At 43.5% G+C, this 226,695-nt stretch overlaps 9 protein-coding genes across 13 annotated transcripts; 3 read left to right on the top strand and 6 right to left on the bottom strand.

The window, feature by feature from the left end:
• The first annotated feature begins 3,845 nt into the window (after positions 1–3,845).
• Positions 3,846–9,225, top strand: LOC115166909 (uncharacterized). 2 transcript variants are annotated; one of them, XM_029720828.1, is made up of 6 exons: positions 3,846–3,997; positions 4,830–4,896; positions 5,053–5,448; positions 5,875–6,003; positions 7,288–7,378; positions 7,773–9,225. In XM_029720828.1, the coding sequence occupies exons 2-6, from the start codon at positions 4,857–4,859 to the stop codon at positions 8,278–8,280; spliced, it is 1,164 nt and encodes a 387-aa protein (XP_029576688.1). In that variant the 5' UTR covers positions 3,846–3,997; positions 4,830–4,856; the 3' UTR covers positions 8,281–9,225. The 2 variants fall into 2 exon arrangements, with proteins under 2 accessions (XP_029576688.1, XP_029576689.1); XM_029720829.1 differs by having other exon boundaries at positions 3,852–4,001.
• A 639-nt stretch (positions 9,226–9,864) lies between these two features.
• Positions 9,865–14,587, bottom strand: LOC115166910 (ras-like protein family member 12). The gene is made up of 5 exons (XM_029720831.1): positions 14,468–14,587; positions 14,002–14,058; positions 13,609–13,682; positions 13,010–13,200; positions 9,865–10,931 (listed from the first exon to the last, which is right to left on the bottom strand). The coding sequence occupies exons 1-5, from the start codon at positions 14,577–14,579 to the stop codon at positions 10,601–10,603; spliced, it is 765 nt and encodes a 254-aa protein (XP_029576691.1). The 5' UTR covers positions 14,580–14,587; the 3' UTR covers positions 9,865–10,600.
• Positions 14,588–16,718: 2,131 nt separating this feature from the next.
• Positions 16,719–19,072, top strand: LOC115167731 (kelch repeat and BTB domain-containing protein 13-like). Its single transcript, XM_029722375.1, has one exon. It carries the CDS (start codon positions 16,961–16,963, stop codon positions 18,497–18,499), a length of 1,539 nt encoding a protein of 512 aa, XP_029578235.1. The 5' UTR covers positions 16,719–16,960; the 3' UTR covers positions 18,500–19,072.
• Positions 19,073–20,698: 1,626 nt separating this feature from the next.
• LOC115166908 (ubiquitin-associated protein 1-like) lies at positions 20,699–46,620 on the bottom strand. Its single transcript, XM_029720827.1, has 6 exons — positions 46,571–46,620; positions 45,952–46,105; positions 29,945–30,538; positions 28,168–28,380; positions 21,837–21,938; positions 20,699–21,489 (listed from the first exon to the last, which is right to left on the bottom strand). The coding sequence occupies exons 2-6, from the start codon at positions 46,081–46,083 to the stop codon at positions 21,355–21,357; spliced, it is 1,176 nt and encodes a 391-aa protein (XP_029576687.1). The 5' UTR covers positions 46,084–46,105; positions 46,571–46,620; the 3' UTR covers positions 20,699–21,354.
• A 4,567-nt stretch (positions 46,621–51,187) lies between these two features.
• On the bottom strand, positions 51,188–54,920 carry LOC115166907 (programmed cell death protein 7). Of its 2 annotated transcripts, none has more exons than XM_029720825.1 (5): positions 53,507–54,920; positions 52,826–52,964; positions 52,393–52,623; positions 52,020–52,107; positions 51,188–51,746 (listed from the first exon to the last, which is right to left on the bottom strand). In XM_029720825.1, exons 1-5 carry the CDS (start codon positions 54,794–54,796, stop codon positions 51,608–51,610), a joined length of 1,887 nt encoding a protein of 628 aa, XP_029576685.1. In that variant the 5' UTR covers positions 54,797–54,920; the 3' UTR covers positions 51,188–51,607. The 2 variants fall into 2 exon arrangements, with proteins under 2 accessions (XP_029576685.1, XP_029576686.1); XM_029720826.1 differs by having other exon boundaries at positions 54,665–54,920.
• A 2,267-nt stretch (positions 54,921–57,187) lies between these two features.
• Positions 57,188–88,491, bottom strand: LOC115166895 (ATP-dependent Clp protease ATP-binding subunit clpX-like, mitochondrial). The gene is made up of 14 exons (XM_029720801.1): positions 88,229–88,491; positions 87,787–88,044; positions 87,110–87,264; positions 86,781–86,901; positions 85,933–86,087; positions 84,790–84,952; positions 80,408–80,581; positions 79,398–79,562; positions 78,480–78,568; positions 77,660–77,824; positions 73,399–73,701; positions 67,957–68,049; positions 67,691–67,797; positions 57,188–59,074 (listed from the first exon to the last, which is right to left on the bottom strand). The coding sequence occupies exons 2-14, from the start codon at positions 87,836–87,838 to the stop codon at positions 58,987–58,989; spliced, it is 1,830 nt and encodes a 609-aa protein (XP_029576661.1). The 5' UTR covers positions 87,839–88,044; positions 88,229–88,491; the 3' UTR covers positions 57,188–58,986.
• Positions 88,492–90,535: 2,044 nt separating this feature from the next.
• Positions 90,536–97,713, top strand: LOC115166902 (maspardin). Its single transcript, XM_029720817.1, has 9 exons — positions 90,536–90,658; positions 91,066–91,130; positions 91,433–91,594; positions 92,594–92,674; positions 93,163–93,308; positions 93,826–93,934; positions 94,165–94,272; positions 94,494–94,634; positions 96,913–97,713. The coding sequence occupies exons 2-9, from the start codon at positions 91,068–91,070 to the stop codon at positions 97,027–97,029; spliced, it is 927 nt and encodes a 308-aa protein (XP_029576677.1). The 5' UTR covers positions 90,536–90,658; positions 91,066–91,067; the 3' UTR covers positions 97,030–97,713.
• A 3,143-nt stretch (positions 97,714–100,856) lies between these two features.
• ankdd1a (ankyrin repeat and death domain containing 1A) lies at positions 100,857–147,723 on the bottom strand. 2 transcript variants are annotated; one of them, XM_029720807.1, is made up of 15 exons: positions 147,498–147,723; positions 142,259–142,362; positions 125,506–125,604; positions 113,341–113,439; positions 112,137–112,244; positions 111,364–111,462; positions 111,019–111,117; positions 110,595–110,693; positions 110,034–110,132; positions 108,247–108,345; positions 105,622–105,720; positions 103,164–103,259; positions 102,725–102,926; positions 102,177–102,308; positions 100,857–101,090 (listed from the first exon to the last, which is right to left on the bottom strand). In XM_029720807.1, the coding sequence occupies exons 1-15, from the start codon at positions 147,529–147,531 to the stop codon at positions 101,029–101,031; spliced, it is 1,530 nt and encodes a 509-aa protein (XP_029576667.1). In that variant the 5' UTR covers positions 147,532–147,723; the 3' UTR covers positions 100,857–101,028. The 2 variants fall into 2 exon arrangements, with proteins under 2 accessions (XP_029576667.1, XP_029576668.1); XM_029720808.1 differs by lacking the exon at positions 125,506–125,604 and having other exon boundaries at positions 147,498–147,722.
• A 33,395-nt stretch (positions 147,724–181,118) lies between these two features.
• Positions 181,119–208,765, bottom strand: LOC115166894 (fibrous sheath CABYR-binding protein). Of its 2 annotated transcripts, XR_003870384.1 has the most exons (9): positions 208,124–208,765; positions 194,265–194,420; positions 193,121–193,243; positions 186,703–186,807; positions 186,298–186,396; positions 185,619–185,957; positions 185,234–185,326; positions 182,803–185,127; positions 181,119–181,408 (listed from the first exon to the last, which is right to left on the bottom strand). XR_003870384.1 is itself a non-coding variant. In XM_029720800.1 (8 exons), the coding sequence occupies exons 1-8, from the start codon at positions 208,130–208,132 to the stop codon at positions 183,415–183,417; spliced, it is 2,637 nt and encodes an 878-aa protein (XP_029576660.1). In that variant the 5' UTR covers positions 208,133–208,765; the 3' UTR covers positions 181,124–183,414. The 2 variants fall into 2 exon arrangements, 1 of the variants encoding a protein (XP_029576660.1); XM_029720800.1 differs by having other exon boundaries at positions 181,124–185,127.
• Between the last annotated feature and the right edge of the window lie 17,930 nt (positions 208,766–226,695).

Raw genomic sequence — 226,695 nt, 5'->3', positions numbered from 1 at the left:
GCCCACAAAGATCTCCGCCACGGCACAACCCAAGGGGGGGGCGCCAACCCAGACAGGAAGACCACGTCAGTGGCTCAACCTACTCAAGTGACGCACCCCTCCCATGGACGGCATGGAAGAACACCAGTAAGTCAGTGACTCAGCCCCTGTAAAAGGGTTAGAGGCAGAGAATCCCAGTGGGAAGAGGGGAACCGACAAGGCAGAGACAGCAAGGGCGGTTCGTTGCTCCAGCCTTTCCGTTCACCTTCACACTCCTGGGCCAGACTATACTTAATCATAGGACCTACTGAAGAGATAAGTCTTCAGTAAAGACTTAAAGGTTGAGACTGAGTCTGCGTCTCTCACATGGGTAGGCAGACCATTCCATAAAAATGGAGCTCTATAGGAGAAAGCCCTACCTCCAGCCGTTTGCTTAGAAATTCTAGGGACAATTAGGAGGCCTGCGTCTTGTGACCGTAGCGTACGTGTAGGTATGTACGGCAGGACCAAATCGGAAAGATAGGTAGGAGCAAGCCCATGTAATGCTTTGTAGGTTAGCAGTAAAACCTTGAAATCAGCCCTTGCCTTAACAGGAAGCCAGTGTAGGGAGGCTAGCACTGGAGTAATATGATCAATTTTTTTGGCTCTAGTCAGGATTCTAGCAGCTGTATTTAGCACTAACTGAAGTTTGTTTAGTGCTTTATCCGGGTAGCCGGAAAGTAGAGCATTGCAGTAGTCGAGCCTAGAAGTAACAAAAGCATGGATTAATTTTTCTGCGTCATTTTTGGACAGAAAGTTTCTGATTTTTGCAATGTTACGTAGATGGAAAAAAGCTGTCCTTGAAGCAGTCTTGATATGTTCTTCAAAAGAGAGATCAGGGTCCAGAGTAACACCGAGGTCCTTCACAGTTTTATTTGAGACGACTGTACAACCATCCAGATTAATTGTCAGATTCAACAGAAGATCTCTTTGTTTCTTGGGACCTAGGACAAGCATCTCTGTTTTGTCCGAGTTTAAAAGTAGAACATTTGCAGCCATCCACTTCCTTATGTCTGAAACACAGGCTTCTAGCGAGGGCAATTTTGGGGCTTCACCATGTTTCATTGAAATGTACAGCTGTGTGTCGTCCGCATAGCAGTGAAATTTAACATTATGTTTTCGAATGACATCCCCAAGAGGTAAAATATATAGTGAAAACAATAGTGGTCCTAGAACGGAACCTTGAGGAACACCGAAATTTACAATTGATTTGTCAGAGGACGAACCATTCACAGAGACAAACTGATATCTTTCCGACAGATAAGATCTAAACCAGGCCAGAACTTGTCCATGTAGACCAATTTGGGTTTCCAATCTCTCCAAAAGAATGTGGTGATCGATGGTATCAAAAGCGGCACTAAGATCTAGGAGCATGAGGACAGATGCAGAGCCTCGGTCTGACGTCATTAAAAGGTCATTTACCACCTTCACAAGTGCAGTCTCAGTGCTATGATGGGGTCTAAAACCAGACTGAAGCGTTTCGTATACATTGTTTGTCTTCAGGAAGGCAGTGAGTTGCTGCGCAACAACTTTTTCTAAAATTTTTGAGAGGAATGGAAGATTCGATATAGGCCGATAGTTTTTTATAATTTCTGGGTCAAGATTCGGCTTTTTCAAGAGAGGCTTTATTACTGCCACTTTTAGTGAGCTTGGTACACATCCGGTGGATAGAGAGCCGTTTATTATGTTCAACATAGGAGGGCCAAGCACAGGAAGCAGCTCTTTCAGTAGTTTAGTTGGAATAGGGTCCAGTATGCAGCTTGAGGGTTTGGAGGCCATGATTATTTTCATCATTATGTCAAGAGATATAGTACTAAAACACTTTAGTATCTCCCTTGATCCTAGGTCCTGGCAGAGTTGTGCAGACTCAGGACAATGGAGCCCTGGAGGAATACCCAGATTTAAAGAGGAGTCCGTAATTTGCTTTCTAATGATCATGATCTTTTCCTCAAAGAAGTTCATAAATGTATTACTGCTGAAGTGAAAGCCATCCTCCATTTGCGAATGCTGCTTTTTAGTTAGCTTTGCGACAGTGTCAAAAAGAAATTTCGGATTGTTCTTATTTTCCTCAATTAAGTTGGAAAAATAGGATGATCGTGCAGCAGTGAGGGCTCTTCGATACTGCACGGTACTGTCTTTCCAAGCTAGCCGGAAGACTTCCAGTTTAGTGTGGCGCCATTTCCGTTCCAATTTTCTGGAAGCTTGCTTCAGAGCTCGTGTATTTTCTGTATACCAGGGAGCTAGTTTCTTATGACAGATGTTTTTAATTTTTAGGGGTGCAACTGCATCTAGGGTATTGCGCAAGGTTAAATTGAGTTCCTCGGTTAGGTGGTTAACTGATTCTTGTCCTCTGACGTCCTTGGGTAGGCAGAGGGAGTCTGGAAGGGCATCAAGGAATCTTTGGGTTGTCTGAGAATTTATAGCACGACTTTTAATCTTCCTTGGTTGGGGTCTGAGCAGATTATTTGTTGCAATTGTAAACGCAATAAAATGGTGGTCCGATAATCCAGGATTATGAGGAAAAACATTAAGATCCACAACATTTATTCCATGGGACAAAACTAGGTCCAGAGTATGACTGTGGCAGTGAGTAGGTCCAGAGACATGTTGGACAAAACCCACTGAGTCGATGATGGCTCCGAAAGCCTTTTGGAGTGGGTCTGTGGACTTTTCCATGTGAATGTTAAAGTCACCAAAAATTAGAATATTATCTGCTATGACTACAAGATCCGATAGGAATTCAGGGAACTCAGAGATAATCAAGTTCTCTCCCATGGAACTAAACTGTTTATTTGAGGTTATGTATTTTCCTCACAGAGAAGGGATATTATAAATGTAAATAATTGACTTTATTCCAACCACAACCAATGGGACTCCCTAAAAACACATCACTTTGAAACAACTATGACCAGAAGTTACTTTTCATTGCAGGTTATGATATGAGAGCATTTTCGCTAACCCAAACCCTAACCCTTTTCCTAACCTTAATCTAATTATCCTAACCTGCTATGTTGATTCTCCTTACCTGCTGCGTAAATTCTCCTAACCTGCTACAAAAAAGTCACTTCTGGTCGTAGCTGTATCGAAGTAGTGTGTTTTTAGGGTATCTTCACAACCAACAAACAAAATTATTTGTTATTTGAGTATCCTCATCCTGTTGATTTTTAAAGTGTTGGCAAATAATGTCTTTGTGTTCACAAAACCGTTTAACTCAGTCACTTAAAAGGCCAGCCTACTTCTTTCTCCTCTGCTAAGGTATGGTAGATGACCTGGAGGTCATATACCTTTAACTGTAAAACATACTTGCCATAAAGAAATAAAAATCGCTTTAAGTCTCTTGTTTAACAGACAGATATCACGACAGTTCCACATGTGCCAGATGTTTGACCAAACACAGACTGTTTTCCTCCCATGTCTACAAACTGCAATGGCAAGGCCCCAGCAAGGCTAACTAAACAGTAACCAAGCAACCCTGGTCACTGACCTTGTCGATGCAAGGATAATGAGTTTAAAAGCTTGAGCACAGGATGGATTCCATTCCATTGAGTTAGGAGAAGATTGTAATGAAGTAGGCCCAGTTGTGGTGCAGTACACTAGGCAGTAGTTTACAGTAGCCTAATGAAGCATTCACAACTTCTTATCATTGAGAAAGAAAAGACTGCCATCACTATAAGGAGGCTGTTTCACCTGTCTCAACATTTCTCTCTAGCAATAACATCCCCAACTACTTCCCGACTATGCATTCGTTAATAAATGAAGAACACATTGCACCACATAAAAAGTCCCCATATCCCCAGCTATAAAGGGAACATTTACAGATGCCATATAGCCATAATCAAGAGACTCAATGAACCAATCTCCTCCCACATGCACTTTGGAAAGCCTCTCTTCTGCGTTGTGAATGTTCAACAGGTAGAATCATGTTCCCTACTGCACTACCTCCCTTCTCCGAGTCAGGCTGTGAGAGAAACAGACCCTGGTAAGTGAGTAAATTGTTTTCATTACTTTAAAGCTACTGTCTGCAATTGGTACATCCATTTTTTTACTTTTAAATTAATGATATATAGCTATTGGTTAGGAGGACTTGTAGTGTATAATTTTTATTTGGATTGTTAACGCTTATAGCAACTTTTATTGATAGGATGTTTGGATCATAGTTAACAGGATCATTGGGGTAATAAGATTGATAACCACCAGCTTTTGATGTGTACTGTACACACAGAGAGTCAACCATTAGATTATCTACATTTACATTTGAATTTGTTTATGGGATAGGAGTATGTTTCGATTTAACCTCTAACATTTTATTGGCGCCGCGCTATCGGCCATAAAAGTGCAATGATGGACAACTTTTCTAAAGAGTTTACTCGATGATGAGTATTTCTCTTCAGGACCAAATATTGTAGCCTAATACACACTATTACAGTACGTAATGGAATATACATGTACATAATGGAATTAGCAAGGTACAATGCCTCTACATACTTTCAACGTTGTTTTGAGTGTAGAGATGGAATTGCGGCACAAAGGCAGTGCTTTGGATAAACTCTCAGTTTATAAGGTGGATGTGTATGTTTCCCTTTGGTCCACTAATTCAACGCAGACTTATGCTTTGTTTTTGCCGGTTGAGAAGCCCAGTAAAAATGTGTGCTGGATACTACCATCCCAGGAATACTACCATACAACTTTCTAATGTGAACCAAGCCATAATAAAAGTTACATTTACATAACTATGATTATTATTATGTGTAAGTGTTGATCTTGTATTCTTGATTAAGGGAATACATTGTCATTCTGATTTATGTCAACAGTCATTGCAGATTTCATCCACTTCAGACATGTTTCGTGTGTGGATCAAACTCTGTCTCCTCTTGCCAGGTAATGCTATCCCTTCACACGTACACCTTTCACTGAAACACCAAAAATCCCCTGATTCCTTTTGCCATAAAACCACAACAACAAGTGGAAGCATGTTTTTGATTTGTCATAACACTACGCTCACTACAATGCATGTCCACTATACTGCACTTCCAGGGGTAAGTAGCTTCATGATCCACAACACCCTCCACAGCCTGTGCTTGGAGGACTTCCCCAAGACGGGCCTGGTGCAGCTGAATAAATGCAACCTGGACTCAGTTCTCCAGCAGTGGATCTGGAGGGACCAGAGTCTCCTGGAGCGTGTGGGGACCTCCAGGTGCCTGTCGGCCCACCACTCTAACCCCATCCAGACTGTACCCTGTGAGGGGGTAGAGGATGGGGGACACAGGGGTGATGGGGGGCTGCGGTGGGGGTGTGAGTTGAACAGGCTGATCAGTCAGAACAGTTCTCTGGAGCTCTCCACAGACGGGAAACGACTGACGCTGTCCCACAGGAGCAAGCAGACCAAGTGGAGGTCTCTGGATGAGGGGGATATATGCCAGGAGAGGCTCAGTAAGTGATTGTTGTTATCTCAATAGTTTTTTAATCGCTTAATTTACATTTAAATTCACTGATTGTGTAACAAATCCTCATGGCATGAAATTGGATCTTTGTGTAAATTGACTTACATGAGTGAAGCTCTAGAATGAGCCAAATAAGCACTCAAGATGTTGAAAATAATGTAACATTTTCATCTCCTTTTGAATGATTGACTTCATCACAAGTTAGCAGTTGTTAGATTGGGGCTTTGTGTGAATTGATACAGCATGGGCCTCTCAAACCTAGGCTAGAAGATATTAACTCAATGTCCTTCCACAATAGTCCCTCAGTCCACCTTGGCCACATGGTGCCATTGTGGCCACCATTTTGTCCGCATAAAAACTAACACAGAGGATGGTGGTGCAATATGTGTTTGTATATTTGTATTGGCACCTGCAGGATCCAAAAGGGCATCGAGCGATCCCGATGAGTTTGAGGTGAAACCTGCGGAAGAGCAGAAAGCGGGGCCTCCTGGTATGACCGATGAACAGAAAGAATTCCTCAGATGGTTCTATCGCACTGAGGACCGTAAGTGCTGCTCTTTACAAAGCTATTGTACCTTTTTCCCACTACCGAGCTGAGCCAAACTGAGCTAAGTTGTTCTGTGCCTTGCTGGAAAGGACAATGTGGAAGGAAAATAGCCAAGCCAGCACAGTACAGATAAGGTTGGCATGATAGTGTGAAAAGGGTATTATTAGTGTTGTATTAGGTTAATGTTGTTTCAGGGTAGCGAGCTGATCCATGGCCATTGTTTCGGAAATTACAAGTAAAATAGATATGATTGGATTGTTCTTAAGTAGGCTATTTGATATGACAGCTCCATTATGTTATCCAGCTCCATTACGTTATCCAGCTCTATTACGTTATCCAGCTCCAATACGTTATTCAGCTCCATTATGTTATTCAGCTCCATTATGTTATTCAGCTCCATTATGTTATCCAGCTCCATTACGTTATCCAGCTCCATTATGTTATTCAGCTCCATTACGTTATCCAGCTCCATTACGTTATCCAGCTCCATTATGTTATTCAGCTCCATTATGTTTTCCAGCTCCATTACGTTATCCAGCTCCATTACGTTATCCAGCTCCATTATGTTATTCAGCTCCATTACGTTATCCAGCTCCATTACGTTATCCAGCTCCATTACGTTATCCAGCTCCATTACGTTATCCAGCTCCATTATGTTATTCAGCTCCATTATGTTATCCAGCTCCATTACGTTATCCAGCTCCATTATGTTATTCAGCTCCATTATGTTATTCAGCTCCATTACGTTATCCAGCTCCATTACGTTATCCAGCTCCATTATGTTATTCAGCTCCATTATGTTATTCAGCTCCATTACGTTATCCAGCTCCATTACGTTATCCAGCTCCATTATGTTATCCAGCTCCATTACGTTATCCAGCTCCATTATGTTATTCAGCTCCATTATGTTATTCAGCTCCATTGCGTTATCCAGCTCCATTACGTTATCCTACTGAGCAGTTTGTTCTTACAATATATACTCAGTTAATCAGTTTTCACTTTTCATGGCACTGTAGAGCTGGTGGTGTCATTTATGTGATCTGATCCCAAAGCCTCCATAAAGGGATTGGTTATAATGAAGCACTTTTTCTCTTAGTCAGATTTACATGGTAGTAAACTTTTATTCCCGCCAAGACTCCAAGTCTGTAAAAAAATAAAGCTGTTAAGTGCACACTTGGTCCACTTGGTCCAAGTTCCAATGATCACCTCTGAAATTTCCTGTGGGGTTATAACGGTGGGAAGAATTTCCGCAGTTACAGCTGTGTGTTTTTGTCATCACAGCAACTCCCTGGAAGTTTGCGATGCTGGGTCTGTCCTTCGCTGCCAGTCTGCTGGGCTGTCTGCTTCTGGGAATGGGCTCCATGGCGAACAAGTAAGCCCCTATCTGACACTTACTCAACTTAAGTAGACTAATGTCTACCCACTCAACTCAAAAATACTAATGTAATACACTGTAATTCTAAACAAGAAATATCCCATGTGTCTTCAATTATGAAACATGGTGTGGTGAAGATACTTATGGTCAACAACAATAAATGATCCAAACAAAGTGTTCATCCCAAATAACACCCTAGCCTTATGGCCCCTGGTCAAAAGTAGTGCACTATGTAGGGAATAGGGTTCCATTTGGGATGCAACCAAAGGCTCCGTGGAACCTAAATACAGGATCTGTTATGGAAGAAAACAAAAGCAATCGCCATATTTGTGCGTGCTGGTCATCTTCATTTACACCACAGTGACTACATTTCCCATCATCCTCCACACAGAAACAGGAGTAAGATAGCCAAGTACAAGGCGGTGGCTCTGGCCATGAAGCCGGAGGCGGAAGAACTACAGGTCATCGTCACGGAAGTTAGAGGTCAAAGAACTAACTCAGAGGTCAAACCCATCAACAGCGCCTCTGTCCAGGTCAGTATGAACCAATCTGAGATCCCAGTGAGCCAGGCCAAGCCCCTCCAGGACAACGGGGAGGTAGAGGGGCTCAAACCGGGGGACATTGTGGTGACCTGGAAGGACGGGAACGTGTCCAGCCTGTACCCCGAGCCTGAGGGGGAAGTGGAGGTGTTGGCGGAGGTAGAGAAAGAGGAGGTGTTGAAGAAAGAGGTGGTTGAGGTGGTGGAGGAGGTAGAGAAAGAGGAGGTGTTGAAGAAAGAGGTGGTTGAGGTGGTGGAGGAGGTAGAGAAAGAGGAGGTGTTGAAGAAAGAGGAGGTGGTTGAGGTGGTGGAGGAGGTAGAGAAAGAGGAGGCAGCGGAGGGAGTGGTGGTAGAGGGATGAAGGAGAGAGATATAACAGCCACGTTTCTCATTACTGCTCCTCCGCAGAGGCAGAACAGAAACTCCTATTTACTTAGGCATAACTGTCATTTTAAGTTGTTTTATTTTTACCTGTAACTTAAACAACCACTGTCTGTTTAATTACTGTAATGCCCTTTTTACACTACTTTGCTGAGTCAGACCGTACTGTGCTGTGATGCGTAACCATGCCAGCGCAGTACAGCTTGACTTGGCTCAGTAGTGTGAAAAGGGTATATAACTACTACAAATAATGCTGTGTACAAGATGTGCAGTATCACAGTAATCATTCACAAGTACTTTCTTGGTTGCAGTTTCAGCAATGCTTGGAATATACATCTACTGTAAACATTACTGGCCGTCGAAACATCGCAACCAACTATTTGGGATACCAAATAGTTTGTAAATGTTGTTTTTGGTCATGAAGAAGTGCAACGTGTTGTTTATAGTGTAGTGAAAAGTTTTCCTATGTCACTTGGCAGTATGTAGGAACACTTATAAACCATGTGTCATAAGCTATTCAACTTTAGTCTACTTGGGAAGCACTAAAAGGCAACTAAACATGGTCTGAGATAACATTAAGATTGGAAGATCAAACTTCTCTTTATACATCTCTTTTGTAATTTTATTTGTAAAGTAATTTTAGTTATAATGCTGGACACCAGGAAGATTAGCCGACGTCATGGCATCAGCTAATGGGGATCCTAATATAATCCAAACTCAAATGATCTTGCTGTGAGTATAGTGGAAAGCTCTTGTGAGAGAGTATTCACATATAGATATTTTGGACAGAAAACAGAATTCAGTTGGTTAACTTTTGTCATCATACCACCTCTCCATATGTAAGATAGATTGTCATTGTGTTATAAAAGCATTCCACCAATTGCAGTATTTACAATAAGGAAATAAAACTGTTCATATCAAAATAGTTCTGTTTTGTAATTTTGGTTGGGATGGCATTAGCATACAATAGTATAAAAATGTGTTTTAAGTTACAAAAAATGCAACAGTTGTTACTCTGATGAGCCTGAGGAGGGCGCCCACAACTCGTGAAATCGATGTATATATGAAGTTAAAGCCCCAATGCAGTTGTTTTGATATCAATATCAAATCATTACTGGGTAGCAATTAAGTACCTTACTGTAATAGATTTCCATTAAAATTGGCAAAAAATGCTTTTTAGCAAAAACATATTTCTCAAGCAAGAATTTCGCTAAGACTGTCTGGGAGTGGTCTGAGATGGGAGGGGAAAACTGAAAACTAGCTGTTATTGGCAGAGATGTTTGGAACTGTCTTTGTTATTTGTCTATGAACCAATTATAGCATGGTGATGTCACCATGGAAAGCCAAAACTCCCGGTCATGCAAACCTGCTGATTAGAAACCAGCAACTATCAGGAAATAACACTGATCAAATTTTTTCACACTTTTACAGTGTTAGTTTCATCAACTGTTGTACAATATAATATAAAACACAGAAAAACAGAATTTTGACTGCACTGGGCCTTTAACTCAAAGATTGACTTGCTACTTTATGTGTTACAACATTAAATAACTTAAAACATGTAACAAAATGTCTTCATTCGATCAAATTAGTTTTCCTTTAAAGCTTATTAAAATGTATATAAAAATACATGTGCATAGTGTCAGCAATCTACACTACAGTGAACATACCATCACCATCATAAGCACTCCAATCATCACAATACATTTGGCAACTAACATAACTTTGTCCCAGTAACTGACTTCAAGACAAACTTTGAAAACTTTGGCAATATAAATTCAACATTCACAATGTCAGTTTAAACACCAGTCCATTACTGTCCATCTCTCAAGGAGCTCTGATAATTACTGTTCCTTCTCTTCACTTGGAGGTGCAGTAAGTCATCATGATGTTTTGGTACACGCTCCAACTTAGTGATGGTGATATCCATCATGACAGCTTCTGCTGCATACAGTATGTTGATGGCTTGGTTGTATGTTATTCTGACTCCATTTTGTTCTGCTTTTCACATTTGACACAGTCCATTGTCTCTCATAACCTATTTCACAGTTCTCTCACTTGTCCATATTGTAAGCCACTATGGCAGACTCAAATCTCTGAGCACAAGTCCAAGTTAAGTCTCAAGTCTCTGAGCACAAGTCCAAGTTAAGTCTGAGCACAAGTCCAAGTTAAGTCTCAAGTCTCTGGCACAAGTCCAAGTTAGGTCTCAAGGTTTGAGCATAAGTCTCAAGTCTTTGAGCACAAGTTTGAGACAAGTCTCAAATGTCCAGTCTTTAAGTCTGGTCTCATTCTCCATCGACTCATCGGAAGATCTTGAAGCCCTTGAGCAGCGTCAGCGTGGGTGCCCGCCGTTTGCTCTGTACCCGCGACGACTTGACCGTCACCAGCTTGGCGGTGGCGGGCACTGGGAGCTCCTTGTAGCAGGGGGTGGTGAACGGGGGCACGGTGGCAAGGCTGAACAATGGCTTGTTGTCCTCACTGATGTAAAGGGGGCATAACGGGGGGCTCCTTTTGCCGCCCGCCTGCCTGGCCTCCCTCACGGCTTCATGGAAGACCCGCTGGACAGACAGCTCGAAGAACAGGCAGCCGAAACGGGAGGCTAGGGCCGAGCGGTCCAACTTACTCACCTGCCTGAAAGACAGAGTGGGAGAGACAGGGTGATGGGGAGTGAAGAGAGAGAGAGAAGAGAGTGAGAGAGAGAAGAGAAGGAGAGCGAGAGAGCGATAAGGAGTGAGTGAGTGAGGATGGGTGAGAGAGAGAGGTGATAACAGTGAGAATGAGAGAGAGAGGGAGAAAGAGAAAACAGGAGAGAGAGAGAGAGAGAGAGAGGGAGAAAGAGAAAACAAGCCCTTTAGTTTAAACAGCTCCAAAACACACTGACCACTATAATCAGTACTATAATGTGGCAACTTTGCACATATCATTAGTCAATCACATACCGTACATCCCTAGCTAACAACAAACTTTCCCACAACTTTAGAGAGCGTTCCCTTAGAAGTCTCATTAGGTCATAAACTAACGTTTTCATAGGAATGTTCCAAGAGATTATTCCATTCAAATATAACTTACCCAGAATTCGGTGACTATGTTCTCAGGACTTAAGATATACATTTTCTAGACATGTTTCAAGGGAACGTTGCAAGAACATTCATGTGTCCAGTTTTCTGAGTGTTAAGAGAATATTCCATCAACGTCCCACCAAACATACACAGAACATGGTTGCCATATTCTCCAAACATAATATATTGATGTTTGGGCCTCCCAAGTGGTGCAGTGGTCTAAGGCACTGCATCGCAGTGCTAGAGGCACCACTACAGACCCGGGTTCATTCCCGGGCTGTGTCACAACCGGCCGTGATCGGGAGTCCCATAGGGCGGTGCACAATTGGCCCAGCGTCGTCCGGGTTAGGGGAGGGTTTGGCCGGGGGGGGCTTTATTTGACTCATTGTGCGCTAGCGACTCCTTGTGGCAGGCCGGGTGCCTGCAAGCTGACAATGGTTGTCAGTTGAACAGTGTTTCCTCTGACACATTGGTGCAGCTGGCTTCCGGGTTAAGCGGGCGGGTGTTAAGAAGCGCGGCTTGGCGAGCCATGTTTCGGATGACACATGACTCGACCTTCGCCTCCCGAGCCGGTTGGGGAGTTGTAGTGATGAGACAAGATCGAAATTGTGGAGAAAGAAAAATAATATATTAATGTTCTAGACAAGTTTCATGGGCAACGTTGCAAGAACATTTCTGTCTATCAGTTGTCAGGACGTCACCTGATGGAACCAAAGAAATGTTGACCCACAAAAAATGTTAATTACACATCATGCCTTGTTACTAGCAACATGACAATGTCTTACAACTAGAAGAAAAAAAGAAGTTGTGTTGGAGTGGCTATAAGTCTGCTGGCCATTATTGCTTCATACATTTATGTACGTTATATGTTTTGGTTAAATATAGCAACATGAAGACATCTTACACTGGGAGACAAATATAAGTGGTTGCAGGCTTGCCATGAATCAACTTTACTGGAAGTGCTTCAATAAACATGAGTCTTTCCATAAACACCAGCTAAGAGGGCTTGAGTTGCCACACATGCAGCAGTGATGGCGGTGTGCATTAACATTGAGTAGGACTGACATGATGTTTCATTTCAGGCTTTCAGATGACTACCAGAAGTAGGCATAGAGCTGCAAAACGCTTTGGTGTTACTTGAGAGGCTATGGGCCAAAACAGAACTTTGCGGATGGTATCACTCCTCCTGGAAGCACTGTCAGCCCGGACCAAGACATGCCTTGGCTTTTGGAGTATGTTATGTCGCTGTGGTGTGGGTTTGAATCGCAGGTCAGCCTTGGTGGGGATGAACCAGATTATATTGAGAAGTGTGCATGTACAGAAAGCCTATTTCTAATTAAATGCACCTGTCTCTTAAATGTCCACCAGCTGTGTCTCTAACAGTCTAAAACAGACATCTTGGCATGCAAGACTTCTGCACCGGTATCTCTCCATGTCTAACTACTGTGGTATGTATTGCTGCTACTGGCTATGCTGATATGAGCCAGTAGTGAGCTCTGAGCGCCTGCAGCAATGCTTAGTAGCTATATCACCGGAATCTCATCAGGACGTTTGGACCTCTTGGTATAATGTCTCAGGTATTACACTAACAGACGAGTAGTTGTAGGTTTGAGTCCCACTCGGACTTCCATCCACCAATTCGCTACACACCTGTATCTCTCCATGTCCAGCTTGTTGCCCAGCAGTATAATGGGGGTCTTGGGCTGCAGGGTCTTGGTGTGGACGGTGACGGCCTCCAGATACTGTTGGCAGCCCTCAAAGCTCCGTCTATTGTCTATGCTGTAGACCACAAGGAAGGCACTGGCCCACGAGAGGTAGCATTCACAGTTCCCTGGGCCGTCCTGACGGTAGAGACAGACAAGGGGAAAAGGTCATCACTTCAAAACAATTAGTGGCAATGGCTTTAGAAGACGTATCAATTTATTTAGAATAGAATAGATCTTCAAACGGTATCCATTTGCACAGAAATTCTGTCATTGTGGCCCGGCTCTTGTAATGGTAATGCCCCAGCCTACGGCACACACGTCTTCAGGTTTGAATCCCACCTACTGCCCTTTGACACAACCTCTATCTTTCCTCACTATCATCCTCTGTCTCTGTGTTCAATGCAAATCTGAAAACCTTTTTTTCTTCTGTCACATTATCCAACCGCGGCACAGTGTCAGCGGCAGAGCAGTGCCCCTGGAGCAGTTCAGTGTCTCAAGGGCACAACGGCAGTAGTATAGTCTTTCAAAAAAGACTATTCCCACCTGGTCAGCTGTGTCCATAACTTTCACAACGACAGGCTGTTGGTCCACCATCTCCTCAGAAGAGTAAGTATCCTCTAGATGGCAGTGAACACAACATGGATGTCACAACATTGACCCAACATCACAATACAGTCATTCATAGTCAATATGAACAAGTTTAATGTACATTTCTCTGAAAGTGCATCTGCCGATTCTTGTATAGTTAGTGTACACAAACTATTACAGAGGTGTTCTAATGTCCATACTAGCCTACCATAAAAGGCATTCCCAATGCACAGCGTGAATCTAAATGGTATTAGAGGGGATGTTAGGACAGAGCCTAAATTATTTATTTAACAAGGAAATTTCTTGACAATTGCATTTTATTTCAGAAGGTAGCAAATGGAAGCTTACCTAGATTGAGGTCATATTCACTGATGAAGCGCTTGGTGAGAAATTTGACAGTCAACGCTGAAAAGAGAGAAGGGAATCCTTCACTTCCTGTTTAGATTAAGCTCTTTGTTGTCAGTCTGTCACACTGTACAATCTAGTGTCCCAAATGGGGCAAGGGAACCCTGTTTTTATATAAACACTCCAATGAAATATCAGATAGAAGTAGATTGCTTTTCATGAATAACAAACTATCAAAACTGGGACTATTGAAACTAGATTAAAATGTAAACAAAACTGGGATCTACTCCACTACAAATACTAGGGATGACAAATCAAGGCAAGTTCCTAATGTTTGGTTTACTCAGTGTATATTAAGTGGCAGAACACAATATGAAACCAACCTAAACATCACTAATGTTTTAACAATAAACACTAAATCAATCCAATAGCATATGAAGGAGAAAAGGGAAAAAGATGGGTGGGCCACCTGATTTTCCTGAGCCCGTCACTCCAAGGATGACCACATTGACCTCAGGTTGTCCCCCCTCGGGGATGGCAGAGAAGTTACAACTCCTTGCTTTCCCAAACATCAGTGACATCTTTAGACTAAAACCCAGGAACACAAGTTTCCAAAACAGATTAACAGGATCTTTATTCAGTGCCCACATGCATTATTTTGAATATTATTAACAATAAAAACAACATAACATAACCAAATAATAGAAATGTTTATAACGGTATCACAAACACTAATATTAATGCATATGGATGATAGGCTACTATGCAGGAAACGCAAATAACGCCCACGTTGAACGTTTCCATAACGTTTCAATATAACCTTACCTTACCTTAAAAGGTTTTCTCAGAGATAAAGACTGGGGTAGAAGTGAATCGGCTAGTTGGTATGATGTAGTTAAAACATTTTTTTTTATTACATTTAAAATCATATGAATCCAAATGCAATAAAAACATCCCAACGAGTTTTAGAACGCGCTCTTAAATCCTGTCTGATGATGAGGATGCTCATACTCGATGGTGAAAGAAGCCCGAGCAGCTCCGTGCGCGCACAGCTGGTAGGACCTTGCGTTGAGTAGACGAATCGGTTAACATTTGCTGAAGAATGTTGCTGCTTACCAGTGGTGGTTCTAGACCATTTCAACTGGGGGGGCCAAGCTTGGGCCAGTTGTACTGTTAGAGGGGCCAGTTACATTAGACATTGTTGTTGTCATATTGTTTTCTTCACTGCATTGCAGGCATTAGCAGGCAAAAGACCATGTTCATAATCATCATCATTGCCACTGTCTAATAATGGTTGTAAAAAAAGAAAGATGGCAAAAATTTGTTATGTAAAAATTATTTCATACTCCACATTTAGGGGGCCCACAAGGGGGTCCAAAATTGTTGTCACAGGGGCACTGCCCCCCCAGAACCGCTAGTGCTTACGCACATGATTTACCTCCAAACTCCATTTAAGGGAACTGAGGTGAGGTCTCATAGTTATTCTACATGCAGTCAGATATGATTTGGCAAGGTAGTGTCACAACGTCCACAGAAGGTGGCGCCGCTCCCCGGTCGGGCGGTGCTCGGCGGTCATTGTCGCCGGCCTACTAGCTGCCACCGATCTATGTTTATGTGTCTTTTGGGCACGAAGGGGAATATTGTAATTTCCTTATTACGCTGCGTGTTTTAGGCATTAGGGTTGCCGGGCTGCGTCCCGTCCCTTAGTATTTTTGGAGCTGTTCTCCTTTTGTATTATTGTGCACCATGCCTTGTTGTGGCATTTTTACAAGGCTTGATTAAACGTGTGTTTCACAGACCTCAGTCTCCTGCGCCTGACTTCACCCCTCCTGCTATCGAAGTGTTTCGTGACAGGTAGGCCTTTCTCATCTCCAACTAACTTCATTGACAAGAAACAAGGACATCAATAAAATGGTTATGTCAGTTGAGATGGTTGGATTGCATCCAGTGAGTGAATGATTCTGTTGTCTTCATGCAGCATATTTCCCTTCACAGATAATCACATAACTTCACAGTTAATACTTTGCACATGTTAAAGTAATTGCTTGTGTAATAGATTCAAATCTGACATATTTGAATAGAAAGAACAAAGAAAAGGTACCTTTTGACATACTGGACTTGGTTTCCCCCTTTACCCTTTAATGAATGAGAACTCCACTTCCTCCTCATTCTCTACATTGGTGGCAAAGGTGGTCTCTGGCCTCTGTTGGAAGAGCGCCCCTGTTTGTATAGGGGTTTGTGTGGAGGACAGAGAGAGGATTAATTATGAAGCCTTGTGTGTAAACATTTACATGATTTTTATAGGGGGTGAACGATTTATACTACAGTAGGTGAATCCGTCCATGTGCATGTAAATATTTGCACAGGTGCCACGACTGTATTGGAACAAGGACTGGTTGCATGCTGTTGTCATGTGCAACAGATCCCTAACAGACAAGGTTACTAAGAATTTAACTGTTTGGAATAATAGTGTCGTATAACAAATGTGACCTCGGGGAACAATCTATTGTTGTCTCTCACCTTTGCCCAACTGCTCCAAGGCCAAGAGTTCTGATATTTTCCGCTGGCACAACCTGTCAGCCTCACAGACAAAGACCAATAAATCATCAGCATAACTGTACTGCTGTGCCCATCCATTCGCCCACCCGCTCCCATCCAACCCATCTCCGTTTTCCAGCAGGTCAACACTAGATTCCCCTCTGGCTGCATGTCACCATAATGTATTATAACTGTGCCACACGTTGCCTAACTGCTATCTATAGCCTCTGCTATTCTCGTAGCTGTGAATAGCAATACAAACAGTGGATACCCTGTCAAGTGCATCTGCTCTGCACAGAGGAGAGGAAAGGGGGGGATTCGGTCTAGCTGCTACTGTACCTAAAGGAAATATCATCATGGATAAAATGTCATGCTAGGACATGAGCTATTTTGATCTGACTCAGCACTTCGTCACTCTTGACAAATGCAAATGTGCTGTTTGAACACTTCAGTTGAGGCGATGGAACCAAGCAGCTGCCCTGGCTCAGGGACCGACAGTGACAAGCCTGCCCTCGGCAAGCCTTTGGACTCAGGGATGGACAGCCTGAAAGTGAGAGTTGACGGGAGCGTTTTTGTGGTGAACAAAGCCCTACTCGAGCAGCACTGTGAGTACTTCCGAGCTCTCTTCCAGTCGGGAATGCAGGAATGCCAACAGGATGAGGTCCATCTGCAAGGACTGAGCGCCCGGGGATTTGTGTTGGCGCTCCGGGTCCTGGACGGGGATCGCCCCATCCTGGGTGGTGACGAGATCGTGGAAGCCATAGAGTGTGCCACCTTTCTACAGGTGGAGTCTGTGACAAAGCACCTGACCAATATCATCAACTCGGAGAACTGCTTGTTGATGTACCACATGGCCGCGACCTACGGTTTATGGGATCTGTCCCATCAAGCTGCTTTATTCATTAAAGACATGTACTCGGACCTGAAGGAGGATGTTGTGAGCACCTTACCAGAAGACCTAGTGGAGTACGTTGAGTCTCTCATCCCCAGTCGGTACGTCACAGTCTGCAGCCACTCTCCTACCGTCGAGCAGGTCCAAGACTGTCAGAGGACGGTCTGCTACCTGGATGACGAAGATAGAGAATGGAAGGTGCTGAGTCACCTACCCTTAAACACAAGCACCACTATGGCAGGTGTGACCGTGCTAGACAACAAGCTGTACATTATAGGAGGCGTCCACGACGTCAGCATGAAAGTTGTGGACTCTGGCTTCTGCTACGACCCAGAGAGTGACTCCTGGTCCACTATTTCGAGTCCTCAGCAGCCACGCTACAACTTTACGTTAGTGGGCCACGAAGGCTGCCTCTACGCCATCGGTGGGGAGTTCGACCGGAAGTCCATGGCGTTGGTGGAGAAGTACAGTGTCTCCACGGCCACCTGGCGCTGCGCCGCTAATCTCCCCTGCAGAGCCGCCAACGTGGCCTCCACCAAAGCCATGAGCCGCATCTTCATCTGCCTCTGGAAACCCAAGGGCGTTACGGAGATCCACGAGTACGTCCCTGAGAGGGACCAATGGGTCCTGGTCACCACGCTAGTCCGTGACCAGAGCTATGGCCACTGCATGGTGGGCCACAGGGACAATTTGTATGTCATGCGCAACGGGCCCTGCGAAGACTTCCTGATGTGTGTGATGGACTGCTACAACCTGACTACGGGTCAGTGGACAGCCTTGCCGGGGCAATACGCAAACAGTAAAGGAGCCCTGTTCACATCGGTAGTAAGAGGGGACTCAGTGTTTACCCTCAACCGCATGAGGACGACGGAGTTCGCCGTGGAGGAGTACAGATGGAAAACCAAGAGAGAGACCAAGGGCTTCGGGCGAATCGGCTCCATGTACACGTTTCTCATGAGACTGCCCAAGGCCAAGACTGTGGGAAACACTGAGGTGTTGACGGACGGGCTGGAGTTTGGGAATCGGATCGACCACAGACGCAGAGACTCTCTGCTACAATGCTTTGACTGACTTCCTGTGAATAAGTTTAGTCTTTTAATATCTCCTGACAAACCAACAACAGGACAATGAACTAGAATGCTTTGACTGACTTCTTGTGAATAGGTTTAGTATGTTACTTAAGCCACTTTTAGTAGGCAAACGTGAAACGTTGCAGAAAGAAATGTCATGAATATAGCTGACGATTCCTTTTTCTACATGTCAGAGAGGCATGTTTGTTCTTCATAGCATATTTCTATCTGAATATTACACAGCGTTGTGCTGTTCTGAATGTACTCTTGCGGTCTCTCTCTACAAATCAACAAATGAGCTAAAGATGTAAATGTCATAGACAACAGTAATTTGTAAACATTAAAGTTTGCTTCATTCATGACAAGTTGGAAACTCGGAACCTCTGAGTTAAAATTAATTAACTTATTGGTTGATTTGGATACTTTCCAAGTGGGAAATATCAGTTTCCTAGTTTCCACATGTCTTGAATGCAGCATATCTTCCAAGAATAATTAAATAGCATTTGGGAAACTCTATAGTAAATTTGTCTTCTATAGTTCTTGAGAACGGCAGCGTAGCCTAGTGGTTAGAGTGTTGGACTAGCAACCGTAAAGGTTGCAAGATCAAATCCCTGAGCTGACAAGGTACAAATCTGTCGTTCTGCCCCTGTCGTTCTGTTCCTAGGCCGTCATTGAAAATAAGAATTTGTTCTTAACTGACTTGCCTAGTTAAATAAAGGTCAAATAAAAAATAAATGTGTTGCCTCAAGTAGCCTTCTGGGTAATTTGACTCTGTATCCAAGTAAAGTGTACTATAATCAAGTGATTCATTACATTGAGTTGACACAGCCCTATCAGAGAGCTCTTTCCATGAAAGCCAAACACATGTTCAGTAATGTACGTAAAGACTGAAATCCTTTCCTGTTTTTACAACAAACAAACCATTTCTAACCCAGGCTCTGGTCCCCAAGGCATTCGTTGCTAGAGAACAGGGTAAGATAAGCCTGGCAGTGTTCACGCTGTACAATAAAACATTTCTGTAACAAGTGCATGTTTGCTGCCGTCTCGGGACAGGTATCCCTTGAAGGAGAGATTTGTATTCTCCATGGGAACACCTGTGTAAATACAGGATGATAGGAGAATTCAAATGAACAGATTGTCTTTGGCAGAAGATATATGAAATAATTGTATTTTTAATTATCAAATAAAACACTGTTCAAATAATGTGTTAATGGGTGAGGAATGTTGCTAATGATGTGCAGATTTTTCGACTTATCAAATTATATAACCATTCATTTCCCCTACAGTTAACAGGCAAAAATCTCCCTTGATGATATAAGAATGGTTCTTTCCCTCATTCTTTAGCCTACAGCAGTGGAGACTGGTGAGGGAGGATGGCTCATAATAATGAATGGAATCAAACAAATGGAAACCTGGTGTTTGATGTGTTTAAGACCATTCCATATATTCAGTTCCAGCCATTACTATCAGACTGTCCTCCCCATTTAAAGTGCCACCAGCCACCACTGGTCTACAGTCTTAACAGTCTATGAGTGAAGTTCATTAATAGCAAAGTGATAAAAGAAATGCTCTCTTGACCAAATATAGAGGACCTCTAAAGCTCTCCCGGTCCATCAACAGAAGATACACATCTTTAATAGACGCCAACTCTTCCCTTTGCTTCGCTGCTCCCATCTAAGTTCTGCCGTGGCTTTGATAGTCAAATAACAAACCTGTATTGTGGTAACCCCGCCCGTCCGTCCGTCGTCAGCGGGGAAAGCATGGCAAAAATGTGGAAGTGTATCCCACACATTTTAAGACCTAATATGATGTGGGTACCATGAGACATGAGTATGATATTACAAGTATATTGAATTTTGATTCATCAGAAATGTTTTTTTTGTAACATCTGAAAACTCAATTCTCATACGCATTTGATCTGTACACAATAGTTTTGTATCATAGGCAAAAACAAATCAAATAAATACAAAATACATTCAATACATTTTCAAGTGCAAGTTATAGTATGTACAACTTCAAGTGGGTCATTTCAGACAATCTGCCATATAGAAAAACATTTACAAGCTTCTTTCAGGTTTCGATCTTTTACCCCGTACACACACCTTACAAATACAGATAATGACTTACCAGTAACACAGTTTGCATCCCAAATGGCACTCTATTCCCTATATAGTGCACTACGTTTAAACAGAGCCTATGGGCCCTGGTGAAGAGTAGTGCACTATAAAGGGAATAGGGTGCCATTTGGCATGTAACCATAGTCTACTGGATTTTATTTAATTACAGATCGAACTTAAGTTCAAAATACTACATGACAAATGCTGTGACACTTGAAATTGACAAAGAATATTGACAATGGGCAAATCACATCAAACATTGTCAAAACCTGAAATGTAATAAAACTATGTAATAAATCAATTGTCTGTAAATTGTATTGTTTAAGTTTTACTTTTCCTAGAAGGCCACTGTTCATTTCCTGATTTGCTAGAATGTGTAGTTTTAGTGTGCTCCAGTCAATCAACAGTGTTTCAACATGCAAATTGCAATTTGCAAATGACATATCATTAAAAGGGATAGTTCACTGAAAACTCATCATCATCATCGTTTTTGCTCTGGACTGATATTGCTCAGTCTTGAAGACTTGACTGATGACATACACAATTTTGGGGGATTGTATTAACAGTGGACTAATGAACCAAATAGTAAAATATAGTTTGAGTGAACTATCCCTTTAATATGATACATTAGCTAACATAATTGTTTGTAGTAAAAAGGCAAGTAAACAGGAACTGTGTTTGTGTTGGTGCATGTATGTCTCCTACAATGTATTTTTGGTGGGAGCAGACATTGACCCTGTCATGCCACACGCATCATCAGCTCTTCCAGGGCCCTCTCGCGGTGGTTCTCGTGGACTAACAGAACCTCTTTGATAGCGTTCTGCTGGAAGCCCATCTCATTGAACTGCGCCAGCAGGTGAAGAAACTCCTCAGCCTGAGGGGAGAGAGAGGAGAAACCATCAGATGATAGAGCAGCTTTTACAGTTAAAGGGATAGCTCACCCAAAGGACATGTTGATTTTCTTACCCTTTTAGCAGTTTATGGACAAGGTAAGACAACACTCCATGCTTTGGTTTTGTTTACCTGGCCACGGTCTCCAATTGCTTACTTTTTAGCATTCGGAAGGTAAAGAAGCCAATATGTCATTTGTATTTTGGGTGAACTATTCCGTTAAATCCAGCAGTACAATTCAATTCAAATTGATTTGTTGTTCATTAGAGGAAAGCTGTGCGGTAAACAGAGAATACCAAGATAAATAAATGAATAATCTATGATGTTTACCTTCGTCTCACAGTTCTGGAACATCTCCAGGGCCTCCTCCACCTGAGCCTCGTCGTAGCCCCGCTCACACAGTCTGTCACAGGCCACCAGATAGCGCAGGATCTGCACACAACAACCACAACACCACAGATTACTACGACTAATAGCATTACTGTCAGTTAGCAGGTAAACAGTTGCCTGGGTAACTGTCTGTCTCTGCACTCAACAGCAGTCAAAGCCAAATATATTCAAGAGACGAGCATTAGACACAAATCAGCCACAAATATGGTTGACAAGGTGATTCGAAGAATACCCGCTCCACACCATCACTGACCTCAACTGACTTGGATATTTGATTTTCATATTGTCCTTTCCAGCACGGCTTCAGTAACTATGGTGGATGTCGGTGCAGTACAGATTGGTAGTGTGAAAAGGGTAAATGTTTCAGTGTAACTGAGTATTAACTGATGTGGTAATTGTGAATCTGCCACTGTGCTCTGTGGTGTTATATATCAATATGTGTGTTATTATGGCAAGAGTCCACTTACGCCTAACACAGCAGTATCTTTAACAGATTATTATAAAATCAGATCACATTTCAGTGTGACAACTTGGTCACACTCACTCTCTCACACTCTCTCTCTCTCACACACACACACAAGGATGAGGAAGAAACATTAGGTGATTCCATTGACACATTATATATAACAATAATCTGATAGGCCATTCTTGTGCTAATGGCATCACTCTGAAAAGGGGAAGAACTGATCTGAGATCAGCATGGTGAAAGGTAATATGTGTGAGAGCAGCGTGACCCATGGCCCTGCTTTAACATGTTGAGCTGGGAGGGAGAGAGAGGACAGAGGATTACACTGATTAAATAGGTAATTGATTAAAGAGTTGATCCCTGTTAATGTAACTCTCCAGCTGCGAGAGAGAGAGAGGAGCCAGAGGCAGCCCCTGAGAGAGAGAGAGGGAGAGAGAGAGAGAGAGAGAGAGAGATAGAGAGAGAGAGGAGAGAGGGGAGAGAGAGAGAGAGAGAGAGAGAGAGAAGAGAGGAGAGAGGGGGGAGAGAGAGAGAGAGACAGAGAGAGAGCCAGAGAGAGAGCCAGAGAGAGAGCCAGAGAGAGCCAGAGAGAGAGCCAGAGAGAGAGCCAGAGAGAGAGCCAGAGAGAGAGCCAGAGAGAGAGCCAGAGGCAGCCCCTGAGAGAGGAGCCAGAGGCAGCCCCTGAGAGAGGAGCCAGAGGCAGCCCCTGAGAGAGGAGCCAGAGGCAGCCCCTGAGAGAGGAGCCAGAGGCAGCCCCTGAGAGAGGTGCCAGAGGCAGCCCCTGAGAGAGGAGCCAGAGGCAGCCCCTGAGAGTGGAGCCAGAGGCAGCCCCTGAGAGAGGAGCCAGAGGCAGCCCCTGAGAGAGGAGCCAGAGGCAGCCCCTGAGAGAGGAGCCAGAGGCAGCCCCTGAGAGAGGAGCCAGAGGCAGCCCCTGAGAGAGGAGCCAGAGGCAACCCCTGAGAGAGGAGCCAGAGGCAGCCCCTGAGAGAGGAGCCAGAGGCAGCCCCTGAAACTATATATGACTCTGCTGAGAACACAAAATACTGAGCAGGTTGTGGAAACTTTGGAGTATCTGGTATCTATTTTTACAATGGTGTTTTTTTACCCTCCTCCTCTCTCCCTCTTCATAGGCAAATGGCATCAAATACGAGCCGGGCTGCGGGGAGCTAAAATCATATGTTCTGCTCTGCCGTTTAACACCAAAGCCAACTGAGGTAGATGCACACTGTCAGATGGGGAAAAGTTGAGCGTGCTGGCAGCATGTCCGGCTACGTGGACTCAATGCTCAGAAATGTGGCACTGTAGCAAATTACACAAACCTGGGGCTTTTGGTTGTATGTATTTGTATTTATTAAGGATCCCCATTAATTCCTTCCAAGGCAGCAGCTACTTTTCCTGGGGTCCAGCAACATTAAGGCATTTACAGTGTATTCACAATAAAAAATATTACATGACATTACATTTCATAACACGGGTCTTGAGCAATACATTCCTTGCGATTTAACATTTCGGAACTTATTGAACCGTTACAATATGAAGCACAGAGCTAGGTTGACATACTATTCCAAATACTTTAGCTGGACTTGATTGAGTTTGCTTGGTGCAATGGAACCAATAGAATAGTCACAAAAGTACAATCCCCGCCCATCTGGCATTCCAGGTAGGCTAAAGCAAACAGTATTACTATTTGAAAGATTTCAAATTGTATGTGAACCCAGGTGTGAGGCAGCATTAGGGATATCAGACTTGGTTGGCTTGGAACAGAATAACACAGAGACATCCAGGGGATAAAGGGATATGGTGGAGTCTTTGAAGCACGTCTCCAGTCTGTTGAAGCAGCAGAGGATTAGGGATGTTTAGTGATCTGCTCTCTTTACTTAGACAGGACCGCTAAGCCTGAGCTAAGGGCTTCTTTACACTAGTCTGACTACACATACTAGTTCCAGTACACATACTGCTGTTGTGTATTAGAGTCCGTCTCTTTCCCAAGCCAAGTCTGATGGTAATGTGGGAAACATCTACAACACATACCCCTCTTTACATGTTCTTTGTAAAGCATAGAATGTATGGTGGAAATACAATGGCTCTGATGCCACATGTCCCAGCAAAAATTACCTTAAGGAAGCCCCCCCTGTTGGCGGGGCTCCCTGCCTGTGCCATTAAACCCCTACAACTCATCCAGAACGCCGCAGCCTGTCTGGTGTTCAACCTTCCCAAGTTCTCTCACGTCACCCCGCTCCTCCGCATACTCCACTGGCTTCCAGTTGAAGCTCGCATCTGCTACAAGACCATGGTGCTTGCCTACAGAGCTGTGAGGGGAACGGCACCTCCGTACCTTCAGGCTCTGATCAGGCCCTACACCCAAAGAAGGGCACTGCGTTCATCCACCTCTGGCCTGCTGGCCCCCCTACCTCTGCGGAAGCACAGTTCCCGCTCAGCCCAGTCAAAACTGTTCGCTGCTCTGGCACCCCAATGGTGGAACAAGCTCCCTCACGACGCCAGGACAGCGGAGTCAATCACCACCTTCCGGAGACACCTGAAACCCCACCTCTTTAAGGAATACCTGGGATAGGATATAGTAATCCTTCTACCCCCCCCCCCCCAAAAAAAAAGATATAGATGTACTATTGTAAAGTGGTTGTTCCACTGGATATCTTAAGGTGAATGCACCAATTTGTAAGTCGCTCTGGATAAGAGCGTCTGCTAAATGACGTAAATGTAAAAACGCAAATGTTAATTACCTTTTTATTCTGTAAACCAAATAAAAAATGAAAGGCTTTTAAAATGTCCACTCATTTGTGAATTGTTGCATTAATCAAGTGTGCAACATTACGTGCAATATGGTTCAGATGACAAGCGCCTGTATACTTTGAATTGCTATACTTATTTTATTTGTCTATATACAATGGTATTTGTGGTATGCTAATAGCTGGCCAAAAACTTGAAGCAGGAATGTGGCTTTGGCCACACCACATCCAAGGCAAGTGTAAGGATAGTGTAAACATAAAAGTTGCAAATCGGATGTTGAAGAGAGTTAAATCTTATTACACATATTTGAGTTATGTAAAAGAAAAACAACCTAAGAGAGGACACGACGGAGAGAGAGACTCCAGAGACCAAAGAGATCAAATTGGTACTTTGAATAACTTTTACTGAGTATAACTGAAAAATATTTTTTAAAGGTTAATAAGACAAAGATATACAACTATTGTGCATTGGCAATATTTCCTTATGTATTTCATGATGATAAATCTTATTGAATTGAATGGCGAAGGTGCATAAAGATGTGTCATGCCCTGACCTGAGAGAGACGTTTTGTTTCTCTATTTTGGTTAGGTCAGGGTGTGATTTGGGTGGGCATTTGAGATTTGTAGTTCTTTGTTCTATTCTATGTTTTCTATTTCTATGATGTCAGGTTCTAGTTTTGTATTTCTATGTTGGGTTTTGTTTGGGATGATCTCCAATTAGAGGCAGCTGGTCCTCGTTGTCTCTAATTGGAGATCGTACTTAACTTTTTAAGGTATAGGGGGCAGTATTTTCATTTTCAGATGAAAAGCGTGCCGAGTAAACTGCCTAATACTCGAGCCCAGAGTCAAATAGTTGCATATTATTAGTAGATTTGGATAGAAAACACTCTGAAGTTTCTAAAACTGTTTGAATGATGTCTGTGAGTATAACAGAACTCATATGGCAGGCAAAAACCTGAGAAAAATCCAACCAGGAAGTGGGAAATCTGAGAATTGTAGTTCTTCTTTTGAATCCCTATCAAAACTACAGTGTCTGTGGGGTCATGTTGCACTTCCTAAGGCTTCCATTGGCTGTCAACAGCCTTTATAAACGTGTTTCATCCTTCTGCTGTTACTGGGCAGAAAATAGGAGCTCAGTCAATGAGTGGACTGCCTATGGACAAAGGACTTGGTGATGCGCGAGCCCGCCAGTACGCCGTTCCTTCTTTTTCTTCTTGAATGAATACGTTATTGTCTGGTTGGAATATTATCAACGTTTTAGGTTAAAAAGACCCTAAGGATTGATTGTAAACAACGTTTGACATGTTTCTACGAACGGTAATGGAACTATTTTACTTTTTGTGTCTGGATTTACGCTCGCGCGTTATGCCTTTGGATAGTGATCTGAACGCACAAACAAAACGGAGGTATTTGGACATAAATATGGAGTATTTCGAACAAAAATAACATTTCTTGTGGAAGTAGTAGTCCTGGGAGTGCATTCTGACGAAGATCAGCAAAGGTAAGAGAATATTTATAATATTAATTCTGAGTTTAGTTGACCCCAGAACTTGGCGGGTATCTGTATAGCTTGCTTTGATGGCGAGCTTTGTACTCAGAATATTGAAAAATGTGCTTTCTCCGTAAAGCTATTTTAAAATCTGACACAGCGGTTGCATTAAAGAGAAGTATATCTATAATTCTTTCAATAACTGTTGTAAATTTTATCAACGTTTATGATGAGTATTTTTGTAAATTGATGTGCACATTCACCAGGAGTTTTGGTGGGAATACATTTTCTGAACATCGTGCGCCAATGTAAAATGGGGTTTTTGGATATAAATATGAACTTTATAGAGCAAAACATACATGTATTGTGTAACATGAAGTCCTATGAGTGCCATCTGATGAAGATCATCAAAGGTTAGTGAATATTTTAGCTATATTCTTGGTTTTTGCGATGCATGTCCTTGCTTGGAAAATGGCTGTGTGGTTTTTCTTGTGAAGTTTATGTCCTAACATAATCTAATTTTATGCTTTTGCCGTAAAGCCTTTTTGAAATCGGACAATGTGGTTAGATTAACGAGAAGTTTATCTTTAAAATGGTGTAAAATAGTTGATTGTTTGAGAAAATGAAATTATGAGATTTTTGCTGTTTTGTATTTCGCGCCATGCTATTTCACTGGCTATTGAATAGTGTGTCCCACAGGTAGGACGGTAGCGTCCCACGTAGCCCTGAGAAGTTAAGTAGGGTTTTTTTTCCACCTGGGTTTGTGGGAGATTGTTTTTGAGTAGTGTATGTTTCACCCCTGCATCACGGTTTGTTGTTTTTGTTCTTTCAGTTTATTTTGTATGTATCGCATAGTTTCACGCTGAAAATAAAATGTGGAACGACACACACGCTGCACTTTGGTCTAGTCCTTTTGACGACCATGACAAGATGGCAGAATTCAGATATGACTTTTTAGCACGATCCACAGATTGTTTTTTTTTAACTACGGCGCACGACATAGTTCAATGTGCCAATAAACCAGCACAATCTACTTTTTCGTTTTTTTAATTGCCGGCATCCTGAAGCTAAAATTGGGATCATGTATACTCTACTGACGAACGTTAAAAAAGAGTAATGGAGCGCAATGTACAATACGGCGAACTTAGCAAAGCAAGGATTTGTGGCAAGTACATGGGGGTCGTCATCTTTATGCACCTCTGTTATTGAAAAAGAGAACAGAGAGAGAGACTAAAAGATGTGGCTGGCAGGATCGGAGAGAGCTCTGTTTCAACTACATTTTATGACAATGTCTTATTAGGCTCGAACACAATTGGCTGCTACATCATCATATCACTCTGTCCGGTGTGTCAATGATGTCATGTAAAAACACATATTGCTGTGGATAAAAGCCTCTGCTAAATGTCAATAGCGTTGTGCTGACCACAGAATTAAACAGAGCACTAGAATGGACATTGGCATCCCGGCGACACAACTACATGATGGCCATCTTGGTCAGAGAAACATTCATTCTAGAAACTGGTCAAATTCATGTCTATGAAATGTTTGTGACTGTGTTTTGAGACGGACCTGTTCTGGGCTCTGCTGGCCGGTCTTCTGCAGGGCGATGATGGCGGTGCGGAGCGGATAGCCCCTTTCAGTGATGGCTTGCAGCAGCTCTCTCTCCTCGGGGCTCAGCGCGGACAGCAGCTCCACCGAGTCCAGCACTGACGCGGCGTGGGAACCCAGGGGTCGTGAGGTCACCGAGGGAAGGGCCGGCAGGCAGAAATACGGACTCAGGGACTGTACACACGGGGGAAGAGCAGAGGAGAGAGTGTGAGAGAGAGTGAGGGGGAGGGGAGGTGGGGTGGGGAGTTTGTGAAAGATAACCAACCTCATAAAGGGAGAGGGTTAGCCTGAAACCCCAGCCTGACTAATGCCTCTCTAGTTGCCTGTAGATTGACAACCTGACTGACAGCCTGTGCGTGGAACTGGCAACGTTCACGCAACACGAGTGCAACATTTATAGTGTATGACAGCACCGAAACGTACACGGCTGGCTAACCTTGAAACACTGGTTTGCTGAGAAATACATTTCCCTGAGTAATTCCACTCGCTAATCCTGATGAACTAATAATAACTTGAGACGATTCCAAGGACAGACTTTACGCTAGCTATATTTAGAGCACACATCCCTCAAAACATTTGAGAAATGTGAATTGGAAAAAAACCTTTATACTCAGGAGGATCTGTTTTCTCTATCAACTAACATACTATATACAATTTGCTTTACAAAAATATGAATTTAATTTGTTTTTTGTAAAAATGTATTTTACAAATATATCTAAAAGTTTCAAGTTCATCTGAAATACAATCTAGCATATTTCCATTCAACATATCTACTGTATCTGGAGTCCAAGTTGAGCAAATCCCACATGAGCTTGTTGAGCTGTGGTTGGCATTAGAATACGTCTGATACTTAGTGTGGGGGTTTAAATACCTCCCTCATCTTTTTCCAGGCCCATGCTGCTCCGAGGCAGAGCCAGTTAGAGAACCGTCACACTGCCCACTGAGGACATCTGGTTTGGTGCTTTAGTTTTTAAAGACAGCACATGGGAACTAGGAAGTGGGGCCTTGAACTACACAGCCTAGAGAAAATATTATTTTAAGAAATAGGAAAACATTCCTACTTATTGATAGAGGCATACACGGGGGTAACTGAACCCATTCCTACTAATATAAAATAAGGGGATTGATGAATAGAATAGTCTACTATGCTAGATAATATTGAGCTTCTCAGTTGGACAATAACTAGGCAACAATAATGTAAAACGGACACTTTTATCCAAAGAGACTCTGGTTTTTGCGTGTGTCGATATTCATGATGGTGTACAGCTACAGAAGTTAACTAACGTTGGTGACAGTGGCTAGGTAAACCAATTCAAAGTATGGATTGTAGACCGCTTTCAGGGCAAGGAAACATATATCATTTTGTCATTTTGGTGAACTATCCCTTTAACTATCTAACAATACTAATTGATCTATACATAGTCACTTTACTTCTCCTACATGTACATATTACCTCAATTACCTCGACTAACCGGTGCCCCCGCACATTGACTCTGTACTGGTACCCCCTGCATATAGCCTCGCAACTGTTATTTTACTGCTGCTCTTTAATAATGTTTTTACTTTTTTTTATTAAAACTGCATTGTTGGTTAAGGGCTTGTAAGTAAAAATTTCACTGTAAGGTTTACACCTGTTGTATTTGGTGCATGTGACAACTACAATTTGATTTCATTTGATTCTGAGCCTTCAATACCATTTCTCTACTATATTTCTCCTAATAGGAGGTCATGTCCATACCGGATGTGTTGGCTTGTGGTGTCTGATGGAGGGGACATTCTCTGTGTTGGCCCTGGTCAATGGGTGTCTGGGTAGGGATGAGGAGGACAGCAGCTTGGGTCCTCCTGGGGGGCAGGGGGCCCCCTGGCTACACTCTCTGGAGGTCTCGAGAACGGACAGCGAGTACTGGCGGAGGTTCTTCCTACGCTGGTAGGTCACCAGACCACTCTGAGAGCCAGGTAGGTTCAGGACGTTAGGGGTGCAGGTCTGCAGTGGGTTCCTCACACCAGGAACATGCTGATCCGACCTGTACCCTGAACCAGACTCTGACGAAGAGCACTCCTCTTCCTCCTCGGAGTCGGAGATGACAAACTTGACCCGGGTGCGCATGTCAACCGGGTTCAGGCTGTGGGAGCGCTGGCGGGGGTTGGGCTCCCAGAAGTCAGAGCTGTGGCGGCTGGCCAGGCGGCTCTCCTGGGGGCTGCTGAAGAGGTGCCAGTAGGGTGGGCTGGAGGGGAGCACCTCGGATGGGGATCTGGGGCCGGGGGGTTGGGGCTGGCTGGGGTAACCTCCCTGGAGGCCCTGGAGCACCCAGTTCTCCAAGCTGAACATGTACTGTTGACAGAGGTGAAGATGGGTTGGTAAGTGGTTGTTGGATGAATGGAGTGTACTTTAAGAGAACCATTTAATCATGTTATGTCACTAACATATTTTTGAATACCAACCAATCAAATGGCGAACCAATCAAACAATCAATCAAGCAATTAATCAGGTAAGCAGTCATTCTAGCAAATGCTTCCTTCTTCCCTCAAAGCGCTTCACATTGTTAAGGTGTGTCACGCAACTCATCGACTCACCCACCGCCAATGTCTAACACCCACTCGGCTTTCCCTTAGCGATTTGGTCTTTCACTTGGCTCACACTTCTCCAATATCATGTGATTAAGGGAAGGAAGTGAGGAAGGAAGGATCCAATAAGGCCAAGGACGCAACACAGCAAATGTTTCACTATCAATTTTCCACCTTCATTTTGTCTACATTTCTGGCTTTGTTTGCCTTCCCATCAATTTCCCAGACTGTAGGAAATACCCTTGCATGTGATGCCAAAAACCACGACACCACACATCAGATTGAAGCTGTTCTCTCTGTTAACAAGATGAATTGATCCCAATAGAGGTGTGTGTGTGTGTGTGTGTGTGCTTGTGCGTGTGTTTTCAGAATTATACAAAGGTGCCTGCTTCAGCCCAGACTAGATGTTCTTTCCAAATAGCACCCCTGTTCCCTTTATATTCCCTGCACTACATATGAAATAGGGTCCCATTTGAGACAGAAGCTAGGTTCTGCTGGCTTTAGATGGATGAGACTGTCAAACTCAACTCTCTCCAGATCAGAGGAGGTGAAAATGAAATCTCGACATCAGGCTCCTATAATAATCACATTGGGTTTATCAGATTCTAAACCGCTGACTATGGCTTCAGGGTAATATTAACAATGAGGAGATGATGTATGTGTTGCAGGTGGCTGTCTGTTCCCTATATAGTATAATACTCTTCACCGGGACCAACAGAGCTCCCATCAAAAGTAGTGCACTATATAGTGAATAGGGTGCCATTTGGGATGCATGGTCTGTCTCCCACAAGATGGAAGAATAAAGAGACTTGCAGTATTGGGGCTTCGAGAGAAGTCGGAGAAATGTTAAGGTCTACAATGCCTTCTAATGTACATACTATATGCATTGCAAAGGCATTCGTTAATAGATTATTTGTTTTTAGGACAATACCTATGAAATTATAATTCAAATCCAACCAAATACTTCCACAAATTAGCCTGTTCCCAAATCTGTTTATGCTGACTTGCCAATGACCATAGAAGTAGGTGAGTATAGCACAAACAGAACTGGGACCAGGAAACCACCATTGTTATTGATGTTTTATGAATTATATAAAGGCTATGTCGTAAAGGTATTGATAAAAAAATCACAGCAGAGTTTTTCTGGCCCCAGTATTTAGCTATGTTATAGCTTCAAACTGCAAAGCTATGTAGGGAGAACACTGTACACACACTGTGTGTTGAGGCCACTGTGAATTTGGAAACAAACCTTAACACGATTAAGGAGAAAGCTTGGCCGAGGTTTTGACAACTAAACCGAAGCAAGATATTTTCCCTTCTCTGTTAAATACACAAACATTGACTGTATGGACAATATCGGTGGTCACTGTGGGATTTAGGTTTGGTGGCGTAGCAGTGGACGGGGTCAAAGGTCACCCAGTATCATAATAGTCCTAATGACACTAAGAGAAGAGCAGGAGACGTCAGCCATTTTCCCATGACTTTAACTTCTACCCAGTAAAAGACAACATTGGAAAACAGCGTGATTAAAACACCCCGTTATATATCTGTGTTGTATTTTGAGTGTTATGTTCTGCCTGTGTTGTATTTTGAGTGTTATGTTCTGTCTGTGTTGTATTTTGAGTGTTATGTTCTGTCAGTGTTGTATTTTGAGTGTTATGTTCTGTCTGTGTTGTATTTTGAGTGTTATGTTCTGTCTGTGTTGTATTTTGAGTGTTATGTTCTGTCTGTGTTGTATTTTGAGTGTTATGTTCTGTCAGTGTTGTATTTTGAGTGTTATGTTCTGTCTGTGTTGTATTTTGAGTGTTATGTTCTGTCTGTGTTGTATTTTGAGTGTTATGTTCTGTCTGTGTTGTTTTTTGAGTGTTATGTTCTGTCAGTGTTGTATTTTGAGTGTTATGTTCTGTCTGTGTTGTATTTTGAGTGTTATGTTATGTCTGTGTTGTATTTTGAGTGTTATGTTCTGCCTGTGTTGTATTTTGAGTGTTATGTTCTGCCTGTGTTGTATTTTGAGTGTTATGTTCTGTCTGTGTTGTATTTTGAGTGTTATGTTCTGTCTGTGTTGTATTTTGAGTGTTATGTTCTGTCTGTGTTGTATTTGAGTGTTATGTTCTGTCTGTGTTGTATTTTGAGTGTTATGTTCTGTCTGTGTTGTATTTTGAGTGTTATGTTCTGTCTGTGTTGTATTTTGAGTGTTATGTTCTGTCTGTGTTGTATTTTGAGTGTTATGTTCTGTCTGTGTTGTATTTTGAGTGTTATGTTCTGTCAGTGTTGTATTTTGAGTGTTATGTTCTGTCTGTGTTGTATTTTGAGTGTTATGTTCTTTCTGTGTTGTATTTTGAGTGTTATGTTCTGTCTGTGTTGTATTTTGAGTGTTATGTTCTGCCTGTGTTGTATTTTGAGTGTTATGTTCTGCCTGTGTTGTATTTTGAGTGTTATGTTCTGTCAGTGTTGTATTTTGAGTGTTATGTTCTGTCTGTGTTGTATTTTGAGTGTTATGTTCTGCCTGTGTTGTATTTTGAGTGTTATGTTCTGTCTGTGTTGTATTTTGAGTGTTATGTTCTGTCTGTGTTGTATTTTGAGTGTTATGTTCTGTCTGTGTTGTATTTTGAGTGTTATGTTCTGTCTGTGTTGTATTTTGAGTGTTATGTTCTGCCTGTGTTGTATTTTGAGTGTTATGTTCTGTCTGTGTTGTATTTTGAGTGTTATGTTCTGTCGGTGTTGTAATTTGAGTGTTATGTTCTGTCTGTGTTGTATTTTGAGTGTTATGTTCTGTCTGTGTTGTATTTTGAGTGTTATGTTCTGTCTGTGTTGTATTTTGAGTGTTATCTTCTGCCTGTGTTGTATTTTGAGTGTTATCTTCTGTCTGTGTTGTATTTTGAGTGTTATGTTCTGTCTGTGTTGTATTTTGAGTGTTATGTTCTGTCTGTGTTGTATTTTGAGTGTTATGTTCTGTCTGTGTTGTATTTTGAGTGTTATGTTCTGTCTGTGTTGTATTTTGAGTGTTATGTTCTGTCTGTGTTGTATTTTGAGTGTTATGTTATGTCTGTGTTGTATTTTGAGTGTTATGTTATGTCTGTGTTGTATTTTGAGTGTTTTGTTCTGTCTGTGTTGTATTTTGAGTGTTATGTTATGTCTGTGTTGTATTTTGAGTGTTATGTTATGTCTGTGTTGTATTTTGAGTGTTATGTTATGTCTGTGTTGTATTTTGAGTGTTATGTTATGTCTGTGTTGTATTTTGAGTGTTATGTTATGTCTGTGTTGTATTTTGAGTGTTTTGTTCTGTCTGTGTTGTATTTTGAGTGTTTTGTTCTGTCTGTGTTGTATTTTGAGTGTTATGTTCTGTCTGTGTTGTATTTTGAGTGTTATGTTCTGTCTGTGTTGTATTTTGAGTGTAATGTTCTGTCTGTGTTGTATTTTGAGTATTATGTTCTGTCTGTGTTGTATTTTGAGTGTTATGTTCTGTCTGTGTTGTATTTTGAGTGTTATGTTCTGTCAGTGTTGTATTTTGAGTGTTATGTTCTGTCTGTGTTGTATTTTGAGTGTTATGTTCTGTCTGTGTTGTATTTTGAGTGTTATGTTCTGTCTGTGTTGTATTTTGAGTGTTATGTTCTGTCTGTGTTGTTTTTTGAGTGTTATGTTCTGTCAGTGTTGTATTTTGAGTGTTATGTTCTGTCTGTGTTGTATTTTGAGTGTTATGTTATGTCTGTGTTGTATTTTGAGTGTTATGTTCTGCCTGTGTTGTATTTTGAGTGTTATGTTCTGCCTGTGTTGTATTTTGAGTGTTATGTTCTGTCTGTGTTGTATTTTGAGTGTTATGTTCTGTCTGTGTTGTATTTTGAGTGTTATGTTCTGTCTGTGTTGTATTTGAGTGTTATGTTCTGTCTGTGTTGTATTTTGAGTGTTATGTTCTGCCTGTGTTGTATTTTGAGTGTTATGTTCTGCCTGTGTTGTATTTTGAGTGTTATGTTCTGTCTGTGTTGTATTTTGAGTGTTATGTTCTGTCTGTGTTGTATTTTGAGTGTTATGTTCTGTCTGTGTTGTATTTGAGTGTTATGTTCTGTCTGTGTTGTATTTTGAGTGTTATGTTCTGTCTGTGTTGTATTTTGAGTGTTATGTTCTGTCAGTGTTGTATTTTGAGTGTTATGTTCTGTCTGTGTTGTATTTTGAGTGTTATGTTCTTTCTGTGTTGTATTTTGAGTGTTATGTTCTGTCTGTGTTGTATTTTGAGTCTTATGTTCTGCCTGTGTTGTATTTTGAGTGTTATGTTCTGCCTGTGTTGTATTTTGAGTGTTATGTTCTGTCAGTGTTGTATTTTGAGTGTTATGTTCTGTCTGTGTTGTATTTTGAGTGTTATGTTCTGCCTGTGTTGTATTTTGAGTGTTATGTTCTGTCTGTGTTGTATTTTGAGTGTTATGTTCTGTCTGTGTTGTATTTTGAGTGTTATGTTCTGTCTGTGTTGTATTTTGAGTGTTATGTTCTGTCTGTGTTGTATTTTGAGTGTTATGTTCTGCCTGTGTTGTATTTTGAGTGTTATGTTCTGTCTGTGTTGTATTTTGAGTGTTATGTTCTGTCGGTGTTGTAATTTGAGTGTTATGTTCTGTCTGTGTTGTATTTTGAGTGTTATGTTCTGTCTGTGTTGTATTTTGAGTGTTATGTTCTGTCTGTGTTGTATTTTGAGTGTTATCTTCTGCCTGTGTTGTATTTTGAGTGTTATCTTCTGTCTGTGTTGTATTTTGAGTGTTATGTTCTGTCTGTGTTGTATTTTGAGTGTTATGTTCTGTCTGTGTTGTATTTTGAGTGTTATGTTCTGTCTGTGTTGTATTTTGAGTGTTATGTTCTGTCTGTGTTGTATTTTGAGTGTTATGTTCTGTCTGTGTTGTATTTTGAGTGTTATGTTATGTCTGTGTTGTATTTTGAGTGTTATGTTATGTCTGTGTTGTATTTTGAGTGTTATGTTATGTCTGTGTTGTATTTTGAGTGTTTTGTTCTGTCTGTGTTGTATTTTGAGTGTTATGTTCTGTCTGTGTTGTATTTTGAGTGTTATGTTCTGTCAGTGTTGTATTTTGAGTATTATGTTCTGTCTGTGTTGTATTTTGAGTGTTATGTTCTGTCTGTGTTGTATTTTGAGTGTTATGTTCTGTCTGTGTTGTATTTTGAGTGTTATGTTCTGTCTGTGTTGTATTTTGAGTGTTATGTTCTGTCTGTGTTGTATTTTGAGTGTTATGTTCTGTCAGTGTTGTATTTTGAGTGTTATGTTCTGTCTGTGTTGTATTTTGAGTGTTATGTTCTGTCTGTGTTGTATTTTGAGTGTTATGTTCTGTCTGTGTTGTATTTTGAGTGTTATGTTCTGTCTGTGTTGTATTTTGAGTGTTATGTTCTGTCTGTGTTGTATTTTGAGTGTTATGTTCTGTCTGTGTTGTATTTTGAGTGTTATGTTCTGTCAGTGTTGTATTTTGAGTGTTATGTTCTGTCTGTGTTGTATTTTGAGTGTTATGTTTCTGTCTGTGTTGTATTTTGAGTGTTATGTTCTGTCTGTGTTGTATTTTGAGTGTTATGTTCTGCCTGTGTTGTATTTTGAGTGTTATGTTCTGTCTGTGTTGTATTTTGAGTGTTATGTTCTGTCAGTGTTGTATTTTGAGTGTTATGTTCTGCCTGTGTTGTATTTTGAGTGTTATGTTCTGCCTGTGTTGTATTTTGAGTGTTATGTTCTGTCTGTGTTGTATTTTGAGTGTTATGTTCTGTCAGTGTTGTATTTTGAGTGTTATGTTCTGTCTGTGTTGTATTTTGAGTGTTATGTTCTGCCTGTGTTGTATTTTGAGTGTTATGTTCTGTCTGTGTTGTATTTGAGTGTTATGTTCTGTCTGTGTTGTATTTTGAGTGTTATGTTCTGTCTGTGTTGTATTTTGAGTGTTATGTTCTGTCTGTGTTGTATTTTGAGTGTTATGTTCTGTCTGTGTTGTATTTTGAGTGTTATGTTCTGTCTGTGTTGTATTTTGAGTGTTATCTTCTGCCTGTGTTGTATTTTGAGTGTTATGTTCTGTCGGTGTTGTAATTTGAGTGTTATGTTCTGTCTGTGTTGTATTTTGAGTGTTATGTTCTGTCTGTGTTGTATTTTGAGTGTTATCTTCTGTCTGTGTTGTATTTTGAGTGTTATCTTCTGCCTGTGTTGTATTTTGAGTGTTATGTTCTGTCTGTGTTGTATTTTGAGTGTTATGTTCTGTCTGTGTTGTATTTTGAGTGTTATGTTCTGTCTGTGTTGTATTTTGAGTGTTATGTTCTGTCTGTGTTGTATTTTGAGTGTTATGTTCTGTCTGTGTTGTATTTTGAGTGTTATGTTCTGTCTGTGTTGTATTTTGAGTGTTATGTTATGTCTGTGTTGTATTTTGAGTGTTATGTTATGTCTGTGTTGTATTTTGAGTGTTTTGTTCTGTCTGTGTTGTATTTTGAGTGTTATGTTCTGTCTGTGTTGTATTTTGAGTGTTATGTTCTGTCAGTGTTGTATTTTGAGTGTTATGTTCTGTCTGTGTTGTATTTTGAGTGTTATGTTCTGTCTGTGTTGTATTTTGAGTGTTATGTTCTGTCTGTGTTGTATTTTGAGTGTTATGTTCTGTCTGTGTTGTATTTTGAGTGTATGTTCTGCCTGTGTTGTATTTTGAGTGTTATGTTCTGTCTGTGTTGTATTTTGAGTGTTATGTTCTGTCTGTGTTGTATTTTGAGTGTTATGTTCTGTCTGTGTTGTATTTTGAGTGTTATGTTCTGTCTGTGTTGTATTTTGAGTGTTATGTTCTGTCTGTGTTGTATTTTGAGTGTTATGTTCTGTCAGTGTTGTATTTTGAGTGTTATGTTCTGTCTGTGTTGTATTTTGAGTGTTATGTTCTGTCTGTGTTGTATTTTGAGTGTTATGTTCTGTCTGTGTTGTATTTGAGTGTTATGTTCTGCCTGTGTTGTATTTTGAGTGTTATGTTCTGTCTGTGTTGTATTTGAGTGTTATGTTCTGTCAGTGTTGTATTTTGAGTGTTATGTTCTGCCTGTGTTGTATTTTGAGTGTTATGTTCTGCCTGTGTTGTATTTTGAGTGTTATGTTCTGTCAGTGTTGTATTTTGAGTGTTATGTTCTGTCTGTGTTGTATTTTGAGTGTTATGTTCTGCCTGTGTTGTATTTTGAGTGTTATGTTCTGTCTGTGTTGTATTTTGAGTGTTATGTTCTGTCTGTGTTGTATTTTGAGTGTTATCTTCTGCCTGTGTTGTATTTTGAGTGTTATGTTCTGTCGGTGTTGTAATTTGAGTGTTATGTTCTGTCTGTGTTGTATTTTGAGTGTTATGTTCTGTCTGTGTTGTATTTTGAGTGTTATCTTCTGTCTGTGTTGTATTTGAGTGTTATCTTCTGCCTGTGTTGTATTTTGAGTGTTATGTTCTGTCTGTGTTGTATTTTGAGTGTTATGTTCTGTCTGTGTTGTATTTTGAGTGTTATGTTCTGTCTGTGTTGTATTTTGAGTGTTATGTTCTGTCTGTGTTGTATTTTGAGTGTTATGTTCTGTCTGTGTTGTATTTTGAGTGTTATGTTCTGTCTGTGTTGTATTTTGAGTGTTATGTTATGTCTGTGTTGTATTTTGAGTGTTATGTTATGTCTGTGTTGTATTTTGAGTGTTTTGTTCTGTCTGTGTTGTATTTTGAGTGTTATGTTCTGTCTGTGTTGTATTTTGAGTGTTATGTTCTGTCAGTGTTGTATTTTGAGTGTTATGTTCTGTCTGTGTTGTATTTTGAGTGTTATGTTCTGTCTGTGTTGTATTTTGAGTGTTATGTTCTGTCTGTGTTGTATTTTGAGTGTTATGTTCTGTCTGTGTTGTATTTTGAGTGTATGTTCTGCCTGTGTTGTATTTTGAGTGTTATGTTCTGTCTGTGTTGTATTTTGAGTGTTATGTTCTGTCTGTGTTGTATTTTGAGTGTTATGTTCTGTCTGTGTTGTATTTTGAGTGTTATGTTCTGTCTGTGTTGTATTTTGAGTGTTATGTTCTGTCTGTGTTGTATTTTGAGTGTTATGTTCTGTCAGTGTTGTATTTTGAGTGTTATGTTCTGTCTGTGTTGTATTTTGAGTGTTATGTTCTGTCTGTGTTGTATTTTGAGTGTTATGTTCTGTCTGTGTTGTATTTTGAGTGTTATGTTCTGCCTGTGTTGTATTTTGAGTGTTATGTTCTGTCTGTGTTGTATTTTGAGTGTTATGTTCTGTCAGTGTTGTATTTTGAGTGTTATGTTCTGCCTGTGTTGTATTTTGAGTGTTATGTTCTGCCTGTGTTGTATTTTGAGTGTTATGTTCTGTCAGTGTTGTATTTTGAGTGTTATGTTCTGTCTGTGTTGTATTTTGAGTGTTATGTTCTGCCTGTGTTGTATTTTGAGTGTTATGTTCTGTCTGTGTTGTATTTTGAGTGTTATGTTCTGTCTGTGTTGTATTTTGAGTGTTATGTTCTGTCTGTGTTGTATTTTGAGTGTTATGTTCTGTCTGTGTTGTATTTTGAGTGTTATGTTCTGTCTGTGTTGTATTTTGAGTGTTATCTTCTGCCTGTGTTGTATTTTGAGTGTTATGTTCTGTCGGTGTTGTAATTTGAGTGTTATGTTCTGTCTGTGTTGTAATTTGAGTGTTATGTTCTGTCTGTGTTGTATTTTGAGTGTTATGTTCTGTCTGTGTTGTATTTTGAGTGTTATCTTCTGTCTGTGTTGTATTTTGAGTGTTATCTTCTGCCTGTGTTGTATTTTGAGTGTTATGTTCTGTCTGTGTTGTATTTTGAGTGTTATGTTCTGTCTGTGTTGTATTTTGAGTGTTATGTTCTGTCTGTGTTGTATTTTGAGTGTTATGTTCTGTCTGTGTTGTATTTGAGTGTTATGTTCTGTCTGTGTTGTATTTTGAGTGTTATGTTCTGTCTGTGTTGTATTTTGAGTGTTATGTTATGTCTGTGTTGTATTTTGAGTGTTATGTTATGTCTGTGTTGTATTTTGAGTGTTTTGTTCTGTCTGTGTTGTATTTTGAGTGTTATGTTCTGTCTGTGTTGTATTTTGAGTGTTATGTTCTGTCAGTGTTGTATTTTGAGTATTATGTTCTGTCTGTGTTGTATTTTGAGTGTTATGTTCTGTCTGTGTTGTATTTTGAGTGTTATGTTCTGTCTGTGTTGTATTTTGAGTGTTATGTTCTGTCTGTGTTGTATTTTGAGTGTATGTTCTGCCTGTGTTGTATTTTGAGTGTTATGTTCTGTCTGTGTTGTATTTTGAGTGTTATGTTCTGTCAGTGTTGTATTTTGAGTGTTATGTTCTGTCTGTGTTGTATTTTGAGTGTTATGTTCTGTCTGTGTTGTATTTGAGTGTTATGTTCTGTCTGTGTTGTATTTTGAGTGTTATGTTCTGTCTGTGTTGTATTTTGAGTGTTATGTTCTGTCAGTGTTGTATTTTGAGTGTTATGTTCTGTCAGTGTTGTATTTTGAGTGTTATGTTCTGTCTGTGTTGTATTTTGAGTGTTATGTTCTGTCTGTGTTGTATTTTGAGTGTTATGTTCTGTCTGTGTTGTATTTTGAGTGTTATGTTCTGCCTGTGTTGTATTTTGAGTGTTATGTTCTGTCTGTGTTGTATTTTGAGTGTTATGTTCTGTCTGTGTTGTATTTTGAGTGTTATGTTCTGTCAGTGTTGTATTTTGAGTGTTATGTTCTGCCTGTGTTGTATTTTGAGTGTTATGTTCTGCCTGTGTTGTATTTTGAGTGTTATGTTCTGTCAGTGTTGTATTTTGAGTGTTATGTTCTGTCAGTGTTGTATTTTGAGTGTTATGTTCTGTCTGTGTTGTATTTTGAGTGTTATGTTCTGCCTGTGTTGTATTTTGAGTGTTATGTTCTGTCTGTGTTGTATTTTGAGTGTTATGTTCTGTCTGTGTTGTATTTTGAGTGTTATGTTCTGTCTGTTTTGTATTTTGAGTGTTATGTTCTGTCTGTGTTGTATTTTGAGTGTTATGTTCTGTCTGTGTTGTATTTTGAGTGTTATCTTCTGCCTGTGTTGTATTTTGAGTGTTATGTTCTGTCTGTGTTGTATTTTGAGTGTTATGTTCTGTCTGTGTTGTATTTTGAGTGTTATGTTCTGTCTGTGTTGTATTTTGAGTGTTATGTTCTGTCTGTGTTGTATTTTGAGTGTTATGTTCTGTCTGTGTTGTATTTTGAGTGTTATGTTATGTCTGTGTTGTATTTTGAGTGTTATGTTATGTCTGTGTTGTATTTTGAGTGTTATGTTATGTCTGTGTTGTATTTTGAGTGTTTTGTTCTGTCTGTGTTGTATTTTGAGTGTTTTGTTCTGTCTGTGTTGTATTTTGAGTGTTATGTTCTGTCAGTGTTGTATTTTGAGTATTATGTTCTGTCTGTGTTGTATTTTGAGTGTTATGTTCTGTCTGTGTTGTATTTGAGTGTTATGTTCTGTCTGTGTTGTATTTTGAGTGTTATGTTCTGCCTGTGTTGTATTTTGAGTGTTATGTTCTGTCTGTGTTGTATTTTGAGTGTTATGTTCTGCCTGTGTTGTATTTTGAGTGTTATGTTCTGTCTGTGTTGTATTTTGAGTGTTATGTTCTGTCTGTGTTGTATTTTGAGTGTTATGTTCTGTCTGTGTTGTATTTTGAGTGTTATGTTCTGTCTGTGTTGTATTTTGAGTGTTATGTTCTGTCTGTGTTGTATTTTGAGTGTTATCTTCTGCCTGTGTTGTATTTTGAGTGTTATGTTCTGTCGGTGTTGTAATTTGAGTGTTATGTTCTGTCTGTGTTGTATTTTGAGTGTTATGTTCTGTCTGTGTTGTATTTTGAGTGTTATCTTCTGTCTGTGTTGTATTTTGAGTGTTATCTTCTGTCTGTGTTGTATTTTGAGTGTTATGTTCTGTCTGTGTTGTATTTTGAGTGTTATGTTCTGTCTGTGTTGTATTTTGAGTGTTATGTTCTGTCTGTGTTGTATTTTGAGTGTTATGTTATGTCTGTGTTGTATTTTGAGTGTTATGTTATGTCTGTGTTGTATTTTGAGTGTTTTGTTCTGTCTGTGTTGTATTTTGAGTGTTATGTTCTGTCTGTGTTGTATTTTGAGTGTTATGTTCTGTCAGTGTTGTATTTTGAGTATTATGTTCTGTCTGTGTTGTATTTTGAGTGTTATGTTCTGTCTGTGTTGTATTTTGAGTGTTATGTTCTTCTGTCTGTGTTGTATTTTGAGTGTTATGTTCTGTCAGTGTTGTATTTTGAGTGTTATGTTCTGTCTGTGTTGTATTTTGAGTGTTATGTTCTGTCTGTGTTGTATTTTGAGTGTTATGTTCTGTCTGTGTTGTATTTTGAGTGTTATGTTCTGTCTGTGTTGTATTTTGAGTGTTATGTTCTGTCAGTGTTGTATTTTGAGTGTTATGTTCTGTCAGTGTTGTATTTTGAGTGTTATGTTCTGTCTGTGTTGTATTTTGAGTGTTATGTTCTGTCTGTGTTGTATTTTGAGTGTTATGTTCTGTCTGTGTTGTATTTTGAGTGTTATGTTCTGCCTGTGTTGTATTTTGAGTGTTATGTTCTGTCTGTGTTGTATTTTGAGTGTTATGTTCTGTCTGTGTTGTATTTTGAGTGTTATGTTCTGTCAGTGTTGTATTTTGAGTGTTATGTTCTGCCTGTGTTGTATTTTGAGTGTTATGTTCTGCCTGTGTTGTATTTTGAGTGTTATGTTCTGTCAGTGTTGTATTTGAGTGTTATGTTCTGTCAGTGTTGTATTTTGAGTGTTATGTTCTGTCTGTGTTGTATTTTGAGTGTTATGTTCTGCCTGTGTTGTATTTTGAGTGTTATGTTCTGTCTGTGTTGTATTTTGAGTGTTATGTTCTGTCTGTGTTGTATTTTGAGTGTTATGTTCTGTCTGTTTTGTATTTTGAGTGTTATGTTCTGTCTGTGTTGTATTTTGAGTGTTATCTTCTGCCTGTGTTGTATTTTGAGTGTTATCTTCTGCCTGTGTTGTATTTTGAGTGTTATGTTCTGTCTGTGTTGTATTTTGAGTGTTATGTTCTGTCTGTGTTGTATTTTGAGTGTTATGTTCTGTCTGTGTTGTATTTTGAGTGTTATGTTCTGTCTGTGTTGTATTTTGAGTGTTATGTTCTGTCTGTGTTGTATTTTGAGTGTTATGTTATGTCTGTGTTGTATTTTGAGTGTTATGTATGTCTGTGTTGTATTTTGAGTGTTTTGTTCTGTCTGTGTTGTATTTTGAGTGTTATGTTCTGTCTGTGTTGTATTTTGAGTGTTATGTTCTGTCAGTGTTGTATTTTGAGTATTATGTTCTGTCTGTGTTGTATTTGAGTGTTATGTTCTGTCTGTGTTGTATTTTGAGTGTTATGTTCTGTCTGTGTTGTATTTTGAGTGTTATGTTCTGCCTGTGTTGTATTTTGAGTGTTATGTTCTGTCTGTGTTGTATTTTGAGTGTTATGTTCTGTCAGTGTTGTATTTTGAGTGTTATGTTCTGTCTGTGTTGTATTTTGAGTGTTATGTTCTGCCTGTGTTGTATTTTGAGTGTTATGTTCTGCCTGTGTTGTATTTTGAGTGTTATGTTCTGTCTGTGTTGTATTTTGAGTGTTATGTTCTGTCTGTGTTGTATTTTGAGTGTTATGTTCTGTCTGTGTTGTATTTTGAGTGTTATGTTCTGTCTGTGTTGTATTTTGAGTGTTATGTTCTGCCTGTGTTGTATTTTGAGTGTTATGTTCTGTCTGTGTTGTATTTTGAGTGTTATGTTCTGTCAGTGTTGTATTTTGAGTGTTATGTTCTGTCTGTGTTGTATTTTGAGTGTTATGTTATGTCTGTGTTGTATTTTGAGTGTTATGTTCTGTCTGTGTTGTATTTTGAGTGTTATGTTATGTCTGTGTTGTATTTTGAGTGTTATGTTCTGCCTGTGTTGTATTTTGAGTGTTATGTTCTGCCTGTGTTGTATTTTGAGTGTAATGTTCTGCCTGTGTTGTATTTTGAGTGTTATGTTCTGTCTGTGTTGTATTTTGAGTGTTATGTTCTGTCTGTGATGTATTTTGAGTGTTATGTTCTGCCTGTGTTGTATTTTGAGTGTTATGTTCTGCCTGTGTTGTATTTTGAGTGTAATGTTCTGTCTGTGTTGTGTTTTGTGTGTTATGTTCTGTCTGTGTTGTATTTTGAGTGTTATGTTCTGTCTGTGTTGATGTTCCAACCATGTGTAGAATGGCATTAAAGCTTTCTAGTGTCATCAACAAATAAATAAATGATAGCCACAAAGCCCATGTCCTAGTAGAGATTTCGTTTTTTATACATCTCACCTCATCCTGTCATAATCACTGAACTGACAGAACTGTCTGGGAGATATTTTACGTTTTTTACATTTTTATATCTTTATTTTAACAGGGAATACAGACTGAGACCTGGATCTCTTTTACGGCTGTGCAATGTGTAAACATGTTGACATGTACAGTTTTAGGCATACAGACAAGAACTTTTCAAACATACAAAACAAAGACACAATTCAACAGAAACAATCACAGACAACATCATATTGATCCTCCATAACATTTTTGAAATGGGTAAGGGACACCAGAGTGTCTAACTTAAGTTGGATCTGCAGTTTGTTCCATAAATAAGGTGCAAAGGAACTGAAGGCAGTCCTACCCAACTCTGTGGATACCGCAGGAGTCTCTAATGTAATCCACATCTGTGATCTGGTTTTAAAATTAGTATATCTAGTGGAAATTAATGATGATATATATGGAGGTAGTTTTTAAAAAAGTGCTTTATAAATAAACAAGAGAGCATGTTGCTCTCGCCTCACAGATAGAGAGGCCCAACCCACATGTTGATAAAGGATACAGTGATGAGTTTTGTAACTATCACCCGTGATAAACCTGAGTGCACAATGGTAAATAGCATCCAGTGGTTTTAATGTGTTTGCCGATGCATGCATATAGATAATATCACCATAATCTAAAACGGACATAAAAGTAGCATGCACAATTTGTTTTCTATTTACGGAGGACAGACAAGCCCTGTTTCTGTAAAGGAACCCTATCTTGAATTTGAGCTTTTTCCCCAATTCAGTAACATGTTTTTTAAAAGAAAGCCTATCATCTAACTATACCCCTAAGTATTTATATGCAGAGACCAGTTTGATTTGAGTACCATCCAAGCTAGTGATTACAAGTGTTTCTAACTGAGAGTTTAGACCTAGAGAAAAACATGACATTTGTTTTCTTAGCGTTTAAAACAAGTTTAAGCTGTAAAAGAGACCCCTGTAGTATGCTAAAATCAGAATCCAACTGCATTAAAGCTTGGTCCGCTGTTGGAGCAATAGAGTACATCACTGTGTCATCTGCATATAAATGGAATTTACAATATCTGACATCATCACCAATGTTGTTTATATAAAGTGAGAACAATAGTGGGCCAATTATTGAACCCTGAGGGACCCCTTTAAGTAACTGTAGGGGGTCAGACTTGACCCTGTTGACCATGATGGCCTGAGTTCTATCTTTAAGATAGTCATAAAACCATCGGCAGGCATCAGTGCCCAGTCCTATAGATGACAGCTTACTCAAAAGGATAGCATGGTCTACAGTGTCAAAAGCTTTTGACAAATCTACAAACAACGCAGCACAGTGCTTTCGATCATCTAAGGCATTTTCAATATAATTTACAACAAGCATAGTGGCCGATGTGGTACTGTGTTTAGATCTAAAACCAGATTGATTGGTGCTAATACTGTTAGCAGAAAGAAAAGATTGTAACTGTTTGTTGACTATAGATTCTAGGATCTTTGCCAGACAAGGGAGCCTAGAGATGGGTCGATAATTATCCAAATCACTACCGTCACCTCCCTTATGTAATGGCAGAACAAAAGCTGCTTTCCACACCGTAGGGATATTTCCTGTGCTTAATGTTAGTTTAGAAAGGTGTGTCACAGAACCAGCAATGATAGATGCAGCACACTTAAGTAAGTACGGGTCTAAATTGTCAGTGCCTAAGGATTTCTTAGGGAAGTAAGTAGGTGTTAAGTAGGTGTTAATGGTAGAGTGTCAAAGTGAACGGCAGGGGGTCTGGGTTGTTCATATCATACTTAACAGCTCCTTGCAATGATCAGTGATAATGTGGAGTGATACAAGTGAATGGTGGTTATGTGTATACTACCCTTATTCTCTTACACACACCAACCTCTGTCTCCTGCAGTATGGTGAGATAGTCTGGGACAGTGATGTCTGGGGCAGTGATCAGCTCCACCTCTTCCCTGGGCCCCTCCAGAGATCCCAGAAGGGTCTTAAAAGGAACCTCATCCAGACAGGACATTCTCCTGCTACTCTTCTGATCACTGGGGGAGAAGGAGAGATGAGGAGTAGGGAGAGGAGGAGGGAGAGAGGAGGAAGATGAGGTGTAGGGAGAGATGAGGAGTAGGGAGAGGAGGAGAAGTAAGAGGAGGAGAGTGGAGGATTGGAGGAAGGAGAGAGATGTCAGTTTTCAACAGTCTACTATTGTCAATCATTGTAAACTGGACTCCAGCTGTTCCAGTTACTAGCATACAGTGTTGAGGTCTGGTACTGTCTTCCCTGTGGCTCAGTTGGTAGAGCATGTTTGCAACGCGCCAGCATGGTGTGTGCAACGCCAGGGTTGTGGGTTTGATTCCCATTGGGGGCTAGTACAAACAAAAATGCATGAAATTAAATGTATAAGATGGATAAGAGCGTCTGCTAAATGACTAAAATGTAAATGTAAATGTACTGAGAGACAAGTGGTAAGGTGACAAGTGAGCTATATTGCCTCTCCTGAAATAAATTACCTGGTATCTCTGTCACATTTAGACAGGATTGGATCAGAGACCAAAACAGATTCTCCTCTTGATTCCCAGAAATCCCAGACTCTTACGCTTTTTCCTTTCTATATCGGTAGATTCTGTTACACAATCTAGGAGAGGGAAGTCTGGGGGTAGAGGATTAAGGATTATAAGGTACCACGTCTGACTCTCTCAGGCGTCAACACCTGATGCTCCTCTCCTATTGGCCGAAGGGGACGGAAAACACACGCACGCAAGGCAGAAAGCAAGCATGCACGCATGCATGCACACACATTGCCGTACGAAAGAAAGAATGCAAACACACACACACTCCAGTAAACCCTCAACCAGACAGGTGTTGTGAGGAGGCTAAAGCGTCATCACAACTAAGCCCCTCCCACCACCACAGCTGATATCAACCCCAGTATGGCTGCTACTGTAGAATTAGAATTACTAGAAAGGAAAATAACCCTATTCTTTATATAGTGCACTACTTATCTCTGGTCAAAAGTAGAGCACTATATTGGGCATATATAAAAGAGTGTGATTTGAGGCATGGCCAAACAGCTGAAAACAGTCATTGTTGCAAATAACGCATTTTTATGTGGCGCAGAATTCTTGGCCCGTATTCATAGAACGTCTCAGGATAGAGTACTGATCTAAGATCAGTTTTGCCTTTAAGATCATAATGAATAAGATTAGGCCTATGTGAACAGGCGGGACCTGATCCTAGATTGCTTTATGAATATTGGCCCAGATGTGAGAAGCTTTGATTGATCCAACATTCCTAATGGTACACCAATATGGCCACCGATGCACCCACCACGAGATGTTCATTTGAATGGGAATGTCTGCTCCACAGAACCATAATGAGTAGAATGAATGTCCTCATTCAAGTCAATGATGCCACAATGGGTGGACTGGCAGCCATTTTAAAAGTGTATCCATGAGGATGCAGTCAAACTTTGGTTTGAGGGGTTGTACCCATTTTAGCACTACTTGTTTGGATTCTATGGCTGCCCTTCTAGCTTCAAATGGCGCTGGACTAATGACCAGGCTGGAGACCTAAACAGACAGATGCCGGTTAAGCTTATTAACTTGTTTTTAAAACGCACGAAGGGCGAGACAATGGAAAGTTAAATGACAGTAGACTTACATTGTACAATATAATCGCCTGTTTCCATAGTTAAACTGCGTCACTGGAAATGTTTAGTTTTTCAAAATATGTTTTTTTAAGTAGGCCTATCTATCCTTTTTTAAATTAATAACCTATTCAGCAAATATTGTTGTATGATTCCAGAGTGGCGAAACACCTTCCATATTGTTTAACACTTGTAGACCTATTATGGCCATCATGCAAAGGTGAGGGAAAAATATGAGAAACACATGAGGAGAAGCACCAAACACATAACGCTATGACAGGTATTATGTCCCCAGAAGACAATAGTGCCATACACAGGACATTGATTGATGCACAAGGGTTCAATAAGTCACAGTTGCCCAAAAGAAGCAAGATGAAAACTAGTGGTTACTTCTACTATATACTATCCTAACAATGAAGGGTAATATGAAGTAGGCTAGTAAAAACTCCAGAAAGAAGATAATTCCAATCACACAAAAAAGAAAAAAGACTAATATCACCCAACAGCACCCCCTGTCACATGGTAACTATTCCTATCTCCAGAGGAACTATCATCTCCAGAGGAACTATCATCACCAGAGGAACTATCATCACCAGAGGAACTATCATCACCAGAGGACCTATCATCTCCAGAGGAACTATCATCTCCAGAGGAACTATCATCACCAGAGGAACTATCATCACCAGAGGAACGATCATCTCCAGAGGAACTATCATCACCAGAGGAACTATCATCACCAGAGGACCTATCATCTCCAGAGGAACTATCATCTCCAGAGGAACTATCATCTCCAGAGGAACTATCATCACCAGAGGAACTATCATCACCAGAGGAACGATCATCACCAGAGGAACGATCATCACCAGAGGAACTATCATCTCCAGAGGAACTATCATCACCAGAGGAACGATCATCACCAGAGGAACTATCATCACCAGAGGACCTATCATCACCAGAGGACCTATCATCACCAGAGGACCTATCATCACCAGAGGACCTATCATCACCAGAGGACCTATCATCTCCAGAGGAACTATCATCTCCAGAGGAACTATCATCTCCAGAGGAACTATCATCTCCAGAGGAACTATCATCACCAGAGGAACTATCATCACCAGAGGAACTATCATCACCAGAGGAACTATCATCTCCAGAGGAACTATCATCTCCAGAGGAACTATCATCACCAGAGGAACTATCATCACCAGAGGAACTATCATCACCAGAGGAACGATCATCACCAGAGGAACGATCATCTCCAGAGGAACGATCATCACCAGAGGAACTATCATCACCAGAGGAACTATCATCACCAGAGGAACTATCATCACCTCTAGAAAAGCATTTGCTATTCAAACGATAGCACAAACATATCAAAACATCCTTAAGTGAAAAAAACAGTTGGCGTGACATGAGGCGTTATCCTCATATTGTGTTATTGACTGTACGTTTGTTTATTCCATGTGTAACTCTGTTGTTTTTGTCGCACTGCTTTGCTTTATCTTTGCCAGGTCGCAGTTGTAAATGAAAACTTGTTCTCAGCTGGCCTACCTGGTTAAATAAAGGTGAAATAAAATAAATAAAATAAAAAATCATCAAGTAAATACTCAGACTCAACCAAATCCATATCATCAGAAAACATTTGCTACTCAAATAATCTGTCAATTTTTTTATTTACCTGTACTTGTTTCTGTGAGCAGTCCCTCTCTTCTCTGTAGTGCGTTCTTCCTCTCTCAGGCGTGGGTTACTGATGTCGTGTGTGTTGTTGCTGCCTCTCCCAACCTGTTGGTAATTAAGAGCAGTGGGCGTGAGGTCTGAGGATACAGAGGATTAGCCCTCCTGAACCACTATGCTACTGACATAACTCACTGACTTCAGCTGCTTACCTGCTGCTACCCAGGCACCTGTCGACTGGAAAGACCCAAGGAAAACCGCTCCCATTACACCATCACCACATCCCAAATGGCACCCTATTCTGGTATTCCCTATACAGTGCATTATATAGGGAATAGGTATGGGCCCTGGTCAACAGTAGTGCACTACATAGGGAATAGGCTGCCATTTTTGACCACCCCCAGGGTATGTTAAGGAGGGTGAAGCATTGCAGAGAGTTCAGATATACATATATTTTGTAGAACAGATATAACCCCAAACCATAACACATCTACCTCAAATACCTCTGCACATTGATCTGGTACTCCCTGTATATAGTCTCCCATTGATCTGGTACTCCCTGTATATAGCTTCACATGTATCTGGTACTGGTACTCCCTGTATATAGCTCCACATTGATCTGGTACTGGTACTCCCTGTATATAGCCTCACATTGATCTGGTACTGGTACTCCCTGTATATAGCTCCACATTGATCTGGTACTCCCTGTATATAGCTCCACATTGATCTGGTACTGGTACTCCCTGTATATAGCTTCACATTTATCTGGTACTGGTACTCCCTGTATATAGCTCCACATTGATCTGGTACTCCCTGTATATAGCCTCACATTGATCTGGTACTGGTACTCCCTGTATATAGCTCCACATTGATCTGGTACTGGTACTCCCTGTATATAGCCTCACATTGATCTGGTACTGGTACTCCCTGTATATAGCTCCACATTGATCTGGTACTGGTACTCCCTGTATATAGCCTCACATTGATCTGGTACTGGTACTCCCTGTATAAAGCCTCACATTGATCTGGTACTGGTACTCCCTGTATATAGCTCCACATTGATCTGGTACTGGTACTCCCTGTATATAGCCTCACATTGATCTGGTACTGGTACTCCCTGTATATAGCCTCACATTGATCTGGTACTGGTACTCCCTGTATATAGCTCCACATTGATCTGGTACTGGTACTCCCTGTATATAGCTCCACATTGATCTGGTACTGGTACTCCCTGTATACACCTCCATTCTTGTGTATTTTATTTCTCATGTTACTATTACATTTTTTTATTCTGCATCATTGGGATGCAGTAAGGTCTACACCGGTTGTATTCGGTGCATGTGTCAAATAACATTGTATCGACTATATCTGTCATGTAGAATAGGGAGTTAAGTCAGCTCTATATGGAACATATCTGTCTCTCTGTATAGAAGAGCGAGGAGCAAGTTAGTTTTCCCTGTGAGCTTGTAACTCGTGACTCCAAAAAGATGTCTGATGTTACAAACTATGAGAAGACAGTGTCAAATGTTTGTACTAGATATTCAACTGGGTATTCAATTGGTTTGATTAATGAGAAGGCCAACAAGGAGAAGAGTAATCCTTCCATTCCTTCCTTCCTTGGCAGGCCAGGCCAGGGTGTTAAGAGATTCTCGGTACACCCATGCTGTGTAAAGGTGGTAAACAGAAGGTAGACAGAGGGAAACAGAGCTCTCCAAGAGCTAGACAGTGTGACGTCACTAAGAACCCTCCTCTGTAAGACACGTTTAGCTCAAATGTAGCAGTGACACCAACTGACCATGGTCCATAATCTGGTACGCCAGGCAGGCAGGAATAAAAATATTTATTCACTTCAGAAAATACAGAATTCCTGGTAAATAGGACTTCAATTCAGTCAAATATCAGTTGGAGAGAGTAACTACCAAATAGCTGTTTGTAGAATGAAGAACTGATTTAGTAATCCTTAAAGAAAACCATAAAAATATACAGAAAAAAGGATTGGCAGGAATTGTTTTAAGAACAATGTTACATTTTTTTGTCAGGGTAGAAATACTCTAAAGAAAAGCCAATATGTCACTTGTGGATATTTCGTAAATGGCAATCAGAAATAATCAAACATAAGTAAATTTCACTCCTCTGTTTCACTTCTCCAGCAGGTCTTGTTGCAGTAACTTGCTGAATACACTGCTAGCAAATGACCAGTCCTTTCCAGAGCCAATATGGGTGTCAGTCAGGGTCCGAGGCAGTCCCCTCGGTCCAGGGCTGTGGCCCAAATCTCATCTGTGGGGCATTGTGGTAAGACCCAGTCCTGGGGGACCGTGGTGCCGTCTGGGTGGTCCACTGAGACCAGACAGAGGTCCCACTCTCTCCTAGAGGAGAAAGACAGCAGGTGAGCTAAAACATAGGATACTGAAGTACTTTAAAAGTGCATGCATCCTTCGTTCCTTGATTTAATGACTGGTTAAATATCACTGGTTAGATATGCTTTAACAGTAAAAGCATTGGTGGAGCCCTTTCATACACTTGACATACACTTTTAATGAATGAAGGAAGAAAAGGAAGGGTGCAGTCTTAAGGTATTTGAACAGGGCCTTAGTGGAGGTAAATCTCTAAGTCTAGTAAAATGCTTGTGTGACACAAACCGTATCTGTATTAAGGCTGGTAGTGAGCGTTCTGCCTGTGTGTAGTACTCTCTGAAGGGCTGTAGGGGGTGGTCAGAAGGCATCTCATCTGGAGGAGAGGAGGGGAGAACAGTCACATTAAGATAAATGGTTATTCAGATATTAACTTATAAAATCAGAATCTCTAAATGCTGTGTCTGTTTTCCTCTTATTTACCAGTGGTTCAGAAACTGTGTGCCATGAGATGACCAACCTAATACCTTTTGAATTGCTGTGTTACAGTTAACTAAATAATGTGTTTATTTTCACGACCCAAAATAAACATGCTACGTGAAAGTGGGTCCCGACTCTCCTTTTGGGAAAAACCACCAGCCTTTATACGGTTTCTACTTACCTCCAAAGAGCATGCTATCCATCTCTCGTTTCCTCAGCAGTAGCCTCTCCCTCTCCTTCTTCTGTCGTTTCTCCAGGTCCCTCCTGCGCTCCTCCTCCTGCTCGCTCTCCAGCATCACCCGCAGGGCGTTCTCCTCTGCCCCATACACCCCTGTCCTCTTCCTGATCAGTGCACGCAGGCGCTCCACCAGCCCATCAAATGCTTGGTCGGCTTCTTTCTCCGGGAAGATCCCTGGTAGAGGACACAAACAGAGAGAAGTTTATGTTCAGTTGTCAGAAAACGTTTTAAAATGGAGTGAAACAGAGAGGTACTGAATGAACTTGTTCAATGAGAACAGAGATTTTTGACTATTGTTGTTGTGAAGTTGAACAGCAGTTGGCTAGACAAAAGATCTGAAGAGAAACTGTTCTACCATTATGGTGCTTCTCCTTACCTTTCCTGGAGGCTGCCTCCTTCCTGAGTTTGCGTAGCTTCTCCAGTGACCTGAGGATGTCCAGCATCCTCTTGGCATCTGCCTGCTTCTTCCTCACTTCACAGAGCACCGTGTCAGCAGCCAGCTTCAGCTCTTGCTCCTGATGGGGGAGGGGAGCACAAAAAAAGACATAGATAACAGAAGCCGTGTTCATAGTCTGGTTCAAATCAATACAGAAACACACACACACACACACACACCTCTGCAAAAAGCAGTTTCCATCAATGCATATTCAGATGTGTCCATGATTTGTGTATCAATCAACAGCTGTCCAATGAGCGAGTTAAATCAAAACGAAAGCAGTTAAGACAGTCTTGAAATTCACTGACACCAAACTAAGAACACGTGGCCACCTGCTGCTGACGTGTGTAACGCACATTACTTAGAGCAGGAGTGTGTCTCATCTCCAGTCCCTGGGGAGCACCACGGTTGCACAGTTTATGTCTAGCCCAACACACACGCTTCAAATTCTCAACTAAACATCAAACCCTTCCTTAGTTGAATCAGATGTGCTGGGCTAGAACAAAAAAATGCAACCTTTAGGTTTAAAGCAGGAGGGCTCCGGTCTGAAGGTGGAAAGGGGGAACTATCGATCAGAGATGAGACACTGAGTTTGACAGTGCTCCCTTTCAGTTCTCTCACCCTCTTCTTCTCCTCTACTTCATGGATACGTTTCATCCTCCACTTGTCGATGGCCGCTTCACGCTCAGCCACTCGTTCCTCGTCCTTCTGTTTGTCCTCCTCCTGTTCCACTTGTCGACGCCGCAGCCTGGCCCTTCTCTTACTGATGGAACTCAGTTTCTTTTGAAGACTTTCAACACACTCAGAGTCACCAAGGACCTTCAGTTTCTCTTGCAGATCTGTTTTCACACTCACTGCCTCAGCATAAGAATCCGCCCAGACGCTCTCGTTCTCCAAGTTGTGCTTCAGCGTTTCACAAGCCATGGACAGCTTTGAAACGAGCTGTATGGCACCGTACAGGGTGTCTCGTATGTGAGCCACGGAGACCTTTGGGTGTGTTTGCCTTGAATGAGGTTGTGCCGGTTTGGAGGTCTTGGCTGTTGTCCTCTCTCGGTTCCTCAAGAAATGTTTCAGCCACTGTTCGTCTTGCATCCTCTGAATGGAGTCTTCGTCTGGCAGCTGTGGAGCCGTAGGCCTGCTAAAACCTTGGTCACGCTGCAAAGCTTTTCCCATCGGAATCAAGGAGGGGGAGGCTAGGAGAGGTCTGCTACGATGTTCAGTGTAACCACTGTCCGCATGCTTTGGTCTAAAACTTGCATCAGGGTTTCCATACTGACTGTGTTGTGGACCGGGGCTAGGGTATGCTGGATTGTGATCAAATGATCTTTGGAAATCTGAAGTTTCCATGTTCGATTGAGCATCACCCACATTGTAGCCCTGAGCCCATGAGTTTGGTGGTCTCCCCTCATGTGTGTTGGGTTCCAGCTTTGGATGACTGTGGAAGGGAACTGGTTGTGAAGACATGGGAGGGAACTGACTGAATGCCGGGTTGTTGAGGGGCGGCGGCGGTATCGACGGATCAAAACCATATCGCGGGGACGACATATGAGGTGGTCCGTAGCCTTCAAATCTAGGCGGTGGTTGTGGAAAGGGGGGTCTGAAGCCATATCCTGACACGGGTGGAGGTGGAGTCCACTCTTGACTTTGAGGGAATCTCTGGTCGCTAACTGGGGCTTGTTGTGGTGGAGGAAGATATTGGGAAGGGTTTTGACCGGGCCAAAACGCTCCAGCAACGTTACTTGAACTCGGCATATTACTTTGAAACGAGGTTTCATATACTGGTGGTGGTTGTATCGGCGGCGGTCCGAGATATGGAGGTCCACCTCTAAGGTAAAACGTATCCGGACCTCCGGTGTTAGAAACGGGGTGCTGCCGTCCTCCCGACGTAGACTGGAACGTTGGTTTATCCATTTTCAAGAGCCGTGATACTGTGGAAAATAATAAACTCGGTTGTTTTCAAATGTATTTAGCTAGCTAACGACACTGTTGAATACTGGGGGCGACCATGTTTACAAGGTGACGTCGCACACCGGATATAGTACACGTATATCCGTTTTTTCTTTTTACGAAGCGAAAGACCGGGGACATCCCAATTGGCTAAAATTGGTTCCTCTCCTCAAATCAAATTATATTTGTCACATGCGCTGAATACAACGGGTGTAGACTACCGTTAAATAATTTTTAGGAGTCCATCCCAATAATACAGAGTAAAAACAAACGGCCTAGAATACGTTCTGTCATTGGCATCAGTCCTTCCGCACAATTGTCTTCGACTCCTCAGAAACGAGACCGTTTAAAAGAAAAGAGAAAGAAGGGTGATGAGGAAAGGAAGACACTTTAGACTTGAGATGCAGTTTCAAAAAGCAGACAAGGTCCCATTACTCTCAGCTGGCTTCCTTGGCTTGGCTTCTTGAGAGAGAGAGAGAGAGAGAGAGAGAGAGAGGGAGAGAGAGAGAATTCTACAACCACCTAAATTAAAGTGATTCCCAAACCTTCCATAACAAAACCGTCACCTACAGAGATATGAACCTGTAGAAAAGTCCCCAAAACAAGCTGGTCCTGGGGCTCTGTTCACAAACACAAACAGACCCCACAGAGCCCCAGGACAGCAACACAACTAGACACAACCAAATCATGAGAAGACAAAAAGATAATTACTTGACACATTGGAAAGAATTTACAAAAAAACAGAGCACACTAGAATGCTATTTGGCCCTAAACAGAGAGTACACAATGGCAGAATACCTGACAACTGTGACTGACCCAATTTTTAAAATGTTTTTTTATTTATTTCACCTTTATTTAACCAGGTAGGCCAGTTGAGAACAAGTTCTCATTTACAACTGCAACCTGGCCAAGATAAAGCAAAGTAGTGCAACAAAAACAAACAACACAGAGTTACACAAACAAATGTACAGTCAATAACACAATAGAAAAAATTTATATACAGTGTGTGCAAATGTAGAAGAGTAGGGAGGTAGGCAATAAATAGGCCATAGAGGCAAAAATTATTACAATTTAGCATGAAGACTGGAGTGATGGATGTGCAGATGATGATGTGCAAGTAGAGATACTGTGGTGCAAAAGAGCAAGAGGGTAGTAATAATATGGGAGTGAGGTAGTTGGGTGTGCTATTTACAGATTGGCTGTGTACAGGTACAGTGATCGGTAAGCTGCTCTGACAGCTGATGCTTAAAGTTAGAGAGTGAGATATAAGACTCCAGCTTCAGTGATTTTTGCAATTTGTTCCATTCATTGGCAGCAGAGAACTGGAAGGAAAGGCGGCCAAAGGAAGTGTTGGTTTTGGGGATGACCAGTGAAATATACCTGCTGGAGCGTGTGCTACGGGTGGGTGTTGCTATGGTGACCAGTGAGCTGAGATAAGGCGGTAAGCTTTGAGGAAAATTAAGGAAAGCTTTGACTATGCACAGACTCAATGAGCATAGCCTTGCTATTGAGCAAAGGCTGCCGTAGGGAGGCAGGCTATGTGCACACTGCCCACAAAATAAGGTGGAAACTGGGCTGCAGTTCCTAACCTCCTGCCAAATGTATGTCCATATTAGAGATATATTTCCCTCAGACTACACAGACCCACAAAGAATTCAAAACTCCCATATCTATTGGGAGAAATACCACAGTGTGCAATCACAGCAGCAAGACGTGTGACCTTTTGCCACAAGAAAAGGGCAACCAGTGAAGAACAAACACCATTGTAAATACAACCCATATTTATGTGTATTTATTTTCCCTTTTGTACTTTAACTATTTGAATATTGTTACAATACTGTATATAGACATAATATGACATTTGAAATCGCTTTACTCTTTTTTCACTTTTGTGAGTGTAATGTTTACTGTTCATTATTCCTAGTTTTTTTTCACTTTTGTTTATCATCTATTTCACTTGCTTTGGCAAAGTAAACATGTGGTTCCCATGCCAATAAAGCCCCTTAAACTGAATTAAATTGAGAAAGAGTGAGAGAGAAGTTCCTCTACTGCTCATAGATCATTGTTGTGACATTTTTTACTCTTAACTAATATAAATATATATCTAATAATATATATATATAATATAAATATCTAATAATATAAATATATATCTAATAATATAAATATATATCTAATCATATAAATATTTACTCAGACAGCCCAATTCGGATTTTTTTCCACTAATTTGCAAAATATCAAGATTGGGCTGCCCGTGTAACCGCAGCCTATAAAAACTGATGAAGGTGCATGTTTTTGGGTGGCTAGGACTAAATAAACCCACCAGGACTGAAGAACACTGGACAACTGTAGTTCATCAAACAACCTCTGAACACTCTTAAGTGATTCATATATTTATTAAAGTCTCACATTTACATAGGTTCACAACTATTCAGAGCAAAATAGGGTTGCTGCCACACAGATGGCATCAGTTCTGATGGACTGTACATCACACAATTGCCCAATTCTAAATCAAGACCTTACAACCAAGTGGGAAGGTGTTATTTACCACATACAAAACCTACTTGAACGCCCCTCCAACTGGTAATTACTAGTGGGAAACTCATCTATCATCCCTGAGCGCCAACTTCTCCCACATGTTGACCTCTGACGTCACCCACTAAGGAAATGACCTCGATAACAGCATTTTAGGCAGTTATATGCAGTAAAACATTATTTATAAAAAGCTATCTATTAATGTTTTTGAACACATATGTTTACAAGCATGATAGCTGTACTTTTAGTTTATGATTGACGCAGCTTGTTTGCCATTAGCCAATCAGCGTTTCTCAACGAGTTCAAAGCATGTGAATGCATCCAACTGTTATTTACGACTTCACAGCTGGTAATTACCACCTTCCCACTTGGTTATGAATGCAACATAAGCCCCAAGATAAAGTCCCTATGTACTTGTGTAGATTTGAAAGGTTTGGATGGGTGTAACCAACATCACAGAAACCCATAAGAGAAAGACTAAACTGTTACCATATTGCTAACACCTATCAAATCTTCTGAGATCTACACAAGTGCCTAGGGGTTGGGGTCTAGGGGTCAAAGTGGAATTGAGCAAATTATCTAGATTCTAGGCCCTTACTGTCTGAGATTTCAAAACGTTATATCTGTATATAAAGTGTACAAAAAAGCCCAGCTTCTTTTAAAGAAACTGCATTGAATGAACAGTTTTTCAGTGTATAGTGTTGAGCAAATCAGACAATGCATTTCTAAAGACTGGTATGTTTCCATTCAAAAACACCAGTGATGTCATGGCTTCATTAAATGTGTAGGTAGTTCTAAACGGTTCCATAAAGAAACGTCAAAAACAACCACAATGGGAAAATGTGTTGAAAATCTGACATTATCAAAGCTGGTTGGGATCAATTCAAGCCCCCCCATCTCGAGCCTTCATATCTTACACGTTTCATCTCATACATGGCATACTAACTGTACATACAGTATACTAGTAATTCCAGTGTTGGATATTTGAAATCCACCACAGAGCAGCCAAACTGATCTTTTTTGAAAAAGTTAACAATTTGACTATAAATACTTGTTCTGTAAAGAATGCTGGTTTCTATGACCTGGCTGACCTCGTGAGAGAGTTGTGAAGAAACAAAATGGCTTCCTAAATTACATCAGAAAGACATGGTGGTTAAAACAAACAAACAAAAAAGTATCCTATCTTTACCTTAATCCTTGATTGTCAAAAATAAAATGGTGTCAAAATGAAATAAGAGAAAATAGATTTTGGACTTGTTACAATCCATTTCCGTTAAGGTTTCCCAAACAAGTACTTATCACAAAGAGACACTAGCTACTTTATGAGAAAAAGTAAAAGTATCTTTACATTTAAACAGGATAATGTTCTCTCTCCTTTTCTCTCTCTCTGGGAAAGATGGGTAGAGAATACTTGGTTAATGTTAATTCTTAAACCTTTGCAACAATATGGGAACAAACTTTTTCCGATGTATGAAATCGCATAACCTACATCCTCATGATCAACACTGATGTAATTCAGATGACATAATTACATTTGAAGTTACAATAATGGTATTTGTAAAATGCCATAGCTTATTAAATTGAAATGATGGCAATTTCTGAAGTTCCATTTTGGACTGTTAGTTGTTGGCTGCATCCGCCTGCCTTGGCCAGCTCTCCTCCTCTATCCCAGAGTCATACTCCTCTTCAGACTCTTTAGCAGGTGCTCTGAAGACACACAAAAAAATATTAAATCCTGCTGCAAATAAATGAAAAGTCATGGTAAAATACTGTATTTTCAATTAAATTGCTGTGAAACCACACCATATAAGATTTGCATGGGTCGTCAGATCCTCAAAAGGTTCTACAGCTGCACCACCGAGAGCATCTTGTAAATGAGAACTTGTTCTCAACTTGCCTACCTGGTTAAATAAAGGTGAAATAAATAAAAATAAAAATAAAATCCTGACTGGTTGCATCACTGCCTGGTATGGCAACTGCTCGGCCTCTGACCGTAAGGCACTACAAAGGGTAGTGCGTACGGCCCAGTACATCACTGGGGTCAAGCTTCCTGTCATCCAGGACCTCTATACCAGGTGTTGTCAGAGGAAGGCCCTAAAAATTGTCAAAGACTCCAGCCACGCTAGTCATTGACTGTTCTCTCTACTACCGCACAGCAAGCGGTACCGGAGCGCCAAGTCTAGGTCCAAGAGGCTTCTAAACAGTCTCTACCTCCAAGCCATAAGAGTCCTGAACATCTAATCAAATGGCTACCCAGACTATTTGCATTGCCCCCCCCCCCTCTCTTTTACGCGGCTGCTACTCTCTGTTATTATCTATGCATTGTCACTTTAATAACTCTACCTACATGTACATATTACCTCAATTACCTCGACTAACCGGTGCCCCTTGCACATTGACTCTGTACCTGTCACGAGTCCTACCGACGGTGGCGCCCCCTCCTGCTCGGGTGGCGCTCGGCGGTCGTCGTCACCGGCCTATTAGCTGCCACCGATTCCCTTTTTGTTTTTCCCTTTTTTTATGTTTTCTCACCTGCCCTGAGTTAGTCATTAGGAGGGCTATTTAGTTCAGCTGGCCCGCTTCCTATTGTGCGGGATTGTCTTTCTGTGTGTCGACATTAGTTTGCTCGACTGTGCTTGTGTTGCTGTATTTTTCCCTGTTGTTGGGAGCCCTTTAATTTTGTACGTTGTGGTTAATTAAAATTACCACACCGTGTTCGCTGCTTCCTGCGCTTCTTTCCGCCACACCACAGACAAGCCGTTACAGAATCCCGCACCACTAAGAGCATGGAATCAGCGGGAGCAGCGGGCACTCCACTACCCTCGATGGAGGAACGTGTCCTTCATAATACATCGGTCCTGCATCGCATCGGATCCGCCATGGACCAGGTGATGGAGAGGATGGACCGATGGGAGAGGAGTGGTATCCTCTCTCCACCTACACCCCCCCCGATACAACCATCTCCTCCTCCTACGACGTCTGGCTCTGGCGCGCTTCGCCTGGCACTCCCGAGGGAGTACGATGGGACGGCGGCTGGGTGCAAGGGGTTTCTTCTCCAGTTAGAGCTGTACCTGGCCACCGTCAGGCCTGCTCCTACAGGAGAGGAGAGCGTGAGTGCCCTCGTTTCCTGCCTGACGGGCCGAGCTCTGGAGTGGGCTAATGCGGTCTGGAACGCTCCGGACTCGGCGAGGGACCACTACCCAGAGTTCACCCGCCGCTTTCGGGCTGTTTTCGACCACCCCCCCGAAGGTAGAGCGAACGGCTGTTCCACCTCAGGCAGGAGACGAGGAGCGCTCAAGACTTCGCGCTGGAGTTTAGGACCTTGGCTGCTGGAGCGGGGTGGAATGACAGGGCCCTCATAGACCACTACAGGTGTAGTCTCCGGGCGGACGTCCGCAGGGAGCTGGCCTGTAGGGACACCAATCTGTCCCTGGACGAACTGATTGATATGTCCATACGGTTGGACAATTTGCTGGCTGCCCGCGGGCGTTCGGAGAGGGTCCTGCCCGTTCCACCCCCGGGCACCCCCGCCCCTACCCCTATGGAGGTGGGGGGGGGCCGTGTCAAGGGGCACCGGAGGAGGTGGCTTCTCCTGCACCAGCTGTGGTCGGAGAGGACACACGGCCGACCGGTGCTGGAGGAGCCAGTCTGGGAGTCGAGAAGGCAGGCAGAACACTTCTCGGTCACCTCAGGTGAGTCAGCACCAGACTCGCCCAGAACCCCCTGTTGGTCATGTGTTTTTGCCTGTTTTATTTTCTAACTTTTTTCCCTCTTCCCAGCATAGGGCGCTAGTCGATTCGGGCGCAGCTGGGAACTTTATGGACCGTGGACTTGCCATTAAGCTGGGCATTCCACGGGTGCCGATAGATTCCCCCTTCCCCGTGCACTCCTTAGATAGCCGACCATTAGGGTCAGGGCTAGTCAGGGAGTCTACGGTGCCGCTGGACATGGTAACGCTGGGGAGTCATAAGGAAAGCATTAACTTTTTCCTTATTGATTCACCTGCGTTTCCGGTGGTGCTGGGGGTCCCCTGGCTGGCTGGTCACAATCCCCTCATTTCATGGAAACAGGGGGTTCTCCAGGGGTGGTCGGAGGAGTGTTCAGGGAGGTGTCTAGGAGTTTCCATAGGTGCCACGTCGGTGGAGAGTCCAGACCAGGTGTCCACCGTGCGCATTCCCCCTGAATACGCCGATTTGGCGATCGCTTTTTGTAAAAAGAGAGCGACTAAATTACCACCTCATCGACAAGGGGATTGTGCGATAGATCTCCAGGTTAACGCTACGCTTCCCAGGAGTCACGTGTACCCCTTGTCACAAGAGGAGACGGTGGCTATGGAAACATACGTCACGGAATCCTTGGGACAGGGGTACATTCGGCCCTCCATCTCACCCGCTTCCTCGAGTTTCTTTTTTGTGAAGAAAAAGGAGGGAGGTCTGCGTCCGTGCATTGATTATAGAGGTCTAAACGCGATCACGGTGGGGTTTAGTTACCCACTACCTCTTATCGCTACGGCGGTGGAATCATTTCACGGAGCACAGCTCTTCACAAAATTGGATCTCAGGAGCGCGTATAACCTGGTGCGTATCAAGAAGGGAGATGAGTGGAAAACCGCCTTTAGTACCACATCAGGCCATTATGAGTACCTCGTCATGCCGTATGGGTTGAAAAATGCTCCAGCCGTCTTTCAATCCTTTGTTGACGAGATTCTCAGGGACCTGCACGGGCAGGGCGTGATTGTTTATATCGATGACATTCTGATATATTCCGCCACCCGCTCCGCGCATGTGTCCCTGGTGCGCAAGGTGCTTGGTAGACTGCTGGAGCATGACCTATACGTTAAGGCTGAGAAGTGTGAGTTTTTCAAACGAGCCGTCTCCTTTCTGGGTTATCGCATTTCCACCACGGGGGTGGTGATGGAGTGTGACCGCGTTAAGGCCGTGCGTAATTGGCCGACTCCAACCACGGTGAAGGAAGTGCAGCGGTTCTTGGGCTTTGCCAACTACTACCGGAGGTTTATCCGGGGTTTTGGCCAGGTAGCGGCTCCCATTACCTCACTGCTGAAGGGGGGGCCGGCGCGTTTGAGGTGGTCGACGGAGGCGGACAGAGCCTTCAAGAAGTTGAAGACACTGTTCACCGACGCGCCCGTGTTGGCGCACCCGGACCCGTCTTTAGCGTTCGTAGTAGAGGTGGACGCATCCGAGGCTGGGGTGGGTGCCGTGCTATCACAGCGCTCGGGTGCGCCACCGAAACTTCGCCCCTGTGCTTTCTTCTCAGGGAAGCTCAGTTCGGCGGAGCGAAATTACGATGTGGGGGACAGGGAGTTGCTAGCGGTAGTCAAAGCCTTGAGGGTGTGGCGACACTGGCTTGAGGGGGCTAAGCACCCCTTTCTCATCTGGACCGACCACCGAAACCTGGAATACATCCGGGCAGCGAGGAGACTGAATCCACGTCAGGCAAGGTGGGCCATGTTCTTCGCCCGGTTTAGGTTTACCATCCCATATAGACCGGGTTCCCTAAATACTAAAGCTGACGCGCTGTCCCGTCTGTATGACACGGATGACCGACCCATCGATCCAACTCCCATCATTCCAGCGTCAAGGCTGGTGGCACCAGTGGTGTGGGAGGTGGACGCGGATATCGAGCGGGCACTGGTGTTGGAACCTGCGCCGACGCAGGTGCCCGAGGGGCGCATGTATGTGCCGCTCGATGTTCGCGATCGGTTGATTCGGTGGGCGCACACGCTACCTGCGGCGGGTCATCCTGGTGTAGAGAGGACAGTGCGGAGCCTAAGGGGGAAGTATTGGTGGCCCACCTTGGCTAAGGACGTGAGGTCATATGTCTCTTCCTGTTCGGTGTGTGCCCAGAGTAAGGCTCCTAGGCATTTACCGAGAGGGAAGTTACAGCCCCTCCCCGTTCCGCAACGACCATGGTCGCACCTGTCTATCGACTTCCTGACAGATCTTCCCTCCTCTCAGGGGAACACTGCGATCCTGGTGGTTGTGGATCGGTTTTCTAAGTCCTGCCGTCTCCTCCCTTTGCCCGGTCTCCCTACGGCCCTGCAGACTGCGGAGGCCCTATTTACCCACGTCTTCCGGCACTACGGGGTGCCGGAGGATATTGTCTCTGATCGGGGTTCCCAGTTCACATCCAGGGTCTGGAAGGCGTTTATGGAGCGGCTGGGGGTCTCGGTCAGTTTAACCTCCGGTTATCACCCCGAGAGCAATGGGCAGGCGGAGAGGGTGAATCAGGAGGTGGGCAGGTTCCTGAGGTCGTATTGCCGGGACCGGCCAGGGGAGTGGGCGAGGTATATTCCCTGGGCAGAGTTAGCCCAGAACTCACTTCGCCACTCCTCTACTAACATGTCACCCTTCCAGTGTGTGTTAGGGTACCAGCCGGTCCTGGCCCCATGGCACCAGAGCCAGACCGAGGCTCCTGCGGTGGAGGACTGGGTTCAGCACTCCAAGGAGACCTGGAGAGCAGTACAGGACTCACTGAAGGAGGCCAGTGCCAGGCAGAAGAGGAGTGCTGACCGCCACCGCAGTGAGGCGCCGGTGTTCGCACCGGGTGACAGGGTCTGGCTCTCGACCCGGAACCTGTCCCTCCGCGTGCCCTGCCGGAAGCTGGGGCCGCAGTGTGTGGGGCCCTTCAAAGTCCTGAGGAGGATAAACGAGGTGTGTTATTGGTTGCAACTCCCTTCCTATTACCGTATTAACCCCTCGTTTCATGTGTCTCTCCTCAGGCCGGTGGTAGCTGGTCCCCTACAAGAAGATGAGGTGCCGGAGGTCCCTCCACCCCCCCTGGACATCGGGGGGTCCCCGGCGTACAGCGTAAGGGCCATTCTGGACTCGAGACGCCGGGCGGGGGGCCTGCAGTACCTCGTGGACTGGGAGGGGTACGGTCCGGAGGAGAGGTGCTGGGTACCGACGGAGGACGTCTTGGACCCATCCATGTTGAAGGAGTTCCACCGCCTCCGTCCGGATCGCCCTGCACCTCGTACTCCGGGTCGGCCTCGAGGCCGGTGTCGGCGCGCTGCAGGAGCCGCGCGTCAGGGGGGGGGGTACTGTCACGAGTCCTACCGACGGTGGCGCCCCCTCCTGCTCGGGTGGCGCTCGGCGGTCGTCGTCACCGGCCTATTAGCTGCCACCGATTCCCTTTTTGTTTTTCCCTTTTTTTATGTTTTCTCACCTGCCCTGAGTTAGTCATTAGGAGGGCTATTTAGTTCAGCTGGCCCGCTTCCTATTGTGCGGGATTGTCTTTCTGTGTGTCGACATTAGTTTGCTCGACTGTGCTTGTGTTGCTGTATTTTTCCCTGTTGTTGGGAGCCCTTTAATTTTGTACGTTGTGGTTAATTAAAATTACCACACCGTGTTCGCTGCTTCCTGCGCTTCTTTCCGCCACACCACAGACAAGCCGTTACAGTACCTGTAGCCCCTGTATATACAGTTGCAAGAAAAAGTATGTGAGCCCTTTGGAATTATCTGGATTTCTGCATAAATTAGTCATAAAATTCGATCTGATCTTCATCTTAGTCACAACAATAGACAAACACAGTGTTAAACCAATAACACACAAATGATTGTATGTTTCTTGTCTATATTGAATACATCATTTAAACATTCACAGTGTAGGTTGGAAAAATTATGTGAACCCCTAGGCTAATGACTTCTCCAAAAGCTAATTGGAGTCAAGAGTCAGCTAACCTGGAGTCCAATCAATGAGACGAGATTGGAGATGTTGGTTAGAGCTGCCCTGCCCTATAAAAAAATCGCACAAAATTTGAGTTTGCTATTCACAAGGAGCATTGCCTGATGTGAACCATGCCTCGAACAAAAGAGATCTCAGAAGACATAAGATTAAGAATTGTTGACTTGCATAAAGCTGAAAAGGGTTACAAAAGTATCTCTAAAAGCCTTCATGTTCATCAGTCCATGATAAGACAAATTGTCTATAAATGGAGAAAGTTCAGCACTGTTGCTACTCTCCTTAGGGGTGGCCGTCCTGCAAAGATGACTGCAAGAGCACCGTGCAGAATGCTCAATGAGGTTTAGAAGAATCCTAGTGTCAGCCAAAGACTTACAGAAATCTCTGGAACATGCTAACATCTCTGTTGATGAGTCTACGATACGTAAAACACTAAACAAGAAGGGTGTTCATGGACACGGAAGAAGCCACTGCTGTCCAAAAAAACATTGCTGCACGTCTGAAGTTTGTAAAAGTGCACCTGGATGTTCCACAGCGCTACTGGCAAAATATTCTGTGGACAGATTAAACTAAATTTGAGTTGTTTGGAAGGAACACACAATACTATGTGTGGAGAAAAAAAGGCGCAGCACACCAACATCAACATCTCATCCCAACTGTAAAGTATGGTGGAGGAAGCATCATGGTTTGGGGCTGCTTTGCTGCCTCAGGGCCTGGACAGCTTGCTATCATTGACGGAAAAATGAATTCCCAAGTTTATGAATACATTTTCCAGGAGAATTTAAGGCTATCTGTCTGCCAAATGAAGCTCAACAGAAGTTGGGTGATGCAACAGGACACCGACACAAAACACAGAAGTAAATCAACAACAGAATGGCTTCAACAGAAGAAAATACGCCTTCTGGAGTGGCCCAGTCAGAGTCCTGACCTCAACCCAATTTAAAATGCTGTGTGATGACCTCGAGAGCGGTTCACATCAGACATCCCAAGAATATTGCTGAACTGAAACAGTTTTGTAAAGATGAATGGTCCAAAATTCCTCCTGATCGTGTGCAGGTCTGATCCGCAAATACAGAAAACGTTTGGTTGAGTTTATTACTGCCAAAAGGAGTGTCAACCAGTTATTAAATCCAAGGGTTCACATACTTTTTCCACCCTACACTGTGAATGTTTACACGGTGTGTTCACTAAAGATATGAAAAAGTATAATTGTTTGTGTGTTATTAGTTTAAGCAGTTATTGTCTATTGTTGTGACTTAGATGAAGATCAGATCAAATTTTATGACCAATTTATGCAGAAATCCAGGTAATTCCAAAGGGTTCACATACTTTTTCTTGCCACTGTAGTCTCCCTATTGTTATTTTACTGCTGCTCTTTAATTATTTGTTCCTTTTATTTCTTATTCGTATTTTTAAAACTGCATTGTTGGTTAGGGGCTTGTAAGTAAGCATTTCACTGTAAGGTCTCCTACACCTGTTGTATTCGGCACATGTCACTAATACAATTTGATTTTATATAACATTTTGCAATACGCTATTCAAGTGGATGTGTCACACGTCCAAATGTATTATTATTGGGGCGGCAGGTAGCCTAGTGGTTAGAGAGTTGGATAAATCCCTGAGCTGACAAGGTACAAATCTGTCGTTCTGCCCCTGAACAGGCAGTTAACCCACTGTTCCTAGGCCGTCATTGAAAATAAGAATTTGTTCTTAACTGACTAGCCTAGTAAAGGTAAAATACAAATGATTGGAGAATTGTCATGGCTGTTTTGAAGGCCTTAAGCAGCAATCTGGTTTCTAGCAAAGAGAGTAAATACAGTAGCTAACAAGTTGGCTAACTACTGCTCCTGCTGTCCTTTGCTAGCTACTTCTGCTTCATGCCTACAAAAATGACTAGGTCTCCAGTAAGGTTTCCATTTTGCCGACTGTTACTTACGCTATACCCAAACCAGCTGCGCGCTTGCGCCATCGTGCACAAATTGATTTTGTCCCCCCACATCAAACGCGATCACGACACGCAGGTTGTAATATTAAAACAAACTCTGAACCAATTATATTAATTTGGGGACAGGTCGAAAAGCATTAAACATTTATGGCAATTTTGCTAGCTAGCTTGCAGTTGCTAGCTAATTTGTCATATTTAGCTAGCTTGCTGTTTCTAGCTAATTTGTCCTGGGATATAAACGTTGAGTTGTTATTTTACCTGAAATGCACAAGGTCCTCTACTCCGACAATTAATCCACACATAAAACGGTCAACCGAATCGTTTCTAGTCATCTCTCCTCCTTCCAGGCTTTTTCTTCTTTGGACTTTATATGGCGATTGGCATCTGACTTCCATAGTTACCATGACGACCGACCGAACTCAGTTCATCTTTCAATCAACCACGTGGGTATAACCAATGAGGAGATGGCACGTAGGTATCTGCTTCTATAAACCAATGAGGATATGGGAGAGGCAGGACTTGCACCACGTTCAGCATCACAAATAGAACTGACTTCTATTTGAGCGCTTGGTAATGCAGACGCTCGTTGGCGCCCGCGAGCTATGTGGATACAATAATTGAATAACATGTGTGTTATTTTCAACCGAGTTGAGTCTCAGGTAATTATGAATACTTACTTTACATACACAGGCACTGATTTCCCTTGGACTACGTCTTTGTTCAGCTCAACAGCCATGATGTCTGAGTGTGGCACTTCAAACATGGGTTCAAGAAGCAATTTTTCCTTAAAAAGACAAGCGAACCCTCAATGGTTTAAGACGTACATTTCAAAATGTATGTAAAACAATTACATTTCATATTCTGAAATATACATTTAAAAATGTAAATCACAATATATACATTACATTACTGTACATTTCAAAATACATATTGAGGTACTTACCATAATGGACCTTAGCCCACGAGCACCGGTCTTCCTTTCCAAAGCCAACCTGGCGATGGCTCTCAAGGCATCTGGAGTTACATTCAGTTCACACTGGAATGAGGTAATACAAGTGTGAATGAAATCATCACAACTTTTTTGGAGGGCACACGCAAAGACATCAGAACCCACAGATGTATATACACAGACACTAGTGTGTGCACATCCAAACACAGATAAATACAGGAAAGTACGCACACCCCTCCTCCCCCCCACACCCTCTCCCCTCCTGAAACACCTTGTCCATGCTGAACAGGGTCTGGTACTGGGGGATGACGGCATTACTACTACTGCTGCTGCTACTGCTGCTACTACTATCACTGAAACTACTGCTACTTCTATCACTACTACTACTACTACTACTATCACTGCTACTTATATTAATACTACTATCACTACTACTGCTGCTGCTACTACTACTATTACTACTGCTACTATTACTACTGCTACAACTGCTGCTACTACCACTACGACTGCTGCTACTACTACTTCTATTACTATTCCTGCTACTACTACTGCTACTACTACTACTGCTACTACTGCTGCTGCTACAACTGCTGGTACTACTGCTGCTACTACTGTTGCTACTACTACAACTGCTGCTACTACTGCTGGTACTACTGCTGGTACTACTACTACCGATCCTACTACTATTGCTGCTACTACTACTACTACTGCTACTACAACTATTACTATTGCTGCTACTACTACTACTATTATTACTACTGATACTGCTGCTACTACTACTACTGCAACTGCTGCTACTACTATCACTGCTACTACTGCTACTTATATCACTATTACTACTACTACTATCACTACTGCTACTACTACTATTACTATCACTACTGCTACTAATACTGCTGCTACTACTACTACAACTGCTGCTACTACTGCTGATACTACTACTACTACTACTACTGATTAGAGGTCAACCGATTAATCGGAAAGGCCGATTAATTAGGGCCGATTTCAAGTTTTTATAACAATCGGAAATAGGTATTTTTGGACACCGATTTGGCCGATTATTATTTTTTAGACCTTTATTTAACTAGGCAAGTCAGTTAAGAACATATTCTTATTTTCAATGACGGCCTAGGAACGGTGGGTTAACTGCCTTGTTCAGGGGCAGAACGACAGATTTTTACCTTGTCAGCTCAGGGACTCAATCTTGCAACCTTACGGTTAACTAGTCCAACGCTCTAACCACCTGCTTTACGTTGCACTCCACGAGGAGCCTGCCTGTTACGCGAATGCAGTAAGAAGGCCGGGTATTTTCAAGCCGGTATGCGAGTGCCAGCGCCCCGCATTTACCAGGGGGAAGTGGGCATCCAGCCAGTACGGGCGGTGCCACTCCTGCGCTCGAGACCGCCAGTGCGCCTCTACGGTCCAGTGTTTCCCGCTCCACGCACTAGCCTTGAAGTGCGTGTCTCCAGTCTGGTATATCCACAGCCAGCATCACGCACCAGGCCTCCAGTGCGTCAGCACAGTCCAACTCAGCCTGTTCCCGCTCCCCGCACTAGCCCTGAGGTGCGTGTCCCCAAACTGGCACTTCCAGTACCAGCACCACGCATCAGGCTTCCAGTGCGTAATCCCAGTCCAACTCAGCCCGTTCCTGCTCCCCGCACTAGCCCTGAAGTGCGTGTCCCCAAACTGGCACATCCAGTACCAGTACCACGCATCAGGCTTCCAGTGCGTCAGTCCAGTCTCGAGCTTCCGACGACAGTGCTTAGTCCAGAGTGTCCGGAAACAGAACCCCGCCCAGAGTGTCCGATGACAGTTCCCCATCCAGAGTGTCCGACGATAGTGCCCTGTCCAGAATATTCGGCAACAGTGCCCCGTCCAGAGTATCCGACAACAGTACCCCGTCCAGAGTATCCGGTAAGAGTATCTAGCCCGGAACCGAGTGAGACAGCCTACAGTTCGGAACCAAGGGAGACGGCCCACAGTTCAGAGCCGAGTGAATGGGTCTACAGTCCGGAACCGAGCAAGACGGCCTACAGTCCGGAACCGAGTGAGTCTGCCTGCAGTCCAGAACCGAGTGAGTCTGCCTGCGGTCCGGAACCGAGTGAGTCTGCCTGCGGTCCGGAACCGAGTGAGTCTGCCTGCGGTCCGGAACCGAGTGAGTCTGCCTGCGGTCCGGAACCGAGTGAGTCTGCCTGCGGTCCGGAACCGAGTGAGTCGGCCTACAGTCCGGAGCCCCCAGAGACGCTCTGTAGCCCTGAGGATTCTGCAGGGGTGGACAGGTTGGGTGGGGGTTGTAGACCAGAACCTGAGCCACCTCCAGTATAGCTGGGTTGGGGAGGGGGGGTGTAGCACAGGAGCCATCGTTGATGGCAGCCACCCTCCCTTCCCTCCCTTTAGTTAGGGGTTTATTTTTTGGTTGTTTTTTTTTGTTTAGGTGCATTCGGGGTAGGCACCTTTGGGGGGGATAATGTCACGTCCTGACCAGTAGAGGGAGTATTTGTTATTGTAGTTTGGTCAGGACGTGGCAGAGGGTATTTGTTTTATGTGGTTCGGGGGGTTATGTGTATGTAGAGGGGTGTTGTATTTATGTGTTCCGGGGTTTTGGTGTATGTTCTGGGTTTTTGTGTTCTAGGTTTCTAGTTTGTATATTTCTTTGGTCTGTGTGGCTCCGATCAGGAACAGCTGTTCATCGTTGTTCCTGATTGGGAGTCATATTTAAAGTGCTTGTTTTCACCTGTTTAGTTGTGGGTAGTTGTTTTTGCACTGCATTTTGTTAGCCTGCAAAACTGTTCCTGTCGTGTTTCTGTATTTTCTTGTTTTTTCGTGTTCACATCTTTAATAAATAATATGTTGAGCACGCAACCCGCTGCGCCTTGGTCTCATCACTACGACAGCCGTGACAGCTGTTTATGACTTCAAGCCTGTCAACTCCCAAGATTAGGCTGGTGTAACCGATGTGAAATGGCTAGCTAGTTAGCCGGGTGCGCGCTAATAGCGTTTCAAACGTCACTCGCTCTGAGACTTGGAGTAGTTGTTCCCCTTCCTCTACATGGGTAACGCTGCTTCGAGGTAGGAGCAAGGAGAGGGACGGAAGCTATACTGTTACACTGGCAATACTAAAGTGCCTATAAGAACATCCAATAGTCAAAGGTATATGAAATAGAAATCGTATATAGAGAGAAATAGTCCTATAATTCCTATAATAACTACAACCTAAAACATCTTACCTGGGAATATCGAAGACTCATGTTAAAAGGAACCACCAGCTTTCATATGTTCTCATGTTCTGAGCAAGGAACTTAAATGTTAGCTTTTTTACATGGCACATATTGCACTTTTACTTTCTTCTCCAACACTTTGTTTTTGCATTATTTAAACCCAATTGAACAGTAGTAGTGGCTAAATTGATTTTATTGATGTATTATGTTAAGTTAAAATAAGTGTTCATTCAGTATTGTTGTAATTGTCATTATTACAAATAAAAAAAATTGGCCGATCAATCGGTATCGGCATTTTTTTGGCCCTCCAATAATCGGTATCGGTATTGAAAAATCATAATTGGTCGACCTCTACTACTGATCCTACTACTATTGCTGCTACTACTACTATTACTACTGATACTACTGCTACTACTACTACTACTGCTACTGCTACCATTACTACATCTGCTGCTACTACTATCACAGCTACTACTGCTACTTATATCACTATTACTACTACTACTACTACTACTACTGCTGCTACTACTACTACTGCTACTGCTGCTACTATTCCTGCTACTACAATTAATATTCCTGTTACTACTACTACTATTGCTACTTCTGCTACTACTACCGCTACTACTGCTGCTGCTACTACTGCTACTACTACTGCTACTACTATTCCTGCTACTACTATTCCTGCTACTACCACTGCTACTACTACTATTACTAGTCCTTCTACTACTACTACTGATACTACTACTGCTGCTACGACTGCTACTACTGCTGCTACTACTGCTGCTTCTACTGCTGCTACTACTGCTGCTACTACTACAACTACTGCTGCTACTACTACAAATGCTGCTACTACTACTGCTGCTACTACTACAACTACTACTACTGCTGCTACTACTATCACTGCTACTACTGCTATTTATATCACTGTTACTACTACTATCACTACTACTATTACTACTATCACTACTGCTGCTGCTACTACTACTACTACTGTGACTGCAACTTCTACTACTACTGCTGCTGCTACTACTACTGCTATTGCTACTACAACTGCTGCTACTACTACTACTACTGCTACTACTACTATTGCTACTACTACTACTACTTCTGCTACTACTACTGATATTCCTGCTGCTACTACTGCTACTACTGCTGCTCCTACTGCTGCAACTACTGCTGCTACTACTGCAACTACTGCTGCTACTACAACTACTACTGCTACTACTACAACTGCTGCTGCTACTGCTGCTGCTACTAGTGCTGCTACTACTGCTGCTACTACAACTACTACTACTATTATTGCTGCTACTACAACTGCTGCTGCTACTACTGCTACTACTACTACTATTGCTACTACTGCTACTACTACTGCCACTACTACTGCTGCTGCTACTGCTGCTACTACTAGTGCTGCTACTACTAGTGCTGCTACTACTGCTGCTACTACAACTACTACAACTGCTACTACTACTACTGCTACTACTACTATTACTACTACAACTGCTACTACTACTATTGCTACTATTACTACTGCTACTACTACTACTACTATTGCTGCTGCTACTACAACTGCTGCTACTACTGCTACAGTACTACTGATGCTACTACTACTACTGCTACTATTACTACTACTGCTGCTACTACTGCTACTTATATCACTATTACTACTACTACTCCTACTATCACGGCTACTTATATTACTACTACTACCACTACTACCACTACTACTACTACTTCACTACTACTACTACTATTACTATCACTACTACTGCTACAGCTACCACTACTGCTGCTACTACTACTACCACTCAGTCCTTCCAGGATTTGGCAGAGATTTGTTGTGATATTTGCAGGCATAAATGCTTTATTTTGCTGCGGCAATTCTGACATTTTGCATGGCAATATGCGATGATGGAAAACGTTTGTTTGCGTCTGGATCGACTGAACCACATTATGCTGTAAATGTGGGGTGATCGTCAGTTTTATGCAATAATATTGCGATGACTGTTTAATGTACAGAATGGCAAAATCCTGAAGGGACCGATTATTACTACTACTACTACGACTATTACTACCACCACCACCACTAACCCCACTGCAACTTATACCACTATTACTACCACCACCACTTGTAACACTAATACTTCTACTACCACTACTACTACTACTACTACTACTACTACTACCACCACTAATAATAACAATAATGAGTCTCCACCTTGTCCATGCTGAACAAGGCCTGGTACTGTGGTATGACAGCATTGCGTGGCTCCGTCAGGATCCTAACCAGGGTCTCCTCATCCAGGCTGTGCAGGGGAACCACCACAGGCAGGCGCCCCACGAACTCGGGGATCATCCCAAACTCGATGAGGTCCCGGGCCTCCACGTGCTTCAGGAGCCGGTCCTTCTCCTTGATCTCCAGCACGGCGTCCATCTTCGCTCCGCTGCTGTTGGCCAGGTCTGCGGCCGTAGCCGCCCGACGCCCCTGTCCCATATTAGACGGCGTGCCGAAGCCCAGATACTGCAGAGAGGAGGAGGGATTCAGTTAAAGAGGGACAGTTCTGCTACTATATGCTGATGTTGGCTGATTTTGTACTTAGGTTGCATTGTCTATTTTTTTTCTCTCCATAATAACAAAAAATATATACAGTGCATTCGGAAAGTATTCAGACCCCTTGACATTTTCCACATTTTGTTACGTTACAGCCTTATTATAAAATGTATTAAATAAAAAAAAAATCCTCAGAAATCATAACATAATACCCCATAATGAGAAAGTGAAAACAGGTTGTTAGAAATTTTAGCAAATGTATTAAAAAATAAAAAACAGAAATACCTTATTTTTATAAGTATTCAGACCCTTTGCTATGAGACTCGAAGTTGAGCTCAGGTGCATCCTGTTTCCATTGATCATCCTTGAGCTGTTTCTACAACTTGATTGGAGTCCACCTGTGATATATTTAATTGATTGGACATGATTTGGAAAGGCACACACCTGTCTATATAAGGTCCCACAGTTTTTGCATGTCAGAGCAAAAACCAGGCCACGAGGTCGAAGGAATTGTCCATAAAGCTCTGAGACAGGATTGTGTCGAGGCACAGATCTGAGGAAGGGAACCAAAACATTTCTTCAGCTTTGATGGTCCCCAAGAACACAGTGGCCTCTATCATTCTTAAATGGAAGAAGTTTGGAACCACTAAGGCTCTTCCTAGAACTGGCCGCCCAGCCAAACTGAACAATCGGGGGAAAAGGGCCTTGGTCAGGGAGGTGACCAAGAACCTGATGGTCACTCTGACAGAGCTCTAGAGTTTCTCTGTGGAGATGGGAGAAACTTCCAGAAGAACAACCATCTCTGCAGCACTCCACCAATCAGGCCTTTACGGTAGAGTGGCCAGACCTAAGCCACTCCTCAGTAAAAGGCATAAGACAGCTCGCTTTGAGTTTGTCAAAAGACACCTAAAGACTCTCAGACCATGAGAAACAAGATTCTGTGCTCTGATGAAACCAAGATTGAACTCTTTGGCCTGAATGCCAAGCGCCACGTCTGGAGGAAACCTGGCACCATCCCTACGGTGAAGCATGGTGTTGGCAGCATCATGCTGTGTGGATGTTTTTCAGGGACTGGGAGACTAGTCAGGATCGAGGCAAAGATGAACAGAGCAAAGTATAGAGAGGTCCTTGATAAAAACCTGCTCCAGAGCGCTCAGGATCTCAAACTGGGGCGAAGGTTCACCTTCCAACAGGACAACAACCCTAAGCACACAACGCTGGAGTGGCTTCGGGGCATGTCTCTGAGTGTTCCTGAGTGGAACCCGATCAAACATCTCTGGAGAAACCTGAAAATAGCTATGTAGCAACGCTCCCCATCTAATCTGACAGAGGTTGAGAGGATCTGCAGAGAAAAATGGGAGAAACTCCCCAAATACAGGTGTGCCAAGCTTGTAGTGTCATACCCAAGAAGTATCGATGCTGAAATCGCTGCCAAAGGTGCTTCAACAAAGTACTGAGTAAAGGGTCTGAATACTTATGTAAATGTGATTTTTCAGTTTTAATTTGTAATATTTGCAAATATTTCTAAAAAACTATTTTTGCTTTGTCATTATGGGGTATTGTGTGTAGATTGATAAGGGGAAAAAACAATTTAATCAATTTTAGAATAAGGCTGCAACGAAACAAAATGTGGAAAAAGTCAAGGGGTCTGAATACTTTCTGAAGGCACCATATATACATACACACAGGTGAATCTGCTACGAATATCCAAATCCTCTTGACTGCCCCTTGAACCTTCTGTCACGACTTCCGCCGAAGTCGGTTCCTCTCCTGGTTCGGGCGGCGCTCGGCGGTCGACGTCGCAGGTCTTCTAGCTATCGCCGATCCACTTTTCATTTTCCATTGGTTTTGTCTTTGTTTCCCACACACCTGGTTTTCATTTCCCAATTACTGGTCATGTATTTAACCCTCTGTTTCCCCCATGTCTTTGTGTGTGATTGTTTATTGTTCAGGTCGGTACGTTTCCGGCTGTTTTTTTCCGGGTGCTGTTTTCACCTGTGTTTTGTGGCAACCGTTATTGTTTGCACATTGGTATGTTTACTTTGTGCTATTTATTCAGTAAAGTGCGTTGTTCACTCATCTCTCCTCTCCTGCGCATGACTTCATGCACCAGCTACACCCGCCACCTGACACCTTCCCACCCACATTTGCAGTCTTTTCTGACCCAAGGCCGAATCCTAACTTGAGATAGGCCTATGCACAAATAACTTGGATTTTCACGCAAATCGTGTTAAAGTCAATTTTTCCACACACCAATTTCAAGTTAGGATTTGGTCCACAGTGACTGGACTGTATCAGGTTGAGAGCGTTGTAAACACAACTAAAGTTCTTCTCATTTACCTTGTAATGTCATGACGATACAGTGCCTTCAGAAAGTATTCATACCCCTTTACTTTTTCCACATTTCATTGTGTTACTGCCTGAATTTAAATGGATTAAATATACTATTTGGGGTCACAGGCCTAAACACAATACCCCATAATGTCAAAGAAGAATTATGTTTTTAGAAATGTTTACAAATTAATAAAAATGGTAAAGCTGAAATGTCTTGAGTCAATAAGTATTCATCCACTTTGTTATAGCAAGCCTTAATAAGTTCAGGAGTAAAAATTTGCTTAACAAGTCACAATCATTTTCATGGACTCACTGGGTGCAATAATAGTGTTTTGAACGACTACCTCATCTCTGTAACCCACACATACAATTAACTGTAAGGTCCCAAGAAGTGAATTTTAAACACAGATTCAACCACAAAGACCAGGTTTACAAATGCCTTGCAATGAAGGGCACCTATTTACATTTTTACATTTTAGTCATTTAGTAGACGCTCTTATCCAGAGCGACTTACAGTAGTGAATGCATACATTTCATACATTTTTTTTTTCTTCCCCGTACTGGTCCCCCGTGGGATAGATGGGTGAAAAAAAGCAGATATTGAATAGCCCTTTGAGCATGATGAAGTTATTAATTACACGTTGGATGGTGAATCAATACACCCAGTCCATACAAAGATACAGGTGTTCTTCCTAACTCAGTTGCCATAGAGGAAGGAAACCGCACAGGGATTTCACCATGAGGCCAATGGTGACTTTAAAACAGTTAGAGTTTAATGGTTGTGATAGGAGAAAACTGAGGATGGATCAACATTCATTATAGTGACTCCACAACATTAACCTAATTGCTTGTAATCGTTAAGGACTGGGGAGTTTTTTGGGGATAAAAAATGTACGGAATGGAGCTAAGCACATGCAAAATCTTAGAGGAAAACCTTGTTCAGTCTGCTTTCCACCAGACACTCAGATTAATTCACCTTTCAGCAGGACAATAACCTAACACACATGGCTAAATCTAGAGTTGCTTACCAAGAAGAATGTTCTTGAGTGGCCGAGTTGTAGTTTTGACTTAAATGTACTTAAAAAATGAGAAAGCGAAGAACTGAAAATAGTTTCTAGCAATGATCAACATCCAATTTGACAAAGCTTGAAGAATTTTGAAAATAATAATGAGCAAATGTTGCATAATCCAAGTGTGGAAGGTGCTTCTACAAAGTATTGACTCGGGTGTGAATACTTATGTAAATGAGATATTTCTGTATTTCATTTTCAATCAAATTTGCTAACATTTCTAATAAACACGTTTTCACTTTGTCATTATGGAGCACTGTGTGCAGATGGGTGAGAGAGAAAAAAATCTAAATATATATATATATATATATTTAATCCATTTTGAATTCAGGCTATAACAACAAAATGTGGAATAAATCAAGGGGTATGAATACTTTCTGAAGGCACTTGATCAAAGAGCTTCAGAGTCCAGGATACATTGATTCAGTGCAATATCACTTACATACAGAAAAAGTAGTTATTAAAAATGTGAAAATCAATTGAAGTAAAATTTGGAATTAAAATGTTGACATTGAAATGTTTACCTTTTCACACTTCCTCATGCTGATGATCCGGTCCAGGCCGTTGAAGGCACCGGAGGCCACAAACAGGATGTTGGTGGTGTCCACCTGGACCGTCTCACCTCTCAGTTTCCTGGAGTTCTTCTCGGGGACGTTGATGATAGTACCCTCCAGGAGTTTGAGTAGACCCTACCAAACAGAAGACATTATAAGACACACACAATGTACAATACCCCAGTGTTTCCTAAACCTCTTCTCAACCTCTTCCAAACATATAAATGTTTTTGCACCAGGAGAAATTCTCTCATTACCTCTCCTCATCCTCGAACATCTTTGCCCTAGTCATTTCTGGGCGATCAAACATGTGTCTAGAGCAAATATTGCGAAGAGAGGCAACAGCCAAGATGGTGGAAGGGTAATGAGGGAATTTATCACATGGTGCTAAACATGTTTTATTTATTTTTTACTTTTGATTTAACTCAGAGCATGTTTTGATTGTCTGAGTTTCAAGGGCAATTAGCCACTGAAGGTTATAAGACACAGGAGCTTTCCAAATAGACAATTAAGGAAGTATCGCCAAGTAAAGTTTGGATGGGAAACCACTGTAACAGGTATGTATAATCCCATGTTGGAATCCTTCTGGGAGATCAACAAGTCACCAAGTGTGGTTTTTACAGACAATGTGGTGAAGGGTCAAGGAAATCTGTTATAAAGCCAGAATCTACAGGTTTTATAACCGACAGGGCAAACAGTGTTCATGGCAGGACTGTACCGCCTGACAGATCTACATATCTATAAATAATCTAACCACTATAATATCTATCTATACACAGTATACACTGACCTGCTGTACTCCCTCACCCCCCACATCTCGTAACTGGTGGATTCCGGGCACACTGCCAATCTTATCCACCTCATCCAGGAACACGATGCCTGCGAGGGCCAATCAGTGAAGAGACCGAGAACCAATCACCATTCAGAGCAGGTTAGCATACAGTATATCAACATTTTTACCACACAAGAATATTTGGCTTCACCATGGTTCATCACACATGCGATATATATGTTGCACAGCAGTCATGAAAAATGTGGGCCTACATTGTCCCTATTTTCTATCTTTAAAGGTACAATAGGAAGGAATCACTGCGACATTTCCTGGTTACTAAAATTCTAATGGTTCGCTTAATTTCAGTGTATGCGACAAAAGAAGTCCTGAATAGTGTAGAGCATCATTGTACCATCTAAACCACTAAGAAATATATGTTCAATAACTAAAAATATATTTTTTTCAGATGTTTGAAGATGCTATACAAAACTCAAAGTAAAACGAGCAAAAACGGGAAGCACAGAAAAATAGCACACATAGAACGGATCTACCGCTTCTCAGACATACTTTCAATGAGAATGACAGATCTATAACATTTCTATGTGCATTTGGTCGGTGATCAAAAAAGCTGCCTACTGTGCCTTTAATTCAGTTATTTACTTTGAAAAACATCCACTCTTAGGGCATTTAGAGAAGTTGATCTGCTACAAGTACAGTAACTGATAAGCTAGTCGGACAGATGGCACGTTTCATAAACTTTTCTTTATCCAATGAAATCATTCACCATCAAAACTCTACCAACTCTTAGGACAAGGACCGAAGTTGATGTGCTTAAAGTACAGTACTTGATAAGATAGTCATACTGTTGTCACATTTTACACAGAACCACAGACATTCACATACACAAGCAAGTAAGTTACACATTATAGCATATACCTTGTTGTGCTTTCTCAACAGAGTTGTTGGCATCTTGGAGGAGCTTGGCCACCACAGACTCAATGTCTTCGCCCACATAGCCTGCCTGGGTTAGTGTGGTGCAGTCACAGATGGCGAAGGGCACATCCAGGCACCTAGCCAGTGTCTGGGCCAAGAGGGTTTTACCTGCAATATGGATGTCAATCAATTTCAGGCAATAGGAAATACCAATGCATCCATTTTACAACTTTTGTTTAAAGGAATACTACACTAAAAAACCTTTGTGTTAAAGGGATACTTCAGGATATTGGCCCTTTATCTACCTCCCCAGAGTCAGATTAACTCATGGATACCATTTTTATGTCTCTGTGTGCAGTTTGAAGGAAGTTGCTAACTAGCACAATCACAACAAACTGTGCATGTCAGCAGTCAGCTATTCAAGAGCCCTTTCAGTACAGAGCAAAAACTGTCATGATGATGACTTTGAGTGTACTATTGCTTTAACGCAATTTGTGTTTCCTGTAATATAGATGTCAAAGCCAAGAATCCTATTACAATTTATTTTGTATGTGTTTTGTTTGATCCCTCTTGGGAACTCGTAAAAGACTACGTACGACTACGCAACAGATGGCATTCATGGTTGTAAAAGTAGATGTTAGCTTATAGCAATTGACTTTAGAGTCATGTCAGAAAGCGTGACAGTAATGCCATCTGTAATGCCATAACTGTGTCACCTTATGCAGAGCAGTGCAGGGTGAATTCAGGCCCTAGGCGCAACTCTTACTGTCAGTGTCATAACTGTGTAAAATCAGTTTCCATCCACCCTTATGAGCATTTATGACAACTGCTACTGTATGTCATTACTACCCTACGCAGGCCTAATGACAGTGTAGGGCCAATTGAAGAGCTGACTCAATGACAAACTGTTTAATCACAGAGGGACACAGGAGTCTCTGCTCAAAGTAGCACACTATAGTAGAAAAAGACTTCCCTTAAAAATTGGCACCTGCTCCAATTCTTTCAAAGCTCACCCGATCCGGTGGGTCCCAGCAGCACGATGTTGCTCTTCTCCAGTTTGATGTTGGCGTGGTGAGAGTCGAGCACCTCGCCCCCCCTCTTCTCCTGGGCAGGCTGCTGGCTCTGCTGCTGCACTGACGCACCCAGCGCGTTGCCATGGGGATTTTTCCCAGCGATCTGCAGCAACTCTAAAATAACAGACAGAGAGGAGGTTAAGAAAGGGAGGGAATGGAGAGACAAGGGGGGAGAGAGAGAGAGGTCAGCTAGGAACGTAGTGCACTATATAGGAAATAAGGGTGTTGTGTGAATAAACATTGGACTAAGGCACAGTGTATTGTTACTGTGTGGAGAGATATATATACCATGTGCATGTGCATGATTAACAACAAGGTTACTAGGCCACTATCTGTCTGTCTGTATTTCTGTCTGATTGTCTTTGTCTGTCTGTATTTGACCACCATATCCTGTCTGTCTGTCTGTCTGTCTGTCTGTCTGTCTGTCTGTCTGTCTGTCTGTCTGTCTGTCTGTCTGTCTGACTTACTGTAGATGTCTAAGAGAGGGCCACAGGGCCCTCCCTGTGGCTCAGTTGGTAGAGCATGGTGCTTGCAACGCCAGCATGGTGTGTGCAACACCAGGGTTGTGGGATCGATTCCCAAGGGGGGCCAGTACAAAAAAAATAAATAAAGATGAAATGTATGAAATGTATGCACTCACTACTGTAAGTTGCTCTGGATAAGAGCGTCTGCTAAATGACTAAAATGTCAAATGGAACATGGGAAAGAGACTATTAGCGAGCTAGAGACCATTTTGGTGAGAGAAGTGCTGAAAGCCCCTGGCTGCATGTAACTAATATTCTGTACGAGTTACTGTACCACTTACTTGTCAATCTGTGTTCATCCTCTTGTCGTCTCTAGCTCCACAGAACGAGAGTGAAAGTTGCCATCTGACATTGTCACTAGTAGTGTTATCTGACGTCGTCATTAATAGGGCGGCAGGTAGCCTAGTGGTTAGAGCGTTGGACTAGCAACCGAAAGGTTGCAAGATCAAATCCCTGAGCTGACAAGGTAAAAATCTGTCGTTCCGGCCCTGAACAAGGCAGTTAACCCACTGTTCCTAGGCCATCATTGAAAATACGAATTTGTTCTTAACTGACTTGCCTAGTTAAATAAAGGTATAGAAACTGTCCAGTGAAAAGCTCCCTTTTAAAAGTTAATATTCTGTTAACTCATACCCAAATAATGTTGTTGACTCATCATGTCACGATCGCTATCTTCGAACTCCCAATCATAAATAAACCAAGGTGCAGCGTGCATGGAATTCAACATCTTATTAATGAAAATGAAACTCACCAAAACAACAAACAGGAGGAAAACGTGACGTTCTGGAGCTGCTCAAAGGCAGCTACACAAAAACAAGATTCCACAACTCAAGGAGGGAAAAAGGGCTGCCTAAGTATGGTTCCCAATCAGAGACAACGATGGACAGCTGCCTCTGATTGGAAACCACACTCAGCCAAAACAAAGAAATAGAAAAACTTGATTGCCCACCCCACATCACACCCTGACCTAACCAAACTAGAGGAAAATAAACGTCTCTAAGGTCAGGGCATGACAGTACCCCCCCCCCAAAGGTGCGGACTCCCGGCCGCAAACCTGAACCTATAGGGGAGGGTCCGGGTGGGCATCTATTCTTGGCGGCGGCTCTGGTTTGGGGCGTAGCCCCCACTCTGCCCGCTGATCCCCCCGCTTCTGTGTCGCCGGAGGAACCAGACCGTGGATCATCGCCGGAGGCTCTGAACTGCCGACCGCCGCTGAAGACTCCGGACTGCCGGCCGCCGCCGAAGACTCCAGACCTTTGCCGGAGGCTCCGGACTGGGAATCGTCGCCAGAGGCTCTGGACTGGGAACCGTCGCCGGAGGCTCCGGACTGGAGGACTTCGCTGTAGGCTCCGAGACATGGATCATCACTACAGGCTCCGCGCCATGGATCATCACTGGAGGCTTCTTGACATGGATCATCACTGGAGGCTCCGGGCCATGGATTATCACTGGAGGCTTCGTGCCATGGATTATCACTGGAGGCTCCGGGCCATGGATTATCACTGGAGGCTCCGGGCCATGGATCATCCCTACAGGCTCCGAGCCATGCATCATCACTGGAGGCTTCGTGCCATGGATTATCACTGGAGGCTCCGGACCATGGATTATCACTGGAGGCTTCCTGCCATGGATCATCACTACAGGCTCCGGGCCATGGATCATCACTGGAGGCTTCGTGCCATGGATCATCACTGGAGGCTTCGGACCATAGATCATCACTGGAGGCTTCTTACGTGGAGCTGGAACAGGTCTCACCGGACTGGGGAGACGCACTGGAGACTGGGTGCGCAGAGCAGGGTATACTGGGCCGTGGAGGCGCACTGGAGGTCTGGAGCTTAGGGCTGGCACAACCCGTCCTGGCTGGATGTTTACTTTAGCCCGGCAAGGGCGGAGCGCTGGCACAGGACGAACTGGGCTGTGCAGGCGCACTGGTGACCCAGTGCGTAGAACTGGTGCAGGATATACTGGGCCGTGGAGGCGCACTGGAGGTCTGGAGTGTATGGCTGGCACATCCTGTCTTTGCTGGATGCTCAACCTAGCTCGACAACTGCAGGGCGCGAGCACAGATCGCACCGGCCTGTGAATGCGCACTGGCGACACTGGAGGCCTAGTCCTGGTCTCTCCTGTGTCGCCTCCACGGACCAGGCCTCCAGTGGGTCTCCCCATCCTGGTTAGTCCTGTGCCGCCTCCCAGGACTAGGCCTCCAGTGGGTCTCCCCATCCTGGTCCGTCCTGTGCCGCCTCCTAGGACTAGACCTCCAGTGGGTCTCTCCAGTCCGGAGCCGCCAGAGCTGCCCGCCAGTCCGGAGCCGCCAGAGCCGCCCGCCAGTACAGAGCCGCCAGAGCCGCCCGCCAGTCCGGAGCCGCCAGAGCCGCCTGCCTGTCCCGAGCCGCCAGAGCCGCCCGCCTGTCTGGAGCCGCCAGCCTGTCCGGAGTTGCCAGAGCCGCCCGCCTGTCCGGAGCCGCCAGAGCCGCCCGCCTGTCCGGAGCCGCCAGAGCAGCCGCCTGTCCGGAGCAGTCAGAGCCGCCCGCCAGCCCGGTGAGTCCTGTGCCTGCACCTAGGGCCAGGCCTCTTACATGTCTCCTCAGCCTGGTGAATTCTGGGTCAGTGCCGCCGGAGCCGCCAGGGACGCCCGCCAGCCGGGCGCAACCATCACCGCCAGCCGGGCGCAACTAGGGTCGCCCGCCAGCCGGGCGCAGCCATCGCCACCCGCCAGCCGGGCGCAGCTATCACCGCCCGCCAGCCGGGCGCAGTCAGGGTCTCCCACCAGACCTTCGGCGCGGCCAGGTGCGCCACCTAAGAGGGCGACGCCGAGGGTGGAGCAGAGGCCACGTCCCGCACCTGAGCCGCCGCCGTAAGAAGGCCCACCCGGACCCTCCCCTTCAGAGTCAGGTTTTGCGGTCGGAGTCCGCACCTTGGGGGGGGGGGGGGGGGTACTATAACGCCCTGGCCATAGAGAGGGGTTTTTTTCTTTATTTTGGTTAGGCCAGGGTGTTACATTGGGTGGACGTTCTATGTGCAATTTTCTATGTTGGTTTGTTTCATTGATTTTGGCCATATGGCTTCCAATCAGGCACAGCTGTAGAGTGTTGTTGCTGATTGGGAGTCACACATAAGTGCCTGTTTTTCCGTTGGGGTTTTGTGGGTAATTGTTTCTGTTAGTGTTTTGCACCTGACAGGACTGTTTGGCTGTCGGTTTTCTTATTTTTGTATAGTGTTCTTTCGTCTATTAAATATTCAATGATGAACACTAACTCCGCTGCACCTTGGTCTACTCTCTCTCACGACAGCCGTTACAAGAAATCTGGAAACCCTGGGTCATTACTTTAAATCCATGGATGAGGAAGGACTGCAAGAGATGGCGTTTTATTTTTGCCTTTAAAAGCCATTGTACACTAGCCAAACCATTGCAGAGGAGCCTGCAAGAGAACACTTTATCCTACCATTCATTCCATTCAGCTGTGATTCTGTTTTACATTACACATGGGCTAATGCATTTTGTTAACCTGAGTGAATGGCATGCTGTTACATTTCAAGGTGCACAGTAGAAAAAAAGTGCCACTGCACTTAGGATGCATCTTGATAGTATAAAGTCGCTTCCTCTCATCTCCTCTTCTTCTTCTGCACTGATTTGAAGACACAGGATAGCTACTCAACAGTTCCTTTCACCTGTCAAGTTCATTCACATAGGTACAGATGGAGAAAATAAGATGCGAGGAAGGGAGAAGGCCATTTCAGACAAATGAAATACAGAGTCAAACTGGAGATAGACAGCTCAGGGATTGGGACGGTACCAACCTCGTGGAGTAAGGGAGGCCTGCTTCTCCACCTCCGCCTGTGGCTTGGTGCCCGCTCCCGGAAGGTTATTGTAGATGCGCTTGTAGTGGTTGTAAACAGCTACCGCCAGCACTTTCTTTGCATAGGACTGTCCAACAACGTACTTATCCAGGTAGGCATAGATCTGAAAGACAATTTGGTAACACTTTACATAAAGCATAATGCATGATGCAGTTATAATGTGTTACAAGACTTATCATAAGCATCAATGACCCTCCTTACAATGTCACATTATGATAATCTTATAATGATCCTAAAAGAACAGCCATTTTGAGTCAGTTGAAAATGTCCCACATACAGTGGAAAAAACACATTATAAATAAGCCTTATAATAAGACATTAATTATAAAAGCTCATACAAGCCAATAACAAGTTATAAAGTTGATTTATACATTCATTTTTGGATTTTGAATTTGAGAGTGTCTACATTTCTCCAGCCCCATTCCCCAACCATAGCTGTTTACACAAAAAAGTGGCGGTGTGGCCGCATTGTTGTTGTTTGTTACCAATAAGTTCTGCAGACAGTTTATAGACACATTGGTGCTTTTGTCGTACAATCTCTACTTGTTCTTCTTTCAGTGGTATGGCGGATGTTACAAAGCCCGGTAAGCTATAACTTAACACGGATGACTGAACCACCCGTTGTCTGACAGACACAACAAGTGGATGTGTTGGGACATTACAAGAGGACAGACAGTAGCTGGAAGGGTTGAATGCAGTTTGAATGAGATGTATCAGCCTGATTTCACATTATTGTGATTATTTTGGTAACACTACTTAAAGACTGCAAGTATAATGCAGTTATAATGCATCAAGACTTGTCGTAAGCTTATATGACCGCCTTATAATGTCTAATAATCATCCTGATTACCATATACTTTTAAAAGTCTGTATGTTTATTGGATAGAGAGAGATACAGGTGAAAGATAGAGGCGTGTGCTGAAATAGCAGTGGGCCGGATTAGAACCCATGCTGCAGCGGTATGTGTGCACCTGAGGCAGCGGCTTAGACCACCAGACCATCCTACTTTTCTTCTTGTCCCACTTGTTAACACTTTACTTAAAGCCTGCAGGTATAATGCATTGTAAGACTTGTCCACTGTACCTTTTTAGGAGGAGGGGGAGGTTTCTGCTGGAAGGCCAGTTTGACGGCCTCGTTGGCTGCTTCCTGCTCCTTATTGAGACTCTTGCTGGAGTCGGTCTCTGACAGCACCACAAAGAAGTGATGACATTTCTCACATTTCACAAAGCGGGTTGAAGCTAGGGAGAGGAAGGGGGGAAGGATGTTATGGCACCAACTAAGCCGGATCATGATATTGCTAGTGGGGGCATAAGCACACAAACTAGACCTGTGTTACACTTAGCTGCTCTGTGACTGTGACCCATTTGTTACATAAGGACTTTATTTGTTAATAACATGCAATATGTCTGACAGCTGTTGCCCAGTAGTCTGGCATTCCCTATAGATGTGTGAGCTGCACTGAGCCAGTAGATACTAGGTAAAGGAGATCAGATGAAAGCTAGGGTAACACCATATTCTCTTAAATGCTGTCCCTTCCACAAGATGTGCATGTCATTCAGACTGGTACTGGTACTTGTACATGTTATAAACCATATGTTCAATTAATTAAAATAAATTAAAAGAAAGTAAGTGTCAGGGTCACTGCACAGTTTGCTAGCCTGGGTTCCCAATCTGTTTGTGCTGTCTTGCCTACTCGTATGGTCAATTGGCATATCTTTGGCATAACAACGACCATATATGAGTTGGCAGTACAGCACAAACAGATCTGGGAACAGGCTAACAGTTTGCTGCTTGTTTCAAAGCACTTTTCAAAGCACTCAATTTCACATAATTGAGATTTGCTCCTGTGCCAAGCTTGACCGTACACAATTCCTCTCCTCTCTTTTCAATTCCTCTATTTTCAAATATGCAAAGAAAAGTAAAACACTTACACACAAAGGTTTCTACATGTGTGCAGGCATCTCCACACTTGGGACAGCGTAGCTGGCTGCCTCCTTTTCCGGAGCCATCGGAACCTCCTCTTTTCCCACTTCCTGCATCACCAACTGATTTCTGTCAAGAGTGGAAGAGCAGAGGACGTAGATTAGGTACTGTAGCTCCTGCTGGGACTAGATCATTCACCATGAAGGAAGTCATGAAGATATTATAACATTCAATCAACTTTACTTATAGCCAACCGGTATTTTTTTAAAAATATTTTACCTTTATTTATGTCTTATTAATAGTAACAACATGTTAATAAGGCCTGATTTTGACATACCTTTCCTCCATCACCGGAGCCATCTTTGACATCTTTTGATGAAAAACATACAGATGATTCGGAGAAGGATCTCACAGGAACTCTTCTGGTTAATCGGACTTCAGGTGTTCCTGGTCTGCTAATAGAAAATAACTGGACTCTGGTGGAAGAGATACCTGTGAACGTACAAGCAGATTCAATCAACTGACATACTGTTAATGTACATTTTCTAAATCAGCAAAGCAAACGTTGAGCATATTATTAATCAATAGATAAAAATACCTATATTTCCTCATACGTTTCAAATATGAATCCATAAGGGGGCATGTCCCCGAAAGCTCCCCTAAACATACATTTATTCATAACATGAAAATGTGGACAAAATCTTTGGATAAATAACTAACTGTAATGCATGCACCACCACTGTATGGTACTTTCTTGCGTAACACTGTAAGTCAAGTTCACATCAGCTTAGCTAGCTTTAGCTACAAGGCTAACAGGTAGATGTTGCAGGTTCCAACTTTGCAAAACAACCATGTTACCCCATTTCACATTAGTTTGCTTTTCTCAACACCTCATATTCATTATTTGTGCTGTATTTGAACTTTATATGATTGTGCAACTTGCAAGCTGGCTGGCTAGAAGACTAACGTTAGCTAGCTAGCCAGCAAGTTAGCTAGCTAGCAAAATATGCTTACCTTTTTGAGAAGTTATGAACAATCTCGCCGCTGATCTGCATGTGCATGACATTCTTTTATTTAAGTCGACAGAAAAGATAGAAATAGGAATGTGGGGAATATCACAGAGTATTACAAAAACTAGCTAAAGTATATGTTGATTGGCAGGCTAGCTAGCTAGCTTAGCCGGCTAACGAACCAGCAGTAGCGTTGGTAAATAGAGCACACTGTTTAGTTTAGCCAGCATTAACGTATCCAGTCTGTGTGTCTGGTCCGAACCTGTAGAAAAGGAGTTGAAAATAGGATGTAATTATAATGCAGAACAATATCCATAATATGAATGTGTTATTATACCTGGAGACTACATCTAGCTAGAGAGCGGAGACTAGTGTGACAGAACAAGTATCAAGTAACTTAACGTTCTAGCTAGCTTGCCAATAAAGTAGTCTAAACATATACTTACGATTATGCTGGCTTGAAAGCCAAACAAATACAATCATCGATTAAATGTAAATCAAATGACACTGTCATGCTGTCAATACCACAGAGGGTGCGAGTTACACAACCCTCATGTATTTTCTTAGTGTATTCTTGAGTGATGTAACCAATGATTGGTGTTATGATGGGCCATTCAGAAGAGAGCAGAAAAAAACGTATTCCCTTTGTACAGTAGGTTGTAGATCTAGAACAACCAGAATAAGATTCGAACAGAGCGGTATTAAATATGACTCTGGATTGGAGTAATATGGGCAACCAATAACTATTCTTCAAGACAGGATGAACAAAATACACTTCCCCGTACAGCTATTATTATTGGCTTGAGCTCAAGGGCGATTCCACGCCAGGACAAACAAAACATATTTAGGGTATCTCAGATTGTTCTGGCAATTCTCACATAGAAACTTCATTTGGAGGAAGTAAGTGTGACTTGCTTTTTACATTTGTATCACAATTTATTTAATAAAAAAGTATGTATCTTGATGAAAGGGGCTATTTTAGACCTCTTTTAGACCTACAGTATATGATCTGTACATGAAACAGTCAGACAACATCTTGGTGTCATTATACTCCTTATAGTGTGCTCTAATCTGATTCTAGACCAAATTTCACACAGAACAAGGAGACGTTTTTTAGATTTATTTTTTTTAGCTTTATTTAACTAGACAAGTCAGTTAAGAACAAATTCTTATTTACAATGACGGCCTATACCGGCCAAACCCGGACGACGCTGGGCCACTTGTGCGCCGCCCTATGGGACTCCCAATCACGGCCGGTTGTGATACAACCTGGATTCGAACCAGGGTGTATGTAATGACACCTCTAGCACTGAGATGCAGTGCCTTAGACCGCTGTGCCCATTTTCAAGATGGCCGCCATTTATTTCAATGGGAGGAACTGCATCAAATATTATTTATTATATTGACAAGATATTAGAGTGACTGCTCCAACAATGGAAATACATGTCTTCAACGATGAAAGGCAGGCGAGATCAGGTGGGACCATTCTAGCCAATGTGAGGGCACCAGGGCAGCTATGCTCTGAACTACTGGCACAACTAAGTCGTTTTTTTTTCAAAGTTGGCGGAATGCCACATGCATCCACTTATTAGTACATTTGTAACAGTCTAAACATTACGAAACGTCTATTAGATCAAATAAACCATGTTATTCGACACGCTCTCATAGACCTCCATACAAAAAAGGGCTTATCTGATTGGTAGTCCCATAGGGCTGCGCACAACTGGCCCAGCGTCGTCCGGGTTTGGCCGGTGTAGGCCGTCATTGTAAATAAGAATTTGTTCTTAACTGACTTGCCTAATTAAATAAAGGTTAAATAAATAAAACATTAACAAAATGTGTAAAGAACTGCACAGCTGCTGGGTTTTTCATGCTCACCAGTTTCCTGTGTGTATCAAGAATGTTCCACCAACCAAAGGACATCCAGCCAACTTGACACAAATGTGGGAAGCATTGGAGTCAACATGGGCCAGCATCCCTGTGGAATGCTTTTGTCACCTCGTAGAGTCCATGCCCCGACAAATTGAAGCTGTTCTGAGGGCAAAAGGGGGCGCAACTCAATATTAGGAAGGTGTTCCTAATGTTTTGTACACTCAGTGTACAACAGACTATGACAGGTGGCTATATAAAACTATAAACAGATACGCTACCAGCTTTGGATCTCTTGGACTTGTATCATTTCCCATTATAACCAATTTCCCTAAAACAAATATGTAGTTTGTTACATCGTTGTTTCAATGATGAGTCAGTCTAAGTAAATCATTAGATCTGAAGGCAAAAATGTACCAAATCCCATGGTTTTTAAGAGATCCAATAGAATGTTGTTTGTTTGATACAGTCATTTTCAATGAGCATGTGAACATTCCAACTTGTCTCAACATTCCTTTATCAGCCTGCGAAAATTCTATTGCATAGACTCCCATACAACAAAATATATAAAGATGTGAAAAACATAGAACAAATGAATGCCATCAAACCTTTGACACCTCAAAGTGGACACATTTTTGGTCTGGCCCATTGACTATTCGCTGTAGATATATGAGCCTAAAAGGGAACACACCATGTCCTATTGTAAAATCTTGGTGAACAAAATGTATACATTGGTCTCATATGTCCATCTTTTCTCTAATGTATAGACAAAGGTTTTATGCTTTAGGTTTTTAATAGAAGTCTGTGGTTTTAGGAGATCAATAATCATGAAGTAAAGGAGACGAGGAGAGGAAGAAAGTCATTTAAGAATGTTGAAACACGCCCCTGAGCATCACGGAAGTGCGTGCAAGTAATGTCATATGACTTGTTCAGAACGAGAAATAAAATGTTGCTGATCCGTGGATAAAAGTGGACCTAAACGGTGAATGATATCCAAAGCAAACACGGTAATATTGACCCTATGTATTTTTTACATATTTTTGTTTTTGTAATTGATCGTCGGTTTGCAGGTAATAACTTTGTGTAGAGAAAATCGTACCGTCGTTAGCTAACGTTACAGCTTAAGTATTCATCACGAGTGGTGACTAACGTTAGCTAGGATGGCTAACGCGAACTAGACAGAGACATGCGACAAACTAGCCAAATAAAATAAATGCAAACTGGTGTTAGCTGACGGTTCTCATCACCCCCCCCCCCCCCCCCCCCCCCTTAGTTACTAAAGAGATAAACAAGCACACGCTGAAGGATGGCTGATCAGTTTCAGAATCATCTTCCTTCCTCCCTTTATTAACAGGAGGATACTTAATACCAGCCTATTAGCTGCATACTAGCCTTCGTCTTCTTGTTTCCACAGAAATGGAGGAGATAAGAATATCTCCTGATTACAACTGGTTCAGAAGCACAGTGCCACTGAAAAAAGTAAGCAAAAACACCATATCGCACTCCACAATAGCCTAGCTAGCTTTATCACTACAGTTGATTCAGTTGCATAGCCCGTATGAACTCAATACAGTAATATTTAATTGAACTGTTATACTATATATCTTCAGTTTGTTGACATTGACGAGTCCAACACCACAGTATTCTTAAATATCCCTTCCATTGATGTGATCCCATCTAGAAACACAGTTCTTTGTTATAGAATTTGCTATAATATTACATGGAATGTTTTGCATTTATGGGATGTACATTAATGTTTCACCTCTGTATCATCTCTCTAGATTATAGTGGACGACGATGACAGCAAGGTGTGGTCCTTGTATGACGCAGGCCCAAAGAGCATCAGGTGTCCCATCATATTCCTTCCCCCTGTGAGTGGGACAGCAGAGGTGTTCTTCCAGCAGGTCTTAGCCCTGACAGGCTGGGGCTACAGAGTCATCTCAGTGAGTCACTGTGAAAGAACACCTTTATGGCTTGTAATATCTTCAATTCATTAAGATATTCATCATCCACAGTCAAATGACCAAGGCACTTCTTTTGGAGTATTAGATACACCAGACTGGGTCCACTCTACAGGCTATGTGATGCTGATTTATTCAGTGTTCCAGGGCAAAGCAAACATTTTGGCTGTTAGGCCATCCTCTGTGTTTGGAATTTAAAATGAAAAGCCTTTTATATGAAGAACTTTGGTAAAACTGTATTGGGACTGTATGGTGAGAATTTAGAATTGATCAGTAATGGATGAAAGCACACGTCTAACGAATGCTGGTATTTTGATATTTGACCTACACAGTTAATATAACTAATATAACAGTAAGACAAGCAAAACTGAGGAGTGTAATTAAGTCTAATACTTTTATAAGCATCTTTATGAAGCTGGTATATCGTTTTAATTGTGCTATAGGTTCATAAAGGTGTTTTTAGATTTTTATTGACCAAATAGTAAGAGGGAATGGCAGTGGGGAAAGATAGAGGGAGGTTGTGTGAAAGGGCAGTAGGCTGGATTTGATCCCATGCCGATACTAAAGACGCATGCTGGAGGCTTTACCTCTAGACCAGCCAGAGTACAATACAAGTCTATTCTGATGTAGGAGTAGACATCTTTCACTAGGCTATATTCCAAGTGATTTTTATTTGACCCAGGCACCATTGAATGTCATGACATTAACATCACACTGAGTGGCATAGAGTTGATTCCGGTTGCTTCTCTGTAGCTGCTAGGTTCATCTAGTGCTTTTAGCTGTTAGAGATTTGGTTTTGTTTTGTTTTAGAACTGTATGCAAAAACAAGGATAAAACACATCTGACACGGAAGAAGTTTACCCAACACAGGACCATTTTGATCTAAATGTTTAAAAAAACTAGCCCCAGGGGTTCCTAGACTGGATATATTATACAAGTTAAGGTTTATGAAACTGACTTTTTTTTTTCCCTCTCGCTTAGCTGCAGTATCCTGTGTATTGGGATCTCTTGGAGTTTTGTGATGGATTCCGGAAGCTTCTCGACCACTTGCAATTGGACAAGGTTTGTATTACCATGGAAAACTTGTAACGCTAGTCTTTTATGGTTTTACACTGGTATGACCTGGAATTATGCAAAACCGACAGCTATAATGCGGTTTTAATATAATAATATATGCCATTTAGCAGACGCTTTTCTCCAAAGTGACTTAGTCATGCGTGCATACTGCATACATTTTACGTACGGGTGGCCCCGAGAATCAAACCCACAACCCTGGCGGTGCAAGCACCATGATCTACCAACTGAGCATTACAGGACCATATTACTATATTAATGTTATTATTACATAATACATTATTACTTGTTATAAACATGTATGAGCCTTTTATAATTGTCTTATTATAATTTCTGTAGCAAATGTTCAATGTAGTCATGATCATTATGAGACATAAGGGACTTCCATTATAAGGCGTGTCATAAGCATGTATTCTAAGTACATCATAATGCATTAAGGCTTTAAGTAAAGTGTCAGCCTATTTCTATTGTTATAGGTCCATCTATTTGGTGCTTCTCTGGGCGGCTTCCTGGCCCAGAAGTTTGCAGAGCACACACACAAGTCTCCCAGAGTCCACTCTCTGATCCTGTGCAACTCCTTCAGTGACACCTCTATCTTCAACCAGACATTGACAGCCAACAGGTACAGTCCTGGGTTGTATTCCTTAAGGAACACTGTAGCAAAATGAAAACAAGCATTTCTTATTGGACAAGTCCAAGTAGTCCTGCCCTGTTTGTCTGTTTTGTTCCATTTGGTGCCTAATGAATAAGACCCTGTTTTACCCTTACCGTGCGGTGGAGGAAGAACAGGGTCGTGTTCAGTGAACAAACGTGGAGCGGTGCAGATAGAAATGCCATGAATAGAGCTGACACGATTCCTTTCTCTACATGTCAGAAAGGCAACATTTTACCCTGCTGAATGCGACCCAGGTGTTTGTCAAAACGCCAAACATAGCCTTTGTTTATGGTCTGTCATTACAAATGTAATATGTGTAACGTGTAGGCCTCCGTAGTTCATTAAAGTTACATGTTTGCCAGTCTTGTCTTTGGTTTAGCCTTACCATTTAGCTTTAAGCCACAGAAGTTTCTCTATTCTCTACCTGTAGATCCCTGTTCTGAGTCATTCATACAGGGACGCCATGTTATTTCTTGCTTTCCAGTTTTTGGTTGATGCCCGCCTTCATGTTGAAGAAGATTGTCCTAGGGAACTTCGCTAAAGGACCTGTCGACTCCAAGATGGCCGATGCAATCGACTTTATGGTCGACAGAGTAAGTTCCAGACCTCCATTAAAGGGGTAATCTGAAATTGTTTTGGTAAACAGCTGAGGGATTGTCTAGAGAAATGTAACCACTCAAATTCACAGCAGAGATGCATATTTTGGGTTTTGATGAGGTATGACAGTTACCACCTCTCTCTCTCTCTCTCTCCACCCCTTTCTCTCTCTCTTTCGCTCTCTCTCTTTCTCTCTTTCCACCCCTTTCTCTCCCCCCCTCCCTAGCTGGAGAGCCTGAACCAGGGTGAGCTAGCCTCCAGACTAACACTCAACTGTCAGAACTCCTACGTGGAGCCTCACAAGATAAAGGACCTGGCTGTCACCATTATGGATGTAGGAGGAACTGCTGTTCATTTGCAGCATTTTATTTCCATTCTTGTTTACTGTACATCTCACTTTACATATCAGTAGGGATTGGCTGTTTTGTGGCTTGTGGGTGGGTCATTGGAGCTGTAACCTGGATGTGTTCTGTGCTTATGCATATGTTGCGACTGTGTATGTGTGTAACTGTGTGTGTACTACTTGTTTGTGTGCGCGTTTCATTTGGTTTAAAGGTGTTCGACCAGAGTGCCCTGTCACACGAGGCGAAAGAGGAAATGTATAAGCTGTATCCAAATGCCAGACGGGCTCACCTCAAAACGGGTGGAAACTTCCCCTACCTGTGTAGGAGTGCTGAGGTCAACCTGTACATACAGGTGAGCACATCAGAGTTGGTAGAAAAGACACACTAACTACCATTTAAACCACCAAACTGATATGATTAATATTACACAATATATTTCATGTCAGGGGATATATATGTGATGTGACTTTCCGCTTACATTGTATTAGGAACAGAAATTCATAAGAAAGTGATGTCTGTCATCAAAATGTATTTTGTAGCACAGATGCGGCTGTTTGGGTTAGCCTGGAGAGGAAGCTGTGGCATCATCTCACCACTTTAGTATGTTTATCTTGTATAGTTCAGACTCGGCTGATGATGATAGTTTCAACTGTTCTACTCTCATACCGCTCTCACCTCAACGTGGCTAACATTTCCCAGCCTAATTGTTACCAAATATCCAAATGGAGATTCAGTGAATACAAATATCTGACATAGAATGATTAATCTCGAGGAGTCCCCCACGCTTGTCTCAAAGCAGCGAGATGGCGCTGTCCCAATCAAAACGGTGCTGAAATTATAATCTAGGTGACCACACACGACTATTGCTTTAAATTAGTATAACGGCTGGATATGACTTTGGGAGTTTCAGTATAAGCAAGAATTTGATACATGCCTTCAATTGCATTAGCCTACTTTATTCCAATATTGTCATCATTCAGTGGATCATAACTAAGGTGAGTTTCTCTATCAGCGCTTTTTCTAGGCCCAATGGCTGTTTCCTCCTGTCCTCACTCTGCTGCCGCCCGCCTCCGTCGTGTTGTTCTCAACACCACTTTATATCAGTATACAGTTTTCTAGAAAAAAAATGTATTCATTTTTTTGCCATTTAATTTCTGTGATGTCAGACCAGGCCTGGGCTCAGGCTTCAGCTCACCGGGCTTCGGTCAGACCGGGATCGAATTTCAGTTCTGATGAGAACTCTAAACTGCATTCGGGTCTCATGTGCAGTCCGGCGGTGTCAATTACGCACAAGGTTTCCATGTGAAAACCTGTTTGGATAATGTGCTATTTTATTTTTTGCCAATATTTGCTGCTGCTGCGCATGTTGTGTATTTTGTGGAATTGCTTTAGTGCGACATTGTTGTAATTTCTCAGGTCTTGTCATTTTATTTTCTCGGGAAATGTGAAGAGTTGATCCCGGCTACCAGTGTTTATTTTTAAAGTTGTATTTAACTTGGCAGGTCATTAAAGTCGTGACAGAAAGAGTGGTAACCCCACACTGTTGAATGTTCTAACAATTCTCAGACTTGTACATCTAGTAGTGTAGCCTCGTTAATGTACTAAACACATGGGGGTTTGTGATGAATCCAGCAGTGCAGGCTCCTGCACATTTCTTATTGCCATTTCATTGTTACTACTATGGTGCTATTTCTATGGAAACAACCTTAAACGGTCATAGGCCACAAGCATCACTATGTACCATTTGGTACCACATAGTTACCAATTGTGCTGACTTCTTGGATGTAAGTCAAGTATCCATTGTTGGTACATAGTTACTACTGTAGTTAGTTAATACCAATGTACATTCCAAGTACTAGCTGGAAATCAGGCTGTAAAAGAAAGATTTGTGTCTGTATCTCCAACCACCAGATTGTTGTCTATCTTGAATAGCACCACTAAACATAGTCAAACACTTGATACCACAGCTTCCTCTCCAGGCTAACCCAACCAGCTGCATCTGTGCTACAAGAGGTTTTGATCACTGACATCCCTTGTTAATCCCTAGTGTCAAGTGTTTGACTATGTTTTAAGTGGCGCTTTTCAAGATTGTCTGTCTGGTGTTTGGAGATGCAGCCAAAAATGTTTATTTCCAGCTAGTACTTGGAATGTACATTGGTATTAACTAACTACAGTAGTAACTATGTACCAACAATGGATACTTGACTTACATCCAAGAAGTCAGCATAATTGGTAACTATGGGGTACCAAATGGTACATAGTGATGCTTGTGGCCTATGACCGTTTAAGGTTGTTTCCATAGAAATAGCACCATAGTAGTAACAATGAAATGGCAATAAGAAATGTGCAGGAGCCTGCACTGCTGGATTCATCACAAACCCCCATGTGTTTAGTACATTAACGAGGCTACACTACTATATGTACAAGTCTGAGAATTGTTAGAACATTCAACAGTGTGGGGTTACCGCTCTTTCTGTCATGACTGTACTTATTGTACCTGCTAGTTAGCCTTGTACCATCATCCTGATCTCAAGCTTACATTCTGTAAGGATGGTCATGAGGCTTCCTGCAAGTAACTTCATATGGACTATTTCTGAACATGTTCTCTCTGTCTCGATCCCTCTCCTCAGATTCACCTGCGGCAGTTCCACGGGACGCGGTACGCCGCCATCAACTCGGACATGGTGAGCGCCGAGGAGCTGGAGGTGCAGAAGAGCCACCTGGTGAATAGCGCCAACGACCAATGACGAGACTATGTTACCCAGCACCCTCTCCTCTCTCCCAGCTCTGACCGACAGGCCAGAACCATAGAATCGGATTGGCTGATTCTGATTCTGTGGGGCAGAACTATGGGAACTACGTTTCCCTGACCAGCAAAACAGCCAAGAAAATGTCAACCATAAAAATTAGAATGACTGAATTCTATTTCTGTATTTCTATGATCTCAACCATCATCACCACCCAGTCGCCACTACTGGTCACACACACGGATCTATGGATCCACTTGTTAAAAAAGGTAATCTCTTCACCTGATCTCCTTTCTGTTTTTTCTACGATATTGAATACAATCAATCCACAAGTTGAACTGATACTATTTTTACTTTACAGTTAAAATATATTTTAATATCACTGTTACTGTAAATAGAGCGTAATTGGCTACGTTGCTTTGAGAGAAGAAACGCCATACGATGCCATGTTATGAACCTTTTGCCTTATGTGATATAAATCTCATGCATTTAATTGATGTTGCACTTTTGAATTCCATGTTTTTCCTTCTATGTTTATGATTAACTCTGCCCACCGTGGCGATACTTGGTAAGCTAGAAAACCTGCACTGATTAGATATACAGCTGAGGATGTTAGTCGGGAAAAATGATGTATAATGTTATATTTCATTTGTAATTGAATAAAGCCTTCTTGAAAACATGCCCTACCATGTGGGGATTTTGTGTAATTTCAACCAACTTTCTATGCATTTATGTAGGTTGTTATACGCTGTTATGAATGCCTACATCATATTTGTGCTGGAATGATGTAAAGCACAATAAATGCATTATGCACAAGATGTCATGTTGATAGAAAGTTTTCCATGATGCCGGGGGTTGGTCTATTGTTGGAATCATCAACTACATTCAGCCACAGGATGATTCTTTTTTTCATGAGCGGATGGTCATGGGGGCCGGAACATACACTACCGATCAAAAGTTTGGGGTAACTTAGAAATGTCCATGTTTTTGAAAAAAGCACTTTTGTGTCCATTTAAAATAACATCAAATGGATCAGAAATTCAGTGTAGACATTAATAGTGTAAATTACTTTTGTAGCTGGAAACTGCTTTTTTTTATCTACATAGGTGTACAGAGGCCCATTATCAGCAACCATCACTCCTGTGTTCCGATGGCACGTTGTGTTAGCTAATCCAAGTTTATTATTTTAAAAGGCTAATTGATCATTAGAAAACCCTTTTGCAATTATGTTAGCACAGTGAAACTGTTGTTCTGATTAAAGAAGCAATAAAACTGCCCTTTAGACTAGTTGAATATCTGGAGCATCAGCATTTGTGGGTTTAATTACAGGCTCAAAATGGCCAGAAACAAAGAACTTTCTTCTGAAACTCGTCAGTCTATTCTTCTGAGAAATGACGTCTATTCCATGCGAGAAATTGGCAAGAAACTGAAGATCTGGTACAACGCTGTGTACTACTCCCTCCACAGAACAGCGCAAACTGGCTCTAACCAGAATAGAAAGAGGAGTGGGAGGCTCCGGTGCACAACTGAGCAAGAGGACAAGTACATTAGAGTGTCTAGTTTGAGAAACAGACGCCTCACAAGTCCTCAACTGGCAGCTTCATTAAATAGTACCCTCAAAACACCAGTCTCAACGTCAACAGTGAAGAGGTGACTCCGGGATGCTGGCCTTCTAGGCAGAGTTCCTCTGTCCACTGTCTGTGTTCTTTTGCCCATCTTAATATTTTCTTTTTTTATTATTGGCCAGTCTGAGATATGGCTTTTTCTTTGCAACTCTGCCTAGAAGGCCAGCATCCCGGAGTTGCCTCATTAACAATGTCTACACTGTATTTCTGATCAATTTGATACTATTTTAATGGACAAAAAATGTGCTTTTCTTTCAAAAACAAGGACATTTCTAAGCGACCCCAAACTTTTGAGCGGTAGTGTAATTACAAATAATTTGTTAACTGCAAATGAACTGCAAGAAGCCCAAACAGATATAATATTGGAATATAACATACTTTCAGACCTTGCTTATCACGTGTCTCTATTATTCGTGGAAATAATTGGGAACAGATTTACCAAATTAAAGTCAATTGAAGCTGATTTCTTGGTGTTTTTACTGTTTGTTATATTCAACAATGAAAATGCCCCAAAAAAAAAAACATTGTTCAGAAAACTTGGGAGGCCGGTACAGAAGAGAGCAATATGGAATACTTCACAACACAGCTGAAAGCAGTAAAAACAAGTGGTCTATCCCTAGTAAAACATTGAAAAACATTGAAAGAAGCATTCTGTTAATATGGCAGATGTAGAGAGAAAACATTTTTTACTTCTCAGGTATGAAAAACTGAAAATAATTAAATGGTAGAATATTTGTTTTCTTTTCAGGCATGAAAAAGATAGTGATTGTTAATTTATTATGCCCTCTTTGCCTTTTAGGCTAAACAACAAGTGGTCTTAAATGCATGGTGCCTAGATAGTTAGCCCTTGCCTTGAATATGGAAATATAATGACTCAGTAGAACATTACTTTTCATTGCACCTGCACCAGTAGAGCAACTATTTTTCACATTTACAGTGCCCCCCCCCCCCCACTACACACAAAAACTCAACATTTAATTCAGTTGAATTTAGAGAAAAACACTGACTGCTAGAGTTCTCTGTATGACAGACAGACAAACATGGATCCTTGACTGATCCGGGGTTCGAATTACAGGTTGCTGGGCACCATAACATATTAGATATATTAACATGGGTGCCTCCATAAGCAGTAAATATATACAGAACAAACATATAAACGCAACATGCAACAATTTCTAAGATTTTACTGAGTTATAGTTTATATAAGGAAATCAGTCAATTGAAATGAATGAATTAGGTCCTAATCTATGGATTTCACATGACTGGGAATACAGATATGCATCTGTTGGTCACAGATACCTTGGATCAGAAAACCAGTCAGTGTCTGGTTTTACCACCATTTGCCTCATGCAGCACGACACATCTCCTTCACATAGAGTTGATAAGGCTGTGGAATGTTGTCCCACTCCTCTTCAATGGCTGTGCGAAGTTGCTTGATATTGGCGGGAACTGGAACACACTGTCATACACGTCGATCCAGAGCATTCCAAATATGCTCAATGGGTGACATGCCTGGAGAGTATTCAGGCCATGGAAGAACTGGGAAATGTTCAGCTTCCAGGAATTGTGTATAGATCCTTGCGACATGGGGCCGCGCATAATCATGATGAAGCATGAGGTGATGGCGGCGGATGAATGGCATGACAATGGGCCTCAGGATCTCGTTTCGGTATCTCTGTGCATTCAAATTGCCATCGATAAAATGCAATTGTGTTCGTTGTCTGTAGCTTATGCCTGCCCATACCATAACCCCACCGCCACCATGGGGCTTTCTGTTCATAACGTTGACATCAGCAAACCGCTCGCTCACACAACGCCATACCTGTGGTCTGTGGTTGTGAGGCCGGTTGGACGTACTGCCAAATTCTGTCAAATTACTTTGGAGGCTTATGGACATTAAATTCTCTGGCAACAGCTCTGGTGGACATTCCTGCAGTCAGCATTCCTATTTCACGCTCCCTCAAAACATGAGACATCTGTGGCATTGTGTTGTGTGACAAATCTGCAAATTTTGGAGTGGTCTTTTATCGTTCCCAGCACAAGGTACACCTGTGTAATGATCATGCTGTTTAATCAGCTTCTTGATATGCCACACCTGTCAGGCAGATGGATTATCTTGGCAAAGGAGAAAGGATCACTAACAGGGATGTAAACAAATTTGTGCAGAAAATCTGAGAGAAATATGATTTTTGCGCATATGGAACATTTCTGGGATCATTTATTTCAGCTCATTAAACATGGGACCAACACTTTACATGTTGCATTTATATTTTTGTTCAGTGTGTTAACTTTATTCAGACACAATTTTTAGTTTTGAACCCTGGAATGGGCATTTATTCCTGCAGTATATCAGTGTGTTTCAGGATGGACTTGTTCACATGGCGGTGCATTTCTTGGGAGAGCTTGTGTCTGCATTTGCCTTCTGTCTGATGCTTTCTGTTGAAAAAGAAAAAGGAAACTTCTTTGTTCATTCAAGTTGACCTACGGGCTACGGACCATTACTGGTAGAGATGATAAAAGATTGTCAAACCAGCATTTAATGTACTTATGTAATTAATAACCACAATATCAGTGGTGGAAAAAGTACTAAATTGTCATACTTGAGTAAAAGTACAAGTAAATACTATACATCAAGTTCCTAATATTAAGCAAACCAGATGATACATTTTTCTGGTTTTAAAAATGTACAGACAGCCAGGGGCACACTCCAAAACTCAGACATAATTTATAAACGCAATATTTGTGTTTAGTGAGTCCGCCAGAAAAGAGGCAGTAGGGATGAAAATGCATTATATTGGTACGTGAATTGGATTATATTGCTGTCCTACCTGAGCACTCGAAATGTGACCAGTGCTTTTGGGTGACAGGGACAATGTATGGGAGTAAAAAGTACATATTTGCTTAAGGACTGTATTAGAATAAAAGTAAAAGTTGTCAACAATATAAATAATAAAGTAAAGTACAGATACCCTTTCAAAGTACAGAAATACAGCCGGTATGATGAATTTTGTATCACATGATGCAAAACGCAGCATCGTATGATGAAAAACACAGCATCACATGATGCAAAACACAGCATCGTATGATGAAAAATGCATCTTACCGGCTGTATTTCTGTACTTTTATATATCATGAAAACTTCATTGCTGACATGCAAAACGTTTTAGGACTATATCAACAATGGGCTAATGAAAGAAATACCAAAAGATAGAGTAGTTTAAGTAGTACTTCAAAGTATTTTTAATTAGTTACTTTACACCACTGCATAATATGGTCATAAAGCTTTTGGACAACTACCTTCCCCAGGCTAGACAGCAGTGTGGTCTAGAGGGAAGCTGGGCAGTGTTCAGTAGGCATGAAATGAGCGACAATAATAGGACAGTACAGTCCGATAAGAACATCCATTGTTGTTTTTGATGAAAAAAAGTTTTTCGCCCATTGTGCCTATTAAAGACAACCCCTGGTGCTCAGGTTCGAATACCTGATGGGTGTTGACTCCCGTCCCCCGTTCCATTGACTCACCAGCTAGGTCGGTCCTGGAGATCCCCGCCAGTCCCTCATACAGGCCTTTGATTGGGTTCTCCCCTGCGATGACTACTCCATGCAGCCAGATCAGCAACATACGGTGCCCATGCTCCTTGAAGCTCTTTGTACCTAACATATGTGAATGTCATAAGAGAGTTATCATATAAAATAGGTGGGCTACAATAAGGACAGTTCTGGGCTTAAGTGCCTTGCTCAAGGGCACAACGGCAGGAGATGGTACCTGGGATCTGTCAATTAACCCTCTAGGTTGAACCAGCAACCCTCTGGCTACTGGTCAGCCTCTCTAACCTAAAGGCTAGTTGCCCACCCAGGCTGCTAACTCCTTATTCCTTAGGCTCTTTGGTGTTTGCAGATCTGAAGGAATCATATGAATGTAAGCAATATGGTGGAAGCTCCCTTAAAATCAGATAGAAAGCTAGATGGAAAAATCTCATTTTCACTTAGACCTATGTGATTGCTTCAGATCTGAAAATTACAACGAGCTAGGCTCTGGGGGTTATTTCTAGACCAAGCCAATGCCTCACCTGTCCACTGCTGCTCTATTGAGCGTATGTGGGCATCCGTGAAGCCCCAGTGCTGTGCGAGGCTCTTCCACTCCCCGCGGGACAGGTCTTTGGTGGCCAGCCTCCACGTGACAGAGCGCAGGTGCTGGGTCTCCACCTGGTGGTCCTGCTTAAAGCTCAGCTGCTTCCCCAGCCACGAATCACTATCGCTAATCACGTTGTCCTGGTACACAAAGAAAGGGTGTGTGTTTGAGATTGACTGTATTGCAGTTGGGCTGAGAAGCAGACTGCTATTTGATTCTGAAATACTAAAACACTCATTCCGGAATCGTGATGATCTGGTACAGCTGCGAAGCCCTAAAGTAGTCGATCTCAACATGCACAAAGTAGAGCTGCAGGCGCTACCTTGCAGTTCAATGATGGAAAGAGTTTTTACATTTGCCTTTAAATATGAACGTACCTTTTCCCACTTGTAAAACCGGTCTGCTTTGATGATCATGTCCACTAAGATGACATGGTTTCCTCTGGCTGCCACCTCCAGAGAAGTCTTCCCCTGCTGAGAATACCAACACACAGCCACAACACTGGATTCAATATGACACACAGTACACCACCTGGGTCCTGGGTCCAGTTCATTAGCACTAATTCACCTGGGTCCAGTTCATTAGCACTAATTAACCTGGGTCCAGTTCTTTAGCACTAATTCACCTGGGTCCTGGGTCCAGTTCATTAGCACTAATTCACCTGGGTTCTGAGTCCAGTTCATTAGCACTAATTCACCTGGGTCCAGTTCTTTAGCACTAATTCACCTGGGTCCTGAGTCCTGTTCATTAGCACTAATTCACCTGGGTCCTGTTCATTAGCACTAATTCACCTGGGTCCTGTTCTTTAGCACTAATTCACCTGGGTCCTGTTCATTAGCACTAATTCACCTGGGTCCTGTTCATTAGCACTAATTCACCTGGGTCCAGTTCTTTAGCACTAATTCACCTGGGTCCTGGGTCCAGTTCATTAGCACAAATTCACCTGGGTTCTGAGTCCAGTTCATTAGCACTAATTCACCTGGGTCCAGTTCTTTAGCACTAATTCACCTGGGTCCTGAGTCCTGTTCATTAGCACTAATTCACCTGGGTCCTGTTCTTTAGCACTAATTCACCTGGGTCCTGTTCATTAGCACTAATTCACCTGGGTCCTGTTCATTAGCACTAATTCACCTGGGTCCTGGGTCCAGTTCATTAGCACTAATTCTCCTGGGTCCTGTTCATTAGCACTAATTCACCTGGGTCCTGGGTCCAGTTCATTAGCACTAATTCACCTGGGTCCTGTTCATTAGCACTAATTCTCCTGGGTCCTGTTCATTAGCACTAATTCACCTGGGTCCTGTTCATTAGCACTAATTCACCTGGGTCCAGTTCATTAGCACTAATTCACCTGGGTCCAGTTCATTAGCACTAATTCACCTGGGTCCTGTTCATTAGCACTAATTCTCCTGGGTCCTGGGTCCAGTTCATTAGCACTAATTCACCTGGGTCCTGTTCATTAGCACTAATTCTCCTGGGTCCTGGGTCCAGTTCTTTAGCACTAATTCACCTGGGTCCTGTTCATTAGCACTAATTCACCTGGGTCCTGGGTCCAGTTCATTAGCACTAATTCACCTTGGTCTGTTCATTAGCACTAATTCACCTGGGTCCTGGGTCCAGTTCATTAGCACTAATTCACCTGGGTCCTGGGTCCAGTTCATTAGCACTAATTCACCTGGGTCCTGGGTCCAGTTCATTAGCACTAATTCACCTGGGTCCAGTTCTTTAGCACTAATTCTCCTGGGTCCTGGGTCCAGTTCATTAGCACTAATTCACCTGGGTCCTGTTCATTAGCACTAATTCTCCTGGGTCCTGGGTCCAGTTCATTAGCACTAATTCACCTGGGTCCTGTTCATTAGCACTAATTCTCCTGGGTCCTGGGTCCAGTTCATTAGCACTAATTCACCTGGGTCCTGTTCATTAGCACTAATTCACCTGGGTCCTGGGTCCAGTTCATTAGCACTAATTCACCTGGGTCCTGTTCATTAGCACTAATTCACCTGGGTCCTGGGTCCAGTTCATTAGCACTAATTCACCTGGGTCCTGTTCATTAGCACTAATTCACCTGGGTCCTGGGTCCAGTTCATTAGCACTAATTCGGGGGGAAACAGTGAAATGAGAGGTACTACTTAAACTTGTCTAATAAGAAATACTTGTTATTGTTTTCTGTTGCAAAATGTTTTTCTCCGGTGTGCTCTGATTAACAGGATCCTGGCATAGTCTTCAGACTGGAATTCAATAATGCTTGAGTCCTTTAAACACACGCTAACTGGAGTAGGGGAAATGATTTCATTAAACCAGTGAGACACTGGCTGGTCCCATACTACCCAAAGAGCCCATGAGATGTTAACCTAGTCTCAGGGCTATTACGCACAGGAGGAAGTGTCTGCTGTGCCAGACTGATGGGATTTGAAAATAGAAGCTTTCTTAGAAATTGTGCTTAAATGTGTTGGGATGTCTGATGTTAAATGTTTGTATTATATGAGGTTATTTTAATACACAGCATTGTTTCCAATGCAATTTTACCACCAAGGAAAATAAAGTTGACATTATTGAATCTTTATTGCAAGTGTGACTGTAAGTGAAACACATTATCGGTATTGATACGATTTAGATACCATATCTTTAGTGATTGATACCCTCAATCAGTTGTCCAACCACATTGGAAATTAGATAACACATTTCAAGAGGTTTTTATCCACACTTTATTAACAATCCATTACAAATCCCACATACAGGCGTTCTTGTTTGCTCCGTCATGTTTTAATGGATCACTTCTAAAGGTAAATAAAAAACAAGATAAAAAATGACCCTTTAAAATTAGATTAAATCAAATACCTTATCCAGTAGTTTGAGGTTAACCCCAGCTATGAGGATCATCTCAGCGATGTCCTGTCTTCCATGCTCTGCTGCGATGTGCAGGGCTGTCTGGAGCCTCTGTAAGGAAGGAGGGAGAGAGGGAAGGGGGGGAGAAAAAGAAAGGGAGAAAGAACGAGAGAGTGAGACAGAGAAAGAGAGAGGGGAAAAAGAAAGAGATAGATGAATTAGGTCATTAGTGTTACAAGTGTTATGGCAGTATACTGTACAGTAAGTAGCCTTCTGTTCTATGGTCTTTACCTCAATGCTAATGTAAACAAACATCAAACACAGATCACAGCCAACTCATGATGGGTTATCACGCAACACGATGACTCAGAATCCATACAGACACTTTAAGGTACACGATGCTGTCACGCCCTGACCTTAGAGAGACGTTTTATTTCCTCTATTTTGGTTAGGTCAGGGTGTGATGTGGGGTGGGCATTCTATGTTGTGTATTTCTGTGTTTTGGCCGAGTATGGTTCCCAATCAGAGGCAGCTGTCTATCGTTGTCTCTGATTGGGAATCATACTTAGGCAGCCTTTACCCCCACCTGTGTCTGTGGGTAATTATTATTTCTGTGTGTTTTGTGTGCGCCTCAGTTGCGTCACGTTCTTTTCTGTTTACCTGTTTATTGTTTTGTTCGGTTTCACCTAATTAAAAGATGTGGAATTACAAGCACTCTGCGCCTTGTTTGATTTACGACAGGGAGTTTGAAGATAGTGTCACAACGTCTACAGAAGGTGGCGCCTCTCCCCGTTCGGGCGGCGCACGGCGGTCGTCGTCGCCGGCCTACTAGCTGCCACCGATCTCCTTTTTATTTTCATTTGGTGATGTCTGTTTTATGTTAGCACCTGTTTTGTGTTAGTTCATTAGTGGGGGTATTTAGTCTGTCTGTTTTGGTTTGGGATTGTGCAGGATTATTTGTGTCATTGTATTGTAGATTGGGGATTTGAGTTTTCCTCTGCCGTTCGGCGTTTGGGCTTACGGGTTTTGCTGGGCTGCGTCCCGACCCGGTTTTGGGTTATTGCAGCGAGGGAGGAACAGCGACGAGATCGGGAGTCACGGCAATGACGGAAGCCCGAGAGGCAGCTCCCAACATTTTTTGGGGGAGGCACACGGGGAGATTGGCGGAGTCAGGGTTGAGACCTGAGCCAACTCCCCGTGCTTACCGTGGGGAGTGTGTGACTGGTCAGGCACCGTGTGATGCGCGATGTATCTCCAGTGCGAATTCACAGCCCGGTTCGCTCGTTGCCGGCCCCCCGCATTCGCCGGGCTAGAGTGAGCATTCAGCCAGGAAGGGTGGTGCCAGCTCAGCGCTCCTGGTCTCCAGTACGCCTCCTCGGTCCAGGATATCCTGCGCCGGCTCCGCGCACTGTGTCGCCAGTGTGCATTCACAGCCCAGTGCGTCCTGTGCCAGCGCCCCGCATTTGCCGGGCGAAAGTAAGCATCCAGCCAGGACGGGTTATGCCAGCTCTACGCTCGAGACCTCCGGTGCGCCTCCACGGCCCAGTATATCCTCTACCTGCCCCATGCACCCGGCCTCCAGTGCGTCTCTCCAGCCTGGTACGCCCTGTGCCTACTCCACGCACCCAGTCTCCAGTGAGTCTCTCCAGCCTGGTACGCCCTGTGCCTACTCCACGCACCCAGTCTCCAGTGAGTCTCTCCAGCCTGGTACGCCCTGTGCCTACTCCACGCAGCCAGTCTCCAGTGAGTCTCTCCAGCCTGGTACGCCCTGTGCCTACTCCACGCACCCAGCCTCCAGTGTGTCTCTCCAGCCTGGTACGCCCTGTGCCTACTCCACGCACCCAGTCTCCAGTGTGTCTCTCCAGCCTGGTACGCCCTGTGGCAGCTCCACGTACCAGGCTGTCAGTACGTCTCCTCAGTCCGGTGAGCCTCCAGTGATGATCCATGGACCGAAGCCTCCAGTGATGATCCATGGCACGAAGCCTCCAGTGATGATCCATGGCCCGGAGCCTGTAGTGATGATCCATGGCACAAAGCCTCCAGTGATAATCCATGGCCCAGAGCCTGTAGTGACGATCCATGGCGCGGAACCTGTAGTGACGATCCATGGCACGGAGTCTGCAGCGACGGTCCCCTGTCCGGAGCCTCCAGCGACGTCCCCCAGTCCGGAGCCTCCGGCGACGTCCCCCAGTCCGGAGCCTCCGGCTGCGTCCCCCAGTCCGGAGCCTCCGGCTGCGTCCCCCAGTCCGGAGCCTCCGGCTGCGTCCCCCAGTCCGGCGCCTCCGGCTGCGTCCCCCAGTCCGGCGCCTCCAGCGGCGGTCCCCAGTCCGGCGCCTCCAGCGGCGGTCCCCAGTCCGGCGCCTCCAGCGGCGGTCCCCAGTCCGGAGCCTTGTGTGCGCCTCAGTTGCGTCACATTCTTTTCTGTTTACCTGTTTATTGTTTTGTTCGGTTTCACCTCATTAAAAGATGTGGAATTACAAGCACTCTGCGCCTTGTTTGGTTTACGACAGGGAGTTTGAAGATAGCGAACGTGACAATGCACCGTTGGCCTAACAAATCATTGAATGCATTGCATAGAATGTTTACATACAGTAAGGTGATTACATAACGCCCATAGAGAGTGGAAACATTACTCACATTGTCAGATATGTCCAGGTCACATTCAGAGTCTATTAGCTGCCGTACCACCTCAGTGTGATTGTTGAGCACGGCGATGTGAAGAGGGGATGTGTGTTGCTGTTCAAAACACAAGGTAAAATTAGATACACTTTGATGGTTACCACATACAACAGATGCCACGTAAATAATAATAATAATTTGTTACATTTGTAAAGTGCTTTTCATTATGCAAGAATAATCTCAATGTGCGTAAAATAAAATATCAACTAGGAAATACAGTAAAATATATATATTTTTAATGATAACATAACAAACAAGACATTTCAAAATATATAACAATATCATGAAAACAACAATAGGAGTCTAGGAATGAGTCTAGTCCAGACGATAGAGATGAGTCTCTTAAGGCCTGCTTTAGGAACGAGGCTAGTCCAGCCGATAGAGATGAGTCTAAAGGCCTGCTTTAGGAACGAGGCTAGTCCAGCCGATAGAGATGAGTCTAAAGGCCTGCTTCAGGAACGAGGCTAGTCCAGCCGATAGAGATGAGTCTTAAGGCCTGCTTTAGGAACGAAGCTAGTCCAGCCGATAGAGATGAGTCTTAAGGCCTGCTTTAGGAACGAGGCTAGTCCAGCCGATAGAGATGAGTCTTAAGGCCTGCTTCAGGAACGAGGCTAGTCCAGCCGATAGAGATGAGTCTAAAGGCCTGCTTCAGGAACGAGGCTAGTCCAGCCGATAGAGATGAGTCTTAAGGCCTGCTTCAGGAACGAGGCTAGTCCAGCCGATAGAGATGAGTCTTAAGGCCTGCTTCAGGAACGAGGCTAGTCCAGCCGATAGAGATGAGTCTTAAGGCCTGCTTCAGGAACGAGGCTAGTCCAGCCGATAGAGATGAGTCTTAAGGCCTGCTTTAAATGCACCAACAGTCTGAGCAGCTTTGAGATTGTCATTGAGGGAGTTCCAGAGGTGTGGTACGTGGGAGAAACAAAGAGGTGTAATGAGTTCGCACTCAAAAAGACGTTGCATAAAGCTTACTTCATTATTCAATGTGTTTTGTAATGTTCACTGCATCAGGGATAGCTTACACAGACGTATTCAGTAAGAACCCAATACACCTCTGTTTGTCTGAATTGGCGGGTTTTACGCACCAGCCAAGCTTCTGGGAGAGTATGATGGTTCTCTTTTGATTAGTGGTACGTGGGAGGAAAAGGCCTGTTGTACTGTAGCTTGTGGTCTTGTTTCAGACACAAACTAAAACATAGATCTATGGAGAGAACCTATTCTGCACTGAGGCACTAAAAAAACACCTTTTGTGTCTTGGGCGGATCCAGCGGTCTAAGCTGCTGCCTCCAGGACCCTACTGCTGCAGCATGGGTTTAAAACTAGCAAACTAGCATGTCAGAACACCTGTTTATTGACTCTCTCTATCCAATACAACAAACATATGAGAGGAGTGGGACTGCCCTACGACTTAAAAAATAAAATAAATAAAACACTTTTACTGAAAACGGAAAACATCAATATAGGACATGCACTGAATTATACAAACAAATGTGGCACCAATTCTCTGAGTTGGAAAAAGTTAGGACAAAGAGAAAGTGGAAAGGGGACATGGTGCAGATGCTGAACCCTACTGGTGTATTCTGAGCTGTTAGGCTTAACTAAAATACCTGGCTGTTCACTATTGTAGTATGAAAGAGGAGCTAACCAAGTTGCAATAAGTGCTACCAACTATTCCTACAGAGGAGCTAACCGATGCACAAACTAGTGCAGTATGTACAGTATGGTTGAAGGTTGGCTTGTATACTCACGCCATCCACCGTGTCTGTGTTGATGCCTGCCTCCAGTAGCAGACTGGTCTCCCTCTCAAAGCCGTGCTGGGCCACGTAGTGGAGGGCATTCATATTCTTCTGCACAGACAACAACATAGTGGGACAGGTCACAGTTCAGACTCACTAACGTACCTCTCAGTCTCACACATTAGTTGTCACTTTGACATTATACCTGTAATGATCAATGATTATCTATCTACCCAATTATCTATCTATCTTTCCATCTCAGATTCAGTCTTAAATGTAAATGTGATAATCAGGTACCACTTTAAACTAATTACAATTTACACGTCTTAACAAAGTCTTTATAAACCCTTTCTAAGACATATTTAGATGATTTAGAAATCATTTATTATCATCCATGCCTGTCTCTGCAAGAGTTTTAACATCATTGTCTTGGAAGAGAATGTCCCAGTCAGTGCATAGGCAGCACCCACTTCTAGGTGGTCCTCTGTCCATACATTTACAGCTATATGAACAGATAGATGAATGCTCTATAAAGCCTTTATAAGTTATAGTTCATTGGAAGTTGACCCTCACGTTTGTCAGGGCGTTGACATTACAGCAGGCTTCCAGCAGTAGTTTGACACATTCATAGTGACCTCCATCAGAGGACAGGTGCAGAGGTGTCAGTCCGTCCTGGAGAACCAAATATCATGTCACAACAGGCCTCCATCAGCTTTACATTCTATCAACAGAATAGGGAATAATCAACAATATAAAATAGAACAAGTAGCAGTAACCCTAATTGTTATTATAGTAAAATAGAATTTGTTATTTCCTGGCAAAATAAAGTTTAAAAGCAAAACATAAATGAATAGTTAACTTTTTTCTCTCACCATTACCCCTATAAAGTGAAGCAGGAACCACGACAGCTAAAATGCATTGAATATAAAATCTAGTTTCTGGGCTGATTTTTACCCCACACCACACCTGACACAGTGACAATATGTTCTTTACTCACTATGTTTCTCTCATCAATGTCCACTCCTGTCTCAACTAACTTCTGCAGGACCTCTTTATGTCCATGATTGGCTGCTAGATGGATGGCCATGTTTTCATCCTATACAATATATAAAAACACACCAGACATCATGTTATATTTACATGATAACATCTTAGTTACACACACACACGAAAAGTAATGCAAACACATTTTCCAAAGGTGTTTAAAGTTCATGTTTACTCTCTCGCTACTGTAACACTAGCAGAATCATGTATTCACCTATAAGTGTGTGTGTGTGTGTGTGTGTGTGTGTGTGTGTGTGTGTGTGTGTGTGTGTGTACACGTGTCAACGTCTGAACCTACCTTATCCTTGAGGCCGTGAGTGCAGCCCATACCAATGAGGAACTCAACCACCTCTAGCTGTCCATGTTCTGCAGCCAGGTGAAACGCTGTCTTCCCAGACTGACAGTAAAACAGGGAGTGAGGGATTAACTATAAGAAGATAGTAACAGTAATGACAGTAATGACAACATCACAGTATGACCAAATGACACTATGACCAAATTATAGTATGAAAGTATTGAATAACAGAGTGTCTTCTGCTCTGCCCCAAGCAGGGTTCGAACTCATAACCTCCTTCACAAACACACAAGCCAACCGTTTAAGCCAACAGAGCAAGGGACTTATCTGTCACTCTGTAAGCGACAGTTGGCTGTTGGGGGTGGGCTTGATGTCACTGATGTTCAGCCAACATGCGACAAGCAGGTTTGACATCCTAGTAAACACATCTAACATGGCACAGGATAAATAATAGGTAGCATAGTAAACCCTCAATGTATCTATTGTGCACAGAGGGTGGTGATACTGCATTAATCCAATTCTTAAAGTAAAGATTTTTTTCATTGCGTCATTATCAATTTTCCTTGTAAATCCTGTAACCAGACAGGGTTGAGACTAAAGCACAGACGGGGAGAGTATAAGGAAAGGAAAGCCCTAGAACAGTACTGGGAAAGTCCTGGGAAAGGAAAGCACTCCCAAGAAGTTCAAGGAATTTGCTAGGAAAGGTCTTTGAAAGGACTAGGAAAATGCAGAAAGCGTGCTAGTAAAGAACCGGTTGTGTGGTGTGGGGCAGTCACATTGTCCACCCTGTCCAGCAGTACGTCCTCTACTAGGTCCTCCATGATGAACTCCAGCACTCTGCTATGACCCCGCTGGGCGGCACAGTGCAGCAGGCCCAGCCCATTCTGACAGAGAGACGGATACATAACATATTATAAGTCTTATTATAATACAAAAATGAATTATAAGACAGAAATGACTGAAAGCCGCCTCAAGTGCTATGATCTGGAAAAACTTGCCCCGAACCGAGTGAGATGGAGGACATTTGTCAATGGCCTATGCTCCTCATAAGTCAAGTAAGTCAGTCAATTATTATGACATATAAATCAACTTATAGAGCATTATATTTGCAAGCTTTAAAGGCGCAATATGCAGAAATTGCTCCGCCATTGCCTGGTTGCTAAAATTGTAAAATGTTTGTGAATGTTATTTTTCAAATTAAGCTCTTTATGACAATGTATCATTCTTTGAGGGTCTAATTCCACCATAACACACTGGTCTGACACAACCCTGCAAAACACATTATGCTGGCTTGCAAAGTGATGTGTAATTCTTGGGGGAATCCAGACAGAGTAAGGATATCCTAAATTGACTGCTGGGGTAGAGAAGTTTGATTAACGAGACCTAAATCATCTAAACTGGAACAGCCATCTCAGTAACTGGTGCAATAAGTCCAACTACTAACAGATTGGGTTAGTTCAGAAAAATGTAGCATACGATTAATCAACAAACAATTCTGAAAATCAACCTGCTGAGAAATATGAAGATGATAGGTTTGGTTTTGAGCAAACATGAATTTGTAATTTTACTCAACAAGCTTGTTCAAATTCAGCTAACTTCGAGCAGTGTTTGTTGAGTGAACAAACTGTAATACATTAGCTCAACTTCTTGTCCTTTTGAAGTCCACCCAACTCACAGAGTACCCCTGATTAAGCAATTGGTTAAGCTGGCTTTTTTTTTGTGTGCATAGGCGTGAATACAAACAGCATATTGTTTGCCTGAATTCCACAAGCTATAACTAGTTACAATTAGACACAATTGTAACACAATAGACACAATTGTAACACAATAGACACAATTGTAACACAATAGACACAATTAAAACACTAAAAAACATTAAGGAAATAGCATGATGTAGTCCTATCCGCGTTTTTACATCATTAGGGGTAGGATCCGTTCCATTGAATTTGGTCAATTCATGTAATTAATTGAATGACTTACTTTGTTTTCACAGTTGAGCTTTGCTCCAGAGGCCACGAGGATCTGTAGGATCTTGAGGCGACCGAACCAGGCTGCCAGCAGCAGAGCATTCATACCAAACTGAGAAGGGACAGCAGATTGTAGAAATAGAATTAAGGCCGAGGCTGCGCGACCGAAGGTAACCCCCCCATTTTGCCCCCGTCCCGCCCCTCAGAGGTAAAGAACTGAATCATGTTCTGTTCATGTCTTACTAACACACACATTTTCTAGGTAGCTGCTGCTGTTCACTTTACTCACCCTCTTCTGGACCTGCAGCCAATTTGATCTCCATGGTTATGTAGCCTACATCTCTGCCTCATATATAATATATACAGAGCCTTCAGAAAGTATTTATAGCCCCTTGACTTATTCCAAATGCTGTTGTTTTAAAGCCTGATATTCAACATGGATGGAATTGTTGCTTTTTTTCACCCATCTTAACACAATACCCCATAATGACAAAGTGAAAACATGTTTTTAGAAAATGTTGCTAATTTATTGAAAATTAAATACAAAAATATCTAATTTACATAAGTGTTCACACCCCTGAGTCAATATATGTTAGATTCACACCTGAGCACACATGGATTGCACAATATTTGCACATTCTTATTTGAAAGATTCTTCAAGCTCTGTCAAGTTGGTTGATGATCATTGCTAGACAGCCAGTTTCAAGTCTTTCTATAGATTTTCAAGCCGATTTAAGTCAAAGCTGTAACTACAGTAGGCCACTCAGGAACATTCAATGTTGTCTTGGTAAGCAACTCCAGTGTATATTTGGCCTTGTGTTTTAGGTTATTGTCCTGCTGAAAGGGGAATTTGTCTCCCAGTGTCACGTGTGCTCCCTCTCCGGCCTCTAGGTCACCAGGCTGCTCGTTATGGTGCACACCAGTCACCATCGTTACCCGCACCTGCGTGGCGTCAGACTCACCTGGACTCCATCACTTCCCTGATTACCTTCCATAGATATGTCACTCCCTTTGGTTCCTTCCCCAGGTGTCATAGTTTCTGTTTCTGGTCTGTGTGCTGGTAGTGTTTCTTCTTTTGTATTATGTTCCGTGTATTAAAACACTCACTCCCTGAATTTGCTTCCCGACTCTCAGCGCACATTGTTACACCCAGTGTCTGTTAGAAAGCAGACTTAGCCAAGTTTTCTTCTAGGATTTTGCCTGTGCTTAACTTTATTCTATATCTTTTTATTTAAAAAACTCCCTAGTCCTTGCCTATGACAAGCATACAGTGCCTTGCAGAAGTATTCATCCCCCTTGGCATTTTTCCTATTTTGCTGCATTACAACCTGTAATTTAAATAGATTTTTATTTGGATTTCATGTAATGGACATACACAAAATAGTCCAAATTGGGGAAGTGAAATGTAAAAAATAACTTGTTTCAAAAAAATACTCAAAAATAAAAAACTGAAAAGTGGTGTGTGCATATGTATTCACCCCCTTTTCTATGAAGCCCCTAAATACGATCTGGTGCCACCAATTACCTTCAGAAGTCACACAATTAGCTAAATAAAGTCCACCTGTGTGCAATCTAAGTGTCACATGATCTGTCACATGATCTCAGTATATATACACCTGTTCTGAAAGGCCCCAGAGTCTGCAACACCACTAAGCAAGGGGCACCACCAAGCAAGCGGCACCATGAAGACCAAGGAGCTCTACAAACAGGTCAGGGACAAAGTTGTTGAGAAGTACAGATCGGGGTTGGGTTAGAAAAAACTATCTGAAACTTTGAACATCCCACAGAGCACCATTAAATCCATTATTAAAAAATTGAAATAATATGGCACCACAACAAACCTGCCAAGAGAGAGCCGCCCACCAAAACTCATGGACCAGGCAAGGAGGGCATTAATCAGAGAGGCAACAAAGAGAACAAAGATAACCCTGAAGGAGCTGCCAAGCTCCACAGCGGAGATTGGAGTATCTGTCCATAGGACCACCTTAAGCCGTACACTCCACAGAGCTGGGCTTTACGGAAGAGTGGCAAAAAATAAGCAAACACGTTTGGTGTTTGCCAAAAGGCATGTGGGAAACTCCCCAAACATATGGAAGAAGGTACTCTGGTCGGATGAGACTAAAATCGAGCTTTTTGGCCATCAAGGAAAACGCTATATCTGGCGCTAACCCAACACCTCTCATCACTCTGAGATACTAAACGATATCATAACTGCCATCGATAAAAGACAGCACTGTGCAGCCGTCTTCATCGACCTGGCCAAGGCTTTCGACTCTGTCAATCACCGTATTCTTATCGGTCGACTCAACAGCTTTGGTTTCTCAAATGACTGCCTCACCTGGTTCACCAACTACTTCTCAGATAGAGTTTAGTGTGTCAAATCGGAGGGCCTGTTGTCCGGACCTCTGGCAGTCTCCATGGGGGTACCACAGGGTTCAATTCTCGGGCCGACTCTTTTCTCTGTATATATCAATGATGTTTCTCTTGCTGCGGATGATTCCTTGATCCACCTCTACGCAGACGACACCATTCTGTATACATCTGGCCCTTCTTTGGACACTGTGTTAACAAACCTCCAAACGAGCTTCAATGCCATACAACACTCCTTCCGTGGCCTCCAACAGCTCTTAAACGCTAGTAAAACTAAATGCATGCTCTTCAACCGATCGCTGCTCGCACCCGCCCGCCTGCCCGACTTGCGTCATTACTCTGGATGGTTCTGACTTAGAATATGGGGACAACTACAAATACCTAGGTGTCTGGCTAGACTGTAAACTCTCCTTCCAGACTCATATTAAACATCTCCAATCCAAAATTAAATCTAGAATCGGCTTCCTATTTCATTACATTTTTTTTACATTTACGTCATTTAGCAGACGCTCTTATCCAGAGCGACTTAACAAAGCCTCCTTCACTCACGCCGCCAAACACACCCTCGTAAAACTGACTATCCTACCGATCCTCGACTTCGGCGATGTCATTTACAAAATAGCCTCCAACACTCTACTCAGCAAGTTGGATGCAGTCTATCACAGTGCCATCCATTTTGTCACCAAAGCCCCATATACCACCCACCACTGCGACCTGTATGCTCTCATCGGCTGGCCCTCGCTACATATTTGTCGCCAGACCCACTGGCTCCAGGTCATCTATAAGTCTTTGCTAGGTAAAGCTCTGCCATATCTCAGCTCACTGGTCACCATAACAACACCCACCCGTAGCACGTGCTCCAGCATGTATATCTCACTGGTCATCCCCAAAGCCAACAACTCCTTTGGCCGCCTTTCCTTCCAGTTCTCTGCTGCCAATGACAGGAACGAATTGCAAAAATTGCTGAAGTTGGAGACTTATGTTTCCCTCACTAACTTTAAGCATCAGCTATCTGAGCAGCTTACCGATCGCTGCAGCTGTACACAGCCCATCTGTAAATAGCCCATCCAACTACCTATCTCATCCCCATATTGTTTTTATTTACTTTTTTTGCTCTTTTGCACACCTGTATTTCTACTTGCACATCATCATCTGCACATCATTCTAGTGTTCATTTGCTAAATTGTAATTACTTCGCTACTATGACCCATGTATTGCCTTACCTCCTTACTCCATTTACACACACTGTATATATATTTTTCTATTGTGTTATTGATTGTACTTTTGTTTATCCCATGTGTAACTCTGTGTTGTTGTTTTTGTCGCACTGCTTTGCTTTATCTTGGCCAGTTGTAAATGAGAACTTGTTCTCAACTGGCCTACCTGGTTAAATAAAGGTGAAATAAAAATAACCATCCCCACAGTGAAGCGTAGTGTTGGCAGCATCATGCTGTGGGGATGTTTTTTATCGGCAGGGACTGGGAAACTTGTCAGAATTGAAGGAATGACGGTGCTAAATACAAGGAAATTCTTGAGGGAAACCTGTTTCAGTCTTCCAGAGATTTGAGAGGTTCACCATCCAGCAGGACAATGACTCTAAGCATACTGCTAAAGCAACACTCGAGTGGTTTAAGGGGAAACATTTCAATGTCTTGGAATGGCCTAGTAAAAGCACAGACCTCAATCCAATTGAGAATATGTGGTATGACTTAAAGATTGCGGAACCCATCCAACTTGAAGGAGCTGGAGCAGTTTTGCCTTGAAGAATGGGCAGAAATCCCAGTGGCTAGATGTGCCAAACTTATAGAGACATACCCCAAGAGACTTGCAGCTGTAATTGCTGCAAAAGGTGGCTCTACAAAGTCTTGACTTTGGGGAGGGGGGAATAGTTATGCACACTCAAGTTTTCCGTTTTTTTGTCTTATTTCTTGTTTGTTTCACAATAAAAATATTTTGCAGCTTCAAAGTGGTAGGCGTGTTGTGTTGTGTTCACTCTGTCATTTAGGTTAGTATTGTGGAGTAACTACAATGTTGTTGATCCATCCTCAGTTTTCTCCAATCACAGCCATTAAACTCTAACTGTTTTAAAGTCACCATTGGTGTAACGGCTTGTCTGTGGTGTGGCGGAAAGAAGCGCAGGAAGCAGCGAACACTGTTTGGTAATTTTAATAAAACCACATGTACAAAATAAAAGGTCTCCCAACAACAGGGAAAATACACTTGACAAGCACAGTCGAACAAAATGCAGTCGACACACAGAAGGACAATCCCGCACAATAGGGAGCGGGCCAGCTGAACTAAATAGCCCTCTTAATTTACTAACTCAGGGCAGGTGAGAAAACATAAAAAAAGGGAAAAACAAAAAGGGAATCGGTGGTAGCTAATAGGCCGGTGACGACGACCGCCGAGCGCCACCCGAGCTGCCCGAGCGCCACCCCAGCAGCACCGCCGAGCGCCACCCCCCTCCTGACGCGCGGCTCCTGCAGCGCGCCGACACCGGCCTCGAGGCCGACCCGGAGGACGAGGCGCAGGGCGATCCAGACGGAGGCGGTGGAACTCCTTCAACATGGATGGGTCCAAGACGTCCTCCGCCGGCACCCAGCACTTCTCCTCCGGACCGTACCCCTCCCAGTCCACGAGGTACTGCAGGCCCCCCGCCCGGCGTCTCGAGTCCAGAATGGCCCTTACGCTGTACGCCGGGGACCCCCCGATGTCCAGGGGGGGTGGAGGGACCTCCGGCACCTCATCTTCTTGTAGGGGACCAGCCACCACCGGCCTGAGGAGAGACACATGACACGAGGGGTTAATACGGTAATAGGAAGGGAGTTGCAACCGATAACACACCTCGTTTATCCTCCTCAGGACTTTGAAGGGCCCCACACACTGCGGCCCCAGCTTCCGGCAGGGCACGCGGAGGGACAGGTTCCGGGTCGAGAGCCAGACCCTGTCACCCGGTGCGAACACCGGCGCCTCACTGCGGTGGCGGTCAGCACTCCTTTTCTGCCTGGCACTGGCCTCCTTCAGTGAGTCCTGTACTGCTTTCCAGGTCTCCTTGGAGTGCTGAACCCAGTCCTCCACCGCAGGAGCCTCGGTCTGGCTCTGGTGCCATGGGGCCAGGACCGGCTGGTACCCTAACACACACTGGAAGGGTGACATGTTAGTAGAGGAGTGGCAAAGTGAGTTCTGGGCTAACTCTGCCCAGGGAATATACCTCGCCCACTCCCCTGGCCGGTCCCGGCAATATGACCTCAGGAACCTGCCCACCTCCTGGTTCACCCTCTCCGCCTGCCCATTGCTCTCGGGGTGATAACCGGAGGTTAAACTGACCGAGACCCCCAGCCGCTCCATAAACGCCTTCCAGACCCTGGATGTGAACTGGGAGCCCCGATCAGAGACAATATCCTCCGGCACCCCGTAGTGGCGGAAGACGTGGGTAAATAGGGCCTCCGCAGTCTGCAGGGCCGTAGGGAGACCGGGCAAGGGGAGGAGACGGCAGGACTTAGAAAACCGATCCACAACCACCAGAATCGCAGTGTTCCCCTGAGAGGGGGGAAGATCTGTCAGGAAGTCGATAGACAGGTGCGACCATGGCCGTTGCGGAACGGGGAGGGGCTGTAACTTCCCTCTCAGTAAATGCCTATGAGCCTTACTCTGGGCACACACCGAACAGGAAGAGACATATGACCTCACGTCCTTAGCCAAGGTGGACCACCAATACTTCCCCCTTAGACTCCGCACTGTCCTCTCTACACCAGGATGACCCGCCGCAGGTAGCGTGTGCGCCCACCGAATCAACCGATCGCGAACATCGAGCGGCACATACATGCGCCCCTCGGGCACGTGCGCAGGCGCAGGTTCCAACACCAGTGCCCGCTCGATGTCCGCGTCCACCTCCCACACCACTGGTGCCACCAGCCTAGACGCTGGAATGATGGGAGTTGGATCGATGGGTCGGTCATCCGTGTCATACAGACGGGACAGCGCGTCGGCTTTAGTATTAAGGGAACCCGGTCTATATGAGATGGTAAACCTAAACCGGGCGAAGAACATGGCCCACCTTGCCTGACGTGGATTCAGTCTCCTCGCTGCCCGGATGTACTCCAGGTTTCGGTGGTCGGTCCAGATGAGAAAGGGGTGCTTAGCCCCCTCAAGCCAGTGTCGCCACACCCTCAAGGCTTTGACTACCGCTAGCAACTCCCTGTCCCCCACATCGTAATTACGCTCCGCCGAACTGAGCTTCCCTGAGAAGAAAGCGCAGGGGCGGAGTTTCGGTGGCGCACCCGAGCGCTGTGATAGCATGGCACCCACCCCAGCCTCGGATGCGTCCACCTCTACTACGAACGCTAAAGACGGGTCCGGGTGCGCCAACACGGGCGCGTCGGTGAACAGTGTCTTCAACTTCTTGAAGGCTCCGTCCGCCTCCGTCGACCATCTCAAACACGCCGGCCCCCCCTTTAGCAGTGAGGTAATGGGAGCCGCTACCTGGCCAAACCCCCGGATAAACCTCCGGTAGTAGTTGGCAAAGCCCAAGAACCGCTGCACTTCCTTCACCGTGGTTGGAGTCGGCCAATTACGCACGGCCTTAACGCGGTCACACTCCATCACCACCCCCGTGGTGGAAATGCGATAACCCAGAAAGGAGACGGCTCGTTTGAAAAACTCACACTTCTCAGCCTTAACGTATAGGTCATGCTCCAGCAGTCTACCAAGCACCTTGCGCACCAGGGACACATGCGCGGAGCGGGTGGCGGAATATATCAAAATGTCATCGATATAAACAATCACGCCCTGCCCGTGCAGGTCCCTGAGAATCTCGTCAACAAAGGATTGAAAGACGGCTGGAGCATTTTTCAACCCATACGGCATGACGAGGTACTCATAATGGCCTGATGTGGTACTAAAGGCGGTTTTCCACTCATCTCCCTTCTTGATACGCACCAGGTTATACGCGCTCCTGAGATCCAATTTTGTGAAGAGCTGTGCTCCGTGAAATGATTCCACCGCCGTAGCGATAAGAGGTAGTGGGTAACTAAACCCCACCGTGATCGCGTTTAGACCTCTATAATAAATGCACGGACGCAGAACTACCTCCTTTTTCTTCACAAAAAAGAAACTCGAGGAAGCGGGTGAGATGGAGGGCCGAATGTACCCCTGTCCCAAGGATTCCGTGACGTATGTCTCCATAGCCGCCGTCTCCTCTTGTGACAAGGGGTACACGTGACTCCTGGGAAGCGCAGTGTTAACCTGGAGATCTATCGCACAATCCCCTTGTCGATGAGGTGGTAATTTAGTCGCTCTCTTTTTACAAAAAGCGATCGCCAAATCGGCGTATTCAGGGGGAATGCGCACGGTGGACACCTGGTCTGGACTCTCCACCGACGTGGCACCTATGGAAACTCCTAGACACCTCCCTGAACACTCCTCCGACCACCCCTGGAGAACCCCCTGTTTCCATGAAATGAGGGGATTGTGACCAGCCAGCCAGGGGACCCCCAGCACCACCGGAAACGCAGGTGAATCAATAAGAAAAAAGTTAATGCTTTCCTTATGATTCCCCAGCGTTACCATGTCCAGCGGCACCGTAGACTCCCTGACTAGCCCTGACCCTAATGGTCGGCTATCTAAGGAGTGCACGGGGAAGGGGGAATCTATCGGCACCCGTGGAATGCCCAGCTTAATGGCAAGTCCACGGTCCATAAAGTTCCCAGCTGCGCCTGAATCGACTAGCGCCCTATGCTGGGAAGAGGGAAAAAAATTAGAAAATGAAACAGGCAAAAACACATGACCAACAGGGGGTTCTGGGCGAGTCTGGTGCTGACTCACCTGAGGTGACCGAGAAGTGTTCTGCCTGCCTTCTCGACTCCCAGACTGGCTCCTCCAGCACAGGTCGGCCGTGTGTCCTCTCCGACCACAGCTGGTGCAGGAGGAGCCACCTCCTCCGGTGCCCCTTGACACGGCCCCCCCTACCTCCATAGGGGTAGGGGCGGGGGTGCACGGGGGTGGAACGGGCAGGACCCTCTCCGAACGCCCGCGGGCAGCCAGCAAATTGTCCAACCGTATGGACATATCAATGAGTTCGTCCAGGGATAGATTGGTGTCCCTACAGGCCAGCTCCCTGCGGACGTCCGCCCGGAGACTACACCGGTAGTGGTCTATGAGGGCCCTGTCATTCCACCCCGCTCCAGCAGCCAAGGTCCTAAACTCCTCGTCTCCTGCCTGAGGTGGAACAGCCGTTCACCCGCCGCTCTACCTTCGGGGGGGTGGTCGAAAACAGCCCGAAAGCGGCGGGTGAACTCTGGGTAGTGGTCCCTCGCCGAGTCCGGAGCGTTCCAGACCGCATTAGCCCACTCCAGAGCTCGGCCCGTCAGGCAGGAAACGAGAGCACTCACGCTCTCCTCTCCTGTAGGAGCAGGTCTGACGGTGGCCAGGTACAACTCTAACTGGAGAAGAAACCCCTTGCACCCAGCCGCCGTCCCATCGTACTCCCTCGGGAGTGCCAGGCGAAGCGCGCCAGAGCCAGACGTCGTAGGAGGAGGAGATGGTTGTATCGGGGGGGTGTAGGTGGAGAGAGGATACCACTCCTCTCCCATCGGTCCATCCTCTCCATCATCTGGTCCATGGCGGATCCGATGCGATGCAGGACCGATGTATTCTGCAGGACACGTTCCTCCATCGAGGGTAGTGGAGTGCCCGCTGCTCCCGCTGATTCCATGCTCTTTGTGGTGCGGGATTCTGTAACGGCTTGTCTGTGGTGTGGCGGAAAGAAGCGCAGGAAGCAGCGAACACTGTGTGGTAATTTTAATAAAACCACATGTACAAAATAAAAGGTCTCCCAACAACAGGGAAAATACACTTGACAAGCACAGTCGAACAAAACGCAGTCGACACACAGAAGGACAATCCCGCACAATAGGGAGCGGGCCAGCTGAACTAAATAGCCCTCCTAATGACTAACTCAGGGCAGGTGAGAAAACATAAAAAAAGGGAAAAACAAAAAGGGAATCGGTGGCAGCTAATAGGCCGGTGACGATGACCGCCGAGCGCCACCCGAGCAGGAGGGGGCGCCACCGTCGGTAGGAATCGTGACAATTGGCCTCATGGTGAAATCCTTGAGCGGTTTCCATCCTCTCCGGCAACTGAGTTAGGAAAGATGCCTGTATCTGCTCAAAGGTGTATTCAGTGTCTGCTTTTTTTTACTCATCTACCAATAGGAGCCCTTCTTTGCAAGGCATTAGAAAACCTCCCTGGTCTTTGTCATTGAATCTGTGTTGTAAATTCACCGCTCGACTGAGGGACCTTACATATAATTGTATGTGTGGGCTAAAGAGAAGAGGTAGTCATTCAGAAATTATGTTAAACACTATTATTGCACACAGAGTGAGTCCATGCAATTGATTATGTGACTTGTCAAGCACATTTTTACTCCTGAACTTATTTAGGCTTGGGGGTTGAATACTTATTGACTCAAGACATTTCAGCTTTTAATTTTTTTAATTAATTTGTAAACATTTCTAAAAACATAATTACACTTTGACATTATGGGGTATTGTGTTTAGGCCAGTGACACAACATCTCAATTTAATCAATTTTAAATTCAGGCCGTAACACAACAACATTTGGAAAAAGTCAAGGGGTGTGAATACTTTTTGAATGTAATGTATACAGTGCATTCGGAAAGTATTCAGACCACTTGACTTTTTCCAAATGTTGTTATGTTACAGCCTTATTCTAAAATGGATTAAATACTTTTTTCCCTCATCAATCTACACACAATATCCCATAATGACAAAGAAAAAACAGGGTTTTAGAATTTTTTCAAGCTATGAGACTCGAATTGAGCTCAGGTGCATCCTGTTTCCATACAACTTGATTGGAGTCCACCTGTGATAAATTCAATTGATTGGACATGATTTGGAAAGGCACACGCCTGTCTATATAAGGTCCTACAGTTGAGAGTGCACGTCAGAGCAAAAATGAAGCCATGAGGTCAAAGGAATTTTCCGTAGCGCTCCGAGACAGGTTTGTGTCGAGGCATAGATCTGGGGAAGGGTACCAAAACAATTCTGCAGCATTGAAGGTCCCCAACAACACAGTGGCCTCCATCATTCTTAAATGGAAGAAGTTTGGAACCACCAAGACTCTTCCTAGAGCTGGCCACCCAGCCAAACTGAGCAATCAGGGGAGAAGGGCCTTGGTCAGGGAGGTGACCAAGAACCCGATGGTCACTCTGACAGAGCTTCAGAGTTCCTCTGTGGAGATGGGAGAACCTTCCAGAAGGACAACTATCTCTGCAACACTCCAACAATCTGGCCTTTATGGTAAAGTGGCCAGACGGAAGCCACTCCTCAATAGAACGCACAAGACAGTTCGCTTAGAGTTTGCAAAAAGGCACCTAAAGGACTCTCAGACCATGAGAAACAAGATTCTCTGGTCTGATGAAAACAAGATTGAACTCTTTGACCTGAATGCGAGGAATCCTGGCACCATCCCTACGGTGAAGCATGGTGGTGCCAGCATCATGCTGTGGGGATGTTTTCAGCGGCAGGGACTGGGAGACTAGTCAGGATCAAGAGAAAGAATAACGGAGCAAAGTACAGAGAGATCCTTGATGAAAACCTGCTCCAGACCTCAGACTGGGGTGGTTCACCTTCCAACAGCTCAACGACCCCTAGCACATAGCCAAGACAATGCAGGAGTGGCTTCGGACAAATCTCTGAATGTCCTTGGGTGGCCAAGCCAGAGCCCGGGCTTGAACCCAATCGAACATCTCTGGAAAGACCTGAAAATAGCTGTGCAGCGATGCTCCCCATCCAACCTGACAGAGCTTGAGAGGATCTGCAGAGAAAAATGGGAGAAACTCCCCAAATACAGGTGTGCCAAGCTTGTAGCGTCATATCCAAGAAGACTCGATGCTGTAATCGCTGCCAAAGGTGCTTCAACAAAGTACTGAGTAAAGGGTCTGAATACTTATGTAAATGTAATATTTCAGTTTTTTAATTTCAAAATGTATAGAAACCTGTTTTTTCTTTGTCATTACAGGCTATTGTGTGTAGATTCAAAAGGAATAAAAACAGTTTAATCCATTTTAGAATAAGGCAGTAACGTAACAAAATGTTGAAAAAGTCAACGGGTCTGAATATTTTGTAGGTTCATTTAGAATGTAGGCTACAACCTTATCTGTCTGTTGTAATTAAGAATATTGCAGTAGCACAAGTAGGACGCAGTCCACACATTGCAATGTGGCAAAACACATGAAATCACCATTTAGACTGCCTGTCTGTGTCTTGCTTGTGTTTGATGAAATATTCATCATCACAGTCATTATAATGCATGTGTCCTGAGACAAAGGGTCTGTGTGTGTGTGTGTGTGTGTGTGTGTGTGTGTGTGTGTGTGTGTGTGTGTGTGTGTGTGTGTGTGTGTACTTTTGTGTGTGTCTGTGCAGAGAACCAGACAAGAACAACTGAGTAAGGTCATTTCTACAACCCCCACGTCTACGCTGATGAATATGAAGGTGTCTCTAACTGTTACCTCATTGTACACCCAAATGATCTGCATTACAGAAACAGAGTTGTCTCAAAGGCACAAAAACAAAGGTGGGATGTTATGAGCAATTTTACACAGTTCATTAGAAAATGCAGATCATGGCTGAGTAACTGCAATAAACTTTGTGAGGCCATAGATCACAATAAAATACTGTCTGTGTGAGTGTGAGTATGTGTGTGAGTGTGAGTGTGAGTGTGTGAGTAAGCATGAGTGTGAGTGTAAGTGTGAGTGTGAGCGTGTGTGTGAGTGGGAGTGTGTACCTACACTGTCCTCCACATCCACCTCATTATTATGGTCTAGTAACAGACGTAGAGCCTGCTCGTTCCCAGCCCCCGCTGCCCAGTGCAGCGCCGCACGGCCTGTCTGTGGGGAGAGACAGAGAGAAAGACAGAGAGAGAGAGACAGAGAGAGGAGAGAGGAGAGAGGAGGGAGAGACAGAGAGAGAGAGGAGAGGAGGAAGAGAGACATAGAGAGAAGAGGAAGAGCGAGACAGAGAGAGAGAGGAGGAAGAGAGAGAAAACATCATGAGATAGGGAGAGAGAAAGAAACAACATGATAGAGAGGAGAGAGAAACAACATGATAGAGAGGAGAGAGAGAAACAACATGATAGAGAGGAGAGAGTAACAACATGATAGAGAGGAGAGAGAGAAACAACATGATAGAGAGGAGAGAGAGAAACAACATGATAGAGAGGAGAGAGAGAAACAACATGATAGAGAGGAGAGAGAGTAACAACATGATAGAGAGAGAGAAACAACATGATAGAGAGGAGAGAGAGAAACAACATGATAGAGAGGAGAGAGAGAAACAACATGATAGAGAGGAGAGAGAGTAACAACATGATAGAGAGGAGAGAGAGTAACAACATGATAGAGAGGAGAGAGAGAAACAACATGATAGAGAGGAGAGAGAGTAACAACATGATAGAGAGGAGAGAGAGTAACAACATGATAGAGAGGAGAGAGAGAAACAACATGATAGAGAGGAGAGAGAGTAACAACATGATAGAGAGGAGAGAGAGAAACAACATGATAGAGAGGAGAGAGAGAAACAACATGATAGAGAGGAGAGAGAGAAACAACATGATAGAGAGGAGAGAGAAACAACATGATAGAGAGGAGAGAGAAACAACATGATAGAGAGGAGAGAGAGAAACAACATGATAGAGAGGAGAGAGAGTAACAACATGATAGAGAGGAGAGAGAGAAACAACATGATAGAGAGGAGAGAGAGTAACAACATGATAGAGAGGAGAGAGTAACAACATGATAGAGAGGAGAGAGTAACAACATGATAGAGAGGAGAGAGTAACAACATGATAGAGAGGAGAGAGTAACAACATGATAGAGAGGAGAGAGAGTAACAACATGATAGAGAGGAGAGAGAGTAACAACATGATAGAGAGGAGAGAGAGTAACAACATGATAGAGAGGAGAGAGAGTAACAACATGATAGAGAGGAGAGAGAAACAACATGATAGAGAGGAGAGAGTAACAACATGATAGAGAGGAGAGAGAGAAACAACATGATAGAGAGGAGAGAGTAACAACATGATAGAGAGGAGAGAGAAACAACATGATAGAGAGGAGAGAGTAACAACATGATAGAGAGGAGAGAGAGAACAACATGATAGAGAGGAGAGAGAAACAACATGATAGAGAGGAGAGAGAGAACAACATGATAGAGAGGAGAGAGAAACAACATGATAGAGAGGAGAGAGAGAAACAACATGATAGAGAGGAGAGAGTAAACAACATGATAGAGAGGAGAGAGAGAAACAACATGATAGAGAGGAGAGAGAGAACACATGATAGAGAGGAGAGAGAAACAACATGATAGAGAGGAGAGAGAAACAACATGATAGAGAGGAGAGAGAAACAACATGATAGAGAGGAGAGAGAGAACAACATGATGAGAGGAGAGAGAAACAACATGATAGAGAGGAGAGAGAAACAACATGATAGAGAGGAGGAGAGAGTAACAACATGATAGGAGGAGAGAGAAACAACATGATAGAGAGGGAGAGGAGAAACAACATGATAGAGAGGAGAGAGTAACAACATGATAGGAGGAGGAGAAAACAACATGATAGAGAGGAGAGGAGAAACAACAAGAGAGAGGAGAGAGAAACAACATGATAGAGAGAGAGAGAGAGAAACAACATGATAGAGAGGAGAGAGAGAAACAACATGATAGAGAGGAGAGAGAGAAACAACATGATAGAGAGGAGAGAGAGAAAACATGATAGAGAGGAGAGAGAGAAACAACATGATAGAGAGGAGAGAGAGAAACAACATGATAGAGAGGAGAGAGAGAAACAACATGATAGAGAGGAGAGAGAGAAAAAACATGATAGAGAGGAGAGAGAAACAACATGATAGAGAGGAGAGAGAAACAACATGATAGAGAGGAGAGAGAAACAACATGATAGAGAGGAGAGAGAAAACAACATGATAGAGAGGAGAGAGAAACAACATGATAGAGAGGAGAGAGAAACAACATGATAGAGAGGAGAGAGGGAAACAACTGATAGAGAGGAGAGAGAAACAACATGATAGAGAGGAGAGAGAAACAATGATAGAGAGGAGAGAGAGAAACAACATGATAGAGAGGAGAGAGAAACAACATGATAGAGAGGAGAGAGTAACAACATGATAGAGAGGAGAGAGAAACAACATGATAGAGAGGAGAGAGAAACAACATGATAGAGAGGAGAGAGAAACAACATGATAGAGAGGAGAGAGAAACAACATGATAGAGAGGAGAGAGTAACAACATGATAGAGAGGAGAGAGAGTAACAACATGATAGAGAGGAGAGAGTAACAACATGATAGAGAGGAGAGAGAGTAACAACATGATAGAGAGAGAGAAACAACATGATAGAGAGGAGAGAGAAACAACATGATAGAGAGGAGAGAGAGTAACAACATGATAGAGAGGAGAGAGAAACAACATGATAGAGAGGAGAGAGAGAAACAACATGATAGAGAGGAGAGAGTAACAACATGATAGAGAGGAGAGAGAGAAACAACATGATAGAGAGGAGAGAGAGAGAAACAACATGATAGAGAGGAGGGAGAGAGAAACAACATGATAAGAGGAGAGAGTAACAACATGCTAGAGAGGAGAGAGAGTAACAACATGATAGAGAGGAGAGAGTAACAACATGATAGAGCGGAGAGAGAAAACAAACATGATAGAGTAGAGAGAGAGAGAGAAACAACATGATAGAGAGGAGAGAGTAACAACATGATAGAGAGGAGAGAGAGTAACAACATGATAGAGAGGAGAGAGAGTAAACAACATGATAGAGAGGAGAGAGTAACAACATGATAGAGAGGAGAGAGAAACAACATGAAGAGAGGAGAGAGAGAACAACAAGATACAGAGGAGAGAGAAACAACATGATAGAGAGGAAGAGAGAACAACATGATAGAGAGGAGAGAGGTAACAACATGATAGAGGAGGAGAGAAGTACAACATGAGAGAGAGAAGAAACAACATGATAGAGAGGAGAGAGAGTAAACAACATGATAGAGAGGAGAGAGAGAAACAACATGATAGAGAGAGAGAGAGAAACAACATGATGAGAGTAGAGAGAGTAACAACATGATAAGAGGAGAGAGAAACAACATGATAGAGAGGAGAGAGAGAAACAACATGATAGAGAGGAGAGAGAAACAACATGATAGAGAGGAGAGAGAGAAACAACATGATAGAGAGGAGAGAGAAACAACATGATAGAGAGGAGAGAGAGTAACAACATGATAGAGAGGAGAGAGAGAAACAACATGATAGAGAGGAGAGAGAAACAACATGATAGAGAGGAGAGAGAAACAACATGATAGAGAGGAGAGAGAAACAACATGATAGAGAGGAGAGAGAGTAACAACATGATAGAGAGGAGAGAGAAACAACATGATAGAGAGGAGAGAGAGTAACAACATGATAGAGAGGAGAGAGAGTAACAACATGATAGAGAGGAGAGAGTAACAACATGATAGAGAGGAGAGAGAAACAACATGATAGAGAGGAGAGAGTAAACAACATGATAGAGAGGAGAGAGTAACAACATGATAGAGAGGAGAGAGAAACAACATGATAGAGAGGAGAGAGAAACAACATGATAGAGAGGAGAGAGAAACAACATGATAGAGAGGAGAGAGAAACAACATGATAGAGAGGAGAGAGAGTAAAAACATGATAGAGAGGAGAGAGTAACAACATGATAGAGAGGAGAGAGAAACAACATGATAGAGAGGAGAGAGAGTAACAACATGATAGAGAGGAGAGAGAGTAACAACATGATAGAGAGGAGAGAGTAACAACATGATAGAGAGGAGAGAGAGAAACAACATGATAGAGAGGAGAGAGAGTAACAAACATGATAGAGAGGAGAGAGTAACAACATGATAGAGAGGAGAGAACAACATGATAGAGAGGATGATGAGGAGAGAAACAACATGATAGAGAGGAGAGAGAAACAACATGATAGAGAGGAGAGAGTAACAACATGATAGAGAGGAGAGAAACAACATGATAGAGAGGAGAGAGAGTACAACATGATAGAGAGGAGAGAGAGAAACACATGATAGAGAGAGAGAGTAACAACATGATAGAGAGGAGAGAAGAACAACATGATAGAAGAGAAGAACAACATGATAGAGAGGAGAGAGAAAACAACATGATAGAGAGGAGAGAGAAACAACATGATAGAGAGGAGCGAGAGAACAACATGATAGAGAGAGAGAGTAACAACATGATAGAGAGAGAAGAGTAACAACATGATAGATAGGAGAGAGAAACAACATGATAGAGAGGAGAGAGTAACAACATGATAGAGAGGAGAGAGTAACAACATGATAGAGAGGAGAGAGTAACAACATGATAGAGAGGAGAGAGAGTAACAACATGATAGAGAGGAGAGAGAGTAACAACATGATAGAGAGGAGAGAGTAACAACATGATAGAGAGGAGAGAGAACAACATGATAGAGAGGAGAGAGAGAAACAACATGATAGAGAGGAGAGAGAAACAACATGATAGAGAGGAGCGAGAGAAACAACATGATAGAGAGGAGAGAGTAACAACATGATAGAGAGGAGAGAGAGTAACAACATGATAGAGAGGAGAGAGAAACAACATGATAGAGAGGAGAGAGTAACAACATGATAGAGAGAGAGAAACAACATGATAGAGAGGAGAGAGAAACAACATGATAGAGAGGAGAGAGTAACAACATGATAGAGAGGAGAGAGTAACAACATGATAGAGAGGAGAGAGTAACAACATGATAGAGAGGAGAGAGAGTAACAACATGATAGAGAGGAGAGAGAAACAACATGATAGAGAGGAGAGAGAGAAACAACATGATAGAGAGGAGAGAGTAACAACATGATAGAGAGGAGAGAAACAACATGATAGAGAGGAGAGAGTAACAACATGATAGAGAGGAGAGAGAAACAACATGATAGAGAGAGGAGAGTAACAACATGATAGAGAGGAGAGAGAGAAACAACATGATAGAGAGAAGAGAGAGTAACAACATGATAGAGAGGAGAGAGAGTAACAACATGATAGAGAGGAGAGAGTAACAACATGATAGAGAGGAGAGAGTAACAACATGATAGAGAGGAGAGAGAGAAACAACATGATAGAGAGGAGAGAGTAACAACATGATAGAGAGTAGAGAGAGTAACAACATGATAGAGAGGAGAGAGAGTAACAACATGATAGAGAGGAGAGAGAAACAACATGATAGAGAGGAGAGAGAGTAACAACATGATAGAGAGGAGAGAGAGTAACAACATGATAGAGAGAGAGAGAAACAACATGATAGAGAGGAGAGAGTAACAACATGATAGAGAGGAGAGAGAGAAACAACATGATAGAGAGGAGAGAGTAAAACATGATAGAGAGAGGAGAGAGTAACAACATGATAGAGAGGAGAGAGAAACAACATGATAGAGAGGAGAGAGAGAAACAACATGATAGAGAGGAGAGAGAAACAACATGATAGAGAGGAGAGAGAGTAACAACATGATAGAGAGGAGAGAGAAACAACATGATAGAGAGGAGAGAGTAACAACATGATAGAGAGAGGGAGAAACAACATGATAGATAGAGGGAGAGAGTAACAACATGATAGGAGGAGAGAGAGAAACAACATGATAGAGAGAGAGAGAGTAACAACATGATAGAGGGGAGGAGAGAGTAACAACATGATAGATAGAGAGATAACAACATGATAGAGAGAGAGAGTAACAACATGATAGAAGAGAGAGAGAAAACAACATGATAGAGAGGAAGAGAGTAAAAACATGATAGAGAAGAGAGAGAGAAACAACATGATATAGGAGAGAGAAAACAACATGATAGAGAGGAGAGGAGTAACAACATGATAGAGAAGGAGAGAGAAAACACAGAGACACATGATAGAAAGAGAGGAGAGAAACAACATGATAAGAGGAGAGAGAGTAACAACATGATGAGAGAGGAGAGAGTAAACAACATGATAGAGAGGAGAGAGAGAAACAACATGATAGAGATGGAGAGAGAGTAGTAACAACATGATAGAGAGGAGAGAGAAACAACATGAATAGAGAGGAGAGAGAACAACATGATAGAGAGGAGAGAGAAACAACATGATAGAGAGGAGAGAGAGTAACAACATGATAGAGAGGAGAGAGAGAAACAACATGATAGAGAGGAGAGAGAGAAACAACATGATAGAGAGGAGAGAGAGTAACAACATGATCGAGAGGGAGATGAGTAACAACATGATAGAAGGAGAGAGGAACAACATGATAGAGAGGAGAGAGTAACAACATGATGAGAGGAGAGAGCTAACACTGATAGAGAGCAGAGGAGAGGTAGTACAACATGATAGAGAGGAAGAGAGTCAACAACATGATAGAGAGGAGAGAGAGGAACAACATGATAGAGAGGAGAGAGAGAGAACAACATGATAGAGAGGAGAGAGAAACAACATGATAGAGAGGAGAGAGTAACAACATGATAGAGGAGGAGAGAGAGAACAACATGATAGAGAGGAGAGAGTAACAACATGATAGAGAGGAGAGAGAAACACATGATAGAGAGGAGAGAGAAACAACATGATAGAGAGGAGAGAGAGAAACAACATGATAGAGAGGAGAGAGAGTAAAAACATGATAGAGAGGAGAGAGTAACAACATGATAGAGAGGAGAGAGAAACAACATGATAGAGAGGAGAGAGTAAACAACATGATAGAGAGGAGAGAAACAACATGATAGAGAGGAGAGAGAGAACAACCTGATAGAGAGGAGAGAGAGAAACAAACATGATTAGAGAAGGAGAGAGAGTAACACATGATAGAGAGGAGAGAGATAACAACATGATAGAGAGGAGAGAGTAACAAACATGATAGAGAGGAGGAGAGAAGAAGAGAAACAACATGATAGAGAGGAGAGAGAGTAACAACATGATAGAGAGGAGAGAGAAACAACATGATAGAGAGGAGAGAGGAAACAACCATGATAGGAGAGAGGAGAGAGTAACAACATGATAGAGAGGAGAGAGAACAACATGATAGAGAGGAGAGCGAAACAACATGATAGAGAGGAGAGGAGAGAAACAACATGATAGAGAGGAGAGAGAGAACAACATGATAGAGAGGAGCGAGAGAAAAGAAACAACATGATAGAGAGGAGGAGAGAGTAACAACATGATAGAGAGGAGAGAGAGTAACAACAATGATAGAGAGGAGAGAGAAAAAACATGATAGAGAGGGAGAGAGTAACAACATGATAGCAGGAGATGAGATACAACATGATAGAGAGAGAGAAAAACAACATGATAGAGAGGAGAGAGAAACAACATGATAGAGAGGAGAGAGAAAACAACATGATAGAGAGGAGAGAGAGTAACAACATGATAGAGAGGAGAGAGAAACAACATGATAGAGAGGAGAGAGTAACAACATGATAGAGAGGAGAGAGTAACAACATGATAGAGAGGAGAGAGAGTAACAACATGATAGAGAGGAGAGAGAGTAACAACATGATAGAGAGGAGAGAGAAACAACATGATAGAGAGGAGAGAGAGAAACAACATGATAGAGAGGAGAGAGAAACAACATGATAGAGAGGAGAGAGTAACAACATGATAGAGAGGAGAGAGAGAAACAACATGATAGAGAGGAGAGAGAGAAACAACATGATAGAGAGGAGAGAGAAACAACATGATAGAGAGGAGAGAGAAACAACATGATAGAGAGGAGAGAGTAACAACATGTGATAGAGAGTGCGAGAGAGTACACAAACTGATAGAGAGGGAGAGAGAAACAACATGATAGAGAGGATGAGAGAGAACAACATGATAGAGAGGAGAGAGTAACAACATGATAGAGAGGAGAGAGAGAAACAACATGATAGAGAGGAGAGAGAGAAAAAACATGATAGAGAGGAGAGAGAAACAACATGATAGAGAGGAGAGAGAAACAACATGATAGAGAGGAGAAGGAGTAACAACATGATAGAGAGGAGAGAAAGAAACAACATGATAGAGAGGAGAGAGAAACAACATGATAGAGAGGAGAGAGAAACAACATGATAGAGAGGAGAGAGAGAAACAACATGATAGAGAGGAGAGAGAGAAACAACATGATAGAGAGGAGAGAGAGAAACAACATGATAGAGAGGAGAGAGAAACAACATGATAGAGAGGAGAGAGAGAAACAACATGATAGAGAGGAGAGAGAAACAACATGATAGAGAGGAGAGAGAAACAACATGATAGAGAGGAGAGAGTAACAACATGATAGAGAGGAGAGAGAAACAACATGATAGAGAGGAGAGAGAAACAACATGATAGAGAGGAGAGAGAGTAACAACTGATAGGAGAGGAGAGGAGTACACAACATGATAGAGAGGAGAGAGAAACAACATGATAGAGAGGAGAGAGAGTAACAACATGATAGAGAGGAGAGAGAGTAACAACATGATAGAGAGGAGAGAGTAACAACATGATAGAGAGGAGAGAGAGAAACAACATGATAGAGAGGAGAGAGTAACAACATGATAGAGAGGAGAGAGAGTAACAACATGATAGAGAGGAGAGAGTAACAACATGATAGAGAGGAGAGAGAGAAACAACATGATAGAGAGGAGAGAGAGAAACAACATGATAGAGATAGAGAGATAACAACATGATATAGAGGAGAGAAACAACATGATAGAGAGGAGAGAGAGAAACAACATGATAAGAGAGAGAAACAACATGATAGAGAGGAGATAGAAACAACATGATAGAGAGGAGAGAGAAACACATGATAGAGAGGAGAGAGAGAAAAACATGATAGAGAGGAGAGAGAGTAACAACATGATGAGAGGAGAGAGATAACAACATGATAGAGAGAGAGAACAACATGATAGAGAGGAGAGAGAACATGATAGAGAGGAGAGAAGAAACAACATGATAGAGAGAGAGAGTAACAACATGATAGAGAGGAGAGAGTAACAACATGATAGAGAGGAGAGAGAACAACATGATAGAGAGGAGAGTAACAACATTATGAGAGAGAGAGTACACATGATAGAGAGAGAGAGTAACAACATGATAGAGAGGAGAGGAAACAACATGATAGAGAGGAGAGAGAGAAACAACATGATAGAGAGGAGAGAGAGAACAACATGAATGAGAGGAGAAGAAACAACATGATAGAGAGGAGAGAGAGAAACAACATGATAGAGAGGAGAGAGAGTAACACATGATAGAGAGAGAGAGTAACAACATGATAGAGAGGAGAGAGAAACAACATGATAGAGAGGAGAGAGTAACAACATGATAGAGAGAGAGAAACAACATGATAGAGAGGAGAGAAACAACATGATAGAGAGAGAGAGAGTAACAACATGATAGATAGAGAGAGAAACAACATGATAGAGAGGAGAGAGAGTAACAACATGATAGAGAGGAGAGAGAAACAACATGATAGAGAGGAGAGAGAGAAACAACATGATAGAGAGGAGAGAGAAACAAACATGATAGAGAGGAGAGAGAGAAACAACATGATAGAGAGGAGAGAGAGTAACAACATGATAGAGAGGAGAGAGAGAGTAACAACATGATAGAGAGGAGAGAGAGTAACAACATGATAGAGAGGAGAGAGAAACAACATGATAGAGAGGAGAGAGAAACAACATGATAGAGAGGAGAGAGTAACAACATGATAGAGAGGAGAGAGAAACAACAGATAGAGAGAGAGAGACACAACATGATAGAGAGGAGAGAGTAACAACATGATAGAGAGGAGAGAGAGAAACAACATGATAGAGAGGAGAGAGAAACAACATGATAGAGAGGAGAGAGAAACAACATGATAGAGAGGAGAGAGAGAAACAACATGATAGAGAGGAGAGAGAGTAACAACATGATAGAGAGGAGAGAGTAACAACATGATAGAGAGAGAGAGAGTAACAACATGATAGAGAGGAGAGAGAGAAACAACATGATAGAGAAGAGAGAGTAACAACATGATAGAGAGAGAGAGAGTAACAACATGATAGAGAGGAGAGAGAGTAACAACATGATAGAGAGGAGAGAAACAACATGATAGAGAGGAGAGAGTAACAACATGATAGAGAGGAGAGAGTAACAACATGATAGAGAGGAGAGAGAAACAACATGATAGAGAGGAGAGAGTAACAACATGATAGAGAGGAGAGAGAGTAACAACATGATAGAGAGAGAGAGAGAAACAACATGATAGAGAGGAGAGAAACAACATGATAGAGAGGAGAGATAAACAACATGATAGAGAGAGAGAGAAACAACATGATAGAGGAGAGAGAACAACATGATAGAGAGAGAGAGTAACAACATGATAGAGAGGAGAGAGAGTAACAACATGATAGAGAGGAGAGAGAGTAACAACATGATAGAGAGAGAGAGAGTAACAACATGATAGAGAGAGAGAGAGAAACAACATGATAGAGAGGAGAGAGAAACAACATGATAGAAGAGGAGATAGAGTACCAACAGCTAGAGAGGAGAGAGAGAAACAACATGATAGAGAGGAGAGAGTAACAACATGATAGAGAGGAGAGAGAAACAACATGATAGAGAGGAGAGAGAGAACAACATGATAGAGAGGAGAGAGAAAACATGATAGAGAGGAGAGAGAGTAACAACATGATAGAGAGGAGAGAGAGTAACAACATGATAGAGAGGAGAGAGAGTAACAACATGATAGAGAGGAGAGAGAAACAACATGATAGAGAGAGAGTAAACCGAGAGGAGAGAGTAACAACATGATAGAGAGGAGAGAGAGAAACAACATGATAGAGAGGAGAGAGAGTAACAACATGATAGAGAGGAGAGAGAGTAACAACATGATAGAGAGGAGAGAGAGTAACAACATGATAGAGAGGAGAGAGAAACAACATGATAGAGAGGAGAGAGAGTAACAACATGATAGAGAGGAGAGAGAGTAACAACATGATAGAGAGGAGAGAGAGAAACAACATGATAGAGAGGAGAGAGAAACAACATGATAGAGAGGAGAGAGAAACAACATGATAGAGAGGATAGAGAGTAACAACATGATGAGAGAGAGAGAGTAACAACATGATAGAGAGGAGAGAGTAACAACATGATAGAGAGGAGAGAGAGTAACAACATGATAGAGAGGAGAGAGAAACAACATGATAGAGAGAGAGAGAAACAACATGATAGAGAGGAGAGAGAGAAACAACATGATAGAGAGGAGAGAGAAACAACATGATAGAGGAGAGAGAGAAACAACATGATAGAGAGGAGAGAGTAACAACATGATAGAGAGGAGAGAGAGAACAACATGATAGAGAGAGAGAGAGTAACAACTGATAGAGAGGAGAGAAACAACATGATAGAGAGGAGATAGAAACAACATGATAGAGAGGAGAGTAACAACATGATATAGAGAGAAACACATGATAGAGAGAGAGTACAACATGATAGAGAGGAGAGAGAGAAACAACATGATAGAGAGGAGGAGGAGTAACAATCATGATAGAGAGGAGAGAGCGTAACAACATGATAGACGAGGAGAGAGTGTAAACAACATGATAGAGAGGAGGCGAGAACAACATGATAGAGAGGAGAGAGCGTAACCACATGATAGAGAGGAGAGAGAAACAACATGATTAGAGCGGAGAGGAGAAACACATGATAGAGAGGAGAGGAAGAACAACCTGATAGAGAGGAGAGAGTAACAACATGATAGAGAGAGAGAAACAACATGATAGAGAGGACGATGAGAGAAACACCATGATAGAGATGAGAGAGAACAACATGATAGAGAGGAGAAGAGAGAACAACCTATAGAGGAGGAGAGAAGAAACAACATGATAGAGAGGAGAGAGCCGTAACACCATGATAAGAGAGGAGCGAGAGTAACAACATGATAGAGAGGAGAGAGAGAAACCAACATGATAGAGAGGAGAGGAGACACAACATGATAGAGAGGAGAGACCCGAGAAACAACATGATATGAGAGGAGAGAGTAACAACATGATAGAGAGGAGAGAGAAACAACATGATAGAGAGGAGAGAGAGTAACAACATGATAGAGAGGAGAGAGGTAACAACATGATAGAGAGAGAGAGAGTAACAACATGATAGAGAGGAGAGAGAGTAACACATGATAGAGAGGAGAGAGTAACAACATGATAGAGAGGAGAGAGAGAAACAACATGATAGAGAGGAGAGAGAGTAACAACATGATAGAGAGGAGAGAGAAACAACATGATAGAGAGAGAGTAACAACTGATAGAGAGGAGAGAGTAACAACATGATAGAGAGGAAGAGAAACAACATGATAGAGAGGAGAGAGTAACAACATGATAGAGAGGAGAGAGAACAACATGATAGAGAGAGGAGAGTAACAACATGATAGAGAGAGAGAGTAACAACATGATAGAGAGGAGAGAGAGTAACAACATGATAGAGAGGAGAGAGAAACAACATGATAGAGAGGAGAAGAGTAACAACATGATAGAGAGGAGAGAGTAACACCATGATAGAGAGGAGAGAGAAACAACATGATAGAGAGGAGAGAGAGAACAACTGAATGCTAGCGAGTGAGAGAGAGACACAACATGATAGAGAGGAGAGAGAGAACAACATGATAGAGAGGGAGAGAGAAACAACCATGATAGAGAGGAGAGAGAGAAACAACATGCTAGAGCAGGAGAGAGAGAAACAACATGATAGAGAGGACGAGAGAGAAACAACATGATAGAGAGGAGGAGAGAAACAACATGAAGAGAGGAGAGAGAGAACAACAGATAGAGAGGAGAGAGAGAAACAACATGATAGAGAGGAGAGCGAAACAACATGATAGAGAGGAGAGAGAGAAACAACATGATAGAGAGGAGAGGAGTAAACAACATGATAGAGAGGAGAGAGAAAACAACATGATAGAGAGGAGAGAGATACACAACATGATAGAGAGGAGAGAGAGTAAAACAAATGATAGAGAGGAGCGAGAGTACAAAACATGATAGAGAGGCGAGAGAGTAACAACATGATAGAGAGGAGAGAGAGTAAACAACATGATAGAGAGGAGAGAGAGAAAGAGCGGAGAGTCGGTAACAACATGATTAGAGAGGAGGAGAGGAGGAAACAACATGATAGAGAGGCGAGAGAGTAACAACATTATTAGAGAGGAGAGAGAACAACATGATAGAGAGGAGGAGAGTTAGTAACAACATGCTTAGAGAGGAGAGAGAGTAACCACATGATAGCGAGGAGAGAGAGAAACAACATGATAGAGAGGAGAAGAGAGTTAACAACATGATCGAGAGGAGAGGAGAAACACTGATAGGAGAGGAGAGAGCGTAACAACATGATAGAGAGGAGCGAGAGTAACAACCTGATAGAGAGGAGAGAGAAACAAATGATTAAGGAGAGAGAGAGAGAAACAACATGATAGAGAGGCGAGAGAGTAACAACATGATAGAGAGGAGAGAGGAGAAAACAACATGATAGAAGAGGAGAGAGAAACACATGATAGAGCGGAGAGAGAGAAACAACATGATAGAGAGGAGTAGAGTAACAACATGATAGAGAGGAGAGAGAGAACACAACATGATAGAGAGGAAGAGAGGAACACAACATGATAGAGAGGAGAGAGAAACAACATGATAGGAGAGAGAGAGACACAACATGATAGAGAGGAGAGAGAAAAAAAACATGATAGAGAGGAGAGAGAGAAACAACATGATAGAGAGGAGAGAGAGACAACATGATAGAGAGGAGAGAGAGTAACAACATGATAGAGAGGAGAGAGAGAAACAACATGATAGAGAGGAGAGAGAGTCAACATGATAGAGAGGAGAGAGTACAACAACATGATAGAGAGAGAGAGAGTAACAACATGATAGAGAGGAGAGAGTAACAAACATGATAGAGAGGAGAGAGTAACAACATGATAGAGAGGAGAGAGTAACAACATGATAGAGAGGAGAGAGTAAACAACATGATAGAGAGGAAGGAGAGAGTAAACAACATGATAGAGAGGAGAGAGAACCAACATGAAGAGGGAGGAGAGTAAACAACATGATAGAGCGGAGATGAGATAAACAACATGATAGAGAGGAGAGAGAGAAACAACATGATAGAGGAGGAGAGAGAGTAACAAACATGATAGAGAGGAGAGAGAGAAACAACATGATAGAGAGGAGAGAGAGAAACAACATGATAGAGAGGAGAGAGAGAACAACATGATAGAGAGGAGAGAGAAACAACATGATAGAGAGGAGAGAGAGTAAACAACATTGATAGAGAGGAGAGAGAGAAACAACATGATAGAGAGGAGAGAGAAACAACATGATAGAGAGGAGAGAGAGAAACAACATGATAGAGAGGAGAGAGTAACAACATGATAGAGAGGAGAGAGAAACAACATGATAGAGAGGAGAGAGAGTAACAACATGATAGAGAGGAGAGAGAAACAACATGATAGGGGGGAGAGAGTAACAACATGATAGAGAGGAGAGAGAGAAACAACATGATAGAGAGGAGAGAGAGTAACAACATGATAGAGAGAGAGAGAGTAACAACATGATAGAGAGGAGAGAGAAACAACATGATAGAGAGGAGAGAGAAACAACATGATAGAGAGGAGAGAGAGTAACAACATGATAGAGAGGAGAGAGAAACAACATGATAGAGAGGAGAGAGAAACAACATGATAGAGAGGAGAGAGAGAAACAACATGATAGAGAGGAGAGAGAGTAACAACATGATAGAGAGGAGAGAGAGTAACAACATGATAGAGAGGAGAGAGAGTAACAACATGATAGAGAGGAGAGAGAGTAACAACATGATAGAGAGGAGAGAGTAACAACATGATAGAGAGGAGAGAGAGTAAAAACATGATAGAGAGGAGAGAGAAACAACATGATAGAGAGGAGAGAGTAACAACATGATAGAGAGGAGAGAGAAACAACATGATAGAGAGGAGAGAGTAAACAACATGATAGAGAGGAGAGAGAGTAACAACATGATAGAGAGGAGAGAGTAACAACATGATAGAGAGGAGAGAGAGTAACAACATGATAGAGAGGAGAGAGAGTAACAACATGATAGAGAGGAGAGAGAAACAACATGATAGAGAGGAGAGAGAGTAACAACATGATAGAGAGGAGAGAGAAACAACATGATAGAGAGGAGAGAGAGAAAAAACATGATAGAGAGAGAGAGAGTAACAACATGATAGAGAGGAGAGAGAAACAACATGATAGAGAGGAGAGAGAGTAACAACATGATAGAGGAGGAGAGAGAAACAACATGATAGAGAGGAGAGAGAAACAACATGATAGAGAGGAGAGAGAGAAACAACATGATAGAGAGGAGAGAGAGAAACAACATGATAGAGAGGAGAGAGAAACAACATGATAGAGAGGAGAGAGAAACAACATGATAGAGAGGAGAGAGAAACAACATGATAGAGAGGAGAGAGAAACAACATGATAGAGAGGAGAGAGAGAAACAACATGATAGAGAGGAGAGAGAAACAACATGATAGAGAGGAGAGAGAGAAACAACAGCAGAGCAGATGGAGGGATGATGAAATGCTTTTGATGTGTTTTTAGTGTGTAGCTGTTCTTTCATGTTGTTGTTTTACAAACCATATCGCCCAATGTAGGACAATAAAGTGTTCTGAATCAGAATCAGAATGAAATAAAACACAACAGTAATGTAGGTTTGAAAGGTGGTTAATCTGCAGTGGACGTGAGCATGCAGATAAAGATGCTTGAGGTAGACAAAAGCTCTCTCCCTTTCCACTGGAACAGATACAGTAACAGCTATGAAAGGTTATGTAAAGTCTAGGTTAAGATACTCCCACTATATAACCACATAGACAGCTTCATACTTTAATGATCCCTGCAGGGTAATTCAGTTCATCAAGACACAGAGAAGAAAACATAAGTTGCATGCTATATTTTACTGCAAAAAAAACCTGAACACTTTTATTATGCAACTTATTTGCAAGAACATAGAGTGAGAAACAGTCAACGACCTAGCGGTGAAACCTTGGGCCAAGCTAGCCAAGAGAAACAAGTCGGAGGGTGTTATTTCACCACCGGGAGGTGAAATCCGGGTCATATCCTTTTCCTGGGACAACCAGATGCTGGTTTCCTTTTCTTAAAAGCACAAACGGCAGGAACAAAGCTACAGCTGCTAAAGCGTTGGCAGTGGCAGTGTGGCACTGACTGACTGGCATTGACTCTGTCAGATCCAAATCCTTCCTGGGTATTTGCACTGTGGTTTACTAATGGGAATTAGTATAGCTTAGTAGAAGTGTTTTGTGGAATTAGTAGAAGTTCTTGTGAACTCACTTTCAGTCAGGTTTCAACACAACAATAGTCATTATCATGAAAAACAAGCATAGCATCCCATATTCAATTGACAGTGGTAAACTATTGTGTGTAAGTGTGTTCATGTGTGTATGTGTGTGTATGCTCTCCAATCCCGTACAAGCACTCACTTTGTTTTTGGCCTTGATGTCCACTCCTTTCTTCATCAGCTCCCGCATTTTGTCTGTGTCGTTCCTCTTCGCTGCATCGTGGAATTCCTTCTCCGACCGGAGCACTGTGGACAGACATGGGCCATGGGAAGGAGGAAGGGAGAAACAGGAACAAGCATCAGGCTCTATCTCTGTTCACAAGGAGGCGGCAGGTAGCCTAGTGGTTAGAGCATTGGACTAGTAACTGCAAGGTTGCAAGATCAAATCCCCGAGCTGACAAAGTAAAAACATATAATTCTGCCCCTGAACAAAGCAGTTAACCTACTGTTCCTAGGATGTCATTGAAATTAAGAATTTGTTCTTAACTGACTTGCCTAGTTAAATAAACAAGGCCTGTTCCCTTCACTATAAACTACTGTTAATACTTTACTTAAATCCTGCAGGTATAATGCTTTATAACTTGTTATAAGCACATATGAGCCTTTTATAATGCTCTCTATCCATCTGATTTACATGAAGATATTCTCTCATATCTTTTCCTATCTCTTCCTCTGTCCAATTTCCTATCTCTTAAATATCTATCCAATGGATTTTGTGATGTATGGATCGCTGCCTCAGCCGTGGATTGATCTGTCAAATGCATTTTTTTGCCTTCATGTTGATGTCTGTCTTTCTTTTTTCTTTACCCCCTTTTTCTCCCCCATGTGTCCTCCAAACCTCCATGTCATGTGTCCTCCAAACCTCTGAGTCATGTGTCCTCCAAACCTCCAGATCATGTGTCCTCCAAACCTCCGTGTCATGTGTCCTCCAAACCTCCATGTCATGTGTCCTCCAAACCTCCGAGTCATGTGTCCTCCAAACCTCCGAGTCATGTGTCCTCCAAACCTCCGTGTCATGTGTCCTCCAAACCTCCGTGTCATGCGTCCTCCAAACCTCCGAGTCATGTGTCCTCCAAACCTCCGAGTCATGCGTCCTCCAAACCTCCGTGTCATGTGTCCTCCAAACCTCCGTGTCATGTGTCCTCCAAACCTCCGAGTCATGTGTGCTCCAAACCTCCGAGTCATGTGTCCTCCAAACCTCCGTGTCATGTGTCCTTCAAACCTCAGAGTCATGTGTCCTCCAAACCTCCGTGTCATGCGTCCTCCAAACCTCCGGGTCATGTGTCCTCCAAACCTCCGAGTCATGTGTCCTCCAAACCTCCGTGTCATGCGTCCTCCAAACCTCCGAGTCATGTGTCCTCCAAACCTCCGAGTCATGTGTCCTCCAAACCTCCGAGTCATGTGTGCTCCAAACCTCCGAGTCATGTGTCCTCCAAACCTCCGAGTCATGTGTCCTCCAAACCTCCGAGTCATGTGTCCTCCAAACCTCCGAGTCATGTGTCCTCCAAACCAACCGCCCTTCTTAACACCTGCACGCTTAACCCGGAAGCCAGCCGCACCAATGTGTCAGAGGAAACTCCGTTCAACTGACAACCGAGGTCAGCCTGCATGAGTCTCTAAAGCGCGATGAGCCAAGTAAAGCCCCCCCAGCCAAACCCTCCCCTAACCCGGACGACGCTGGACCTGGGATCGAACCCAGGTCTGTAGTGACGCCTCTAGCACTGCACCACTCGGGAGGCGTGATGCCTGTCTTTCTATAGACTCTGTGGTAATGCTGTAGGGCCAGCAGATTGAATTCCAATCATAGGTTGCGTTCCAAATGGAACCCTATTCTCTACGTAGTGCACTACCTTTGACCAGGGCCTATAAGTAATGCACTATTCGGGTGACATTTGAGAAGCAGCCATAGTCTGGATGAATGAACGGCCATCAGCAGGTCCCTAAGGCCCTGTTCTCACTCAGGTTGGCAACTGATGTAGCCTCAAACACATTTGACACAGTGGTTGTGATACAGATGATATTTATTTTGTCATCCAACGGACAGTTTGTCTACACAAAAACATTCACACACCCATAGTGCCATAATTTTGTGGGGTGCAGAAAAGACTCTCTGTTGTTGCATCAGGGTTCACCATAGCAGCACCCACTCGTAGCACGCGCTCCAGCAGGTATATCTCACTGGTCACCCCCAAAGCCAATTCCTCCTTTGGTAGTCTTTCCTTCCAGGTCTCTGCTGCCAATGACTGGAACGAACTGCAAAAATCACTGAGCTGGAGACTCATATCTCCCTCACTAACTTTAAGCACCAGCTGTCAGAGCAGCTCACAGATCACTGCACCTGTATGTAGCCCATCTGTAAACAGCCCATCTATCTACCTCATCCCCATACTGTATTTATTTATTTATCTTGCTCCTTTGCACCCCAGTATCTCTACTTGAACGTTCATGTTCTGCACATTTACCATTCCAGTGTTTAATTGCTATATTGTAATTACTTCGCCACCATGGCCTATTTATTGCCTTACCTCCCTTATCTTACCTCATTTGCACTCACTGTATATAGACTTTTTGTTTTATTTTGTTCTACTGTATTATTGACTGTATGTTTTGTTTATTCCATGTGTAACTCTGTGTTGTTGTATGTGTCGAACTGCTATGCTTTATCTTGGCCAGGTCGCAGTTGTAAATGAGAACTTGTTCTCAACTAGCCTACCTGGTTAAATAAAGGTGGAGTAAATAAAAGAGCCATAGCTGCCTGTCGTTTCACCTCCCAGGAACTTATTAACGGTTAAATCAACATTGGGGAAAACATTAATGTAGAAATCTCACACTACATTCTCACTTTGTGTACACAACATACTGGATATGGCAAACATGTGAGCGCGACTGAACTGTTTCTATATTGATAACTATGATTGTTCTGTGTGGTCTTCCTACTATATTCATGAAGCGTCTTAGTGCTAGGATCAGTTTCGTCCTTTAATCACAATTAATATGATTATATGGGCAGGGGGGAACTGGTCCTAGATCAGCACTCTTACTCTGAGACTCTTTATGACTACAGACGCTGGTTTCTCTTATGAGACATTGACAGACAGGTTGAGACTGACCTAGATCTGTCTATCCCGGAGGTTATATTCTTGTACTATGCACAACATTGTCAGGCCTACATCAAACGGTACATTGAGCATTACAAGTCAGAAAACTAGTGCAACCAGTGGAGGCTGCTGAGGAGAGGATGGCTCATAATAACTACCCTTAACTACACCAGTGGAGGCTGCTGAGGAGAGGACGGCTCATAATAACTACCCTTAACTACACCAGTGGAGGCTGCTGAGGAGAGGACGGCTCATAATAACTACCCTTAACTACACCAGTGGAGGCTGCTGAGGAGAGGACGTCTCATAATAACTACCCTTAACTACACCAGTGGAGGCTGCTGAGGAGAGGACGGCTCATAATAACTACCCTTAACTACACCAGTGGAGGCTGCTGAGGAGAGGACGGCTCATAATAACTACCCTTAACTACACCAGTGGAGGCTGCTGAGGAGAGGACGGCTCATAATAACTACCCTTAACTACACCAGTGGAGGCTGCTGAGGAGAGGACGGCTCATAATAACTACCCTTAACTACACCAGTGGAGGCTGCTGAGGAGAGGACGGCTCATAATAACTACCCTTAACTACACCAGTGGAGGCTGCTGAGGGGAGGACGGCTCATAATAACTACCCTTAACTACACCAGTGGAGGCTGCTGAGGAGAGGACGGCTCATAATAACTACCCTTAACTACACCAGTGGAGGCTGCTGAGGAGAGGACGGCTCATAATAACTACCCTTAACTACACCAGTGGAGGCTGCTGAGGAGAGGACGGCTCATAATAACTACCCTTAACTACACCAGTGGAGGCTGCTGAGGGGAGGACGGCTCATAATAACTACCCTTAACTACACCAGTGGAGGCTGCTGAGGAGAGGACGGCTCATATTAACTACCCTTAACTACACCAGTGGAGGCTGCTGAGGGGAGGACGGCTCATAATAACTACCCTTAACTACACCAGTGGAGGCTGCTGAGGAGAGGACGGCTCATAATAACTACCCTTAACTACACCAGTGGAGGCTGCTGAGGAGAGGACGGCTCATAATAACTACCCTTAACTACACCAGTGGAGGCTGCTGAGGGGAGGACGGCTCATAATAACTACCCTTAACTACACCAGTGGAGGCTGCTGAGGGGAGGACGGCTCATAGCAACTACCCTTAACTACACCAGTGGAGGCTGCTGAGGGGAGGACGGCTCATAATAACTACCCTTAACTACACCAGTGGAGGCTGCTGAGGAGAGGACGGCTCATAATAACTACCCTTAACTACACCAGTGGAGGCTGCTGAGGAGAGGACGGCTCATAATAACTACCCTTAACTACACCAGTGGAGGCTGCTGAGGGGAGGACGGCTCATAGCAACTACCCTTAACTACACCAGTGGAGGCTGCTGAGGGGAGGACGGCTCATAATAACTACCCTTAACTACACCAGTGGAGGCTGCTGAGGAGAGGACGGCTCATAATAACTACCCTTAACTACACCAGTGGATGCTGCTGAGGAGAGGACGTCTCATAATAACTACACTTAACTACACCAGTGGAGGCTGCTGAGGAGAGGACGTCTCATAAAAACTACCCTTAACTACACCAGTGGAGGCTGCTGAGGAGAGGATGGCTCATAATAATGGCTGAAACGGAGTAAATGGAATGACATCAAACATATGGAAACCATGTGTTGGATGTACCATTCCACCCATTCTGCTCCAGTCATTACCCGAGCCCGTTCTCCACAATTAAGGTGCCACCAACCTCCTATAAGTGCAATGATAAACTAGTGAAAAAACAACAGCTAAACACCTCACCACCAGACCATGGTTTCACAAACTAGGTCCTGCTAATATTCTAGAAGAGGAACAGGAGCTCCAGCAGTAGAACATTTGAGGTGCCGGTCCTCAGCTCCAGCGATCTCATGCCCAAGTCAAGCACTACTACAATATCATATTTCAGAAGTAATGCAAATGGTATAGGCTATGGTTTCATCCTATAAGGGGGAACCATATGAGCCCTGTCATGCAGCCCTACAACCATCATGTTGCAATATGATAACATAGCCTAGTGTTTCAACTGGCTTCAGTTCATGGTAGCTCTTATCAATTAATCAATTATTCTGACTGTATCTGTTCTGATACAGTGTTCGCGCTTTCAATAACCTGCTATAGGCAGGCTAGCCTAGACTAGTACAGTTTATAGGCCAGATGAGCAGAGTAGGCATCACAAAAACCAATACATACAGCTATTCCGTTAGTAATGAGATAATTATACATTCTTACAAATATCATCCTCTGAAACCAGATCGTCCTCCATTCTGTCAGTTATTCCAGAACGGCACTGATTCAGTTGATTTCATTTTTTGTCGTAATCCGCGATCTGATTCCCATCAAATAGTCTATTATCTGGATCCAGCTATTCTACTATGCAGTCGAAGTGCCGCACACATCCGGGTGTTGAGTGTTGAGCGTAGAGGGACCTGCCCACATTCATTGCCTATCATTTAGATCTGAGAGAGAATAACTGGAACGGTCTATCATCTCAGATCGCAATAATATTTAGCCTGTAATGCTGCGCATAGATGTAAGCTAGGCTTTCTGCCTCACATAAAGCCTTATAATACTGTATTATTGCCCCTAATGTGTGTAGCCTAATAAATATATTTTTGTTGTTTTAAACCAGCTTGGCTGTTATTTATTACGCAGTATATATTCTTACAAGTCATTATAGCGCATGATCTATAAAACATCATACAGACTTTAATAACCAGTATGTTATGATAAAGCATTATAGGCAGGTACTTCATAGAAAGTTTTACCGAATATAATTGAATTGTGAAAAAATGTTGAAACCCCGGACTGTTTGTTTGCTCATAGCTGACACAATCACATGTCTTGGGAAATCTACTCTCTCATCTTATGGCAAACACATCTCTGCCTTCTGCATCCATTGGGCGACAGAGAGAGAACAGTCAATAAGAAACCCCAGACTGTTTGCTCATAGCTGACAATACTGAAACGAAAGAACAATCTTTGCCAGTCATCATGTATTCCACAAGAGGGAGACCTCTCTAAGCAATTCCTTACGATTTAGGTATCTGCATTTTGAAGTAGCCAGTATGAATCTCTTATCACATGTTTCTTTAACTCCCATCGTATTTATCTGTTCTTGATTATGGTGATGTTATTTATCAGCTGCTACTAGTCTTAAACCTTTAGATGCCATCTACCATAGTGCCCTTCGTTTTATTACAGGTGACCGTTTTGATACTCATTACCACATCCTGTATCATCTCATCTAACTTTAGTGTTGAAGTATAGACACCCGAGTTGCCTAACCAGTTCACATGATTGGTTAACTGTTGAGGTTCCTTGGGTCTACAACGAGTTAGGTAAATCTGCTTCAGTTTTAATGCACCCTATCGCTGGAACATTTCATCTTGATGTTCTGGTGCTGTTAGGGCAAATTTAAAGTATTGATTGGGGACTTATTTGTGGAAGAATGTAACTGTTTTCTGGGTGATTTGTGATGTTTTATTTGTGCTTTCCAAGACTGTGTTTTTGTATTATAATGTTTATATACAGTACCAGTTAAAAGTTTGGACACAGCTACTCATTCCAGGGTTTTTCTTCATTTTTTTGTATTTTCTACATTGTAGAATAGTAGTGAAGACATCTAAACTATGAAATAACACATATGGAATCATTTAGTAACCAAACAAGTGTTAAACATTTGATTCTTCAAAGTAGCCACCCTTTGCCTTGATGACAGCTTTGCACACTCTTGGCATTCTTTCAATCAGCTTCACAAGGTAGTCACCTGGAATGAATTTTAACAAACAGGTGTGTGTCGTTCTGCCCCTGAACAAGGCAGTTAACCCACTGTTCCTAGGCTGTCATTGAAAATAAGAATTTGTTCTTAACTGACTTGCCTAGTTAAATAAAGGTAAAATAAAAAAATAAAAAAATATATTATGGCAAGAACAGCTCAAATAAGCAAAGAGAAATGACATTCATCATTACTTTAAGACATTAAGTTTAATCAATCTGGAAAATTTGAAGAACTTTTAAACTTTCTTCAAGTGCAGTCACAAAAACCATCAAGCGCTATGATGAACTGTCTCTCATGAGGACCCCACAGGAAAAGAAGACCCAGAGTTACCTCTGCTGCAGAGGATAAGTTCATTAGAGTTACCAGCCTCAGATTGCAGCTCAAATAAATGCTTCACAGAGTTCAAGTAACAGACACATCTCAGCATCAACTGTTCAGAGGAGACTGTGTGAATCAGGCCTTCATGGTCGAATTGCTGCAAAGAAACCACTACTAAAGGACACCAATAATAAGAAGAGACTTGCTTGGCCAAGTAACATGAGCAATGGACATTAGACCGGTGGAAATCTGTCCTTTGGTCTGATGAGTCCAAATTTAAGATTTTTGGTTCCAACCACTGTGTCTTTGTGAGACGCATAGTAGGTGAACGGAGGATCGCCGCATGTGTGATTCCCACCGTGAAGCATGGAGGAGGAGGTGTGATGGTGTGGGGGTGCTTTTCTGGTGACACGGTCTGTGATTTATTTAGAATTCAAGGCACACTTACCCAGCATGGCTACCACAGCATTCTGCAGCAATACGCCATCCCATCTGGGTTGCGCTTAGTGGGACTATCATCTGTTTTTCAACAGGACAATGACCCAACACACCTCCAGGCTGTGTAAGGGCTATTTGACCAAGAAGGAGAGTGATGGAGTGCTGCATCAGATGACCTTGTCTCCACAATCACCCGACCTCAACCCAATTGAGGTGGTTTGGGATGAGTTGGACCGCAGAGTGAAGGAAAAGCAGCTGACAAGTGCTCAGCATATGTGGGAACTCCTTCAAGACTGTTGGAAAAGCATTTGAGATGAAGCTGGTTGAGAGAATGCCAAGAGTATGCAAAGCTGTCATCAAGGCAAAGGGTGGCTACTTTGAAGAATCTCAAATATAAAATATATTTTGATTTGTTTAACACTTTTTTGATTACTACATAATTCCATATGTGTTATTTCATAGTTTGGATGTCTTCACTACTATTCTACAAAGTAGAAAATATTAAAAATAAAGTAAAACCCTGGAATGAGTAGGTGTGTCCAGAATTTTTTACTGGTACTGTATATATTATATTTTCTATTATTATTGTTATAATAATAATAATAATAATTATTATTATTATTAATTATTATTGTTATAATTATTATTATCACTGCGTTGTTGGGAAAGAGCTCTCAAGGTAAGAATGTTACTGTTTTGTTTTACACCTGTTGTATCCTGTGCACATGGCGAATATACGTTCAAACTTTGAAACTTATTTTGCAGTCAAACAATTCTAGCCTAAGCTTAAGGTCGGTAAACAATCCCATATTTTGGTCCCTAACTCTCAGAATCCGTAGATTACTTGATGGGTATCAATAAAGTGAGGTATGTTGGTGAAAGTGTGTTTTGCATTCTGTAGGCCTACATCAAAACATAACATTTCATTTAATCTGGAACTGAAGAGATTTCTACACTAGCCAATACAGCTGAGTGACCAGGATCCACTGGCGGATCAAGGCTCTTTTTGAGTTAAGTTAAAGGGATAGTTCACCCAAATTAAAATGCTGATATCGGTAACATTGAATTGCATTAGAATGTGCCACAAATGCTAAAAAGTTAGCATTTTGAAACTGTGGCCAGGTAAAGAAAAAGCATGTATTCCTGTCATTATTTAATACATAGACTGCTTAAAGGGTAAGAAAACCAATGTGTAATTTTGTAATTTGTGTGACCTGTCCCTTTAAAGCCTGTTTTTTTGCTGGAGGTACATTTGGTTCAGTCGGTCGGAGGCTGAACCACTTCTGTATGACAGAGAGCCCATCAGAGGAGATTTCATGGGGAGCATGATGGCACACAAGCTGCCAAAGTCTCTGTACTGTAGGGAGCCTGTGTGGTCAAATCAAATCAAATGTTATTTGTCACACGCGCTGAATGCTTACTTACAAGCCCTTAACCAGCAATGCAGTTTTAAGAAAAAAAAAGTTTTAAGAAAGTATAAACTGAAGTAAACAATAAAAATAATAAAAATAAATAAAGAAGAAAATAGAAAGTAACGAGGCTATATACAGGGGGTACCGGTACAGAGTCAATGTGGAGACTATATACAGGGGGTACCGGTACAGAGTCAATGTGGAGGCTATATACAGGGGGTACCGGTACAGAGTCAATGTGGAGACTATATACAGGGGGTACCGGTACAGAGTCAATGTGGAGGCTATATACAGGGGGTACCGGTACAGAGTCAATGTGGAGGCTATATACAGGGGGTACCGGTACAGAGTCAATGTGGAGGCTATATACAGGGGGTACCGGTACAGAGTCAATGTGGAGGCTATATACAGGGGGTACCGGTACAGAGTCAATGTGGAGGCTATATACAGGGGGTACCGTACAGAGTCAATGTGGAGGCTATATACAGGGGGTACCGGTACAGAGTCAATGTGGAGACTATATACAGGGGGTACCGGTACAGAGTCAATGTGAGACTATATACAGGGGGTACCGGTACAGAGTCAATGTGAGGGCTATATACAGGGGGTACCGGTACAGAGTCAATGTGGAGGCTATATACAGGGGGTACCGGTACAGAGTCAATGTGGAGGCTATATACAGGGGGTACCGGTACAGAGTCAATGTGGAGGCTATATACAGGGGGTACCGGTACAGAGTCAATGTGGAGGCTATATACAGGGGGTACCGGTACAGAGTCAATGTGGAGGCTATATACAGGGGGTACCGGTACAGAGTCAATGTGGAGACTATATACAGGGGGTACCGGTACAGAGTCAATGTGGAGACTATATACAGGGGGTACCGGTACAGAGTCAATGTGGAGGCTATATACAGGGAGTACCGGTACAGAGTCAATGTGGAGGCTATATACAGGGGGTACCGGTACAGAGTCAATGTGGAGGCTATATACAGGGGGTACCGGTACAGAGTCAATGTGAAGGCTATATACAGGGGGTACCGGTACAGAGTCAATGTGGAGGCTATATACAGGGGGTACCGGTACAGAGTCAATGTGGAGACTATATACAGGGGGTACCGGTACAGAGTCAATGTGGAGGCTATATACAGGGGGTACCGGTACAGAGTCAATGTGGAGACTATATACAGGGGGGTACCGGTACAGAGTCAATGTGGAGGCTATATACAGGGGGGTACCGGTACAGAGTCAATGTGGAGGCTATATACAGGGAGTACCGGTACAGAGTCAATGTGGAGGCTATATACAGGGGGTACCGGTACAGAGTCAATGTGGAGGCTATATACAGGGGGTACCGGTACAGAGTCAATGTGGAGGCTATACAGGGACAGGGAGTACCGGTACAGAGTCAATGTGGAGGCTATATACAGGGGGTACCGGTACAGAGTCAATGTGGAGGCTATATACAGGGGGTACCGGTACAGAGTCAATGTGGAGGCTATATACAGGGGGTACCGGTACAGAGTCAATGTGGAGGCTATATACAGGGGGTACCGGTACAGAGTCAATGTGGAGGCTATATACAGGGGGTACCGGTACAGAGTCAATGTGGAGGCTATATACAGGGGGTACCGGTACAGAGTCAATGTGGAGGACTATATACAGGGGGTACCGGTACAGAGTCAATGTGGAGGCTATATACAGGGGGTACCGGTACAGAGTCAATGTGGAGGCTATATACAGGGGTACCGGTACAGAGTCAATGTGGAGGCTATATACAGGGGGTACCGGTACAGAGTCAATGTGGAGGCTATATACAGGGAGTACCGGTACAGAGTCAATGTGGAGGCTATATACAGGGGGTACCGGTACAGAGTCAATGTGGAGGCTATATACAGGGGGTACCGGTTACAGAGTCAATGTGGAGGCTATATACAGGGGGTACCGGTACAGAGTCAATGTGGAGGCTATATACAGGGGGTACCGGTACAGAGTCAATGTGGAGGCTATATACAGGGGGTACCGGTACAGAGTCAATGTGGAGGCTATATACAGGGGGGTACCGGTACAGAGTCAATGTGGAGGCTATATACAGGGGGTACCGGTACAGAGTCAATGTGGAGGCTATATACAGGGGGTACCGGTACAGAGTCAATGTGGAGGCTATATACAGGGGGTACCGGTACAGAGTCAATGTGGAGGCTATATACAGGGGGTACCGGTACAGAGTCAATGTGGAGGCTATATACAGGGGGTACCGGTACAGAGTCAATGTGGAGGCTATATACAGGGGGTACCGGTACAGAGTCAATGTGGAGGCTATATACAGGGGGTACCGGTACAGAGTCAATGTGGAGGCTATATACAGGGGGTACCGGTACAGAGTCAATGTGGAGGCTATATACAGGGGGTACCGGTACAGAGGCAATGTGGAGGCTATATACAGGGGGTACCGGTACAGAGTCAATGTGGAGGCTATATACAGGGGGTACCGGTACAGAGTCAATGTGGAGGCTATATACAGGGGGTACCGGTACAGAGTCAATGTGGAGGCTATATACAGGGGGTACCGGTACAGAGTCAATGTGGAGGCTATATACAGGGGGTACCGGTACAGAGTCAATGTGGAGGCTATATACAGGGGGGTACCGGTACAGAGTCAATGTGGAGGCTATATACAGGGGGTACCGGTACAGAGTCAATGTGGAGGCTATATACAGGGGGTACCGGTACAGAGTCAATGTGGAGGCTATATACAGGGGGGTACCGTACAGAGTCAATGTGGAAGGCTATATACAGGGGAGTACCGGTACAGAGTCCATGTGGAGGCTATATACAGGGAGGGGTACCGGTACAGAGTCATGTGGAGGCTATTACAGGGGGTACCGGTACAGAGTCAATGTGGAGGCTATATACAGGGGGTACCGGTACAGAGTCAATGTGGAGGCTATATACAGGGGGTACCGGTACAGAGTCAATGTGGAGGCTATACAGGGGGTACCGGTACAGAGTCAATGTGGAGGCTATATACAGGGAGTACCGGTACAGAGTCAATGTGGAGGCTATATACAGGGGGTACCGGTACAGAGTCAATGTGGAGGCTATATACAGGGGGTACCGGTACAGAGTCAATGTGGAGGCTATATACAGGGGGTACCGGTACAGAGTCAATGTGAGGCTATATACAGGGGGTACCGGTACAGAGTCAATGTGGAGGCTATATACAGGGGGTACCGGTACAGAGTCAATGTGGAGGCTATATACAGGGGGTACCGGTACAGAGTCAATGTGGAGGCTATATACAGGGGGTACCGGTACAGAGTCAATGTGGAGTCTATATACAGGGGGTACCGGTACATAGTCAATGTGGAGGCTATATACAGGGGGTACCGGTACAGAGTCAATGTGGAGGCTATATACAGGGGGTACCGGTACAGAGTCAATGTGGAGGCTATATACTGGGGGTACCGGTACAGAGTCAATGTGGAGGCTATATACAGGGGGTACCGGTACAGAGTCAATGTGGAGGCTATATACAGGGGGTACCGGTACAGAGTCAATGTGGAGGCTATATACAGTGGGTACCGGTACAGAGTCAATGTGGAGGCTATATACAGTGGGTACCAGTACAGAGTCAATGTGGAGGCTATATACAGGGGGTACCGGTACAGAGTCAATGTGGAGGCTATATACAGGGGGTACCGGTACAGAGTCAATGTGGAGTCTATATACAGGGGGTACCGGTACAGAGTCAATGTGGAGGCTATATACAGGGGTTACCGGTACAGAGCCAATGTGCGGGGCACAGGTTAGTCGAGGTAATTGAGGGTACATGTAGGTAGAGGTAAAGTGACTACGTATAGATATACTAAACAGAGAGTAGCAGCAGCATAAAAATGGGGGAGGGGGGGGGTCAATGCAAATAGTCTGGGTAGCCATTTGGTTAGCTGTTCAGGAGTCTTATGGCTTTGGGATAGAAGCTGTTAGGAAGCCTTTGGACCTAGACTTGGAGCTCTGATATCACTTGCCGCGTGGTAGCAGAGAGAACAGTCAGACTAGGGTGCCTGGCGTCTTTGGTAATTTTTAAGGCCTTCCCCTGACATCGCCTGGTATAGAGGTCCTGGATGGCAGGAAGCTTGGCCCCAGTGATGTACTGGGCCGTACGCACTACCCTCTGTAGTGCCTTGCGGTCGGAGGCCGAGCAGTTGCCATACCAGGCCGTGATGCAACCAGTCAGGATACTCTCGATGGTGCAGCTGTAGAACCTTTTGAGGATCTCAGGACTCATGGCAATTCTTTTCAGTGTCCTGAGGGGGAATAGGTTTTGTCGTGCCCTCTTCACAACTGTCTTGGTGTGCTTGGATCATGTTAGTTTGTTGGTGATGTGGACACCAAGGAATTTGAAGCTCTCAACCTGCTCCACTACAGCCCCGCCGATGAGAATGGGGGCGTGCTCGGTCCTCCTTTTCCTGTAGTCCACAATCATCTCCTTAGTCTTGGTTACGTTGAGGGATAGGTTGTTATTCTGGCACCACCCGGCCAGGTCTGTGACTTCCTCCCTATAGGCTGTCTCGTCGTTGTCGGTGATCAGGCCTACCACTGTTGTGTCATCGGCAAACTTAATGATGGTGTTGGAGTCATGCCTGGCCGTGCAGTCATGAGTCAACAGGGAGTACAGGAGGGGACTGAGCACGCACCCCTGAGGGGCCCCCGTGTTGAGGATCAGCATGGCAGATGGGTTGTTACCTACCCTTACCACCTGGGGGGCGGTCCGTCAGGAATTCCAGGATCCAGTTGCAGAGGGATGTGTTTAGTCCCAGGGTCCTTAGCTTATTGATGAGCTTTCAGGACACTATGGTGTTGAAGCCCTGAGCTGGAGTCAATGAGTAGCATTCTCACATAGGTGTTCCTTTTGTCCAGGTGGGAAAGGACAGTGTGGAGTGCAATTGAGATTGCATCCTCTGTGGATCTGTTGGGGTGATGTGTAAATTGGAGTGGGTCTAGGGTTTCTGGGATAAAGGTTTTGATGTGAGCCATTACCAATCTTTCAAAGCACTTCATGGCTACGGACGTGAGTGCTACCGGTCGGTAGTCATTTAAGCAGGTTACCTTAGTGTTCTTGGGCACAGGCACTATGGTGGTCTGCTTGAAACATGTTGGTATTACAGACTCAATCAAGGACATGCTTGTAATCCATCTGGCCCTGCGGACTTGTGAATTTGGACCTGTTTAAAGGTCTTACTCACATCGGCTGCGGAGAGCGCCGAGCTGGTGCTCTCATGCATTTTTGTCGGTGTTGCTTGCCTCGAAGCGCGCATAGAGGTAATTTAGCTCGTCTGGTAGGCTCGTGTCACTGGGCAGCTCGCGGCTGTGTTTCCCTTTGTAGTCTGTAATAGTTTGCAAGCCCTGCCACATCCGATGAACGTCGGAGCCGGTGTAGTACGATTCCATCTTAGTCCTGTATTGACGCTTTGCCTGTTTGATGGTTCGTTGGAGGGCATAGCAAGCTTTCTTATAAGCTTCTGGGTTAGAGTTTCACTCCATTAACCAAGGTCTCTGTACTGTAGGGAGCCTGTGTGATGGTGTGTAACCAAGGTCTCTGTACTGTAGGGAGCCTGTGTGATGGTGTTTAACCAAGGTCTCTGTACTGTAGGGAGCCTGTGTGATGGTGTGTAACCAAGGTCTCTGTACTGTAGGGAGCCTGTGTGATGGTGTTTAACCAAGGTCTCTGTACTGTAGGGAGCCTGTGTGATGGTGTGTAACCAAGGTCTCTGTACTGTAGGGAGCCTGTGTGATGGTGTGTAACCAAGGTCTCTGTACTGTAGGGAGCCTGTGTGATGGTGTTTAACCAAGGTCTCTGTACTGTAGGGAGCCTGTGTGATGGTGTGTAACCAAGGTCTCTGTACTGTAGGGAGCCTGTGTGATGGTGTTTAACCAAGGTCTCTGTACTGTAGGGAGCCTGTGTGATGGTGTTTAACCAAGGTCTCTGTACTGTAGGGAGCCTGTGTGATGGTGTTTAACCAAGGTCTCTGTACTGTAGGGAGCCTGTGTGATGGTGTTTAACCAAGGTCTCTGTACTGTAGGGAGCCTGTGTGATGGTGTTTAACCAAGGTCTCTGTACTGTAGGGAGCCTGTGTGATGGTGTTTAACCAAGGTCTCTGTACTGTAGGGAGCCTGTATGATGGTGTGTAACCAAGGTCTCTGTACTGTAGGGAGCCTGTGTGATGGTGTTTAACCAAGGTCTCTGTACTGTAGGGAGCCTGTGTGATGGTGTTTAACCAAGGTCTCTGTACTGTAGGGAGCCTGTGTGATGGTGTGTAACCAAGGTCTCTGTACTGTAGGGAGCCTGTGTGATGGTGTTTAACCAAGGTCTCTGTACTGTAGGGAGCCTGTGTGATGGTGTGTAACCAAGGTCTCTGTACTGTAGGGAGCCTGTATGATGGTGTGTAACCAAGGTCTCTGTACTGTAGGGAGCCTGTGTGATGGTGTTTAACCAAGGTCTCTGTACTGTAGGGAGCCTGTGTGATGGTGTTTAACCAAGGTCTCTGTACTGTAGGGAGCCTGTGTGATGGTGTGTAACCAAGGTCACTGTACTGTAGGGAGCCTGTGTGATGGTGTTTAACCAAGGTCTCTGTACTGTAGGGAGCCTGTGTGATGGTGTGTAACCAAGGTCTCTGTACTGTAGGGAGCCTGTGTGATGGTGTTTAACCAAGGTCTCTGTACTGTAGGGAGCCTGTGTGATGGTGTTTAACCAAGGTCTCTGTACTGTAGGGAGCCTGTGTGATGGTGTTTAACCAAGGTCTCTGTACTGTAGGGAGCCTGTGTGATGGTGTTTAACCAAGGTCTCTGTACTGTAGGGAGCCTGTGTGATGGTGTTTAACCAAGGTCTCTGTACTGTAGGGAGCCTGTGTGATGGTGTGTAACCAAGGTCTCTGTACTGTAGGGAGCCTGTGTGATGGTGTTTAACCAAGGTCTCTGTACTGTAGGGAGCCTGTGTGATGGTGTTTAATCAAGGTCTCTGTACTGTAGGGAGCCTGTGTGATGGTGTGTAACCAAGGTCTCTGTACTGTAGGGAGCCTGTGTGATGGTGTTTAACCAAGGTCTCTGTACTGTAGGGAGCCTGTGTGATGGTGTCTAACCAAGGTCTCTGTACTGTAGGGAGCCTGTGTGATGGTGTGTAACCAAGGTCTCTGTACTGTAGGGAGCCTGTGTGATGGTGTGTAACCAAGGTCTCTGTACTGTAGGGAGCCTGTGTGATGGTGTGTAACCAAGGTCTCTGTACTGTAGGGAGCCTGTGTGATGGTGTGTAACCAAGGTCTGCAATCACATCATTATAGAGATACGTGTTTGGCACCCAACATCCCCTAACAAGTCTCGTGTATGTCCTCTGTGTACTGTTAATATCAACCACCAGGGGTCCCTGTAAGAGTTCCCCATGCTCATTCCCCTTTCACTGCAAGTCAGTTTTGGTCAAATAGTGTGAACTAGTTTTTATGGCCATGAGGTAGGTGTGACAGTACAGTAAATTGGAGCTGAAATGACTAACAATATTGAGTTTTCTGATGAAACACCTACGTGTTGTAAGCGATGTGAGAGGTATTCACAGTTTGCTCCCTTCTGTCACACAGATGAACAGTGTTCAGTCCTAGTCAGACAGACTGTAGTTCTGTTATGGGTGTTGGCCAATGCACACTGTTGCTATGGGAACTAAGCAGATACAGGTTCCAATAATAAAATCTCCCCACCACCACACACTGTGAGAAATTATAGGAAAAATAATAAACAAGTTGGCCTTATTAACCAACACATTAAATGTTCACCTCATAATTTTGGTTTTGCTGTGAGATTCATTCGTACAGAGTAGATTGAGTTTCTGCAAGAGGGTTTGGTTTATAAATAACACACACACACACACACACACACACACACACACACACACACACACACACACACACACACACACACACACACACACACACACACACACACACACACACACACACACACACACACACACACACACACATCCCTCTCCTTCTCGGTAACTAAACCACAAGCCCATGTAGTCTTATGACCAGTCAGTCACATATTGAACGATATGGGTAATTTTGGGGTAATTTTGGGACAGTAAGGGTAATTTCTTTCTCTAAATTCACAAACTTTTTCTGAATCGCTTCCATGCCATAACTCTCAAGAATAAGGTTTCTCTGTGCCAAGTCTTACTTCACACGGACTGTACGGTAACATCATTGTTATGCAGTGGGCAGTGATTATGCCCAGTAGTCTCATTAGGCTTGGTACTGTGTCCCAAATGACACCCTATTCCCTGTACAGTGCACTACTTCTGACCAGAAGGAGTGCATGACATAAGGAATGGGGTGCTGTTTGAGATTTACACTTGGTATTCTATATTGGTTTGTTGGGAAGCAGCTGAGGGGCCATACGGTGAGTGGGCTGATGAGCATGATGATATCAGTTCCTCTCTCTCTGGTACCCTGTTCTCTGTAATCTAGTTACTGTACTATATAGAGCCCTGTCTCTCTGGTACCCTGTTCTCTTTAATCTGGTTACTGTACTATATAGAGCCCTGTCTCTCTGGTACCCTGTTCTCTTTAATCTAGTTACTGTACTATATAGAGCCCTGTCTCTCTGGTACCCTGTTCTCTTTAATCTGGTTACTGTACTATATAGAGCCCCGTCTCTCTGGTACCCTGGTCTCTTTAATCTAGTTACTGTACTATATAGAGCCCCGTCTCTCTGGTACCCTGTTCTCTTTAATCTAGTTACTGCACTATATAGAGCCCCGTCTCTCTGGTACCCTGGTCTCTTTAATCTAGTTACTGCACTATATAGAGCCCCGTCTCTCTGGTACCCTGGTCTCTTTAATCTGGTTACTGTACTATATAGAGCCCCGTCTCTCTGGTACCCTGGTCTCTTTAATCTGGTTACTGTACTATATAGAGCCCCGTCTCTCTGGTACCCTGTTCTCTTTAATCTAGTTACTGTACTATATAGAGCCCCGTCTCTCTGGTACCCTGTTCTCTTTAATCTGGTTACTGTATTATATAGAGCCCCGTCTCTCTGGTACCCTGTTCTCTTTAATCTGGTTACTGTACTATATAGAGCCCTGTCTCTCTGGTACCCTGTTCTCTTTAATCTGGTTACTGTACTATATAGAGCCCTGTCTCTCTGGTACCCTGATCTCTTTAATCTAGTTACTGTACTATATAGAGCCCCGTCTCTCTGGTACCCTGTTCTCTTTAATCTAGTTACTGTACTATATAGAGCCCCGTCTCTCTGGTACCCTGTTCTCTTTAATCTAGTTACTGTACTATATAGAGCCCTGTCTCTCTGGTACCCTGGTCTCTTTAATCTAGTTACTGTACTATATAGAGCCCCGTCTCTCTGGTACCCTGTTCTCTTTAATCTAGTTACTGTACTATATAGAGCCCCGTCTCTCTGGTACCCTGTTCTCTTTATTCTGGTTACTGTACTATATAGAGCCCTGTCTCTCTGGTACCCTGTTCTCTTTAATCTAGTTACTGTACTATATAGAGCCCCATCTCTCTGGTACCCTGGTCTCTTTAATCTGGTTACTGTACTATATAGAGCCATGTCTCTCTGGTACCCTGTTCTCTTTAATCTAGTTACTGTACTATATAGAGCCCTGTCTCTCTGGTACCCTGATCTCTTTAATCTAGTTACTGTACTATATAGAGCCCCGTCTCTCTGGTACCCTGTTCTCTTTAATCTGGTTACTGTACTATATAGAGCCCCGTCTCTCTGGTACCCTGTTCTATTTAATCTGGTTACTGTACTATATAGAGCCCCGTCTCTCTGGTACCCTGTTCTCTTTAATCTAGTTACTGCACTATATAGAGCCCCGTCTCTCTGGTACCCTGTTCTCTTTAATCTGGTTACTGTACTATATAGAGCCCTGTCTCTCTGGTACCCTGTTCTCTTTAATCTGGTTACTGTACTATATAGAGCCCCGTCTCTCTGGTACCCTGTTCTCTTTAATCTAGTTACTGCACTATATAGAGCCCTGTCTCTCTGGTACCCTGTTCTCTTTAATCTGGTTACTGTACTATATAGAGCCCCGTCTCTCTGGTACCCTGTTCTCTTTAATCTAGTTACTGTACTATATAGAGCCCCGTCTCTCTGGTACCCTGTTCTCTTTAATCTGATTACTGTACTATATAGAGCCCCGTCTCTCTGGTACCCTGTTCTCTTTAATCTAGTTACTGTACTATATAGAGCCCCGTCTCTCTGGTACCCTGTTCTCTTTAATCTAGTTACTGTACTATATAGAGCCCTGTCTCTCTGGTACCCTGTTCTCTTTAATCTGGTTACTGTACTATATAGAGCCCCGTCTCTCTGGTACCCTGTTCTCTTTAATCCGGTTACTGTACTATATAGAGCCCCGTCTCTCTGGTACCCTGGTCTCTTTAATCTAGTTAATGTACTATATAGAGCCCCGTCTCTCTGGTACCCTGGTCTCTTTAATCTAGTTAATGTACTATATAGAGCCCCGTCTCTCTGGTACCCTGTTCTTTATAATCTGGTTACTGTACTATATAGAGCCATGTCTCTCTGGTACCCTGTTCTCTTTAATCTAGTTACTGTACTATATAGAGCCCCGTCTCTCTGGTACCCTGTTCTCTTTAATCTAGTTACTGTACTATATAGAGCCCCGTCTCTCTGGTACCCTGTTCTCTTTAATCCGGTTACTGTACTATATAGAGCCCCGTCTCTCTGGTACCCTGTTCTCTTTAATCTAGTTACTGTACTATATAGAGCCCCGTCTCTCTGGTACCCTGTTCTCTTTAATCCGGTAACTGTACTATATAGAGCCCCATCTCTCTGGTACCCTGGTCTCTTTAATCTAGTTACTGTACTATATAGAGCCCCGTCTCTCTGGTACCCTGTTCTCTGTAATCTAGTTACTGTACTATATAGAGCCCCATCTCTCTGGTACCCTGGTCTCTTTAATCTAGTTACTGTACTATATAGAGCCCCGTCTCTCTGGTACCCTGTTCTCTTTAATCCGGTTACTGTACTATATAGAGCCCCGTCTCTCTGGTACCCTGTTCTTTATAATCTAGTTACTGTACTATATAGAGCCCCATCTCTCTGGTACCCTGGTCTCTTTAATCTAGTTACTGTACTATATAGAGCCCCGTCTCTCTGGTACCCTGTTCTCTGTAATCTAGTTACTGTACTATATAGAGCCCCATCTCTCTGGTACCCTGGTCTCTTTAATCTAGTTACTGTACTATATAGAGCCCCGTCTCTCTGGTACCCTGTTCTCTTTAATCCGGTTACTGTACTATATAGAGCCCCGTCTCTCTGGTACCCTGTTCTTTATAATCTAGTTACTGTACTATATAGAGCCCCATCTCTCTGGTACCCTGTTCTCTGTAATCTAGTTACTGTACTATATAGAGCCCCATCTCTCTGGTACCCTGGTCTCTTTAATCTAGGTACTGTACTATATAGAGCCCCGTCTCTCTGGTACCCTGTTCTCTTTAATCCGGTTACTGTACTATATAGAGCCCCGTCTCTCTGGTACCCTGTTCTTTATAATCTAGTTACTGTACTATATAGAGCCCTGTCTCTCTGGTACCCTGTTCTCTTTAATCCGGTTACTGAACTATATAGAGCCCCGTCTCTCTGGTACCCTGTTCTCTTTAATCTAGTTACTGTACTCTATAGAGCCCTGTATCTCTGGTACCCTGTTCTCTTTAATCTAGTTACTGTACTCTATAGAGCCGCGTCTCTCTGGTACCCTGTTCTATTTAATCTGGTTACTGTACTATATAGAGCCCCGTCTCTCTGGTACCCTGTTCTCTTTAATCTGGTTACTGTACCATATAGAGCCCCGTCTCTCTGGTACCCTGTTCTCTTTAATCTAGTTACTGTACTATATAGAGCCCCGTCTCTCTGGTACCCTGTTCTCTTTAATCTGGTTACTGTACTATATAGATCCCCGTCTCTCTGGTACCCTGTTCTCTTTAATCTGGTTACTGTACTATATAGAGCCCCGTCTCTCTGGTACCCTGATCTCTTTAATCTGGTTACTGTACTATACAGATCCCCGTCTCTCTGGTACCCTGTTCTCTTTAATCCGGTAACTGTACTATATAGAGCCCCGTCTCTCTGGTACCCTGTTCTCTGTAATCCGGTTACTGTACTATATAGAGCCCCGTCTCTCTGGTACCCTGTTCTCTTTAATCCGGTTACTGTACTATATAGAGCCCCGTCTCTCTGGTACCCTGTTCTCTTTAATCTAGTTACTGTACTATATAGAGCCCCGTCTCTCTGGTACCCTGTTCTCTGTAATCTAGTTACTGTAATATATAGAGCCCCGTCTCTCTGGTACCCTGTTCTCTTTAATCCGGTTACTGTACTATATAGAGCCCTGTCTCTCTGGTACCCTGTTCTCTTTAATCTGGTTACTGTATTATATAGAGCCCTGTCTCTCTGGTACCCTGTTCTCTTTAATCTAGTTACTGTAATATATAGAGCCCCGTCTCTCTGGTACCCTGTTCTCTTTAATCTAGTTACTGTACTATATAGAGCCCCGTCTGTCTGGTCCCCATTCTCTTTGATCTAGTTCCTGTACTATATAGAGCCCCGACTCTCTGGTACCCTGTTCTCTTTAATCTAGTTACTGAACTATATAGAGCCCCGTCTCTCTGGTACCCTGGTCTCTTTAATCTGGTTACTGTACTATATAGAGCCCCGTCTCTCTGGTACCCTGTTCTCTTTAATCTAGTTACTGTACTATATAGAGCCCCGTCTCTCTGGTACCCTGTTCTCTTTAATCTGGTTACTGTACTATATAGAGCCCCGTCTCTCTGGTACCCTGTTCTCTTTAATCTAGTTACTGTACTATATAGAGCCCCGTCTCTCTGGTACCCTGTTCTCGTTAATCTAGTTACTGTACTCTATAGAGCCGCGTCTCTCTGGTACCCTGTTCTCTTTAATCTGGTTACTGTACTATATAGAGCCCCGTCTCTCTGGTACCCTGTTCTCTTTAATCTAGTTACTGTACTATATAGAGCCCCGTCTCTCTGGTACCCTGTTCTCTTTAATACGGTTACGGTACTATATAGAGCCCCGTCTCTCTGGTACCCTGGTCTCTTTAATCTAGTTACTGTACTATATAGAGCCCCGTCTCTCTGGTACCCTGTTCTCTTTAATCCAGTTACTGTACTATATAGAGCCCCGTCTCTCTGGTACCCTGTTCTCTTTATTCCGGTTACTGTACTATATAGAGCCCCGTCTCTCTGGTACCCTGTTCTCTTTAATCTAGTTACTGTACTATATAGAGCCCTGTCTCTCTGGTACCCTGTTCTCTTTAATCTGGTTACTGTACTATATAGAGCCCCGTCTCTCTGGTACCCTGTTCTCTTTAATCCGGTAACTGTACTATATAGAGCCCCATCTCTCTGGTACCCTGGTCTCTTTAATCTAGTTACTGTACTATATAGAGCCCCGTCTCTCTGGTACCCTGTTCTCTGTAATCTAGTTACTGTACTATATAGAGCCCCATCTCTCTGGTACCCTGGTCTCTTTAATCTAGTTACTGTACTATATAGAGCCCCGTCTCTCTGGTACCCTGTTCTCTTTAATCCGGTTACTGTACTATATAGAGCCCCGTCTCTCTGGTACCCTGTTCTTTATAATCTAGTTACTGTACTATATAGAGCCCCATCTCTCTGGTACCCTGGTCTCTTTAATCTAGTTACTGTACTATATAGAGCCCCGTCTCTCTGGTACCCTGTTCTCTGTAATCTAGTTACTGTACTATATAGAGCCCCATCTCTCTGGTACCCTGGTCTCTTTAATCTAGTTACTGTACTATATAGAGCCCCGTCTCTCTGGTACCCTGTTCTCTTTAATCCGGTTACTGTACTATATAGAGCCCCGTCTCTCTGGTACCCTGTTCTTTATAATCTAGTTACTGTACTATATAGAGCCCCATCTCTCTGGTACCCTGTTCTCTGTAATCTAGTTACTGTACTATATAGAGCCCCATCTCTCTGGTACCCTGGTCTCTTTAATCTAGGTACTGTACTATATAGAGCCCCGTCTCTCTGGTACCCTGTTCTCTTTAATCCGGTTACTGTACTATATAGAGCCCCGTCTCTCTGGTACCCTGTTCTTTATAATCTAGTTACTGTACTATATAGAGCCCTGTCTCTCTGGTACCCTGTTCTCTTTAATCCGGTTACTGAACTATATAGAGCCCCGTCTCTCTGGTACCCTGTTCTCTTTAATCTAGTTACTGTACTCTATAGAGCCCTGTCTCTCTGGTACCCTGTTCTCTTTAATCTAGTTACTGTACTCTATAGAGCCGCGTCTCTCTGGTACCCTGTTCTATTTAATCTGGTTACTGTACTATATAGAGCCCCGTCTCTCTGGTACCCTGTTCTCTTTAATCTGGTTACTGTACCATATAGAGCCCCGTCTCTCTGGTACCCTGTTCTCTTTAATCTAGTTACTGTACTATATAGAGCCCCGTCTCTCTGGTACCCTGTTCTCTTTAATCTGGTTACTGTACTATATAGATCCCCGTCTCTCTGGTACCCTGTTCTCTTTAATCTGGTTACTGTACTATATAGAGCCCCGTCTCTCTGGTACCCTGATCTCTTTAATCTGGTTACTGTACTATACAGATCCCCGTCTCTCTGGTACCCTGTTCTCTTTAATCCGGTAACTGTACTATATAGAGCCCCGTCTCTCTGGTACCCTGTTCTCTGTAATCCGGTTACTGTACTATATAGAGCCCCGTCTCTCTGGTACCCTGTTCTCTTTAATCCGGTTACTGTACTATATAGAGCCCCGTCTCTCTGGTACCCTGTTCTCTTTAATCTAGTTACTGTACTATATAGAGCCCCGTCTCTCTGGTACCCTGTTCTCTGTAATCTAGTTACTGTAATATATAGAGCCCCGTCTCTCTGGTACCCTGTTCTCTTTAATCCGGTTACTGTACTATATAGAGCCCTGTCTCTCTGGTACCCTGTTCTCTTTAATCTGGTTACTGTATTATATAGAGCCCTGTCTCTCTGGTACCCTGTTCTCTTTAATCTAGTTACTGTAATATATAGAGCCCCGTCTCTCTGGTACCCTGTTCTCTTTAATCTAGTTACTGTACTATATAGAGCCCCGTCTGTCTGGTCCCCATTCTCTTTGATCTAGTTCCTGTACTATATAGAGCCCCGACTCTCTGGTACCCTGTTCTCTTTAATCTAGTTACTGAACTATATAGAGCCCCGTCTCTCTGGTACCCTGGTCTCTTTAATCTGGTTACTGTACTATATAGAGCCCCGTCTCTCTGGTACCCTGTTCTCTTTAATCTAGTTACTGTACTATATAGAGCCCCGTCTCTCTGGTACCCTGTTCTCTTTAATCTGGTTACTGTACTATATAGAGCCCCGTCTCTCTGGTACCCTGTTCTCTTTAATCTAGTTACTGTACTATATAGAGCCCCGTCTCTCTGGTACCCTGTTCTCGTTAATCTAGTTACTGTACTCTATAGAGCCGCGTCTCTCTGGTACCCTGTTCTCTTTAATCTGGTTACTGTACTATATAGAGCCCCGTCTCTCTGGTACCCTGTTCTCTTTAATCTAGTTACTGTACTATATAGAGCCCCGTCTCTCTGGTACCCTGTTCTCTTTAATACGGTTACGGTACTATATAGAGCCCCGTCTCTCTGGTACCCTGGTCTCTTTAATCTAGTTACTGTACTATATAGAGCCCCGTCTCTCTGGTACCCTGTTCTCTTTAATCCAGTTACTGTACTATATAGAGCCCCGTCTCTCTGGTACCCTGTTCTCTTTATTCCGGTTACTGTACTATATAGAGCCCCGTCTCTCTGGTACCCTGTTCTCTTTAATCTAGTTACTGTACTATATAGAGCCCTGTCTCTCTGGTACCCTGTTCTCTTTAATCTGGTTACTGTACTATATAGAGCCCCGTCTCTCTGGTACCCTGTTCTCTTTAATCCGGTTACTGTACTATATAGAGCCCGTTTCTCTGGTACCCTGTTCTCTTTATTCTGGTTACTGTACTATATAGAGCCCCGTCTCTCTGGTACCCTGTTCTCTTTAATCTAGTTAATGTACTATATAGAGCCCCGTCTCTCTGGTACCCTGTTCTCTTTAATCCGGTTACTGTACTATATAGAGCCCCGTCTCTCTGGTACCCTGTTCTCTTTAATCCGGTTACTGTACTATATAGAGCCCGTTTCTCTGGTACCCTGTTCTCTTTATTCTGGTTACTGTACTATATAGAGCCCCGTCTCTCTGGTACCCTGTTCTCTTTAATCTAGTTAATGTACTATATAGAGCCCCGTCTCTCTGGTACCCTGTTCTCTTTAATCCGGTTACTGTACTATATAGAGCCCCGTCTCTCTGGTACCCTGTTCTCTTTAATCTAGTTACTGTACTATATAGAGCCCTGTCTCTCTGGTACCCTGTTCTCTTTAATCTAGTTACTGTACTATATAGAGCCCCGTCTCTCTGGTACCCTGTTCTCTTTATTCCGGTTACTGTACTATATAGAGCCCCGTCTCTCTGGTACCCTGTTCTCTTTAATCCAGTTACTGTACTATATAGAGCCCCGTCTTTCTGGTACCCTGTTCTCTTTAATCTGGTTACTGTACTATATAGAGCCCCGTCTCTCTGGTACCCTGTTCTCTTTAATCTGGTTACTGTACTATATAGAGCCCCGTCTCTCTGGTACCCTGTTCTATTTAATCTGGTTACTGTACTATATAGAGCCCCGTCTCTCTGGTACCCTGTTCTCTTTAATCCGGTTACTGTACTATATAGAGCCCCGTCTCTCTGGTACCCTGTTCTTTATAATCTAGTTACTGTACTATATAGAGCCCTGTCTCTCTGGTACCCTGTTCTCTTTAATCCGGTTTCTGAACTATATAGAGCCCCGTCTCTCTGGTACCCTGTTCTCTTTAATCTAGTTACTGTACTCTATAGAGCCCTGTCTCTCTGGTACCCTGTTCTCTTTAATCTAGTTACTGTACTCTATAGAGCCGCGTCTCTCTGGTACCCTGTTCTATTTAATCTGGTTACTGTACTATATAGAGCCCCGTCTCTCTGGTACCCTGTTCTCTTTAATCTGGTTACTGTACCATATAGAGCCCCGTCTCTCTGGTACCCTGTTCTCTTTAATCTAGTTACTGTACTATATAGAGCCCCGTCTCTCTGGTACCCTGTTCTCTTTAATCTGGTTACTGTACTATATAGATCCCCGTCTCTCTGGTACCCTGTTCTCTTTAATCTGGTTACTGTACTATATAGAGCCCCGTCTCTCTGGTACCCTGATCTCTTTAATCTGGTTACTGTACTATACAGATCCCCGTCTCTCTGGTACCCTGTTCTCTTTAATCCGGTAACTGTACTATATAGAGCCCCGTCTCTCTGGTACCCTGTTCTCTGTAATCCGGTTACTGTACTATATAGAGCCCCGTCTCTCTGGTACCCTGTTCTCTTTAATCCGGTTACTGTACTATATAGAGCCCCGTCTCTCTGGTACCCTGTTCTCTTTAATCTAGTTACTGTACTATATAGAGCCCCGTCTCTCTGGTACCCTGTTCTCTGTAATCTAGTTACTGTAATATATAGAGCCCCGTCTCTCTGGTACCCTGTTCTCTTTAATCCGGTTACTGTACTATATAGAGCCCTGTCTCTCTGGTACCCTGTTCTCTTTAATCTGGTTACTGTATTATATAGAGCCCTGTCTCTCTGGTACCCTGTTCTCTTTAATCTAGTTACTGTAATATATAGAGCCCCGTCTCTCTGGTACCCTGTTCTCTTTAATCTAGTTACTGTACTATATAGAGCCCCGTCTGTCTGGTCCCCATTCTCTTTGATCTAGTTCCTGTACTATATAGAGCCCCGACTCTCTGGTACCCTGTTCTCTTTAATCTAGTTACTGAACTATATAGAGCCCCGTCTCTCTGGTACCCTGGTCTCTTTAATCTGGTTACTGTACTATATAGAGCCCCGTCTCTCTGGTACCCTGTTCTCTTTAATCTAGTTACTGTACTATATAGAGCCCCGTCTCTCTGGTACCCTGTTCTCTTTAATCTGGTTACTGTACTATATAGAGCCCCGTCTCTCTGGTACCCTGTTCTCTTTAATCTAGTTACTGTACTATATAGAGCCCCGTCTCTCTGGTACCCTGTTCTCGTTAATCTAGTTACTGTACTCTATAGAGCCGCGTCTCTCTGGTACCCTGTTCTCTTTAATCTGGTTACTGTACTATATAGAGCCCCGTCTCTCTGGTACCCTGTTCTCTTTAATCTAGTTACTGTACTATATAGAGCCCCGTCTCTCTGGTACCCTGTTCTCTTTAATACGGTTACGGTACTATATAGAGCCCCGTCTCTCTGGTACCCTGGTCTCTTTAATCTAGTTACTGTACTATATAGAGCCCCGTCTCTCTGGTACCCTGTTCTCTTTAATCCAGTTACTGTACTATATAGAGCCCCGTCTCTCTGGTACCCTGTTCTCTTTATTCCGGTTACTGTACTATATAGAGCCCCGTCTCTCTGGTACCCTGTTCTCTTTAATCTAGTTACTGTACTATATAGAGCCCTGTCTCTCTGGTACCCTGTTCTCTTTAATCTGGTTACTGTACTATATAGAGCCCCGTCTCTCTGGTACCCTGTTCTCTTTAATCCGGTTACTGTACTATATAGAGCCCGTTTCTCTGGTACCCTGTTCTCTTTATTCTGGTTACTGTACTATATAGAGCCCCGTCTCTCTGGTACCCTGTTCTCTTTAATCTAGTTAATGTACTATATAGAGCCCCGTCTCTCTGGTACCCTGTTCTCTTTAATCCGGTTACTGTACTATATAGAGCCCCGTCTCTCTGGTACCCTGTTCTCTTTAATCCGGTTACTGTACTATATAGAGCCCGTTTCTCTGGTACCCTGTTCTCTTTATTCTGGTTACTGTACTATATAGAGCCCCGTCTCTCTGGTACCCTGTTCTCTTTAATCTAGTTAATGTACTATATAGAGCCCCGTCTCTCTGGTACCCTGTTCTCTTTAATCCGGTTACTGTACTATATAGAGCCCCGTCTCTCTGGTACCCTGTTCTCTTTAATCTAGTTACTGTACTATATAGAGCCCTGTCTCTCTGGTACCCTGTTCTCTTTAATCTAGTTACTGTACTATATAGAGCCCCGTCTCTCTGGTACCCTGTTCTCTTTATTCCGGTTACTGTACTATATAGAGCCCCGTCTCTCTGGTACCCTGTTCTCTTTAATCCAGTTACTGTACTATATAGAGCCCCGTCTTTCTGGTACCCTGTTCTCTTTAATCTGGTTACTGTACTATATAGAGCCCCGTCTCTCTGGTACCCTGTTCTCTTTAATCTGGTTACTGTACTATATAGAGCCCCGTCTCTCTGGTACCCTGTTCTATTTAATCTGGTTACTGTACTATATAGAGCCCCGTCTCTCTGGTACCCTGTTCTATTTAATCTGGTTACTGTACTATATAGAGCCCCGTCTCTCTGGTACCCTGTTCTCTTTAATCTGATTACTGTACTATATAGAGCCCCGTCTCTCTGGTACCCTGTTCTCTTTATTCTGGTTACTGTACTATATAGAGCCCCGTCTCTCTGGTACCCTGTTCTCTATAATCTAGTTACTGTACTATATAGAGCCCCGTCTCTCTGGTACCCTGTTCTCTTTAATCTGGTTACTGTACTATATAGAGCCCCGTCTCTCTGGTACCCTGTTCTCTTTAATCTAGTTATTGTACTATATAGAGCCCTGTCTCTCTGGTACCCTGTTCTCTTTAATCTGGTTACTGTACTATATAGAGCCCCGTCTCTCTGGTACCCTGTTCTCTTTAATCTGGTTACTGTACTATATAGAGCCCCGTCTCTCTGGTACCCTGTTCTCTTTAATCTAGTTACTGTACTATATAGAGCCCCGTCTCTCTGGTACCCTGTTCTCTTTAATCTGGTTACTGTACTATATAGAGCCCCGTCTCTCTGGTACCCTGATCTCTTTAATCTAGTTACTGAACTATATAGAGCCCCGTCTCTCTGGTACCCTGTTCTCTTTAATCTAGTTACTGTACTATATAGAGCCCTGTCTCTCTGGTACCCTGTTCTCTTTAATCTAGTTATTGTACTATATAGAGCCCTGTCTCTCTGGTACCCTGTTCTCTTTAATCTGGTTACTGTACTATATAGAGCCCCGTCTCTCTGGTACCCTGTTCTCTTTAATCTGGTTACTGTACTATATAGAGCCCCGTCTCTCTGGTACCCTGTTCTCTTTAATCTAGTTACTGTACTATATAGAGCCCCGTCTCTCTGGTACCCTGTTCTCTTTAATCTGGTTACTGTACTATATAGAGCCCCGTCTCTCTGGTACCCTGATCTCTTTAATCTAGTTACTGAACTATATAGAGCCCCGTCTCTCTGGTACCCTGTTCTCTTTAATCTAGTTACTGTACTATATAGAGCCCCGTCTCTCTGGTACCCTGTTCTCTTTAATCTGGTTACTGTACTATATAGAGCCCCGTCTCTCTGGTACCCTGTTCTCTTTAATCTAGTTACTGTACTATATAGAGCCCCGTCTCTCTGAAACCCTGTTCTCTTTAATCTGGTTACTGTACTATATAGAGCCCCGTCTCTCTGGTACCCTGTTCTCTTTAATCTAGTTACTGTACTATATAGAGCCCCGTCTCTCTGGTACCCTGTTCTATTTAATCTGGTTACTGTACTATATAGAGCCCCGTCTCTCTGGTACCCTGTTCTATTTAATCTAGTTACTGTACTATATAGAGCCCCGTCTCTCTGAAACCCTGTTCTCTTTAATCTAGTTACTGGAGCTTGGGATGGATCAGATCCAATGAGTAATACAGAACTGTGTCTACATGTAGCACAATAATACACACACTTCCACAGACAGGCTCAATGTACACTCCCTGGACTCTAACCACACACTCACACATACTACACTGACACACACACACACACACACACACACACACACACACACACACACACACACACACACACACACACACACACACACACACACACACACACACACACACACACACACACACACTGTCACGTCCTGACCAGTATAAAGGTTATTTGTTATTGTAGTTTGGTCAGGACGTGGCAGAGGGTATTTGTTTTATGTGGTTCGGGATGGTGTTTTATGTAGTTATTACAGATTATGGCCGGAGAGGGCCCATGGAGAAAATGGAGCGAAGAACGGGAACGCTACCGAGGAACATGACTGGCGTTTAAGCCTGAGAGGCAGCCCCAATCATTTTTTGGGGGGGGGCATATGGGTAGTTTGGCTGGGCGAGGTTTGAGCCCCAGGCCAAATCCCCGTACCTTTTCTGGGCAACCAGTGAATGGACAGGACCCATGCTTCGGGGTAATGGGTACTGTGGCGAGGCCAAGTATTTTTAGGCCGGTATGCGCTATACCAGCGCCCCGCATTTGCCAGGGGGTAGTGGGCATCCACCCCCTAAAAGCGATACCAGTTCTGCGCTCGAGACCGCCAGTAAGCCTCTACGGTCCAGTGCATCAACCCAGTTCGATTCGGCCAGTTCCCGCTCCCCGCACTAGCCCTGAGGTGCGTGTTCCCAGGCTGATACCTCCAGTACCAGCACCACGCATCAGGCTTCCAGTGCGTCAGCCCAGTCCGACTCGTCCTGTTCCCGCTCCCCGCACTAGCCCTGAGGTGCGTGTTCCCAGGCTGATACCTCCAGTACCAGCACCACGCATCAGGCTTCCAGTGCGTCAGCCCAGCCTCGAGAGTTCGGCAATAGTGCGCAGTCCAGAGTATCCGGCAACAGTGCGCGGTCCAGAGTATCCGGCAACAGTGCGCGGTCCAGAGTATCCGGCACCAGTGCGCGGTCCAGAGTATCCGGCACCAGTGCGCGGTCCAGAGTATCCGGCACCAGTGCGCGGTCCAGAGTATCCGGCACCAGTGTCTAGTCCGGAACCGAGGGAGACTGCCTGTGATCCGGAATTAAGGGAGTCTGCCTGCGACCCGGAACTGAGGGGGTCTCCCTGCGACCCGGAACCGAGGGGGTTTGCCTGCGACCCGGGAACCGAGGGGGTCTGCCTGCGACCCGGAACAAAAGGGGTCGGCCTGTGACCCGGAACCAAGGGAGTCTATCAGCGACCCGGAACTGAGTAAGTCTATTGACGATCCAGAACTAAATATAAGTAACTGTTTCAAATGAGTCTGCCTACAGTATGGAATGGAAGAGGTCTGCCTACGATCCGGAACGAGGGGAGTCTGCCTACGGCCCGAAACTGATCAAGTCTGTCTGCATTCTGGAGGACAGTAGGCCGGAGCCTGAACCACCACCTGTATAGGTGGGTTGGGGAGGGGGGGTGTAGCACAAGTGCCGTCGGTGACGGCAGCCACCCTCCCTTCCCTCCCTTTAGTTTAGGGGGATTTTTTTGTTGTTGTTTTTTATTTATTTTTTATTTAGGAGGTGCATCCGGGGTCTGCACCTTTAGGGGGGGGGGGGGGGTACTGTCACGTCCTGACCAGTATAAAGGTTATTTGTTATTGTAGTTTGGTCAGGACGTGGCAGAGGGTATTTGTTTTATGTGGTTCGGGATGGTGTTTTATGTAGTTGGGCGTTTGATTTATTATTTCCGGGTTTTTGGTCTATGTTTTGGTATTTCTATGTTCTTTCGGGTTTGTTGTATTTCTATGTTTAGGTTAATGGGGGGTTGGCCTCTCAATTGGAGGCAGGTGCTTTCTCGTTGCCTCTGATTGAGAGTCCTATATATGGGTAATTGTTTGGGTTAGTGTTCGTGGGAGATTGTCTCTTGTTTTGCGTGTCTATGCCTGACAAGACTGTTGTGTTGATCGTTAGTTCTTCGTTGTTTCTTATTTTGGTGTTCACTTTATTTTAAAATAAATCAAGATGAGCATCCACATTCCTGCTGCGTTTTGGTCCTCCATTCCCGACGACAACCGTGACACACACACACACACACACAAACAAAGACATACATGGTAACTGCAGGTATTGATCCAAAATTACAGTAATTTGTCTCATAATTCATGAAATGTCTTCCACTCTGACTACTCCCAGGTACAGTCCCAGTAGTGACACAGCCTGAGATATCAATAAGTATTTTCTAATGTTTTGGTTCTATAAACATCATTGTTGGCTCTGACTCAGGAATGCTCTGTGGGGAATGTAGAAGCACTGAGAGATTCTCAGAGCTGAGGTCCTCTTTGTCTAACTAGGTTGTAACTTACATGAGCTGAAATGGTAGAAGGCCCTTCCTCACTACACGGTGACACATACATCAACAGCTGATGGATTGAACCAATGCTCAGGTGATGAGTAACCCTGCCTAATGTAGCGGATGTGAGTGGGGCTCACGGTCACGTGAAGAGGTAGCCCTGCCTGCCACTTCAAAATCACCATCCAGATCATCGGGGGGGGGGGGGGGGGGGGGGGGGGGGGGGGGTTAGATTGCTTTCTCCAGTGGGACACCCGGGTTCAGATTCCGCCCCGTGACACTAAGACCTGAAGACTTGCCTAGGCTTTAGATTATTAGGCTAACACAGTCATGTAGCATGCAGGAGACCCATGTTAAAACCTTGGGCGGTCACATGGTTAGATGTTGTAAACAGAGGATATCTGGAAAACAACAACAGTCCTGCTCTAGTCGTCTCATCCCATCCTCTGTTTACACTCACACAGTGAACACCCCAACTTTACACCAGATATCCTCTGTTTACACTCACACAGTGAACACCCAACTTTACACCAGACATCCTCTGTTTAAAGTCACACAGTAAACACCGCAACTTTACACCAGACATCCTCTGTTTACACTCACACAGTGTACACCCCAACTTTACACCAGATATCCTCTGTTTACACTCACACAGTGAACACCCCAACTTTACACCAGACATCCTCTGTTTACAGTCACACAGTAAACACCCCAACTTTACACCAGACATCCTCTTGTTTACACTCACACAGTGTACACCCCAACTTTACACCAGACATCCTCTGTTTACACTCACACAGTGTACACCCCAACTTTACACCAGATATCCTCTGTTTACACTCACACAGTGAACACCCCAACTTTACACCAGATATCCTCTGTTTACACTCACACAGTGAACACCCCAACTTTACACCAGACATCCTCTGTTTACACTCACACAGTGAACACCCCGATTTTACACCAGATATCCTCTGTTTACACTCACACGGTAAACACCCCAACTTTACACCAGATATCCTCTGTTTACACTCACACAGTAAACACCCCAACTTTACACCAGATATCCTCTGTTTACACTCACACAGTGAACACCCCAACTTTACACCAGATATCCTCTGTTTCACTCACACAGTGAACACCCCAACTTTACACCAGACATCCTCTGTTTACACTCACACAGTAAACACCCCGACTTTACACCAGACATCCTCTGTTTACACTCACACAGTAAACACCCCGACTTTACACCAGATATCCTCTGTTTCACTCACACAGTGAACACCCCAACTTTACACCAGACATCCTCTGTTTACACTCACACAGTAAACACCCCGACTTTACACCAGACATCCTCTGTTTACATTCACACAGTAAACACCCCGACTTTACACCAGACATCCTCTGTTTACACTCACACAGTAAACACCCCGACTTTACACCAGACATCCTCTGTTTACACTCAGACAGTAAACACCCCAACTTTACACCAGACATCCTCTGTTTACACTCACACAATAAACACAGAGTTTACACCAGACATCCTCTGTTTACACTCACACAGTGAACACCCTGACTTTACACCAGACATCCTCTGTTTACACTCACACAGTGAACATCCCAACTTTACACCAGACATTTGCTCCACACATCATGAAATTACATCATCACGCATTATGTAGGTGAGCAAAATATGTCCTGAAGAGTTTCTCCACACACACACACACACACACACACACACACACACACACACACACACACACACACACACACACACACACACACAAACACACACACACACACACACACACACACACACACACACACACACACACACACACACACACTGAGTCACATCACTCTCCTCCTCTGGAACTAAACCACAAGCCCACTTATGACCAGTCAGACTTCTCTCTAGTCCAGAGGTAAGGTTGAAGTTTCAGTTTCAGTCCGAGAGCCTTCATCACTTTCATGAGTTCAAGCTGGTTGTTTTAAGTTCTGTTAGTGGACAGCTGTATATAGATATGAACTAGCGAGCATTACATTTGGAATACAAGGCTGTGCAAACTAGAAGTCCCATGATAAATGTCTATAATAGCTGTATGGAGAAACTCCCCCACCAGAACGACATGCAGTATACTGTGTATATTCCCCAGATCTCTCAACCACATAATGGCTGAGAGATCTTTAGTTCAAGCTCTCTCTGTTGAGCTGTGTGCTGTTTGTATAGAGGAGGCCAGCTCAGTCTTACTAATCCTGGTTATCCTTTAACAGTCGGTCTGAGGGCAGCTGATGCTCATATCCTATTCCCTGTGGATCTGAGATAGGCAGCAGGGCTGTCAATGAGGAGAAACATGTTCATTATAGGAGGTAGAGCTGTGAGATGCACTACTGACTGATAAGGCTGTAAATGACGGCCACAGCAGTGAGCAGATGGGGAACTGACAGCAAATTCAACAACTACTCTGGAGTACGTGGGTTCATGCCGGAGATTGGAGAGACAACTGCGATACAATTTCGATTCCTGTTTTACTTCTGAACTGTAGTGAAACTGTTGTTCGCTTTATCTACTTCAGAAAGAGGAAGTAGGCTTTTGGAACGGTAAAGAAAATGATGCAGACAAATATAGTTGGCTCTAGTTGCTATAAATACAGTAGTGTTGTTTGGATGAAATGTTTTATAAAGTTAAATAAAGGTGAAGTAAAAAACTAAACATGGATATGATTAATGTAAATGAATTAGTTGTACCACATCCAACAAATCTGACGGAAGATATTTCATACAGAAAACAACATTTATTCAGACATGCTTTATAAAGCTACATGTTAAACCGTGTCAAAAATGTCTACGGGCGTATAAACCTTATCAGTACAATTATTAGTAAGAGCATTTGTACAATGAAATATATTACATAACAATATTACAAACCTCAACATACATTTGCAACTCAGCTACAGCTATAAGCCAGTTTGAGGGGATAAATCTATTGTTTTTCTACAATGACGGACCAACCAACCAAAAGGAGTGTGTGACAAGATCAATAACTTAAATATTAAGTAGTTTGTAAGAAAATGTGTTATGTGCAATTTGATATTCAAAATAACAATAGATGAATTGACATAGTATCTACTGTTAGACCTAATAGTACAACTTTAAACTTTAAAAATATAAAACAAATCATGTTTACATATTTTACTTCCTAAAGTCTTGGACAAGGCATTATCATCCTTGCTGTGCATTTGTAAAGGACAAATGTTAGGTAGGAACCACATTTGAGTTCACATCAAAATGGATCAGATCCTTCTGTTTCAATTGGTCAATACCCAATACCCTCAAACCTATGAAGCAGACCAAGGTTAAACCTAATGCTAAGATAAAATAAGAAAACACTTGACAAAGCATTAAGATTTCATAGCCTTAAAAGCCCCTTTAAAACTAAATGGATGCCACTAACTGTCTAATACCACGGTCCTTCAATACCACTTAGCTTCTAAGTCTTAGTCTGTTTTAGCACATAGCAACACCTAGGAGTGCATTTCAGTGTGATACAAATGATTTGGTCTCTGACTAAAGAGATATCTAAAGAAGAGAGGAGATCAGTCAGGAAGTGGCTAGTTCCTGTGTGCCCTATTTACAAGCCAAGTGAACGGGGCTGCTTTCAAGAGCACAGGGTAGATACAACACAACATTACAGGGGCTAGGTGAGAGTAGATACAACACAACATTACTGGGGCTAGGTGAGAGTAGATACAACACAACATTACTGGGGCTAGGTGAGAGTAGATACAACACAACATTACTGGGGCTAGGTGAGAGTAGATACAACACAACATTACTGGGGCTAGGTGAGAGTAGATACAACACAACATTACTGGGGCTAGGTGAGAGTAGATACAACACAACATTACTGGGGCTAGGTGAGAGTAGATACAACACAACATTACTGGGGCTAGGTGAGAGTAGATACAACACAACATTACTGGGGCTAGGTGAGAGTAGATACAACACAACATTACTGGGGCTAGGTGAGAGTAGATACAACACAACATTACTGGGGCTAGGTGAGATAGATACAACACAACATTACTGGGGCTAGGTGAGAGTAGATACAACACAACATTACTGGGGCTAGGTGAGAGTAGATACAACACAACATTACTGGGGCTAGGTGAGAGTAGATACAACACAACATTACTGGGGCTAGGTGAGAGTAGATACAACACAACATTACTGGGGCTAGGTGAGAGTAGATACAACACAACATTACTGGGCTAGGTGAGAGTAGATACAACACAACATTACTGGGGCTAGGTTGAGAGTAGATACAACACACATTACTGGGGCTAGGTGAGAGTAGATACAACACAACATTACTGGGGCTAGGTGAGAGTAGATACAACACAACATTACTGGGGCTAGGTGAGAGTAGATACAACACAACATTACTGGGGCTAGGTGAGAGTAGATACAACACAACATTACTGGGGCTAGGTGAGAGTAGATACAACACAACATTACTGGGGCTAGGTGAGAGTAGATACAACACAACATTACTGGGGCTAGGTGAGAGTAGATACAACACAACATTACTGGGGCTAGGTGAGAGTAGATACAACACAACATTACAGGGGCTAGGTGAGAGTAGATACAACACAACATTACTGGGGCTAGGTGAGAGTAGATACAACACAACATTACTGGGGCTAGGTGAGAGTAGATACAACAAACATTACTGGGGCTAGGTGAGAGTAGATACAACACAACATTACTGGGGCTAGGTGAGAGTAGATACAACACAACATTACTGGGGCTAGGTGAGAGTAGATACAACACAACATTACTGGGGCTAGGTGAGAGTAGATACAACACAACATTACTGGGGCTAGGTGAGAGTAGATACAACAACATTACTGGGGCTAGGTGAGAGTAGATACAACACAACATTACTGGGGCTAGGTGAGAGTAGATACAACACAACATTACTGGGGCTAGGTGAGAGTAGATACAACACAACATTACTGGGGCTAGGTGAGAGTAGATACAACACAACATTACTGGGGGCTAGGTGAGAGTAGATACAACACAACATTACTGGGGCTAGGTGAGAGTAGATACAACACAACATTACTGGGGCTAGGTGAGAGTAGATACAACACAACATTACTGGGGCTAGGTGAGAGTAGATACAACACAACATTACTGGGGCTAGGTGAGAGTAGATACAACACAACATTACTGGGCTAGGTGAGAGTAGATACACACACATTACTGGGGCTAGGTGAGAGTAGATACAACACAACATTACTGGGGCTAGGTGAGAGTAGATACAACACAACATTACTGGGGCTAGGTGAGAGTAGATACAACACAACATTACTGGGGCTAGGTGAGAGTAGATACAACACAACATTACTGGGGCTAGGTGAGAGTAGATACAACACAACATTACTGGGGCTAGGTGAGAGTAGATACAACAAATTACTGGGGCTAGATGAGAGTAGATACAACACAACTTACTGGGGCTAGGTGAGAGTAGATACAACACAACATTACTGGGGCTAGGTGAGAGTAGATACAACACAACATTACTGGGGCTAGGTGAGAGTAGATACAACACAACATTACTGGGGCTAGGTGAGAGTAGATACAACACAACATTACTGGGGCTAGGTGAGAGTAGATACAACATTACTGGGGCTAGGTGAGAGTAGATACAACACAACATTACTGGGGCTAGGTGAGAGTAGATACAACACAACATTACTGGGGCTAGGTGAGAGTAGATACAACACAACATTACTGGGGCTAGGTGAGAGTAGATACAACACAACATTACAGGGGCTAGGTGAGAGTAGATACAACACAACATTACTGGGGCTAGGTGAGAGTAGATACAACACAACATTACTGGGGCTAGGTGAGAGTAGATACAACACAACATTACTGGGGCTAGGTGAGAGTAGATACAACACAACATTACTGGGGCTAGGTGAGAGTAGATACAACACAACATTACTGGGGCTAGGTGAGAGTAGATACAACACAACATTACTGGGGCTAGGTGAGAGTAGATACAACACAACATTACTGGGGCTAGGTGAGAGTAGGCATCATAGGTTCTGTACTCACTTTTACAGTAGCTCAGTAATCATACCGCCTACACTCTTAAAAAAAAGGGTTCCAAAAGGGTTCTTCGGCTGTCCCATAGGATAACTCTTTTTTATTCCAGGTAGAACTTCTGGGGAAGGGTTCTACATGGAACCCAACAGGGTTCTACCTGGAATCAAAAGGGTTCTTTCTGGAACCAAAAAGGGTTATTCAAAGTGTTCTATTGGGACAGCCGAAGAACCCTTTTACGTTCTAGATTTTTTTCTAAGAGTGTAGTTCCTGTGTTGCAATGTGCAGTCTGAAACTGTCAAATGTTGTATAAACCTAGCCTGCATAGGTATTTGCCAAAACAGAGTTAAGGTCACATTTGCTATGCATTTGGATCTGGTGAAAAGTTTGCACCTGTTTTTATTGGATGAAACACCAAAGCTAAAACAGCAAACTGTCTTCATTTATACTTGATAAATGATTCACTTACAGAACCTTTATTCTTACCTTTTCATTTAACCTTTTATGTCCAATTCCCTATGGTAAACTTACTGTGCAATCTTGATACCTGATGCAAAGTGCAAATGTTGAATAAATGGGGTCCTTAGCTGTCAGAAGAAGGGAGGCTTGTAAAATAGGTGTGGTGTCAAATTTGATGTACATCCTGCCATTGAGATTTGGACTGGCAGAGTTTGTCTCAGACATTTTATAAAAGCCCTGAATATTCTTATAACACTTGGAAAGTAGTTATTCAAGACAAATAACTTCTCAAGAAAATTATATTTTCATGAACTACATAAACACAACCCACCTCATACACGATTACTTCAACTACATAACCCAACCCACCTCATACACGATTACTTCAACTACATAAACACAACCCACCTCATACACGATTACTTCAACTACATAAACACAACCCACCTCATACACGATTACTTCAACTACATAAACACAACCCACCTCATACACGATTACTTCAACTACATAACCCAATCCACCTCATACACGATTACTTCAACTACATAAACACAACCCACCTCATACACGATTACTTCAACTACATAAACACAACCCACCTCAAACACGATTACTTCAACTACATAAACACAACCCACCTCATACACGATTACTTCAACTACATAAACACAACCCACCTCATACACGATTACTTCAACTACATAACCCAACTCACCTCATACATGATTACTTCAACTACATAAACACAACCCACCTCAAACACGATTACTTCAACTACATAACCCAACCCACCTCATACACGATTACTTCAACTACATAAACACAACCCACCTCATACACGATTACTTCAACTACATAAACACAACCCACCTCATACACGATTACTTCAACTACATAAACACAACCCACCTCATACACGATTACTTCAACTACATAAACACAACCCACCTCATACACGATTACTTCAACTACATAAACACAACCCACCTCATACACGATTACTTCAACTACATAACCCAATCCACCTCATACACGATTACTTCAACTACATAAACACAACCCACCTCATACACGATTACTTCAACTACATAAACACAACCCACCTCATACACGATTACTTCAACTACATAAACACAACCCACCTCATACACGATTACTTTAACTACATAAACACAACCCACCTCATACACGATTACTTCAACTACATAACACAACCCTCCTCATACACGATTACTTGAACTACATAAACCAACCCACCTCATACATGATTACTTCAACTACATAAACACAACCCACCTCATACACGATTACTTCAACTACATAAACACAACCCACCTCATACACGATTACTTCAACTACATAACCCAACCCACCTCATACACGATTACTTCAACTACATAAACACAACCCACCTCATACACGATTACTTCAACTACATAAACACAACCCACCTCATACACGATTACTTCAACTACATAACCCAACCCACCTCATACACGATTACTTCAACTACATAAACACAATCCACCTCATACACGATTACTTCAACTACATAAACACAACCCACCTCATACACGATTACTTCAACTACATAAACACAACCCACCTCATACACGATTACTTCAACTACATAAACACAACCCACCTCATACACGATTACTTCAACTACATAACACAACCCACCTCATACACGATTACTTCAACTACATAAACACAACCCACCTCATACACGATTACTTCAACTACATAAACACAACCCTCCTCATACACGATTACTTCAACTACATAAACACAACCCTCCTCATACACGATTACTTCAACTACATAAACACAACCCTCCTCATACACGATTACTTCAACTACATAAACACAACCCACCTCATACACGATTACTTCAAATGTCATCATGGTTTGATTGGCAAGGAGGACTACAGACGAAACCAATCTGTATCCATTCAAAATGTGGATTACAAAAAGTTGCAGGCACTTCCGACATCCCCTAAGACTTACGTACTTTTGTAACATCCTTAAACGTATCATTAAAAAGTTTGATCGGGGGTTGTAAGTATTCAAGTAAATATCCTTGGGAAAGTGATGATGATCAATGTGGAATGTAAAACAAAAAATGTAAGTACAAAAAGTACAATCAACCTTCATTTGCAGGAGAAAAGTGAAAGTGGAAAAAATTGCACTTAGCTAAATCTCAGCAGAACACTTGCATAAATATGCTGCATAATCAACCAGAATAAGAAAACACCTGTCGTCCTTCCAAGCTACTACTTTCCATCACCATTAATCAATACATTTTCCCTACTTCTCCTTCATATTTAACAATCACCAGCTGTTTCTCTTGGCAGTATTCTCAGAATGTTTTGAGTCTTTCATACGCTTGGCCTGCCTGAGGAACTGGTCTGCTTTCCTCAGCTTCTCCATGGCTCTGGCTAGCAGCTCCTCCGGTGACCTGTCCTCCAGGCCATCGCCCCCCACTAGGGCCGAGTTCTGCCCAACCTCGGTGCTCCCTTTAGGGACGACGCTCCCCAGGAGCTCCCCTGTATTTTCCAGCTCCAGGGCCACTTCATTTTCAAGGTCTGTTAAGTCTTGAGGACCCACGGTGGCCTTTGTCACGACCACGTCTGTGATTCGCTGTTTCACGTTTTCACCCAATGAGGCCTCAGAGAGGAGATCCCCCAAAGAGGTGGACATGAGCTTGGCTAAGGGTTTGAAGGGGATGGGGGGACAATGGGAGGCCTGACTGACCCTCACCTGGAGGAAAGTGGAGTGTAGGCCAGAGGGATTGTCCTGGGGGGTCTGGGTCGTAGAAGGGGAGTCCTCCACAGTGCTGAGTCCCAAGCTGTCGGGGGTCTCCGTGTCTCCGTCTTGACTCTCGTCCATCAGCGCGTCCAGGCCAGCTTGGCTGCCCATTAGGGCAGCGGTGGAGGCCGCCAAAGTGTCCCTGCTCTCTGACCATTCTTCATCAACATCGATGTCCGAGTGTTGGCCGCTGTCGACTGACTTTTCCTCCTCACGCTCACTCTTCTTTTCCGGGGAGAGGTGGCAGGACACTGGGCTGGAGCAGGAGCTGTCTGGCTCAGGGTCACTCAGAGAGAGAACTACGACTGGGAACTCAGACTTAGTCTCAACGACCACAGGAACTTTCAGGGCCTCTGTTTCTTCAGTCGGACTGGTTGTGGTCAGCGCGGCTGGTGTTGGTGAAGTGATAGAGTTGAGTTTCTCTCCTGGTGTGGTGGTGATGATGATGTTCTTGGTTTTGTCTGTCGCTTGGTTCTTAGGCTCGCTTAGGTGGACGTCTTGAGCCATCACCACTGCTTTGGGAGGAGGGAGGACGACGGGCTTCTTCTTTGTGGGAGGTCCGGGAGGGCCAGGGCTCTTTTTGATTGGCTCCGGTGTCTGAACTGACGGCGTTACTGTGAGTTGGGAAGACTTCATTGTCTGAGGTTCTTCATTGGGTGATATATCCACTCCACCACTAGGGGCAGACTCTTGTTCTTGAGCCATGGGCTCGGCAACTTGCTGCGTCTCTTCTTCTATGGTGGTGGTGGCGACCTCTGGGTGGTCAGTCACAGAGGGTTCAACTTTGACCTCTAGGGGGGTCATGGGTGTTGTAACCTGAGAGGAAGAAGACTCCTCCTCATCCTCAGCCCCCTCAGGGATACTGCTTTGTTGAACGTCAGATGCAATTGTTTCAGAACCCTCTTCCTCCTTCTCCTCTACCTCATCCCCTTCACCTTTCTTCCTCCTCCCACTAGCCTCCTCTGTACCCTCCTGCACGGCTGTCTGAGTGGGCTTCTTGTCTTTGGATGGTGGGGTGGGCGGCCTGTGTTCCTGGCTGGATTGGGAGGCCTCGGCCAGGTTGTCTGTGGAGCCGCCGATGGGTTTGCCGGGAGGGGTGGGCGGTGGTGCTGACTCGACCCCAGCCTCGAAGCACTGCTCTGGGCTGCCCTCGGGGCTGGTGTTCCTGGGGGGTTGGTCTCCGGCTGGAGCAGCGGGCTTGGCCTCTTTGGAGGGCGGCATGGGCGTCTTCAGGACCTTGAAATCAAATCAAATGTTATTTACTTAATATGTTTCATATGGTTGTTACAACACATTGTAAAATACATGGAAAGAAGAGGGTAATACAACAATTTATATGCACCTTTTTCTCAGGGCTGGTCTCCCCAGGTGGTTGGTCCTCGGCAGACACTGTGGGCTTGGCCTCTTTGGAGGGCGGCATAGGAGGCTTCAGGACCTGGACAAAAGAATAACAATGGTTATGTGAACATATATCATATGACAAGTGTGTGTGTTTGTGTGTGCGTGCGCGTGTGTTCACCACAAACGTGTGTGTGGATGCGTTTGTACATGCGTACCACAGGAGGTTGGTGGCACCTTAATTGGGGAGGACGGGCTCGTGGTAATGGCTGGAGTGGAATGGTATCAAATACATCCATTATTATGAGCCGTCCTCCCCTCAGCAGCCTCCACTGATACGCATGTGCATGTGAAACAGAATATGTACTATACTGTTTTAAAAATGCAACCTTTTTCTCTGGGCTTCTGTCAGTGCTAGTCTCATCAGGGAGTTGGTCCCCTGCAGAAGCAGCAGCCGTCTCGGCCTCTTTGGAGGGCGGCATTGGGGGCTTCAGGACCTTCTGGGGACTGGGCTCCGTTTCAGACGGCAGACCTTTGTCAGGGCTCTGGGTGGTCTGACACTCCTCTGGGGCCTCGCTGGGTTTGGACGTGGGGGGCATGGGTGGCTTCACAACCTTTTTGGGAGTCTCAGTGGTGTCTGTGGTGATGTGGGGTGTCCCGTTGGGGATGCTGGCGTCCACCGCGTCCAGATCATGCCGGAGAATGCCGTCTGATGAGACGTTGGCAACCTGGAAGATGAGGGGAGGGGTTTAAGAGACATCTTATTCCAATGAATTCTATAAACACATAATACAACATGATGCATTTAGCAGCATCACACACTGGCACTAAGCACTATGTTGCAGATCACACACACACACACACACACACACACACACACACACACACACACACTGGCACTAAGCACTATGTTGTAGATCACACAAACACACACACGCACACACACACACACACACACACACACACACACACACACACACACACACACACACACACACACACACACACACACACACACACACACACTGGCACTAAGCACTATGTTGCAGATCAAACACACACACACACCTCTTTCATGTGTATCCTGGTTGGTGGTCTTCTGTTACGGTTTCCTTTCGGCCTTGTGCGTGTCGCATGCTCCAACTGACTGGTCTCATCTACCTTCACCTGGGAAAACAACAATTCATAAAAAGGAGAAAAAGTTGGCACCAATGTCAGAAGAGAAAATAGAGGAAAGGTTTGATATTGGAGCACTGGTACACAAACACTTTCAACCACTGGTTTCTAGGGGTTCCAAATATGTCTTGTCCCTGGGATTGTAATAAAGATAGTGCTTATACTAGCCTGGTCCCAGATCATGTTTGGAATGAACATAGGAGTTGGTAAGACAACACAAACCAATCTGGGACCAGGCTATGCTTATACCACACTGGTTACGAAACATGCCTTTTAGCATTAAGGAAAACACTTCACCTCGTCAAATATCTTATTCTTTGCTCTGTTGATGCCGTCACTAAAGGCCTTAATCCAAGCCTCCTTCTCCTCCAGGTTCTGAGCCTGGAACTTGACATCATGGACCTGGGAACCAGGAGAACACAGAGCTTAGAACATTAGAACAAAGGCACAGAACCTGGAGAGCTGTCAATCATTCCTTAATTACTATTAAACCTAGAATCAAAAGAAAACACTGCCACTAACCAAGGTGCTGTAATCAAACAGCCAACGCCAAAGAATGTATGTTAATTGTGCCTTTTAGTTCTCCGCCAAAACAACTTGGATTCCACCACAGACATAATAATTAGAAACAGGGAACTATGAATACATTGCTGAGTGCCAACTTAGAATAGCGCTGGAGATAACTACATAATCCAATACTACAGAATTCCTATCAAACATTTTCAACAGAGAATTCTTGCTGTCAAATAAATGTCAAAACCAGGAAAGAGGAAAAAACAGAGCGATAATGATGACACACTGAGTCATCTACAAAACCACTGTTCAAAACTAGGGCCAGGATGGAGAATAGAATTTAGATTAAGGATCAGAAAGGTCTGAATCTACAAAACCACTGTAGAAAACAGTCCCACAGTGGAGTTAAGAAACTAGGGCCAGGATGGGGAATAGAAAAGAATTGAGATTACGTATCAGAAAGGTCTGAATCTAAGAAACCACTGTACAAAACTGCAGAGTTAAGAAACTCTAGGCCCACGGTGGAGAATAGAATAGATTAGAAAATAATCAAATATGTAAGAATAGGACAGAAAGGACATATATTCTATTCTATTCAGAGCACTGAGTACAACAGATTAGAGCAAGAAACTAAAAGCTCTGTCTTGGTGGCAGTTCTGGGACATGCACTGGCTGAACTAGTCTGAAGACCATCTTTGTTCCTTTTGACATACCTTCTACTTAGGCCAAGCCAGAGAGCTAAACAGGGTTACCAGGGACGGAGCGCAGGGGCAGCCAAGTAGCTCTTAACATCCTGGTCAAACCCTCTCTGTCCATTCACACTGAACGACAACAGCGCCAACTCAAAACTACAATACTGTAGCTTTAGAAGCTAAACTACAAATAGCTTTTAAAGCACCTTAAAACAGCTGTGTAAATGCAATGCATCACAGAACATGCAAATATCCACAGCTTTGAGCAGAAATGATGACAAATGTTTTACATAGACGTTTCTTTGTTAGTGTTTGTGGACTTTGGAGTCTGTATTACAGGGGTGTCTGTTGTGAATGTTAAATAGGTTTCTACTTTCTACGGGCCAAACGCTGACTGTTGTTCCATCCAGACCTGGGTTCAACTACTATTTGAAATATTTAAAATAATTTGAGCGTTTGAGTCGGCCTGGTGCAGAGTGCCAGGTGGGAAGGGTTTGCTCTTCACTATTGGTTCCATGGCAACAGGCCATGGAACCAAGCACATATAAAGTATTTCAAAGTATTTCAAATAGAATTTGAACCCAGGTCTGGTTCCATCCGCTCAGCATTGAGCTCTCTGCTGTTTCAGGTGACCCGACGACCAGACAGAGACAGAAATAAAAGTTGGCAAACCAAATGCGCGGAAAGCCCTTTGGTTTGTCTTGAGAGTGCTAGGGCCAGCACAACCAACTGCTTACTTCACACAATTCTCCCTGATAAAGACCTCCTCCTTAAAGAAACCAAAACCAAACAGGAAACTAGAGTGCACAAAAACAATAAGTAGGCTGCATCCTGGAATATGTTGATTTAAGAAATACACAAATACTAAAGTTTCTCCCGGGACAGTGTGGGTGTGGGTGTGGGTGTGTGTGTGTGTGTGTGTGTGTGTGTGTGTGTGTGGGGGGGGGGGGGGGGGGCATTGGGACACATATTTCGCACCATAACAACAAATATGTCAAACCATAGCAAGTATGATTATTAACGCGTCTCCGTAGTTGTATTATCTTCAGGGTTCCCCACTGATTAAATCCTCCAGCAACATAATGAACATTCACAGATGTTTACTTTTGTCCCTCCTTCTGTTTGTTTTGTAAAAACTTTATTTATACAGCCTATTGTTCAAGTGGTGTGCTTGGTGTTCATGAAGGACGTGTGGCATCCGGTGTCTTGCTAGGGTCCAGTATATGTAAGAACTGTCTAGTGATGCTTAACAACGTCTATCTAGCCTCCAAAACCAAGCCCAGCAGTATTACATGTAGATGTTCTCTATTGTCTGGTGGAGTGTGGAACTTCTCTATTTTATCAAGTTTATTATGTTTATTTGCACCCTGCTGACATTTTGGAGTGCATATCAGATATATTGATACCAGATACAGACCAACAGAGCCTGACTCTAGGAAGTGCAGTGCCTGTCAAAACCCAGTTTAAAGTCAGTTCCAGAGAACCACAGAGAACCTGACATGTTCAGTGTTTAATGGAAGTGTACAGGCCAGCATATAGTTCAAGTTCAAACGTCTTTCCAAGCTGTTGAGGGCTGCTGCATTAAAACAAAGCTGTGAGCTAAGCAGTGTGACTCACGCTCCTCTCCTGCCTGGTCACTGTATTTAGGAGGGGAAAAAGTGACACACACACACACACACCTCCCTTCCTCTGACATCTGCTCAAGTCATGGCGTTGGCCAACTCTCCAGTCTCCTCATTTGTTAGTAATACATTCCATTTCACCACTTTGGAATCTTCCACATTTCTTGAGACTTTTTCCACTGTCCTTGATCTGGGCCAAGGGGACCTCAGCTCCACCTGCACACATTCATACATTCCTAAATGCTTTCAATATGAAATAAGCCTTTTGAGGACATAAAAATGAAAAAGGTTAACTTCACAGAAGAGATTTGAGACAGTCTTTTTTAAATAACAATCTGAAGACTGGATTTTGAGACTATCAGAGAAACAGCATAGAAAAACAAACCCATTCACACTGTGACTGTGAACAGTTATCAATCAACAATTCCCCTCCTGTATCAGTCCATCTATACCCTCCTGTATCAGTCCATCCATTCTCTCCTGTATCAGTCCATCCATTCTCTCCTGTATCAGTCCATCCATTCTCTCCTGTATCAGTCCATCCATTCTCTCCTGTATCAGTCCATCCATTCTCTCCTGTATCAGTCCATCCATCCCCTCCTGTATCAGTCCATCCATTCTCTCCTGTATCAGTCCATCCATTCTCTCCTGTATCAGTCCATCCATTCTCTCCTGTATCAGTCCATCCATTCTCTCCTGTATCAGTCCATCCATCCCCTCCTGTATCAGTCCATCCATTCTCTCCTGTATCAGTCCATCCATTCTCTCCTGTATCAGTCCATCCATTCTCTCCTGTATCAGTCCATCCATTCTCTCCTGTATCAGTCCATCCATTCCAGTCCTCTTCATCCTGGATCAGTCCATCCATTCTCTCCTGTATCAGTCCATCCATTCCTCCTGTATCAGTCCAGCCATTCCCCCTGTATCAGTCCATCCAGTCCCTCCTGTATCAGTCCATTCCATTCCCTCCCTGTATCAGTCCATCCATTCTCTCCTGTATCAGTCCATCCATTCTCTCCTGTATCAGTCCATCCATTCTCCTCCTGTATCAGTCCATCCTTCTCTCCTGTATCCAGTCCATCCATTCTCTCCTGTATCAAGTCCATCCATTCTCCTCCTGTATCAGTCCATCCATTCCTCCTGTATCAGTCCATCCATTCTCTTCCTGTTATCAGTCCCATCCATTCTCTCCTGTATCAGTCCATCCATTCTCCTCCTGTATCAGTCCATCCATTCCTCTCCTGTATCAGTCCATCCATTCTCTCCTGTATCAGTCCATCCATTCTCTCCTGTATCAGTCCATCCATTCTCTCCTGTATCAGTCCATCCATTCTCTCCTGTATCAGTCCATCCATTCTCTCCTGTATCAGTCCATCCATTCTCTCCTGTATCAGTCCATCCATTCCCTCCTGTATCAGTCCATCCATTCTCTCCTGTATCAGTCCATCCATTCTCTCCTGTATCAGTCCATCCATTCTCTCCTGTATCAGTCCATCCATTCTCTCCTGTATCAGTCCATCCATTCTCTCCTGTATCAGTCCATCCATCCCCTCCTGTATCAGTCCATCCATTCTCTCCTGTATCAGTCCATCCATTCTCTCCTGTATCAGTCCATCCATCCCCTCCTGTATCAGTCCATCCATTCTCTCCTGTATCAGTCTATCCATTCTCTCCTGTATCAGTCCATCCATTCTCTCCTTTATCAGTCCATCCATTCTCTCCTGTATCAGTCCATCCATTCTCTCCTGTATCAGTCCATCCATTCTCTCCTGTATCAGTCCATCCATTCCCTCCTGTATCAGTCCATCCATTCTCTCCTGTATCAGTCCATCCATCCCATCCTGGGAGGGACTGGGGCTTTAACCTATAGGAGGGACGGGGGCTTTAACCAAGAGGAGGGACTGGGGCTTTAACCTATAGGAGGGACGGGGGCTTTAACCCAGAGGAGGGACTGGGGCTTTAACCTATAGGAGGGACGGGGGCTTTAACCCAGAGGAGGGACTGGGGCTTTAACCTATAGGAGGGACGGGGGCTTTAACCAAGAGGAGGGACGGGGGCTTTAACCCAGAGGAGGGACTGGGGCTTTAACCTATAGGAGGGACGGGGGCTTTAACCAAGAGGAGGGACTGGGGCTTTAACCTATAGGAGGGACGGGGGCTTTAACCCAGAGGAGGAACTGGGGCTTTAACCTATAGGAGGGACGGGGGCTTTAACCCAGAGGAGGGACTGGGGCTTTAACCTATAGGAGGGATGGGGGCTTTAACCAAGAGGAGGGACGGGGGCTTTAACCCATAACAGATGCTGGATATGATCCATTTCCTCTGGTGATGGAGAGTTGAGGCCTGCATAACAACCAGGTCTGGTTTAGCAATACACCCCTGTCATCACTCATGGATTGTGACTATAGTAAGCACAAGGTTGGGGTCAATTCCATTTCAATTTAGTCTCATTACTTTTGTATTGTGGACAATTGGAATGAAGTAGGATTTTCCGTTTACTTCCTGAATTTAAATGGAGTTGACCTGAACCCAGCTGTTTAGCATGTTTGCCTTGAAACCAGAAGGTTGTGAGATTGATAGTAAATGGCTCTTTACCCCTGCGTCTATGGGTTCTTTACGCCACAGACAGACGAACAGACAGACAGGCACACACAGACAGACAGGCAGGTAGACACACAGACACACACACAAATTAGTAGGCAGACAGACAGACAGACAGACGTTTTTCAAAGACAACCTCTTCTATGGCCGGCCTGTTAGCATACTGCATCCACCTCTGTGAAGCCTCAAGGCCTTGAAAGCCCATAATTACACTAGCTCTGGCCGCTTTGATAATCACTGAGCAGTAGTACCACACATATTTGCAGTCTCAGAGAGAGAAAGACCAAACCTGCTGACTTCAAGGGTAAGAGTTTGTCACCTTTCCAAGCGAGAAAATTGTTCATAGGTTTTAAACTTTAACATTTCAGAATCTACAGTTTAGTGTCTAAAGTTTAGTTGAGTGAATGAGCCCAAAGATTTATACACACTGAAGACAAGCTGGAGACTAACTGAGAAAGATATTGAATGAAGGGTCTTAGTTATGTGATACTTTAGTCCAGACCAGTTTGTCAGTTTCTTTCCTACCATGGAGCAGCTTTGGACCAACTCTGACCTGGAAAACCTCCTGATTTTATTTCTATTTGACCTCCTGAATTAAAACAATCACTTGAGAATTGACTAAATCTCTGTGAGCTGACTATCTGACTGACCGGTCAGCATTCTTCCATGGGCCAGCGCCGGTCTACAGACCGGAGGTTGAGAAACACTTTGTCTGGACGACTGACCGTCCAACTCAGTTCATTTTCCCAGATCGCTCTCCTTTGTGTCCGTTGAGAAATAGCTCAAGACAAGCCTTGCTGATGATGACATCACTATGTGACGGCATATGTCTTCTGAGTTTCAACCATAGAATGTGAGTTAGTAGAACAGACATTTCCATTCAAATTGACATTTGGAATGTTTGAATAATTGATGCATTGCACATGTATGAGGAGCTTTGTCCGGTTGATCAATTTCTCATTCTATGGTTTTCTCTTCACATAGGCCGACATTACATATGGCTGTTTAATTTACAGTAATGCTCCTGACATAAATTAACCTCTGGAAGTAGACCTGGGTTTTAGCTGTGCTTGATTGAGCTTTCCTGGAACAATGGAAACAATGGAACATTCCCAAAAGTGCAAACCCCGCTCATCTGGCATTCAAGGCTGGTTTTCGATCAAACTCTTAACGTTTTTGAAAGAAAACAAATAATATTTGAACCCAGGTTTGTCAAACAGACCTTTTGATTCAGAGATTCAGAGACATGTCTCTCTGCTCGCTTACAAGGTTGTCAAATAATGCTCACCTTATTCCCTGATTTGGCCGCTCGTATCAACACCAGTCTATTCTTCTTCGTGAAGGCGCTCCTCAACTCGTGGCACTTGTCGTAGTTTTCCAGGTCCACTTTCTCCAAGTAGGTCGCAACGTCCTGCACCAAAGAGGCAGAACGTTGTTTACGTTAAAGGGCAAATTGCACCTTTTAATTAACTGACGTTCTATTCCAGAAGAACGTGTGTGTGTGTGTGTGTGTGTGTGTGTGTGTGTGTGTGTGTGTGTGTGTGTGTGTGTGTGTGTGTGTGTGTGTGTGCGTGTGTGTGTGTGTGTGTGTGTGTGTGTGTGTGTGTGTGTGTGTGTGTGTGTGTGTTTGATGTTTATAAAGCTGCCAGGTGCAAATTGAAGGACTACTGAGTGTTTATGAAAATAGTTATTAAAAGTGAGAGAGACCAGTACATCATCTGACAGACATGCATAAAATGCATTGATACAGGATATCATCTGACAGACATGCATAAAATGCATTGATATAGGATATCATCTGACAGACATGCATAAAATGCATTGATATAGGATATCATCTGACAGACATGCAATAAAATGCATTGATACAGGATATCATCTGACAGACATGCATAAAATGCATTGATACAGGATATCATCTGACAGACATGCATAAAATGCATTGATACAGGATATCATCTGACAGATAACATTATGAATGTAGTAACATCACAACATTCATTTCAGCAAATGTAGCTTTCTGTTTAATATTATTGTTCTAAAGTGTCATTTTCACTGAGTTAGTAGTGTCCTGCAGAGTTGGGGTCAATTCTATTTCAATTCAGTCAAGTCAGGTCTAATTGCCTTCCAAGAATTTTGCTAGGACTGTCTGGGAGTGTTCTGAGTGAGGAGGGGAAAACTGAACATTTTCTGTTATTGGCAGTGAGGTTCGGAACTCTCCTTCTTATTGGTCTATTAACTGAAGTCACCAGGCAGGCCAAAACTCCACCCCACCTAAACAGGCTGACATTTCAGGCGGTCTTTTCAAACAGTCATTATCCTAATTTCACAGTATTATTCCAACCTCATAGTGTGGAAATATATCTTAAACACAGGAACATCTAGTTTTTGACTGCACTGGGCCTTTAATAGTTTATTGAAATGTAGCGTACCTCATTCTCGTACACCACAAGCTCTGTCCTCTCCACCTGGATGTAGCGGTCCTTATAGCTGGCCAGGAACCTGCCTGAGGCCTTTTTCACCCAACCGGCCTTCCATGTGGACCTGGTGGGGTCCTCGTTGGGCCTGGTGGGGTCCTCTTTCACTTCCTGAGAGGACAACAGCGGAAGGAAATCAGAGTCGCACACACAGCAAACTTATACTCGGGGCTATGTCTCAATAGTCTTTCCTCTTTCCCTTCATCATCACTTACAGGTGAGTGAGAGGGCAAAGTGTGTTTCCATTATGTAGGCTATGGTTATAGTATTTCCTGTATGGTATGGTTCTGGTATGGTCTGTTCATAATATTGTTGTTTAGGAAAGGAGACAGAGGGAGAGCTAGTCATAAGGATTGGAACGTGGCCTAATTAAACCTAAAATGTGTCTAGTAAGTTTTAGAGCATGTTTCTCTTCATACTCTTGCTACATGTCTTGTGCTGTGTCTGGCTCAATACGAAGTGACTTTGTATGCGTATTGTAAATGCCTGAAACCTGACTTCTCATTAGGGTCCGCTGTGGCACTGCAGAGAGCTGTGAAACTCAGTAAGCCCAAGGGCCCTGCACTATAGTGGTTAACGATGACACTTGAGGCTTGTGGAGCTAAGTTAACACCGACAACTCTTATTTAGTAACAGTTCATTTCATTTTTACACTCCTGCTACCTCTTCCTCCTCTGCTGCTCTGTTTCTCACCTCAGAAAAACACTTATTTCTAGGCAGTTCGCTCTTTTCTCTCTCTGCTCTCAGGTGTCTTTTCTTAGTATCACATTTCAGCGTAGTATCAGTTTCCTATTCTGTACACTGAGGTCAAGTAAGGAGGCCATCTTTTGTCTTTCTGTCTACATTGAGTGGGGCATGTGTATTACATCAAATGACATTACTCCATTTGGGTAAAGATACACTTAAATGTAAAAAACAGCACCATAAAAATCAACATGCAGGAAGTATGTATAAAGTATTGTAAAAGTAGAACTGATTCCAAGCGGCTGAAAGAAAAACATCCCCATGATAAAATATGATTTATTTACATCTCAAAACATTTGAAGTTAGGAAATGAAATACAAAAGTGAAATGATCAAATCAGAAGTGGTTCTTTGAGTTGTGTCATTCTGAAAAGACTTCCCAGGGTCTGGTTTCCCAAAAGCATCTTAAGGCTAAGTTCATGGTTAGAACCTTCGTAGGAGAATCATTAAATCTTCCAGCTGATCCCAAAACCATCGTTATTAATGTTGCACTTGAAAAAAACGCTCGCAATCTAATGCCTGCCTCAGAACAGCTAAGATGCTTTTCTGCCCTCCCGCGTCACTTTATACACAGAAGATCCCTGCTAAACATAGAATCACATATGTGGTTTTCCATGATGAGTTTATAGGATAGCTAGCAACTTGTAAAAAATGACCCATTCGTATAAGTCAGTAGTATTTTAATAGTATGTAAAAATTATGTTTATGACTGTTGCCGTTTTAGTTTATTCATTGATAATTATTAGGTGGAGGTCGCTAGCTACAGTATAGCCTAGCTTTTAGCTAGCTGGCTAGCTGCTCTGTAAGATAGCTTGACTTGCTAGAAAATTATGGAAACAAGTTGATGAAAAAGTAACTAAACTAAACATGTTTTATTATCAACTGAAACAATATGTTTCTCCTGTCTTAAATGAAAAGGTCATATTTTGCAATCTCCCAAAATAAATGTGATCTCTGCCGAGAGACTAGGCTCTCCTCCATCTTGTCTTGCATTGGTTGTGAAACCCTATGCTCTCCGTCCAGTAGCAGAACGAGCTTGCATGAAGATGACGTACAGCGCAATGAAATACGTCACAATGTAAATGGGGCATCAGTATGGACAAATGCCTCAACGACGCACTTAGCAAACGTTCTCTCTGATTGGTGTTTTTGGAAACGTATGTTACATCTTCAGCCATTGTAGGAAATATGCATTGTTAAAACACTTGTAAGCCTAAGTTCCATCACTATCGGGAAACAGGACAGATCTGAAGCAGAATGCCAGGGTTTTGTTCATAATGGCACACAACAAAAATGTTGTAAAATGTTTTGCAACAGAAAACAAAAAAAGAGCCAGGTATTCCATCCCTGTTTCATTCCGTTTTCTTCCATTTCGTGCTTAATGAACACCGCCCTGTTGTTAAATGGAGCTGTTCATAAGTGGAGATACCAGTCCAGACCAGTGTATTGAGACCTGAGAAAGCTGACTACAGTTCCAGAGGATTACTGTAGAGTAGCTGCAGCACAATGTCTTTCTATCACAATGTCTTTCTATGCTACTCAGTTACTACAAAACATAGTATGAAACTTCCAGCACTGAAAAAGAGTGTATTGCGTTTGTAATATTAACCAATGAAGAAACAACAATGTAAAACAAAAGCTCACAGCACTATCTACCTCAAACTCCTTTAGGAGACACTGTGCAGCAAATTGACTGGTCCTCTTTTATTACAGAATAAAACACAAACAACTGCAGGTGCCTGTCTAAAATTCCCAGGCACTCCGAATCTATTGGAGGAAATTCCACAGGATGTCTTTTTAAAGGGTCATCGAGCTGTTTTTCCACTTTCACTGTGACAGCACTGAGAAGAGTGGCTCCGCTCTGCACACAGAGGAAAGGTACAGCTGTGAGGAGAGGAAAGGCCTAGAGAGAGAGGGGGAGTGACACAGAGAGGTTAAAGGAGTTAGAAAGAGATGAAGGGAGAAGGTTAGAGGTGATAGAGGAATGAAAGAGGAAGAGAGAGAAAGAGGGAGGGAAATACAGAGATGTCTAGAGAGAGAAAGAGAGAAGGAAAGAGAGAGAAAAAGAGAGAGATAAAAGGCAGTCATTCATCTTCCACAGTGCACTGTACAGAAAACAGAGACATGAGAGAGAGGGGACATGGCATGCATCGCTGTCTCTAAGTGAAAGAGGAAAGCACTGATTGGCCTTTGTCTCTCTGACACACACACACACACTGAAGGCCAGGCCAGGGGAAAGCGGAACACATCACAGTGTACTGTACAATGCCTGACAGTACAGCTCACCCCTGCCAATAATGCTGGGTGTGGTGCTGGATACATCTACACTCTTAGAAAAAGGGTTCCAAAATTGTTCTTCGGCTGTCCTCATAGGAGAAGCCTTTTTGGTTCCAGGTAGAACCCTTTTTTGTTCCAGGTAGAACCCTTTTTGGTTCCAGGTAGAACCCTTTTTTGTTCCAGGTAGAACTATTTTGGGTTTCATGTAGAACCCTCTCTGTAAAGGGTTGTATATGGCACTCAAAGGGGTTCTTCCTGGAACCAAAAAGGGTTCTTCAAAGGGTTCTCCTATGGGGACAGCCGAAGAACCATTTTAGGTTCTAGATTGCATCTTCTTTTCCTAAGAGTGTACATTACAGAAGAGATGTTTTACACTACAGCACAGTTGGCTTGACTCTGTGTCTTCCATTATGCAGCTTAACATCGGCTAGCATAGTTAGCTAAAGTGAGCGAATGCTGTTAGGTGCAACAGTTTAATGGACTCACGTCATACAACATTGTGGCATGTGGCAACATTAGCCATGTTGGCTAGTTAACCAAACTCAACATGCTGGTAAAAGTGCAACAGTTTCCCTGAGTCTCTGTTTCCTTGATTGTGCAGTTATCATTGTGGCAAGTGGCAACATTAGCCATGTTGGCTAGTTATCCCAACTGAGCTTACTGGTTGGAGGCTCACAGAGCTCTGTGGTGTCGGCCATTGTTGCAAGCAACCTTAGCAGTATTAGCTAGTTTGCAAGCTGAACATGCCAGAATGTGTAACAGCTCCAAACATGGATGTGCTTTTAGCTTTACCACATATTGACTCCCACAGGAGGAGATGCTTGGTTAATCAGTGGACATCCCAAAATGACATCTGATAATGACTATCGTATGTTAGCATGTAAGTGTGTTACATTATGAAGTTGAAGTTTACACAGGTTTGTGCCTCTCTGAGGATGTTTGAAATAAGACAAGCAAATACACATTTAATATAAAACTGTACTGGGCCAAGCTTTGTTATTGTGTCATAAATGGATGTCTTTCTTCCAAATTCGCATTTCACATGAGAAAACCTAACCCAAAAACCAAGCCCAAGCCAAACCCAAAAGCTCCCCTTTCTTATGCCTTTGCAATATCTGATTCACTTTACAACTCTCTCAATAACCATCCCAAATGGGCCGAGGCCGAGCCCTGATTTCAAGGCCTTAAAGAAGGCACACCTTAGCCGACATGTGTTTCTTATAAAGTCTTAAACAGGGAGGAGGAGGCTCCATCTGGGATGAATTGAGTTCCATGCTGACCTGCCCTGCTTGAACTCACCACACGTCCTAATCAACATCATCTGAGTTAACAAGGTCTCCCCTATCCACTGGTTGACTTAGCTAGCTATTAGGGGAAGTGGGAGAGAGGAGAGAAGACACCGTAGTTTCCTTTGAGAGAGTGAGGAAGAGGGGAAGTGGGAGAGAGGAGAGAAGACACCGTAGTTTCCTTTGAGAGAGTGGGGAAGAGGGGAAGTGGGAGAGAGGAGAGAAGACACCGTAGTTTCCTTTGAGAGAGTGGGGAAGAGGGGAAGTGGGAGAGAGGAGAGAAGACACCGTAGTTTCCTTTGAGAGAGTGGGGAAGAGGGGAAGTGGGAGAGAGGAGAGAAGACACCGTAGTTTCCTTTGAGAGAGTGGGGAAGAGGGGAAGTGGGAGAGAGGAGAGAAGACACCGTAGTTTCCTTTGAGAGAGTGGGGAAGAGGGGAAGTGGGAGAGAGGAGAGAAGACACCTTAGTTTCCTTTGAGAGAGTGGGGAAGAGGGGAAGTGGGAGAGAGGAGAGAAGACACCGTAGTTTCCTTTGAGAGAGTGGGGAAGAGGGGAAGTGGGAGAGAGGAGAGAAGACACCTTAGTTTCCTTTGAGAGAGTGGGGAAGAGGGGAAGTGGGAGAGAGGAGAGAAGACACCTTAGTTTCCTTTGAGAGAGTGGGGAAGAGGGGAAGTGGGAGAGAGGAGAGAAGACACCTTAGTTTCCTTTGAGAGAGTGGGGAAGAGGGGAAGTGGGAGAGAGGAGAGAAGACACCTTAGTTTCCTTTGAGAGAGTGGGGAAGAGGGGAAGTGGGAGAGAGGAGAGAAGACACCTTAGTTTCCTTTGAGAGAGTGGGGAAGAGGGGAAGTGGGAGAGAGGAGAGAAGACACCTTAGTTTCCTTTGAGAGAGTGGGGAAGAGGGGAAGTGGGAGAGAGGAGAGAAGACACCTTAGTTTCCTTTGAGAGAGTGGGGAAGAGGGGAAGTGGGAGAGAGGAGAGAAGACACCTTAGTTTCCTTTGAGAGAGTGGGGAAGAGGGGAAGAGGGGAGAGAGGAGAGAAGACACCTTAGTTTCCTTTGAGAGAGTGGGGAAGAGGGGAAGTGGGAGAGAGGAGAGAAGACACCTTAGTTTCCTTTGAGAGAGTGGGGAAGAGGGGAAGTGGGAGAGAGGAGAGAAGACACCGTAGTTTCCTTTGAGAGAGTGGGGAAGAGGGGAAGTGGGAGAGAGGAGAGAAGAAACCTTAGTTTCCTTTGAGAGAGTGGGGAAGAGGGGAAGTGGGAAAGGTGTACTTTAACTATTTGCACATCATTACAACACTGTAAATAGACATAATAAGACATTTGACATTGTATTTATTCATTTGGAACTTTTGTGAGTGTAATGTTTACTGTTCATTTTATTTGTATTGTTTATTTCACTTTGTTTATCTATTTCACTTGCTTTGACAATGAAAACATATGTTTCCAGTGTCAATAAAAACCCTTAAATTGAATTGAGAGAGCTGGGGAGAGGTGAGAGAGGGGGGAGAGGTGAGAGAGCTGGGGAGAGGTGAGAGAGGGGGGGAGAGGTGAGAGAGGGGGGAGAGGTGAGAGAGGGGGAGAGGTGAGAGAGGGGGAGAGGTGAGAGAGGGGGGGGGGTGAGAGAGGGGGGAGAGGTGAGAGGAAGGGGGGAGAGGGGAGAGAGAGGGGGGAGAGGTGCGAGAGGGGGGAGAGGTGAGAGATGCGGGGAGAGCGTGAGGCGAGCGGGGAGAGGTGAGAGAGGGGGGAGAGGTGATGGAGAGGTGAGAGCGGGGGAGAGGTGAGAGAGCGGGGAGATGTGAGAGAGCGGGGAGATGGTGAGAGAGGGGGAGGTGGGAGAGGGGGGAAGAGGTGATGAAAGGTTGTGAGCGAGGTGGAGAGGGGGGGAGGTGCGAGAGGGGGAGAGGTGAGAGAGGGGGAGAGGGAGAGGGGAGAGAGGGGGGAGAGGTGAGAGAGCGGGAGGGGAGAGGTGAGAGAGGGGGGGAGGAGGTGGAGAGAGGGGGAGAGGTGAGAGAGGGGGGAGAGGTGAGAGAGGGGGAGAGGTGAGAGAGGGGGGAGAGGTGAGAGAGCGGGGAGAGGTGAGAGAGGGGGGAGAGGTGAGAGAGGGGGAGGGGAGAGGGGGAGAGGTGAGAGAGGGGGAGAGGTGAGAGGGGGGGGGAGAGGGGAGAGAGGGGGAGAGGTGAGAGAGGGGGGAGAGGTGAGAGAGCGGGGGAGAGGTGAGAGAGGGGGGGGAGAGGTGAGAGAGGGGGGAGAGGTGAGAGAGGGGGGAGAGGTGAGAGAGGGGGAGAGGTGAGAGAGGGGGGAGAGGGGGAGGAGCGGGGAGAGGTGAGAGAGGGGGAGAGGTGAGAGAGGGGGGGAGAGGTGAGAGAGGGGAGAGGTGAGAGAGCTGGGTAGAGGTGAGAGAGGGGGGAGAGGTGAGAGAGCGGGGAGAGGTGAGAGAGGGGGGAGAGGTGAGAGAGGGGGAGAGGTGAGAGAGCGGGGAGAGGTGAGAGAGGGGAGAGGTGAGAGAGGGGGAGAGGTGAGAGAGGGGGGGAGAGGTGAGAGAGGGGGAGAGGTGAGAGAGGGGGGGAGAGGTGAGAGAGAGGAGAGGTGAGAGAGGGGGAGAGGTGAGAGAGCTGGGTAGAGGTGAGAGAGGGGGGAGAGGGAGAGAGGGGGAGAGGTGAGAGAGGGGGGAGAGGGGAGAGAGCTGGGTAGAGGTGAGAGAGGGGGAGAGGTGAGAGAGCGGGGAGAGGTGAGAGAGGGGGAGAGGTGAGAGAGGGGGAGAGGTGAGAGAGGGGGGAGAGGAGAGGGGGAGAGATGAGAGAGGGGGAGAGGTGAGAGAGGGGGGAGAGGTGAGAGAGGGGGAGAGGTGAGAGAGGGGGGAGAGGTGAGAGAGCTGGGTAGAGGTGAGAGAGGGGGGAGAGGTGAGAGAGGGGGAGAGGTGAGAGAGGGGGAGAGGTGAGAGAGGGGGGGAGAGGTGAGAGAGGGGGAGAGAGGGGGAGAGGGGAGAGAGGAGGGGAGAGGGGAGAGGTGAGAGAGGGGAGAGGTGAGAGAGGGGGGAGAGGTGAGAGAGGGGGGAGGAGGTGATGGAGAGGCGGGGGAGAGGTGAGAGAGGGGGGAGAGGTGAGAGAGGGGGGAGAGAGGTGAGAGAGGGGGAGAGGTGAGAGAGGGGGAGAGGTGAGAGAGGGGAGAGGTGAGAGAGCGGGAGAGGTGAGAGAGGGGGAGAGGTGAGAGAGGGGGGAGAGGTGAGAGAGGGGGGAGAGGTGAGAGAGGGGGGAGAGGTGAGAGAGCGGGGAGAGGTGAGAGAGGGGGGAGGTGAGAGAGGGGGGAGAGGTGAGAGAGGGGGGAGAGGTGAGAGAGAGGGGGGAGAGGTGAGAGAGGGGGAGAGGTGGAGAGGGGGAGAGGTGAGAGAGGGGGGGAGAGGTGAGAGAGGGGGGAGAGGTGAGAGAGCTGGGTAGAGGTGAGAGAGGGGGGAGAGGTGAGAGAGGGGGAGAGGTGAGAGAGGGGGGAGAGGTGAGAGAGGGGGGAGAGGTGAGAGAGGGGGGGAGAGGTGAGAGAGGGGGAGAGGTGAGAGAGGGGGGAGAGGTGAGAGAGGGGGGAGAGGTGAGAGGGGGGGGAGAGGTGAGAGAGGGGGGAGAGGTGAGAGGGGGGGAGAGGTGAGAGAGGGGGGAGAGGTGAGAGGGGGGAGAGGTGAGAGAGGGGGGGAGAGGTGAGAGAGGGGGGAGAGGTGAGAGAGGGGGGGAGAGGTGAGAGAGGGGGGAGAGGTGAGAGAGGGGGGGAGAGGTGAGAGGGGGTGGAATAGGAGAGATGTAGAGCTCTCAAAAACACTAACGAACAAGAGGAAGTCCAAAAGAAATACCCTCTTGCACACACACACACACACACACACACACACACACACACACACACACACACACACACGCACACACACGCACACACACACCAACAACACCATCAGAGTTTCAGAGGGTACTCAGTTACACACACTGACACACACACAACCATTGTGCAGCACAAGTCCAAATGCTGGGAAACGACGGTCAGAAATGGACTATTGTGCAGCACAGGGCTGAGCGGTGGTCAAAGAGGGTTAATTGTTTTCCTCACATAATGTGCAAGTCTGTTTCCTCAGAATCCAATGTGGTCCGGCAGGCTGACAAACACCATGGCCATGCTTCCAGGCCATTCAGCAACAGCAGAACGTGACTGACAATTACTGAAGAAGGGTAAAGTGAGGGGTTGAGAAAACAGACAGAGAAAGAGTCAGAGATAGAAAGATAGACTGAAGCGAGAGGATGAGGGGAGAGGGGAGAGGGAGAGGGGAGAGGGGAGAGGGGAGGGGGGAGGGGGAGGGGTCAGTGACAGAGTGCTAAAACAGATGTGTATAACAGGCAGCTAGACAGACAGTGGCCTTCACTGAGCCGCCAGACACTGTCCAGTCACACCGGTGTATATAAACCCGGCCCACGAGGTATGGCCTGTCAACCTATTGCTCACACTCACTGTGACTCAGAGGACTTGAATGAAGTTGCCCATAAACACTGATCTGAGGACAGTGTTGAGTTTTTAACCCTAATGATTAAGGTGAAATGTGTGGGTAGGGTAAGCTGATCCTAGATCTGCTATAGGAAACATCTACCAAGAGAGACTGCACAGACACACAGCTGAACCCTTTCCGCCAGTCCTACCTAATAGGGTCTTTCATTTACCAATTAAGATCACATTAGTATAGCTACATATAGGGCATTCAGTGTGGTTAGTCCAGCTGTTCATATAGTTATACTAATGTGAAAACATTGTGATAGCTGACTTGATTGCCTCTCGGGGCTAGTTTCCAGGCCTAGTCCAGGACTAACAGGTCAGTTTCCATTAAACTGGCCCTTGGTCTTTACAATAAACCATTATAAACACACCATGTATATCTTGAACATATGGTTAACACTATAAGTCATTCTTATGGACTGTTAGTCTTGGAATTCATAGTCCATCTGAATATGAGAGTGGTTCCATTTCTCCAGCCTCATCCCTCAGTTTACCAAACCAAGTGGCAGGGTCAGGCTGGTCAAATTACAGGTTGTACCTTTAACATTTCTGGAGGTGTTGTGTTAATATTTCATGTTTATGAACGTGTCCTGATTTGTTATGGGACTGCCAGGCACCCCTGTAGTATAAACCTTGACTGCATGGTGGTCCTTATCTCACCCCTGCACTCTGGTTAATTATGTAAGACTACACTAACACTACACTAACACTACACTAACACTACACTAATACTACACTAACACTACACTACACTAACACTACACTAACACTACACTAATACTACACTAACACTACACTACACTAACACTACACTAACACTACACTACACTAACACTACACTAATACTACACTAACACTACACTAACACTACACTAATACTACACTAATACTACACTAACACTACACGAACACTACACTAATACTACACTAACACTACACTAACACTACACTAATACTACACTAACACTACACTACACTTACACTACACTGACACTACACTACACTAACACTACACTAACACTACACTAATACTACACTAATACTACACTAACACTACACGAACACTACACTAATACTACACTAACACTACACTAATACTACACTAACCCTACACTAATACTACACTAATACTACACTAACACTACACTAACACTACACTAATACTACACTAACACTACACTACACTAACACTACCACTACACTAATACTACACTAACACTACACTACACTAACACTACACTAATACTACACTAACACTACACTAACACTACACTAACACTACACTAATACTACACTAACACTACACGAACACTACACTAATACTACACTAACACTACACTAACACTGGACTAATACTACACAAACACTAAACTAACACTACACTAACACTAACACCACACTAACACTACACTAATACTACACTAACACTAAACTAACACTACACTAACACTAACACTACACTAATACTACACTAACACTACACGAACACTACACTAACACTACACTAACACTACACTAATACTACACTAACACTAAACTAACACTACACTAACACTAACACTACACTAATACTACACCAATACTACACTAACACTACACTAATACAACACTAACACTACACTAATACTACAATAATACTACACTAATACTACACTAACACTACACTAATACTACACTAACACTACACCAATACTACACTAACACTACACTAATACAATACTAACACTACAATAATACTACACTAATACTACACTAACACTAACACCACACTAATACTACACTAACACTACACTAATACTACACTAACACTACACTAACACTGCACTAATACTACACTAACACTACACTAACACAACACTAACACTACACTAATACTACACTAACACTACACTAATACTACACTAACCCTACACTAATACTACACTAATACTACACTAACACTACACTAATACTACACTAATACTACACTAACACTGCACTAACACTGCACTAACACTAAACCAATACTACACTAACACTACACTAACACTACGCTAATACTACGCTAACACTACACTAATACTACACTAACACTGCACTAATACTACACTAATGCTACACTAACACTACACTAACACTACACTAACACTACACCGACACTACACTAATACTACACTAACACTATACTAATACTACACTAACACTACACCAACACTACACTAACACTACACCAACACTACACTGATACTACACAAACACTACACTAATACTACACTAATACTACACTAACACTACACTAATACTACACAAACACTACACTAACACTACACTAAGACTACACTAACACTACACTAACACTACACAAACACTACACTAATACTACACTAACACCACACTAATACTACACTACTGTAATAGGATAGTGCTGCTAAGGGCTAAACCTCTGTGTGCAAGGGGTCTTCTGAGGTCACTAAGAACATTTACTTTTAAACTCAATTGTTCCACGTCATTTTGTGATACAGTTGTTTAAATCAATGTTTATGTAGCTGAGAGAAGTTCCTAGAAGTACCATACTGGCTGGGTATACTACTTTTTTACCATGAATTTACATTCCATAGTACTTCATCTCCCGTGACTCTGCATGTAGACTGAGAGAATCTGCCAGGACTGACTGGGATGCGGGAGATAACAGCAGCATTAGTTCCGTTTTTGGGGTTTTGTCACTGGTTATTTGGACATATCAGGATTGGGTGAAGGCGGTGCTTAAACCGCTTCGTCTTGATTGCTTCGTGCCTGTGCCCACATGGGGGGGGACTTCGTTTCTGCCAGAACTCTCAATTTGTATGAACACAGAAGTTAACCATGCAGCTGACTTCTGGGTTAACAGAGATTATAGGCTACTCTGACAAGAGTTTCACTGCATCGCATGCGCACGCGCGTGTGTGTGTGTGTGTCTGTATGCGTTTGCACCAACGTGTGTATATGTGTGTGTATGTGTTTGCACCAGCGTGTGTATATGTGTGTGTGTATGTGTTTGCACAAGCATGTGTATATGTGTGTGTGTGTGTGTGTGTGTGTGTGTGTGTGTGTGTGTGTGTGTGTGTGTGTGTATGTGTTTGCACCAGCATGTGTATATGTGCGTGTGCAAAAAGTTGCAAAGTAGACAATTTTTATTGATTTACTGTTTTACTGCTCTGTTCAACTTCCTCATTCTAGTAGCAGCTTCCGGAAACTTGCCTCAATGTCATCTACGGCTTGCAACTTTGAGCTGCTATGTGAGTTGTTGCACATACTGTAGGCCTATTTATCCCATAAAGACAGCTTTAAAACACACAGCTCAATGCTTGTCAGTTCAGGACAACTCTTTTAACTTCACTACATTCTTTCATGTGTAAAACAAAAGAAGGGAAAAAAGTCATCCAGAGGAAGATTTAAAAGCAGTACATGTGCATCTTCTTCTGGTCTAACTAGCCTATTTAGAATTTCTCTTGAATTGAAGGACACTCATTCAGGATAGGACAAGAGCCTGACATATTAGGTGACTCAGTAGTTCTTTCAGTCTGACCCAAGCTGCATTGCATCCCCAGACAACACTGCGGTGTAGGGCTACTGACCATGGTTGTAGGTATGGTGACTTTCTTCACATTCAATAACTGATTTGAGATCAGCTCTCCATAACACATAGGCCTACCCCAACATATTCATTAAGAGCTTGACCCAAGAGCTGACACTGGATCAGTTACTGTACCGGAGGGCTAGGCTACAGTTTTATCTAAACAGTAGGCTATAATGTAGGGTCAGGGTTGGGTTACATGTTATCGGTTTGAAAATAACTGTAACTGTAATCAGATACTTTACCAGTAAAACTATTGTAATCTGATTACAGATACTTTGAAAAACTAGATCATTACATCTTGGATTAAATTCAGAAAGGATGTTTGTTTTCTCAATGACATTCAAATCAGCATTGAAAAAAGGCGCAAGTTTAAGTTTGTTCCACCTGAGCAAGTGTGACCATAAGTTCAGAGACCTCTACGATGACACACCAAATGTGTTTGATGGATCATTTTTGTCTTCTTCTAATGCCTCTTAAGGGGAAAGTAATCAAAAAGTAACAGAAAGTAATCAGATTATGTTACTGAATTTGGTTAATACTAAATTTATGTTACTGATAATAATTTTGGACAGGTAACTAGTACTGTTTTTTTAATATATTTTTTTATTGAAAATGTATTTAACTAGGCAAGTCAGTTAAGAAGAAATTCATATTTACAATGATGACCTACACCCGCCATACCCGGATGATACTGGGCCAATTGTGCACCACCCTACTGTAACCGATTACATTTAGAAAGTAACCTACCCAACCCTGCAACCCTGTAGGCTACAATGTATCCAAATAGCTACAATGTAGGCTACAATGTAGTTATTACAATGTAAAAATCCAGTTCTTATCCCCTCCTCCTCCTCCCCTAACATCTCCATGGCTACGGGGCAGCACCCAGCAACGGAGGGGCGATAGAGACCACTGTAAATGCCGAGTAGCAGCAGTGGGCTACCGTTGAAAGCAACAGGTTGTCAGGTGCGTGGCTTTAACAGCTGCTGGCACCTGAGTTTGAACGGTGAGAAGTACGATGAGTTGTTGGAGCCTATTGACGCATTGGCGCATTGAAAATCAGTTTGATGAAACACACATTATTATTTTCTTCGCCGATACTTCAACAGGCTATTTGTAGTGTGTAGTGTCCATCCAATAAACTGCGGATTGGTTTATATCTAGGCTACATTGCTCTTTTTACTGGGTTTTTTTCTGACCTTGAATGATGATGAGTTTTAGACTACTTTCCTACTCCTCCGTGAGTGTTTTGATTGACCTATGTCGCCACTGAGAATCTTTACTAAGGTTAAACTTTCATTAGACTGGTAGCCTTTATTTCATTTAAAACCAACCATAGCCGACCCAGATTCCACCAATGCCGCCCATCAGAACAATGCAATAGACTGAATACTCACGTCTTCCATGATAAAAACGAATATCCGTTATACTATATATGTGGAGGAATAACACTCGACGGCGGCCGTTATCCTTGACAAAAAGTCAGTATTTCACTTATTTTAGACAGCAACCAACTATTATCCAACATGACGCGAATATGAGGAAGAAAATAAGGAACTGTAAAAGTTTGGACGCGGAACGGTCTTGTCTCTTTCTTTCCTCTTTCGACGCTTTCGACTCAGCTACGAAACAAGTTTGAAGAAAAAGTTTGGTTTCCGGTAAGTCCCTGAATGCCTCAGCGCGTCGATAGACAGGGTATGTCAATCGAACTGAATCCCTTAGTCGCAGTGAAGGCCGTAACAAATTGATGTAGACTAGTCATTTTCTCAAGTGTTTACGCAGTGCAAATGTGAGTGAGCACCTTTAAACTTCGCACTGTCTCTGTCACCAACACAGTAACTTATTGTATAACTGTGAGAAGTAAGCTTGTCCTTTGGCACAATGAATGACGCCATAAAACCATCGTCCTGAACTCATGATAAAAACACAGCACTGCAAGACCAATAAAACAGATTGTATAAAGCATTCCTATACAGGCGGAATAAAACACATGGAATTGTTTCCTTTTTGTCACCCTCATTTGTGTTTTTTTATGAATAACTTACTACACCCACTATCCCACTATCCCACTACTACACCCACTATCCCAAAACAATTGCATACTAATATATATATATATATTACTAATATATATATATATATATATATTAGTATGCAATTGTTTTCATTAAGGACAAACACATGTAAAAAATGTAAAAATGTAAACAACAATGTTATTAACATGGAACTACAATATCTACCATCTATTTTGTCAACATTTCTGAATAGGCCTAGCCTACACTGAATCAGATGTGGTCATCACTCTGTAATACAATAACAGGTTGTATGTAATAAAACAACAAGTTGTTTGACGAATTACTTGACATGATGTCCTTTAACGTTCCCCATCACTCTAATGTTTTCATTCAACCTAGATTTAGCCCCTGGAGCTGTACCACTGTGGGTTAGATAAACAGTGGATTAATTATAAACTCTAAACTTGTCTCTTCTTACTTCCTGATAGGTGTGGTGGCTGTTATTGGTTAGAGGGGATGTATTGTCTGTCACAACACTGAGCTATAAAAAACTGAGCTCCCCTGGGCGGGGCTGCAGTTTACCCTAAATGAACAGTTCTCTTGCATAATTCATTTCTCAATGCTTATAGCTTAAAGTAAATACATGAATTTCATGTGATGAAGCTGTGTGTGTGTCATACATATTGTGTGTGTGTATGTGTGGGGGGGGGGGGGGTATGTGCACCCATGCATATGTGGTGCACACAAAATGTATGGTCACATTTGTGTTTATGTATTTTCTTTGTATTGGGGAAGAATACTTTTACTGAAATGTCAGTCCTCCAAGGTTTTGCCATTTCGATGCGTTTATACACCTGTTGGCCAGTAGGGGGCAGTGAGACATGTTCGCTTCACACTGGGACTTTTTATTTTATTTGTTTTATTTTTTATTTCACCTTCATTTAACCAGGTAGGCTAGTTGAGAACAAGTTCTCATTTACAACTGCGACCTGGCCAAGATAAAGCAAAGCAGTTCGACACATACAACAACACAGAGTTACACATGGAATAAACAAACATACAGTCAATAATACAGTGGAAAAAAAGTCTACATACATTGTGTGCAAATGAGGTAAGATAAGGGAGGTAAGACAATAAATAGGCCATGGTGGCGAAGTAATTACAATATTGCAATTAAACACTGGAGTGATAGATGTGCAGTAGATGAATGTGCAAGTAGAGATACTGGGGTGCAAAGGAGCAAGATAAATAAATAAATACAGTATGGGGATGAGGTAGTTGGATGGGCTATTTACAGATGGGCTATGTACAGGTGCAGTGATCTGTGAGCTGCTCTGACAGCTGGTGCTTTAAGTTAGTGAGGGAGATATGAGTCTCCAGCTTCAGTGATTTTTGCAGTTCGTTCCAGTCATTGGCAGCAGAGAACTGGAAGGAGAGGCGGCCAAAGGAGAAATTGGCTTAGGGGGTGACCAGTGAAATATACCTGCTGGAGCACGTGCTACGGGTGGGTACTGCTATGGTGACCAGTGAGCTGAGATAAGGCGGGGCTTTACTTAGCAAAGACTTGTAGATGACCTGGAGCCAGTGGGTTTGGCGACGAGTATGAAGCGAGGGCCAACCAACGAGAGCGCACAGGTCACAGTGGTGGGCCGTATATGGGGCTTTGGTGACAAAACGGATGGCACTGTGATAGACTGCATCCAATTTGTTGAGTAGAGTGTTGGAGGCTATTTTGTAAATGACATTGCCGAAGTTGAGAAACGGTAGGATGGTCAGTTTTACGAGGGTATGTTTGGCAGCATGAGTGAAGGATGCTTTGTTGTGAAATAGGAAGCCGATTCTAGATTTAATTTTGGACTGGAGATGCTTAATGTGAGTCTGGAAGGAGAGTTTACAGTCTAACCAGACACCTAGGTATTTATAGTTGTCCACATATTCTAAGTCAGAACCGTCCAGAGTAGTGACGCTGGACGGGTGGGCAGGTGCAGACAGCGATCGGTTGAAGAGCATGCATTTAGTTTTACTTGCATTTAAGAGCAGTTGGAGGCCACGGAAGGAGAGTTGTATGGCATTGAAGCTCGTCTGGAGGGTTGTTAACACAGTGTCCAAAGAAGGGCCAGAAGTATACAGAATGGTGTCGTCTGCGTAGAGGTGGATCAGACAATCACCAGCAGCAAGAGCAACATCATTGATGTATACAGAGAAGAGAGTCGGCCCGAGAATTGAACCCTGTGGCACCCCCATAGAGACTGCCAGACTATATGGGATCCCGCACCTGTGTGTTCTCGTAATTGAGAGAACCTTTGAAAGAGATGCCATGTTCTCCTGTTTCATCATTTATCCTGTGTTACAGGTCAGTAAAGTGCAAAAATACACAGAATGCCACAATATAGTTTTGTAACTTGCCTGTTGAAGACAGAAAATTCATGTCGAGTGTAAAATGAAATGATGGCGGTGCATTCCTGTGATCTAGAAAAAAACGAATTGTTAACTCCTGAACATTTTTATTTTTGAAAAAGACACTCCTGACAATATCCTAAGGGTTTAGATAATTGAATGTTGTAACTGTGATGTTTAAGAACCAGAGCTAGTTTAGAGCTAGCTCCGACTCGTTATTAGCTAGCTCTGGTTAGCTTTTGGCTAGTTCCGGTTAGCTGTTTGCTAGCTCCGGTCAGTTGTTTGCTAGCTTTGGTTAGCGCTATGCTAGCTTGTTCAGTCATTTTCCAATAATTAGCATTAATGTCATTTGCAATAGTCTTGTCTTTTTATTAACCCTTCTTACACTGGGTGAATGTATTTTGAGCATGAGTTTAAAGTAACTTCTAATGAGTTTTACCAGTCTTTAAAGGCTTTCATGTTTTAGAGTTTCCAATGGCGCTTTAGTGGGCAACAGTCACCTACATAATTATAACCTAAACAGGTGAATTAAAGTTAAGAGTAAATGTGTTTGAGGTATAAATGTAAAGAATTTTAGGATGTGAATTGGATTGTAATTTAATATTTTTTTATGTGTTAATTGATGTATTTTTGATGTTTATGAAATAATATGTCAGGGATTTATGAGACAAATTATTAAATACACTTTAATCAAAAAACAAAAAAAAACATTGAAACACAATGAAAAGACAGAAAAAGACGATTTGCACTTGAGAGAATATTGAATAAAATAATTGAGAGAAGCTTTGAAAGAGAAGCCACGCTCTCCTGTTTCATCATTTAGGAACTATTATCTGCTGCACCAGTCCCAAAACGGTGACCTGTAACACATATGTGTTTCTGTTTCTGTGTGTGTGTGTGTGTGCGTGTGTGTGTGTGTGTGTGTGTGTGTGTGTGTGTGTACATGCATGCATGTGTGTGTGTGTGTACGTGCTGTTACAGTTAAATGCAGTGAGGCAGATTAGAAACTAAACTACACTGACATTTAATTGAACATCACCTTATTTAGAGGAAGAGGAAGTGGTGAATGATGCATAAGGCATGCTATCTCATTAGTGGTCCAATGTTTGCTCAATAAAGTCTGAGCACCCAAGAAGAAGACCTTGTTGGTCACATGGCCTATTTCTACTTCTAATGAAAGTATCCTTGAGCAGGGTCTTTCTCTTTCCCTTTTTTCTTCCACTTTTCTCCCACGTTGAAGCTTCTTCCACTCTTCAACTCATGCACAGGACTTTGTCAGGACAGGTTACACATCCACCTCTACTATCTTACCAACAACCACAACCAATATCCATCATTAAAAGTAGTTTCTTCATACATGCACAATATTTAGTGGTCACAGTGAAAGTCATAATCAAAACAAGTAGAAACACTTGTTTAGTGAAGGCTGCATGAAGAGTGAAATGTGTAACCAAAAAGGACATCTTTATCTATTTACATTTTAGTCATTTAGCAGATGCTCTTATCCAGAGCGACTTACAGTATTAGTGAGTGCATACATTTCATACATTTTATTTTTTTCGTACTGGTCCCCCGTGGGAATCAAACCCACAACCCTGGCGTTGCAAACACCATGCTCTACCAACTGAGCCACACGGGATCTATGAGCCCAGTCGCCTGTAAAACCCAACCACAGTCCTACACTCAAACACTGCTGTGAGTCTTCCCAACATGTGCCTGCATCACCAGTGAAGCACCACCCTCAGGTAGGCTTTGGTAAGTGCATTGGTTTAACTCAAGCTGTCGGTCTGGTCTGGACTGGAGTAATCTGAAGGAAAAGTAGGATCAGACACTGCTCTTAGTTCAGTTGTGAGTTATCTTCCCTAATGGTTAATGAGGATAGGATCTGAAGAGCATAGATGATCCTAGATCTGTGATGTGCCTAAGTCACAGGAGGTTGGTGACACCTTAATTGGGGAGGACGGGCTTGTGGTAATGGCTGGAGGGGAATAAGTGGAATGGCATCAAATACATGGTTTCCATTGGCTCCATTCCAGCCGTTATTATGAGCCGTTCTCCCCTCAGCAGCCTCCACTGGCCTAAGTGTACCTCTAACCATAATGCTGTGTCTCAGCCAATTTCCCCAACATTAATGTGTTCACTGTCTGCTTCATAGTCAGTGGGAGCTATCCAAATAGCTACCGAGGTAATATGGAAAATAACAACGTACAGTGCATTCAGAAAGTATTCAGACCTCTTGACTTCTTCCACATTTTGTTACGTTACAGCCTTATTGTAAAATTGATTACATCGTTTTTTTCCCTTATCAATCTACACACAATACCCCATAATGACAAAGCAAAACATTTTTTTTCTTTTTGCAAATGTATAAAAAAGAAAAAACGAAATATCACATTTACATAAGTATTCAGACCCTTTACTCAGTACTTTGTTGAAGCACCTTTGGCAGTGATTACAGCCTCGAGTCTTCTTGGGTACGATGCTACAAGCTTGGCACACCTGTATTTGAGGAGTTTCTCCCATTCTTCTCTACAGATCCTCTCAAGCTCTGCCAGGTAGGATGGGGAGAATTGCTGCACAGCTATTTTCAGGTCCCTCCAGAGATGTTCAATTGGGTTCAAGTCCGGACTCTGGCTGGGCCACTCAAGGTCATTCAGAGACTTGTCCCAAAGCCACTCCTGCGTTGTCTTGAATGTGGGCTTAGGGTTGTGAAACTTCACCCAAGTCTGAAGTCCTGAGCGCTCTGGAGCAGGTTTTCATCAAGGATCTCACTGTACTTTGCTCCGTTCATCTTTCCCTTGATCCTGACTAGTCTCCCAATCTCTGCCACTGAAAAACATCCCCACAGCATGATGCTGCCACCACCATGCTTCACCGTATCTTGGTTTCATCAGACCAGACAATCTTGTTTCTCATGGTCTGAGAGTCCTTTAGGTGCCTTTTGGCAAACTCCAAGTGGGCTGTCATGTGCCTTTTACTGAGGAGTCGCTTCCATCTGGCCTAATTGGTGAAGTGCTGCAGAGATGGTTGTCCTTCTGGAAGATTCTCCCATCTCCACAGAGGAACTCTGGAGCTCTGTCCGAGTGACCATTGGGTTCTTGGTCCTTCCTTGACCAAGGCCTTTCTCCCCCAATTGCTCAGTTTGGCTGGGCGGCCAGCTCTAGGAAGATTCTTGGTGGTTTCAAAATTTTTCCATTGCAGAAATGTTTGGGTACCCTTCCTCAGATCTGTGCCTCAACACAATCCTGCCTTGGAGCTCTACGGACAATTCCTTCGACCTCATGGCTTGGTTTTTGTTCTGACATACACTGTCAACTGGTGTGTGCCTTTCCAAATCATGTCCAATCAATTGAATTTACCGCAGGTGGACTCCAATCAAGTTGTTGAAACATTACAAGGATTATCAATGGAAACAGGATGCACCTGAGCTCAATTTCAAGTGTCATAGGAAAGGGTCTGAATACTTATGTAAATAAGGTATTTAAAAATATATATATACATTTGCAAAAATATTGAAAAACCTGTTTTCACTTTGCCATTATGGGATATTGTATGTAGATTGATGACAATTATTTATTTAATCATTTTAGAATAAGGCTGTAACATAACAATGTTGAAAAAGTCAAGGGTTCTTAATACTTTCCGAATGCACTGTAGTTCCTTCAAAATATGCTTCCGATATAATTTTTTGTATTTACTTGCTCAATTTCCTGTTTGTTTCATGACCAAAGTGTACGGTGAATTGACCCTAGACACTGATCTTGGCTTAATGATTAAGGTTAGGAATGGGGGAGGGGAAGCTGATCCTTGATCTGTGCCTAGGGGAAACTTCTCCCAGGAGCCATGACCAACCAAATGTAATGTACAGACAGATGTGCTTGCAGGGTTTGAATCACAGTCTTTCTTACAAATGTCCCACCATCGTCTCCTGCTATGGTGTCCTACTGGCTGGACCAATGATATTATGAAAGCTTGGGACTATAAGGTTTTAAAAGATGATTCTGACATAATTGGCTTTACATTTTCAAACCCTCATTGGTTTGAATGTTGTCAACAATTTTTATCTTGTATACCTTTTGAACAACATGCACTGGGGGTATTTAGAGAGTACTATATAGGTAGAGAAAATGTAACAGAATAAGGCTATGTCAATAACTACATTCAGTCAAAATGCCGATAGAACCTTAGAGTCCCAGGCTCTCTCTTACTCACAACACATTGTGCCCATACATTTGCTTAAGGGTTAGTTGAGAGAGTGGTGGATGCACATTCCAGATTTCTTCATCTGCATATAATGAATCAAGGTAAGACCCAAGTCCACACTGTGTGAGTAACAATGTTTATTGTAACCACAGGGGCAGACAAATACAGGTCCAGGCAGGCAGGGGTCGATAATCCAGAGCAGAGGCCAAGGTACAGGACGGCAGGCAGGCTCAGGGTCAGGTCAGGCAGAGGTCGGTAATCCAGAGCAGAGGCCAAGGTACAGGACGGCAGGCAGGCTCAGGGTCAGGTCAGGCAGAGGTCAGTAATCCAGAGCAGAGGCCAAGGTACAGGACGGCAGGCAGGCTCAGGGTCAGGTCAGGCAGAGGTCTGCAATCTAGAGCAGAGGCCAAGGTACAGGACGGCAGGCAGGCTCAGGGTCAGGTCAGGCAGGGGTCGGTAATCCTGAGGTGGAGCAAAGGTACAGGATGGCAGGCAGGGTCAGGCGGGCGGGTACAGGGTCAGGACAGGCAAAGGTCAAAAACCAGGAGGACGAGAAATTGAGAGACTAGGGAAAACCAGGAGCTGAGACAAACCACTGGTAGGCTTGAACAAACAAGATCAACTAGCACCAGACAGAAAGAAAACACAGATATAAATACACGGGATAATAGGGAAGATGGGCGACACCTGGAGGGGGGTGGAGACAAGCACAAGGACAGGTGAAACAGATCAGGACATGACACTGTAAACAACACATAAAAATAAAGGATAAATCTTCACACGGTCAGACAGGGTATACTGCTTCTTTGTTTTGTTCCTGCCCCCATATATACAAGGGACCTGCTCAAATAGATTGAACATGCATCCTTCCTTCATCCCTTCCTAGGAATAATCATTGATTTGACATATCTGGATTAGTGAAAGCTATGAGGTTGAACCCTTACTTTCCCCTATCCAATCATATTAGATTAGTGATTTCATTTTATTATTTAAATACGAGTGGGGCAGGCCAACTCTTCAAATTGTTTTTGTTTATTGGATAGGACAGAGGTATAAGGGAAAGATAGAGGGGAGAGTGTGGACCGGATCCGAACATATGCTGCAGAAGAATAACATATTATGTGATCCGGAGGCAGTGGCTTAGACTGCTAGACCACCCTAGTCGACTGCAGGAAGCATTTGAACAGTTTTAAAACAGCTTTGATCTCTCTCTCTCTCTCTCTCTGTCTCTCTCTTTCTCTCTCTCTCTCTCTCTCTCGATCTCACACACGCATCTCGCTTCACGGTGGGACCGTCATTGTTCCTCCTGTTTTATCACAGAGAGATCACAGCAGAGGAGCGGCATTGGGATGCTGTGAGTTGCTGAGGCTCCTGGCAGACACTATAATTGCACTGTCATACAGCTGATGGGATGTGTGGACCTGTAAATCAATGAGAATCACGGCAGACCCTGTCGACACTGGCAGGCCAATCTGAGCTAATGCCACACCTCCCACAATAGTTAGGTCATCTCCCACCAGTGTCTCTCGATCTTGTTCTCTCTCTTGTTCTCTCTCTTGTTCTCACTCGTTTTCTCTCATGTTCTCTCTCTCGTTCTCTCTCTCGTTCTCTCTCTTGTTCTCTCTCTTGTTCTCTCTCGTTCTCTCTCATTCTCTCTCTCGTTCTCTCTCATTCTCTGTCTCATTCTCTCTCTCGTTCTCTCTCTATCGTTCTCTCTCATTTTCTCATGTTCTCTCTCGTTCTCTCTCATTCTCTCTCTCGTTCTCTCTCTATCGTTCTCTCTCGTTTTCTCTCATGTTCTCTCTCTCGTTCTCTCTCTTGTTCTCTCTCTTGTTCTCTCTCTTGTTCTCTCTTGTTCTCACTCGTTCTCTCTTTTGTTCTCTGTCTTGTTCTTTCTCTTGTTCTCTCTATCGTTCACTCTCTCGATCTCTCTCTTGTTCTCTGTCTTGTTCTCTCTCGTTCTCTCTCGTTCTCGCTCTCGTTCTCTCTCTTGTTCTCTGTCTCGTTCTTTCTCTCGTTCTCTCTCTTGTTCTCTGTCTTGTTCTCTCTCGGTCTCTCTCTCGTTCTCTCTCTTGTTCTCTGTCTTGTTCTCGCTCGTTGTCTATCTTGTTCTCTCTAGGTCTCTATGTTTCTCTACTGCTCTCTTTCTCGGTCTCTGGTCTCATTATCATACTTGTTCTCTGTCTGTCTGTCTGTCTGTCTGTCTGTCTGTCTGTCTGTCTGTCTGTCTGTCTGTCTGTCTGTCTGTCTGTCTGTCTGTCTGTCTGTCTGTCTGTCTGTCTGTCTGTCTGTCTCTGTATGTGTGTATACATTTAACATAGAAAGGGAGAGAGAGATAAAGAAAGAGATTGATAGAGAGAGAGTGAGTGATAGAGAGCTTGTGTGTCTCTCTGTGTATGTGTGTATATAACAGAGAGGGAGAGAGATAAAGAAAGAGAGTGATAGAGTGAGTGATAGAGTGAGTGATATAGAGTTTGTATGTCTCTGTGTATGAATGTGTGTGTTCAGCACAAGTGGTATTGTAATGAAAATTATTTTAAAATGAATCTCTGTCCAGTCTGATGTAGTGGAGAGCTTACATAATTTAGAGTCAAATATATATCAAAACCTCCCATTATGGTGGTATTGTTGACTCAGTTTGTCAACATAAACTACAGGGTCCACATTCATGTAGTCCTTCTCTGAGATCCTTTGTGAATACGGGCCCTGGGGTACAGTTAAACAGCAAGGTATTGAGGTGTGCCTTCGAGGACTCAGCAACCCTGACAGTGTCTGAAAGTATGTTTCACAGATGTAGAGCTGAGAAACTGGATGGCCTGGTTTTCTGTCTGCTGCGGGGCCAAGGGAGATGGATTTACTCAATTACTCACGCTTAATCTAATATTTACAATGTTTGCAATTTGTAGATTTTGTTTCATTCAACTCAAAAGGTAAAATAGCGGGTGCTTATATTTGTCCTGTTTCACTGCATGTACAAGTGGTTAACCTGTACTAGTGTGAGGTGTGAAATGGAAATGTAGTTTTTGCATATCCCAACTCCCCCTAAGACACCCTCGGAGAGTGGGGTCACTGCCTGGGATCAATTTGCTAATTCAGCGATGGGCAACTTTGATGGGGGTGGGGGCCCAAACAAATCTACAAACACCATGAGGGTCATCAGTTTCTCGTGAATCTGCGTAGCCACATGTTAGCTGACATGGCTAACCGAGTGACAGTCAGTGACTGACATAACAACAGAAAAACTGCTGATTCTCAACCAAATCTTAACATTCTCTGTGCATTCTACTATTCTAGCTTGTAAGTTGAGACCAGGAATTGTATTTTATTTGATTATTCGAATTGTTTTCTTTTATTGATCCGAGGGGCTTCAAAAGGGGGCGGGCTGCATCCCTGTGCTAATTGGTCAGAAGTTACATTTGGATATGTTTGCTTATTTTGAATATGACACACTGTATGTTTGTTTTTGGGCCTTAGCCTACTTGCACACACAGTTCATGATTAATATGGTTTATTTGACATCTTGATATGTTTGCATGAAGTTATTTTGGTACTAACAAGGATGTGACTTACTTTTCCTTCAGCAGTGCTGACTGAGTTTACTGTATTTGGCTCTATTCATTAACTGTTAGCTGTGTGTGTGTGTGTGTGTGTGTGTGTGTGTGTGTGTGTGTGTGTGTGTGTGTGTGTGTGTGTGTTTGTGTGTGTGTGTGTGTGTGTGTGTGTGTGTGTGTGTGTGTGTGTTTGTTTTTCTTCAGACCTATCTCGGTCCTGAATATAAAAAAAGACATGTAGGCCCATAGTCAATGCAAAACCCAGATGCAATGGTAAACCGGAATCAAGCTCGCTGGGTTTGATTATTGACATTACTGATAGCTCTGACCACAAGTTAGCACTATTGTACTAGCTAGCCTATATTATTCTGTAATATCACCAGTTTGCCAATGGTATTTTTCCAATCCATCAATATAGGCTACCAGTTCATTTAGAATGATTTAGCCTGAAGAGCATCTTTAAAGTAGGGTACTTCCCCAAAATATAATATATCCTCTCTACTATATTCATTCAAAAACAAAGAGCATCCGAAAGTAGTCTCAGATTCAAGGTCCTTTTTTAACGATAGACCTAGTCCTTTTCCTGGGGGTTGATGTAATAGAATCTCTTTCCATGTATACTGTACATGAAATATAAATCATACTGTACCGGTAACATGGAGACAGACACCTGCTGGGTGGTTTGCTAATACTGTATGTCATGTTAGACTTGTATATCTGTACATGTATACTGTACATGAAATATAAATCATACTGTACCGGTAACATGGAGACAGACACCTGCTGGGTGGTTTGCTAATACTGTATGTCATGTTAGACTTGTATATCTGTACATGTATACTGTACATGAAATATAAATCATACTGTACCGGTAACATGGAGACAGACACCTGCTGGGTTGTTTGCTAATACTGTATGTCATGTTAGACTTGTATATCTGTACATGTATACTGTACATGAAATATAAATCATACTGCACCAGTAACATGGAGACAGACACCTGCTGGGTTGTTTGCTAATACTGTATGTCATGTTAGACTTGTATATCTGTACATGTATACTGTACATGAAATATAAATCATACTGCACCAGTAACATGGAGACAAACACCTGCAGGGTTGCTTGATTATACTGTATGTCATGTTAGACTTGTATATCTGTACATGTATACTGTACATGAAATATAAATCATACTGCACCAGTAACATGGAGACAGACACCTGCTGGGTTGCTTGATTATACTGTATGTCATGTTAGACTTGTATATCTGTGACCTGCATGATAAAAAAAGGTTAATTGAACGTGAGTCATTAAAGAAGAAGAAAAGAAGAAAGAAATTCAATATTAAAGGTTGATAGTCATATGATATACGTCATTAGATACGTCATTAGATACGTCATTAGATACGTCATTAGATATCCATAGGGTCTACTGTCATATTCATTCCCTTAGATAGCCATAGGGCCTACTGTCATATTAATTCCTTTAGATAGCCATAGGGCCTACTGTCATATTAATTCCCTTAGATAGCCATAGGGTCTACTGTCATATTAATTCCTTTAGATAGCCATAGGGCCTACTGTCATATTCATTCCCTTAGATAGCCATAGGGCCTACTGTCATATTCATTCCTTTAGATAGCCATAGGGCCTACTGTCATATTCATTCCCTTAGATAGCCATAGGGCCTACTGTCATATTCATTCCTTTAGATAGCCATAGGGTCTACTGTCATATTCATTCCTTTAGATAGCCATAGGGCCTACTGTCATATTTATTCCCTTAAATAGCCATAGGGTCTACTGTCATATTCATTCCTTTAGATAGCCATAGGGTCTACTGTCATATTTATTCCCTTAAATAGCCATAGGGTCTACTGTCATATTCATTCCTTTAGATAGCCATAGGGTCTACTGTCATATTCATTCCTTTAGATAGCCATAGGGCCTACTGTCATATTCATTCCCTTAGATAGCCATAGGGCCTACTGTCATATTCATTCCTTTAGATAGCCATAGGGCCTACTGTCATATTCATTCCCTTAGATAGCCATAGGGCCTACTGTCATATTCATTCCTTTAGATAGCCATAGGGCCTACTGTCATATTTATTCCCTTAAATAGCCATAGGGTCTACTGTCATATTCATTCCTTTAGATAGCCATAGGGTCTACTGTCATATTCATTCCTTTAGATAGCCATAGGGTCTACTGTCATATTCATTCCTTTAGATAGCCATAGGGTCTACTGTCATATTCATTCCTTTAGATAGCCATAGGGTCTACTGTCATATTCATTCCTTTAGATAGCCATAGGGCCTACTGTCATATTCATTCCTTTAGATAGCCATAGGGCCTACTGTCATATTCATTCCTTTAGATAGCCATAGGGCCTACTGTCATATTCATTCCTTTAGATAGCCATAGGGCCTACTGTCATATTCATTCCTTTAGATAGCCATAGGGCCTACTGTCATATTCATTCCTTTAGATAGCCATAGGGCCTACTGTCATATTCATTCCTTTAGATAGCCATAGGGTCTACTGTCATATTCATTCCCTTAGATAGCCATAGGTATTGTCATATTCATTCCTTTAGATAGCCATAGGGCCTACTGTCATATTCATTCCTTTAGATAGCCATAGGGTCTACTGTCATATTCATTCCTTTAGATAGCCATAGGGTCTACTGTCATATTCATTCCTTTAGATAGCCATAGGGCCTACTGTCATATTTATTCCTTTAGATAGCCTTAGGGCCTACTGTCATATTCATTCCCTTAGATAGCCATAGGGCCTACTGTCATATTCATTCCCTTAGATAGCCATAGGGCCTACTGTCATATTCATTCCTTTAGATAGCGGAAGGATGTGTTTTATTTCAGAATGTTTTTATAAAGCGTCAACTGTCACATGAGAAAAACTCTGGACAAAATACAGTAGCCCAAAACATAGGTTTGGCCTGGTCAAAATGGCAGGTCAATAACTGTAGGTTTGGACTGGTCAAAATGGCAGGCTAATAAATGTAGGTTTGGTCTGGTCAAAATGGCAGGCTAATAACTGTAGGTTTGGCCTGGTCAAAATGGCAGGCTAATAACTGTAGGTTTGGCCTGGTCAAAATGGCAGGCTAATAACTGTAGGTTTGGCCTGGTCAAAATGGCAGGCTAATAACTGTAGGTTTGGCCTGGTCAAAATGGCAGGCTAATATCTGTAGGTTTGGCCTGGTCAAAATGGCAGGCTAATAACTGTAGGTTTGGCCTGCTCAAAATGGCAGGCTAATAACTGTAGGTTTGGCCTGCTCAAAATGGCAGGCTAATAACTGTAGGCTTAAAGAGCCCCTAGACACCTGTCATAATAGAATTAAGAATTCATTCTCTGTCACAATGGGAAAATTATTGTGTGTTTTCAAAAACATTTGTCATAAATGGTTTAGAATGTGCAAGCTTAGAATGTGTTCTGAAATCCATGACAACATTTACCCAAACATCCCAAAAATAGGCAACAACATTCTGCAAAAATATTTATCACCTGTAAAGTAATCTATGAAAAGTGACTTGGATAAAATTCATTTAAAAATGGCCAAATATATTGTAGGATTAAGTAAGGTAAGTTAGCTTTCTTTTTTTATGTTATACTTATTTGATCACATTAATTTATCTCTTTGGCTCCTTGCATTTATTTTAGGGTCTATGATTACCGCATTTAGTCTGATTTAATTTGCTGAATTCCTAGCCATGTAACTTAAAATCTTCATTTTGTTACTAGTATTTAAAAATACCAACCAAACTACTTGCATAGCTATATCAATTTAGGCTACTTTTTAAAATAGTGAAAGCTTTACCTATTGATTCTCAATGCAGTCTTACCTCTGAGGGACGATGAAGCCAAAGTACAGTATGTTTCTGTTGTTGTCCAGGTGATCCACTGGTCTGATCAGAACACCCCCAATAATGAACTCATCAAGCGTCTACAGCTCTGCTGCTACCAGCAGGTATTTCGTAGGAAATCTCATCAAATCAACATCTTGATGATTCATTGATAACTTGAATTAGATGTGTTAGTGCTGGGCTGGAACAAACACGTTTATACTCTGTAACTCTAAGACTGTCAGCCAGTCAACAGGGAAAGGAAGGCACATGTAGTACTTATATATTTTGCAAATAAAATAAAATTAGAGTTTGTTGGTCGCTTAATCAGATTTGCAGATTATATTGCAGGTGCAGTGAAATGTTTGTGTTTCTAACTCCAACAATGCAGTAATACCTAGCAATACATAACAATACACACATAATACAAAAAGTACAAAGAAAGAAATTAAGAAATATCAGAACAAGCGATGTCAGAGACCGGAATAAAACTATTTATAAACTGGGTGGGTCAGACCGTATACCACGGGTATGACAAAACATTTATTTTTACTGCATTAATTACGTTGGTAAGCCGTTTATAATAGCAATAAGGCACCTCTCGGGTCGTGCTTAAGAACTGCCCTTAGCCATGGTATATTGGCCATATACCACACCTCCTCTGGCCTTATTGCTTAAATATACCACAGGAGGTTGGTGGCATGTTAATTGGTTTCTATGTGTTTGATGCCATTCCATTCTGTTCCAGCCATTATTATGAGCCGTCCTCCCCTCAGCAGCCTCCACTGATATTTACGCATAATGTATATAAATAAATATACATATGATGGTGTATAAAGACAGTATGGACAGTATATGAATAGAAAAGGTGTGTACAGCAGTAGTTACAGTATATAGGATGAGCAATGACTAGAATACAGTATATACATATGAAGTGGGTAAAGTCATTCAAACACTCTTTCTCAAAGGAAATGTCAGTGACTTTACATTTAAATGATCAATGAATTCAGCTGCAGTATGTCGGTTATGGATTTGACATTGAGTTTGATATATTTCAGGAAAGAAGACCTCTAGTGTTTGTCATGAGTCCTTGGGTGTCTGCTGGCATCCTGGCCCACGGGTTCAGAGGGACCTTAGAGAGATGTCTTTCCATCCCTACAGCCGTGATGACCAGTGTTCTCGATGAGAGGTAAGAGAAGTCTCCTGGCTGTACGCCTATCTCCATGGTTTCTCCTCAGTAACAACAGCGTGCAGCAACATTTATCGGCATTAACAGAAAGTCTGTTGCTTGAAAATGTCAGTGTACAAGTACCCACTATGGTCAAAGATGTGTTAGAGAATGATTGTCATTGTGTTTTGTGAAGGTTTCCAATGGATGTCACTGAGCCTGGATATCACTTCTTAGTTGAGAGGGTAAGCAGAAAGAGACAGTATAGAAAGTTAGGCAGGCATCTTACAGTACATTTAGTCACTTTTATCAATGTTTTGTTGGATTTACTGAGCAGAATCACCTGACTGTTAGTCCCTCTGGATAAAGCAAAGAGATTGTTGTTATTGCATTAAAAACTGATTGGGTAGCATTATCTTGTCTCATAACTATTGTTGTCCTCTTGTCCTCAGGCTTGTGGATCTAGCACATGTTTGACCACGCTCAGGACACTGCGCCCATCACCCATCCACCTGCCTAACCTGTAAGTGCTACTTGCTGTCAGTGAAAGGCCCAGCTGTGTGTTTGAAACATAGATGCTATCAATTCCTTCTCAGTTCAGTCAACACAAGAAGTAAACTGAAATTCTAGTTTCAATCCAAATTTTCCTCAATGTTTCTTTATGAGAAAAAAATTTGATTTGGAATTTCTGTTTACTTCTTGTATTGACCTAATTGGAATGGAATTGACGCCAAATGTGGTTTGAAGTTAACATTGTGATTAAGTTAGTGCTTGTTTCATTATATTTTATTGTTCATGTGGTCCCACTCTTGTGATGGGATGGTGTTGTCTGGCCCCTGCTGACCCCCTCCTTTGAACTTTCACCCCTGTATGTCTCGCAGGTTGACACTGAGAGCAACGGGTGATAGGCTGCAGGCTGTGTCCCGTGGTCTGGGGGTCACAGAGGGCCGTGAGGTAACCATGACCCAACTTCAAGTCCCTCACCATTGTCCTGCCACTGCCAGCCAGAGGGCAGCAGCTCTCCACTGCCTCAGTGACCTGATGCGAGTGTTCCGCCGGTCTCATGGCCTGTGGAGTGGCAAGGGAGTGGGTGAATGGGTAATATCCACCACTACGGGGTCAGAGGTCACTGTGCGAGCTGCAGGCATGTTGCAGAGCTGCCTTCGCTTTGGTGGTAGGATCAGAGTCCAGGTCTCCTTCTCAGGCCAACTCCTCTCCTTGACCCCTGGTGGCTCCAACAAGCCAGCTCACGCCACTGCACCATCAGCAAGTGATCAGACCAAGCGTTATTTTCCTTGCAAAACCTCTGTGATAAGTGGACAACCCAGACGAGCCCAGAAGCTCTGGAAGAAGAGCCCCAAGCACAAACATTGTCACAATGCTGCCAAGCTGTGCATGGTCCCAGAGATGCTCCTCATGTACACCCTGGGCAGATTTGTGTACGCCATCTACCCCCTGAAGGACTTCTCTCCGTGGACAGAGGAGGTTATTGAAAAACGTGTGGAGCTGACATGGCACCTGTTCCTCCTGGTCCAAGAGGCCTTGGCAAAAGCTACGAAGACCAGAGCCCTACAAAGAGCACTGAAAAGACTTTCAGAGCCTAACCAAAACCATGGTCCACTGGAGCTCCGGCTGGGAGACCTGCTCTACAGCAACTTTGAGAAGGACTTCCCTTCACAGCGCCCCCTGGTGCCAGAGGCCTTCCTGGGGGACCACCAGCTCTGCTTGGAAGTGTCTGTCATGGTGAGCAGGGTGCTCCTACAGCACTGGACCCCCAGGATAACTTTCTCCCCTGACTGTGAGGTGCAGGACATTAGTCCCAGACTGAGGCGTCGCAGTGGGAGCCTCACTCGCCACTGGTCCTCGATGGACAATCTCAGCGAGGTAAGGTTTGAGCATCGAAACCACATCCACGCTAAAATAAATGATTGTAGGAAACACATGTTTTTACATCATTAGTGAATATTACAGAATGGAATCATTCAATCTGACTTGTGACTTCTGTGTGCTTTTAGTTTGCTGATGAAGGTGATGAGGAGCAGTGCTCTGTGGGTAAGTTATCCAGACTGTACACACACCTTAGGGTTGAAAATGGAAGGCCTAAAAGGAAACTTTAGGAAACTAAAGTAAACTAAAGGGCTAATTGCTTGTGTTGTTTTTCTTTCAGAAGCTGACGGAAAGCAGGAGAAAAAAGGATTGCGGGGTTTTTTCCGCAGAGTTTGGAATTCATTGAAGCAATCCATTATCTGTGGCTGTCTGCGCTCTAACTAAGCACATTTTATTATATTTTAATAAAGAATTTTTATTTTTTATGAAAACGTAACAATAGACTTTGCTTGCATAATAATTGTACTGCTATGACAAACTCTTTAAAATACTGTATATAGGAAACATGATCTGGAGTAATAACTCCTGCTTTGGCAACAAAAGCAGTTTTGGGAACAACACATAAAATGAAATTATACACAATTTAAAACACAAAATTAAATAAATAGCAAATATGATATACACAATAAACAATCAAACAAAACAAACACATTTATCAATATAAAATCCCTAGCCTTTCTCCTAAACTGACGTAGAGACAACAACACATCCAAATGAAACGTTACTTGGAGATTATTCCACATGATAGGAGCCTGATAGGTAAAGACAGATTTACCCAACTCTGTGGAAACACGTGGAGTCTCCATCATTAACCAACTCTGTGGAAACACGTGGAGTCTCCATCATTAACAAACTCTGTGGAAACACGTGGAGTCTCCATCATTA

Source organism: Salmo trutta, chromosome 29 (assembly GCF_901001165.1).
Source record: "Salmo trutta chromosome 29, fSalTru1.1, whole genome shotgun sequence".
NCBI classification, from domain to species: Eukaryota; Metazoa; Chordata; class Actinopteri; order Salmoniformes; family Salmonidae; genus Salmo; species Salmo trutta.
The sequence above is the reverse complement of the archived record's forward strand: the minus strand, read 5'-3'. Positions and strand labels throughout refer to the sequence as shown.

Bases quoted from the DNA above. Each gene is read 5' to 3' on its own strand.
- LOC115166909 (XM_029720828.1), top strand. From the start codon at position 4,857: ATGTTTCGTGTGTGGATCAAACTCTGTCTCCTCTTGCCAG. The intron at 4,897-5,052 runs GTAATGCTATCC...CTGCACTTCCAG, and splicing joins ACTCTGTCTCCTCTTGCCAG to GGGTAAGTAGCTTCATGATC. The intron at 5,449-5,874 runs GTAAGTGATTGT...TGGCACCTGCAG, and splicing joins TATATGCCAGGAGAGGCTCA to GATCCAAAAGGGCATCGAGC.
- LOC115166910 (XM_029720831.1), bottom strand. From the start codon at position 14,579: ATGTCACTGATGTTTGGGAAAGCAAGGAGTTGTAACTTCTCTGCCATC. The intron at 13,683-14,001 runs GTAAGCTTCCAT...ACTGCCATCTAG, and splicing joins TGAATATGACCTCAATCTAG to AGGATACTTACTCTTCTGAG. The intron at 10,932-13,009 runs GTGTGTAGCGAA...TCTGTCTTTCAG, and splicing joins CTGGACATGGAGAGATACAG to GCAGGTGAGTAAGTTGGACC.
- LOC115167731 (XM_029722375.1), top strand. From the start codon at position 16,961: ATGCAAATGTGCTGTTTGAACACTTCAGTTGAGGCGATGGAACCAAGC.
- LOC115166908 (XM_029720827.1), bottom strand. From the start codon at position 46,083: ATGTCCTGTCTGGATGAGGTTCCTTTTAAGACCCTTCTGGGATCTCTG. The intron at 21,939-28,167 runs GTCCGTCTCAAA...TGTTGTGTGCAG, and splicing joins GCCAGCAGAGCCCAGAACAG to ATCCTGCGCTATCTGGTGGC. The intron at 21,490-21,836 runs GTAAACATCATA...CTCTCCCCTCAG, and splicing joins TCCAGAACTGTGAGACGAAG to GCTGAGGAGTTTCTTCACCT.
- LOC115166907 (XM_029720825.1), bottom strand. From the start codon at position 54,796: ATGGATAAACCAACGTTCCAGTCTACGTCGGGAGGACGGCAGCACCCC. The intron at 52,965-53,506 runs GTGAGAGAACTG...CTCCCCCATCAG, and splicing joins AAGTAGAGGAGAAGAAGAGG to GAGCAAGAGCTGAAGCTGGC. The intron at 51,747-52,019 runs GTTTGTGTCACA...TTTCTCCTCTAG, and splicing joins CCAGCCTTAATACAGATACG to GAGAGAGTGGGACCTCTGTC.
- LOC115166895 (XM_029720801.1), bottom strand. From the start codon at position 87,838: ATGTCATGCACATGCAGATCAGCGGCGAGATTGTTCATAACTTCTCAA. The intron at 86,902-87,109 runs GTATGTCAAAAT...CACTCTTGACAG, and splicing joins GCTCCGGTGATGGAGGAAAG to AAATCAGTTGGTGATGCAGG. The intron at 73,702-77,659 runs GTAAACATTTCA...TCCTCTCTGCAG, and splicing joins GCATGAGGAAGTGTGAAAAG to TATCTGGGCTTCGGCACGCC.
- LOC115166902 (XM_029720817.1), top strand. From the start codon at position 91,068: ATGGAGGAGATAAGAATATCTCCTGATTACAACTGGTTCAGAAGCACA. The intron at 91,131-91,432 runs GTAAGCAAAAAC...TCATCTCTCTAG, and splicing joins GCACAGTGCCACTGAAAAAA to ATTATAGTGGACGACGATGA. The intron at 91,595-92,593 runs GTGAGTCACTGT...CCTCTCGCTTAG, and splicing joins GGGGCTACAGAGTCATCTCA to CTGCAGTATCCTGTGTATTG.
- ankdd1a (XM_029720807.1), bottom strand. From the start codon at position 147,531: ATGGAGGACGATCTGGTTTCAGAGGATGATATTT. The intron at 142,363-147,497 runs GTAAGAATGTAT...GTCTGTCCACAG, and splicing joins GGTTTCAGAGGATGATATTT to TGCTCCGGTCGGAGAAGGAA. The intron at 102,927-103,163 runs GTACGTTCATAT...TTTGTGTACCAG, and splicing joins GGTTTTACAAGTGGGAAAAG to GACAACGTGATTAGCGATAG.
- LOC115166894 (XM_029720800.1), bottom strand. The intron at 186,808-193,120 runs GTGAGCATTATT...CCTGGTTCCCAG, and splicing joins CGGCCAAATCAGGGAATAAG to GTCCATGATGTCAAGTTCCA. The intron at 185,958-186,297 runs GTGTGTGTGTGT...CTCATCTTCCAG, and splicing joins CCAGGATACACATGAAAGAG to GTTGCCAACGTCTCATCAGA.